The 273203-nt window shown below is 43.1% G+C and overlaps 4 protein-coding genes, 1 long non-coding RNA gene and 1 other non-coding gene across 8 annotated transcripts; 3 read left to right on the forward strand and 3 right to left on the reverse strand.

Annotated features, from left to right (window-relative positions):
• Positions 1–24402: 24402 nt before the first annotated feature.
• On the reverse strand, positions 24403–67730 carry LRRC9 (leucine rich repeat containing 9). Its single transcript, XM_076345833.1, is given in 36 exon segments — positions 24403–24596; positions 25083–25266; positions 32773–32841; positions 33033–33249; positions 33782–33922; positions 36765–36904; positions 37262–37370; positions 38991–39124; positions 39648–39770; positions 40503–40723; positions 41118–41264; positions 41267–41294; positions 46212–46349; positions 47294–47419; positions 49179–49210; positions 49213–49366; positions 49818–49883; positions 49885–49935; positions 50265–50272; positions 51234–51441; positions 52495–52616; positions 53629–53775; positions 55865–56011; positions 56629–56632; positions 57537–57643; positions 59477–59529; positions 59954–60131; positions 60134–60144; positions 61611–61733; positions 63082–63172; positions 63175–63277; positions 64058–64062; positions 64764–64873; positions 65394–65461; positions 66845–66985; positions 67563–67730. Coding segments are annotated over 36 exon segments (4053 nt in total). The 5' UTR covers positions 67716–67730.
• A 27696-nt stretch (positions 67731–95426) lies between these two features.
• On the forward strand, positions 95427–219061 carry RTN1 (reticulon 1). 2 transcript variants are annotated; one of them, XM_076345656.1, is made up of 9 exons: positions 95427–95953; positions 162414–163151; positions 167552–168334; positions 213697–213904; positions 215065–215203; positions 216072–216141; positions 216531–216577; positions 216672–216730; positions 218254–219061. In XM_076345656.1, exons 1-9 carry the CDS (start codon positions 95764–95766, stop codon positions 218294–218296), a joined length of 2277 nt encoding a protein of 758 aa, XP_076201771.1. In that variant the 5' UTR covers positions 95427–95763; the 3' UTR covers positions 218297–219061. The 2 variants fall into 2 exon arrangements, with proteins under 2 accessions (XP_076201771.1, XP_076201772.1); XM_076345657.1 differs by lacking the exons at positions 95427–95953; positions 162414–163151; positions 167552–168334 and adding an exon at positions 201821–202175.
• A 12847-nt stretch (positions 219062–231908) lies between these two features.
• LOC143163885 (5S ribosomal RNA) lies at positions 231909–232027 on the reverse strand. The gene has a single exon (XR_012995976.1). It is a non-coding gene; the product is annotated as a 5S ribosomal RNA (ribosomal RNA).
• Positions 232028–256252: 24225 nt separating this feature from the next.
• LOC143163789 (uncharacterized) lies at positions 256253–260804 on the forward strand. Its single transcript, XR_012995964.1, has 3 exons — positions 256253–256393; positions 256690–256769; positions 260590–260804. It is a non-coding gene; the product is annotated as an uncharacterized LOC143163789 (long non-coding RNA).
• A 2853-nt stretch (positions 260805–263657) lies between these two features.
• On the reverse strand, positions 263658–268418 carry JKAMP (JNK1/MAPK8 associated membrane protein). Of its 2 annotated transcripts, XM_076345658.1 has the most exons (7): positions 268349–268418; positions 268127–268218; positions 267242–267396; positions 266012–266218; positions 265374–265555; positions 264569–264645; positions 263658–264253 (listed from the first exon to the last, which is right to left on the reverse strand). In XM_076345658.1, exons 1-7 carry the CDS (start codon positions 268359–268361, stop codon positions 264035–264037), a joined length of 945 nt encoding a protein of 314 aa, XP_076201773.1. In that variant the 5' UTR covers positions 268362–268418; the 3' UTR covers positions 263658–264034. The 2 variants fall into 2 exon arrangements, with proteins under 2 accessions (XP_076201773.1, XP_076201774.1); XM_076345659.1 differs by lacking the exon at positions 268127–268218 and having other exon boundaries at positions 268349–268408.
• A 145-nt stretch (positions 268419–268563) lies between these two features.
• On the forward strand, positions 268564–272088 carry L3HYPDH (trans-L-3-hydroxyproline dehydratase). Its single transcript, XM_076345661.1, has 5 exons — positions 268564–269101; positions 269408–269577; positions 269908–270030; positions 270913–271050; positions 271595–272088. The coding sequence occupies exons 1-5, from the start codon at positions 268564–268566 to the stop codon at positions 271718–271720; spliced, it is 1095 nt and encodes a 364-aa protein (XP_076201776.1). The 3' UTR covers positions 271721–272088.
• The last annotated feature ends 1115 nt before the right edge of the window (positions 272089–273203 follow it).

The raw sequence follows: 273203 nt of genomic DNA on the forward strand, positions 1-273203 counted from the left end.
TTTCATGTCATCTATATAGAAGGGGACAGGCGAGCATCACAATTAAGTCTATAAAACCTAAAACCGTATTCATGTTAAAATAACTTCCTGTGATTGATGTAACAGACCACACTGTTAGGCCTAAAATTGGCCTTGATGTACAGTACACTTGATGTACTTTAGAATAGTTATTTTCATCTGCAGATGCTCAGTAAATAATTAGGCAGACCTCCTCCCCTAACTTGCATGACGGACTTAAAAACTAGGCTGAACGATTTTGAGATGGGAGGAGTATTGCTTCTCAGCTTTGTGTCTTCAGGAATTATATTTACATTGCTTTTTCTGAAATCATTAGGTCTGGAAAAATGAAAGCTTAAATGCATTCCAGGAACTGGAGCTTAAAAAAGCCGTCTGCCAAATAGGCAAGGTTTGCAATGAAATCTCCCTCGTCTCCACCAAGCGGCTCATCATTTAACCAGGAAATGGAAGGGAAGGCCCGTTCTCGTTCCATTCCTGTTTTCCATCCACAGAGAGGTTTGGATGGTTCCACCCCGAGGCTCAGCTAAATGCAGTGTTCAGGCTGGCACAACGTCCTGTACCAGCCAGCGGGGCTGGACGGGGCAGGTTGAACGGTGGCGGGGAATGGCTACACAGCAATGTGGCTGTCCCCCACGACACAGCCCTCCGTGCCCATTGCACCACACAGCGTTAACAAGAGTCAACTCCTCCCTTCATCCTCTCCCTCTCCCGCGTTGGTAAATACACGCGTGGCTGCCAGCTCACCCCTTCCCAGCAGTGTTCAGTCTTGCTTAGCCCTCATCTCCTTCTGCTCTGGTGCCTGGCCATTGCTCCCACTCCACCTACAGTCGTGGAATAGCACAATATTTCTGTTTAAATGAATGTTCATGAAATGCTTCTCGTCCAGGGGCTGGGTGGAAGACTAGAAATGGACAGGAGGATCTGGAGGTCACTGATGGTTTTCCCCAGAGTATAAGAAGGTCAGCTCTCCCAGGCTTCTCTGTCGGGTGCACTGTAACCATCTTCATAGTTCTTTCCTATATCTGGCACATGTTTGTCACAGGGTGATGTTCTGGCCGGGCTAAGGTATCCGTAGCCCTTTTGGTGCGGCAGAGCCTGCGGCACAGGCTCAATCACCATTTCAGCCAGCCCTTCTCATTGCTATCACATGCAGCTCTTATCAGGGTGCTAATACTGTGGCTAACGATGTCTCTGTTCTTGAGGCACACTAAGAAATCTGGCATATAGCCCACGGCTAGAGCTCAGATTCTGCAACAATAATGTTTATGTTGGCAGGCCTTCGAACAGAAACTCGCATTCACTCCAGCTGGCTGGTGTGATTCTAGCAATTAATTCAGCTTTTCCAGTGGCAAGAGTTTGTTGATACAGCTTGTTGCTCTTCCTGTTGCAAAACACATCAATAACTTGGAAAAAAAACTGGCTAGACAGTCACAGAGTCACAGAAGCGTTGAGGTTGGAAGGGACCTTTGGAAGTCATCTAGTCCAAGCCCTGCTCAGAGCAGGGTCGACTACAGCAGGTTGCTCAGGGCTGCGTCCGGTTGGGTTTTGAATATCTCCAAGGATGGAGACTCCACAACCTCTCTGGGCAACCTGTTCCAGTGTTTGACCTCCCTCCCAGTAAGAACTTTTTATGTTTAAGTAGAGTTTCCTGTATTTCAATGCATGTCCATTGCCTCTTGTCCTCTCACTGGGCACCACCGAGAAGAGTCTGGCTCTAGCTTCTTACTCCTTCACATCAGGTGTTTATATACATTGATAAGATTCTCCTGAGCTTCTCCAGGCTAAACAGCCCTGGCTCCTTCAATCTCTCCTCATATGACAGATTCTCCAGTCCCTTAACCGTCATCGTGGCCCTTTGCTGGTCTCATCCCAGTACGTCCATGTCTCTTTTGTACTGGAGAGCCCAGGACTGGACCCAGCACTGCAGATGTGGCCTCACCAGCGCTGAAAAGAGGAGAAGGATCACCTCCCTTGACTTGCTGGATGGAGCTGCTTTTCCTAATGCAGCCCTGGAGGTTGGCCTTCTTTGCTGCAAAGTCACCTTGCTGGCTCACGGTCAGCTTGTTGTCCACCGGGACCCCCAGGGCCTTTCCTGCAAAGCTGCTTTCCAGCTGCTTGGCCTCAGCCTGTACTGGTGCTTGGGGTTATTCATCTCTGGGTGCAAGACTTTGCAAATCTCTTCGTTGAACTTCATGAGATTGCTGTTTGCCTAAGTCTTTATAAAGAACCATTTGGGAAAGAGCTGGAGGGATGGAGATTTAAGTGTCTCGGGTTCCCACAAAATCCCCATGTCGTTAGTTATCTAATTTTTTAACTTATGCTCCTCTCATCTATAATACCAAGTCATCATCCTGAGCTCTGGAGGCTGTCACAAATCTGAAATGAGGATGAAAGCAACCCATACAATGATTAGCTTTGTAAGTTTATACAGAAAGAGGAACTGCAGGTATTTAATTCTCCATGTTGTAATCGGAGTCCTAAAATTTTGTATTTATAGCATTTCTGTTTTAACGACAGGAATTCTGCCCCAAAATAAATGTGTGTAGATGGAATCCTCTTAGTTATGAATAAACCACTTATTTTCTGTATATTTATATAACTGAAATTCATAGTTTCCTCTGTATACTGTGTTTTTTCTGCAAGGTTGTTCTTTTCAACAACAAGGCCTCACCGCCTCTGCCCTCAGCTCACCTATAGTGAGGAAGTAGAGTGCCCATGTTGTTTCCTGATTACACAAAATACAGCGAAATGCTGGCTGTGTAATGTCACCGACTGGAATCGCCATCAGATTGCCAAATGTCCTGAACATGTCGTATTTTTTCTTTGCCTTTATCATGTTGCCTGTTATTTTGGGGGTGGAAGGGACCTAGAGCTTCATGGAGCAGTCTGATAGAGCTCCTGGTTTCTTCTTTTGCCTTTGCCAATCTCATTGGACACCCATCGATTCACCACATGGATTTACACCCAACTGTGAAGATTTGTTACTTTGGGCCCTACTTTGAATCCAGACTTTCCGGACTATAATGGATGGCTCAGACAGTGCATTAAGGACATCAGGAGCATAATCCTGGTTTCTGGGAAGTCAGTAAAGAATATGCCTTCGTGTTGGAGGCAGCCTGTATTTTCAACCCATTTGGAGGTCAGGAGTACCCAGGCCTGTTCTCTCACCTGCACTGAGAAATTTAAGCACATTCAAAACCCCCTCGCTACCTTTCTTTACCCAAACTCACTGAGTAAATTTTAACAGATAAACAGAGTTTATTTACTTTTTAAATTTACTTCTGTGGTTTGAAATTTCTTTGGTTTCCTTCAGGTTTTACGCTGCAAAAGTATCAACAGCACCAAAAATTGGATTTGTCAAGAAGGTGTGCAACCAGAATAACAACATTATAAAGTGGATGTAGCAAAGAAAGGAAGTAGAAATGTTGCTAAAATTCATTTAGGATATTTACAATTAATCTGCTCACTCCTAACTTCACTGTTGGAGCAGGTCAGGGCATAGGGTCTTCATGGCATGGTAGTACGAATCTCTTTGGCTTCACGGAGATCTGGGCTGCAAATATTAACCCCTCAGCTCCATTCTCTGCATTGCTGGATGTAGCCCAGTGCCTTGCCTGGGGCTGCCTTGCTGTCTGCGTGCCCTGCAAATACAGTGCCCCGCGCCTCCCTGCTGGGACACTTTGATTCGGAGGGTGGAAGAATGGGCTCGTGCTTAAGTTACTGGATTGAGATGCTTCCAGGCTAAAAAAGTGGAAAATTGTTTTCTTTAAACAAATGTGGTTTCATCTGACCTTCAGTAAATCTGCTAACTTCAGCTTTTCCCCCTGTAAATTAGGTACTGTCAGGCTAAGTTGGTTGGGTACCAGGTGGTAGGAGGGAAAACAGAATTATTTAAAAAAACCCCAAATCCTGCTTCATAGACAGAGCTCATCTCTTGTAAGTAGGTCAGAGTTGTTACAGAAAACGTAGTGGTAGTCATACTAACGATAGGCTCCGGTTTGTTTAATAGGTCCTGTTAACATTTAAGACTTTTTTCCCCTTTTAAAATTTCCATTTTGAAGTCAGACGATTCACGATAATACTTTTTTCCTTTTGCGGTTAATACGTTGATCCGGCATCTCAGCAGCAGCACTGGGAAGCCGTGACGGTGAATCCAGGTCCTCAGGTCTCTGAAGGAAGCACCCATGAAGGGGTCCCTGGGATTAAGGAGGAAGCGGAGGTTTTAATGAAGCAGACTTCATTCTTCAGAGGGGTGAAGGGAGGTAAGGGAAGCTCCTGTTGCTTATGTGATTATTGCTAATGACTGTAATTGAACATCCTCATGACAGGAATATTTGGTGCCTGAGGTAAAGCTTGTTTGCTTCCATTCCTTTTTTTCAACTGTCTCGTGGTGCCCTCTCGAGGTAGGAGAGCAGCCCGTTTTATTCGCTATTTTACGGCAGCTGGAACACAAACTGGAAAAACAGACCCTGGTGAAGAAGCTGAGAAATTGTTGCTTGCTTTGAAAACCAAATTAAATTTGCTGTAACTCCATGCAAAGTCAGAGTTTTTTTGGATTCCCATTTAAAAAAGCACGCCAATCTCTTTGCCTCCAGCTTTTCCGTGAGATCAAGCACTAGAAAGGACACAGAAAGCACGGGGGATGCTTCTTCGCAGTGCCCCGAGGCCACAAAGGTGCATTTCCCCGGAGCGCGAGCCAGTGGATCATTGCAAGATTAAAGGCCGTCTGTTTCCACGCAGGAAGGGAAGGCATTTCCCACAACATGCTCTTGTGCCCTTGATGTTTAGCACAAAATGCATCAGGAAATGCTGACATGTTTGGATACTAAAGCGGATTAGGAGACCTCAGGAAAGCCAACCTTTGGGCTCAAGTCAGATAGAGGGTATTGTGCTTGTGGGGAAGGTCTGTGAGTGAGGTGCCTGTCCCTCCTAGCTGGGGGGAAGCCGAACACCTTGGATGTGATCACCAGCTTACTGTGAAGGACTGCAGGCTGTAGGTTTCTCTTTAAAAGTGACTATTGGGTGCTTGGTCTTGAAATATCACTTGCTAGGTGACAGCAGATTGTCCTTCCAAAAATGCCTCATCTTAAATCCAACAAGGAGCAAGGATTGGCAATGCGGTGTGTCCTCAAGAGTCAGTGAATTAATCACTTCTGTTTTGGACTGGGATAGGGATGATGCTGGGTGTTTGGGGCAAAGGCAGCCTGTTGGAGAGATGAGCACGCTATGAGTGCACGCTGATTTATTAGTAGTCTCCCTTACAGCTGAGTAAGATATATTTAACCTCACTGTGCAGCCTCTGCTGTTACCTTTTCACAGGATCCTACTGGGTTACTCCAGGCCGTTTCTGTCTGATCCCATTCAATGCTGGTATGAGGGTTTCGGGAGATTTGACACAGGAGGCAATTGCTGGCTGTATTTTGTTAAAACCTGAGTCCTTTCAGACCTCCTGCCCCTTCCAGGTGCCCTAACAGCAACAGTCACTATGAAGTCTGCTACGTCCCTTTGACCAGAACCTCTGTTTCTTTGTTTCTGGTGTACCCTTCAGACTAGCTGAGCACAGAGTGCTTGATCTGGACTTATGTTCAGACCTGGGAGCAAACAGCGGCTGTGGCACCCTGCGGAGGTATTTCACGCAGGACCTGTGCACCCACGAGGCCCGCCAACATGGTGGGGTGATGAATGTGACTCTGTTTGTCTTAGCAAGTGGTGTGACACCTTTTCTCCTCCTGATAGCGTGACAGCTGTGATTTTCTGAGGCATCTGAACCAGTAGGGGATGCAAGATTTTCTCAATGAAGGTTGTTTTTCTCTGATTTTCCTCTGCTGCTATTATAGACTTCATGAACTACGGCCTCTCCTCCATCCCCTCTTTTATGTGCAGCTCAGTTTTGGAGTTCGGAAGGCTTTTCATGTGTTGATTTTGTGCCCATATTGGATACATTTTAAAAATACTTCTTTTTTTTTTAAACGTCTCTGCTTCTCATAGATAACTTTTGATGGGGGCAGTTGGAAATAAGTGTAAACAAATGCTGAACAACATGCCGAATCTGAAGGCATAAATCCCCTCCACAGAGCTGTAAATTGAAGACTCAAAGCTCCCGTTGTGTTGAAAAGAGGGACTCTTGGGCCCAACAAGGGGTAAGATGTTAATAAAACCTTTGTTCACTGTTACAATAGGGAACAGCTAAGTGTGGTTTGGGGTTCCTGCCAAGTTAACCCTGATTTATTCCCATTGTCACAAGTACTGCTAAGAAACCCCTTAACATGTTATTAAAGATAAAGAACGAAAAACAGTTAATACTTTTCATTTTGAATGCTGTATTTAAAGCAAAAGCTTTCATTTCAAAAACATCCTTTATTCCCTTTCCCTGTTGCTAGACTAGGGGCTTTAAAGAAAATTCACATTTTATGTGGCATTAACTTCCTTTTTCTTGGGGAAAAAACAAAGTTAGCTTAAATGGTCTGAAACTGGCACTGTCTTTAATATTACTGGAGCCTTATTTTCTCTAAGATAAAAGTGCAGGTGTTCTGAGTCCCCCCAAACACATGCTAACCTGGCTTATTTGATTGTTTCCTTCCCTGTGGTCTGCTGGGCTCTGCCCATCCGTGGTCTCTCACCCGGTTGTTGTTAGCTCCTTGGGGCAGGAACCATGTGCAGCACATTCAGATCCACGACCGGACAGAATTGCTATGATAAAGTGAATAATAACAACGAAAAGCCATGGAAAAATAAGTCAACATTCAATCAGCATTTCAACTTTTTGTTTCTTCAGTGAAGAAAGGCAAATGAGAGACAGCTGCTGTCTACAGTCCTGCCTTTCATTTGCATCTGTGCTGTTAGGGAATCAGAGGCTACTCAATACAAGGTCTTGGAAACCCTTTGGATGAGTATGAGGTTGTAGATGTTGTGTCAGGTGCATCTCCACGCGAAGCTCATAGTGGTATGACGATGGGTAGCGTTATCTTGACAACTAGGGAAGAAAGGGAGGAGAGAGGTGGCAGGTGTACCTGGGTACTCTCTGTTCAGGTCAGGATGTCTTGAGCATTGGGGCCACCGAGGTCCAGTGGTGTCATGTTTAAAAGCAGGCCGGCAGAATACACTGGGGTGATAGCCACATTCCCTCCAGCCCTCACGCACTCCTCTCTGCCACCCACTCACCTAAGGAAAGGTAGCATCTTTATTCTGGTAGAATTAATGAATCAAAATACACTGTTGGTGATTTCAATTATAAATGTTTCCTCCCATTCTTAAATGTTTCCAGTTGTTTTCTCGGCAGGACCTCGAGGATCTCTCCTGAGAGTTCCCTTCACAGAGATATGCGCAGAATGAATAGTTTATCTCCAGCTCCTGCTGACTTTCACGAATAATTTGATGTAAAAAGCTAAGTTGGACTTCTGCTGTGTCAGATAACTTGGGAGTATCAGCTTCTAATGTTCCAGCCACAGACCAAAACAGCCTTTCTAGTTTTAAAGGCCAAAGTGGCCTCTCTGGCTTCCACTCACCTGCAACCTTTCCTGGAAATTTCCACTACCTTACCTTTCCCTCCTTTAGCTGCCTGTCTGCTTCGGGCTCCCCAAAAAATGGGAGAGTCTCTGGGGCTTCCAGCTGGCAGAACTTCTCTTCTGAATGAAAAATATTTACTTAAAGAAGATTTGGTGGGACATACAACCGTGATTTTTACTGTTTCTTGTTCACCTCCCCAGGTATACACCAGAAAATACTGTGGTCACTCCTGAAGGTGAGCAGCTTGTTTTACAGGCTGTATTCATCTGCCCAGTCTCATTGAAGGCAAACAGAATTGCTTATCTGAGTAATGTCACACATGTCCCTAAATGATTGCAAGAGACTGAAAGGAGTTGGGAATAGAAATAATAGCACTACTTCATCTCTCACAGAGCAGCGCCAACAAAATAATGAAGCCATGTGAATAAAGAACCAACATAATAATCAAGCTCTAACCATTTTTGGAAAATTAGCACTTCGTCTGTAACAGTAACGGCTGCTGGGAAAATGGTATAAAATATTAACTGTCAGGTTAAGCACACCTTAATCAACATGTGCCGAGCCCCACTGATGTGTCCTCAAACCTGTTACTTAAGTACTCGTTAAGGCCAATTAAATAAACAAAATTTTAAAGCCTAATAGCATAAACCACATAAATAACATAAAAGAGCCATAATGGTTGAATGGGTGGGTGTTTAGCCCTCCTTGATTTAAAACAGCGAAGTGAAAAATGTTGGAGCCCTTGAAGGTGATTTCGAAGACGAGGAAGTGACTGTGCTACACAAACAGCAATCAGAGACAATTAAGAGAACTGGGACAAGTGCCTCATTCTCTCCGCAGACTGCATGGGAAATTGCGCTTTACATTTCAGTCTCGTTGCATTTCAAATAAGGCCCCCAGCTATGTCATTTTTCAAGTCCAACTCAAATCAAAAGATATTGCTTAAAATCTTCCTATTACTCCAGAAGTGAAAGGAATGATTGTCTATGCTGATGAGCCTGGAAGATTGTCTTGGAAAGAATTTGACAGTTTTGTCTCCCAGTCCCATTATAATGTTATTACTGCCCCTGAAGAAGACTGACAGAGCCTGAATACCAGCGTAAGTACGGGGGTAGTTTAGGATGGCTCTCTGCCACTGCAGATTTCATGTTGTTTCTCTGCACAGTAGAGAAACTGTGTGCTACGCTGTGCATGTGTTTTCTTTTAAAGCTTAATCTGATGAAGAATCTTAGCGAGACTGTATAATAACAAAAGAGCAAGAAAATACAAGCAAGCTAAAAAAAAAAACCCGTAAAAAATGGAAAGAATGAAAATAGGGAAATTTGGAAATAATTATCCATGTCTAATTATAACCCTGTCCCTATGCAGAACGCACAGCCCGTGAGTGATACTTTTTCAAGAACTTTCTGGTAAGCATGGAAAGATTTCGGTATGTAATTCAGAAGTTTCCTGACGTGCTGAAGTGGCCTCACTTTTGTAGCCTTCTTTGCAAAGGCAGGAGTACATTCAGCTTTCAGAGCTCTTGTAGCTGTTTTGGTTTGTCATAATATGCTATGGTGCCTAGAAACGAGCACCTCAGTTTTTAAACGTGCTTAAGTACCGATTTAAGTGACTAAGTTTCCCCCGGTGCAAATGCTCGTCTGCATGTCATTCGTGTAATACAAAAACTTTTGCGGGTGTTTATCCTCTTAAGGTATGAATAAGTAGTAACTGGCAAGTAAGATGAACGTACTGAATTAATAGAACGTCAGTGCTTTTTAATGAGACACGTATGCAAGACAGACTGTTTACTTAAAAAAACCCCCCAAAACAAAACATAGGGGCTGGAGGAGGGGTTGAGAGCAGGGACATGTGCTAGAGGCAGCGCCCGGTTGTGCCGTCTCGGGAGCAGCGCTCGGCTAAATGCATGTGTCTCTTTCCACCTTGCTACAGCCTGGGAGAGCCTGAACCCTCAGGATTCCCGGTCCCAAGTGCTTCTTGCTTCCCCCAGCCTCCAGAAAGCCGGTCTGCCTTCACCTCCGGCCGCCTAGCAGGGGAGCGAGCGGTGGCCCAGCCGCTGCGGTTGCCCCGGCACATGCTGGTGTGCAGAGGGACGCGGGGGGACTCTGCGCTTCGGCTGACTGCCCGTGCGGTGCCCAATAAACCTTCCTTTTACCAGCCCTGACTTCTCTGCTCACCGTCATGAAAACTGTAAAATGGAGGGGCTGTGTTGAGTACATAGAAGCGATGCAAGCTTTGCCTTACAGCAGTTTTCCCAAGGAAGTATCAATGTCAGTCTCACTGTTTTCTTTGCATAAGGCACGTTTTTATTTTAAAGATTTTTTTTTAAATGAAAAAGGCTCTAAATGTAAATGTTTAATTAAAATGCTAATTAATACGAAGTTAATATAAGATCTCTCCACTCAGATACAATCAACTGTGCATAAACCAGGTGGTCTTAGAAAACGAGAACCTAAATCAATTATTTCCAGATTAAAGATTTAAACTTTTACTTTTCAGTATATAACAATTGACTGAGAGATAAATTACAGTTACAATGACAACCTGGTACTTGCTCTCCTCAATCCAGTACATAAGCTACCTAGATCTCTGAAAAAACCCCCAAAGCAATGCCTTGTTGATTTGTGACGGCTGCGGAGCAAGTATGCCCACTGAAATTAAGGGGAATTTGTGAAGGAAACAGGCTGCTCCTCAGCCAGGGATTGTAGAAGCCATTTATAAATTGTGATGACCCCAACAAGAAGCCTTTCCCAGTGTGGTGTCAGAAAGCAAGTCCAGCTAGATCATTCACATATGGAAGTACACAAAAGAAAGACAAATACTGAAAAACCATATTCACTGCTCTCAGAACCTTATCCCAGTACCCAGAGTCGTGATGGATAATGTCTCTAGCAGAAATCTCATTCATTTCAGTGGGACTTCCTCAGAGCGCAGTACTACTCAACTAATGGTGGCAAAGTTGGGTCCTAACCTGCTTGTTTTAAAACAGCTTTAGCAAAAATATATTTAGGGGCAAATTCTTGTCACAGTAAGACCAATAGGAGTTTTGTGACTTAGTTTCTATATTATATGACAATTAACTTTTCTTACATTTTCATGTACCTCAAATATGTAACTCCTAACTGGAAGGAACACATTTATGTACATAAAAATGATGTATATAAAAATGCAATATTTATTACTTTATATTCACTCTATGGCTCTGCATGAATATCTCTCTGTTGTTTTCTGAAACAGAGCCGAAAGGCCAATGGGAGCGAAATACCAACCTGAGATAGCAGTCTAGCAAGGAAAGCAATGCTGTCGCTGCAGAGGGACTTCTAGCAGAAGAAGTGACACTTGCAGTTACTGAGACTGTCAGTCCAAATCCATGTCGCTCTGGTACCCCGGATAAAGATCAGGCCAACTTAAGAGCTGGCGACATGCCACGCAGACAGATGGACAGATTGGTGAGCGACACAGAGACCGTGCAGGAGCATCGTGTGGATTCTGAAGGCAGCGTTCCCAGCTGGGAGACTGCAAACAGCTGGCCAGCCTCAATTTTTTAAAAACAATTTTTGTTTTAGGAAATGCCGCAGTTTGTTTGCTTCTAGATGACGTAACGTACCGAACAAACCAGGGGTAGGAAGGGGTATTGTTATTTAATGTTGGTAAAGTTGGCTTGAGCTGCACAAAAAGAAGGAAGTGAAGAAGGGGCATTGCCTCTGAGCCCTGGAGAGAGCCAGGATGAGGAATGGTAATGGAATTTCCCTGTGCTTTTCTGTGGCAGGGCAAAACAGATCCCACACACTGCTGAGCGGAGCAGCAGAGGGAGTGCCAAAGCTGCTCGTTAGAGATGGGGAGGAGAAATCTCACCTTGGATTCAGAAGCTGGAATTCATCATAAACTCACACTTCAGCCTTCCTCTCCAACGAGGATCAGAGTCGGGGTAGGGGCACTGTGGGACAACTCCTCTTCTGGGACAACGGTAGCATTTACTAGACAGGATAAACTTGGACTCTTGACTTACTATAAGCTGGAAAACTGAAACCCAAAGGGGAAGATCTGATGCCAATGCGTTTTGTTTCTGAAGGAAATCGTTTAAAAGAGATTATCTGAATTTAAATATTTAGCTTTAAGCAGTTTCTTTCCTGGCACACCAAACTTTAGATAGTTAAATTAGTCAATCCTAAGTAAAAATGGGGCTGCTATATAGGAATTTGAATGATTGGTCCTCACGTGCATCAGCATCCCTTTGAATTACAATTTTTCATCCCCTCTGTTTGCAAAATGGATAGAGTCTTCCCAGGCAGATACTCTATCCAGACTGTACTATATTCTGTCTCCTAATAATCAGTCCAAGCTACATTTCAAACACCACTTCTGCTCTATTTTCTGTAATTCATTCATTATTTCTTTCAAAACCCTGGGTTGCCCCATGTGTTTTGCCAGTGTTGATGCATATTGGGCATCAGTCAGGTCTAGAGTCACCCCAGGTTACTCTTGTTTGTGTTACTCTTGTTGTGAACTCAACTTATATTTAACTGGGGAATCACGGTCATAAAAGGTCAACACAAGAAGAAAAAAAAAAATGCATCCAGTGCACTCAATATCAAGTCCAGTCACAAATTGGGTAAGAAAGGGACAGGATAAGTGATAAAGGGCACAAGCACCTCATTTTTGGAAGCGGTTTAGATTTGCTAAATCAGAAAACTATTACCAACTATGAGCACTGATGTATTGCTGGGTTCATCTCTTAGGGTGCATTAAAGGGATAACAGAAAGCAGACACCCTTGTTGGTCTGTGCAGAAGAAAGGAGTATATTTACTTATCTGAAACTTTTGTTCTCACACATGCGTATGATCAGATTAACGTGGGATCTGAGTGGGGCCGTGCATGTGGCAATTACAAAATAACACATCAGGACTGTATTTTGATGGCGAAGAAAAAATTTAAAGCAGCACCTTTAATAAATACTAGCATATTACATGATTTTTTTTTAAGTTCATGGAAGAAGAAACACCTTTCCATTAATGCAGTTGCCTAAGACCTTTGTTCTTCTATCAGAGACAACCAGTTCCCGTTAATTTTGCAGTGAGACGGGCATGCAGCTGCATTTTTTGGGCTTCTACAGATTATGCTTACAAGCTTAATAACAATTATATGCCTACAGTACATTAAATAAAAGAAATACAATGAAGGAACATAAAGGGTATGAGGCTGTCAGCAAAACAATCGAGTTTATACTTTAGGGTGAAATCCTAAACTGAGGACTTCAACAGTATCTCTAAACCACCTGACCCACGAACGCTTCTAGTGCCATCTCAGGACAAGACTTTGAGACATTCCTCCATCTTCCATGGCCTCTATAGTTCCCACATAAAGGTAACACACGCAAAGGCTAGACGGTGGTTGTGTTGTATTCAGGAGGGCTCCGATTTGGATCATCAGAGGCCCAAGACCACGGCTGTCACTGTAGACATGATCTAACTCTTGGCCCTATCTTGGCTTGCAGAGATCAAGCGCAGGACATTGTGCACCACCAGCAGAGAGAAAGAAAACATTACCATGACCCCAGCTCTAAGTCAGCGATGTTACAAAAGGGTGAATCTGGATTTAAGTCTGCGTCGGCTTTTTTAAGGTCACTGATTCTCTCTAAAGAAACAAAACAACACATACTTTGCACGCGCACACACACACACACACACAAAATAATTAAAAGAATTAACACAGGACTTAGGTTGTGTTGCAAACCAAGATTCTTGTTAAGTGGAAATTCGCCATATGCTCTCCAACACTAGACACAAAGAAGAGCCATTGTGCTAACTTAAACCTCGGTTTTGCTGTAGGATTGGAGTGTACATTGCTGTCAATTGGCTTGTTTAGTTTAGAGTATTAATGTTTATTTTGGGGACTGTACACCAAGGTTACTTAGACGAAGTTTTTGGAAACTTTTTCTCTCAGGCTGCTGAGCTTTTATTTTGAGGAGAAAGTAACACAAATAATAAAATGCAGAGGTGCCAGGGGGCTTAGTGTAAAGAAGACTTGGAGGTTTATACGTCTTCCTTCCTTTTTTTTTTTTCTTTAAACCGTCCAATTATGTACCACATAGCAGCAACTGGGCTAACAACAGCCATATGATGGAAGAGCTTGTAATCCGGTTGTGGGTCTAGCTCCATGAGACAGACTCCAAGTAGATGAGTGTTAAATCTCCTTAGAATTAAGAAGGGTTTGGCAACCAAATTAATTGTTTTGGAAAAATCCTGCTTTATGGATCATGAAGAGGATAAAAAGGGAAAAAACATGTCATGTGTAGTGGTTAGTCAGATGTTCTTTTGGAGTTACAACGATTTCCTCTCTAATTCCTCTTCTTGTTGACATTCCCGTTAAAAGAATAATGAGTACTATGTTCATGGCCTTAGTGCTACTCATCCCTGTGTACATTACGAAATCTTTGCATTAAGCTACCCAAATGGATTGAATCATATTGTAAGGCAGACATTAAAAATAATTGCAGTCAACTGTAAGCATGAATAAAAGCGAAGTATAAACTGATACGCTACGATACGAGTGATAGTAATTGCTGGTTCCCTGTACGGCAGTTTGTTTCAAGGAGGTGGTGGGGCCCAGGCAACCGAGCGATTGCATCAATCTGGTTTAGCAGGACTGAATTATTTTAGTCTTTGGATTTTTAATATTTATGTAGTTACCCTGTTACCAGTGAGGTTGTGATGCTTTGGAAAAATATGTTATATGTATTATTAATGCCGTGTTTAAATAATGGGAGACAATTAAACAATCACCGGGTAATAGTTTCCCAGGTGTTTTTCTATTTTATATATTTTGTAGATATATAATGTATTCTCACAGAGGCTACATTACTTAATTACTCAATGCTTTTAAAGTATTTTGGTAAAAATAGGTGTGCAAAAAAAGGTATTATTATTTCACTGGTGGCATAAAAGCAGCTTCATTAAGGAGGCTGGTACTAATAGTCCTTTAATACAGAAAGCCAGGAGATGGTTCTTCACATGGTACATTAAACAGTGAAATATGCCAATTTTGACTTGATTTCTATGCTGCTAAACTACCCCACATTCATTTTTTTCAGCTTTAAGCCCTTCCATTCTAGTATTCTCTAGCCCCGGTTACAGAATTGCAGCTTGCTTTTCACCTATCTTCTAACAGTTTAACATAGATGTCTGGGTCCAGTCCATTGTTCCAATTGTATATAGTTTAAAAAGCTCTGCAGTATTTTACTCTTTCCATTATATCTTGGCTTCCCTGAGCGCTCTCCTTGCTGCATTTTGCTTGTACTGGCTCTGTTTTCTAAACCCACTTATGGCTTTTTTTCTGTACACACTTGTTCATTGGGGAGCTTAAATTGACTTCTCTCCATTCTGTTTCCTTAACTAAAAACGCACCATTAAGGTTGATTGAAGTCTTTGAAAACACTTCATAAAAAATGAAAGGCCATAAGAAATTAGGCTACCAGTGTTTGCAAATACCTGTTTTCAGACAAATTGATGGGAAGGAATAAGAACTGAAATTTAAAAATGCTACTGATATATATTTGTTTGCTACTTATTTTCATGAGACTAGAAAAAGCATGTGTAAAAGATTTTGAGGAATAAAATATTGAGACATTAACAAAATATGCCATGCAGTAGCTTTTTGTTGCAGAAAGCCTTTTCTCCAAAAAACATCAGGCACAGTTCTGAAGACAGAAAATGGCAGAATGAACAGAAGTATCTGGATCAGTTCTTTTCATGATTTTCTTTTTTGGAAAAATATTTTTTATTCTCAAATACTTCTCTTCAGAGAATACTGAAAACTATTTCTTTCTAAGAGTAGCATTTGAACCATGGAATAACACGTTTATAGGAATAGGAGGAGTTCTTAAGAAATTGCTTTACAAATGGGAGAAAAAGAAAGGTTAATTAAATCAGCGAAACTTTGAGTCTCATTTCAGCACAAAAACATCTGTGCAGTGGTTGGGGATATTAGGTGTGTTTTACGTTACGTACATGTACACTTAAACAAAGCAGCCTCATTTCACAAATCACCCAACAGGAATAAGGAAAGTCATTCTGAACAGCATGCTGAATTGTCAGGGAAACTTTTATGGGCATATGGAAATGCATCTACTTTAAAAAGAGAAATATCAAGAGGGATTTGCACAAAGTTAAAAGCAAAGCAAATGCTTTAGAATCAAAAGTGATTACACTGAAAATGGCAGCTTGCTTGTCGGAGCAGCTGAGACGGCTCCCTCACCAAGCAAAATACTAATCATTCCAGCTGTTTCCAGGCTCTCCTAATACTGCTGCTTATCATTAAAAAATATATACCTTAGAAATGTGGAAGGCTCTAAAAGAAAAATTATTTGATTTTAGTTTATTTTTAGATAATTTTTCAGACAACTGCCAAACATTTTATTTACAAGATCTATTACTTCTATGGCTTTTTCTCTTTTCCGAAATATAGATATTCATTCTGACAGTCATCCCACTAAGTGGAGACATCTAAAATGCAGACGACTTTCAGTATAAAACTTCCGTTACAGAACAGTGGCAAAAAAATCTGCGTAGTGTGAGTTTTACTGTTTTAATAGACTTTTTCCAACAAAAAAAACCTTAACATGGGGAAAAAAACTAACCACCGAGCCCCAAGATCAAACTCAGGTTTGAATTCAAGATCAAACAAACTTGTAAATGAAAGCTGTTCCCAGACTTTGCCTTTAATATTGCGATCCATTTAAGATTTTTATTCCTCTTTATTTTATAAAAGCAATAGAATAAGCCCGCCAGACCTCAAATGCGGTAGTATTTGATGGTGTACGTGAACACAATTTGTAGCATACTATATCACTTCCTTTAAGAATTCTCCTGTTAATGGAGGAAAAGAGCAGTGAGATCAACAAGAAAAGTAGCTGAGTACAAGGAGGTCATGCAGCAGCGATGAGTTCTGTAGCAGAGGTACAAGGAAACCCTGTCAGTTTCCATCCCATTAAACGAGCTATGAGCTATGTGTTGGACTCGCTGGGATTACCAGCAAACCCCTACCAAGCTGTGTGCTAGCTCTTGCTCACATCCTCTATCAATTATTCAGTTCCTTTTATGCAAATAATGTTTCATAGAAGCAACGGAGATCCATAATGGGCAGAAGAGTAACATCCATTTAGAAGAATTAAATGGTAGATGAAAAGTGTGACACTTTGCAGGCAAAAGCTATTGAAATGGTGCAGTACCAGTACTTTTTAAATGTCTGCATGCATGCACAGATGGGGAGATTCAAAGTTTTGTTTGCTTTTTTGTGATGATCAACTTCATACAAAATTAAATGAGAAGGCAATAGACAAAGACTCCTGCATTCACAGTTCTGCCCAGGGGACGGTTGCAGAAGCGAGGCCTCTGTGGCAGATCTGCCTGTGTTCTTCAGGCTCCAAGCTTTCATTTTGTATTTTGCAGGGAATGTATGCAACAAGCCTGGATGCAAATGGTGTTTATACTAAAGAGAGGCTTCACTGTTCTTTAGAGTCAGGAGTCAGAAAAAAACTAAGGGCCGTTCCTGCATCCTTTTATCAGGCAAAACGTCCCATTGATTTCAATGCATATATGGGATCAAAACTTCTCTGCTGTAGCACCACTACAGTTCACTGGGCCAAATTCAGTAATGGTGTATGCAGACGCAATTCCATTCCCGTCAGTGGAACTAAGCCTTCTGAGTGAGATCCAACAAAGCTGCTCCAAGAAGGCTTGCTTTCTTCTGAGATTCTTCCCACAGAAGAGATTGATAAGTAAATGCAGACAATCCCGGGTGCACCCAGCCAGAGAACTGATCGTGCCTCTGTTGCAAGCCTTTAAATCCTTGTCTGGGATTTTACTTGAAGGTTTATCCCTTTTCTTGTCAGGAAACTAATTATAGTCTTCCTGCTGAACTGTCTGTGGGCTGTTTGACCACTTATGTCTGGGTCTGCACTGGCAAGTTTGGGAGTGGTGATACCCCGCTAATGCCTCTCCACTGCAAAGGCTGTCGTGGAGCTGCTTGTCATGAGCATAAACAGGTCAGTGGGGGTGAGAAGACCTCCATCATCCTGTGCGCTCCAACATCAATTAGAGAATCTCGTAATAACCTTGAATTTTACACCAGAAAACCAGTGTTTAATAAGACAGAAGCAGAGAAACAGGACCACAGCCTCAAGCTGCCTATCTCTGTCCTGCTGCAGCCCCTTTGCCACACTTTGCTAGTGCTACTCTTCGTGTGCAAGGAGTGTGAATCAAAAGCAAACAAAATGTTATTAAGTCTGTCAACTTAATTTGGGGAGACAACGCCTAAATGCTAAGAAACTTTTCATGGCTTGAATCTGTATTTCCTGGAACTCACATACGTGCTCCAGTGTTTTAACTATGTCTTCTAGACATGAAGACATCTCTTCTAAAAGCTTTGTAATGTGAGTGCTCTGTATATTTATGGTGCTTCTGCATTTAACTATCCCTAATTATACTGTTATTCACAAAGGAAATTTTTTGCTAAACCAGAAGAGACTGAAAGTGTGTTTAAATGGAGTGCAGTTAGCCCCCCAAACAGAAATATGCTTCCATTATAAAATTCTACACTTAAAAAAGCCCTGGCAGTAGGCAAAGGTGGAATTTAAAATCTGTGAAAGAGATCGAAATTTGAAAGAATATTACACACAAGCATAGATAAGTTCAGAGAATTCAAAAGAAGCAAAGCTATAGGGGGTACACACATATTTCTAATTTCATGTTCACCACATTGTGCGTGTACAGCCTACAGAAATGAAAGCTATTCACCTGCAACAGGCTGGCAGAGCAATGCTCTCCATCTCAGATGGAGGTAACATGCCACAGAATCTCCAGGTCCTTTAGGAAACTTTGGCTGCTTTAAGGCACAGGATATTTCTACTCGGGATTATACAAGGGGCTTTCTGTAGGGTTCAAAATTACACGGAGAGCACGAGAGCAAAAAGCTGCACTGAGCAGTCTGTGCAGAGAGCTATCTGAGCTTACTCTCATCCCTTTCCTCTCCCCTTATCCCTAGTTAAGGCCAGTTGTTAAGTCTGTGGAGGGCTGGGACTGACCTTGTACAGAGATCAGTAACACAAGGCTGTGAGTACCACATGCTGCGTGAGCAGTCCTACTCTTCTTTTTCCTCCACATAGTACTTTTACAATCAGTTCACTCATAAGGGTCTATCTTCTGTTTTGTGGTGTTCCTCTGCCTCCGTCAGCTACACACGTGTTTCTCTCTCCTTTGGGCTCACCTTAGCAGTACAAACTGTTTTCCCTGGCACTACTGTGTCCTCGTTCAGGTCCCTCTAGCTCTCCTGCAATGAACAAACCTGACTGCTAGCAGGTGACAGCCAGGCAGTGATCTTTAGATGCAATGTAACCCAAGTTGTCTGTACAAAACCCAAACCGGTCACACTCAGACCCATTTCCCAACAAGTCAGGGCTCTAAATTAATCAGAAAGCAAAATGAATCTGACTCAAAGGCTCTGCTGCTCTCACAGACCCACGTTGAGCTCTGCAACACTGCAAGTGGTCTTTCCTTGCCTTGAAATTTCAAGAATGGGATTTAAACCTTTGATTTATTCTGGTGCAAATCTGCCATAACCCGGCTGAAGTGAGGGGGGAGTCTCTGTTACCCGATGTACTCGTGGCATGCCTTAGTAGCCCTGATGTAGAAAATCAGCAGTACAACAAAGACACCTCGTGGCTGTCCCGCAAACCGCACGCGAGACAAAGGCGACTTACCAGCCAGAAAAGGGATCCGACCCCAGCGTGAGTGACCGTGGTCTGGTAACAATCTTCATGCTTACTGCCTGCCTTCTGCTTGTAAGTATAGTTAATACTAACCCCTCTTCCAAATCGCCTGGGAGAAACAAACAAACAAAAAGTATGAGTACAATAATCTTGTAATTATAAGAATTAAATCATATCATTCATAGAAGCTTGATGATGGCTTCCAAATTAAGCATAGAAACTCGAATTATTAAATTACAAGACCACAATAACTCTAGTAGTAATTTAATTTGACCTGATACATGAAGTGAATGCTATGAAGAATTTATCAAGTCTGGAAGTAAGCTCTCATATTAGAGAGAGTACTCTAAAGTCTTCTAAGAACTTTAATGTCAGAGTAACATGGTAAGTTATCAAAATTTACTTTTAAAATACTTACAAGTTTATTAGAAATCGGCAGATATATAACATGTTTATAGTTTTGTATACCAGTATATTTTTTAAAACCCTATATAATCCAATACACTATACCCCAAACCCTATATTTTTAAAAATATAATATGAAAAGTGAAATGTATTTTTTTAAAATAGATGGAATAATAAAGTCCATAATTACATTCAGATGTAGTTTCATTGCTATTCCTTGCATCAGTTCACACACACATATATGTGAGAAAGGCTCTATAGATACAGTAAGCGCATCTATTATAGCGAAGTGGCTATTTTTGTGATTATCTAAACTGTATTTCTGAACAGCAAAACAAAATCTTGCACAGTAAATTTACTTTGACAAATTGATCAACTTTGACCTGAGACGTACTGATGTTTTTCTTCCTTCCTCACCTTTACATGAAAATTCATTATACTATAATCCATGATATTTTCCCAGTTTAGTAAAAATGAAGAGTAATTAATTCCGATCATGAAGCTCTTGGAAAAAAGACCAACCCGCTATGTAGTAAAGGTGGAGAGATCAGACTCTGTCCTCTGTTTTTCCAGTGCAAATCTGAAGAAGTCATACTGAATTCAGACTTCTTGTCAACTAAATTCTGAGATTTTATTGCTGATTTATATCAGGGTGAGTGAAAACAGAACAAGCCAAAGGGATCTCTTTGAGTCCCACAGGATCCAAATATTCTGCATGTGCATAAATGGTTGCTTCACTGAATTAAATAATTTCATTACATAATTGATATTTCATATTCATTATATAGTCACAATCACCGTATTAAAATAAAAGTACAAATGGCCAAATTCTCCCTTCAGTAACACCACTTAAGTCTGTGGAGCAATCCTCAGGAAGATTTTTTTCCCAGAATTTGTCTCATTTTCACAGTTCTTTTGACTCTTATGGTTGTTTTAGTGTGGAGAGGCTCGAAACAATTCCAAGTCAAACCACAGAGACTTTGTTTTAAAAAATATCCATTAATTTAGAGAAGTAATAATCATAATAATACATATTTAATACATTAATAACATGATATTCAGTCCTATCACGCACTCCCATGACAACAGCTTTATTATGTACCCTTCATGGATGAAATCAGGACTTCGCTTAAGTAACTTGGAGATCTACCGCTGATACAGACAAGCCAAGATTTCACAATGTACTTCAGTACATCCCTCTACAAGCATCTTTGGAACTTTTTTTGGTTTATGAAGAAGATTATTTGCAAAGAAGATGAAATACTGAATTCCCTTAGGATCAGATTCGTAAACATACCTAGGTATTGCTCTGTTAGCCCTGCGAGGCCTAAATATCTTACTAGTTTTAATCCTACTGAAAATCAACTGTCATATTCCCCATACGAACAGGTGATTCACAAATGACAAGCAGAGGAATATGCCGTTAGTGGTTCACAAAATTCCTGTTGCATCTGTTAACTCCAATCTAACTTGTTGATTTCTCTGGATAAGGAGAAAGCTTTTAACCCTGCTCCAGTTGTGGTAACATGAAAACAGTACTGACCTCATACTAGGGAGCACGTGTCCCGGAATGTGACCTGAAAGAACCTGTAAGATAATAACGTATTATCTTATTATCACTCTCATCTACAAGCAGCTGATGGATGGAGTGACAGCCTACTGCTTTGTGCCATCAAAGGATAAAAAGGCCAACGCTCTTAAAACACGGGTGTTTCCATTCGAGTCCAAATTATCTTTTTTTAATCATCTCTTTTTGGTAGAATTTGCCTTCTATTGAAATATAATTTATAACTATAATATTTAAAACTGAACAAAATGAAACCTGGAAGATCTTAATATTCAGAAAGGCAAACAAATGTGATGTTCTGTTTTAAGCAGGGGACTGTAGTGGAGGCTCCAGTGGTAAAGCGAAGTTGTTTTGCACATTAAGCAGGGCTTCAGACTCCTTTTATACGTTAAACAGTGCGTGCCTTTGTACATTAAGCAGCACATTACCAGCTCTCTAGTAGAATGGGAAAATTTAAGCAAATCCATTTGTTACTGTTTGAAATAAAATGAGGTAAAAGTGTATCTTTTAAGAGCTTTGCCTTCCCGTGTGGGTTGTTTCTCTTCCTGATCATAACGAAGGGAAAATACACACGCTTTAAACTTTCAAGGGAAATACACGTTATACATAGACTGCACTTGAATAAAGTAGTTGGCAGTAAGTTTAAGTTACTAATAAAAATCATACGTAAGTGTTATGATTAACTAGGTCACACACAAACCTAGGACAAAAATTCAGTTAACTCCAAAGGGTAAATGTCTTAATATGCATCCACCAACCACTCACCCTGTGGCCTCCACTGCTAATTTTCATGCAACAATTCCATGGGTTGTAGTGGCTCACTAGCACAAAATTGGTAAATGAATGCTAGCTGGTCTAAGAGATGTCATAGCTGCATGGTAGCTTGAGTATCAATGGAGCAAAGGTCAGTGGGCTGATTTTGGGCACCGAAAGAGCATTGTTAAGACCTGAAGGAACCTTAAAACTTTAAAACTTTTTGAACTCAGGAGACTAGGATTTTCCTCCCTACATGGATACATAGTCAAAGTTGAATTTACATTCCCATACAAACTAACTCTTTGTCTACAGATTTAAGGAAGAGATGCATGGGTTCATAGCTTTGCACTTTTCTGATGATGCAAAGCAACTATAAACTTAGCTTAAATGATTACTGTAGTCTTCCTGCTTTGATGTATCAGTGACTCTTCCCTGAAGTTCAAAAAATAAGTACTGATTAAAGACAGATCCTGTAAACATAAATACTGAAAAGTATCACGTAACAGCATTCTTGTTTCATTTTTACTTTAGGGTTGTGTGCAGAATTTCTCATTATTAAAAAATTCCAATTCAAATAGAAATTAAAAAGTAAATATCAGTAACTTAGCTGTAAAATGCTACGAAGATCTTCTAAGTTAAGAAATTTAGGGAAGATAATACTTCAAAGAAATCTAACCACAGTAAGGTAAGAATTATGCTGTTAAAGCACCTGAATAGCTTTAACTCTGCCTGAAGTGATGCCATGAGGGGAAAGGTTAAAAGAAGGCCTGATTTGTCCTAAAACATCACTTCGTCTAATCTGGGATGACGTGACTAGTGTTGCTTAATCAGAGGCAAAAATTTTTTTTTACTCTCTGGGTGCCTTTGCTGTGTTCTTCTAATTTTAGTCTGTTGGATTTCATAAAAGGTAAGATTAAATTAGAACCACCCAGACACTGTGCATGGTTTTGTAATGTTACAACAAGCTGAGAGAAATGGAAAAAGATCAAAGAACGTGTGTGGCATGTGAGGAAACGCAAACATAGCTACCGACAGAGGATGCTTGCTACAGCATCTCTTCTACATTATTTAAAAATACACGGTCTCCATTTGTTGTTTTTTTAAATGTGTGAGGATCAATCTGTAACATGGGGAAAAGGTCATACGTGTTGCTTTAAGCCGAAAAAACCCACTTTTTAAATAAAAGAGAAGTGCCTGTAAAAGGATCTTGGAGGGTATGCAGTTAAGGTAGAATCCAATCCTGTGAAGAGGCCAGCTTAGATCGAGGCTATGGAGAATTTAGTCCTGTATAAATCAGTCAAGCTGAGTAACGTCAGTTCCTCTGACCACTGCTTTCTCATCTGTAACATCTGAGTCAGCATGGGACTGTCTGGTTTAAATAAGGTTTATTTAAAGTGCTTCCTCTCTAGAGGTTTGGTGATATTAATCACCAAAAATATATGTTCCTTTGGAAACTACTCCTGTCACCTCTGTGCATATCTAAATACCGATTGAAGATGGTTGTGGAGAAACACCTTTGGGAACAAGTCCCTAATTAGGTCTCTCTTTTTCATTGGCAAATATGGCCTACAGCTTTTAAACATATTTTTCTGGCAAGGAAAAAATGGAGCTTATACCATGATGTATAGGTATAATAATATATGAAATATACCTAAGGAAAATGCTTGTTTGGGGCTAATCTTACGCAAAAAGCAACTATGCATACTGATTCCACAAAGAATCACCTCACTGACTTACATAACTGATTTTGAGGAAATCTCTTTAGGTAGTAAATATTAGTAATCAAGATGGAAATATAAAAATCCTAGTGCCAGACCTGTTTGTTTGCCTCCTTGTTGTGGAGAAACGTTTGATAAAATAAGAAATGTTGGTGTAACATTCAGTCACACACTGGCTTGTTCCAGCTGCTGGCAGTCAGTAAGAGCAAGATACTGCTGTTTGTATCACAATTATTAGATATCTTTAACCACAGTAACAGTTTTACCCTTGCACTTCTGCTTCCATACTTAATATTTTTAATTACTAAACACAACTAGACTTCATGCAACAGAAAACAAACAAACAAATAAACCAGAAAGTCTTGAGTTAGTAATAGAACAGGATTAAGCACAGGTTTGGGAGATACCAGCTTATTTCTGTTAAACAGCTGGCTCCATTTTATAGTATAGTCATTGTTCTAATTGCAAAATTTTAAATTGTTGTCTAGATGTTTTCTTAGATGCATTGCAAGGTTTATCAGCAGAAAGAGAGTAAACACATTTTTGGTGGATCTGGAAACTGAGGTAAAGAAAATACGGCAGCATTTTGAGAAAGAAAAGTAATGTTTGAAAAAAAGTGCTTTGGCTGCAACCCGCCCCTAAAAAAGGCAAGAAGCAGCAGCAGTGTTTAGGGCTGGTAAGAGCCTCGCCTGCCTGCATTTTCTGTGCTGCCCTGATGCAGTTGGCTCGTTCGAGAAGTAGCACTGTGATGCACCAAATGGTTTAGAGGATTAGTTGCCGCTCCTTTGGCTTGCCTAAGAGCTCTTTCTGCATGGATGCTTCAAAGATTGTTTGTAGTAATTCCTGGGGTCTTAGGCTTACCTGTAACACAAAATGCACATGGATATTCTCCCTGCACAGCCTCACCCCAGCTGCCAGTCATCAAGTACTGCACTCATTCTTCTCTTCTTCATTTTCCTCACCAGAACAATGTTACATTACTTCCTTTCAGTTCCTAGCATAGCTAAAACTTTAATTTACAGACTGAAATTGGTTAATAAATTAAAAAAACCCACAACCCAAAGCTTTTGAAAGCACTGAAAGGCTAATTCTTCTATCAATGATACAGACTGAATCTGAAGATCCATCCTAGGGTGAAGAACTGACAAAGATATGTATTCCTCCAGAAAACACATGTGTTTCCCAGCTCTGGGAAGGTTGTGAGAAACTTGCAGACTTGCAAGATACCCAGGAAAGATAAAAATGTCCTTGTTAAAAATGCTTTATATGGCCATACAGTATGTAGCATGAGGGCGTATATCTATGTTAAGTGTTCAGGAATACATAATCCTGTTTGTTTATGCTTACTTTCATTTGACTTATTCAGTAGAGGCTCTTCAAGTTCATGACCAAATATAAGATCAGAGCCAAATAAATGGTTAATGTTTTCATTCAGATTCCCATTTGTTATTCTGAGAGGATTATGTCTTGTAAAGTTTGCTGGCAATGCGGGAAATCCAGAGTCCTCTGGAAAGTTTGCAACTGGAAAACGCTTCCCAAGAAAAGGAAAAACAAAAATAAAAATTACATATCTTGGTCTTTATGATAGAAATGTCTTTTTGGCTTTGCAGTAGTATAAACAGTAATGATCAACTTCTTGTGAGCAAAGAACTGCAGGTTCAGTTCTTCAAATTACTGTTGTTAGCTTAGATTTGACTATTGCACTTTCTAGATAAGCTGTCAAACGCAGAAGCTATGCAAGTTGTGTGCATTAAAAAGCACCAGTACCTACGAAACTCAAATGCTTGAAACAAAATTGTAACCACTTCAAGAACAAAGCTACTATAATGTGCTGAAGCTCTTTTTACTGAGAAAGATGGAAAACAATACATTTTCAAATGTAAACCCATTACAGGGAATGGCTGGCACGGGGCTGATAAAAATTCAGCTTTGGAAGGATCTTTATAATATTTTAAAATACTCAGTAGTTCATAAGTCTCACTTTGTGACCACCACTTCTTGTAGCAACTGATTTAAGGCTGTGTGCCAGTCTGTGCTGATTTGTTAATTTTGTTAAAACTGGGTACAGTAAATGATAACAGTGATTGCCTTCTGTAAATGATCTAATTCAGCAGTGACAACGTTAAAAGAGATTTAATCAGTAGACTGAAAAAAGAAAATATTATTATGTACAGAGTGTTCTGGTGTCTACCTACTAAATAAAGTGCTAGCCTACTTTCTGCTGGGAAAATCTCTTTTGAAGCTTAAGATCAAAAGCACTTTTTAAGCTTAAACACCACCATACGGTTTCAATTCTTGCTTTCTAACAAGCACTTTAAAAAGCACAACTAAAATGCAATTGACAAACTTGAAAAATCTTTTGTGTTGTTCCACTTGAATGATCTAATGAGAAAATGGCTCAGTTCTGTTGTAGCTAATGAGGTATAACATCTTCACTGAACCTGAATATAAAACAGAGATTTCTCTAAAGATACAGTCTTAACATGCTTCTATTGCTTTACTCATTTTGCCATGTTTTTATTTAAGTGATGTCCAATGAATAAAAGCACAGGTCAGTTTTGAAATAAAACATTTACACATGAAATTACTCAATCCAAAAGTGCTTTGAACTCTGTATACAAGCATTGTGGCTTCAAGTGGGAAAATGTGGTTCACTAATTTACTAAGGTCCCGAGTCTGCAAACAGAGATATTAATGTAGCCAGACAGGGATCTGTGAAAACGCATTTTTGACAGATGAAGTTCTGAGATAGAACCCAAGTGTACATGGATTTTAACCTATCTGGTTTCGGCAGTGACCTACTATCAATGTGAAGACTGAGATTTGGCAAAACAGTGAAGATACCACTAATATCAGTATCAAATAATAGCATTTATTCTGGTAGTATCTAGAAGCTAATATCCTGCTAAAGGGCTTTATTTATATAATAAAATATTAACGCCAAGAAATTTATACAAGAATACAATATGGACATAACTCGTAGGTGTGGGAAGCATGAGATAACAGCAAAGTCGTTAGATTCAGTGCAGCAAGTAGTATTTGCAGCTCAGGAAGAGTTTAGATGTGGTTAGGCATGGTGACCACATCATGGCAGTAAAAAATTTAAGGAGACAATTGGAGTAGAATAACCCCGTGGTGCAGGTGTCTACTGGTAGTGCTTCTTATCTATAAAGCAAAGAGGTTGAGGAAAAGCTGGACAGGTTGATGAGGATGGGAGAATAAAACCGATTGTACTGATGCTTCTCATCATCCTTAGTACTTATGTTTTAGATGTGTAAAAGAACTGTTTCTGTGCTCCATCAATATGAAACTGAGATATGAAGAGAGAACTGGCTTGCACAACACAAAGTGGGAACAGTCTCTAGATCTCCTCATTACGCTATTGATCCTTCTGGGGAAATCGATGGTTAAAACACATACTGCAGTCTTTTGAGCTGGAAGGAAAGAATTCTGTTCATCAAACAAATCTCCAGAGAAGTTTCACGCTGTGATACAGAAAACACAGGTCTGCTGTGGGACAACAAACTCTTTCAGTGAGTGGGGTCTTAGTGATAAACAGAACCACAAAGACAATGAACTTTCTGTTCGTAGGAGATACATGCTGGGCTAGCCTCCTCTCTGACTCCTTGCTGTTGTTACTGTTATTCTTGTATTTAGGATACCTAACAGTGAATCCTACTAAAAATCTCTGTTCCAGTGAATTTATACTGTAAAGTGAGATGAGGCACACCCAATGAATGCAGACAGACTGACAGATGGGTGAGCACAAGAAAATAATGAGCACAAGAAAATTGGTCAGTGTGACAGACAATGGTCACAGCAGATGCCCAGCTGTTGTGAAGCTTTCTTTTGGTTTCATAGTCACTGAGAATTTCAGGGCAAGGTCTGGAGGAAAACAACAAGGTAGCTTGTCCAGGGAGCCCCTTCTCAACAAAAGGAGTAGCAAAGGTAGAAATATGGCAGTTAAAAAGGGGTGTTGATGACCAGTAACAGTGGTCAGCTCATGGTATGCAATTGCATCTCAAGGCATTAGGAGATGACCTCACTCTCAACAAGAAGCATGGGGATAGACAAGACTGAACCACAGTGATGGAGACAAGTACTTTGATGAGGAGGGACAGTGAGAGCTAACACAAACCAACAGGTTTATGGGCAAAGCAATACATGAAGAATATTATCTGTGTTAAAGTATTTCCAGTGGATACAGATGGGACAAGATAGTATCTTTCAAGACAAGACAATATGATATTGCATTAACAAATTATAGCTGAAAATAATTATGAAAGTAACTATCAGCAAGAAGAGAAATTGGAATCAGGTGTGTCAAGAATCCCATTTACTGAGAAAAGATGGACAGAGAAGTTACAACGGTGAATATTGCACTTTGAAATTACAGTTTAAACATTCATGCGGCATTGCTGTGATACTGCATTATGTAGTAACATTATGAGGTAAGAGAATTAGGTTCCTCTGAAACTTTCATAAAAAATTATCAGACACAGATACCCTGTGAAAGTAGGGTACTTTTGAATATGCATGTTCTCGTTCCACATGGACATACTTGCATGACACTGGTAGTGCATCTGCTTAACCTACGTATGAGGATTTGATTCATCAAATGTGCACCTGCAAATTTAATTCCTCCCCATGACCTCATTCTACCTGTAGTCTAGACCATCCAAAAGTTGTGTAACTGCACAGGAGTATGAAACGAGGGTGAACCCTGCTGGAAAAAATGAGTGGATTTGCTGCAGCATGGAACTTTAGGGTAAGTATAAGTTGCTACTGGGGGTAAATTTCACATTTCTGAACAATAAAATCTATGGTGTCATCGGTATCTATAGATAGATAAGCCTGAGACTCTAGTGAGTCTTTTATAGTTTTTAAATGTTTGGTTTGTATTGCAATTGCCTATCACAGGCAACTCAGTGAAGGTATCACAACACCCAAATAGTAAGCATCTTCCTGGCAGGATGATAGAAAGAACCTGTTATAGGTTTTCACACTCATTAATAATTCTGTGGTGAAGAAAGGGAGCAGATAGTATGTCTTTTAATTTTCTTGACTTTACAAAACCTGAGATTGCTTCAGAGAGTCTATCTAGAAGGAAAAAAAAAATCTATTTTAATGCTATGATAACCACATTAGGGACCCATTATAGGTGACGTGAATGTTGTCCTTGGAATTTGAATAATATTTGCTTTACTTGTTCCAGGGGCTGGTAGTCAGCTCTCATCCTCTCTTCTGCATTTACTGGCAATCAAAACACAAGCAATGAACAGTAGTTCTTCCTGAGAGAACCCTGTGCAAAGAAAATACAAAATAACTCAAAAATGGGGTCCTTGTCCAAGAAGTCAATCTGATAGTATCTCAGCTACACCAGTAAATGTCTGAACCAAACCTTGCACCAATGCTACTCTCCTAGAAACAGAATCCAAACTGTGCATAAATGACTATATACCTTTGAGCAACGTTTTTCAACTTCAAGTGCCCATGAATAACTGACACTTTGTACTGACAAAGTGGCATGCTGTGGGCAAATTTATACCTTCCTCATCAAGTTAGCCCGGACCACAGCAGCTTCTCATGGCCCTCAGCGCATATGAGGATTCAAGTGCACTGTGCGCCCTGCAGAGACGTGACTAGGAAACAGCCTTACAGAAGGCCAAGTGTTGAGATGCAGGCTGTGCTGCAGACAGAAAGGCTAGCAATATTTTTCTATTTTAATATACAATGTTATTGAAAATAACGGGCGATAAGTTATCGAAGTGTGGACCATAGTGGTGGGTACTAACTGATGCTTACTAATACACTGTGAGATGTACTTCTTAATGCCACATTGTACAGGAGACAGCTGAGCCCACCACCTTGATCCCCTCCAGGAGAAAGTGTAGGCCTGTAATTCTAAAGAAGGAAACCCTAGAATAGCAATTTCCCAAGAGGAATCTGGCTTTTTTCCTTGTGAAGAGCGTGACTGTTCTTGCCATTACTAACATTCAGTTTTCTTGACATTGTCCTGCCATTTCATCATCCATTTCAGAAGCCAGTTCATTTCTGAATCTGTATAACCATTTGCAAGTTGGTTTAAAAAATGTCATTAAGAGCAAAAATATTCTTTTGAGTCAACCACTGAAAAGAGAGTGCATGACTGCACCATATGTATTACTGCTCCAACATGCCCCTGACTTCTCTCTTCCCTGTATTTCTAGCTGTTGCTTTAGACCAGACACTGCAGGTTTATGGTAAAAAGAAGTTAAGGGGCATTTAGATCTTGGGCTTTCCACCTAATCTTCAAGGGCCTATTTATAAAAACATTCTGTATGAACTATATTTTCAACTGAAATTTAGAAAGCCACATTTTTTCTCAAAACTAACAATGAAAAAGACATTTTTGTTTCCATTTATGTTTGATGCTACTTTAAAGCTCAGCACTGCTAAGATACTTAAATACATGAAACAGATCCTACAAACTTTATTCAAACACTTGGCCCCATTGAGTTCCACTTGTCCTTTTATGCTTACCAGGAAAGCCTCTTGTACTGTGTGAAAGTGTTAGCTGTCTTCTGTCCCATAGCTATGTAGTCATAAAGTCAGAAAGGCTAGAGTCTTCTTTACTGTGTTCTAACAGTTTATTCCCAGGGATAAAAAAGGCAAACCATAGAATCATAGAATCATAGAATCATTGAGGTTGGAAAAGACCTCTAAGATCATCGAGTCCAACCGTTGACCCAACACCACCATGTCCACTAAACCATGTCCCTAAGTGCCTCATCTACTCATCTTTTAAATACCTCCAGGGATGGGGACTCCACCACTTCCCTGGGCAGCCTGTTCCAATGTTTCACCACTCTTTCAGTAAAGAAATTTTTCCTTACATCCAATCTAAACCTCCCCTGGCGCAACTTGAGGCCATTTCCTCTCATCCTATCGCTTGTTACTTGGGACAAGAGTCCGGCACCCACCTCTCTACAACCTCCTTTCAGGGAGTTGTAGAGAGCGATGAGGTCTCCCCTCAGCCTCCTCTTCTCCAGGCTGAACAACCCCAGTTCCCTCAGCCGCTCCTCAGCAGACTTGTTCTCCAGACCCCTCACCAGCCTCGTTGCCCTTCTCTGGACACGCTCCAGCACCTCGACGTCCTTCTTGTAGTGAGGGGCCCAAAACCGAACACAGTATTCGAGGTGCGGCCTCACCAGTGCCGGGTACAGGGGCACGATCACTTCCCTACTCCTGCTGGCCACACTGGTTCTGATACAGGCCAGGATGCCATTGGCCTTCTTGGCCGCCTGGGCACACTGCTGGCTCATGTTCAGCCGGCTGTCAACCAGCACCCCCAGGTCCTTTTCCACCAGGCAGCTTTCCAGCCACTCTTCCCCAAGCCTCTAGCGTTGCATGGGGTTGTTGTGACCCAAGTGCAGGACCCGGCACTTGGCCTTGTTGAACCTCATACAATTGGTCTGGGCCCATCGATCCAGCCTCTCCAGATCCCCCTGTAGGGCCTTCCTACCCTCAAGCAGATCAACACTCCCGCCCAACTTGGTGTCGTCTGCACACTTACTGAGGGTGCACTCGATCCCCTCGTCCAGATCATCGATAAAGATATTAAACAAGACCGGCCCCAGTACTGAGCCCTGGGGAACACCGCTTGTGACTGGCCGCCAACTGGATTTAACTCCATTCACCACAACTCTCTGGGCCCGGCCATCCAGCCAGTTTTTGACCCAGCGCAGAGTCCACCTGTCTAAGCCGTGAGCCGCCAGCTTCTCCAGGAGAATGCTGTGGGAGACAGTGTCAAAGGCCTTACTGAAGTCCAGGTAGACCACATCCACAGCCTTTCCCTCATCCACTAGGCGGGTCACCTGGTCATAGAAGGAGATCAGGTTGGTCAAGCAGGACCTGCCTCTCACGAACCCGTGCTGGCTAGGCCTGATCCCCTGGTTGTCCCGCTCATGCCTTGTGAGCGCCCTCAAGATGAACCGCTCCATAATCTTCCCCGGCACCGAGGTCAGGCTGACAGGCCTGTAGTTCCCCGGATCCTCCTTCCGGCCCTTCTTGTAGATGGGCGTCACATTGGCAAGCCTCCAGTTGCCCGGGACCTCCCCCGTTAACCAGGACTGCTGATAAATGATGGAGAGTGGCTTGGCGAGCACCTCCGCCAGCTCCCTCAGCACTCTTGGGTGGATCCCATCCGGCCCCATAGACTTGTGAGCGTCCAGGTGGCGTAGCAGGTCATTGACTGCTTCCTCTTGGATTACGGGGGGTTCGTCCTGCTCGCCGTCCCTGTCTTCCAGCTCAGGGGGCCGAGTACCCTGAGGATAACTGGTCTGCCTGTTAAAGACTGAGGCAAAGAAGGCATTGAGTACCTCAGCCTTTTCCTCATCCTCAGTGACAATGTTCTTCCCCGCATCCAATAAGGGATGGAGATTTTCCTTGGCTCTCTTCTTGTCATTAATATATTTGTAAAAACTTTTTTTGTTGTCTTTAACGACAGTGGCCAGATTGTGTTCTAGCTGGGCTAACCAACAGTACTACATTGAAAAACAGAAACATGTCTGGAAAAAAAGAAACCTGAAATTTCCCTTCGGGACTTTTTCAAGGAGTGATGTGCAAAACAACAACAAAGATTGCTATTGAGCCATTTTAAAAATGAAATCAAGTATTTCAGAAATCCTTTAACATTCTTTGACATTTCTTCACAGATCTGACCTGCTCTGGAATATTGAAAGGACAGCCCATCGCTGCAACACACTCGTGCAAACACATACGTTTTAAATTTATCTTGCAGCACTATGAAGAACAGTATGCTGAAGAATGAGTGGCTTCTGATCACAGTATGGCACTGAGACAGGCACAGTGAGGCGATGTGATCATCATGCACACTAGGAAGCCTTCAACCTTAAAACCATAATAGCAGATACTGAAGAATGACCTGGTTATGGAGAAATTCTTAATAGTTTTAATGATTATGAAGAGTAAATATACAATGTATAAAGTAAAATACACATCTGGTTTATTTAACAGTGCAAATGAATATACTCACTGGATTTCTGTGTTTTGAGAGCACCTTAAGACTGGGAATAACTTGAAGTTTTTCTAGTTCAGATGATTCCTGTCCAAAAGTGAAAAAACACACTGTATGTCAGGAGTTCTCAAAAATCTTGCAACTGGTATATATATTTTGGGGAAAATACTGGTAATTTTACTCAGGCATATCCATACAAGAAAATGGGAATTTTGTCTGAAAACAGTCCACCACATTTAGTCCACCGAATCTACAGCATTAACAAAGACATACTGTACTTGAATTCTGTTGAAGTCCAGAAAGAGTTTCTGTAATTTTACCACAGGTTGTAAACTGTTCAGTTCTTGTATTTGGTTTTGCTCCAGATGAAGAGTCAAAAGACCATTCTGACTAGCAAGGAAACCTTGTGAAATCATTTTAATGTGGTTATGGTCCAATAGCAACTTCTGCAGAAATTTGAGACCTTCAAGTCCTTCAATTTGGCTGATTTGGTTTCTTAATATAGCAAGAGTAAATGCATGGAATCATCTTTAATGGATTTGAATTCCTTTCCAGCAAAAAATTATGTTAAGCAAAAGCAGCTCATGAACTTTCTGAATTACTTGTATGTTGTTTTGGATCACTTCAGTGACACTGGACAACAGTGTGTTTGATTTCATCTATCTATCTATCTATCATCTCTATTTCAAGCAAAATATCTTCCTAAATAAAATCTGGGCATCTTGAGGAACAAGACTTAGGTCAATCATTATCGTTGGTATTACTTATAGTGAGGAGGAAATTTCCTCAATGTGAAACTTGCTGCTGGCCGTGAGCTGACAAATATATCTTCCACATGCTGGTTACCCTGCTCTGCCTTTGTCTTGTAAAAGACAAGTGAGGCACAGTGGTGCAGTATAGAATTTCAGTGTTCAATATCTGAAGGATCTTGGAGCCAGGGCAAGGATTAAAGCTAGGATATCATTCTTACTGGGGTCAATAAGTACTGTAAAATGCTTGAATGAATGTACAGAAAAGCTGCTACCACCTACTCTGCAAAAACAGAAGTTTCAAGTTTTTTAGCCTGCTAAGCTGTAGCTGGGCCATGTTAGTAATTCCATTATAGCCTAGATGAAAATCTTCCAAACTCTGCATTATCAGGGGCAGGTTTTCTTCAAATTCTGCATTCCTAAACCAATAAAGCAAACAAGAGTACGATGCCACAATTTTCTTTGGACAAAAGAACTTCAGTGTTTCCCAACCCCCCCAAAAAATTTATGAAGGGTATATATGGATGACTGCAATTTCACTAATCACTGGAACAAGTTTCATAGGAATTATACATATACATTAAAAAAATCTGATATATATATATATATATATATATATATATATAAACTTCTATTCTGTGGAAGCTAGGTCAAGTTTTCTGGATCCAGACCATGGAAATCAAACAAATAAAAAAACCCCGCTCTGCTCACAGAAGTTTGAGGACATGAAAAGAAAACAGCTGTAAACCGCTGCTAAATTTACTAAAATACTTACGGCAACCTTTGGGTGTATTCTCACAACAGCTGAATGACAATAGGGCAAAATAAAACAACATGCACTGTTCTACTAATTTGTTTGTAAAAGCTTCATTTCTGTTATGTCTGACCTGTAATTAGGTAGCACGAACTAATAGATTAAGAAAGAGAAGGGAAAAAAGGGTTCTAATTTTAGCTTTGCTTCTTCCTTACGACCCAGCTAATGAAACAATATGCTTAGCAACCTCAACTTCCATAAAAACACTAAATATTGGTGATTGCTGAGCAGCTAGTGATTTGATTACATTCACACATCACAAATAAAACAATATCCAAACTGTATGTGAATATGTAATATTAATTTGTGTTGAGATGTGTAAATACCTCATGTATATTTTATGCTTTACACAGGCTTATCTCACAAGGCTACAAAAATTAAGTGCTAATTCAACTTCTGAAGAAAGTGTCAAGAGGATCTGGGGAATGTTTAAGAACATTTTTGTTCCTAGGATATCTCACAATTGAGAAAGAAGGCAACAGTCATTAAAAAAAGAGTATCCACTTAATGGGAAATTAAAAGCAGACATAATAAATGGAAAAATAAAGACATTGACAGTAAGAAGTAAACACATGCAAAAAATTGATGAAAAGAGCAAATGAACATAAGGGGACATCAATGGCTTGTAGCATTAAGAACAGTAAGAAAGAGTTTGAAAATATATCAATAACAAAAGTAATCCTGACAATGGTATTGGATCATTACTAGCTGAAGATGGTAGAAGTATCAATAAACCTGAAATGAAGCATAGTTGTTCACTAAATACTTTTGTGCTGCATTTGTGGGGAAAAAAAGGGCAATGTTATTCATATCACACAGTAATAATGAAATAATTTCCATTCCAGTATTGACTTAAAGGTTGTTAAGTAGCAGCTACTGAGCTAGAATCTGACATGTTTAAATCAGTGACTCTGAGTAAGTCACATACGAAAAAGCTGGCTGAGAAACATCATGGAATATTTATGTTGACTTGCACTAAGTTTGGGACTTGCAGGCCAAGTTTCAGTGGCCTGCAAAAAGCAAAAGGGGAGGAAACTAGAAGGCATTAGTGTAAAAAAATCCCTCCCATCAACAAGAAGGACATTCCTACAGTTACTGAAGAATTATTTCAAGTCCTTTTTGAGGCCCCAGTCTGTATAAAGAATGTTCACCTCTCATGAGGAAGCAGATAAGCAAAATGAGCGCAGAAATTTGTCACACTATGATGGAAGCCCAAACAGCCCATATCCATGTGTGCTTCTGCCAATATCCCTTTTCCCCAGAAAATCTGAAAACAAATTCGTGTTTTTGCCATACTCCAGATGCTGAGCATATGCAAAGAATGAAGAAAAGATGAGCTGGGTGAAGTCTTGAGAAGTATGCGCACAACAACTAGGTTTTGCAGGATTCTCTGATGCTCTGTCACTGTTAATTTTATAAAACTTGACCAATGCATAGAGGGAACTCTGCATGGTGACTTTGCAAGTCTTGTCTGATATGATAGAACCGAATTTGACTATGGATGTTGCCTTATCCATGCAGAAATAAGTAAATGAATCCTGACAGGTCCCGGAAGTTTCAGTCCTGCAAGAATGCACAGATGAGAAATGCAAACTGAAAGGTAATTTGAAAATGCTCTTTAGGACACAGGCTGATCTAATGTTGATGGCAAAAGGAAGAAGAAAGAAGTATGACCGCCTCCTTCAGATGATGAAAAGAATATCACTTATGAAATGAGCAAAGGAAAGGAGGTTTAATGGCAGGATGAATGACTGCTTAGACTACACACAACATTGCAGAAGAACTTTGGATGAATACACAAAAGCCTTCTTTATGCCCATAAAAGGTACTGTAGTCTGAACTGGCTGAACTCATTGATTCTAACAAGGGGTTGTGAGTGCCATCAGAATATTATACAGTGTAAGACAGCTGAATTTTCACAGGTCAGGCTCAAGGGACTGAAATACTATCTCAATACATTCCTCACTATCTGAATATATTCCTAAAATTTTGTAGTGTAATGTTGTACAAATTTAAGTAAAGAATGAAAACAGAATATCAATGATCAGTCCGATCAGAGAGACATGTCCACGCCCTCCCAGATCAAACCAGCAGCCAGAGAGAGGTAGGTGGTTCCCTTACTCAAAATGAAATCCTTTGTAGGATTCAACGTATGCCTAACCACCTATGTGATACGATCCAAAGAACAGACGACAGCAGCCTGGTATAGTTAGTTTGATGAAGAAGTGGCCTTCAAGTTGTTCACAAAGAACTTAGGAAAGAAAAGCCAACTAGATGAAGCCAAACATACCATATGTGTGCAAAACAAACAAACAAAACGTACTGGGTTTCTTCAAGCTAGGAGGGGAAAAAAAAGGGAGATCCAAAGCTACTGACATTGAAGACACCTCCTTCCTCCTCAGTGGAGTAAAGGAGAGATAAAAGTGTATTTTAAAAGCTGATGGTACTTGCTTTCTTTGGCAAGTCCTTCCTGTCCATAGCCATGAGAGGCCAGGTTTCAGTACAGCTGCTGCCTATTTGTTACCTGATTTGGGAGCTTTTGTCCAGGCAGTATTGATTCAATATGACTGTAGTTCAGACACAATACCTGTAAAAAGGAAACATAATTAATCAAACAGAATGTTTCTCTGCTAACACATCAGCAAAACTGCCAATTACATTTTTCTGATTCAGAAATTTGATCTTTAGAAAGATGATTGGTCAGTTTAAAGTGCTTCAAAAAGTTTGGTGAAATTCATTGATTTTTGGATCAGATTACTGCAACAATACTGTGAAATTGAAACAGTGGTTGCAATCAGCTTTGTGCTGATTGATTGCTGTTGTTCCAAAACCCCACGAACAACAGGATATTAAAGGAGATTAAAGACCGTATTTTCAACCAAAGGAAATTAGTTTATCATTAATATTATTACGAAAAATAGAAAAGACTGTGTCATGAACCCACCTTAGCATTAGGAAGGAAGATTAAACCACTGAAAGACATGAGATTATTGTTCTGTAAATTCATGCCACAGACATTTCTAAACTGGTCTGCTAGCACCAGCTCTACAGCGCTGAATTAGGTAAAAAAGGACAAATATGGATTTAGAATACAAGTAACATAGAAAAATAATATAGAAATGAGATATATAGCATGAGAAGATCCATAACATGCTGGCTTTGGGGTAAGAAATGCAACATGCTCCTATGAAAGAAGCACCCTAATGAAAATCTCACAACAAATTCACAGTTCTTTTTCCAGGAGTAAACAGTTGATTTGATTCTGACACCAAAGGCAAGGGCTTTCAACAGTCTGCTCTGTTTGCTTCTATATCACATTACTGAAATTCCAGTTCTGTACCTCTTAGGCTGTTTTCATTGCTTTCCAGTAGCACTGGAGCTGCAAGTGCTCAGATGGAGTACTCCATTCTCCACTTACTCTGAGGCCTGCCAAAGCAGCACACAGATTGTAATTGTGTACCTCAGCTGTGTCAAAGCCTGCTTGCAAGGTACTTGTTACTTCTTAACGGTAGAAGCAGGATACTCTATTGGTCAGAGAGACACTCCTCAAGTAATTTTTAGGAATTCGTAACTGTGCTGCTGATACATCTCTTCAAGAAATTCAAGGCTTGCAATTGTAATACCTTAAAAGACACATAGTCAGTGTTATACTGTTGTTCTACAACCTTTTACAACAAAGCCTCCAGGGAATGAATGTCCTTGCAGAAAATAATCCCGACAAGAATGTTTAAATACTTGTATCTGTCCTCATGTCTTAAAGCAGTCTCTTGAAACTGAGTTAAACTAAAAGGAGTTACAATTTCTTTATGAGCAACACCTACTCAATTCCACCAGAGTATTGACACTGATATTCCTGTCACGGTGATACTGTTGCTGAAGGCCTTCTAGGCTATTTAAGATCAAAAGATGAAGATCGTGGACTGTGCCATTAAAGTTGTCTTCATATGTTACATCAGGTAGGGACTTTCACTGACAGATGCAGGATACTGGGAAAGAATAAAATATAAATATGTCTCTAAGAAGACAAATACATACATACAACCTATAGAAATGCTTTCCTAAAAATTAATATCGGGGGTGATGTCTGCAAACAAGTATGACAAGTGCTGTGTAAAATACTTTTGTGGCAGAACAGTGAGTGTCCCACTGGGTGCACATACTAGTGTTCAGTTAAGGACGCACTTAATGCAACCAATCACAGGTCATTCTTGCTCTAAATTCCTGTAGATCTACAGTGGACAAGGCAGCTTTTTCAGAAATCAAAAGATTGCAGAAGCAGCACTGCACACACATACATGTCTGTTCTCACTTTGGCCGAATTTGTTCTGAAAGGAATCAGATCAGATGGGTTTTGATCAAATAAAATCTCTCTTCTAGATATACTTGGTCTGGAGCCAGACATTTTCTGTCAAACTGTGTGCAGGCAGCACCACTCCCTAAATGAAGAATGGAAGCATCTAGAGAAAGAATATTTCTTCAATGAAGCTGCGGAAAATAACCCTTTGTGATGAAAAATTACACTTATTTTATGGATCAGTCAAGGGAATTTGGCTGACAAATGCTAGGGAATTATCAGGCATATTTGCTAAATACAGATTCTAGCTTTAGATTTTCATGTTCTATCCACAATATTAGATGCTGCTTTTAATCGATAATGCAATTCTGAAAATCACTGCACCTGATTAGAAGCTGTCCAATTTAATTCTTGCATTTCTGTGAAGTCTGAATGTCCCAGTCTATCTGCAATCATGTCAGAGGTGAGTTTGCCTCCAAGCAAATTTTTTGCACCTTCTTCTTCTGTTGGCTCCTGTTAAATGCTTTTGAAGTGATGTCTGCTATATTAATGCAGGTCTAGAACTATCATAGTAATATAGACAGAAAAACATTTTACAATTCAATGATTTAAAAATGTTTAAAATCAAAGTAATTTAAAAAGTGTTATTTTGTCTTTATATGAGCAGACCTGGATGACTGTTTTCTTATGGAACAGATTAATGGAGATAGTCTGTGTTCTCTCAGTTTACAATATAGATTTGTAAGTAATGTACACTAATTTCATAGGTGTTAGAAATGATTAAGCTCCAAAATTATAGTTAAAGCCTCGGGAACCCTAGCAATGTGCCAGGACACTATTGTGCTAGGCACTATTACAAAAAAAGGCAATTTCTACCCCAAAATGACTAAAGAGAGACAAAAACAGACAATGGAGTATTATACAGTATATGAAAAGATTACACACATATTAACAAGTCTGATCAGCTGGGTCTTGATTTGTTAAAGAACTATTTTAAAAAAAGTTATAGTAGTAATCTGCATACAGAATAACATACTGCTGCGATGCCGTCTAAGGCTTTGAGAGAAGGAAGATGGAATAATACAAGTAGTCGGTAGTGATCTTGTTTCCAGACTATTCAATTTCTACTCATGTCCAAAATTATCAGATTAGTTAAACCCTAAGTAGAAAAAAGCACGGGTTTATTAATATAACTTTAAAACATCCATATATAGGTGCATTCAGACTACTTTGTTTTCAGCTCCTTCTTCAGCCGTCATCTGCATGACTCAAAACTGAGAAACCACTTAACAAAATCCAGATATGTTCATTTAGATTAATAGCACTTTTCAACACTCAAGCCACAAAGAAAGCCCTTAAAGTGAGTGAAAACTATACCGACATTGCCTTAAAAACCTTTGTGCTCTCACACAGTTTTACAGTTTTACAGAACATAAATAAGAATCAGGGCCTCAGTCTCCAATTAGTGTCTGAATCCAGCCAACAAAGTTTATAATACATACATTAGCATGCCAGGTTAGCTGAAAAGAACTGGAACTGCTGCAGGTGTAATTGTTTGTTATTTGACATGACTTGCAGAATTATTCCATGGATTGTAAACCTTGATTTAGCCTACCTGGTATAAGTGATGTTTATCTCTGCAGAACATTTTGAGCCCAATCCACCTGAAGGGTTCAGTACCTCCTTCTCAGGAGTGAGTATCAATCAAAAAATGTTAGACTGGGATTCTCGTCAGTTCGGGTTCCACTGTAAAGATGGACGAATGCAGCACTCACAGGCGGAACCTCCAATTATGTTTAAGTATAGCCTTCTCTACACTTGAACAAGTGGGGAAACACTGTATTTCTAATGTAATGAAAAACAAATTAGTTTTGAAATAGTAAATATTTACCTTTAAATGATGTGTCTCTTGGTTGGTATAAACAAAGTTATTACTTATGTATAGCTCTTTTAGGGAGTAAGTTTTCTTTAAACCAACTAAAGATGTGATTCTGTTGTTCTCAATGGAAATGTAATACGGATAAGACAGATTTTCAAACACATGTCTTTTGAGGCTGATAAGATGGTTATTATTTACACTATGTCTTGTAAGTTTGGTGAGCTTTGAAATTCCTTGAAAAATGAACAAGATGCACTTGGTATAAAGTGAGCTGTAATAGAAAAAGGTGGCTGATACAGAGGGTAAAACAAGTTACAAGTGACACAGTTTATGTTACAGGGTCTAACTGTAACTATATCAATGATCATTGGATCAATTAGATCATTAAACATAGATAAATATGCACATTTTAATAAGACATACTTATTTTGCTGGAACATAACTGTTCTGCCTCACTCCCTTTCTTCAGTTCTGCTAAAGATACACTCAGAATTTTTAATGTTTTAAAAACTCACTCTATTGGCAGCGAGTAAAAACTCACCCTCTATAATATTTCACTATAAAGAAACATTTCTACTGTGTCCCAGCTTAACAGCCTGCATTATCACGGCCACAGTAAAATAGTACCATCTAGTGTTGAAATGTAGTTTTCATCTAAAGTGAGTTCTTCGAGGCTAAGACAAGACTCTATTCCTTCTATTAGTGTGAGACTGTTGTTGCTAAATGATGCCCATCTTAAATGCTCCAATTTTTCCAAGTTAGAAATTTTGAAGAGTGTTGGTCATCCAGATTTAAGACAGTGATCTGTAATAAAAGACAGTATTAGAATTGAAAGAAACCGACCTGTCAATTAATCTGTAAATGAATTCCACCTATTTATTCTGTGCTCAGTTTCTATGTGTACATTTCCTACTAATATCAGTGGCAACTTCTTGGATGCAGGATGGGATATTTCCCCATTATGCAACAGAGCTACTCATCTTTAATACATTTCAAAAAAGTTCAGCTTCTCCTCCAAAAACAAGAACTCTACAACTTAAGTATGCCAGCTCCCAAATGTACCTTTGCAGTTGAAGCTATCTGAACATAGACATTTTTTTCTTGTCTGCATTAGATCTTAGTTTTGTTCAATTTAAATCCTTCTGCAATACATGATTATTTTATTGGCTAGTTTGCTTTACACATCCTCATTCTACAACAGGACTTTAATGGAAACAGGATTTCAGCCTAACACCAAGGCTGGATATTTAGTCTAGAAGAGGCTGAGTGCAAAGTCAGAGCAGAATTTGTCCTAACATAAGAGTTCTTCATGCTTTTTATATACAAACTAAGTACTCTTTTCTCTATGTCATAAATTAACAAATTCAGTAATTTTCTTGATTGAAATATTCTTGGACAGAAACAAATAAATGTCGATACCAAACATATATTTTGCTGCCCAGGTTGTGAAACCGCTTTCTTACACAGGATCTGACTTCAGACACCTGGCAGCAAGCTTCCTGTAAAGACAAGGCTGTCAGTGATCCTATCTATAATCTGTTTGCATGACTACGACTCCCCCTTTCCGATAAAACTACAGTATGTTAGCAAATCATTGTACAATGGAGAAAAGAAAAGATCACAGAGTCCCAATCAAAAAATTCAAATTGTGTTGTAGAGGCCCAAAATATCCAGTATTGTATCTAGGTTGTATCTAAGACAAATAATCACTTAAATATTCAGTACCATTAGACTGGCTTTGGTGATGACTAAAGAACATTTTTTGGCTATATTATTTCATTTTCCAAAAAGTATTTATCCTACCTTTTATGAATCCCTTCTCTCTGGTGTCACAAAACATATATGACATATGCTAAAGCATTAATTTTCCTGGCAATTTTTCTAAACATGAATTCCCTAATGCACACAGAATGAAACGCTACGCTTATCAGCAGAAATGTGTTTTCCTCTAGCTATTCTATATTCTAATAACAAATTGAACTGACAGAGGAGCTTTTAACCTTTCATACTGGGTAGATTAACATGATTTCAACTGATGGATCAGAACAGGTTAGGATGACCTTGGATCTTCCTCCACTGACTCTTGCGGCTTTTTGCTGGCTCGGTTTCCTAAGTAAACAAGGCTAATGTGATTGTGCTATCTGTATATCCATCTGCTAGCCTTACCACTAGTTTTTAAAAGCATTGGTGAGTTTTGGCCCAATTTGTCAGACAAGCACTACTCGACTTCCTACAAATTCCATGAAAATGAGCGGCTGGATGAGAGTTATAAACTGACGATCCCAGTGAAGGAAAGGCTGAAATATCGGCTCAGCTACAATGCCAGACACTAGAGGATACAGGAGAGACCTGTTCTGAATGATCTGAGAAACTCTGAGAACTCACACCTGATTAGGCACTGGATAACCCAAAGACAAGGGTCTTTCTTAAGGCAAACCAATTGCCTTCAGTCCTGCTACTCATCAAGTGACTGCTTAATTAGTTTATAATTTTAGGTAGTCTTTCAAGGTGAGAGATAATGTTCAAAGAGTTATTCTCAATGTTTGCTGGTTTGAAATTAGACCTACTAGCTCTCTTCTTGCAATCTGTTTTTCATATTGATATTTAGTAGTACTCTGTGAAAGTTTTAATCCTGCCTGATCCCAAGAAATGGATTAGTAGAGAGAGTTCAATATGCATGTGGCAAAGCTCATTTGGCTTTAGACATGAAATATGCCTAAGCCTCTAAATTTTAGGGCAGGGTATATTTGAAGGGTCAGTATTAGAAAACTGTTGCTATAGGCATTAGAGAATTTATGTTTATAGAATTTACTAGGAGAACTAATGTTTCAACATGTTTCAACGTTATACTTTTGTGACATCAGAAAAAAGTTGGGTTCAAAACTGGCAGAATAAATAAGCTAAACACAGCTACTGAATTTTCTAATGAAAAATTCTCAAGGCCAATCTCTACTGATCAGGGAGAGAATGCAAAGGAGCTGGCTACAATTTCCTGAATCAGTCTGGTTCTCTCATTATCCTTGCCACCAGTGTCCTTGGTCTTTAAAAATTTGCTCAATATTCTTGAAGCTTCACTGACACTCTCCTTTGAAATACTTCCACAGCATTTGGAATTCCTGGAATCCTTAAAGGAAGCAAGTAGATTAAGGACTGTCTTGCCTTAGGAGGCAATTCTTTAAGAAAACAAGCAAGCGTATCTCATATAAGCACGTCCTTTATATAGCCTTGGTGTTTTAAAAAGGGCAATTTTCACATGCTGAAAGCAGTCATGAGTGAAATGAGTGACACAAAAACTTAAGCTAAAAAATGTGAAGGCTAGTTAGGAGAGGTTTAAAGATGCAGAAGGTTAAACACTAAACACTTCATTATTACACACGTCTTCATTTACAGTTTAAAAAATCTTCACCCTTTTAAGTTTACAGACTAAAGCAAATATTCGTGAGCCCTACTGGATCAGGCCATGGCCCTTTTATTCCACTACAGCAGAATTGAATGAAAAATAGGAAAAATGATAGCAGTGAGAATAAAACAGTTGTTAGAAGCATGGATTACTGAAAATGAAAGCTAAAAATATCAATGAAAATTTGATGGCTAATATAATGAGAGATCATAATCAGGACTTAATGAAATTCAAGCAATGCTATAGGCTTGATCCTATCTAAGGATTTTAAAATAGTCAATCAGAATACAGAAGAGAAAGATAGTTTCAATGCGTATTTTTCTCTGCCTTTGGGAAGAACCATGATGAGATGCTCATCATTTACATGGATTAAAAAATACTTTGTATTTCATTAATAACTAAAAAGAATCTAAAACTGGAACTACTCATGTTAACATTTTTAAAGCAGGCATTTTTCAATCAAGAATATTAATGAACCAGTTGAAGAACTTTCTGAGCCACTCATCAATTCATTTTATACAAATGATAGTATGCTTGGGATGTTCTAGAAGGTTATGAACAAACTGAAGTTGTAATAGTATTGAGGATAAATAGGATGAGCAGAATAGGTCAGTTAGCTTGATATCATCCTTAGGTATCACAGAAAGGCTGATATGCAGCACAGTAAATAATTACAAGTTAATGGCCTTATTAATAGATGCCAGTGTGGTGCATAGGAAACAAAAATTAATATTAAATTGCTTTTGATGAAAATTTAAATGTATTGATAAGATTAAAACTTCTGTCTGAGAATGCAATACAAAAATAATGATATCCAAAAGTGAAGGCAACTCTTGTTAAATAGACAAAAACTGGTTAGAGGATGGATCTCAAAATCTAACTATAGAAAGAAAATCGTCACTTTACAAAGGATTTTTATTGATGTTCTGCTCAAAATTCTTTTTCTCCTAGCAAAAAAGAACAGGAGTCCATTCCTGGTAAATTAGGAGATGACATAAAGATGTTAGCAAGGTCAGCTATAAACAACAGTTTTATAATGACTAACATGGTGGCCCTATTTAAAAAGCATGTTTCTGCATAGAACAAATTGTAATTTATGTAGCTAGGAACAGAGACACTCACACTCACATGGTGAAAGACAATGTCTTAGGAACACTGAAAAAGACTACAACTAATGATTGAAAACCAGATGAATGTGAGCTTGCACTGTTGCCACAAGGACACACATGTCAGTTAATATTTAATCATTGGACTAGTGAGTAGGATTAGGCAAAGGTAACTATTTCTGGGTATGACATTTATCAGTCCAGTGCTGGAAGTTTCTGTATAGTTTTGTAGGAGGCCATACATAAAAACCATGTGGACATAATGAAACATGTTCAGAAAGGAACTAGAATAATGTTACAAGAAATAAAAAAACACTTTATAATGAGACACTTAAGAAGTCTCACCTAACTTAGTTTCTTTAAGATAAGATAAAGTGGGATGATTTTGGCTAAATAAGGAAAAGACTTCTGGTCCTTTAGAACATCTGGTTTCACCAGAAAGAGACAAAATGAGACCCAGTGGATTAAATTTGATAGTAGCCAATATGTATTAGAAACAAGATAGACATGACAGAGAGATAGGAGAGGTAGATTCACTGTTACTTGAAATCTTTAAATGAACACTAAGAGTGGGTTTCATACCAGCAAACAACATCAGCAAGAGAGATATCTCCAGCTGTGGTGGCTGGTTGGGCTCTCTGGTAGGATGCAATTCACTTCAACGTACAATAACCCTCTAAACTGTTAGGTGACTTATGTCCCCAAACTATTTTTGTGTCTGCACTGTCTATAAAAGGAATGTAGGGTGACTATTTCAAATGTGGTTATCTACAGTGTAGATAAGCAAAGTTAGGTGAAATTTATCCTAATCTGAATGGTTTACTGTAAAATCTGCTGTAGCTCAAAGAGATGGTATGAAATTGATGTAGAAATTACCACGTAATGCTTTCTTGCCCACTTATGCATAAAGTCAGTCTAGAGAATCTTATTAGTACCCCTTCGTCTTAAAAGTCTAGCAATGCTTAAAAGACAGTTGCGCTGCAAAATAAGTAACTTAAATGCCCTCTTTAGGGTATCCTGGACCTCCTGCGAGGCATCTGGAAATGGCCATTCTCACAGCTCAGGGACAAGGTAACTATTGGTTAGACTTGAATGTGTTCAGAAATATTTTTTAACTGAAAAGCATAAAACCTTTAACCTAAAACAACAAAAGAAAACTTTTACAGAGATTAATCTAAATGTTAACCTAAATACATTAAACAGCATCAGCTCTACCATTGAATACCAGTTATTACAATGCATCTGCGAATCCACCTTGTTCTTCAAAATTTGAGACAAAATTTTAGCGTAAGGAAATACACTGAGAATGAGAGTTTTTTCTTCATCAGTCCTAGAATATTCTAACAGAGACACCTGAGGAAAAAAAAAAGAAAATACTGTATTAAGTATATAATATAACTAGATATACTATACATACTTCACAGCTTAGCATATAGTAAAAGGCATAAAAATCCTACTATTCTTGGAAGGGGAAGGTGATATATTAGTAGACATAATAATTCATAGATCTAATAAGTTTAATAGTTTGCAAGACTTCCACAGATCTTGCACATATCCAGTTTTTAGAGTTTTCAGTACATAAAACAGAGAAGGTAGACCTCATTAAAATGCTCTGTATTAGCTATAGTCTGTTTTCTGTGAAGATATTTATCCATTTTTTGCAGAAAGACATGATCTTACTCAGCATTGAGCAGACATAGTTTCATCGTGACTGTGCTGTGACCATATAGGAGTTGTGTTAGCATGATAGTGAGTTCCAACCTATTCAGCCCATTGAGTGTGTTAGCTTAGAATCAGCGTAGGATTCAGGAGTGCTTTGGGATATAGTCCAGAGCTTAAGTAGAACAAGTTTGTGCTCAGGGGCTGGGAAGGATTGCTTCATATCTGCATATAAAATACTCTGAAAGATTACCTACTGAAAAGACCTTAAGACAAGGGATTTGGCACTAGATACTTAAAAAAGCATGTAGAACTATTGGTTTATCCTGTTACTTTCCTCTCCATTGTTTCTATTTGGCAAACATAGTTACTTTCTTGCATTCTGAATTCAGCAGAACTTGAACGTGACTGTTTCCAAGATCATGCTAGAATATAATTTTTGGTACCAGCAAAGATCTTTGTAAGATTGGTGTTGATTAAATAATTTCTGATCTACTGCCAGAGGCAAGGACAAAACTTCTACCTTCACAAAAAACAGAAAACAAAATGTTCTTTAAAAAAACAGATGCAGAACTGTTCCTAAAGCTTTCCTTTTCCATAGCACTCGCTATAAGTTACAACAAAGCAGAACATCAAACCTGGGCCATCTTTGATCCTGCAATATATTGTAATGATTTTGCAGCTTCTTCATTAGAAAACAGGACTCCATCTAGGTTAGTGAGAGCCTTTAATTGGCCAATGACACTCAGCTGCAATGAGGCAGGCTTGAAGAAAGGAATAAAGTGTTATATTTTTTTTTAAATTGCCAATATAGTTTACATACAAGAAAGAGACTTGAATTTCCTTTCTGTTTAGTGTACTGTCATCTCATGGATGCCAAGAGCTAGAGCTTTGCTATGATCTTCAACAGAGCCACTGTGTCATCCCTGCTTACGTAGTTTGCTAGAAACACATGAGACAAGGTACCTTTGGGCCAGTTTTGATTGTCCTGATTTTATGTGACATTGATGGTAATAAACTGCTCTGGAGTCACATGGGCCAACTCAGAAGTTTACTGACCTTACGAAGCTCACTAATATATAAGATGTAGTGGTATTTGTTTTTATAATCTAGGAGTTTCATTTATGACCTAGAAATATTACAAAAACCAAAGAAAGCTTCATAGGACACGTGTGAAATGTTTAAAGGATTTAGAGTTGTCACCAAAACCTCAAGACATCACCACAAACTTATCCTATACATACAGAATATGTTAGACTGCCCACTAGTTTAAAATATAATACATGAAATACACACTTCTCACATAATGAATAATAATGTCTTTGTGAATGGATTATAGATGTATTTTGACAGCCAAATAAGCCAAATGCAATCACTTATGAGCTAGGTGGTAGAACATCCTGTGAGAGGCAGTAAGGATTTTCTGCTTTGCTCTGAACTGTAGTAACTAGACATTGTGGTTGGATGCCTAAGAAACTCTGGAGAGGCACAGGTTTAGTGATGTGTACTACTCAAGAGTTACCATGTTGACACAGAGCTGATGGCAAAGAGCACAGCAAAATTAAAAATTTAATCTGATAAAAACTTAAGTAATAACAACAAAGAACCAGAGACCGGAACCGGTAGCTCATATTATTTCTTTTTATATCTTAGCATGTATTGAAAAGATTCATTGAAGCTTAATTGACAGGCCAAATAGACAAGGCAGCATCTTTTTGGATGCTTCCTGGGTGCCTCAATGGAGTTCTGTTTCCTGTGTTGGTTTGTTGTTCAAATCATTTAAGAGAGGTATTCTATTCAGATAGCGCTCTGTTTGCCTGACTTTGACTTGTACAAAATATTAAACTCAGTGTTAAATGATAATTAAAAAAGCTTTTTTAAGAGTCTTTTAATGCCTCAAATTCGTAAGGTTTAACTCTGCTGATTCTGACTGAGCCCTTTAAATATTGTTAAAATGTACTGATTCAAAGGGAATAAAGAACAGAGAGAAACATTTGTTGCAGAAGCTGGTTGGGCAATAGGAATGAATGAGAGTCAGTAAAAGGGCCGAGTATTGGCGTTCTCGCCAAAGCTCCAGCCAACACAGCTGTGCTGCTGCAGACAGATACATGCAGTAACAGACAGGCTAACAGTGTATACGCACATCCCCAAGGCTAGGAACTGTCTCTGCTCCCACCCCTTACTCTGTGCAGCTGAAACAGCAAAATTAAAGCCAGGGCTTGGTTTTTGATATCGGGCACAGGCCACCAATAAATTTAATTCTCAAGGGAAGCAAAAAAGAAAGGAATTATGCCTCAGAGATGTCTCTGAGCAAAAATGCCACACAGTTTATTCACTTGGTTAGGCTGTGACTACAAAAAGAAGTGAAGGCCCTGTGAGAACAAAGATGCCATAACATGATCATAAGGCTTCTTACATTGCAAGGGCCTTAGAATTAATAAGGTGCAGGACCAGATTTTAAGCCTTTATAACTGTGGTCATAGTTAGAATGCTTTCCCAGGAATTTCAAGTGCTGATATGTACCTTATGCCATGGGTTGTGTGTGATGTTAAGAATAAGTTGGGATTGTTTTTATGTAAGACATTTATATCTTCCCTGGACTTTTTCAGCTGGTTCCAGCTCAGGTTGAAGAACTGCAGTTTGCGTAAGCCTCTAATGCCCTCAGGTGTTATCACATGGTTATGGCTTGCATCAAAATATTCCCGTTTGGGCTGCAAGAGAATAGTTGTATGGCCAAAAGTGCCACAAAGGAAACTTTGGTTAAAGTAATCAGACACATTTAATCTTTAAATAGACTTAATTGGATCCAGTGCCTGGGATTCCCCTTGCTTAGTATTGGTTCTGTTGAGGGAGACCTAGTGTGCTCCAGACATGTTACTCTATTTGTTAAAATGAAATGACCATTATAAAGGTCAGATGGGTGATAAAGTGGTATCACTGTAATATTGCAATTCAAATTGGAGCCAATATCAACAGGCACCAAAACTGTGGGCTGCTAATAGTATCACAGTATTCATGATTCTAGTTTAGTTCCCCATTCTGTTCCCCTCTGTGCATCCTGGCCCAATCCTGTCTTGTGAGCACACCCCACAATGCAAGAATATTTATGCTAGTAAATGTTCCTTAAAAAAAAAAAAAAAGAATTACAGCTTAATTTCTCACTAGGTCATAAATTTTTAAGGAAGCAAATTCATTAAAACTGATGATAAGCTTTTGAAGTGTTTTTAAGTCTAGAAATGTCCTGCAGCTTGCTCAGGCTGTTCCCATTCGAATTCAAAACCTAGGCCAAAAGTAGGTCAGAAATGACAATTTTACCAGACACGCAGCCAATACTCCATGGCTGCCTTTAAAATGAAAAAGCTTCAACTGATGGAGTGCAAATACAAATACTATCCTACTGGTAAACCATAAAAAGACCGTAAAAAGTGAATCCATACTAACATGAAATAGTGAAAAGACAATAAAGGCTATGATGACTCTTTTTCACTTATTTGAAGACTATTTATTCTCTAACTTCTCCCTGAAATAAACATGACCTGGGTAAGATGGTGAGTCAGACAGTCAATCAGTTCACAGTGAAGGGAACAGATGCTGCCAACACTAAGGAACTGGCAACTCTTCCATTATGAGAGAGCAGTATGGGAAGAGTGGAGCTGAGCAGGGACAGGCAACAGATCCTTAGGAAAAGGCAAAGTGAGATGAGAATTGCTAGTATTTCACTGCAAACACAGATCACTGGAAGGATGGCACTTTGGTAAAATAAGAAAAGAATTGTTATTCTCCTCTTTCTTATCATTGCCTCTAAATAAGCTTTAGAAAAGAGAAAGTTTATTTGAAACTGTAAAAAAATGGGATTGAAAACATAACCATCAAGTATAAGAAATAACACCATCTCACAAACTAGAGTTAAAAATGGGACAGTTCAGAAACTATTTCACCATTTCATGTATCAGATATTTAGCAGGGCTACTTCATCAGAAAAGGTGGCTACTGCAGGTGCTACACAATAGTTATGCATATGAATGCAATGTTAGAATCATGCACATAAACGTCCACCTGAAGAGGTGTTTTTCTGTGCAGCTATTACAACAATATGTATTTCTGAAGCTAAAATCTGTAGCCTGCTACAGTTTTGATGTGTTTTTTTTCCCTAGGCTACATTCTTGTGATGTCAAATCTGACAAAAAAAAAAGTATTTTCAAGAACAACTGGCATAATGGCATGAAGTCATGTATTTCACAAAATTCAAAGGAAAGGCTGATAGTTTAGTTCGTGTCCTATTCTCAGATGCATTCTTCTTGAACTGTTTTCCAGTGAAATTACTTGTCCTTTACACAATAGGAAATGCAATTAGGATTCAGCCCAATAATTGAAATTCACATTGCATAATAATTGATAGGCAGAGGAACACAAGTTCTAGTGATGTTAAGTAAATGTAAGCAACATTAGAATCAAGCCCAAATGGAAATGTTAATTTTTAACTTTTGTGTTTGGTCATGGGCCAACCTGAATAACAAAGTAACAATTACATAATACATTTATTTTACTGAAAATTTGACAGCAATACCTCACCTGTACCTGACTAAATATTGGCCTTAGCCACTGAAAATATTGGGTTTTTTTCATTTAAGCAAGCAATCTGAGGCTTGACATTTACTGTTGGTTCCATGTTCAAAGCTTCATCATCACGTTGCAAATCATGAGACAGAATAAATCTTTCTGTGCTTCTCTTTCCCTCTTCCACAATTATATTGCATGTAGAAAACAGACATGTGTGGTTTTTGAGCTATATAAAATAAAAGGCATTTGAAATTTGTAAACTTTCTAATTTTTAATTAAATAATAAATTTAATACTGAGCATAAAATGAGAGAAGTTCGATTAGGAAATTAGTAGCAATCAAGTCAGGAAATCATCTTTCTGTAACACAGATCTGCTAGATACTGGGTTTCATTGCCTCATAATCAAAGCATTGCATAATGTTTTTGCTTGTATGGGTTGTTGTGTGCCATACACAACTCTGGCTAGAGTCAAAAGAAGAACACCTATGCACTGAAATTCTCAAAGTCCAAGAATCACAGTAGAGCAGCCTTACACTGAACCATGGGACCAGGCAGACCTGACTCATCAGTGAATTCAACTCTCTTCCTCCTTCCCCCAGCGCTGAACATCCCAATTCCCCATACTCTCTTGTTTCTAACAGACAGAGTAACTCAGAGTCTGAAATGAGCCCTTCTACCTTGGCAGTAAGTTATGAAGTTAGATGAGTGAAACAGCAGCATTATATGCTTGTAAAATGAATAGAAGGAATCAAGGAAAAACTTGTTCAGAATACCAGCTGAGAAGAAAATATATATATATATATTTTTTTTTTCCCAAAACACCTCATCTCACGATTTAAATGAAACAACTAAAGGCCATTTGCTCCTGCAAGACCCCATGAAAAAAAGAACCTTTGCACAGTCAGTAAGTTAAGTTTTATTTTGAATGGTACCCCAGAGAAAGTAATTCTTAGTGAGAGAGGACTTAGTTTTTAGCTGCATTTCATTTAATCTGCTGAAACTTAGAGGATCTTTGCTTTCTTTGCTATGCTTTTTACAAGTACAAAATAAGAGCCTCATCTAAATCTCCCTATGATGAGTGGAAAGTTTCTCACTGACTTCCACAGAAGTTTTATCTGGCTCTGACAGAATGGACAGAAGAGAATCAACCTTAAACCTGGGCTTGTCAGGTATGTTAGTAGAACAGAATTTAATTTTACCTACTTGTTTTTTTTCTCTTGATCTGTGAAATCCAAAGCTTGCCTTCTAATATCACAGTAGGAAAAACAAAGTTCATACCAGTGTAACGTGCTCAAACTCAGCAATGTATTCTGGCAGGACCAGTTCATGGTCAAACACAAACCACTCACAATGCCAATAGCTGTAGTCACAATTTCTCTGTTCCAAGGAAGCCCACATTTCTAAAGCGGAGGAAATATGGTAAATATATTATTGATTTTTAGCTAAGTTTGGTATTAATTTCAGAATGTTAATGAGTCAAAGGTATCTACTTCCATGAAGATGCATCAGTTTTAATCCTTTCTGCCATTAGACTTCCTTTGCCATACAGACTCACACAGGCTAATAAAGGAGTTGGATAGCCAGTTGAACCTGGCTATCTAATACCCCATGTAGAATAAGCAACTGTCAGATTCCAGCATGAAGATCACAGCCTGTCAAAGACTAGCTTAGATCCTGAGAGCATGGACAGCTCTCCTGCAGTGCTTTCATTGCTGCACTGTCCAAAACTACTCCATCATATTATGGTGTAATCACCTTCCAAGTTAGCTTTCATTTCCTCCCTTCTAAGAAACCAGAAAAAATCCCAGTTCCTTTATAAAGAGACAGGTGTTGCTCCCTGTTAGCATCTGAAAGTTTGGACCATATGTCAGAGTGAACAGGTAAAATTATTACTCAATTCCCACACTGTTCTCTTGCAAAAAAGTAGGGTAAAGCAGAATCTATCACTCAGAGGATACATATGATACAGAGATTTAATCTGATTACTTCTAACAGCGTATTTCTCAGCAGCACTCATTTTTATTTTGCTTACAGATAAAGGCTGTGGATTTTAAGGGTGAAGATTTCCTCTGTGGCATATACATATTGCCCTTTGCAACACTCACTCAATCCTGCTGTACAAAAAGAATGGGTATGAAACTGCATGAAGTAAGCTACTTTTAGTGTGGACTGATGGCTAAAAGCAGTGTGGCACAGCTCACTTTCACTCTGTGAACTAAACAAGCACAAATAGTTTTTCAAAGAGGAATCTTCTTGCTTGTTATTACCTTTGAAAACATGCACTTCAGCTGAGCAGAGGCTGTGTTCTGAGGAATGAAACCTCTTGACACAACCCAAAGTCAAAGATGAGTTTAGAAAACAAATGTTAATTTAACCTTAACTTTATGCTAACAAGTGCCTACAAATACATACCATTGCCAGAAGTAGATGCATCACTTTCTAGACATTTCCATGGCCTGAATACTGAATTAGCTTCTGGGTAGTTGACTTGATAGATGGAATTCATTGCACAAGCTGGAGCACTGCGGCCAAGGAAAACTTTTGCAATTATTGTTTTCCCTAAGTGAGGGAGAAAAGACACTTAATACTTCTAATTCTAGCTTGGGGGTGCAGACAGGATGATACAACAGTGGTGCTTAATGTAATAACAAGCAGGCTACATCTAGGGCTGGCAAATGAATGCTCTAATATGTATGTGGTGAATGGAGTTAAATCCAGTTCGCGGCCGGTCACGAGCAGTGTTCCCCAGGGCTCAGTACTGGGGCCGGTCTTGTTCAATACCTTTATCAATGATCTGGATGAGGGGATTGAGTGCACCCTCAGGAAGTTTGCAGATGACACCAAGTTGGGCAGGAGTGTTGATCTGCTCGAGGGTAGGAAGGCTCTGCAGAGGGACCTGGACAGGCTGGATTGATGGGCCGAGGCCAACTGTATGAGGTTCAGCAAGGCCAAGTGCCGAGTCCTGCACTTGGGTCACAACAACCCCATGCAATGCTAGAGGCTTGGGGAAGAGTGGCTGGAAAGCTGCCTGGCGGAAAAGGACCTGGGGGTGCTGGTTGACAGCCGGCTGAACATGAGCCAGCAGTGTGCCCAGGCGGCCAAGAAGGCCAATGGCATCCTGGCTTGTATCAGAAATAGTGTGGCCAGCAGGACCAGGGAAGTGATCGTGCCTCTGTACTCAGCACTGGTGAGGCCGCACCTCGAATACTGTGTTCAGTTTTGGGCCCCTCACTACAAGGAGGATGTTGAGGTGCTGGAGCATGTCCAGAGAAGGGCAACGAAGCTGGTGAAGGGTCTGGAGAACAAGTCTTCTGAGGAGCAGCTGAGGGAACTGGGGTTGTTTAGCCTGCAGAAAAGGAGGCTGAGGGGAGACCTCATCGCTCTCTACAACTACCTGAAAGGAGGTTGTAGTGAGGTGGGGGTCAGTCTCTTCTCCCAAGTAACAAGCGATAGGACGAGAGGAAATGGCCTCAAGTTGTGCCAGGGGAGGTTTAGATTGGATGTGAGGAAAAATTTCTTTACTGAAAGAGTGGTGAAACATTGGAACAGGCTGCCCAGGGATATGGTTGAGTCCCCATCCCTGGAGGTATTTAAAAGACGTGTAGATGAGGCGCTTAGGGACATGGTTTAGTGGACATGGTGGTGTTGGGTCGACGGTTGGACTTGATCTTAGAGGTCTTTTGCAACCTTAATGATTCTATGATTCTATGTAATACATATTAATAAAAATATGTATTTTTATATATATTATGATTCTGTTTTTATGTTTTTTAAGAAACAAATATACTTTGGCAAAAAAGATTACACTGTGAAATCTAACATTTGTAGCTGGCTAATATTCAAAGCCAGTGAAATCAGAAATACAAGTAATTTCATAAACAGTGGAACCTGTGAGGCCATGTATCGTTTGGACTTGTGTCTTCCAACCTCCTTCTTCCATACTGCAGTAAACCCAGCTTCCCCAGGCTCCCTATGACACCAAGGCCAGGCAAAAGGTAATATGTGCAGTGACTAGGCTCAAGCTATATATATGCTGACAAACTTGTCAGCAGTCTATGCTGACTGCCCTGTTGACTGATGCTAAATGAACCCTAGAAAAGCTGAGAAATGTCTCTTTTCTTTGTGGGTAGGAGGAGAGGGAAGAGAGGTGTCCTAATTTAGGTTAAGCCACTTTTCTATAAAAATCATAAATGCTTAATTATCTTTAAGACTTCTACACTTTTTAAAAATTCCATTGAAATTTGACCATTCCTAAGCCACTGCAATGACAGAATCGCACAGCGTGACTGGTATTTTTCCCTTCCGTGCTCTGTCCTGGACACGGATTTGTGCCCAATGTATCTGTGCCTTTCCTCACTCATCTAGAAAAGATCAGACATATCTAAATATTTCTCACATGAGGACATCTCTCATAGATGCTTCAAACTCCTGTCTGGGAATTACTCCCAGTAGTCCAAGCCCTTTGTGGAGCTTTCTAATATGCAGAAATGCCACTGGGACAGATTCAGCAAAGTTTCAGAGCTCCTTTCAAGGCTGCATATGCCATCTCATGGCCATATACAGTATTTACAAAATGTTCTTTCTGTAACAGCAATTATACAAGCCATCTAGCAAATACTTTACAAGATCTTTCCAAACTTTGAATTACCATGCTTGAATGACTTCTCAGGATCTCTTCTGTTTTTGCCTTCTGCCTTAGCTTATTGTTTGAGAAACTCTGTTCTGGGACATTCACATAGGCTTAGAGAGAAGAAAAGAAGAAAGTTACAGAGAAGAAAAGCTTTTTTTTTTTTTTCTGTCAGACTGATGCAAAGATTAAAGCAAGCACCAAGTACCTTTTATTTAACTTAAAAAAAAAATCCCTTAAAAATGTAAACAAATTTAAGCAGCATGAAAATATAGCCATGAATTATGATAAGGAACGGTAGGCAGGGAAAGCAAAGAATAATGAATAAGAAAATAGTTTATAGTGTCATTATTCCAACAGAATGAGAGATATGGACAAGAAAATCAGATTGCTAGTTCTGTGGAACAGAGCCCATCTTCCCGTGTGCTTACATAGCATTTAACACCACAAAAAGGAATTTCAGTGGGGCCTCTGCAAACTAGCATGATATAAACAATAATAAAGCAAAACAGGACAATAGATACCATATTTGAAAATACAGTCTTGCCACCCAAAAATCTGATCTCTTCTCAGAGCAAAAAGAGAAAGGCAGGTGTGCAGAAGGTTGGAAAGCAGAAAAGGAGAGCAATGGGGACTAGAGAAGAGTTGCGCTGAATTAATTTTCCTACTTTCTATTCTTTTCCTTCATAATTCAGAATGAAAACTTCTTTACCTGAAATATCTCCATCCTTGGATATATTCAAAAGCTGTCTGGACATGGTCCTGCGGAGCCTGCTGTAAGTGACCCTGCTTGATCAGGTGGGTTGGGCAAGGTGACCTCCAGAGGCACCTTCCACCCTCAACCATTCTGTGAGTCTGTGAAAATACTTCTTTTATTCATAATTTCTTACTCAGCATGAAACAATATATTCCATCTGTCTGGCTATTTTACAGTCTGGAGATGGAAGGGGTCACTGGGGCAGGATTGACAGTTTCTAGGGTTATGACTAGTCTGACAACTAGGATCCATGCCAGAGGGACCCTACATTTAGGGCTAGGTATCTGGAGATACCAGAGACAAATGGACTAGAATTAAATTCAGGATTAAGGACAAAGGAGGCAGTGATTTAGAGTTAGGACAAGGCTTGCAAGCCAGGACCTGGGATGCTATATTACTAGAACTGAGACTGAAAGAACTGAAAACTCATGCTATGCTTTGTGCTAGCACTCGTAGGAAGAACAAAATAATAGCAAAAAAATATTGTGTTCAAACAAATACAAATGAAAATTACAGAATAAATGGCTGAAGAAACCACTGAGCCAATCTGTTCCACAGGCAGTAAATACAGGTGCTGCAGCTGTTACTGTGAAGACTTCCAAACTAGTCCTGCATCAGTCCCCGCAAACTCTAGTGGGGGGCACTGATGAGAATTGATGAGTGAGAAGAGACAATTTGCAAGAAAAAGAGAAAGGGCAAAGAAAGGACAAGAAGATGATGAGCACTAATCATGCCTTTGCCACAGATGGCATAAAGATGTGAAGAATGAAGCAGAGGTAACACGAAGAAATATAATGAGAACAAAGAAAACAGAAGAAAGATGAATAGGAAAATGATGGAAGGAGGGAGGAAAAGAGAGCAGCACTTTTCTGCCTGCTCTTTTCTGTGCTATCCTTTACCAAACAGCAGCATTCTTCTGTCCACAATGTAGCATACCGTATGCACTTCCAGGCCCTGGAAACTATCCTCCAGCATTTGTAGCAGCTGCTTTTCCTCAACTGGCAATTCAGGGTTGCATACGTAAGAGAGAGATTCCATCTTTTCTTATTAAGGAACTACAAAGAGAAGAAATAGGGAAAGACTCCAGGTTTTCATTTTTGCTGTTGCTGTTGCAAAGGCAGGCAAAAGACAGGAATAGACATTCTGACCATATAAAGTTTATATATTGCACAATATTTACTAAGGATAACAGACTATAATTAACGCAAATTCCATAATACTGATGTTCACAGTAATCATGAGATCACGTGCAAGACTTCTTTTTTTTCCCTGCTTCTTTATAGTCAGTAAGAGTGGTCTCCATGTTCTGTATTACATTAAAAAAAAAAAAAAATCCATTTATTTGCCTCTGGAACCACAAGTCTTGTCTTTGCTGAAGATCCCTAGCAGGCGGGTAGCAATAGCATGGGAAGAAAGAGAATAGTACAATAAATGTTGACAGCAGATCCAGAACCCCATACAAACACTACAAAACTGTTGATAACTTATTTTCTTCTTGAAATTGTTTTTCATAAAGATGTCATTTCTGGTGATTTACAACACTGCAGTTTGAGTGTCAGCAGGTTAGTGTGAGGATTTCATTAATTATTGCTGGACTTCTCTGCCAAAATAAGCATCAGACCATGAGGTTTCAATTCAAGAACAGTGTTGGGCTGATAGTTGCTTCTCAGGGAAGATGCATAAATTGCCTATCACCAACTGAAATGGGCTCTAATACATGTGAATGGAGCTGATCTGGCTTATCCATGCTAGGAGCTAATACAATGAGATAGTTTTTCATACAACCCGGAGGATGTCCTACCAGTATAATACATTGGGGAGCTTCCTGATAAGTTTTGTTCTCTACAGGTAATATGAAAAGAGCTCCTAAAATCATTAGCTGTGCCAGTCTGACTTCCCCATGGGCCAAAAAAAGTGCTGGAAGTGGGTAGCTGAATTGTCTGATACAGATTACTACCTCAAATAATTTCAGGTAAAGCTATAAGTGAGCGTCATTTTGTGTTTCCAACTTTATGTGAAGAGTAGCAAGGGGTGAACAAATCCGTATTGGAATGGACTAGAAGCTCAATAGTGGTGTTTCAGCTATGGGGGAAAATAACTGTTAGCTAAAGGCTTATAGGAAAAAAATTGAAAGTGGTACGATCCACAAGATCATCTCTGTCCAGCTCTGACTGTTTCTTGTGGCTATGCTGTTTCTGGGTCAAACCATACCCCACCCCCCCAAACCCTCAAGCAAACAGAAAACCCCTATAAAAAACCCCACAAAACATGCTGAGCCATATTATGCCATTAACTGAAATACTGCATCTCAGAATGGGCACGCTTTGAATCCCAGGGAATGTGTTTTGATCTTAGCAGCTAAAATGTCCTGAGCTCAGAGAGCATCTGCTGTCCCTCAGGGAGACAAGATTTTGCTTTCAAGATTGAAAAGGTCTTCCAGCTCCCTCCAAGCTCTCAGCTCTGCTTTCTACACACAGAAATCACACATAAATTTATATGTATAAAATAAACTTTCACATACATATAAACACAGTAAATGCACATAGAAAGATGAAAAGCACTGTATTAACTGTACTAAAATCATAACAATACAGTCACACATATCAAGCCAGCGAACTGCTCAGTATGCAAAGAAAGAAATGGATTCAATGGGGGTTCTGTCTCAGCTACAAGCACGCAACTGGGTGTCCTAAGACCATTGCTCCACTGGTGACACGGTTCTACAAGCTGCTTTGGGCAGATGTGTCCCAGTGCTTATGACAAAGATCAAGGCTGCATCACAAGTCTCAACCTGATTCTTGGAAGGCAGTGAAGTAAATGACTACAATCACACCAATTTCGAAGTTGAGACTTGCCCAGAAAAACTTGGGACTTACCTGCATGGATACAAATCCACCTTGACACTGTCCTGACATATGCATATGCTCTCCTGTGATACAGATGAAATACAGATGCATATACATCTGGGTGGGATATGTTTTGTTTCTGCATTGTTCATCTACTGCTGCTTTCCACTTTCAGAAATATGGCCACTCATAATAATATTTACTCTGTTTTCACAATCATATTAGGAACAGATGAGGTAAGACCCAGATTCTAACAGCAAAAGTCTGAACCGATTCTCATGCCTAGTATTTTCTACCAAGCTATGGACCTCTGAAGTCCAAAAGCCAGTCATAGAAATACCAAGCATAGGGACTTTGGGGAACTTCGAGCCACCTCTATCTGGGTAAAACTTAATAATCCTAAATTATTTGATGCCTTGCAAAATGTTTCTGGTCTTATAATCACAAAGTTAACTTTGTTCACAGGCCAATGCTACACTATATAGCTCTTAAAACTTAAGAACTTACTCTGCTATACTGAAAACTTCTTTTTACAGAAATATTTGAAATGTCTCCTTAAATTTCAGCCTCAGAATTTGATTGTGCACTCTAAAGATGCGATTTATTTTAATTCCCATGATACTGTATGCTCTGAAGTCCCAGACTGTCCCAGTCCCAGTACAGAATCGTGATTTAATTATTATCAACAAGAACGAAACCTGTGTGCAGAAATGCACAGAGGAGAGCACTAAGTTAATAATATTTTCTTCTTGTTTTGCACTGAATTTTTCAGTGCTATCTACATGATTTTCTTCTGTTTCCTATTCAGAAGAAAGAATCACAAGCAATACCTCTAGCCTGTTTCATTTCATTATAACTTTGTTCTCTCAAGTGGAGACAAATAAATTTACCTTATTTTATTCAAATTCAAACTTTATTCAAAGTTAAGCATCAAACATCAATACCTAATCATATCTGATTCATTGTGTTCCTTTTCTCTATTTGCACTGTCATATTTAAAATCTGTTTAAGTCCTTCTTCACTATGCAAATGAGCAGTTCCACTATACTAAGCACAATCATGCATAAAGCAAGCATGGTTTGCAAGAACCTACAACAGTTTCTACAGTCAAACTTGAGACAGAGGAGACAGTCCACTGGCCAGCCAGGAACCTGGGGGCAGAAGCTCACCTATGCCCTGTGGTACACAAGTCAAATCACTTAAAAAATATGTGGCCATTTTCTCTGTGTCTGACTAGGAAGACAATAAACTCCCATACTTCCATCTGGTACTGTAAGATTCCTTAAAGATTATGGGGTAACCAGACACCTTAGAAAGAGAATCAACCTAGAAATGCAGTAGGTTCTCCAGTTTTTCAATAAATGGAAAGTTTTCTTAAAAAAGAAGATATAACAGTCAAAATCTTTACTGCAACTAATAAAATTATTGCTCTTTCTCAGAAAGATTCTGTGCTAAGATTACTCATCCAAAAAACTTCAGTTTGGCTTTCATCCCTACAAGAGTCATTTATTAATTTCTCCTTGCCAAAACAGAAAAATCCTCAGCTTGAGAAAGTGGCATTAAAAGTAAACAGAATGCTATTTATAAACAACCTCAAATGGAACCCGTAAATACAGAACTACCTGCAGCTCTAACAAACATCCCTGAACACAAAAAGAAGGCATACCTGAGGTGGACAAGCTTGGAGTACTCAAGCAGAAAACAGTCCTTGAAGTACTGCCAGTCTAAATTTGAATCTCCCCTCAACTGAGCGTCAAGGTTATTCATACAAAGATTATGTAAGCAACTTCTAATGCTTCTTTACAAGTAAAGCTGTGTAGGAACTTAGAATAATCATTATCACTGTTGTTAAAAAGCAATTGGGTAGCTTGGTTATTCTTTTATCTTTTTTAAAATCAAGGGCTTCATAAATAGGTAATAAAAAAATAAAGGCAACAAAAAAAAAATCAGTCTTTGTGAGCTCAAAGCTTCAGCCTAGTACACCACCAAGAGAAGGAGAGGGGAGAGAGTATTTCCTTTCTTGTCAGCTATCTGCAAGTGGCATCTGTGGAGCACTGATGCTTCAAAATACTCCAGATCCTTGTACTAAATTTGTTTTGTTAAAAATTATTAACTTGGAATCATAAGAAACAGGTTCTAGTTTGAAGTATCTTTAAAAGTTTACCGTGGATTATTTGACAAAGCTTCTTCAAAGTGAATGTTTCCCACTGTTTCCAACTCCATCAACAAGAATTGTACTACCAAACTAAAACTTTTCTTCATTTCCACTTGGAAATCTTTTTAAATTCTGGCTGGAACAACGTAACAGGACAAATTAAAATAATTCTGATTTTTTTTTCAGCAACAAATTTAGATGAATGATTACAGAGAGATTTTTGTTTTTTTAAAAATCTGAAAGACTACAACTGTGGATATACTGATCCTAATACATGGATATACTGGTCCTATACTGATCCGTAACACCAAGCTTCATCCACTTCACCCTCAGCGTTGTTCTGTAATCATGAACTTAAGAAAATCACCTCCTCAAGTAAGAGAAGGTCTTGGTTTGCTATTTAGTATTCATAATGATGTCAGTTCAAATTGCAGAACTAATGAAACCGTGCTGGACTTGGGTGCAGTGTGAGGCACTGGCATGAAATCAGTGGCAAGTAACAGCAGCAAATTTCACAGTATGTTTAAATTCTCCCACATCTCCATCAGTTGTTCCATCCTTGAGATGATCAACAGTCTTTCCCTCTCTTTATTAACAAGCTTTAGTATAGTAGTATACTAAAGTATAGTATACTTCAGTATACTATTCCCACTCAAATGCAAAATCGAAACAGTTTGATTCTTTTGGGGCCCGATGCACTACAGACTCTTTGTACTACACTTGTAGATAGGAACAGTGTTCATTGGTCTTAGAAAAACAAAGCAAGAACTGGCTGGATGATTGGTATGCCTTAGCTGTCCTGCAGAACATCAGAGAGAGCACAGACAGCTTTCTACTTGTCAGAAGAGAGCCATCCAATTCTCCCTTCATAAAAAATCTGTAGAATGAGCTTCAGACCCATGCTGGTATCCAACACTAGGTCTATGGCATCACTGATGTCCTCCACATGTCTTATTATGAAGGCTTCTCTGTGTGTAGACTTTGTGCTGGCCATTGACTTTAGAGTGAATTTGACTCATGAAGTCCTAAGCTAGACTCAAGAATGACAACAAAAAGAAGCCATTAAAATCACACTGGAATTACAGGGGGCAGAAACCCCAACAAACAGAAACAAAAAAACCATAGCACTTTGCTGGATCTCTACTATTTAAGGGCCCAGAAAACAGTCCAAGCACTGGTCCAATACAACTACTCATCCCAGCTATTTTTTTCAATCCTTTTTCTATTTACTGAGATCACCAGTAATGGGAATGGCAGCATCTGTCTACTAGAGGCTGGCCTGGATCCAATAATTCAGACCACATAAGAGCTGCCACTTAAATGATATTTGCAATACACATAGTTTGGACCTTATAAAAACCAAATGTGAGACAGGCTTCAAGTCCTGTCATTAATCTCCTAACCCCCAGCCACCATCATACCCAATTATTAATGTCTGAAAATACCAGAATACTGTTCTTGTACAATTCACTAAACATACTCATTCAGTTTTCTGTTCCGGAATGTTATTCTTTCCTCCAGTGCATTTATTTTTTGTAAGAATGCCTTTTCAAGACATGTCTTTTCTGTACTTCATTATCATGAACTGCATTTTCAGTTTCCAGATTCTTACTCCTTAGAGATTTATTACTTGATGTTTTACCCAACATTTGCAGCTTGGCCAATTCACGTTCCGGCTGATAAAAAGACCCCATTAGCATTCAGAAGCAAGAGGCTATGTTAAAGTATGGAAGGAAAATTATCTTGTTTATGTTTCCTCAAAAGATAAGCCTTCTAGATGTGTACTAAAAATCATACCTGAAAACATCAAAACAGAAAATTATTTTATAAATTCAAACTCTCGATTGTCAATAGAAAAAGCTGAATTACTTGGCCAAAGGGACAGCTTTGCTCTGAGCAACTGCACATACTCTTCTGTTGTATACTGGCTCATATCCCAGTCTTATTCATATCAATTAGACCACTGTTGCACCCAGGCAGGACCGATCCCTCAATGTGATTTCATTATGATGCAAGTCTCAGCAATAAAAAGAGAGTTAGAGGGTACAGTTAAAATGGAAGTGCAGCTTTTCTTCAGACACCTAAGGGCAGGGATCATTTCTCTCTCCATGTTTGATTACTGTGTGGCATAGTAATTACTCTCTGCTTTGTGGAAGCAAAACTTTTTTTGCGTTCTTTTTTAAGAGGTAAATCTTTAGGATCAATCAAGCCACTATACAGCTGAGATTAGGTAAAGCAAAAGAATAAACTACTCATTCCTTTTGAATAACAACCAAAGATTTGGCTCCCAAGTATAAAACTTCCAAAAATCTCTTCTTAAAGAAAGCAACTTAGCTCACTCTGCCTACACACCCCAATGAGACTATTATTTAAAATATTCATATATGCACTAACTATAGGCACTTCTGACAAAGAGATGAGGTGACTGAAGCGCATGTCTGCGTCCTAGATACTACCTGATCTACATATGGCAAGCAAAGGAGGAAGATATGACCATAAAGGCATGAGCCTGCAGTGGCAGAGTCCTTGCTCTGTGCACCCTTGATCAAAAGAATCTGTTCACTCTTGATCAAAGTACTTTTAAGGGGTCCTATTTACCTAATCAGCAATATTTTTTCAGTTATATTTGTATAGACATTATATATGTATAGACATATGTGCAAAGGGCTCACTCAAAGTGCATTAAAGACCTACTAGGAATGTTTACAAACTGCTGTACAGAAAATCTGTGACACAGGTCTTTTCATTTTAGAACAATTGCAGTTGCACTGATGCAACTACAGTCTGACTCTGATCCATTATGTTGCTTATACTGTTCTTAAAGGAAAGGGAACAGACTAATCAGATGGAAATCAGAAAAAAACCCGAAAACCAAACCAGTAACTTGAGAGCTCGGTGAGAAAGAGCTTCCTAATCTGCAAAACACAGACCTTTCAGAAATGTTTAAAGTATCAGCTAGAATAGACAATAACCATGATAATCTGGGAACTCGGCAGGAAGGTCCTTTGCAAACACCTGTACTGGATGAATAAAAGAAGCAACTTGAAACTCAGTTTACCACATTAGGTGAGTATCTTATCTAGTCCACTGTTCTGGACTGGATCTCTGAGGCTTCCTTCTTGGTGCAGTTCCATTTAAGAGCCCCTTGGTCAAAGCACTTACCTAAGGCTTGAGACACCAGGTTCAAATAATTATCATCCCGGCAGAATTGAAACTGGGTATGGATCCCCTGCAACACATTAAGTGTCCTAGAATCTTGGCTGTTGATCATTCTGAAGAATAATTAACACAAACAATGGCATCATACATGTAATATATTGTTTTCCATTTCCACTCAAAGTGCAGGGATAGCATTCTGAAGATCTTTTTATTACACATAAAGATAAACCAAGAAAAATTAATGGATTCTCTAGTATCTGTTTAGAAATGCAGGCATGATTTACATTTCCATTTATAACCAAACAGGCTTGATTTAGATTTAAACTAAAAGCCCTTTATACCAAAGGCAGCGAAAAAGAGAAATAAATATATGCACAAATCCCACTGATACCTATTTTCTGTCTTCTTTGACACGGCTACAGCAATGGAAAGGAGTTTGGAGTAAACAAAGATGAGCCCTAGGGAGTTTTGACACAGACGTTGGGATGATCAGGGCTGTATATATTGGATATGACTCTGAACCATGCAAGTTGGTAAGAAATTTTTATCAGAATGAGAGAAAGATTAAACCATGTACATAAATCCTCGGTAATAATCAGAACGCTCATGCTAGAAATGCCAGACTGATATCACCTTCCTATTTTTTCTACTAAGTTTCCAGTGAGGTTGACCTCTTGCAAATTCTGCAGAGTATGTAAGCCCTGTGAATGTTTTAAACCGTACAGTTTTAATCTAATATAGCACTGCAAATGCTGAAGAGCCTGTAGGCTAAGAGGCAGATCACTCAAATGTAAAAACAAATTTGACTGGAGTCTAAACAATGTTAGCCTCTGTTGTAAACTATAGTTTTCTTTTGACATGGAAAGAGAGAATGCATTTTGCCGAAAGGGAATTGGCTTGGAAAGCCTTTGTAAATGATACTGCAATGAAAATAAATGTAGTCCCCCAGCCTTAGTTTCACAGCTGTGCATGAGAAACCTAACAGATCATGCCCCATGTCATGAATACTCATTAGCTTTTGGCTGCAGCCCATGTCTTGGCCTCAGGATATCATGAGAACTAAATCACTAATGTCAATCATTTGTCTCCATGATGACACTGCAGTTCTTTGCAGTGAGATGCCACTAGTGTTTGTAGTGTCCTTGCTAATAAATAATCATTTTTGGACACACTCGACTGCCTTTACACTTGTACTTCTTCAGCTGTAATTTCTCGGTCTTCCCTTTCCTTCTCTATCATCATGCCCAGCTTCGATTTCTCTCTCCTCTTTTCTACAGCTTTGAAGGTCACAGTGATCTGGTCTCATTCAACCGTATCAGCATCTCCTTCTGCTCTAACTACTTTTATCTTGGTATCAGTATCTCCCTCTGCCTTTTTTTCCTGTACTCTCCCAAGGGAAAATGGACTGAGCTGCAGCAATTCCATCTCTCTGTTGGGGCATGAAGAGTCAGGTAATTCAGAAAGCTACGTGGTCTTTTGCTAGAAATGGACATTTACACATTTCTTCTCACTTTACAAGCCAAACTGCTAATCACAGAACTCTCGCTGGTTCTGGACTAGCCTCCAACTCAAAGGTTAGCATGAAGAGTACTAATTTTGGGGGGAGAGGGGAGAAACCAATTTTTCATAGGAGCTAATTTGATATATGACAGCATGAGAAAAAGCCAGGATGAAACTTCTCCTGAACAGGAATTAATCTCTCCAAGTTATAAAAAAATAAAAAATCCAAACATTAAAATAAAAATTAAATGGCAAGCCTTTTACATAATACTAAACTGCAGACAAAAAATCTGCAATTATAAAAAACCTAAAAAAATCTTTTCCTCAGCAAGAATCTCAGAGGTCTTTGAAAATAAGTGATTTAGTTAACTCTGCATATGCAGAAAACCTTGACAGCCAATCAGTTCCAAATAATGTTTCAGCCTTCATTCTTATAAATTGAAGTTTAAAATTGTCCTTTCTGTTGTTCAGTAATTCTAAAAGTTAGCCCTACTTATCAGACACATCTATATACCATACTATTAAAATACCATACATTAGACAAATTTGAAGAAAAGAAATCATAACAAGGACACCAGACTCACCTCTATATTCTTGATCAGGTTATTATTCAACCAAAGGACATTCAGCTTTGTTAGGACTAGCAGATTTTCAATCCTGGAAATTTCATTGCATTAAAGATAAAGCTTTTGCAAATTTACCCGGTTTTGTAGACCATCTATTTTCTACAATAGAAGAAGAGGTATTACTTTTCAGCACTGAACAACAAAATGTCACTCTTTTTTGTAAAGATGCCATTAACTTGCACAGAAAATTGTTAGGTAGTTTGAAATAATTTGAGACCACACCCTCTGTGCAGAATTCTGCCGATTTAAAAAGCTTTTCAATTAAGCCAAAAAAGAAACGGTAGTAGCAGCTACAATGGTTCATAATAAATGATTATGTGTTTCTAAATACAGTATTATTTTCATTAAAATGTCTTCATTCTAACCGGTTTCCTGGAAAACGTTTCAATGTAATTATTCTAGTTTTAAAAAGTATTGTTTCTAATGAGAGAGAAAAAAATCCAACAATAGGTTCTAAATTACAAAACCCTGTAATATGTAACAGGTGTAATTTGATCCATATCAAAAATGGGATTTTTGGATACTTAAGTAAAGCACTGTCAGATCCTGATTCCTTTGAATAGTGCCTTCTTCCTTGAACAGACAAAAGGAGTGTTTGTGAAAGACTATGATTATCATTGCAAGGGACTGGAAATTGGCTAAAGTTGGCTAGAAGGAAAACTCATAGTTAACTTACCACTAAACAGCATTCAGCAATCCACAGCTCTTTGAGCAACAGGCAGTACTCTGGGTCTAAAATCTTTTGAATACCTTGTCCAATGAGAATGAGAGTAGTTATACTTGGGAAATATTTCATGCCTACAATTCTGGGATAACCTGAGGAAAACATCTCCAGTGCTGTTGTTTTTATCCCTCTTGATCAACGTTCTCATAAGACAATCCATTACACGTGTACTGGAAATGAAATGCAACTATTATTCTCTTTATGTCCATGCTGTAAAAAATACATTATACAGTAGAATGTCTTACTGCCATTACAGTCAATTAGAGATAGCTACTTAACATCAGTTGTGTCTTTTAAAACTTCCTCTGCAGTAAAATGCATTTACAATTTTGGCCATGTTCAGCATATAGCGGTTAAGTAGCTTTCTTCTGCTCCCAAAGCACTTTTGCAAAGTATTACACGCGTGCTTCATATCACACCTCAGAGCGCACCTTCAATCTAAAACAAAATAATTTTCAATTATGCTAATTTTAATTAAAATTAAAAACTGGAAACCCACAACTTTATCTATAAGCTAGTATACGTATGTGTATACATATACCCACATACATATACATACATATATATGTATGAGGGTAGATGGTGCGCTTTATCAGTCTTATAGTTTTCCACTTCTGGAGTGGTTGTATCAAGTAAATATAATAATAAAAGCTTTTGGCCAGGAAAAAATAAGAAGTTTACATGGAATTTCATTAAGGGTGAGATTCAGTTTGAGATTAAGACAGAAAGCAATAGGTATCCACACGTGTGCCTCTTGCCTAAGCTCTCATGCTAGTCAAGAGATTTAACCAATATAGCCAAAGGATCCTGGAAAGCCATTCAGATGACCAGACAGGAGGTGTTTGTATTACACTAAATTGACTTATTCTATAGGTTCCCTTGGCTATATTGGCTAAGGATGGGATTCAGAATATCCGTTGCAATTTGAGAGACCTTAAAGTATCCTGTAGCAGCTGTCCAGCAGGGTGCAGTTTTCTGTATATCCTCCTAGATATGTGTGGTGTCTTAGATACCTTGAGGCAAGTAAAATGGCACTAGACAACTATATATCTATGCAGCTGAATCCTATCCTTGATTTCACTGACTGTAATGAGAGCCAAGAAATGAAACACATGTAGACAACTATCTGTAGACACTTAAATGAAGGTGTCTTAAACTGGAGCAGGACTCCATTTTAAAATTCGAACCAGTTCATAGTAGACAAAATTTCCTCTACCTTAGTTAAGCACCCGATTCTGCTCACAACTATCCATTTTCTACAAAAATGCAGGACTGAGTCAAAACTCCAAGATTTATTTTGATCAAATTTATATAACAAGCTTATTTCTGTTTCTATATACAAATATTTCTGCAGGGCACTTTACAAGAAACAGAGACAAAGTAGAGAATTGTATCTTAAAAGTAATTTACTCTGAAGATACTCTCTTTAAGAGATTCGCATTTCTGCATCCTAACTACTAATGTGTTTCCCACAGTTCTGAAATGTTCAGATCACCACAAACTGTTATCAGTGCATGTCCTATACCACCTTTGGGGTATTCCGGAATGGAGACGACCCTACAGATGGTATCTCTAGAGAAGCAAAAATAATTGTATATTCTAGCAAGGATGTTGATATTTATAGAAGTACTGAGAGAAAAAAAAAGTTTAAAAACAAAAACGAATTAATGACTTATCAGCTCCGTAATTATTTCCTCAAGGTTCTGGTTTTGGTTATCACTTGCATCATCTCGAGTTCTCTGCAGTGACTATTATTTTTTAGTATCTTAGAAAAAGTACAGTAATATTATCACCTGTGTAGCCACCCGCATAATTTATAAGTCATGGGATTTCCAAGAAGTTTGGAAAGAAGATCTAAATTCCTAACAGACTGAGTTCCAGAATCTGTATTTCTAATGGCATCACAGTGGAGATTACAACAGAAGAAAGTTGAAATTGCCTGGAACACTTTGACTTACTACTTTTTTTAATTAACTTTTTTAGATTCTAAAGGTCCAAAAAATAGCATAGCATAAACTATTCTGACCACCTCCATAAGAAAGGGTGAGGAATTGTACCCAGTTATGCTTGTATGGGACTCAGTAAATTGTATTTGCACAAAGCATAAAGATGCGGTAAAAATGAACCAGTCAGAGCTCATAATTCACCAAAAAAACCTCAATAAAAGCCCCTCTGCATGTATGAAAAAATATATCAGAATATAATTGAGTATAAAACTTCTGCTACAACTTTTTAAAGTAATCACACAGCTGCTACAATTAATCTTTAGCAAACATTTATTAGTATATAAGAGTATGATTGTTGCAGCAGCTTTTTTTTTCCTTTTGAAAGCACTTACACGGTATATTAACTACAGTATGCACAAACTACACCCTTAATATACCACATCCCCGCTGCTTTTGAATTTCTGCCACAGTATTTAACGACGCACAGCCCCTCTAGCGAGAAATTTAGGACAGGAAATGAAGAATATATTTTCCATTTACAACAGCTAAGGAAATTACATTAGACCTGAATTAGATTTAGGTGGATGCCTGCTCCTCTGGGCTCCGTAGGGGAGCTCAGGGAATTGTTCTCGCCCAGGAGGGGCACGGCTTTGCCAGCATCTCTTCTGGAGCGCTGCCTCCACAGTGACCTTCCATATAATACATTACCATAAAGTAATGCCACCTGTCTGTCCGCTGCGGCCTAGTCGAGGCCTCAGCCTGGGGCTGGGCTGAGCCCTCAGGACGGCCACTGACCCGGCACCCAGGACCGTAGCGCCGCCGGCTGTGTAAGGGAGACCGCCTCACCCCGCCCACCGGCGGGCTGAGAGCCAACCGGAGGCGAGCGTGTGATGCGGTGACCCACCCACGGGCCAGGTGGGGCAGAGCAGCAGCCAATCAGAGGCGTGTGTGTGAGGGGGGGACAGATCTCGTGCCGCAGGGACTGCAGCCATGGCGGTTACCTCAGCGAGAGGAGTCAGCAGGGGCAGGGGGTGTTGACACATCCCGGAGGGCTCAGCACCAGTAAGCCCAGTGAAATGGGCCTGTGCAAAGTGGGGTCTTGCGCTCCTCAGCCGTGCTAGGCCAATGGCCTGACAGCAACGCACTGGAGACCTTCTCCATCCCTTTGCTGGGCACCTGGCCCAGTGCTGGTGATGAATTTAATCACTGCAATGACTTTTCCTCTTGCGCTGTTAGTGTGTGGGGTGGTGGAGTGTAGCTGATAAGCTGGTTTGTGAAATGTCAAAAAACAAGGGTTAGAGAGTTTTATTCTGGCTCGTGTATCTGCCTTGGTCAGGGAGGGTGTCATGTCTGTGCCGCAGTTTATCTTCAGGGGGCAATGTAAACTGACTGTGCCAAACTGCAGCACAGGAGCTTACCGTGGCTTAGGTTAAATCAACTAGAAATGTGAGCGTGAGATAAAATAGGCCATTATTAAACCAAAAGGACCGTGTTCACTGAGCCATTTGCACTGGATTAATTTTATCAATTTAAGAACAATTACAATTAAATCACTATGTTTATTTTTTTGCATGCAGTGAGACCAGCTGAACATTTTCCAGTGGTAGGATTGCTCAGCAGTAAATTGAATCCTCGCTGAACTAATTGTCATCAAAGATGTCTGATTTGTGAGTAAGGAGGTTAAATTTATTGAAAATTGCAAAGATTTCTGTTAAAGTCTTTGTATTAATGTTTCTTAACATTTTTAATGGAGAGGGAGAAAATTGCTTAAGAGCTTCTGCAGTTCTACCAAGGCAGATCAATCTGTCTGTAGCTCGTTACTTGCACTGCTTTTTCATGTCACCAGATGTCGCTCCAGGTCTACATAAGGCAGACAGCGTCCATTTATTTCTACATGGTAAAAGATGTTCTGACTTGGTCTTCGACTTCCCTGTCCATAGGTGCTACATTTCACTTACCCAAAGACAAAAAAATATATATACCACTCCTTTTTGCAGATCTGTAACAAGGTAAGTCTATGAGTCCAAATATGCTCTCTTGAATTAACGTATCATAACAAGCACACAGTGCAACAATTTGAAATTAAAAAGGCAATGTTAATGCTCTGAAAACTGTGCATACTTTCTAATTCAAGGAAAAAACCCAAAACAATCATCTACTCTGAGCCTTCTCCAAAGAAATTTTAATGCAATTTTGCTTAAAAGAATTATGTTCTGTTCCCTTTACACCAGATCCTGCAAGAAAGATGGTCCTGTTTGGCAAATTACTCCTTTTCTTTCCTTTCTCATTGACCAAGACTCTTAGGGGCAACCTTCTCAGTAAATTAGCATAGGCAGCTAGGCCAACTGATACCATTTTGTGACCTGTTTAATATTTTTTAAACAGTAATTGAATGATTAAGCATTAAAACTGGACATTGCATCCAAATTCAGATATTCATTGGTACAATCAGTAGCAAAATGCAACTGCTTTTGTTTCTGAGCATCTAATGGAATGACTCATTATTGGCAGTGAGGAAAACCAAATGATCTAATTTGGGTATAGGGATTTCTGTTTGACTGGAAAGCAATCCTCTCTTCCCAGAAGGGAATTATTGTAAAAATCAACATTTTTGTGAAACACTTTTGGTCCTTTCTAGGTGACTGAATCATCTCAGAGTAACCTGCTCTGCAGCCTAAAATCTGTGTGCGTAATATCCCTAATCTCCTCAACTGCAGCAAACATGCAGGGCAGCATTACAATATTAATCATTAACTCAGCTCATTAAGAGCTAGATAATGTTACTGCTAGATAATCTTGTGTTGGTTTATAAAGCCGTTAAAATGTATATTTGCATGTACAGTATTTTAAAAATGTCTGGCAGCAGTTGCTAGGTTTCTCTTTTAATGTAAAGGATTTTCAAACCTATCTCAGACTGAATTAATCATTTCAAGTGTGTTATCTTTCACCTTCTGCTGTGGCACATTCTGCTGTAATTCTGCTAAAGCCTTTTAGTATAATTTGAAAGCATTTCATAGCATAGTCAAAGCAACTGGTTAAGTGCTGATGGTGCTTTGCTGCTGTATATTTACTTTTGGAATTGTCCTTGTAGTTTTGCTGACTACCATAGAAACTTTTGAAATTGATGTTCATCAGATTCTCATGGATCACTGTGCATCCTGGGCATGTGTTTCTGCCTCTGCCTTCTACTGATGTTGATAATTTTATAGGCTAGTAGATGATTTGGTTTCACTGGCATTGCTAAACAGTCATCATTGTATTTGTTTGCAGAAGGGTCTCCGTCCTTAAAAAAATACTGTTTGTAATCTATTTGCAGCTTTTTGTCTGCTTCTGCTTTGTACCACTGGAATATTTCTGACTTCCACTGTGCCATTTACTAATTCAGCTGCTTCTGGTATCATCTCTGCAAACCAGTGCATATTTAGATGAAATGTCAGATTAAGTGGCAAGAAGCAGTCATGATAGACCTTACGTAGATGTTTAAGAGAAATAAGGCTCTCTATGCCTTAGCGTTAATAAAACTGTAAGCACTTTAGCTAGCTTTTAGTATTGAGTAAGATGTATGAGAGAGTTTTTGGGTTGTTTTTCTAATAATTCTAGCAGTACAAATATTTTGATGTGAAACATGGCTATGTCTTTTGAAGTATTTAAAATAATAGATTTCCTATTAAGCACCTGGGAAATGTCATCCCGTCCGCTGTGATTGGAAACAGTTAGGTTAGCAGGATGAGCACAGATAGAAGTCTTCACTTAATAATGCAGAGTCCTTACTCCCACTGAGGTCAAGAAAAATACTGCTGAAACAAGACTGAGGAAGGCTTCTAGGGCTTGGCCCAGCAGTGGTGATGCATTAAATGTGTTCACAAGAGTCCCATGAGCCGTAGGCACAAATGTGGCAAGGGGAGAAGAGCGCTTGCTTGCTTTTGGCACTGTCAAAAATAGATGTTATTCAGGGAGCATTCTGGCAGGTATCCCAGGCTAGTTACAGCTTGACCTGCAGGATTGAATGGGATAAAAGTGTGTTGTCTCAAGTATGTCACTAGCGACAGACAGTTGTCACAGACAATCCAGAATCATGACTTTAAATGCATATGCATTAGTGTTTTATCTAAAATAACTCCTGACTATCTGAGCTCTGGGTGGAAAAGGCAGCTCTGGCTGTGTCCTCATGCCACAGAGTGTATGATGCAGAATGAATGTCAGTGCTGTGGGGCCCTGCTCTCTCTGCAGCTCACCTGATTTTAGAGACAACCATTTTTCTAAAGTAAATGAGCTAAACAGAAGCATATAGATGAATATGTATGTCTGTGCTTTGTATTTTGCTTGTTTTCCAATCATCTGAATTGCTGTATTTTCTCGTTGCTTTGGATGACAGGCCATAAAAAAATGAGGAGTGAACTCAGATGGGCACTGGGCTTCTATATGAAATTCCGTGTGGAACAGGGCAAGCTGCTTCTTATGTATCTCTCAAGAACATGTAGGAAGGAAGACTGAGTTATCTCAGATGACTTTGTCTTGGGGATAGCTGTTGAAAGTCTCCTGTAAGGAGATAAAAAACCAAAACCAAACCAATAAAACTTCATCAGTGCTTCTAAAAACGATAGATAAGACATTACTTATAGAATGTTTTATTATTGCAGTAACTTCTTCAGCCAGCTCTGGACCGGATGTCATGCTAACAGACAGAAATGAGCTCAGCATTGATCTATAAATTAGCAGTTGCCTAGTGACTCATGATCCTGGCACACTTGCTTTATGCAAACAAAAAATAGCACTATGCAGTAATGGATACATGCCAATTTTTTGTTAGGGTCACTGTCCCAGAGCTTACAGCAATTTTTGACATAAATTTTGACAGGGAGAGTAACTTGAAAATGTCAATGAAAGCAGGGAATTGTTCAGAAACCATCAGCTAGATACCCACAAGGGAATGTTACTGTAAACATACTGCAAGGAAAAAAAAACACACCAAAAAAATCTGGCCCAAACTGTATGAAAATAAGTAATGTAGCGTAAAACAGAATTTGCAGGGCACATATTAAATGGATTAGAAATTGGCTTAAAAGCAGGTCTCAAAATAGGAAAAAATAATTTTAATGATTATTAATCAGTTTAACGAAGCTATCTAATAATTTTATTGGCCATCCAAATGGTAACATAGGTCTCTGCCAGTTAAATCTGCAGATGGCACAGGCTTGTTGAGTAGTAGGTAATGAAGTTACACCTACAAAATGATTTGAATCACCTAATTAAATAGTCACAGGCCAGCAATATGCACTTCAATACCGCTGAATGCAAGCTGATACATTGGGGCTATATGGGCTACGGCTACACGATGAGAAACCCCATCTTGAAGTGCTCTGACTCAGGAAAGGGATATAGGGTCACCATAACAAACTACTTCAGCCTGAGCTCCCACTGTAGTGCTCTAGTTAAATTAACCAATATGTAATCTATGGGTTTATCAAGTAGATGAACACAGAGAATCAGACAGAGAAGGGATTTTTCTTTTGTATGCAGCACTGATAAAACAGCCTCTGTAATGGTGTGTTCATTTAATGTGCCTTCACTCCAGAGAAGGAGGCCACAAACTTAGCCATGGACTGGAAACCAAACTTGATGATACACTGCTAGCAGACCCTCGCTGATGAAAGGAAGGTTGAGACTGAACTGAAGAGTAGTATATAGATAGCTATGGAAAATTACAGCTGATAGCGGAGGGCTTTTGAGTCTGACAGGGAAAGGTGCAACAATATCCAGCCACTGAATTTTTAAGTTGAACAATGTATTGTAACATGCATGTAATATCTTGTCAGCATTAGTGGGGGTTGCATTTTGTCAATGCTGAATTCTTCTGTACCGTTAATCTCAGTGGGATCTGAGTTACATTAGGAATCAGCACGTGTGAAACTTCATCCTGATATTTTCATGGACAATCTTGAAAAGGAAGGTGCAAGATTTGCTTTTATTAATTTCAACTTTATCCTTCCTTGTAATCTATCAATAATATCCAAACCCATTAAGCTTTTTAAATTTTACAATCTGTATTTTTCAGTGCTTACGAATGGTAAAGTAAATAATTTCTCCAAGAGGGGGAATAAATTCTTCATGCTTTCTAAAGAGGATCTGCAGATACAGGAATGTGAGTGTGCTTCTTGTCTTAGTGGTGAATGTTTCCGATTTTTATAAGAGAACAAACTCTGCTTGCACCAGTACTTTGAAAAACATCACTTTTTTCTGTCTCCATCCTTTTTGTCTTTCTTTTCTCGCCATGCATCAAGGGCCTGAACAAGCTCCACTGAAACAAAAGTAAATCTTCCATGGGACATGGTGTCATTACAGGCTCGTGAAGTCACAAGGGAAGTAATTTTGGCTCTAATCTGCAATCCGTGTGTACTCCTATAGCTCCACTGAATCCCATAGAATGATGGCAGCTTTGTGCCTGCTGAAGGCCAGAACTGTTTTATGGTCATATTCTTGCCTGCTATTGGGTTTATTCTACACACAGGGCATTAAACCCAACCACCAGAGTAGATGTGGAAGAAGCATTTCAGTCTTATGAAGCATCCTTATGAATCATCTTTTCCCAGAGCCTGGTTACATTGAGATCAGGACCACTTGTTACAAAGTGGTAGGGAGAAGCAAACAAAAATATTCAAGACAGTTCTTGAGCATATACTGCAGTCACACTGTAATGTCAGTCACCAGAGGTCTCTAGGAAACGTGAACCTCAAAAAGCACCACAGAAGTAGCATTGGAAAATTTTGTCTAATGTCTGGGGCAAAAGAATTGCACTTGAAAGCAACAATGAAATGCAGTGAGGAATTTTCACCTGCTTTTCTTTTCTTGCATTTTTCCATGGTGACTAGCATATCTCTTTGTCTCTGAGGCACAATGGAAATAGAAAACCTGCTGGACTAGAACAAGTGCAGTCAGCTTTCCAGGATGAAATAATACCTTAATTGGTCTGTCTGCATGGATGAAAAAGGGCCAAGCCCTATCATCCCAGCCTGAGAGATATGATGAGAAAAGCATCCTAGATGTGGTATCAGCAAATCTTCCTGGAGCTATTTGTATCTTTTGATGAAAAGACCTGGTAACATAATTCACAGAACAAGGATACTCTAAGACTTATGTATCAATACATTGTTTTAAGCATGTAATGGACTTCCTACATAACCAGCTTAAGGAAATCTTAAAAAAATACTTTTCTTTCTCTTGTATTTCTTTTTTTCATCAAACTTTTTTTTCCTGAATCACGGAAACAAGACTAGCAAGCACCTTGAGAAGTCACCTAATTCACCCCTTTGCTCCAAGGCAGAATGGACTTTTTCCAAACCTTCCCTGTGTACTGTTTCTGTAACCTGTTTTTAAAAGCCTCTGGTACTGGAAATTCCAAAACCAAAGACTAATGGCAAATGTTAATCCCAATGAGCAGAGAAGGTTAGTGAGTATAAGAGAAAATAGCGGTATGCTCAACGGCACTTTGATATTACATTAACTTTTAGATTTTGCTGTAGGAGAGCAAGAACCTGGAAGTTTCTAAGGCTCAGCTGACTATGTCAGGAGCTTCCATCATTTCTCTGAACTATTTGTACAAGTTTGTATCACTTTATGTTGCATAAGGAATACATTTCTTGTTCAAATTCCTGAACTGAAGATTGATAGCAGGAAATGGAATGAGTATGTTTTTGACTTATTATTGTGATAGAGGAGAAAACCCCCGATTTATCATTTTGAACAGTTTAATGTATCACAAACCTCCAAAATATAAGTACGAAAAACCTCCAAAACATAAAGCCATTTTTGAAATCATCTAACAGGGAATCATATTTAGCTGTCACTAGGTTCCCACTGTAAAAAAAAGTTGTAACACAGTCTAAAAGACTAAAAATTTCTAAAAATATAAAATTAATATTCTAAGTTAATATTCTGAGTGAATAAGTTAATGAAACATCCTAAAGGCTGCTGAACATTGTTATACTTTGGGCAAAGGAATACTGAGAAATGATCAACTTGTACTACTATAAAACAGTTCCACTTTTCAAAGAAGGACTTAAGGTTCTCTGTGTTATAGTTAATAAAAAAAAAAGTGAAGAATTCCTGCCCAGTTCTGAGAACCACAATCGATGTATTTCTTTTGAAAAGATGCAGCAAAATGTGTCTTTAATTCTTCTTCTTATATCTCCATAGGTAAAAATGTTCTAGGGCAAAAAGATTATGTATGAGTTTCTGTTATGGAAGTGACTGTGCTCTGGCAGGTTGAGATACTGATATTGCCAAAGCAAAGGAGAATTTTGAGAAGCCCAAGTGACTGAGTCCATCTGAAATGTAGAATGACTCTGTCAATAGATGTGCCAGGCCTGTGGAGCCCGAGTATCAAGAGGCCTGACAACTTTGCTCTGGGAGAGGGATTATGATTTCAAAAGTGCAGCTGGAAGGCTGCACTCACATTTCTGGGAAATCATTTTAGCAATATAATATACCGGTCTTTCTGAGCATAATATAGAAACTAGATACTAGGGCTCAGGACACTATCGTTTCATTTTTGGAGTAAAGAACGTGTCTTTCTCTGATGAGAAAAGGTTGGTTCTATTGGTTCTGTGACATCTGATGTTGAAAATTTCATGTACACACCATTTCCAGACCTTCATCTTACCACCTCTGTAATCATTTGTGAGCGTCACACCTGGACCTAGATCTCCTTGCTCTTTTAAATGCAACTGGAAGAAGAACAAGAAGTAAACACCACCACACCCACCCACCCCAGCAAAAAGCAAAATAAAGCAAAAAAAAACCCACAGAAGAGGCAAAAACCACACATAAGGGCCACATGGCCTAGTGCCGGTCAACATTCATTCCCAGAGTGGGGTAAATCATAGGTGTGGGTCTCAGTAGAGAATTTCCAGCCAGTACAACAAAGAAGAGAATTTCTCCGTTAGGAGAAGAAACACAAACATTGATAGAATCAGGTGCTTTGCTTCTTGCAGAAAAGATGAAATGTGGCTCCCCAGAATGTTGATTGTAGTACTGCACCATATTGACCACATCTTGGGACAGGTGGGATTCAAATTATTTCTTTCGCTAAACTCCTTATAAGAAGCCCATTAAAGCAACAGTAGCAAAGGCTGATTTGCTATCTACAGCAACATACACGTGCGAGCAGAAAAAGTGCCTTCTGGGATTAAGAGGGAGAGCAGACTTAATGAAGACAGCTGATGAGACTTGTTTCTTGGTTGTGCTTCCCACAGACCAAATTAGTTGCAACAGATGAGTAAAAGATGGAAAGACATGCTAATTAGCAGCTTTTTTTTATGAACCAGTTCTGTACTTCAGGATTTAATTAGCTTTCTAGATAAGGCTTATGTTGTCTGTGTTTTCAGAGGCAAAGGTGGCCAAGTTTCTGTTTCTCCAATACAAGGATTATGTTCATGTATTTCCAATGCTTGGAGAGAACTGCTTCAGATTGATGAATATTTGCTTATATAGTCCATATATACCCTCTATATGATGAGGGCCCTCTTTCACTACAGCTCTGGGGAATTACACAGCACAATAGATTCTACAGAGACGGAGAAGGTAAAGGGAGCGCAAAGGGTTGAAAGTCATGGGTAAGACCATTATACCAGAGTGGTGGAGAACAGTCATGGTTGTGAGACAATAAACAGAGGGAGAACAGAACAGGAGGAGTCTGGGGCGAACCACAGTGAGAGGAGAAAAGCCAAGAGAAATAGCTAAGATCTAATTGCTTTGCCTACAGTTTATACGTTGAAGGAAGAAAACAGAAAATATTTAATGCAAAACAAGGATGGAAGGAAAAGAGAAATCTGAAGAAAAAATATAACAAAGAACTTAGCTAGTTAGATTAAATTGGCTATGAGGATAAGATAATTTCCTGGGAAATATATGCAAGTAGTTGTTTGTATCACATCTCTGTAAATTTTGGGGAAAAAAATAAGTATGATAAATAGTTGCGCTGGAAGAAATTGAGACGTCACACTGCTGTTCACAGCCCAACACACTGGATTTACTACCATGATGCACGTACTTTTAAAAGTTCAAAGCCATGCTGGCAAGTAATTTCTTCCCAATTTTTATGCTGCAATTTGTGATCAATTAAGATGTTTGAAAACAATTAGGAAAACCATGAAGGAGGCTGAAATGCTAGTTCAGGGACAAACTTGTACTAAATTTTGCATCAAGTCTGACTTCAGAAATACTCAGATATTTAAAGATAATGGGATGCTAAAATGTTTGCTGACTCATGACATCAATGAATAAAGCCACAGAGGAATACTGTACTATAACAGTGGTAGCATGTAGTGAATAAAGCCTTAAGGACTGTCTTAGCATGTTTGGAAGACAAGCTTCAAGACCAAGCCTCAAGACCACGAAAGTAGAGGCCAGAAGTTAATTAATTTGTTACTGTTGCTTGGCTTTGGTACTGGTCAACCGCAAAGGATGCATTAAATAGGCCACCCAACACCCCAGCAACTTCTCGCAGTGTGACAGATCTAGGACTGTGCTGCAACAGAGGTAATAAAGACAGGCTCAGGCAGCAGCTTTTCTCTTCCAAAACTAGCTCACATTTCTAGGGAAATACTGAAAAAAGTAGAGGGGAAAGAATGAGAAAGATGTTAAATTTGGCAATGATAATGAAACTGTACATATTGAACTACCATCAGGTTAGACTGATTCTTTCTTGCCAGGCAGATTGATTGCTTTTTTAACAGAATTATAAAATGTATTGGAAAGAGGGAATCCAAAATCTGCCTTGTATTTGATAGAATGTGTATTTGAAACAGATACCTCTCAAAACTTAATTCAAGGAAATTTAGGTGGGGGGACTGTCACTGACAGAGTGGTAACACTTGTATGAGATCTTGTAATGAAACTGGCCATTGATCAAGTGAAGGGAAGTCTTCAGCTTTCAGATAAAACAAAGAAATCTCAGCTTACTGTTTTGACAGATATTACTGAAAGTGTAATATAGTGCTACCTCAATCAAATCAGTTACAGAGAGCCCAGGACAATGCAGACAAATGCTGCTTCTGCTGGAGGGGAAGGAATGGCCATGCTGATGTTCCTACCCAGGTACATCCTGTGAGAGGAGACATCAAACACAGTCCACACTGTCTTGATCTGTTCCACTTAAAGTTATGGCAAAATTAATCTGCCTGCATGATGTGTGTCTCTGAGGATTATTTATGAGATTATGGTGTGACAGACAAATCAGATGATTTGTCATCAATTGGTGATGTGTGGATGGGGAAGCAGCAAACAGTGTGCAACATGCTCCAAAATTCTGGTTCAATGGTTAAAACATTCACTGCTCACTGACTGCAGTGAGGTTTGGCACTGGCAGTACTCTTGGCAAAAACGATTTCTTCTTTCTGTCCCTCTCTAATACCTCTAGACTTTTAGTCACTAAAGGAGATATCAGAGGTCCGAGTTGGGTGGAAGCCAGGCAGAAAGCAACAGCTTCTTTTAGCATTAGTTTACACACCATTCTTAGTCTCTAGTGTTCTGGGGTTGCAGCTGGATTCAAAACATGGTTATGTGGGTTAGATCCTGTTGCCCCTCTGCCTACTGTTTCACCAGAAGAGGAGGAGATGGGCCAAAATTCTGTTAAGATAGTTGTAAAAAATCCAGGCAGCCTCTCCAGCTGTTGGGACCTGCCTGCAAAGCTGCAAACCCTATTCTCCAGCCTCTCCCATGGGACCCAAGTATCACTAGACAGAATCAGCGAGAGGTGCTCTTCACCCTTTTGTGCAAAAGAGGTTCTGTCACTCACCATGCCACCAGAGAAAGATGAATGCAGCGAGGGTCAACTTAGCAGACATGGAGCTGCTTCATGCATGCCTGGGTTTAGGGTTCATGTGATATGTATCCTGCCTTGCTGTGCATGTGCGATGTGGTCTCTCTACACAGTATGCAGTCCAGCCATGACGTGCCGTTCCTTACTGTGCAGGAGCAATGGCTGTGGCATATCCAGAGGGATATTTCTGTTGCTGGAAAGTCAGGGTCTGAAGCAGGCTGATGCCACCATGCTTCTTAAAGGGCAGAGTCTCCAAAACCAGAGGACACAAATGGCTAAAATTATCTCTGTCACAGCAAAGTGCTGGAGCAGAGATTTAGTGCTGTGAGAAGAATTAGCAAGCTGGGCACGAGGGAGGGAAATATGGGAGGGGGGCTTAGTGAGGGGCTGATGGGCAGGAGAGCGGGAAATGATGGCTGAAAAGAGGGGGCACAGAGGGCATAGTGTTCAGTGGAGGGCATAGTGTTCATACAATGTCCCAGTAGTGTTCAGGGGGGACATGTGCTGGATATGTGCTGCTCGACATACTCATATAAATGATGTGGAAAACGGAGAACAGTGATGTGACAACGATTACGAATGATGTGGAATTAGTCAGGTTAGTAAAAACAAAAGCTATCTGCAAAGAGTTGCAAAGGGGACCTCATAAAATTTGAGCAACTGGATGATGAAACAGTAGATGAAACTCCATGGTGATAACTGCAAACTGCTGCACATGAGGAGAAACAGCCATGACTACAGATATGCACTGATGAGCTCTAAATTAGCTATCACATCTCAGGAAAAAAGATCTCGGAGTCGCTGTGGATAATTCAATGAAAATATTAGTTCCACGTTTGGGAGCAATGAAAAAAGCAGACAAAAATTTAGAAACCACTGAAGGGGGAGACAACAAAACATCACACTGCAGCAGCAAATCCCCAGTGTACCCACACCTTACATCATACAGGCAGTTTGGCCTCTTCCCAGTTCCTCTTTCACAAAATTTTTTTAAAATATAGGTAGAAGATGCTCAGGGAAGAGTACTTAACATGACCAGCAGTATGGAATAATTTCCATATGAGGAGAGCCTAAATAGAAGTGCTCACCTTGGAAAGCAGGTGTCTAACTCACAGAGGTGTATAAAATATATATATAAAATCTATATTTATATATAAAAATATATAAAATATGCCACACAAGTGGCATGAAGATGTAAATAGGGAACAACAGCCGTTATTCCTTACTATGCAAGCACATCATGAAATTGTCAGGCAGGTTCAGAACAAACAAAAGGAATTATTTCTTCAAGCAGCCTCTAATTAAATTGTGGAACTTGTTGCTACAGGATGTCATGGAAGCTGAAAGCATAAACAAACGTGATTAGACAAATTTATGGATATACCTCCATCAAAGGTTGTTAAACAGAAGCATGTGGTTTCAGTATCTGACTCGGGAAATCTTTCAGCAAAGATTGCAGGAACTCTGCAAGGATATATTGAGGAAGGAGGGCAGAGGATTTTCACCCCCTGTGAAAGGGAGTGATTTTCACTTCTGGTTTCCCACTCTGTGTGCACTTTCTCTAATCAGCCGCAACTGGACCCTCTCAGAGACAGGATCCTGAGCAATCCTTTGGCTTGACTCATTATGGCTCTTTATAATTCTTACTTTATTTCCTTTCTCCTTTCCCTTTATCTGTCTTTAGTTTTTATAACCAAGCCATTGCATTAGCGGAGACTCCCAGTAGCATAGCTCCTGGCTGACCAGACTTTACAACCCATTTTGACTCCTGGGAGTGTTGGACAGTTTACCCCTGTCTTGTCTTAATGCTCAGCACCTGGCAAAATGGGAGGTTTTTTAATTAGCTCCTGGGTACATGAGCCATAGAGTTTGTTTTCCTCGATGCATCCCTGAAAAGTTTTTGAAGACATTGCTAGGCAAGCTTGGGCAGTTTTCCGAGGCACACAACAGACTGGAGTTACAGTTCCAGTTACTGGTGATGTGCTCCTGGAATGACCGTGATAATGCACAGTGACAATAGTTAGTGAGTTGAGCTAGGTTGAAAAAATCTCTATTAGAGCTACTCTTCATGAATGAATTTCCATTATCTAAAAGAGCACTTAAAGGCACAATTATAAAATGTGTAAATGATCCAGCTCTGGAACAGGATGCAAACACCTATTGGGGGGAAAAAAGGAGCAACCAGGAAATGGAATCTGGAAATTAGTTTTAAAAAATGAGCTCTCTCTTGTAAACTGATACATCTGGGAATCGCTCTGCCCCTCCTCACCCCCAAATTCCTGTTCTCAATTGGAGGTAGAAATATTAGTGGGTACATAGAAAAGCAGAGGTTAAGTGAACAGCAACAGGAAAATGAAATGACAGTGATATATTGAAACGGAAATGGGTATGGTCAATTTGATCTGCATATACAGAGGCATTATGTCATGAAGTCTCTTCTGATATAATCATAGTAAAAGCATGTCTTTGACACTGCAGCTAGTTTCAGAAGACTGTTAATAATAAAAACAGAACAAATTACACAAAGTGTAAAACCTGAAGCAAAATGAAAATAGGGAGTGACTTTTGGGAAGCTATGAATACATCAGCAAAGAAACCACCAGGGACGGGGAAAAGTTGTTTAAGCTAAAGTACACTGTTGGCACAAGAACAAATGGCTGTAAACTGGACATGAATAAATTTAGGCTGGAAGTTAGAAGAATTTGTCTAGCCCTAAGAGGAGTGAATTTTTGGAACAGCTTTCCAGTAGAAAAAAGAGGGACAGAACAGTCTACCTTATTTTAAAATGACAGTGAATAGTTCATGTGATATTGTTGCCTGAAATAGAAAAGGACTGTGCCTGGCAAGCCAGGAAGTCCCTTATATTTTTGTATTTTAAGCAATTCTGTATTATAAGATGAAGGTAGATTTGAGAACATAAACATTTGAAGGGCAGAGGGAGAAGTACTTTCTTGAGAAACTTCCTATGAGTGAAGTGGTTATGCAATATTTACTCAAAGGGACTCATGGATGACTCATCATTTGGGTTGTCTAAAATAAGACTGAATAAAGCAGTAATCCAGGTACTTGCAAGATGTGCCCTGCAGTGGCCAGTGTAATGAACAAGGCAATCTTAATTGGCCCATCTTCATCATGAGTCATGTTACAGGGCCTTGAAGGTTCAAACCCTGGAGCCCGCTGACAAAGATACGATACACAGGGAGATGGATTCTCTTCGGTAGTTGCTGAAAAGGAGGAAATCGTGACCAAAAGTCATGGCTGTTGGGCCTCAGCTTGCAGGCAAGTGGTGTCAGGGTTCCACGTTGTCGGTATGAGCAGGGTCTGCATCCTAGAGAGAAGCCCGCAGGGAGGTATACATTTCAAGAGGAGCTTCAGGACCAACATTTCCAGCTACATGGTTCAAAATGTCATAAAAGAACCTCAGATTCTGAGACCAGGTGGCTTCAGAGAAGTTCACATAACTAAGGCACTAACCATGGAATCAGTACTTAAAAAATCAGACCTCAGCTATAAGGATTGGCCAGTGCAGACTACAAAATTAGCTTCTCATTTTAGTTTTCTGTTTAAACAGCTTACTACTTCTCTCTGAAGATGACTTTTTTTGAATATTAAGCTGCCATCTAATCTTGTGTTTCACTTTGGGAAAATATGATGTTGGAAATGCTCAACTATCCCCTCTCCTCTTTCTTAGGCACACAGGAGGGTCTTCTGTCATCTGAATGACAAACATAGCAGTGGGTTTTCTGTTTAGAGCTGCTGGAACGTTGTTTTCCAGATCAATGGTGAAAGTGATGATACGGAGACTGGAACATGTGGAAGTTACAGTAGGATGGAAGAACAGGTCAAAATGTTTTTCTCCTACAAGAACAGTCACTGGTGCTTAGCTTTAGTGCATCTGTGAAATAACAGACTGGATCCTTTGTAGCATGTCACTGTGGCACTAGGCACAATGCATGTTTTAGACAGTGTCATTATTACACCAACAGGTAATGGCTTCACAGTGATGTTTTTAGTGAACTAGAACAGATCTTTAACAGAAGATGAAGATACAAATGCTAACTTCATTGATTGTCTGTTTTAATGGAAAATAAGCCATAGTAAAAGCAGACATATTTGGGAACTTAAGCTCTCTGAATGAGTTTTCTGATTTTAATTCAAACTAAACTTTGATTCTTTACGTTTTGAGACTTGTTCCCATGCATATCAGTAGAAGGTAATTTCATTGTCCTCACAGAGATCTTTTAATCTACCCCCTTGATATTTGCATTCCTTGGCTAAATAAACATGCACTGGGAGCATTTAGTATCTGACCATGCCCACTTACACAACAGATGTCAAGCAGTTGCTCTTTATTCTTAATATACAGTCTAATTGCTAAAAGCATTGAAATTTTGGGCTCTGTCCAAGACCAACAGATGAATAATTAAAGTAAAAAAGACTTCAAGTTCTCACATTTCTTTTTCATGAAGTCACTGGATGTAACTTTCAATACTGAGAATACCAGAGCTGGACAAAACCCTGTCGGCAAGACTTTCACCACTAAAAATACGGGTTCACAATCAGGAATGATCTCCTACTGATTCTGCTGAACTGCTTCAGCTGGGAGATGGAAATGCAAAGCTGGAATCCAAACCACTATTTTGAGATAGTGTCATTTAAAACGTTTAACTTTCACAGAAGTTATCATATTAACCAAAACTATTTCAAAACTTATTTTATATAAAAAAGTGAACATTTAAAGATGAAAAACCTCATTTATCCACCACTAATGAGCACAAAGGCAATTAAGCTACTAGCTTAATACAGCTGCAAGTAGGAGATACTAAGAAAGTTCTGAGAAGTCAGAAAAAACCAGAATCACAAATGATTCCTCCCTGTTTCCACAAGGCAAACCTCAAACGGCCTCTTCACAGCTTTTAAGTTTTCAACTCCATATTGAAACATGTGGTCACTTATTATGTGTTCATCTCATTTTGATTTCTCACCCCTGGCCGGAGAGTCAGAGTTGCCAAGATTCCTCCCTTTTTCGGAAGCCTCTTTAGCAATGTCACAGAAATTGTGTATATGACACAGAAGAATCAATCCTGTCTTCCAGGTTAATTTTGTCCAGAATGGTCTTGTGAAACCTGTTCTACTAATAGCTGAACAGAGACACTGCTGACTTGAAATGCTTTCTATTAGCATCACAATCATCCTTCCGTTTGGAGTTAGCCTTTCTCATGCTGTCCCGGGAGCCCAGTTATCTAACTTTTTTTTTTTTCCTAGTGCCTATCTCCTGTGTGCTTTGTTGATTGAGGTCCTAAAGCTCACAAAGCTCCTGCTGCCCGGGGTAGATGACAGGATTATGGGAACTTGCGGTCTTTCCACCACTTGAAGGCAGGGCGATCCTTAGGAAGGGTTGATAAGACTTCCAAGTGTGAAGCACAGAAAATATTCAACTCGTTTCACTTCCTTGAATTTTTCTCCCCAACTCCCCAAGCCGTGTGAAGGGCAAAAGCTCATTTCCTCTTACAGCATCTTTCACTGGCTTTTATTTGTTTCTGTTTTCTTATTTATTTCTCTACCATGTTCAGCTATAATGAGTTAATAAGAATTCAGATAAGGAAATTACAATGAATGGGATGTTGTTTTTTTCTTCTTGGGCACAATAAGGACAGATTCTTTATGCCTTACTCTGGGAAACCTTCCCTGTAATGTTGTTTGTGAGTGGCAAAACCCACTCTGTTGTCACAGAGAGGAGTCGTAACCTGTACCTCTCTTTTCATAAACATAATGTTGATTGCCAAAGTTGTATGCTGATGCATACTGTGAACTTTCCAAGGCAGTGATTCATCGCAGCATTTTGAGGAAGGTAACATTTTCTTCACAATCCAGCAGAGGGCCCTGGATCTGATTTCACATTTTTTTTGGCAGAAGATGACTTTAATTATACAATGGGGTTGTTCACGGGAAACCAGCAGAGCCCTGTTTTCAGTTCAGGTTTTGATTTTTGCAAAAGTTAAGTTACATTAAGAAAAGAACATGCCACAAGTTATAAAAACAAGTAATCAGATTTATTTACTTATCTACCCACTCGACTGCAAAATGCAGAGAATAAAAATCATGATTTTAGGGGTTATTTATATCAGGGATTAATCCTGCCTGGTTTTACTTTTTCAGCACTGACATCAGCTAAAGTTTGGGGAATGTAGGCTTGTGTTCATTGCAAACATTTAATTCACAAAATAAAGCCACAGATGAGTAGAGCTGGTAAGAATTTGCAGGTTGTTCTCTCCAATTTGAATAATGTGATATACAGAATGCACTACAAAGTGATTTTGAAATGTAAAGCAATAATGTTCCTTTTGAAGTGCTGACATCAAGTGCTAAATGATATATCAATTAAATGCAAAAACAAATCCCAACCCTGAAAATATTATACAAAAACAGCTTCTTTGAAGTCAATGAGACTAATTACAAATATAAAATAGAGCCTGGTTCTACAGCACTTCTGTTAACTGGAGTTTAATTTCATGAATTTAATAAAAAATAGATTAAAGGTCTCAGAACAACTCTAGCTTGGCTTCACACTGGCAGAATGCAATCCCTGCCTGACTCAGCCATCTGTGGGTCTTTAGCACCCAGCACCTCAGAATTGTGTGTAACTTTGCACTGCAGAGCATGACAGTTCTCATATCATAGATGAGGTGTGTGGGCACTGACTGGTAAAGGGTTAAATTCAGTATTATAGTATTGTAACACCTAACCTTTAGGCAGGTAGAGCCAGCTCAAAAGGACAACTAGATGCATCCATTATTTGCTGTTTATTTTGAGACAGAGTAGCTGTGCTCAGGGTGGACTGGGTATGAGCCAGCTAATGAACAGGCAATGGCCTCTTGCTCACATAACTTCTTCTCATAAGAAGTATTTAAATGAATAATTAGAAACAGGGAGTTCTGAGCCTGATTTTGATTTATGAATTGGCCCCAGTGGCTGCTGTAAAGATGTTCTTGGTTCTCATTTGTATACAAAGCAAGAAAATTAGGTCTGTGCTATAAAAAATGGACGAAAAGACAAGTATGTTGCTCATTAGGGAAATATAAGTCCCCGCTATCAAGGTTACACTGAGGGAGCTATTGCAATGTTCAGTTTTGCCATATGCAGACTTACCTGTCCTCAGACCTCTTATGTTAAACTTGATCTCTCAGGTTACCTATTAGCACTGTATCTCTAGATGAACCAACGGCAGACACGTAGATAACCTCATAGCAACTATTAGAAGCATTGCTGATTACCTCCAAGTGACAATTGCTTAGAGGTATCTCTGGGCACAAAGCATTGTGACTATCAAGTATGTGTTCCGTTTCACTGCAGTTTTGTCAATATTTGCATGTTGCAGCAGCTCTGGGTCTTAGGGATGGTGGATGTGCCTCTCAGTTATACTAAAAGGTGTAATCTCCTGTGTGTTTTAGAAGTGATTGCAGGTCTTATCTCCATAGGCTGATTCTCTGATACCCTCTGTGCCATGCCAAATCCTAAATGAAAGCCTACCAGGCCATTTCTGTTTCCTCCAGCATGCAAGTTGTAATCTTTAGCATCTATGAGTTTCCAGAGACATGCAAATGGTACCTAATCAACACTCAGTCTGATAAATACATGTGCTGTATCAGCATAAATCAAATACTAACCTCTAATGGACTTGCTGCGGAGCTATCTAAGCGCACAGAGTACTCTGTGCACAAATACCTTCTGATGTAATGCAAGGGAATGAGAATTCATAAAGAAAACGGTTTCGGCTTCTCTGGCAGCTGGCTGTACCTTTTGGGTACCAACCAAACTATCCTATGATGGAAGCAATTATGGTGAGACCTTTGTCTCTCTTTCTTCAGCTTCTCCCAAAAGCAAATCTGTGGATATTTTTATTGTAGTTAATTTTGTTTTACTTTTGCTGTTTTACCAGTATCAACACCATTGCCCATATAAACTTCTGGCCACTGTATGATCTGTTCAGAGCTCACATAGACTGTCTTGTCTGATACTTTCTTTTCAGCTGGATAATTAACAGTGAAATTAAATAGCACCAGACCCATTGGTGTCAGTCTGAACATTTTTCTCAGTGATGACTGGCCTCTGAAACTGCTCTGCCAGGGCTTGAAGAAGGAAGTCCTGTTCCATGCAGCTGGGAATCTCTGACAGAACAAATTCTAATGCTTCTTCTTTTAGTAACCCTGGGCTGGGCTCCCAGGATGAGCACTGTAAAAAAAGAAAAAGATTACTGTTCTGAAGATGCTCGTGAACAACACTTGCAATAGCACGCAGAGATCCTGCTGCCGCATGGAGGATGTACTTGCAAACAATATCACCAGCTAAGATCATGGATTCAGATGCAGACTCCTGGTCCAGTGTCCTCCAGGGCAGGGGGTCATTTGAATAGACATATATTCTAGAGGTGAATGCAGAGCCTTTCAGACATAGCACTTAGATGGCAATTCAGCTACCAAGCACTGCTGAAACTAGGCCACTACTGAATGTATCTTGCATACCCAGAGCTCCCACCTACTCACCTGTCTACTATGCTTAGCTCTCCTTCTCTACAAAGAGATTGAAGCTGGGAAGAAGGGGGAAACAAGCTGTGTTCATCAGAGGCCCGGTGGGTTTTCTCCTCCCTGACACCTGATACACGCACATCCCATGGCTGTGCCTGCTCATGTGGTCAGCAGTTTTGCTGTTTAAACTCCTGTCACTGGATTTCCTTGTAAAACTCCCTTTTCAGAGAAACAGAGGTAATCCTCATTGCTCCTAAAGCGGCTGTTGATGTGGAGGGGATGAAGGACAGAGCAGTCAGTCAGGCTTACCCAGGGAGGCACCACCTTTAATCACATTTCATTACAACTGGAGGGCTAAAGATGCTGAAAGCTCTTGCGTGATGTGGGAATTAAAGGGCCAGGCAGGGACTTCATATACTGCTGTGGTATGGCTGTAGCCAGGCAGACCTCAGAGCAATGAACTGTCTGCTAAAGACTGGCTGTGAGCTTTGAAAGTGAAGGAAGGTTAAATTACACAATATGCAGTAAAAACGCTACTATTTAGACTCTAGTATTTTTGAAATTGCTCTTACTGGAGGCCCCAGTTGAACCAATCTCCTCATTTTACAGCATGTGGTAAGAGGTGGCCCCTTCCAGGAGATCATTTTCAGAGCTGCAGTTTTGGACTAGAATACCTGTCTCATCTCTGCAGTCGTTCATTACAAAGGAGAGCACACCCTACACAGCTGTTTGTCTGGGAAGGCTGTTATTACACCCATACTAAAACTTCTGTCTTTCCTGGGCTTAACCGGTTTTGCTGTTGCTTTCCTGGCACTGGGTTGTTTGTGCTTTCAGTAGCAAAATTGGATCTAAGACCCACAGGCTGATGCAGAAACTTACTCCAGGTTACAAAGCAGTGCTGGGATAGAAACCTGTGTGGTGGGTCCCAGGATGATACCTTGAAGGTCTGCAGGAGGTTGGGGTAACTATTTCCAGACAAGCCTGAAGCATTGGCCTTGGCAGTTATAGCAGTGGGAGTAGATGAAAAGGACCTTGGAAAGGCTACCTGGCCCTGCTTAATTGACAGACCTTGTGGAGGTGGGGAGGGAGAAGGTATGAAGACCAAAGGTCCAAGGGGCTCCCTTGGAAGGACCACTGTGCAAGAACTGCTTGGTGGACTGAAAGATAATGGATGGCCTTTGCTGTGGGTAGAGCCACCATCACGGGTCAGCTTTTCTATCAAGCCATTTGCCTCTCTGTAGTGACGGTTTTGAGTAGTTTGACTTGCCCAAGAGGAGTCGTTATTCTCATCAGGAATCCAGCCTTGCCTTGGGAATCCCGGTAGCTCTCTGTGCCTTGTAGGGCAGGCATGTGCCTGATTTACCCCACAGCATGGTTCCTGGGGTTCTACCTGTCCATGTCCGAATGAGATCTGATTGCATGCTGTAGAAGGAAATTCATGCGCACTGGCCAGGCCAGTGCTGTCATACACTCCCAGAGGTTTGCCTGTTTGGGGGAGAGGGTGTGAGACGTGTGGAAACCAAGTGGCCTGCAGTGCAGATGTGGTGAATTGAAAACCAGACCATAGCTGCTACAGTGCTGGAGTCTTTTCTTTGGGGTAGGGGGAGGTTGTTTTACTTATCTTTGTTCTCCCAGTTATGTCAGAAGCCTCTTTTCTTTTTTTGCTTTGCTTTTTCCTATTGTAATTCATTTATTCTAAAACCCCAAGAATAAATCCTCAAGGAAGAGGAGATGATTTTTTTCTGTTGCTGAATCAGTTGATATACCCTGCCAGGTCCTATGCTCTTTGCTGGTAACATTACATCTGAGACCAAAAAACCCCTCGAGGTTCAAAGTCACTTTGGCCCAGCAGCATACATCAGCCCGAGAACACAAAGGGCTATAATGGAAAGGAAAGCAATTTGTGTGTATGTGTTTTCAGACTTCATACATTCAGAGACTTATAATGTCCAAAGGGAAGAGCGAGAGAATTAAATACCAATGAGCAGAGATAGATGAGCCCTTCACAAGTCAGTTTTCAACACAGTACAATACAAACTACTGCGAGCTTTTGAAAATCCATTGAAAACAGAAAGAAATCATCTTCGTTCCTTTGTGCCGAGTATTACTTAAACTCTCACCTCTCTTAAGCACACATTTGATTAAATCTTCATCCAGCCTGATCTTCCTGCGGGGATCTTAAAAAAGCCTGTAAAATCTCTAGTGACATAACCTTATACATGACAGTCCAGGTTGTGCCAAGTTCAAAGTTTTCTGTACAAGCTTACAAAATGGATCGATCAAGCTTTCTGAGTATCTGTCCTGTTGTTCCTGTTGATTTTTTTTTTCATTCATCCTGGCAAACCAAAGCTTTGCTATCAGAAATGTATGTACCACACCTGTGACAGTCAGTGGGAGCCCAGGATTTGTATCCGAGGTTTGAAATTGGACCTCTAGTTTCCCGCCTGATATTGCATGGTGATGAGCAGGGCTGATTGTATTGCATAAGACTGTTCCAGGCCACCTGGGGACTGTACAGGAACTGGTGAAATAAAGCCCTGGGTTGTACTACAATTGGGAGCCCTGAAGCAAAAACCACTTTTTTGCTTTATTTATGTGCTTGTCCCTGCTTGTCCCCATTTCTCTTCAATAAGCAGAGCACACAGTCTGCACTCTTTTCTCTTAAGTCTTTTACTATAGTAACACTGTCTGTGTTCACGCCAGCAACCCTCAGATCACAATAACCTTTTTGGACTGTAGAAATGAATCATTCCTAGCGTATGTGCATACTTTCTGATGATGCTGCATTATCAGAAGACCTTTGTGATTGCATATTGCTCACACAGCAAAGCTGTCAGGGGCTTGGTGCTCTTACAGGCCTTCTCCAGAGCCCTCCAGTCCATTACCGACCCATGCAAATAGTATCATAGGGCCGTCCCAGAGACTGATGGACACAAAAGAAAACTGGAGAGTCTGAACAAGGACTTGTAGTAAGCTCTACAGGAAGACATATTTTTGAAAACATACTGTATATCATTAACATTATTAATAGTAACTTTGAAGTCACCAGAATCTTACCAGAATCATAACCAGACAATATGCTGTGCACGATGTGGTATATGTCAGAGAGGGAAGTCCAAATTAGGTAAATTTATCTCCATTGTTTATAAGGTGAGCTTTAGGTGTGGGATTTGGCAATACAAACATGATGACTAAAATCATATGCTACTGAACTGCAGCAAACACTGTCCTATCTTGACATAAACAAATAAAGAAAATCCAATGAGCCTGTGCATATAAGGCAGCTTTAGCACACTGGAGGGCATATTTTCACCATTGTTCCACAAAGATGTTAAATAATGCTTACTTAATAAATGCTTTATGTGTGAGTTACAGGAGAACCAGCGTTCACAACAAGGGATTCAGCAGAGCTGCATGGTTCAGGCAGCTTTTTCCTCAATCAAAAAACTTGAAGCTGGTATCAAAGATACGTTTTCTGTCTATCTCAGGTGTCTTTGGAGTACGGATTACCTGGAAGTAACTCACAAGTAAAGCTGAATTTGATAGACTATGTTGTGTGGCACTTACCTCTGTAATTGTTTTAACAAAGCAGTGGCTCAACAGTAGATTCCCTGGTAGCCTTTACCCTCTGGATAGCCATCTTTCAGCCAAGTGGTTTGGAGTAGTTTTCTTGTTCTAGCCCAGATGGTCTTGCATGCTGTGTTAAAGCATATGTTGCCCTGAAAGTAAAATGACCTATATAATAATTGCTGATCTTGAAATATGGTGCAAAGCATAGAAAAGGGAGAAGTGGATTTGGTGTAATTGTTTTTCGGTAATTAATCACACTAGGGAGCTCAAAACAAGAAAGAAGTTATTGGTGGTTTGCTCCACACTGTCCGTTGAGATCTGCCTCAAGTACTAACTCACCAACCTATACCATGAGTTTTCAAGTGTGGCTATCAGGGCAGGCAGAGCCTCAAAAGTCCATGGGACCTTGCGCGTACAAGTGCAGTTGATGATGGTGTGTCATGAATCATGTTTGCAGAAGCTGTCCCACAAGGCACCAGAGCTTACAGGGCAGACAGAAGACAGTACACTTGGTTTGTAGCTACTTCTGAAGGGTTTTTTCATGACAATATAGAAACAGTCATGTGATTTCCCTTTTTAAAGCCAAATCTTGCTGGTTGTAGCCTACAGTATCTTCACAATAGAATTGTACCATGCAACCCCAAACAGAATAACATCTTATTCTTTAAAATCACCCTTGGTACTTAGAGCTTGAGGCAGCGGAGTTTATCTGAATTCACAGCAGTCACTTCACTTTCAGTGTGATTTGGCTAATCTTGAGCATGTTGCTCACACTAACACCTTTGGCTACAGACCTCTAAAAGGACACCCCTGTCCCTGGTCCACCCCACTGTGTTGAGGAGCCCATCTCTGAAGGGCCATGGGGAGCTGGGACTGAACGGCATGGACTCAGGCAGCAGCAGGACAGCTCCCAGAAATAGATCCTGGACTGGAGTGGCGATTCCCCAGGAAGATAACACAAATGGAAATGCTGGAGGCTACTTCTGAGGCTCTTCATCTTGCATTGTGGGCTTATCCTGAATTTCCTCCCCTCTTGCCTGGAGAGAGTAGAAACGTGTTAAGTTTTCAAACCCAAGCATAAGCATGCTGGAGCTGGAGAGGGTCTGAAGCATGCCTGGGGATGCTGTGACATAAAGATCACAGCTGGAGATCTGTTGCTGCAGCAGGCGAAGAGCCAGATGGGGGTGAAATCTTCTGGCTGGGGCAATTACTCTCCACTTTGTAGCTTGACTTGTCACATCACAAGAGAGAGGTCCTTCTGCAAGACAGTAAATTCCTTACTTTGACCTGTCAGTGCCAGAGCTCCATGCAATGCAGGAATGATCACATACCATTTACCTGACTCTGTTTCCTCATCTGTGAAAGATGGCAAGGAAACTGGTTCCCAGTGCACCTGGGAAGTGTCACACATCCCGCCCTATACTTTCACCTTTGCTATATATCTCATGCCACTGCTGCTCTCACTAACAGCAAGGATTCCTGAGAGTTCACACCGCCTCTGTAAGCAAGCAAATACAATGGCACACCAAAAAAAGGAAAGGAAAAAAAAAAGGCACACAGACACCTGCTGTGAGTTTATTTTGACAAGTGTCATTTAGATGCAATAAGCTGTGATCATCTCTCCGGCGTGGCTGCAAACAGAAAGGAGCCAATTGGGTAAACAAACCCAGGTGCTCGGGAGCAAAGTGTGGCTTCTTCTGCTGGGTTGGGGGGCTGGCGGAGAGAGGGGGGAATGGGGATCTTTTAGGATGTGCTTCACCGTGGGCTGTCTTTCCCCTCTCCGCCAAGCCTGGGGGTGCAGGAGGAACCGGTGGCGTTCCTACGGCGGGCGCCTTGCTGTGCCTGGCTGCGGCACTCTGTGGGATGCTTTAGAGAGGAGGGGTTGCAGAGAAGGGGGATGCACGCTGTGTGGGGGACCGCAGCAGAGGAGAGGGAGGCGTGTGCCTGCCTGGAAGGGGGCATATCTTCCCTTATAGACACAAGCCGATACCTACCCTGCTGAAGCAGTTAAACAGGGGAGAGCAGCAGCCAGGCTGGCAGATTCCTGCCCTGTGATATGCCAGCCACAGGGTGACGCAAGGGCTGGAAGGCTCCAACTAACAAGCCATTTTCACCTGCGTAATAAGCGCTAGTGGAGATACAGCAACAGCAGCAGCAGCGGCTCTGAGTCCCCGCAGCCAGCCAGACTCCAGCGCGGCCGCAGCACCATCCAGCCTTCGGCGGCCACCGCAGCTTTTTCGGTGGCTCCCGCTGCAGCCTGAGAGCCGGAGACCAGCGGCCGCCTTGCAGGCAGCATGTCAGCCCCGCCGGACCCCCAGGACCTGCTGCTGGCGGGCACTGGGGTGCACTGGGCTGCGGACGGGGCGGATCAGTATGCAGCTGGGGCTGCGCTGCGGGATGGAGATGGGGCTCAGCAGCGGGAACAGCTGGCTTTCGGCTCCGCCAGGGAACACCCGCCCGTTGCCATGGCGACTGCATCCCCAGGTAAAAGGCGAGGGGTACCCAGGGATGCTCAACAAAGGGGCCCTGGCAGCAGCATCTCCTGGTTGTCTTGTTCCTGTCCCTTCCCCAGTTCTTCTCCCAGCCTGGCTGCTTGGAAACATTACTAATGAGTTAGTGAGCGCATGTAGGAAACCAGAAAATAACAAGCAATTGCGGCCTTTGCAAACAATCATTTTTGCTGATGTGGGGGAGGGGGGACGCAGGACCCAGCCAAGTTCCCTAAAGCTCTTTGCAGTTTGCTAGGCACAGGACATCCAGATTGCAGTCAAATCTTGGAGGGCATTTGATTTCACCTGACTTGATGGGGCTCTGTCCTCATTTGTCATACACCTGTACACATCTGGAGTGACAGATCTCAAAGGAGTTACTTCAGCTATTCCCCACGCACCTGGAATTCCTGCATGGCCCCTTATGTTAGTTCAACATGTAGCTCTTAATGGAGTGCCTATTCTGAAGTGTTTGTGTATTTTCTGCATGCTTTTGAGACACACCTATTTAATCGTGGACTTTTTGGTTGCTGTGTTTTCCTCCTTTTGCTTTTTTAGGTGTATTTGACTTAAGGTGCATTTAGTTTAGCTAGGGTCTGCAGGTTCATTGATTTTCAGTTTACTTTTGGGATGTGTTTGATTTCCCTTGGTTTAGGGTTCCTTTCTTTAATGGGTGTATTAATAGCAGGTGTATATCTATTAAGGAACCCCAGAAGGTTTCAGCTTCCAGTAGCTCCTGGTAGAAATGTTTGGGGAAAAATGACTCTATTTCCTTTTTGGTGACACTTCCCTACTTTCTTTCCCATTGCCGCCCATCAGAGAACCCAAATAACTAAATAACCCAGCCCTGGGGAAGCTGGTGGATCTCATCGAGATTCCTCTTCACTGGGAAGCAGATGTTTCCATTATACAGCCTGACAGCATTAAACTTGTCTTGAGTAAGTTGAGAGTCAGGGCTTGGGATGGGAATCGGTCTCCATTATGCAATAGCTGCGGGAGCATTAGGAACTGCGTTTTTGGGCTGAGTCCTTTCTAATCCCCTCCAGTCAATCAGCACAAAGAGTAGCTGGCCAGAAACAACACAGTCTGCGTGACTCTCTGTATTATTCCACTGATACCCATCTGTATGGTTTTTTCAGGGTTTGAGTGTGCATTGTGCATGTGTGTGCTCTCAACATGGATGTTTCCCTGGTGCTTGTCTGTCTGCTTGATGCTACTGAGTTCAGTAGTAAAATGGGATCTAACGCCCATTGGCTGATGTGGGAAATGTTTTGCTGTTTTGTAGCTTTGGGCAGGCAGCAAATCTGCTGATGTGCTGATCGTTCGCTGATCTGAGTGGTAGGTTGTGAAGCGTGACTTTTTACTGGAGGGAGAGGCAGATGGCTTGCAATGTAAGGCTGTTCTAAGGGCGGGGGGCGTGTGTATGTGAAGAGGGGCAGGATTGGGGTCTCCAGGTAGGGTTGCCTCAACAGTATAATGACATGAAGAAGGGGGAAAGGATCTTGTGAGCTTTTGTTGTTCACTGATGGATAAAAATATGGCCATGGTGAATCTTAGCGTACAGAACAAAGAGGGGTGGTCTCTTAAATAGTGTAAATTCCCATTAAGTTGAATGACTGTGATACTGCTTACATTTAATGAAGGATTCTTCAGGCTTAACCTGATCTGTAGATTCAGGCTTATAGAATGCAGAATAGGCAGAATAGACTGAAAGAATGAAAGAATGAAAGAAAGAAAAGAAAAAGAAAGAAGAAAGAAAAGGAAAAAGAGAAGGAAGGAAAATATTTTTCGGCTTTTGGAATCCTCTGCAAAGGGGCTTTAGACGTGTTTGTTTGCATGTGTCAAACTGTGGCAAGGTGGGGATAAAGTGAGCAATACAGACCTTTTTTGGTGTGTTCTAGCTGTGGATTGACAGACTGTCAAATTAGCAATATCATAAGAGTAGTAATGTGTTTTAAACATTTCCCATTTTGTTTTTCCTGTTTAATAAAGTAACAGTTGTGTGCTTTTGTATGTGTCTAGCCGACCATGGCAGACAGAGCAGCATCCCAACCAGTGCAGTCCTGCGCATGCAGTCTCCTTTTCTGTTTGTGGCTGCAGCACCTGTATTTCTGTTCCACGTTACCTAGACAGCTACAGCTTCCGCTCCCTTCACTGGGGGAAGTAAATAATTTCCCTGTTCTCTCTGTGTGACTAAACATTCTTAAGTCGCTGAATAAGAGGTCTGTCATATTGCTGAATATCTAAAACTGTCAAGTATTTCAGAAAACTCTTTAATTCTCCTGCTCAGAGAGGGATTCCTGCATGTTCCTAAGCTGTAGGAATGGACCCAGCGGGAGATATCTAGCTCAAACAGCTTACAACACTGCCATAAGCTGCCATAAACTTATAACACTCCCTATACAATGGGGCACCTGGGGACACTTTAGACAAGGAACAGTGCATCCAAACAAGAGCGAACTGGACGGTATGTTCTCCAGGTAGTTTTCCGACACATCCTGTATCTTCCTCCACACCTCTCAGACCAGTCCTTTTTGTGAAAAACATGGTTATGCTCTTTGAGGCAAGAGCAGGGTTTGGAGATTGAGAGATTCTCCCAGAATGAAAATAACTGAAAATAAATGGTGGGAATTTATCACAAGCTGTACAGAAGTTTTCTTATACAACCTAAAAATTTGCAAACTTTCCCTGATCTTGGCTTTTGTTTTAAGTTTGAAAACCAGCCAGGGATTGTTGAAAGGTTCAGGAATATTTTCAAGCTGGCCATGGGCCTGGCTTTGAGCCAAACTGGCTGTGTGTCAAAACCTTGTGAGTGGTTTCTGAATGATGAAAAGCAATGGATTTCACTCCCCGTTCTTCAGATCAACCAAAATCGGCAATGACTTGGACTGCAGAAAAAAATTCCCACGAGGAGTAGAAAGCTCAGAGATTTCTCAAGCAAAGTCAGGGCAATAAGGAGCTGCAGATCCCATGTCTGCTTCTCCTCCTGCAGAGCTACAATGAAGATTGACTCCAGTAGCTTCTGGGCAGGGACAAAGCAGTTTCTTTTGCTTTTATACTTGGCCCCTGGGTTTTGCTGAAAATGTTTCTCTCCCTTAAATGGAGAGTTTCTCTTCTTCCCAAAGATGAATTTGGTTCAGGTTGAGAGGAGCTTGCAAGCAGCTCTTGCAAGGACTGGAGGCTGAAGCAGTCCTGAAAGGCTGGTAAGCAGTTGCATGTTGGTGAAGAGAGCCCCATGTCACCCAACACACCATCTGGTCACAGATGCTGTTATTTATTTTTATACGTCAACAGTGATTAAAATTCCTTGAAAAGAATTAAAGAATTATTTCCAAAAATATTACACAGGCTACCAGGCATTCCCCAGGATAAATACATATGGTTTCCTTTAGAGAAATGGCAAAATGTAAGAATGGACTGTACCTCCACGGTGCAGGTGTGTTTAGGGGGAAAAGAGGGGAAAAAGGGCAAGAGCTCATTCAAATGGTGATTCCTGTGTCAGGATCTGGGAAGTTGTATGCAGCCTTGTGCGTTGGTGGATATCCGCAGGGTGATTTACAGGCAGCAGTGGTATGGCCCTACGTCCGTGTAGCTGAGGCTGAGAGAGCTGCCAGTGAGCCCTGCCGGCTGATACTCACGTCAGGATACTCTTTGCCTTCAGACTGGCCACAGCAGTCAGGACATCCCTGGCAATCCTGCCCCACTTCCAGCTGCCTCCAAAGACAGGTCACAGGTGGGGTCCAGCTGCCCAAAGGAGAGGTGGCCAGTTCCACAGGAGATGGCATTAACAACTGGGACATGTCTATGGGGACACCATGAGATGGCAAATATGGCCTATGGGAACCCTTCTGGAACAGTAGCCAGGAGCTGGTTGGGATTCCCTGGGGTACCTCAGTGGCATGAATGTCCTATGATTATGGGACTGAACGACACACATGTGGTATGTGCCAGCGAGGTGAGGTGGAAAGGAGGGACTAGAAGCTGCTTGGATGAGGCAGATAAGTTGAGGAGCAGCCTCTGCCTGCCGAGGAGCAGTGAGATACCAAATCCCGGGAGCACTTCATGCTCCGATGGGTGTAGATATAGCACACAAGACCATGAGTGGTCCTGGCTCCTGCTGCTCTGTGATGAGAACAGGCTGTCTAGGCTCAGTGCTTTTAGTAAAGACATTTTTAAAAAACTGTTCTAATTCTTATGATTTGTAGAGGTCGAGTTTGAGAATGTGTGCCATGTACCCACATGCTCTCACCACAAACTGACCCACCAAACCCCCTGCCAACTAGGGGCTGCAGTGAGATGCTCCTAGCATAAGCCTGTGTTTATACTGGTAACGCTTCACCTGTAAATCTCAATTTATATGTGTCTCTCCAGTTACTGGAGAGGGTGAGTTACTGGCGGCTTTACACCTCAACGTGAAAGAGATTTTTGGTGGTTTTCAGGCAGCTTGAGAGCCCTGTGGTTCACCTGGGTGGAGAGAAGTGGGTATGGATGTGAGCATCTGCACTGCTTGAGTTTGGCCCTGGTGCTTTTTGGGGATGTCAGAGCACAACCAAATGCAGCAGGTTCCCCAAGGCAACTGTCTCAGCTGTTCTTTGTGGCCTTCCCACCCCTTTCCAAGTATTGCTTTAGCAAGAGCTCCCCCTCCCTAAGCATCCATGGCAATGTACTGCTCAAGGCCATGTGCACTGTAAAGGCCAAGATCCAAAACCTGATTTTTCAAGTTGCTGTAGAAAGAGTCTTGATAAGGTGGATTCACTGACCTAAGCATATGCCACAGGGGAGCCTAAGCAGCTGTTTGGAAATATGCCCTCAACTGCCAGGCAATCTTGCTCAGATTTAGCCAACTGAGGCCAGATTTAATCTTACTTTGGAAGAGTATATATTCATGCCAATTCTATTATTGAGATTTTAGTCCTTCCTGATTTAGAGAATTGAATTTATTTTTTCTCTGCTCCCTGGGTTAGTCCCTCAAAACCTCTGACATACTGGTGGGAGTGAGGGTGATAGAGATCATTTGGTGGAGGTCCTCCCCATCCCCTGGGGTTTTGTGAGTGCAAGTGGATTTTGCAGAGAGGGACAGAAACACAGTGGATTTCTTCTTGGATCCTTCTATTCCTGTAATTCTCATGAAGCTTGACAAAGCAGCCATTTCATCACAGCCCACAATCAGTCATCTAAAAAAGATTCCTGTTGAAATACGATGGTATTCCCACTTGGGTAAAGTAGAAGCAATGGCTCCTGTTGTGCTCCTCCAGCAAGTGCTCTGCATCTGGGGGTGAAAAGTGCGATTGGAGGTGCATAAAATCTCCTGGTTTAAAATCTGTGCAGCAATGTAGTTCTCAACTCCATGCAGATCAAAATGCAGCTGTCTTTGCCCTGTTCCCCACAGGGGTGCAGGTAGCTCCATCCCCACTTTGACTTCCACGGTGATGGATTTTCTTCAGCCTTCAGGGCTGCAAATGGGTTGAGGAAGAGGATGAGGCAGATGAAAGAGCAGAGTAGTACCAGGGAGGGTGACTCACCTGCCTTATTTTAATCTTCATCACTTGGTAATGAAATGTTTTATTTATAGGCAAGGAACTGAGGAGGAGAGATTGGGGAGGAGGAGAACAGCATGGAGGGGAGAGGCTTTGGATGTCCCAGTTGCGGCAAGCGTTGGATTTTGCGTGTTGCAGTATTTCCTGGGCTGTGAGTCTCCCCTGGGCTAGGTGGTTCACTATGTCTCACTGGTGTGAAGGTCCTGGGAGGCACATCTGCCTCCCTTTTTCTGCAGCTCTGGAAATGCCATTCAATGACATGTCATACACCTTATTTTTCACCCCCCAAACTGTAGTGTGCAGTACATGCACACTAAGCATGTGCTCTCAGTCTGCCTGGGGACGGCAACCCCAGCAAATGCCTGGATGCTGCCTCTGGCTCAGTCCTCCTGGAAAAGTTTGGGCATATCCCACAGGTCTGCTTATCATGTCTTCACAGACTGTCCCACGAAAGGATGCCGGCCCAACTGCGTGGCCTGGATTGACCTGCGATGCTCAAGACTAGCATTTGGCTCTGCTTTAGGCCCTGAGACCTGATTTGTCCCTAAGACCTAATTATTTTGTGCATGTGAGTTTTAGCTCAAAGTTCCTGAAATACCCAAGGAGTTGTGCTGCAGGTCCACATCATCAACAGGGAATGGAGGTTTTTAAATGTGTGGCTTCTTAGGAATTTGCCTCACTTTCCCTCCCGAGTAGTCGGTACCTCTAAAATGGGCCAAGTACGCACTAAGCCTTTTTCATTTTTAATGTAGCATTTATGTCCTTATGTCTGTTTTTCATGTTGTATTCTCTTACTGCCAGATCAGGGCTGCTTACAAAATTGTGGGGGTTCTTGTTTTTCTTGGGTTGTTTGTTATTTTTTTTGAAAAGAAAAAAAGGCCATCACATAGCAAACCATGTTTCAAGTAATGAAGCATTATTTGTAATTAGTTTTCTAATTTAGGGAAAGTAAATGTATGTGCTGCTGTAGATTTGGCATGATTCAGCACTCAGGAACACATCCCACATTTAGTATTCTTATTTTTTAAGACAATTCAGATTTATGGTCAGCCTAATCCTCTAAGAAACCCCATCCCTTCAACAGTGAGAATAAATTCTTGGCACTCATCTACAAGACAAGACTCAAAATAGAGGGGACCTTAATCACCTATTTCAGTCCTCATTGTTTCAATAAAGTATTTACGATCCTAATTATATGGAACATAAGCGCATTATTAACTGCTTAAAAAAATTAGGATAGTCTTAAGCATATGCTTAAAGGTGAGCATGTGTTTTGCTGAATTTAGGGATAAATGAAGTAGGAGATATATCATGGGTAAATTGGCTTTATTACCCATTAGACCAGACTGCTTCAGGTCACTTGTGTGTAAAATGGAGGCACCAGCACTTACTTATCTCATTACAGCACTGTGAAGATTAACATTTAAAGACATTGAAAACTTGGAATGAAAATCATTATAATGTTGTTGTTGTTGTTTAATTTGATCTATTGTGTATGTCCAGGTGAGACTAAAAATTGTTGGAAATGACTACAGCCTTCATAATCCTGTCTCTTTCAAATATTAAGGTATTATCTCATAAGCATTGGCTTTATATTTTAATATTGCTTAAAAGTGGGCTTTTCCATCTTTATTTAAATATCAGCTGCTGAAAGAATTCTTTGAATATTTCTTTCACTGCTGTAATGAGACACCTGCCCTTGATACAGCCTCCAATTTTCATGAGATGTCGTATCAGAAAAGGTAGCCAGTTCTTCTGAGATTATTTTGACACAATTGCCATTAACAGCTGCAGCATTCCCAACATCTCCTTCATGTAGCAGTGACTTCCGTCCCGGATGCGGGGCTGCAGCGGGGTGTTTGCTTGGGTACAGGTGAGGACGGAGCGCAGGAGGATGCTTGCTGAAGGATGCTTTCTGCACCGGGGTGACTCTGCAGACCCGTGGAGTTATGTCAGCTCGAGGCTTAACTGTGCCATTCAGGACATGAATTATGTCTTATTTTTCAGCAGTGCTGAATTTATTAACTGCAGCTGATTTATTGTTGGTAGGTTTAAAGACATTGAAGGGCTTCTTAACTGCGGCCAGTAAAAAGCAAATATATGGGGCAGCCTTGTCAGGCTGGAAACCTTCCTGCTCCCAGGCCCTGGGGATCTTGTGCTTCTCTTGTCTCTGAGTTTTTTTTCTGTGCAAGTATCAGCCCATGTCTTGGTTGCACATGTGGGTGCCCCTGGGTGAGTCCTGTGACCGAGGAGGAGGAACTGCAGCACCAGGGCACAGCCTCTGGCCACAGGGCCGTGCAGGAGCCTCTTGCTGCCAGTGCTGGCAGTGCTTTGTCTCCCAAACACAGCCCAGGGAGGCTGTCCCTCACCCCATTGAATCATAGAATCATAGAATCATAGAATCATAGAATAGTTTGGGTTGGAAGGGACCTCTAAAGGTCATCTAGTCCAACCCCCCTGCTGTGGGCAGGGACATCTTCAACTAGATCAGGTTGCTCAGAGCCCTGTCCAACCTGACCTGGAATGTTTCCAGGGATGGGGCATCCACAACCTCTCTGGGCAACCTGTTCCAGTGCTTCACCACCCTCAGCGTAAAAAATTTCTTCCCTATATCTAGTCTATACCTACCCCCCTTTAGTTTAAAGCCATTCCCCCTTGTCCTGTCGCACCCTTTATATGCACATTGCAAAGCCACAAATGCAGAAGTTATAGATCTGAACGACATCCCCAACCTTTCCCTGCTTGCGCTGTGTTAGTCACTGGCTGTACGACCAAAGAGCCTAAAAATCCTCAGTCTGGGCAGCCTCTGCAGCACAGCTGTGCAGAGAGGGTCTGCAGACAGCCTGAGCCATTGGAGTTTGTACTGATTTTCTTCTGCTGAGCCTGGCCCCTTACACACTGCTCCCAAAAGCACTCGGGGGTACCTGTAAAGGAATTGGTGGAGAGACAGAATGCATTTATGGCTTGCAATCAGCAAGGGAGTTTTGCCCTTTACAGGCCTAATCCTGCCCCCCAACTCGGAAGTAGCAAGGCTGATGCAGGGAGGATGCCTACACCCACCAAAGACAGCATTCTGCATGCCAGGGAGGTGGGAAGTCCCTCATCCCATATAGGTCCCGACATGCACATAGCTAGCAGAGCAGCTCTGCTTGGAAATGCTTTTAATCCCAAGCTTATTGGCAGGCCAAAGGGCTAGATCCTGAGCAAAGCCTGAAAGTTTCTCTAAGTCTGCCACCACCAAGCAAGTGTTCACCCGTATTCGGGTCAGCTGCGTCCCCCTCCCTGCACGAGGAACATGCACTGAGGCCACGGCCGAGGTGGGAGGTAAAAACCTGCAGCAGGCAGACCTGGGGAGCACAGTGCCTCATCTCTGCTCTGATCTACTGAGCAGCATCCCCATGTGCTTTGTGGGAGGGTGTAATGAGGTTTCACGGGTACCGTCTCTCCACTGACTACTGATGTACGGGGGGGTCTGAATGCCAATAAGTCTTAATTAGGTCTTTCCCTTGATGTCCTTAATTTAGAAGCAAAAGAGATACACTCGCTGCTCATCTGCGTAGGAAATGTTTTGCATTTCAGGATATTTTCATTCCTATTGACTTCAGCAATGAAGCGCAATGCAACACGCTGGAAATTAAATGTGCACTTCAGCTGAACTGGAGGCTTAACTGCTCTGTGTGCAGGTGTAGCTGCATGATATGCACAGTAATCGTACATTATTTGCAGACTGATTGTAGTAAAAAGGGAAATGCTTTTTCCCACCCCTTATAAAAGTTATAAAAATGTCGATCCCAATTTTGCTCACCATTTTTTCATCTGTAGTTACTGCTCTTCTCTGTCTTAGGATGTACCACGTTTGCCAATTTGTTGGGTGTTTTTGCTTTTATTACAAAGGTTTATATTTTTGGTAAACATCGCTGACCAAATAGATGCTCTAAACTGCAATAACTCTGTGTGCTAAACTTTAATTGAGACAGTTGCCTTTGATGTGGGGGCTGACCTAAAGCTGAGGCTGGTTTCTCTCTTTTGCAGCTTTTGCAGTTCTTTAAAAAAACCATAATGCAGCATTCATGTTGTTGCTGTTTTCTCTACTGCTCTAGCAAAAATATCACTGTGGTTGAATATAGAATTGGTTTCTCAGGACCCCCTGGTTATCCTGAAAGTCTGTGTGTGTAATCTGTAATTAGTTTGTAGGAAAGGTGTTGGGCCCAAAGGCGAAGATCTAAGATGATGTGTGAGAGTCAGGAAAAGTCCCGGAGGAGTCAACCTCCTCTGAACACATTGTTTATGAAAGAAAATAGGGTTTATCGCTTTCACTGATCAGAAATCCTTATATCAAAATGGGTGGTAAGTGGCATCTTGGTTACAGGCATGATGGGATTTTAACATCGCTGAACAATTTGGAGTAGATCTTTAGTAGGTGGTATCTAATTCTCTACTTAGAAAGTTTCATGTGTGTTTAATGTGGGTACATTGCATGCAGGATTGAAAAGTCAAGCAAGCAAATAATTGCTCGCATGCACAGATGTGGAGTCACTGAGTAAAAACTGGGTTACTTTTACATGTGTGAAATAGGAACTCTGCCTTTGAAAATGCATACCTGTCTGCTGGCGCCAAGAAAAAAGGACCAAATTTCCTGAAATTTAAATTTTTTGAGAAACTTGCCCATCAGACAAAAAAATCTTTCCACAAGAGATACATGGATTTAAATAATATTTAAAAAAATAGTGAAATCTTAGAAAGCAGTGTATATATTTTCAAATTATTCCCAAATCAATTCATATGTTTCACCTGATTTGGCTGGCAGCAGTGTTTAGAAGTCTACCTTGTCTACATTTTGTTTTATAGTAGGACGTTTATTCCAAATACACATAAATTCCATTTTAAAAGCACTAATTCTGGCCTGCAAAGTTCTCTATTGTATTTTAGAAGTGCCATGTCACGCACATTTTTTTCTGCTTTTTTCCCCTACCCTAAAAAATACCACTGCAGATTACGGTGGATCATCTGAGCAGCTCTCATAGTAAAAGCCAATTGCCAGTTTGGGAATTTTTTTTTCTTCAAAGTCTTTCTGACATTAGCCTTTATAATTCAGTTGCTGTGTAGTAGAAGTTCAGGTCAGAGCTAAGGAGACAGGCTTGGGGATTTATGCTGTGTAAAATATATGCAATCTGCTCTCACTTTGAACGTGCTAAACAGACCATGTATAATCCCTGGAATATTTGGTAGATCTGCTAGGCCATGAAGATGGCATTTGTAATATTTGTCTAGCTACATGTATTTTTACATGGTTGTCCATCCCTATGCCATCCAAACTCTATTCAAAAGCAACCTGAGGAGAGCGGGCTGAACAAAGAATGAGAAGAAAATGTATCATTCCCAGTAGGAGATTTCAGAGTTTGGGCTTCTTTTTTTTCCCCCTCTCTCTCTGCTGTTGCTTTTTAATGAATCGTTTTTCTAACCTACTTTAAATCAAGCATCTAGCATGCTAGATGTTTTGCAGATGAATCATACTGTGCGATGCACTTATGCATATCTGCTGTGCAAGTACATTGTCAGCTTGTATTTGATAACCTACCAGCAAACAAGATTTGTTTTTTCTGGAAGCTTGGGATACTAGCATCATTCTCCAAGTGAGAATAATGCAACCACTGTTAATAAATCAACCTGGGTCCGAGGGTGTTTCACCACATTCGCTGCCTCCTTGATTAGCATTATCCTCAGAGGTATAAATTAAAGAGGAAAATATATAATCTGGGAAGCTTTCCAGCAGCATCTTTGAAAATGTGAGCTCAATGCTTTGCTGAGATTTCTTTGGTGGAGGAATGCTAATAGCAATGCTGAAGATGTGCTCTGATTGCACCCTAAAGAGTAGGAAGATGCACAGAATAGTTCCGTTTTTTTTTCCTTTGTCATCAAGATAATTTCTAATGCCATCTGCACAGGATGAATCTCGAACTGTTTCTACACAGTTCTGTGAACTTGTACCAGAAGTCCAACTTCGGTCGCTCCCTTTTCTACTACTTGTTCTCTTAGTCTGACATCTGCGTAAAATATGTTACATGTTTTCCCATCTCAGCCTGCAGATAATTGCCTGCAGCTGTTAGCAGCGAGTGGACACGGTCCCTCTGCTGTATCGGTCAAAGCCTGAGCTTCAGCAATAAGGGTTTCAGGAATTTCTTCTGACTGTTCCTACAAGGTGTCATCACAGCCGGGTGGTAACTCCTGACGCCTCCCTCCCCGCCAAGGGAAGAAAAATGTGCTGCAGAATGTGCTGATTTACAAAAAATATTTCACAGGGAGGGTTTGATTTTAGCAAAGTTCCAGCTGTGCTAAATGAGCAGAAAAGGGATTTTTCAGCATATCAGCAACATCTTGGAAATGGAAATGCCACATCCTCCAGCACTTTCTTAGGAGTCAGTTTTCCCCTTCCCCTGCCCATAACCTGCTTCGGTCTTTGGTATTTACTGGAACCAGCAGTTTAGCAAGACTGTAGTACTTGGAGCCTTGCTTTATAACGTCTCTGTGTTTCTATTTGCTTTCTCTTGGCCAGCTCTCTGCCAACATCATCCTATTGCTTTCCAAGAGACGGTGAAAAGCGCAGAATGCAAGACTAAGCTGGTGTTCCTCAGGTTGCATTTTGGGGAGGCGTAAGGAAGGAGATACCTTTATTACTATTTTGCTGATGGGACTGTGGAATGAAGGGTCTTACAAATAGTCCCCAGCAGCTGCATTTGAACTAGGTCTGGCTCTGCTGAGGCCAAGGCAGTGCCAGGCTGCTCCAAAGGAGTCTCGGCTTCATCACCGTTGAGTCAGTTTGTGGGGCCTCTCAGGCTGAGACTCCAAAAAATCATTCCTCTCTCCTGAAAAATGTAGGGCAGCTATTTTTACTTAGGTGCATGAAGATAGGTTTTTTTTTTCCTTCCTGTTTTTCACTTTTAAATTCATATTAAGGATCCTTAGTTATGTTTTGCGAAGGCATTCACCCTTCCAGCTGAACAACATAGAGGGAATACCACGTGTTATTTGCCATCTCTACTGACATTGCTAAATTTGCTGAAGCAACGTGTTTCAACATTTCCAAACATTTTTCCTGTGGAGCTTTCTCTTCCATAGAAAGGTTTTCTGTTTCCCCTTGATTTGAGGTGAAAATAAAATTGAAAATAATATGAAATTTTCCCACAGGACAGAATTTCTTTTGCAATAGATCCACTTCCAGCTAATGTCAGGAAAAACACAAACAACCGCAGTCAGTATGCTTAATTTCAACCCTGCATTTACAACTTATTCTTTGCCGTTGCTGTCTGAAGAGCAATGACATCAACACACTTTATTCTCAGCTTGAAAATACCCATTAAATCCAAGAGCTAGTGCACTAGCAAGTAGGATTTGTAGCACCTATTTAATGCACTCATCAGGAGTGTGACCTTGGTTCTCTGTCACTGGTGAAAATGAAGTTGCCTCCTGGTCCAGTCCATCTAATTGCTGCTGAACTATAATACCAAGCAGGTTCTTCTGTCTTTATGGCAGATGACTTTGCCACCACCATGGTGAAAAAGGCATGAAGCCATCAGCATTCCCCAACCTAGCAGCTGCCCAGCGTTCTTGGATTCAAATAATTATATAGTGCTCCTTCCTGTAGGCACTTAAAAATGTGACTTGCCTATTGGTGCTGAGCAAGGGAAGGAAAGCCAGTGAAGACAGCAAATCTGACTCTTTCTTCCTAGGCTCTATACAAGACAACTTCTTTTTTAAAAGCCCTCCCCTTCTCACTTTGTGTGAGCAGGAAAGCAGTGCAGGCTCCTCTGTGAGTGGGAAGTGAAGTCTTTAGAAGCCATCAAGTTCCCTTTCCTGACCCTGCACTTGGAGGTGCAATGACAACCGCTTCCTCAGCCTTGCTGTGCTGTGTGTTTTAACCAGCATTTTAGAAAAAAACGGGCTGTTCTAGAAGTTTTCAACGAATTTCAGTCCCATTTAGCTGAATGGCAGTAACCGCCAGAGCAGATAAGATCCAAGGCTTCCCAAGAGTCCTCTGCTCCTGCCTGCACCCAGCACCAGGTGCCCCAGGCTTTTGTGGCCTTTAGAAACAAAAAAGCTAGATGTGAGCAAAACACCATGCTGCCTGCAGTGTTGCTTGCTCAGGTTTCTGGTCACAGCTGCTCTGCTGTGCCAGGTACGAGCCAGTTTCTGAGAAGATGGGTTAGAGGAGCTGGTTTCTAACCTCGTCCGACAGAAAGTTGAGAGGGAAAGGGGTGTTTGCTCCTGGTGCTTGGGGCAAACAGCCAGGAGAAATGAGCTACATTAAAAGTCAGTGTAGGCACAAGGAAAAAATTGTATAAATTGGACAGGAGCGTTCAGGCTGGGGACGAGAGGAAGTCAGGATGGAGAGAAAAACGAATAGCAAGAAGAAATCCAAACTACTCTCAAGAGGAGCCCGATCAGTTTATGGAGGGAATTAGGTAATGTGATGCTTGTGGTGGTAGGGGGTTAGGCTTAGAAACTCAGCAGGTGCCTTCCTCCTGCATTCATGAGCTCTGGAGACAGACTTTCCTAGCAAAACCACCCCCCCCCCCCCTTGGTTTAGTTGGAGCTATTAACATAATTTCTCTTAAAAAAAGCTTTTGAATGCATTTTACTTTTTCAATTCTTTCTTTTACTCAACTGGAAGGGCATAAAATCCCCATTCTTCAAGGTAGAGACAAATTTCTTCAACCTTTCACCATGCAAGTACTACCTGGAGGAATGCTGTGCCACAGCAGGACCTGGTGCGCGGGCTTCACTCTCCAGACCCTTGGAGACGGGCCGACCTCTCCCAGCTCCTACATCTTGCACTGGGAAAATACAAGGAAGACCATGTAAACTCAGAATGATCTTGGCCATCTGTATAAATGGTTTGAGTAAATACGAAGGGGTTCAGCAGGGACAGGGCATCTCAGCAGGAAGAGCCAACTTCATAAACACAGGATGGGAAACCACAGATGAGTCCATCAGAGAAGGATCGGGGTGCTGAGGGTCACAAGTCAAATACAAGCCACCATAGGCTGCAGAGCTTGTGCTGTTTTGCTGTTGCTAAACAGCAGATGTCACACTGAGATATGGCGATGTGGGTTTTGTGTGCATGATGCAGCAAATGGCCTGGGGAGGAGTGTGGTGTCCAATCTGGAGTATAACACTTCAGGAGCAATGCAGAAAGTCCAGAGGAGAGCAACCAGGGTGGGTGATCAGATGCCTGGGAAACATGATCTAGGAGGGAAGATTGAAAGAACTAGGTTTGTTTAAGCTAAAGGAGAGAATCACCAGGGGACAGAACAAGAGCAGTCTTTAAGCACATGAAAGCCCAAGCAAAGAGCCTGAGTTAACCTGATCTCCAGGTGCATGGTGGGCAGGAATGGATGTGGCTTCAGTTGCAACGTAAGAGATTCAGATTAGTCATTCAGAAAAAACTTTCAGAGAATGTAGACATGTAGGACAGAGAAACACAGGTTGCTGGGGGGTGTGTGGCTGCTCTCCAGCTCCATTGCTGGAGGGCTGTACAGGCAGCGCAGAGGGACATTGCCCAGATGATGTAGGAAGTGGTGCTGCTGCCTGGGGCCAGCGATGGAGCTAGGTGATGTCTTTCAGGCCTTTCTGGCCCTATTTTTGGAGGAGTCTAGAAGCTGGGGTGACCAATGGCAGCAGGAAATACAGAAATTTCTCCTTTTCCTGTCTTAGTTTGGTCCCTGTCCCGTTCAAACCAGCAGCTTCTTCTGTTACCCTTTGAAACTGCACACCAACCATGAGTCACAGAAAAGTAGGAATGGCTGATATTTTTGTGTTTCAGTGGCTTTGGATGGTAATTATTTATTTTTTTAAAAGAAAAATAGCTTTTTGTTTGTTTTGCAGGAAAAGCCTTGCTTTCCTTAGGGGGTGAATTGACTCCTGCAGACAAACCTAAACATAGCATTCAATGGCTTAAGTTGGATGAACAGAACAATCTTCAGCATAAAATAGTAATAACAAGGATTTTTAAGAAATGCAGGCTTGGCAGGAAGACATTATAGAAGATGAAGTGTGCAGCGATAGTTGGAAGATTAACAGCATAGTGCCTGCACCCAAAGAAGTAGGAAAGGGAAAAAGATACAGCAAGTACAGGCTTATTAATTTGATCTAATTAGTGTTGTTAAGAACGTTAAGGTAAATGGAAAATGGGAAAAATGTGTCATTGATTTATAAATGTGGACTGTGAAGGCAAACCTGATAGTTTACTTTAGTAAGATACTGATTGTTTTCTGACTGGATTTCAGTGTAGTGTAAAACCTAGTACTACATGGAAAATTGCTGGCTGAGCTGGAGAAGGTGGAGGGCATTACAGCCATGGCATGCCGCATGTTACCTAAAGAGCAGAGAGCTTATGCTGAAAGGAAAATGCTCAGGCAGCGTGGGAGCTGCTGGTGGGGCTCCTCAGTCAGTCTTGGGGCCTGTCTTATTAAATACCTTTGTAAAATGTTTGGTACCAAAAGCCAGAGCAGACTATAGGAGTGTGCTGGGAGCCGGGGCAAGAGGTGGCTGGAGCATCTTACAGGGGAAGCTGGCTGAGCCGGGCAGTAGTAAGCTGTAGAAATACACCCTGACACCCTGCAAGGGTGAAAAGAGCTGTGTTTGTTGAGGTGTAACCTCTCTAGAGTGAGGTTGTAAAGCCTCTGTACAAGTGCTGGTTCAGCTTCTGCTTTGACCTTGGGATCACCGCTGTCATTCAGCGCCGAGGGTATCCCGGCACTGGTTATGTACAGAGTCACTATTGCCCTCTGATGAAATGCTGAAAGCAATAAAAATGACATCAGAGAAAAAAAATGGAAATGTTAAATACTTGACACTTGGTTTTGACGTTTTCCAAAACAAAAATACATTTGCTTGGAAACAGTTTTAATTTGACAAAAAAAAAAAAAAAAAGAAAAAGAAAAAAGTCCAGTTTTACTGAGATCGCTTTTTCCAGCCAATTCTTTTAACTAAAATTTTCTGACCTCCTCAAAGGATGAGGAAATAATCAATGAAAGTAGTTTCGAGAAATGTAGCACCTCTTCCCAGCTGTGTCAGTGAGCAAACAGCGTTTCCTCAGACCAACTCATGAGCCAGATTTGGAAATGATTCCCTTTACATTTGGGCTCTATGGACTGATCATGAATATTTGAAATGTGAGCTGTACTGCTTAATTGTAGCCTCTTATATGAGTCACATGATCATTTAACGAGGATCCTTGATTGGAGGAATGAGCAAACACATCTTTTATACATACTTGATTGTGCCAATTTCAGTGCTTATTTTCTCTTGATGCTGATACATACACGTCTGTCATTGGCCTTGGCAAGTAATTCTTTGCCAAAAAAATAATTTCTCAAGCATTGATGGGAAATGATATATGGATTTAGCCAATACAAAATCATTTAAATGTGTAATAGCCACTGAAAAATGTTTGTATCATCCCCTCGGTATCAAAATTAAGAAAGTAACACTAAGATTCACTTGTGAGATACATTTGGGTGGCAGCATTGTATGTGTCCAGCTGTGGAAATTTTATTAGAATCATAGAATTGTTTAGGTTGGAACAGACCTTTAAGATCATCAAGTCCAACCGTTAATTAGATTATTGGGTGAAGTCAGAACCAGCTTCAGGAAAGGCCAATTTGATTGCTTTCTTAGCTGTGCTGTGAGTTGGAGGCTTGGGGTTTTTTTGCATTTCTTGTATGTTTATGTTTCTCCTGGGTGTTAAGGTTGGCTGTAATTCTCACCTCAGAACAAGAAGGGGTGTTGCAGCTCCCATATAGCTGCTCAAATGCCATGTCTTCTGCCAGTCTCTGGGTCTCATCCTGCATGCAGCATTAATGGGGAATCACAAGGTCCACAAAAGATCACCGTGCGAGCAGACTGGTAGTTTTACCATTTGTGGTACACTGCTTGTTGCAACAATTTTTCATAAAAGTTTGTTTATTAAGTTGGGGAAAAAAAGACTTTATCTTTCATGAAGATCTCATTAAAGCATTCAGCTATGACAAAGTTCAGAAGAGACTTCTCTGAAGTACCTTTTCATTGGATTTAAAGCTCTGTTTCATTAATATAGAACATGACTTATGTGATCTTCCTTCTGCTCAGCAGCAGAGGCTGCTGCTGATGTAAGACAGAGTCAGTGAGCTGCCTGGAGTGAAAAATAATCTCAATTTTTCACACTGTAAAGGTCAGTACAGCTGCAACAGTCCAGGATACCTGACCTACTTGATCCCTGAGGTTATAGATTTTTTTAATATGGTACAAAGGCGAGAATTTATCTGTTTGGAAAGTGACTCCACAGGTACAACACACTCATTTTCTATCCCGGCAGAGATTCCACCAAACATTGACGATTATTTCCCAATTCAAGAGAATGTTGTAAATTCATCTTGGTGGCATGGATATTTCCAAAATTCCTTGGTCTATGTGTTGGTTTAAATCATTAACAAGCTGTCCTTTCAAACACCGCTGCCAAGCCAGCCACAACCTCTTGAACCACAAACATAATAAAAGGCAAATTCTTTCCAAAAACACAATACTGTTTGTTGAATAGATTCCACCCACTGACCGAAGGAATGACAGATTAAGTAAGAAAAAAGGGAAAGAAATAACAGGCTTGGAAATCTGAAGCTGGGCATGGATAAACAAGTGGCAGTCCTTTGAGTACGCAGAAAACACACATTTGGGAAGAAAAAGTGGAGAATGTTTAGGAAAACATCTGGAAGGAGCTGTGCCAGATGGTTGTTTCCTTTTTGATCGGACTAGTATTTTTCTCATAAAATATGAAGACCCAATTTTCATGTTTGTCAATATTTACAGATCCCAGTCTGTATGTAAGGAGGAAACTAAGGTCTCAAATAGAACTCTGTGCATGCTTAAAATAAGCTTGATATTCTGTGCTTTGCTGACTGAACCTAAATGGCCTGAGATTGTGAAGTGCTGGGAACGCCTAACTCCTTTTCCAGTTACTGGCATCTGAGAATGCTACACCCCTGTTACAGAAAGGATTTTATTTAGAGAAGCAAACTTCAGGCACCCATGATTAGAAAATTTTAGCTTATGTTCCTACCACAACAAAATCTTGCTGAGCTGGTAGCAGGGTGGCATTGACTGGGATCAGCTTTCTTAGTTTCTGCTTGTTGCTGGTGGTGCAGTGAAAGGTTTGCTGCTTGAGAGATTTGGGACCCTGTCTAATATTGCAGAACGAGGAGAAGCTCAAAGAAATAAAAGGCGGCAAAGAAGAGAAAGAGTGTATGAAAATTGGCCTGCGCTGAAAATCTCATTATTAAATGTTTTCAACTGCAAACATACACTTTCCCTCATCAACCACTATGATAAGCCAAGGACAAAACCCATGTTTTAAATAGCTCCCTAGATTTTTGTTATATGGCTTTGGGGTAACATTGCTTTCCACACTTATAAGGGAATATATCCATTTTATATAACCTTGAATAGCTACAATAAGTAATGAATATGTTTTCTTTCACAAATCAATGGTCTTAAACATGTTTATAAGACATGCCATTGAGGTGGTGTTGAACTGTGGGTATTTTTTCATTTCATTGTATGCAAAATTGAGAAGAACTTCCATCCAGTTTGAAATTCAAATGCTGGGGTTTGAGCGGGACTAATAGTTAATGTCATTATCCCATGGGGCAAAAACATGATTTCCGAAGAATTTGGAGAAGTTCTTCTGCCATTTTCCACCTGGGGCCTTTCCCTGGGGATCTCTGGAGGATATCCTGAGGATGCTCCAATTGAGCATCACCAGGTGATGCTCCCATCCAGCTGGACATCACCTTTGCAACACAAGATGCTACCACATTTCAGGGACTCCCAGGTGCAACGCCACCCACTGAGAGCCTCATCTTTCAGAGAGCTGGGGAGAGGATGTGGCACGGTCATGGGTGCGTGGGTTCGTGACACCCGGGAGGGCTCCAGGCTCTGCTGTCCTGTTCCTGAGTCACCCTCCCCATCACACGCCTGGTCCTGCCCCACGGCATGTCCTTGGTGCCATGCGGATCACTGAAAGAAGGCCAAAAATCTATGTTATGGGACACTGAAAGCAAATCACTTCCTACACAGGGAGTGAATAGTATTAGAATTTTTTAGAGTCTTTCTTAGGATTTTATTGGACTTTATTAATTTAAAATTCATTAGAATTTTGCTAGCATAAACTGAACAATGCATTTATGCACGCAAACATACATGTGTACATTGCAAACACATGGTGCAATTGCTTTGTCAGAATGATGTGCAAAGGTTCTGCTGTTCTGGTGGTCAGTACATTGAGCTGGAGTGAGCAGTGTGGGCTGTATTAGCAAGAGCAAAGCCAGCGAGTCGAGAGATTATTCCCTCTATTCAGCCAAGGGTGGATAGAAGGAAAAAATTGAGCAACCTGTGCTAGCTTTGAAAACCCCGTGCTTTGAGCAGGGGTTGGACTGGAGACCTCCGCACGTCCCGTCCAGCCTGATTTTTTTCTGTGGTTCTATGACTTTTAAGACTCAGCTATATCACCTTTTTCTCTGCTGTGCTTCTACCTACTATTCCTGACCACTTCCACCTGTTCTCCCATTATAAATATAAACGTAATTAGGGCTATTTTAAAAGTTGGCTGCTGGCCATCAAGGCACTTCTGCACCAACAAAGGGCTTGGATTGCTTCTCAAGCCCAGCTGGGTGTCTTGTTGCTCTGCTGAGTAAGTCCCTTCTCTCTTTCTGGTTCACAGACTGAATTAATGAATTAAAAATATATGTATTTCTGCAGGTCAGCCTGAGACAAGGAATTTTCAGTTTCCTCAGGAAAAAAAAAACAAACAAAAAGTTTTTTTTATTAAATCCCAGGTGTTCAATTCTCTCCCTGCCAATTCCTTTCACTTCACTTTGGAAACTATTTACTATTTTTATGAAAAGTCAGCTTTAGCAAAAGACACTGTTTGAACACAAACAAATTGCAGTGCAGTTTGCCACAACCACTGTGCAGTAAATGCAAGCCTTTTCAACAAAATGTTTTTTCTTAGCTAAAATTATTGGCTGAATTTGGCAGAAACTTCCAAACATTGGGGTTGATCAAGTCTGAGCTTTTCACCAAATGAGCTATCAAGCCCCAAAATCTCACCCATCTTCAATTCTGACAGTGCAGCAGGGAGATCCCGTATCCCATATTTGTGCTACAAACTCAATTTTTTAGCAGGGTAAAGCAGAGATTTGCACTGGTGAAGCTGCTGCTGGTTTCAAGGAGGAATAAGCTGGCATGGAGCTTTTTTTCTTGTTTTATAGGAGTGAAAAGCTGGACTGAAGCTAAGGAGAAAGGTGAAGGTGCAGTGATGAGTTTTCTGTGAGGCAATTTGACCAGGCAACTGAAATGGGGACAGCCACCCATTGTCCCAAGCACTAACGTGTTCAAGACCTGTGTGCATGTCTTTTTTCCTGTCTTTCTCCCTCTTTTCCCCATCCTCAGAGATGAGTAACGGTTGCCTCTCGGAGCTGGCACTCTTTGCCGGCAGCGTTTTGTGCAGATGGGTGGTGATAATAGAATAAAGGCAAAGTAGTGACAAAAGTGCTGATGTTTGCTCATGTGCTGTTATCAGCTCATGGGTGGAAAACTCGATTAACACTTGAGAAATCTTGATTTCTCCAGAGGAAAAGGTGTTTGGCCATGAATCTGCCCTCTCTGAGTGTTACTCCAGTTGCACAGTGGTGGGACCCAGCTCACACCGGCTGGTTCAGACCAAGGCAAAGGGAGGAGAGCAAGTCTTTGGGGCTGCCACATCTCTCCTGCTGTGGGTTGGCTTGTTTATTTTCTAGTTTAATTTCCATGAGCAATGTGCACTTCTCCTGCTGTTCTGCTCACCATGGGGTCGTTACAACATTTTAGAAAGCCAGGAAAGAAAAAAGAAGCTCCATTATCTATCTCAGCTAGTAGCTGCTTGCATGAGGGGACCTAAGTGGGCATGCTGGACCCTGAAGGTACTGTGTGTGAGATGGTGTGATGCAGACTGTCCTCTCACCATCAGGTACTGACTTTGCATTCCTCAGGCCTTGACTAGCTCAGGAGAAAATCCCTCTGGCAAATGCTGTGATACGAGGACAAAGTGCAGAGTGTGATGTGGGGTAGGTATTCCCAGGGAGCCTGGCCCCAGCAGAAACGCCGCAGTGGGGATGCGAGTGCTGCAGATGACGTGGAGACACAAGCAGGATCTCCAGATAGACAGAGAATGGGAAAGTGGTAAGAGAGGTGTTACTGAGATGTAGGGGCAGTTGAGACCAGGCAGTAGCAAGCAGTGCACTATGGATGAACTATCTGTCCATCCATCCTGGGCAGTGCCATGCTCTGTGGAGGTGCCATCTTGGCCTTGTGAACTGAGCTTCTGCCTGTCTGGACAAAATAAGCCTCTCAGCAGGACTGAGTAGCTGAGGCTTAATGCTGCACTGCTGCGGTGATGCAATATGTGTTCTTGGGCAATGCAGATGTGCCCAAGGACAAGCTGGACATTTTCCACCATCCAGTTTGCAAAGGGTGAATGTGTTTGAGGAGACAGTCAGCCTCCAGCTTGTGATGGTAACTGGTCTACAGAAGGTTTGGGAAATAAGAGGACACTCATCAGGAGGTCCTGGTATGGAAGACTGCATGGAGGTTGTAGGTCAAGTGGAGGATGGGAATGGCACACAAAGGTTTGTAGGACAGAGGGATGAAGGTATGCCAGAAACCTCTACTGTGCTTTGCTGTTGGTTTATAGAAGCTATGAGGTGTGCAGACCTGCTGTATAACATTTCATTCTTGAGTGCAGTTTTCCAGAAGTCAAGCTGTGCTCCTGAGCCTTAATTTCCTAAGTAGCCTAATGCAGTCTGCCCCAAACATAATCTGCTGTGCCATTTATCTGCACAAAATAGAGTATTTTCTAATGGCAGAAACTCCAGCAACCCTTAATTGGGTGGAGCGGAAGAAAACATGTATTTGAATCCTGAACAAAATATGAAGCCTATTGTTAAGACCTAAATGTGTTTTGAAAGGATGTTTAAATAAAGCAGAAATATTTACCACAGATATTTACTGCCTCTTTTTGCACAAGACTGCATCTCTGTGGTTTCCTTTAAAAATCTCTGCTGGAGTTACTCCAGTAAGACCAATGACATCCATAACATCTCTGCCACCGCCCGCATGGGCCGTGCCTTGCTGTAAGTACCAAGGGTGACATGTGGGGTGGCAGACCCAGACCCTTGGTCACTGTAAGCCAGCAGAGCTTACAGTCTCTGTAAGAAGAGGGGTCTCTTCTCTGGTTCTTCGAGTTCAGGCGGGCCATGGATTTGCAAAGGCCTATTCCGGAAACCTTCTCTGCCCCTAGTCTATCCTTGGGAAGTGTAGATCTGATCCCTCACGGTTTGCACACTGTTGATTTTTCCCTACTACATTCCTATCTCGATTTTTCCAAGAAGATATTTGGCAATTACTTGGAAGGCTTTTGGTCCCCCCTTTCTGTTTTCTTTGGATTGCAGGCATGGAAAACTGTGTACACAATATGCTAAATACTTTTCTTAATTTCACACTGTTTACGAGTTACTCTGTCTCCTGACCTGTCACAGCAGCCGATTAAGCTGGGGTTGACCTTTCTCTAATCTGCAAATTGAGAAATTTGTCAGCTATATCCCTTAGTTATGAAACTGGGATTATTCCAGCAAGGATAAAATCTGAAGGCCATCAACTGCTCTGGCTGAACTCCTCTCCAGCTGGGAGCAGGAATACATTTCCCCCTACTGTAAAATTAGCTGGGTGCATTGTGGGGGAGTGTTCACCATCTCTTTTAAATGCTGTGCTTAAAGCCAGGAGGTTCTTTGTTTATGTTCTGAGTAGGAAAATAAAGCCCCTGGCACCATGCTCTGTTACTGTAGGAGTTAATATGTGGTTTTGTATCCAGGCCATTTCCAAGGAGATGTGATGTTTGCAGGTCATCCCTAGCATCTGAGCTTGTCCTACTTGCAAACAACCTTGCAATTCTGCTTCTGCTGGGGACTGTCACTTCATCAGGCTCGTTTTTCCTCCCTTTTTCTCCTGAGCATCAGCTGGAGATCCCTTCATATGCCCCTGTAACTCCTCGCATAGGAAACGAGTCAAAGTCCCTGTCGGTGCCTTCCTGCTGGCTGGCGAAACCCCAGTGTCAGACAGCCCTCTTTTCCACCAGCCCGTCATAGCGGGCCCCTTCTGACACCGCGACAGCATGTCTGAGATGCCTCCCTCTTCTCTCTTTTCCATCTGTCTCTTGGGGAAAAGCACAAAGAGCATCGTTATCTGCTGTAACAGGCAGGGTTATGCAGAGAAGAGCTCCTCCTGGAAAGCAGATGGGACAAATTGAGAGTGGACAGGAAGATGCACTAAACAAATCTGGACCAGCCAGTGCATTGGGCAGGTGATAGGGACGACACGTGTGCCAGGAATGGAAAGGTAACCACCATCCACAGGCATGATTTTTGGCCGTCATAAACTGGTAAAGCTCCTGTGCAGGAGATCTGGGAACTCAGGGACATCATTGTATACTTCATATTTACTACTATCTCTACCGAATGAAAAAAAACCCAACAGATCACCCTGCACAATGCTATTTCCCTCATGGGAGTGGCTTCAGCTGAATACACGCGCTGTTGAGTAGGACGGCAGGATTTCTGCTGCAACTGTGAACATGGTTTGTATGGCCTCTCTGGCCCGTCCGGGCAGGGACCTGGGGCTCAAGAAATAGTTAAATGGATCTGCAAGATAAACTAGGGAAAATAAATGGCCCTTGAGGCCTGCGAGCAAGTTTCAGAAATATTTCTGCTGCTTTCTTTGATCTGTTCAAAAGAGGAACTGGCTGCTGTTTCTGTGTTTGGAAATAAACTGTGGAAATGTGCTTCCTCCAGAAGATATTGAACTGTGCAAGGGGGGCTCATGCTGGGATGCTGAAATTGAGGGCAAACCCCCACTCCAGCAGGCAGAGCTGCACTCCTGGAGAAGGGTGATTTTCCTGACCCTGTCCCCTGTCCTGCTCTTATGTGAAGCCAGGGAGAGTCCCACGTTGGTACATGGCAGTGCCTTGTAGCATGCACAGGGTCACTGCCCTGGCAATCTCCGTGGGCCTCAAAAAACATCCCTGTAAATACAGCAAGGGTATGTAATAGTGGGGGATAATGGGGAAAGCTCCTGGAGGTGTTTGAAAAACACATTATATTTGTCATAACTTTGTGTTGACATTTTCCACAACATTTTTCATGTTGTTTGCTCCCAGAAGCCCAAATCTCCAGGTATTTGTTGCTCAGAAAATGGAAATTCTTTGATCTAGGGCTGTTGAAAGCACACAGAGACACAGTGCAGGACAGGGAGAGGAAAGGGGGTTAGAAACCCCTGTTGGGGAGGGGGGCAGAACAATTTCTATGTCATCAGGTTGCAACTTTTTTGTGTTTGGAAGGAAAAACAAAAGGCTTTGACGCAATAAAAACTCAGAGTCCAGCCTGGAATGGCTTCTTTTATTTTCTATGTTATTAGGTGCTTATCTCCATCCCTGTTAGACTGTGAGCACCTGATAACAACCATTATGTGTCTGACTGCCTGTTACATGTCTGACTGCCTCTCCATCACTGCGATGCACAAGTAGGATACTGCAACAAGCAGACCTCCAAGGTCTGCTGGGGTTCAGCCCTTATTGCCATGACCTGCTCTGGAGCCAAAGGGTTATAGCAGCCTATAGAAACCCCTCAGCCTTCTGTTTTGTGTCTCTCCTTATAAATAGCCAGGCTTCTTAAGGCAGGCAGGGAAACCCTGCTGGGATGCTGCTATTTTGGCAGTCCTCTGGATCTGAAGCATTTTCTTTGCAGTTCACCTTTTAAAGGACAAAAATGCTGATAAGCCTGAGATAAGGCTGGCCCTTGGTCATCCTCAGGAGCCCTGTCTGTTGTCAGTCATGAAGATCTTGTGAGAAGGACTAATGTGGTCCAGGACTGCTGCTCTCTGTGTGAATGGATCCGGTCCCCTTGCAGAGCCCAGACGGGGGCATAGGTGCCTGCCTGTGTGGATGAGCCTGCAGCGTTGGTCACTAACATTTATTCCCTGTGCACTGCTCCTGTTAAGGTTAATGGGAAGCTGTTCTTAAGGAAATTTTTTAAATACCTTTTTAAAGGGAGACAATTTTATATCAACTGTTTTCCATTGTCTTTTGGGCTGGTTTCCTGCCATTCAGTGTAAAGGGGTGCAGATAGGAAGGGGCTTGTCCCCATGGGGTTATAATCCTGCTGACTTTAAAACATACCCATTGTAGAGTTTGTCGTGGGGGGGAGTAATATGAGACAAGGACTCCATCAAACACAAAATCAGAACAGCTGATCATGAAACAAAGGGAGGAGTTTTTTTCCACTCTTTTCAATTGAAAAAGTATATTTTCCAGCAGCAGTTCTGCCAGATCCTCTGCAACTTACAAGGAGCTGAACAGCTGTAATAAAAAAGAGAACAGTGGAAATAAATCTTATACTTTTGTTGTGGTTTTGCTCTCATTGTGCCTTTTGACCGCCATTCTTGTTGTGGTGGGAGTTTCATTGCAGCTCAGGGGACTGTGCAGCAGGGCTGGGCTTTATGGTCCCGGCACTGCTTTCCTCCTCCACCCACTTCATTGCACATTGTGTCTTTGCAGGTGGCAGACCCCGACTGCTGGCTTTGTGTGGGCTGGGGGTTCCCAGAGATGCCTGAGATGTTTAAATAGCAGCTTTTCTAGGCAGCTGAGCATGCCAGGCACTTTGTTCACCTCCCTAGTGGCAAACACCCTCAACTGCTCTCCTAGGGGATGGGAAGGGAATGCTCAATGGGTCAAATCTGACCCCCCACCACCCTAGCCCAGGTCTGAGAGGACAGAAAATTTCCTGAACTGTTCAGAGCCGGTGAGTGGGCAGTGGCAGGCACGAGCACGAAGGTTTTTGGACTGTCTGTGCCACACAGGGCACTTACTGCTGTCAGGAGAGCATCCGCCACGGGCAACGGTGCAGGGAAATGAAGCCTCCATTTACCCATCAGGAGAGATCAGCCCAGCAGGCTCGCCTGCCTCAGAAAGACACGGGGATGACCTCTGCATCTGCAGCTCATGCAATATTTATGCAGCTGATCTGGTAAACGGCATGGTTTTTACTCTTTGTTAGGTGGATGAGTGTCCCTTAGCCCCTCAGCTGTCCCAGCCCGGTCCCTCCAGAGAGCTCTGTGGCTACCTAAAGAGAGATTATGAAGCATCATTTCCACAGCCCTGTGCATATCAAGTAGGTTGCAGAGAGCTCATGCACAAATAAGTGCTGGTTTGGGAACACACAGGTTAGCAATGTTGCGGCTTGATAAAACCTCTGGGGGCAAAGAGATACAAGCATTAGCTGTAACTGTGCAGCAAGCCTGTTTAACCGCCAAGGAAGGAGGGATCCATGGTGAAGAGCGGCAGCCCTTCCCTAAAGCAGAAGAAGTACCTGAGAAAAGAGGAAAATATGGCAATGAGGACAAAACCTGAGGCCTTTGCCTCCAAGCCATGATCTGCAGCAGCCCAGGATGGGCTCAGGACTGGAGTGTCCCCTGGGGGTCTAGGCCACTACAGCCCCTGCCCTGCTGTCTGCCCTGCAGAGAGGCGGAGGAGGAGGAAGAGGAGAAGGAGAAGAAGGAGGAGGAGGAGCAGGAAGAGGAGGAGGAGGAAGAAATCTCCAAGGACTTCACTGCAATATAGTGGGAGGTGTGGGGAGGCCCTTCTCCCAGGGGATGTCCCCAAAAGGTCTCCTTTCACCAATGCAACGTGCCTCTTGCGCTTCCCCTTTACTGTGCGGCACTGAAACCTCAGTTACATGCTAATGCTCAATCCCAGGCTGCTTTCTGCGTTGGCGTCAGCAGGAAATTAATCTCTGCCCCGTGCCAAATGTGGACGTGTGGGAGAGCCCCTGCCTTCACTCACTGGGCAGGGACTGAACTGCTAATTAAGAGCCCAGGCTGAGGCTGTCAGGACCACCCTGAAGGGGGATTTGGAGACATGCATTGCATTAATTCTGGTGCTGTTAAAACCAGTGGAAGTACGTACCTGAGCCTAACACAAGACACCTGTCTGCATCTTAATCTTGGAGCTGGGTGTCTTGGTGTTGCCCCTCCATGTCTTCCGAGATTTCCCTCTGTGCTGCTTTAGCATCTTGCAGGCTGCACCAAGCATGTTTAAAGCCAGCTGTCACCCATGGAGAAACTCTAGAGGATATTTGGTGGTGAGTAAAGTGACACATAGAGACCATACCCCGTCAAATGATGCCTTTAATGGTGCACTCTTAAGGGGAGTGCAAGGAAGCGTGCTGGATTTTTACTTCTGTTTATTGCTATTCACCCATGGAAAAGAGCAACTATGGGACACAAACCAGTTACGTGCATATGTATTTTCCCATTTTTTGCAATCCGGTTTCACATGACAGCTATAGCGCAGATAATGTTGCTACAATAACAAATTGTTGGAATGCATTGGATTCCAAACCTGCTGGGTAGTGACTTTCTCTGGCAGAGGGAAGAGCCCCTTGTCAGCAGCACATGGAGAAATTATGTTGGAGAGCTTCTCTCCAGTGAGCAGAGCCCTCCGAACCAGAACCCTTATGTAATTATGTGGGGCTTTTTTGACTCCAGATTCTAAGAAACTCTCTTTTGAATAGTATGTTTCTTGCTAGTTCGTTCATCTGTGAATTTCCCTGGCAGGTAGCGTATAAATAGCTCTGAGGCACAAGCGATCCACGAGTTCTTTTCAGAATACAGTATTGAGTCATTTTAAAGCCTCCTACTGTAGCTCTTTTAAAGATGAACTCAGTATTTTAAGTGTAAGATTTCTGCCTGAGAAAGAATGAGAAAATCCTGGCTTAAGTTGTCCTTCCAACAAAGTTGCCTTGTTTAAAAACCAATAAAGAATAAAATCGCATGTGAGCTGGCTAGTGAAGTGAGCAGGCAACATCTGCCCATCCCTGCTGTGGGTTGTTCTGTTCGTCACCAAGAGGTTATACTGCTTTCGAGAGCCAGGAATAGAAACCAGTATTCCTTATTCCCAGGAGCCCTTTGCCATGTAGGGCAGAGCAATCCATCTGGATCCCTCCGGCCATCCTTTCTGCCTGACCCCAGACACCATTCGGCTTTCAGTAATTAGGGCAGAATTAGGGCATGATCCCTAGGGACGGAGGCTGCTGGAGCAGGGCTTGCACAAAGGGCAGAGCTCATCTATATATTGAGCTGAGCCTCCTTTCCCACTTGGAAATTTTGTCCAAAGGGAATTAGGGGATTTGATACACTTGTACGGGCCTGGCATCCCAGCAGGTTATAGCAACAGCTCTGTCATTGCCCCTGGATATCTAGAAATATCAGATGTGTCTACAGTGCATATTCAGATAAATACCCGCTGTTGGTGCACTGGGTATCCAAAGCTTCCACTGACAGAGGCTTAAAAACCAAGCAAGTAGGAAAAACAAAGAGAGACCATTTCTCTAGCCCATGGAGTGCAGTGTTACTTGCCCAAGGAACAATACAACGTGGCTATGGTGCTGACTGCACACATTAGATGAATAACATATTTTGTTCAAACAGTAGGCGACCTCTTAAACAGATCAAAATGTAGTGACCTGCTACAGAAACCACCTGAGGCACTTCTTCCCTTGTGCAAAATACCACTACACTGCTCATGCATAAGTAGTTAAGGGCTGTTTCACGCACTAGTTTTTGGTATGGATGTACCCCAGCATAGTTTTCAAGGCGTGAGTCAGGATTTACTTCCCCATTAAGTCAGACCAAAATCCTTTTTTTTTTGGAGGGGGACACAACTCTGAATGTAAGTCTGAATTGGGATGTGTGACCAGATTAAACCTGTGAAGGGAGTTTTATTAGGATGCCTGGATGGAATTTTCCTTTCTTTTGTCATCAAAACATGCCTGACTGCCCTGCCCAGAGCAGCTATCTCCTTTGCTAGATACATTGTGCACACATATATTGGAATTAGTACTGTGTCTTCAGTCCATCTTCCTGCAACATGGCATCCAAATTCTGCCCTCGGCATGAAGTGCAGTAGTGGCCTGTCCCTCTTGCGGGGTCAAAGGAACACGGACAAATCCTGTAAGTCATAAATATCTGTAACTTCTCTTAAAGCTCAAGGTGAAAATTAGAAATAGCCATTTGATGCCTGTGACTTCTGATGCATCTTTAGCATGTGGTTCCGCTGGCATGAGCCGTGAGAGTCACACATGCCATCAGCACTCTGCAGCTTCCTAGTGCACTTTTAGAGGTTCTTCTTGGGGCACTCCTGTCAATGCTCTTTCACTGCTACATCTGCTGTGAGCCAGGGACTGAGCCAGGGTCCACAGAGCAGCAAGATGCAGAGGTGATGTCCACAGGGACGCAGTTTACCTGGGGCTCTTGGGCTGGGGCTGACACCATAAGTGAAATAATCTGCTGAAGATCAGACACCCTTTGCTGTGTTACAGCAAATGACATACTAAAGTCTGTAGTCTTAACGGCTGCTGACGTTATGATAAAGTAAAATACCAAAGTAAAAAAATGTTCCTTCTTAAGAACCAAATGAATAGATTTGCATCCATCTATTATTGAAAAGGTAATATCCAATATGCTGTAGCGGGTCTCCTACAGAGACACCCTAATGCATTAGTGCATTGCTCCTTGGCTCGGGAGGTTACACAACTACAACTCAGAGTTACCTTCCTGGTGAGTTAAGGTATCTGGGATGGCTGAAAATACATTGGGAATCGCCATGCATGACCATGGGCACTTGGGATACAGCAGAGATGAGACGGAGGTGCAGGCAGATGAGCACGTGGCCTTCTCCACTCACCACAGCAGCTTAATGTGAAGAGAGAAAAAAAAAGAAAGCAAAGCTAAAGGTCAGTTGCATTTTATGGATGGAGGATTACTGGTGGAAGGAAATGCTCCTTCATGGATTTAAATCAGAAGAGAACATCAGAACATTTAATCTGACATCCTGCAGAACTCATGCTTAAAGATTTCATCTTATAGTGCTATGGCAAGGTCAAACTCACTCTGCGAGTAATTACCTTGGAAGTAAGTGTGTGTTTCTGTGCATGTCCATATTTGAAAGGGACGGGAAATAGAAGAAGCCTTTTCATTTCTTCCTAGCCTTTGGTATATTTGAAATAAGCAACTCCTCCTGTTTTGTATGGTTCTTCAACATTTTCATATGGATCGTAATTCACACGTGCTGCCTCTTCCCATAGTGGGCGTGGAAGTATTAAGGCCAACTGAATAAACTGATGGAGAAATTAAGTGGGGTGCCAAAGCCACACACCTCTCCCAAAACCAGGCACAGCATGAGAGTTTGCAGCCCTGCATCATGCGCAGGCTGCCTGACCCCATCCCTCTCTTCTGTACCACGCATGAGAGTGAAAACACATGGAGATTTTTATCAAGTCCTCTTCTGCTCTGTGGCTCAAAGCTGGAAATGATTTCACAGTGCTTCTTTTAATCTTCTTTGACAACTTCTTTGTTTAAAAATAAAGAGGTTAGGACAGCGGGATAAAGCAGCACTCGCAAGTGTTTGCTTAAGTTCTGATCAAGTGCTAGGTGGATCATCCAGATCCCAGTGCACCAATATGAAAGTGATGCTTGTCTTCATTTGTACAGGGCTATTCCTTGGTAATAGGGATATTTGTTATTCATAATCTGCTGCTGGTTATTCTCATCATCAGCTGAAGGAGACAACATCATGCGACTTAATTGTTTCGCTCCACAGTGGCTAATGAGTAGTGTATATACTCCAAACTAACAATTTGCCATAGCTCCACAGGAGAAAGAGTATTAAGTGTTCAGTGACAACATGCAAATAATGAACGTATTTACAGAAAGCAGAACTGAGGGGCAATAAAAAGGCCAGGTTTCTGGATAATTTATTCAGAACTAACAATATGATAGTAAAGGAGATCCAGATTAAAAATGTACATATGTCATTTGGGAACTCAAATGAAGTTCCCAGCTTTTCAAAAGTTCAAGCCTTTCTCAGGTCCTATTGAAAATAGTGGGAGGATATCTGTGAAAGATGTGGCTGTTCAGTGTCTAGTTAAAAGCGATCCAGCCTTTTTGTCTGGCACTGGTGATAGAGTTTCCTCCTAAGCAAATTCCTTGCTAACAGGTTTTCAGCAAGGCAGTGCTTGATCCTTATGTCCAGCCCTCAGAAAACCACAGATCTCAGGAGAGCACACTCAGAAGATGTCTGTCTTCTTATTATCATATCTAGCTTATAACATCAATCGAGGTCAAGGCACTATTGAGACTGGTACTCTACGGGCATGTAGTAAGAGAGATCCTTCCTCTGAGGTACACATAACTAAAATAGTAAATGGTCCCAGTTACACTGACACGTCTTCTTTGTATTCCCCATTTCTCCTTCAGTTTCTGCCTATGTCTTTTCAGACTGTAGCTGTTTGGGGCAAGACTGTCTTCTTTGTTCAGCATTCAGCATATAGGAGTATAAGTCACTACTGGGACTCCTAGGGTTTATTGAAATTCAAATAATTAGTAATAATAGTACATGCACTACAGTTAATGGATTGTGTGCTTGTGTGCAAGTGCATGTGTCTTTATAGACCTAAGGTATCATTGCACCAGATGTGCACCAGAGCGGCAGATTACATTTTTAAGAGCGTTTCTCTTTGGAAGCCTTGGCTTGAAAGTCAGGCTTGTCCATTTGACAAAAACTATTTTGAACCTATTTTGAGCACCCTACACTTATGTATCCTAAGAACAGTGTCATGTGGAGACACATGAAGCTCTTCTGTCCTATTGGCAATGCATGAGACAATAAACCCACCTGCAATCCACGGTGGCCAAGCATGAGTGGGGAGCATTTGTATCTCCTCACCTGGATCAGCAACAACAGTTGCTACTGCTCCACCTCTGCTTTTAGTGAGCACAACAGAGCCTTTGAAGAGCTCTTGAAATTCCCACCTTGCTTTTTAGGAGACGGGCAAGGCTTTCCAGGCTGACTTTTCTAAAGGGTAACTCACTGTAATTGTCTGTTAAATCTAGATTATTAGAGGTGAGTTTCATTGACCCCTTAACACAGTGATCAAAGGACATTAGCCACACTTGATGGGAATGACAGCCATTGACTTCAAGTAGAAGGATAAATTAATTAGTTGGGTGATTGGTTTCTTTCTTTTAAACACCCAAGCCAGAATCAATCCTTATAGTGACAAGGTTTAGTGTGCTAAATTCCCTTGGCATTACTAACTCGCTTTTTCTTTCCCTATCCTTAAAAAAAACCCCAAACAGATATAGCTAATGCTGTGTCGCCTCCCACGTACTCATGTTGCTCCTGCAGTCTGTTGCTTTTTCAGATTCACACACACATTTGCATTTGCAAGCGCCACTATTGCTTTGCAGTAAACACTGCTCATGCCTCTCTCCTAAGAGGATCCAGATGTCTTTCTCTCACGACAGTGTATTTATTTTTAGATTTTTCTGCCCATTGCTGCATACATTGGATGTCCTTTGCTTTTGCGTATAACCCTTGGTCCTCATCACAGACATTGTATTTTGGGGTGAGGACAGTGATGGGGAGTGAAAGATATGTCTTCCAAAAAACAAGTTTTATTTTCATTCTCCTGATTCCATTAGGTCCCCACAGACAGATCTATGCTGTGAGCACTTTTCCCATACAGGAACTCTGCCTCTATCACCCATGTGCTCTTTCATTGCACATGGTATGTGCAGGTATTTGCTGGCCTTTGGAGCTGAATAAGAAAAGGATTTTATTTGTTCAGTAGCTGAAATGAAAAAAAAAAGAGAGGAGACTTTCAGCTTATTTTTTTTTAGCAAAGGAAGGAACAATCTGGATGAAGGAAAGGGTCAAACTCCTCTTGTTGGGAAAGAAGTGATGAATGAATCCCAATCGCACTGAAGACTGGTGGAGTTCCCAGCGAGTGCAACGATCAGAATATCATCCTGTGAAGTTTTACTGCAAGTTCAGTGAGATATGGAAAAGGGTGCATGGATTAGTAAATGCATGTACTCTTCCTTCCCCTTCAACCCAATCTTTATGTCATTATTACACCTCAAACTTGGCCATCAGAGCTGTTTGCCAGAGTCTAACAGTGTTGCAGCTGTGTTGTCCTGAGGATACACGAGGCAGAACTGCTAAGGAGAGAGAACAACTTCTAATGGACCAGCTAATATTGGTAGGGAAAACAGACACGCTCTCAGACACAAGTGCTTCCTCATGTCTCCTTCTGTTTGCCAGGGGCCCACCTCCAGCATCGTGGGCGTTCAGAATGAGGATTTGCATCTTCAGGGCACAAAGTTCCTGCTGACCAGGATAAAGGACCAGCTCCTCAAGCTCAGCTAAAGCACAGAGTGATCATTATAAGTGACCAATTCTGTTTCATTCCTGGGGAGAAAACTTTTTTTTTCCCCCACATGGTTTCTCAAAGCAGGACCCTAATCAGGTTCAGATGGCTATTGGGAGCAGACTCACAAGCAGCCTCTCTTTCCCCCGTTTCGCTGTAGTAAAGGAAAGGAGAGGGGTTTTTAGTAATCAGTAGGCTTTTCCTAATCCTTGTAGCAGAGATGTGTGGGAACTGTATCTTCCTTAGCCCCACTGGTGTTTGTCTTCATGGAGGTCTGGAGTTATCACAAAACAGTGGAAGGTCTAGCAAAATAATAAAAACAACAGCATTATAAAAAAAGCCAGCTGAGTGGTGGCATTGTGCGTAGTCTGATGTATACTTGAATGGAGTTATAAATACATGTTTATGAATGTACCAGCATAATGACTGCTAAATGAGAGACATGAGTAAGGAGAAGATCAGGCCAAAAGATGGTTGCACAGTGGAGGCACTCAAGGGCATTGGTTTCACACATGAGACAACCGCAGAAAGGGAGAGAGGGAAAAATATGTCCCTATTACTACATTGTTCGCTTCATGCAACCACATGCAAATCTCCAGTGAAAGCTCTGTGGAGCCATTAGGGTTATACATGATCCAGTCATTGCATGTGAAAAGGCTTTTTAACAACATACCATGTGAATGGAAATGCCCTGTAATACACCCTACTATGCCCTGCGTGCTCTTTGATGCCAGCAGTATCAGAGGGGCATGTCTCACCCCTCCTGTGCTGCTTCTCTTGGCCCTGGCCCCCACACACGTCTCAGCGCTGGCCATGGGGTTGGCCATGCCACTAGCACATCTCCTGCCTGACTTGGACCTTCCGTTTCCTCTCTCCCTCTCTCCATAACTTCTCGCAGGAGGGAAATAATCTATCGGAGCTTGGTAGTTTGTTGTCTTTTTTTAGGGGTGGGTGGAGAGGGGAAACAAGAAGGTGATTTGATTTTTGATGATCTTTCACCCTTTTGTCTACTTTATAACCCTGACCTGCAGAAGAGGAGTTCTTGTAGGAGGAGACCGGGAGGACTATGATGTCCAGTACTGGGCCTTTATCAAGGAGAGTTAGATTGACCTGTAATGCAGTGAGTTTTTATTTGGAAAATATTTATTGTCACTACCGAAGGCCAGTGTTTTCCATCCTGCAGATGCAGTGACTCAGCTGGTCTCATGCATGTTGAAGATCAGGGGCGAAATGGGGATTGGATTTAGCATGTCCTGCTGTATCAGCTGTCAGCTGGTACGCATGGTTTCCATAAGCTCACAACTTACCAAAACGTGTGCCTGGAGCTAGGCAGAGGATTCATGTCTGATCCATCACTGGATTGTTAGTTTCCAGATAGGGATATTGTTGAGGTAGTGTGGCTTTGGGTGAAGATTTATAACAGGACAAGTGCCAAAACTACCAAAATTGGGAGCTGATGTTTTCAATGCGTCACTTGTGGATGGAGCTGCTGACAGCCAAATACTTTAGCAGATATACTGATCCCCTTCACTAAGTCCTGTCATCACTTGCTGAGCCAAAGCAGAGTGAGCTAACCTGCTGTGAATGGCCCTCTCCTATGTACCCCTGCTTATTGCACATTGTACCTTAGCGACATACTCATTCTTAGTATAGACTAACATCTTCATGTCTTAAAATATGAAAGCTTTTGCCAGTGCATTTGAAATGCCAAAGTTAGTGCTCCATCCACCACCCTAAGTTTTCTTTGAACTGAACCATGTAGAAGAAATTTGCCTCGTTTTCCCACGCTAGAGCATCAGCACTCCCACTTGTGCTGAATTTGGAGGGCAGACTCCAGGCCCCAAAGGAAGGACCTGGGGGTGACAAGTAGCGAGGACAGGGCTCTGGCCTGGTCCAAGACATGCAAAGGCGTGCTGCCTTCTGCGCTTACCAGGAGGAGTAACTTCTTTAATGCCTGAAATGACTGACTACAAAAATCACTATTACCCCCTGACAGTTACAGACCACAGAAGTTTCAAAGCTAAAATTTGGAAACTAAAAAAGCATCTTAGATCCTTTTTTTTTTTCCTTTCTAATATTTCCTTTATTTCCTTTTATTCCCAATATTTCCTTTATTTCCAATATTTCCTTTTCCTCAATACCGAAGTGGTATTGAGGATTACCACATTTGGTTACATAATAATTTCCCTCAGCCTGATCTTTTTAGCAGTTAATTAGTCAGGGATTTGAGGGAAAAGATGTCTAAACTGTTGAATATTTGCTTACTGGTCCACAAATGTGCTCTATTTTGTTGCAGCAGCTGTTCTAAAAGCCTCAAAAAATTTTCTTTTAAAAATTGGAAAAATCCATGACATAATTTTTGGCTTTCATTTTCTATATTCAGTGACCACAGGTAGGGAGGGTATGAGAAGCTAACACATGGCTAGCAAGGAGAACACCGGTGCTAGTGCCAACAGGTTATACAGAGCCTCTTCCACCCAGCCAGAGGGATTCAGGTACTTCTTTTTCTCGAACCGCTTTTCCCTCACTGCGTGTCACAGGCAAAGCACTTTTGTAACCCTCAGTGTGGCTCCAAAGTTGCTCAGAGCTGAGGAGTATGAGAGTTCTGCTTCATTCAGTGACTGTGATCAAAACCATCCAGGTTGTTAACACCAGCCTCTGAGCCATGTAACAGCCTGCTCCAGCTGGGGATCCCGAGCCTTTTAAAGCTGCTGTTTCCTAACAAGGTTTGTAAAACCTTTACCTGCTTCAAGATCTGCAGATGAACTGTGCAATATAGAGGCTTGTTTATTTACTAATGTCTCCCACCAAAACCCTCATCACAAGGAGAGGGAAAATCACTGGGACTCCTTGGCTCAGAGGGGAAACCCAACTGAGAGCTGAAAATAGAGGATGTGCCCTGACATTAGAGGTATCTATAGATACATCTTTAAAAGCATAGCTGCATTTTTTCAGCCCAATATATACCCTGTTGAGATGTTCCCTATCCTTTGGAAGGTATCTTAACTTCTTTCTCCATCCCTCTCCTTTCTCTATGCTAAAAAGGGTCATAGAGCATCTTTATCCCTAATACAGATATCACTGAAGGAGCACTTCCAGCTTTACAGGCTTCCTTTCTTATTTTTGCCTTCAGACACCAGCTCACAGCAGTGTGATGAGTGGGTGCTAATTATGGAGAACTACATTTCGACAACAGAGCCTTACTGCTGGTGAATACAGAAAAATTGCTCATTAGAGCGGCACGGTATTTAGTCAGATTGGCTTCCCTAGATATTAACATTCTGGCATTAATGCAGACTGGCAGTGTAATACTTTAATAAAACTATCTCAAGGTAATATACACAGAAGGACTTGTACAACTGTTGTCCAACCTGTGGGGTTTGCTAGGCATTTCTGCCAGGGACTCCCACATGCTGCTTCTGCAAAAAGCCCCATCCTTGGATTTCACTAACTTACATACACAATTTCTTGGTGTTTTTTTTTAAATAAGACGCACCTCACAGGGCATGGTGCATCATGCATGTGATTTATTTCACTGGAATGAAACATGCTGTGCTTGATTATTTTCCCAGACATCCAAATTTTAACCATGTTGTTTGGTATGACTATGTTGTGTCCATGATGCAGGTGGCATGGCTATCTGCTTGATGGGTCTCTGTGCACAGTGACGTGTGTGCGATGTTGAAGCCACCCTGGAAAATGCATTACTTGTACCCGTTGCACAGAATAAAATGATAAAGGAAGTTCAGCAAAAGCTCTTGTTTGAGCACAAAAACACCCTGGAAGCTTTAGGTGCCTTGGTTTAATGCAGGGAGACAGTGGGGTGGCAGAAGACTTTAGCACCAAGGCTTTCCTGTGCAGTTTTATAAGCAGCAAACACAGAAGCTGCGGTTTGGGTTCACAATGCTGCAAGCAGAGGCGCCTTTGCTTGGACATGGCTCCCTGGTCCTCCCTCTACAGCAGCAGGGGCATCTCCAGCTTGGCTTCCCGCTTGGCTTTGCAGAGCTGCCCACATCTCTAAAGTTGTGTGGGAAGGGCCAGCGGCTCCGCTGAGTGCCTGGGCTGGTGCCTGTGTCTCTCCAGCTGTGTGAGCTGCCACTGCAGAAGCCATAGCCACAGGGAATTCCTCAGTCCCACGTCCTACCCACTTCCACCTCTGAGCTTACATCAGAAATAGCCGCTCCAGTGGGCTAATGTAAGTGATATAAACATACACAGAAAGGACATAGCTGTTCAGCAGACAGCAGTGCTCATCTATCCACATATATGCCAGAGTTTCCTCTTCTGCAGCCCTCTGGCCTCCCCTTTGACTTGAACACCAGCTTTTGCTAATTAGCTCAGCTTTATCTAATTAGCACCCAAATGGGAGTGCCTCCCTCAGCTGCCTCTGAGCTTACAAAGAGCCCAGAGCTAAGGGTTTATGTGGAGGAGTTTCTTTCTGGGGTTTGTATGGTGTGTTATCACTTCTGTACACTGGGAAGATGTGTGAGTGTATCTCTGTGCTGGTGTTACTCTCTTGGTTGATACAGAAGCTGGACAGTACCTGCACCAAATTGTCACTGTCTCATCTAACCTGTTTCTTTCCTGTGAATGTACTGTGTGTATTTTTTTTTTTATATAATGGTCATGGTATTTTGCCCATAGTTTGCCTTGGGAAATAGAGTGTGTCCTACATCTGTATCTATTTTAAGGCTCTGTTCTGTTGCTTGCTAGCAGCTGGGGACATGGCTAGAAGGAGCAATGGTTTCATGTTATAAGAGGAAACAATGGATATTTCTAGGGAGCCTGTAACTGTGAGATCCTACATATGTTTATAACCAGGATATTATGCTCTTAGGGACAGTACTCATCTCACCTGACTTTAGTATTTTAAAAGTTGGCATTCTGGTTTAACTTAATTGAATAAGATCTATTTGCAGACAATAGAGAATGAGGCACACCCAGAAAGCAGATTATTGTGTTTCCAATATTTGTATTAAGTTACAAATAATATCCTTTTCCTTTGTGTTAGTTCTGCTCAGACTTAATTGGGTTTTGGGGGGCCAGTAGAGATTATGTTATCTTAATGATAAGAAAAATTCTGTTTCCTTAGTGCAGAGCAGTGAAAAGGAATTGGGATTTACCCCTCTAGATGGTTTAGGCACTCTTCATGACTCTGTCTCTCTGCAGAAGCCAGCAGAGCCCAATAGAGCAGGAATGTCTGTATGTTGCCGGATGCTTATGTTTGTAGGTAGCAAATATTATTTCAAGCCAAACTGCATCTGTGTGGTTTCCTCTTTCCCAATGTTGTGCGAAGGGGAGACTAAAGTGAGCTCCCAGTTCGTTGCAGTAGGTGATGAATACCTGCAGTACAGTCACATTAACCTTTATCATAAGGGTCTGTGTGGGGTTCCTACTTAGCACTGGAACTGCTTGAGTCCTCCTAATTGGTGTAACCAAAGGAAGTTGTTTAATGGTGGTATTGCACACCCATGTTCAGGTATGTGCTCAGTAAAGGTTGCTGTGAGTAAGAACTCATGCAAAGCAAATCAGTCCTGCTCTTACTAACAAAGTGCTCTCAGGACCCAGTCATTTGCTGATGGAAACCTATTAGTGGTCTGTCCAGATTAAAGTAGCTGAGGGTTATGTGCGTTTTCTCCAGAATTAAAACTGGACAGAACCACTGCTTGTCAGAAAAGCATGAGGATGAATTTTAGCTGGGAGCTAAAGAAGATTTGGGAGCAGGAACACTTACAGATGTCTGTCTTACCATTGTGCATCTTGTGTTCATGACTGTGAGGGTCTCAGCCCACAGCTGTCCAGCTCAAACACTGGATCATTATCATCCTGGTTGCTTAGTTGTGTTCCCATATGTGTGGCTTTTTGGGTGGGCTGATTAACATGGTTTTAGCTAAACCCAGTTTAAGAAGGAATGTGAGTAAGAACTAGTTCCAGATGGGAGTTCAGGGGTCTGGCTCAACCCTACGTGTGCATTGGCCCCATCCTGGAAGGTTTTATGCCCTCAGATGCAGACATCCCTGGGGGCTCTCCTGCCACCACTCTGGGTGCACAGTCTTAGGTGATGTGCTTCACAAATTGGACTAGATGACCTTTAGAGATCCCTTCCAACCCAAACTATTCTATGACTCTATAAATGCTGCTCTGCTGCATGGAATGGTGCTTGTGTTCACAGATGTAACCAGAAAAGGTTAAAAAAACCAAACACACAACCAAAAAAAACCCCCAGTAAACCAACAATAACTTTATGGCCAAAGATTGGTCAAGAGGAATCCCAGGGCAAGTGCTGTGTGGTGTCTATGGGCTTGTTTCTTTTTTTTTTAGTGCTGTGGCCTGGGTGAAAAGAGGGACAAGAGTACATAAATGTGACCCTCTAGCTCAAAGATGAGCAGCTACTTGGTAAACCTGGCATAAGTATGAGTTGTTCCATGGTTTAGGGTGGGTTTTCTCTGAAGTGCTTCTCTTTTGGTTAAACAGCTCTTTGCTTCACAAGAGCTGGATGGTCGGTGGGCCAGACCTGATTGTGAGAAACTGCGGTGTGAGATTGCTGCTCCAGTGCCAGGTCTAAAGGCTAAAAATGCCCCTCCCTTCCCTTGCTCCCAGTTCACCTGAATATCTGGTGGTCCCTGCCAGGTCCCTTCTGCCTGCATTGATGGACAAACCCGTCTTCCTGGATTTAAGCCAATGCACTGGAAATAGTGGGGAAGGATCATACTGGTTTTAGTCAGCTTGTCCTGGTGAGTAAAGGGGATAGAGGCTAGAAAGGAGTGATTTGGACCAGACGAGGTAATTTGGAGGGGAGGCAGCCAATATTTGTATTGGTGTTGTCCTGTGCTGCATCAAGCTGGTTGTGGGTTAAAGAAAGTAACACCTCTGTGTCTGTCCGGCATGCACCCTTCATGTATTACCAGGTAACACTCGGTGCTCTGAATGGTCTTTCGCTATGTTCAGTGATTCTTCAGTTTTTCTTCTCTGGGGAGGTCCACTTGCAAACATGAAGCTCACCTCTGAGATTGAAGAGGAGGAGAACTTTCTCAGTCAAACAGAGTTTTCCATCCACTTTAGTCTAATATTTAAGATGCAGCATAAAAGTTACAGTTTATGCGGTAGTACTGGGGAGTGTATTTTGTATTGATTTAAAAATTAATCATTTTTAGCTTACTATTTTATGCATCAGAAAATGGCCTTAGCTTCAGTAGGAATGCTGTATATTATTAATATACATCATTAATTTATTCTTGGCATTGGGCTAGTAAAAGCACTTAATTCATTGCCCTGTCCTTAAATTTGGACAAGTGAGATCTTAATAAAATTGTGATGGTGAGCAAAGCCACTTCGGAACAGAGCTGTGGTCCCACCCTTGTGTTCCTCAAACACCTCTTCCTTTGGGGGTCACTTGCATCTCCAACTGGGTCAGTACAACAGCAATGAGTCTGGAGGTGCTGAACTTGCCGGATGGAAGCTGCAGGTCTGATTTTGGCACCCAGGCCACCTGTATAGAGGCTGGGAAACCCAAATAGTTGCTAAAGCAGCTGATTTGGGTTGCGGAAAAGGGATGGGGTGGGAATCTCCCCTTGCCTGGGACATCAGTGCCTTACCCTCGTGTTCAGGAGGGCTGGGTACAACCCGTACCCCGGTGGGGTGAGTGCATGAGCCTGTGTGCAGCCAATCGGAGATGAAAAGTGCTAGTGCTTCAGGCAGGCCTCCAAGGCAAAGGACCTCAATTTCAGTCCCTGTTCATATGCTGGTTTATTTATAAGCTATTAAAGATGTATAAAGTGATTTTTGGAGCAGGCAGTGGAGCCTGTGTGTGTCTGCTTCCAAGTGCATGGTCTGACTGACTGGTTACAGACTCCTGCTTGCTTTCCTGCATGCTTTTTTGTGTCGGATCCTCCCATGTTGGATGCTATAGTTGTTCCATTGACATAAAAAATGAACCTTTATAGGATATAGTTTAGCTAAAGCAATGAGCAATGCAATGTATAGTTTCTTTTGACCTACTTTTTTTTTTTTTTAAACCTGCAAGGAAATGCATCCTGGTAAATCGCCACCCTTTCTGTGCAGGGTGTTTCACATGACACTTTCCACCAGAATTGCTGGTAGTTGTATTCATGCTGACGGGAGGGATGGCTTGATCTCCTCTGCCAGCCTTGTGGGCACGTGGCACTCACTAAGTTAAGAGCATTATTGGTTCAACTTTTCCTTGCAGAAGAGCAGCAATTTCAGCAGTGGATGCATATTCCTCCCCTCTAAAATTATTTTGCTGCTCACAGCCTGCTTGCTTATGGCATCCTGAAAATTAGTTTCTCTTTCATTGGTTTGAAAATGCAATTAAAAGGAAAATGTAAAAAGAGGACATGCCGCATATGAAGAGTTCTTCTCTGGCAGGAATGTATTTTACATGAATGTGTGATATTGTAGCAAGGCTACCTTTTAAAAAAAAAACCAACAAAAAACACTTCATGGGCATCGTGATTCTTCTGAGTTATTTGCTGAGGTCTGTTGTTGCACAGACATTAAGGTGTGACATCTGAGTTGAACTGATGGTGCTTTCAACTATCCTGTCCTTGATGTTAGTTCAAGAAATACGGCATCATGACAGATGGCATTGTTTTAAAGGCTTGAAGAATGCACTGCACAAAATACTGATGAACCCTGAACCTTAGAAAAGGTATTTTGTAAATTGGTCTTTTTAAGTCTTTTCAGTCTGCTGCAGGATCCTTAGCATGACTTACAGCTGGACATATGACATCTAAAGAAGTGCTGCAGATGTGCCATTGGGAACAGCCAACAACAGATCATTTTAAGCTCTTCGATATCTGAGGGTGCACGAGGCAAATATAGAATATTACCATCATGTGGTTTTATTGTTGTAAAAGCAATTGTAGTAAAAGTTATGGTAATCCCTGGCATTCTGCTCCAAAGCCCCTTGAAGTCTGCATAATGGCTCCATTGAATTTTAGCAGCCTTTGAATAGGGTTTCCCATTGTAGGATGCTACTGATCAAAACCTGGTGCTCCAAAGCTATCTTCAGAAATCTCTCTCACTGCTCTCTTCCTATTCTTCTGGCAGTTACAAACACTGACACAACCAGCACTTGGAAAGTTTTCTTAGATCTACTGATGAAAAGGACTGTCTAAGAGCTAGGTATTATTATTCTGCCATCATATGTCAGGTTAGTGGGTTACAAAGTCTGTGCTACGGTGAGGAGCTTGCTGCCTTGGATGTCTGCATGAACCCATTCACCTCCGCTTTTAAGCTATGATGATGGAGCTTTCCTTTTGAGGGGGAAATACTATTATAATCACTGTTCGACCAAGCTCAATAAACCCCTCTGCATTGCTGCTGCTTTGTCTAAACGCAAGAGCAATGCCCTAAAAAAGGTTTTTAAATTTTAAAACTTGCCTTTTTGAAGACAAGTCTTGGGTCTGTTCTCAACATGGTGCTGCAATAGATATGTGCAAACCCCCAGCAGTGTTTTGCTCTGTGGCTGTAAAGAGTCTTCCTGCTCTGTGCAGCTACTTGTACACGTGAGTGAAGGGACACATGGAAGGCACCCATTTTGTGGGGTGAGCAGTGACTTGAGATGGCCATTCACTTCCTTGATCTCCCAGTGTGGCTTTGGGCATGTCACTTAAATTTTCAGTCTCATGGTTTCCCACCTGTAAAATAGGAAGAGTAACTACTTTCCTGAACTGGCCCTGTGCAGGGTCACTCTCTCCAGCAAAGATGCTCTGCCCAGTGAGTGCAGTACCAGATTGCTGGTGAGGAAGCAGGTTGGAAACTGTCTCTGCTCTGACACGCCTGGAGTGCTCCATGGTGTAGAAAAAGGGGATTCAAACCTGCAGCACTGCCTCATAGAGTTGCTACTTTCCACAAAGCTGGCTGTGGTTCTCTGTATTGTGCAGTGCTTGAGCTGTTTGTGTGCAGCCTGATGGAGTGCATCGCTGTCTGTATTTCCTTCACTGAACAGCAGGCTGTTAGCTTTTTTTTAACTGACTTTCTTGCTAGTGTTGCCAGTGACTTCGTGACACCTAGAAATGCATTTTTCAATTTAATTGTTCTGGCAAACTCCATTATTGGCTGATTGGGGAGCTCCCATCCCACCAATTCAGTGCGGGTCTTCCTGAGGCTGAATTAAAAGAGCAGTGTGCCTCTGCTTTCAAGCAGCAATTCCTCTCCTTGTTTAATAATGTCTATGGAAAAATTCCCAGTGCTGAGCACAGGCTTCCTGTCTGCCTTTGCACTGTTCAGATCCTCCCAGGGGGTCTTGTAGCTAGAATGTGTCTTTGTACCATTTCTGGAATAATTCCTGTAGAAACTTATTAATTCCTCCCCTGTTTTGTTCCTATAGGGGATGGAGGTGACCTGACTGAAAGCTTTAGCTAAGTAGAAACAATTCAGACTGGCTTCACTGACTTTTCAGTTAGGTCTCAAATATATGAATACCTGAAAAACTGGGATCTCCTTCCTAAAAATCACTACAGGTAAAAATACAGTTGATAGCAGACCTTGGCTCTCAGTTTGCTGCAATCATGCAGCTGGGTGCGGAAAGCAGTTTAGGTATACGGGGAATGGCCTGTGATCAGCTAAACACTGTGCTGAGCTTTGCCCCTACAGAGACATCCAAGCCTATAGCATCTGCCTTTTTATGTTAGACTTGCTGGTTAGGTAGCTCTGCACAAAATATATCCCCAGCCTGTCTGCACTGCAAGCAGAGATCATGGGGGCTGCTGCTTTGGAGGACAGTATAGATGAGACGATACTGCGACTAGTTCTTTATTTACAGCTTCTCAGAGCACAGCAGACAGCATGTAATTAGAGCAATTAGCTCTGATGTTAGAGAAAGAGAGGACAACCTTGTTGATCAGTGTGTCAGAAAGGCAAGAAAGTACATGTCTGATGGGCTCTAGAGAGAGGAGATGATGCTTTTGGAGAGGGAAGCAGGATGTATTTGTGTCTTGCTTTCATTATGGATGGAAGAGAAAATACTGCATTAATGGGAAGGTATTGAACAGCCACTAACTGAAGCTTTTTAAGCTGAAAGGGTTAGGAAGAGAGCTGGCCAAAGATTTTTGGGAATGGGGAATGCTGAATTTGAAACCACTCAAACATAGAAGACAAAAAGGACTGGGCAGTAAAGCAAACATGGTGATGGTACTTGTAAATAAGGTAAATGAAGCAGGATTAGCCTACAGTTGCTCTGGCAACTCACAGGGGAGGTCACAAACTTGCTCTGAATTTTTCCAGGTGATCCCTATCTCAGTCTTGCTCTTCTTTCTCTACAGGATTAAGAACTGCCTCTGGTCTGGAGGCAGTTCTCATGGGTCCACATCCTGATGGCTGTGTTCCTGTGCTTAGCTGGTTTGCAGCTATTGCATTTAACAGGTCTGTATTGGGCTGGCTGCTTCTGCAGGCTTTTTGTTTAGGATTTGTCAGCGCCAGAGGTGGTGTTGAACACAAAGACCCGTGGATGCCTTGGCATGTGAGGTTAGTGGAAAACATTATGTCGATGTGCCTGGTGATCTCTGGAACAAGAGGGCAGTGAAAATGGAAAGAAATATGTTTTTATTGAGGCCTGCTAGGTGAAGAAATAGCCAGTGGGCTGAGAACCTGAGAGCAAGAAAGTTCTTTGGGAGGGCTGGGAACTGGAGAAGGAAGAGCCTGAGTAGGATTGATTTATAGGCAGTAAAGACCTCAGTTTAGCTTGTGAGCCACAGCTTTTTCTGTTTGCTATGGCTTAGCAAAGCATGGGCTTGTATTCTGGCTACTCCTGTGTTTTATGTTAAACATGCAATTAAGATGTCTGAGTAAGGACCTGTGGGCTCTGCAGAAGTAAGCAAGCTGGTGCAGATCAAGTCTGCAGAAGTGGAAACTCCAGCACAAAGGCTGGAAGCAAGAGCAGGGCAACACAGACTGGGGACTGCAGCCCACGTCCACCTGATCTTCCAGCCAGGGGTGCCACAAAACACTGAAGGCTTCCTGGGTTCTGAGCTTAGCATTTAATCTGTCCCGAGTTAAATAATCCTGATGGGGAAAATGAGCTTCAATTCCATGGTTTGAAGTGCTGAAATCCAGGGGTGGTAATAAAATAGGCAGCACCCAGAAGATGAGGGTAGTGGGGCAGGGAGCTTGCCAGTAAGCCCAGAGCTTAGGTGCCCAGCAGAGCTGAGGGCCTGATTTTCAATCGCTCGTGCCCTGAATCTCATCAGGGTTCTGAAGTGACTCTCCCGGAGGTGGGCCAGGCTGCTTTAGCACCTCCTGAAGTCTGGGACATGAAAGCTGGCAAGAAACACAGCCCACAGCTTGCCGGCTATGGTACTGCACTGTGTGGTAGGAGACCCCAGCCAGCTGCTGTTGGCTTGGAGCTGGATATGGGCTGGGGACCTTGTCATGGGTGTTGGTGAATTACTGCCTAATATGATAGTTTATCCTGAGATGTATTTAACAAAATCTGGCTGTAAATGTTGCACTGATCCCCTTTGCCCTCTGATGCAAGTGGGATGGAAGGGAGCAGGGGTGGGGGAGTGTCTACAACCCAGTGCAGCAGTGGATGGGCTCCCTGGATCTCCCAGACATGCAGTGAAGGTGACAGCACGCGATGTCCCCTTGGGGTGAATGTCTCCCTCTGAACCCCACAGAGGTGTGTGGGTGCACACAGCTTGGTTCGAGGGACAGGGGCCAGGCAGGCAGCCCCTGCTGCTGTGTCCATGCTGTGTCCTCCTTGCCTGAGAGCTAGCAAAGGCGACTTCTCCTCTGCATGCCTGGGGAGGTGATGCTGGGGTCGCTGGGCCCTTCCCTGCAAATTAGGCTTGTCGCTTTGCCAGAAATGACATCATTTGTTAGGCAGATTTCTTCATTAGGAAGCTTTCTAATCTCAGACATGAGCGACACAGAAACCTTTCCCACCCCCCGAGCACTGAGAAAGCTGAGCTGCATTGCCAGCGTCTGCAGTACGCTTTGCTTATTTATCATTCATGGCATCATGTTTGTTTTATGACAAATGAACTTAATCATGATTTTCACAGTGGAATACACAGGAAAATACCCAGGATAACCATAGCTGCAGGTATAGAAAACCAAACTTAATTTAGAAAGGATATACAGGAGCAGTCTAAGCAGCTGAAGAATTGAATTAATCTAATAAAAAGACTCAGCTATATATAATTCTTCATGCTGGAACAATAGCCCCGTGAGATAGGATAGTGCTCAGATTCTGCATTATACTCCTTTCTTGTATGCTTAATGCTGAGCCAAATCATTATACTTATTTGTTGCTGAAAAGTACATTCAAGTGTTGGGAATATTCCCCCCCCCAACGTTGCAAAGTGGAGGAGGGTAGGAATTGCAGATCACATTAATGCTCTGCTTCATTGTGATCTTAATCTCAAACAGATGGGCCAGGATGCTCTGGCTAAAATTCAGTGTGAGCATGTTGACTTGCACAGAGCTTTCCATTTCAAGTACGGTGATGCAGGGACTGGGCCAGGGCACTGAGTGTGATGGTGGAATCACATTTTTGGATGACGAATTTTAGAGGCTGAGAATTAATCACTTCAGCTTGGGAGAAAAAGGCAGTGTAGAAAGGCATGCAGGTGCGTGTGCACACATGCATGCATATATATGGATGTGCTTTGGAGTAGTTTGATTTTGATTCTTTGATATGGTATTTACTGTGTGGCTGTGCTTGCCAGGGCAACTCTGATAACTGCTTGCTTGACCCTGACAGCGCAGTTTGCTTCCAATTTCTACATCATTTCTGACCCTTATCAGTATTTTTCTTCCTCTTATGATACCAGAGCAGAAATTATGATGGTTGTACCAGGAAGAATAATGCTTCAGAAACTAACCTACTGCTATCAGTGTATTTTTATGCAATTCCAGCCAAATGAGATAATGGTGTGAGCTGTCTGAACTGTGCTGAAATGCATTTCTGTGTGTAGAAACATCATTAAAGAGTGGCTTAAAGTACATAGCACTAAAGAAGAATTTAGGACAGAAAATAGAAAAAGCTTCCCAGAGCATGGCACCAGGCATCCTAGACTCTCCATGAGATTTAGTGTCGGGGGTGGAGAGCTTTCCTTAGGAGACTAGAGACAGTAATTTGTTCAGTCTAGCAAAATGAGAGCTGCGAGGGTATGATTGCTTCCTATAAATATTTTCAAGGGGCAAAAGCTGATGCTGACAGAAGAACTAATGGATGTAGGTTGGTGATGAATAAATTTAGGCTGGAAATTTAGAAGTCTCCTAAATGCCAGAGCAGTCATGTCATGGAACAGTTTTCTAACGGGTGTAAGGAGTCAAAAGTCAGATTGCTTTTTAAGACAGAGGTTGATGTCCTGAAAAGGGCCCTGTGACAGTGTTCACCACTGGGGAAGGGGATGGCTCTGCTTAGTGATCCAAGTATTCCCCACTTACAGCTTTAGATTTTATTGAAAACTGGCTCCTTTGCCCATGATGTGTCCTTAAAATGTGTGGGAAAGCAGCAGGCTGCTGTGTGACTGAGCAGCATGGCTCCAGAAGTCTGACTCCTTGGTTTTAAAGGTGTTGTAGCTGGAGATAAATAGGATGGCCTTGTCTCATTTAATGACCCCAAAGAGTGCAGTCGAGAAGCAGGGTCATGAAGATGCAAGTCACAGTGGGGCTGGAGAGGGCAGGAGCTTACAGTGTATCACCTTGTGGTGTGCAAACCCTACACCCTTGCACATCTGGGAGGCATTTACCCTGCTTCCATTATCCCCTTCGAAAAGGCTGCCATTCCCTTCCAGCAACATGGGTAACTCTGAACTCCTGCCAAGTGGTGATAGGAAATAGCTTTATTTTTGAGGGCTGAAGAGCTAGTGAGCAGAAGGGACCTTCAGCCATTTCCAAGGCTGGCAGCAAGCCTCAGATCTGAGATATCCAGACTCTTTCTTTAGGTGCGGCATCAAGGCAGACTGTGTTTGAAAGTCTGCAACAGAGATTTCTCCCACATCTCAAATCCTAAGGATTTTGTTTCTGTGCTGCCCATGCTCTGCATGGCTTTGCATGGGATGGATGACAGAGGAGTACCACGGGAGAGACTGATTCCCATCTGGACACTTGTGTATTCTCCATTTTCTGCATATGCATGATCCATTGAATTCACCAAAAGCATGTTCCTCCAACACTCAAGCATCACTTCTGCATCTTCACAGCCTCTGCTGCTGAGCCGCAGCCCTGCCTGGAGTTTAGCGCTGCTGCTGCCGCCGCATTTCCACCCAGCTTCACCCTCCTGACATCTCCGTGCATCTCTGGCACGCTCCTCTGGCCATGGGACACAGCCCAACCTGCTAACTTCATTAAAACCATCTCTGCTGCAGTCAGGACCTCTGGGTCTCCAATCCCAGAGACTTCAGGAATGGACCAGAATTTGGAAACCTACCAATTTTTAAGCAAGAATCTGTATCTTCTGAAAGAGCAGTGAAGGGATTTGGGAGCCTCACATCAATTTAGTGAATATAAACTGTGCAGGCACTCAGACTCTGATGCACATTACTGATATTTTTAGTGTCTGGACTCCCAGGAGGATGTGTCTCTGTCAGCCCAACTGCTATAAGAGGCAGTTGAGTAAAGTCAGATTGCAGACGGACAAAAGTCTTATTTTTTTTACCTCTCATGAAAGTAAAGCCGCCAGTGCCATCTTATAAAATGTATCAATGTCCAACTTCATACACTTCCAGGTGAATAAGGCTGCATAATTTAGGTAATCAGTAAAATATAGCAGCCAAAGGGAAGGAACATGTGGGTAAATGGATAATCAGAAGATGGTTGCGTGAGTACTGCCAAACCTTGTTTTAGCTCCTGTGTCTCAGCTCATGGCTGTCCCCAGCCACCTCTCAGGGAGGGGGACAGATGCTTTTCAAAGCAGGCTGAATGCACAGTATAATATGGTCAAATTGCTCATGGCCTGGTGGGGGTGCTGGGGGCAAGGGGGGCAGGTAGTAATGGCTTTGTGTATCTTCATGTGCTACTACTCCATGCAGAGTCACTCTCCCAACATGGAGTTAGAGCAGCCTTGAGGCAGGGCTAAGTTATGTCAGCCTCAAGCAGCCCTAAGGGGAAGAAATTGGAGCTGATCTTTGGTCAGGCTCAATCCCTGCCTTCCATGTTGTCCTACCCAAGAAGGGATCAGTGGCTTATACAACCTTCTGGGTTCTTCCTCCTATAAATGGATAAATTGACCTCAGCTGATGCTTATAGTGAGGGGCAGAGCAGCTGTAATGTGCAGGGAACAGGACACAACAGCTTATTTGACTGATTCAAGTACAGAGTTGACACTGGGGGGAAGGCTTAGACTTAAATCAGCACATTTCTGTCTTAAGCTAATCCCCTCCCTGCCCAGTGTTTCATGCTGCAGCTGTGTTAGCCAGCAATATCCCAGCCCTGCTGATGAGGATGGCAGCACAACAGCACAGAGCAAAGCCTCCTGCCTCCCGCCTTCCTTCAGCAGTGGGTCTGCTCCACCCAAGGCCTTCACACCCGATGTGGAACAAAAATAGCATCAGACTGGTGCTGCTGAAGCTGTTGCAGGCCGTTGTCCAGCAGACTGGAGCAGAGGGCATGGGATGGCCATAGTGCAAGAAGGAGCTGTCTTAGTCTAGGCAGCAGGACCTGTACAACAGCTCAGATGTTGACCATGTTCCTCTGCCTTTGTGTACATATTGTTCCTCATGCCCTTTGCTGCTCCGGACTAGAAAAGCTCCTTCCCTGCAGGAAGGCAGGTAAAATGCCTGAGCCATGCAGGGCTCGTGGCTGCCACCTCCTCGTTCACTCCCAAACATCCCCTTCTTGGGGCTGTGTGCACATCTGAGAATAGCTCCTTGCCACAGCCTCCCCTGCAGGAACAGAGTTATTTATTCATAGTCATTGGCTTTGCTCTGATAGTCTTTCTGAATTTATTCTAAAAAGAGATTCGCCTTGTGCCTGGGAAGTGCCTGGCCCTTCCTCCAAAATGGAAGCAAGAAAAGCTCCTAGTGTGTTTTTGTACATGGTTAAAAATAGTGTCCCAGAAATGTATGATGGATAAACATGAATGAGGGAAGTGTAGGTCAAATGTAGTAATCTTCAGACTGCACATACAGATAGGTATGCGTGTCTATCCTAGCACTTCTAAAATTTCTTCTCTCTCTTCTCACCCATTTCATACTTTAGTCTTTCTTCTCTACCTATCTTGTCCTTTGTTCCCATCACTTTGTTTTAATTCTTCTGCATGACTCTTCATTTAATTCTCACTCTGCTCTGTCTGTCTCTCTCTTTCTCCCTCCATGTCAGTGTCCTTTTGCACCTCTGAATTCCACCCTGCTGCCCCACACCCCATCTTTTTCCTCTCTCCTGATACCTCTCCCTGTTCTTAGCACTGAGTTCTTTTCCCTGTTCTCCCTCTTGTCTCTGCATCCTTTTTGCTTCCTTCCACAGCTTATTTCTTCTCTTCATCACAACCCAAAATATGCTGGGGATGCTCTGCCCATGTAGCCCCTGGGGCAGGCAGGTTCCAAAGATCTCTGGTGCAGTTTAGCCACCTGGTACAGACGTGGCCAAAACCTATGTGTGGGGTTAAAAGCTGACTTGAGAGCTAGCTGAAAGATGCAGAGACTGGGTAAACTGGGCTGGGGGATGAAGCATGTTGCATCAAGGCGACCATCCGTGGTTAGGATGGAAAAGCCATTTCTGCTCTCCCCCTTGAAGACTAATCTGACCTTGGTCTGCAGCTTGGGTAAGACCCACCTGGAGATACCTTGAGGCAGGTCCAGGCAGGAGATAGGGGCTCTCAGTCCCCAAAGGTGGGAGCCTGAGCTGGGTTGCCAGCACAGCCTTTGGCTTGGGAACAGGGATGGCAGCCAAGGGAGGTGTTTCATTGCATCCTGGATGCGCAGACAGAAATATCTCACCGGAATGGCTGTTTACACTTGTCATCTTGGTCAAAAGCAGGCATAAAATCCTTAAGCCTTTATCTGATGTATTTAAACATGGATGAAAACACTAAAAATGAAGAGTCTGCCCATATGTTGTGAGTGCCTTACAGTGACAGACCTGAATATTTATCCACATGAAGGCCCTTTCACACTGCGAAACAGTGTTAAATGGCTTCAGGGTAAGTGGAAGTTGAGCCAGTAAGGGTATAAATAGCCTGTTGGAAATACTCTTCATGCAGCCTCCCGTCCTCAACTTCCCTTATCTCTCCTGTTTCCAGTTTTTATAGGAGGAAAACATTGGTTATTGTCTTCAGGCTATTTCAGATCAGGCTGGGAGCTGCGTGGACCTCAGAAGCCCTTTTTGTGTTACAACCCCATAGCTGATGTGGACACCTTCTGGCCTCATGGGCAGTAAGAGATGCAGCACCCGAGCCATGTGGCACTTGGATAAGAAGACATCAAATGCTATTTTAAACTTCCCGAAATTCCTAATTTACTGTGGAAAGCCATTGCCTAATAAATTAGTTGTATTTAACTGCTGAAACCCAGTTTTCCTCTTGGAAGAGAAATTTAGTGGAAGAACATAGTGACTTGTGTTTTAGAGCAAGGTGCAGCCTGGTTCTTCCTCTGTCCAGTCCTCTCTGTCCATCTTCAGCCCTATACTAGCTTAATTTCATGTTTCCAAAGGAATGTGTGCTGTTCTAACATTTAACATACGGAGAAAAATGTTGATGGTTCTTTTTAGTAAAAGGGAAATGTTCAGGAAGGTCTGCTCCAAAATTCAATCTCTGCAGGGTCATACTCTAAATTCTTGTGAACAATAGAAGGGAAAGGGACTCGGATTTTCCTTGTGTGCTTGGGCTAACAAAAATACCTGCTGCCTGCATTTAAATTAGAGCATATTTTGTTCATTCACTTCTAGAATATGTGTAAGCAAGTTGCTGTGAAGAAGCAGCTTTAAACACCAGCTGCTTTGAACAAGCTGGGCCAGTTGGAAGTGGGGTGCACATTGTTTTTTGCACTCCACAGCTCAGTGCTGCAACTGATAGTGCTGGGGAAAGATAAGGGCATGGTTAATCTACTGCCCAGATCATCTGCTGTTGGGAGCTATAGGGAACGGAAAGCTGTGCAGGCAAAGATGGCTCTTACCCCTGCTGCACAACTCCTTCCAGTATATGGGATTTTGGGACAGTGGTTTCTAATAATACTCAATAGGATGTTACTATAGCAACTATACGATGTGACGAATAATTTAATGGGCTCAAATCCAAAATGCTGGGAGCTAAGACAAGCCTCAGCGTGATTTAGGACTGCCTGCGAACTTTGGTCATGTGGGTGCTATGCTGAGGTGGTTGGACTTGGGAAGAAGATAAAAAACGTTCCTCTGACTTTGAAGGGAGCTGCAGCCTGTTAGGTGCAGCTGGTGTGCAGTAGGGAAAATGAAGGCCACCCTGCAGATTCCCCCTGCGTGCACCATGTTGCGCGTGCTTCCATGAGGGACCCTGATGCACAGCGTTTCACTTTGATATTCAAAGTTTGCTGTAAACCAGATCTGACACTTAGCTTCAGGTCAAATTAAATTGATTTGACCTAGAATGATTTTCATTGGTTTGTTTTTGTTTCACTAAAAAAAAAAAATCATTAAAAAAAAATCTGTTACAGCTCAGTTCCAAGCAGAATTACTTCCCTGTAATTTTCTCTCTTGCCAAACTGAAGAGTCTCTTATTTGCCCAGATTTCATCTGAAGTGCTAATGTACAAGAGGCAAAATTGAGCTATCAACAGTGGTGCCAGAAAAAGACATCTGGAACCCCCTCCCAGGGCAGAGCTGGAGTTCATTCCCTGCTAAGGCCCATCCAGATGTGCTGTAATGGGGAGATGGTATATGGGCACATCCTGTGTTCCCTATTCCATTCCTCTGCCCTCTTCCATCAAGAAATAACATCTTAACATGTAGCCTAGTTTTATATCTTAACTTCAAGCCATTGCTCTTTTTTCTCCCATCCTCTAAGACTGCGACTAATTCCTGCCCTTCACTTACACTGGTACCTTGAGAGTATTTATAGACTCAGATCCTGCTCTCCCCCTCCCTTCCCCCCTCCATACAATGTAAATTTATCTCTGTTATTTCTTCTTCCAGACTGGTCCCAGGTGTCCTGCCCTCCAGTACTTATGCTACCAGCATCTTCTATAGCTTCTCCACATCTTTCTATGCTTTTCCTAAATGAAGAAAATAAGCCACAAAAATACATGGCTCCTGGTTTATCTGTACCAGAGGACAAGGTACAGATAAATAGTGGGAGTCTCTTTTCCCTGCCCTGCCCATCCCTGTGTGGGGCCTTCTTTGTTTTACATTGCCGGGGGGGGGGGGGGGGGGGGGGGGGGGGGGGGGGTGTTAGTCCATGAGCTCTTACTTCTTTTTGTTGTCTGTTCCTGGGCTGCCTCTTGCCTCCTTTCATGTCCTGGCTGGGTACTTAGTCATGCTCATTCTGCAGCACTGAATACACCCTTGCACTCAGGGCTTCTGCCCAAGGGGAATATGCTACAACCCTGAGTGTAGTATCATCCGCTGATGCGTTTACACTACCCTGGCTGAGGTTTTTAATGCAATGAATGATTAGTCAGTATTTTATACTGCATGTGAAGAACTCGCTCTAGGACATCTTGGTGTCTTAATTCCCTTGTTATCACGTTATCCATTTGACTGATTTCCTGTACATATATTATGAGCTGATTACCAGAGAGGACTGAATGCCGAAAATACAAGAGAAAGTGAAGTTTTCCACATTCACTACTCTTCCTTTGCTTCCTAACACCAAGCTTATAGCCAAGAAGGCTATTATTATTTTTTTTTTTTTTTTTTTTTACGAACAACCTAATGCTTAATCTTAGCTAGTAGTCATGCTCTTCCAAATGCTCTCTGGCTTGCTCACTGTGGTAGACTCTCAAAATGGGCTTTTCTCAGAGGACATATTGCTTCACTTGCCCTGAAGTTTTCTGGATGTCCCCTTCTGTCTTTGAAAATACAGCAGAAAAACTGCTTACCATATTTGTTTTTTCTCTTTAGCCATGTTTATCATTTTGGCACAAATCTGTAGTTGAATCAGCAATATCTGCAGAGATGTCCTGTCCAGAACTTTATCTAGAAGCTGCTTTCTTCTCAGATGAAGCGCTGTACCTGATGTATCTGCTGGGATGGAAAGGTCCTTGTTCATGATCATAGCTGCAAGTCTGACTGTCGTGTAGCTGTCTTCCAAAAGTAGCTCATGCTAGAGCCTGAAGCAGGAGAGCTGCTGTGGAGGTCAGGTATTTATCCTGTCTCCCCAAGCAGGATCACCTCTACTGTGATAGTATTTCACAGTTACTTGTGTAACTACTTTTAAAAACCTTCAGTAGTTTAGGATCTGAAACCTCCCTGGTCTGAATAGGAAACTATTTCAGTGCTTTCTGCCTCTTCTGAGGTCAGGATGGCAGCGAAGTCAGAGATTTTCAGGTTTGGAGTCTTGGATGTTTCACTGGGGGAAGGGACATTCTTTGGAGGAAAACAGATCTCCCTGTGATTGAAAAGCTAAGTCTCATTACAGCTTTTAATAGAAATCTTCCAGCAGATGTGGGTGAGGCAGTGGTGTGCAATAACCACTCCACAAGAACTGCTTCAGCAGCACCGTCGGCACACAGGTGGGAGGTCAGGCAGAGGAGGAGAGCAAGGGGAGAGCTCTCTGCTCCTGCCTTTCACTGCAGCTTCCGCAGTTACCTGGCAGCTGACCCTTCCTGTGTGGCAGAGACTCTGGGAAGCTGCACGAGGCATCATGATCTGGGTGATTATCCCCAGCTTTTCACTTGTGAAGCCGAATGCCAGGCTGTGCTGCTGAATGCAGAGAGAAGCACATGTTAGAGAGGTTGGTCCTGGTGCTGCTGTCAAGCTGCTGCCCCCCTCCTGCTTTAATAACACACAATAATTCCAGCAAATGGTTGGTTTGAATCAAGGTTGCTCCGCCACAACCTCAAAAGCTTTCTGTAGTGCAGCCTTTGCTGTCTTTAAATCTGCAGAAGACTGTGATTTAGCCACCAACTCTGACTGCGGGGAGCTGGGTCCCCTTGCGAACAGCAGAGGCATGACTTTGCCTTGGCGTTCCTCCGCTCTTCCAGAAAAGTGGTGATCGGCAGCTGCCTGCCCTAGAGCAAAGCAATTGCCCCCATCCCTGTCCCATCCCTGCTGCAGCAGGACAGATGAGGGCCAGAGCCAAATATACCCATGTCCTAGGTTTCCTTATCCCATGAAACAGTGGGTGAGTCTGCAGTGCTGCCCATGGGGCTGCCTGCGTGGTGTGCATGTACAGAGGGGAGAGGAGCTGCTCCTTTCCCCCCAGCTTGGGGGTATCCAGGAGTGAGGAGCTCGTGGGTGACATCCAAGGTGCCAGTGAAAGGTGCCCAAAGATGAGCCAGCCTGTTGACCAGGCCCCAGCTCATCACAGAGGTCCCACATCACCCTTGCAAGCCTTCAGGCTTTGCAAATGAAAAGAGATGGAGAGCTGCCGAGTAAGGAAGGAGCAGGAGCTTCTTCTGGCCTTTCAGGGAAGGGGACAGTCCAACTAACCTGTGTTCCTTGAAATCTTAATTATGCCTCTGCTCAAAGTACAGACTTCAGACTTGCTGGCTGGTCTCCTGGGCGGGTGAATATTTTTGGTGTCACGTATTCACAGTCAGGAGATGGAGTGGCTTGTAGTTGTATCAGTTCTTCACTAAAGCAGAGTGAAGGATGGGATAAGTCCCTAAAAACGTCCTTCAGGGAAGTGAGATGTCTGGGGAGGATTTTTCCTGTCTCTGTTTGGAGTAAACTCATCTTTTACAGGGGAAGAGACATAGTGGCAGGTAAATAAAGGAGACACCTTGAAGGAAAGGACATTTATAGCATTAGTTATAGCACATATGGCCTGATCCTCCTTAAGCAGAAGCTGGAGCCAGCAGGTTGATGCTGATTTATGACTGCAGTGGCTCTGCCCCACATTCTGCACTACTTTGGGAGGTTTAACTTTTAATATACTTCTGAAAACTTTTTGATTGACTTTCAGATGCATCCTTGGTGCCCCCACCTTCTAGAAATAGAGGGAAATCACTTAACATGCAAGTAAACCAAATTAGTGCTTGGATCAGAGCCTGCTGCCTCACCTGCCTCAGCAGAACTTCTGTATTTTTTTTGTTTAAATCTTTTCTGATGCTGCTCATATTTCCTCACTCCTCCTTGGTGTTATATTCTGGATCCTACTTGATACTATACAAGGTCTTTTCTCCTAATGTTTCTATTATTGCCAATAAAGGTGGTCACCAGGAGCCAGCACATGCTGGTCTTCCGGTCTTCCTGGCACGGGTCATGTTGCAATGGGAAAACCTTGGGTGAAAAGGGAGTTAGATGGTGATTTTTGAGCTCGCTCTCTTTCCTGCGTCAGCCTTGCGTCGCTGTGTCGTCTCTGACCTAGATTTTGCTGCTGTCCCTTGGGCATTAGATTTGATCCTGATTTGTGGCCAGTAATGCCTTGTCTTCAGACCCTATTTGTTGGCTCCCAGGGCCTCGTACTTCCTTCCCTGGTGACAGTTTTATGCCGGTGTAACTCTAGTGCCTTTGGTGGAGTCACTCCTGGTTTACCCCAGCCCTCAGTGCCTGACAGCTGGTTTTCTCCCTGCATTACTGTGCTTGACACATTGCTGTAGGTGTTATGCATTGTCACAAAATTAATTTTCCTCTCGAGAGCCCTCAGTGATTTCAGCTGAACTTCGTTGCAATTGTTGCTCTGTCTCCCTGGAAGATTCATGCTGCTGGGGTGGCTTCGACCTTGGGGGATGGGGAGCCAAGCCCAAGTGCAAGGCAACCCTTTCTTCCCTTTTTTTCTCATTTTTTAGTAGCTGGATTTCCTTGAGATGTTGCAGCCAGGTATGAGTGGCATAGAGAAAACTCAGCAGTCCCTCCAGATGCGTATCAAACTCTTACTCAAAGACTCATATTTCAGCAGAAGCCCTTCTCCAATGCTGGCTTTTACCTCCCTGCTGCTGAGCCCTCTCTCCCCAGATGTGGAAAAGCCTGAAGCTGTAGGGCAATGATTTCTGTCCTGAGTTTATCACAGCATCAAAAGCAGCTGGCGTCGGCATTTCTCTCTTTTCCAGACTGAGTTTGAAACTGCAGCCGCGTGGCTGTGAATTGCCTTACAGCAAAAACAGTCCCTTAACTGGGACCCAGAAAAGGTGGGGCTGGATGTGCAGGAGGCGCCTGTGGCAGAGCCCTGGGATGGAGGCTGCGCAGGGGAAGAGGGTGTTTCTGCAGGGGGTATTGAAAGACAGCCCAGTCTGAGTTTGGAGAGTGACTGCTTTGTAGCAGTCTGGGGGTAAAAACAGTGAATAGCTGAAGTTCCTAAATCATGTTTGAAATCGGATTTAGGTATTTTAGAACTTAAAGACAAATGAGACTTAGCCAAACACATCCAGATTTTGCGAGATACTTTGGTGTCTAATGCTCTAAAGGGAGTTGGGCCCCATTTCAAGTCATTGAAAAGCATGATTTAGGTGCTAATTCACTTAGTGCTTGGAGTATTTTTGTCATGGGACTTGGTGGAGTTTGATCATTCCAGGGGAGATGTGACTACAGTGAAATAAGAATGAATTATTCTCATAAGCGGGGTTTAATTATCCTTAGCAAAGTGCATTTGATAGCATTTTAGGCAGTACCTGAGTGTTGCTGAACCCTACCGAGCAGTCATGTTACTCCTATCACAGGAGTGAAAACCTGCTTTTTTCCTGAACTCAATTTTTGTTAAAACTTACTAAATGATATTTGTACCCTTTTCTGATAATTATGAAGATCTGCTGCAGCTGCACTTCTAGCAGGAGCATTTGCAACTTTATGCATGTTTTAAAGCATTCTTGCACTCCTCTCAAGGCTTTTCTTTCAGTGTTCCTGATTTTTCATGCTGTCTAGAGTACTGGGGAGGGCTGTCACGGACCTTATACCAGGGCTTTCCTGCCAGGTGAAAGTGGAGCTCTCTCAGACCATTTATTGAAGCAGAAAGCCTGGGGGGCATGTGGGGGTGGGAAGTGCTGAATCATTGGCTAGGGATTCACTCTGCACACTGGCTGGTTGGCTTTGGGGAATCTGCTGAGCATCCCCTGTCAGATGCCATGAGCTCTGTGGATGTCCATGGGAGCTGAGGATATTCAGCATCACCAAACCAAGCCCCGCTCCTCTGTTTGACTTGCCTTGGTCTGGGGTGCACAATGGCACCCACAGTGCCTACTCAGCAGCAGCAAAAAGGTGGACCCTGGTATCTTTTCGGAGCGGCCCTGGCAGGGAGAGGGTAGCTGTTGTGGTGCAGAGTCCGCGACAAAAAAAAAAGATGCTGTTAATAGCCTGCCAGGATGACGGTACCGGCAGCGCAGTGCGTCCTGCGTTCCCCAGAGTGGATCTGTCTCAATCTTATTAAAAGCTCATCAGTGTTTCCTACACATCCATCCCACAGACGGGGCTGTAGCACTCAGCAGCTGAGCCGGGACCTGATCCGTACCTGCCCAGTTTTTGGAAGAAACCAGGCTGGGGCAACAGGAGAAACCCCCAGGCAGGGTCTTGGGAAGCCACACGGAAGAACCATGCTTTGGTGTAACATAATGGTGACCTGACACCAGCTGCTGGGGGGAGAGTCTCAATCAGGCAGCCCCCAAACTGAAGCTCCCAAAAGTGTTAGGGCCTCCAGGGGCTGGATCCTGAAAGCAGCTTGTCCCCTCCACCCCAGCCTCTGTGCTTACAAGGAGGTGGTGAGTTGGTAAAGGATGTTCATCCTCAGCAGCCAAGGTTTTTTTGGGGCTGGCCCCCACCCCCACATATATTTAGCACATGGAGGACTGAAATGAGTGAGCCCTGGAACTGGAAGCTGCAATGCCTACTTACAATAGACAGCTGAAGAGCTGGGCCTGGAGGCTGTAGTATCTTATATACTCTGCAAATTGACCTAGAGGAGGGGTTTTACATGTATCAAAGCATATCACTAACTTGTTTGAGTTTAGGACTTGCTTTCCATCTCAGGTGGGATGAATCAGAAGTCACCCCAATGAAGTCTAATGGAGTAACCAGAGTGTAAAGAGAATTAAGCCTGTTTTTTCCACCCTGTCCTTTTGCCCTCCTGCTTGTGCAGGAGACAGCACCTGCCTCTCTGCATGGTAGTGTTTCCTCTGGCTGCTGCGGGATCTCGAGGGGAAGGATGAATAACTTGCACAGCTGATGCACTGACTCACTCCTGTCCGCAGGAGCTAAGGCACAGAGCTGTCAGCTGTTCTGAGACAGCGGGAAGCAGCCTTCTTGCTGCTCTGAGTTTCCCCAACATGTTCAGGGCCCATGCAGAGAACCAGGGGGAAATAATAATAGAATACGAGCGTGTATCCTTCCGATACATCTGGTTTTCTCATAGCACCTATTGTGCAAGTGAATCTCAAAATGACTTTCGGAGTATGGCCGTTCATGTTTGCAAATGCTGTGACTTGCAGAGTTATATCTTTCCCGCAGTCAGGATAATGAGAGTTCTGGAGGAAAACAAGTTGCTAACCTGTAAAGTGGGTTTGCATATCCTGAGCTAAAACGAAGAGCACCATCTCCTGGCAGCTGGGAATAGCTGGCACTGCTGCCAGGGATGCATGCCTAGTGCAGTTCTCTTGCAAGCAGCTTGCTGCTCTCTGCATCCAACCTATAGCATCTGGAGGTAGGATAGCTCAGGGCTGACAGCTGGCTCTGGCTATTGAGAAAGGCTAATCCAGGGGAGACTGAGAGCTGAATCTGGAGATAGACTTGGGACTGCTGGTCCATCTGGGTACTGTAAAGAGACGTGGAAAAGTGATAAAACACTGAACATCTGTATAAAGATGTATATGACTACAGATGAGAACATAGTAATATAAGAACAAGTAATATAATATGAGTTTTAAAAAGGAAGGTAACTGAGTTGGGAAACTAAAAAGAAACAATGAGACATCATGCATCAGGGTCAAAAGAATAGGAAAATAGGAAATTCCCTTTTTTTGTCGTTTTTTAAGGATAAGTTAAGAATAAAAAGAAGCCAAGGTCAAGCACAGGCTTTTTGCTAGTGGCTTATGACAAAATTGTAAATATGGTACAGAAAAGGCAGGACTGTTTAATAGCTACTTTTGTTGCATATTTGGAAGAAAGCAGGAAGATTCATCTATCTGATGGTCATGGATGAACAATAAAAATGAAGGAGGGGCTGGAACATAAGCTGCTGATGCGGGGCTGGGAAACATGGTCTGTGCTAGTCATCAGAGAGGACCCCGAGCTGTGGTTTGATCTCCAGATACAGACGTTTAGGTGGTGGCAAGGTCTGGGCAATGGGACTCTCCTGCATCACCATCAGGTGCAATGGGTCACCATGATGGCTCCTTGGATTTAGGCAGTCAGCCTTGCTATGAAATCAGCCTTTCTAGGCGAGAGGGTAATTATAAAATAAAAAGCATGGCAAAGCGCTCAACCACCTCCTTGAGCCTTTAAGACAATATAGGATACCTTTCTAAGAGCCAGGCTTTAGTCTGAGCGCTGAAAGTCACTGCACATCCCTGAGCTCTGCGGTGCCTTCAGGAGTCTTGGGTAAGAGTAAAGTTGCTGTGCTGGAAAATGCTCGTCACTCAGTTTTGGCCTCTATGTTATCTAAAATCTCTGGATGACACCTAAAGGGCTGAGGTATTGGGACTGTCATGTGGCCTGAGAGACCCTCTAGCATCATTTGGGGCCAGTCAAATGAGTACTCCCCTTGTTTATGGGACTTCGCTCGTTATTATCTCTAGTCCATAAATTACCGTAGGTCAGGGACTGGCCAAACGGGACAAGGTGGACCTTGTCGCCAGGAGGCTGTGATCTGCGTGGACACGAGAGAGCTGGGGAGACCCTGCTCCTGGGAGCTAGCAGCCCTGCAGCATTGGGGTAGCCAGTAATGACTCCTGAGGCTCAATATGCAAACCAAAAATCAGAGCCAACTATTTAAAAGACTTACAGGAATTTGCTGGAAACAGCTTGCTCGCAGTATTCTGCTTTTGTCTGAAAAGGTCACTGAAACCTTGCTTCCTCCAGTTGCAACCAAAGATCCTGCCTCTTCTCAGTGCAGCTCCAGGCTGTAAAAATAGCATCATCTAATTAAAGATTAGTTCCCCCTCTCCTCTTCTGAAAAATTAATAATTCTGACCGAATCACTGACACACAATACTGAACCTCGCATTGCGGGGTTACCAGCTGTTCTGCAGAACTGAAATTTCATGTCCTTCTGTGTCAGTCTGTCTGTGCCATTGAAGGTCACCAGAGTTGCATGTGAAGATTAAGAAAGGCAGGTTAACATGGAAACTGGTTATTGGTTATTTTATTGAAAATTGAACCCAATATTCTGAAGTGATCCATTTTAAGAAGACTGAGCATACTCTAGTTGGGAAAAAAAAAATCAGTTTTATTTAAATTAGCTCTTTTTCTTGTCTATTATCCTCAGCTAACTTTTTGTTTCCTCTTCCAGTGTGCTGCAGCAGTTCAGTTTGCATTGTTCCAAATTGGGCTTCAGCTGCCTTTCTTAATTTAAGAGTTACTCTGCGTGGAACCAATGATTTCTAAATTATTTCCTGTGTCAACTGCTAAATAGCTCTAAATCCAACGCTGTAGGAGAGGATTTCTGGAGCATTCACTTACTTATTCTGAGGAAACAAACCAGTCATTTTCAATTTTTTTTTTCTTTACAGTTGGTGAAAACACATGTAACTTGCTGAGCATCTCAGCTGTGCTTGAAATGATTGAATCAGACCCATTACTTCTTAGCTGGTCGCAGGAAGAGAAATTATTTCCTGAGGGCTCGTATTGCAAGAAAGCATGACTGCTGCTCTCAGGCGCTGAATAGCTTTGCTTTACCTGAATTGGCAGGCAAGTTTTTGGGCACATTTGAGGGACATCCAGATTAAATAAAACAACCCTTTGTAACAAGGGTAAATTCAGATCTGATACTGCCATCCGTTACCAGTGCTATTCAAGGCTTCTCCTTCCCACGGATATTGAACTAAATAAACTTAAAGTCAGAGAGGGCATTGCTTAATCACCAGGCTCTGAATACACCATTCTTTAGCAAAAACCTGCTCAGCTATTATAGGTTTACATGTCTTTAATAGCCAGCCTAATAGCTGATAGATTCACACTTCCCAAATAAGAGGCAGTTTTACCAATGGCTTTAAATCATTCCCTGTGGAAATGGAGAGTTGCATTAAATCCTGGTAATTAGGCAATTTCAGCTGTCTTCAGTGCTTTTGACTCTGTGGTCGCCTTGAGAGTTGGGATCCCTCTATGTCCTGCTAATGTGAACCCTCCCTCTGCTCACACATGCGCAGGGACATGCTCACACACCCATTAACTCTTTGTCTTCTCCAGTAAGAAATGCATTTTCTGGTTTCATCGTTATTTGCAAAACCACTGCAGAAAAAAAAAAGAAGGTTTATGATCAACAGTGATTTTTAAATCAGCTCTTGTGTTAACATCTGCTACAGCGTTGGTTTTGTACTATTTGAAAACGTGAAGTGATGTTTCTGTCGATGACTATTTCAGGGTTATTTTTTCTTTCTGCTGATGAATAACGTAAAGAATAGGATGATATTTTCCCAGGCCCTCTTTATCACAGTGGCTCTCCTGCAAGCTCTCCTGGCTTGCTGTAACTCCTGCTATGAAGCACCTGACACAAATACATTAGAAACCTTTTCACTGCTCTATTGATCAGGATTACTAAGTGCTGCAAATGCATATGCATCTGGCTCACATATACTGCGGACAAAGCAGAAATGAAAGCTGCAAACAGCATCCATGAATATTGGTTTGATGGTGACTTCAGTCTCCTCTGACTATGTTTGTGCTCCCTCTCTACTAGCAATTGTGGGATGTTTGTAGAAATGGATTTTTGCTCACTGCTGATGTTGTGATGGTGTATTTTTTCACGAGCACCCAGAGCAGAAAGTATTGCACAGCCATCTTGAGCTGGTGCAAAGCCACTTAGAATCAATGGGACTTTTCTAGTGAATTCGGTGGGCTTTGGATCAGGCCCAGTAGGCACCGAGGAATCATCTAATGAAAGAGCAGCCCTGAAACCCCACGATTTAGACAGCCACTCACCCAGCACAAATAGTAAATTACAAACAGCAGATACTGGCAGCAACAGGCACGAATAGTCTGTAGTCAGCAATTCACAGCCTGAAATATGTTGGCATAAACAATGCATCAGATAATTCCAGCTAACCAACACATTTGTGAAAATCCAAGCCTGTTTATGGATAATTTTCAAAAAGGCAAGTTAGCAAGAAAAATATTTGCAAGAAAAAGAACCTATCCCTTTTTGCTTACTGATCATTTAGAAATGTTTTTTGGGTATGAGCTGTCCTTGCGAGGCACTGGATGACCTCAGGTAGGACCTGATGTGGGTGCTGGGCAGCCACATTAGTGTTCCGCTTAGGCTCTGTTCTCACGTACCTTTGCTGATGAAACTGAGTCATTTGGAGCAGCGAGGATGAAAGCTGTCTGCAGCAAGTTGCAAAAGGATCTTGCAGCCCTGAGTGAGCTGGCAGGAAAATAGAAGGTGAAATTTAGAGTAGGTAAATGTAAAGTTACATAGATAGAGAGGAAGAAAAAGTCCCAAGTTCACATGCATAGGAAAAATCTTCACAGTGACCCTCGCCACTCTGAAACAAGATCTTGGCCTGACCATAAATATTTCTATGAAAAGTTCTATGCAGCGCTCCGTAGCGGTGAGAAGAGCAAACTGAAGGCTGGGAATGTCTGGAAATGATGACGATAATTTTTCACCTGCTAGCTACAGCACCCCTTGCTCTGTGCTCTTGTATGGCAAAGGCGGCTGCTGTGAATCCCTGGCCATGGGCTCTTGGGGTGTGGGGATGGCGCTGCTGTCAGCATTCTGTGTGCAGTAGCAGATTAGCGGTGAGGGCTGGTGGGGGACCAGCAGCACCCAAAGTCGGTGAGGATAGACACACAGGAGCAGGTAGTGTAGGTAGGCTGAAAACCAAGGTATGGAACTTTTGGGTTGGTTTTTCCCTATGCTATCAGATTTCCCCTTGTAAAGGAGAAGCATGCTGTTCCCATCCTAAAGGTGGCCCAGGAAACAGAAGTTGCTTGCAAGTCACCATAGTACTGAGCGATGCAAAAATATAGATGAGAGAAATGGTCATTCTGCCTTTGTGCAGAGCTTGGGTTGTGCATGTCAAATCCAGCAAGGTTGTGCAGTAAAATAAAGCCTGCAGCTATGCACTGAATGGTGTTAAGGGGAAAAAAAAATTGCTTCAGGGCTCACTAAATGAGCTGCACGTGCCTAATGCATGGAGGGCTGTGGGAAAAAATAGTTGTGACGGTATTTAGAGATGGTATCATTATGTATGTGCAAGGAGAAAGAAACCAAATGCAAGTAGCCCAGGAACTTTCACACTGACATTTCCCAGCTTCTCACTTTGCAGCTGCAGCAATATCCCTTTAATATTACTGTTAAGTTTGCGTTGGCACACGTGGAGCAGGTCAGGAGCCCCACATCCCCTGCAGGGTGATGAGCAGAGGTCAGAGAAAGCCAGCCAGCCTCTGCGATGCAGCATGCGTCAGCGCACAAGCGGTTAACAGGCTACCGCCCTCCTATAGACACCAGCTCCTACAGACATCAGCTTTGTTTCTCTACATCCCCGATCCCCCAGCCCCTATAAAAATTTGCCTCCCCAACTCCCGCCTCCCTCATGGGGGATCTCGCTGTTCCTGTTGTCAAGCTGTGCTTTATGTTAATGCTGCAAATAGAGAGTGGTCATTGTTTGTAATTTAATTAGCATCGTCCCCAGGAACTTAAAGCATGACAGAGGGAATTAGAGGCGGTGTATGAAAATGATGCATGGGCGCGGGTAGAGGTTTAACCACTTTCACGCCGGCATGCTTTGTAGATGATGCACACAGGATACAGCTTTCTGGGCATGTGGAAATCACTAAATGGGAATGTTTAGTCTCTGCCCTGGTGTTTCACAAATTTAGGGTGGCTACTGTTAAAAGAGAAAATGAAATCTAAAGCTGCCTACCAACTTTCCATCTCAATTTCTGTCCAGCAGAACTGTTTTCTTAAAGAAAAGTTTCCTTTGGGTGAAACTCCTCCATTTCTCTGTATTAAAAAAAATGCTCAGGATTGTGTTTGTAATGGACATTAGATTTTTTTTAAGGATATTGGATGGTGAGCCCCTGAGTCAGATTGTGAGGGAGGTTGTGGGATTGCCATCACTGGAGATTTTTATGCACAGGCTGGGCAAACGTTGGCCAGGAACTTTTAGCAGCTATCAGGATCATTATAGCTATTTTAAGATACAGCAGCAGCTGGAAGCCCCGTCTGACAGACGTGCCGCTATGTTGCCCAAAGGTATAGTAAGAGACAGTCCCAAAGAGCTTGCAAGCAAAGCCAAGCCTGGTGCACAAACAGAATCTAAAATCAGCAGGGAGTGAGTACAGCTTTGCAGAAAGATTGATGTATGCAGGCACTTGTCTCTTCACTATGCATCGTTTTTGTGTCTTTGCTTTAGGTGTCACAGCCTCATCGCAACTTTTTGACTATGGCTCCACTGCCAACGGTGGTGACAGCTCCTTCTACACCTCTCTGATCTCAGACGTCCACTACACCACCCCGCGGGACTCCACCTATTTCACGGGCATTTATCAGCAGGAAAACAGCCCCATTCCCTGTTCGGGCAGCACAGAGGGGTTTAACACACTCGGGCATCCTGTTCAAGATGTGACTGGGTTTGAGTCCCGTGGCTTGTTTAGCTCAGATTCGGGAATAGAGATGACTCCTGCAGAGTCTACTGAAGTTGATAAAACCTTAGCGGATCCCATGAAAGTAGAAGCTTATAAATACATGGACATAAGTAGATCAGAAGAAATAAAATACCAAGAAAAACATGACCCTGACTCAGAAGACGAGAGCCCAATCCTTACTGATAAGTATCAGGGAATACCCACCAGGTCCAGCCACGCTGCTGAACCTCAGCGGACGGCTTCAGAGGACATGAAGGCAGCCAAAGAGCAAGACCTACTTGAAGACACAAGATCTGGTGATCAGCATGGTGCCTCCATGGTTACAGCCCCCGTCAAGATCACACTCACCGAGATAAAAAGCACCGGGGAAGCTGCCAGCAAAGAGTCGAGCCCAACTCAGCTGGAGACCGGCCTAAAGCCGAGCCATGAGGTGGTACCAATGGTGACGGTGTCAGAGCCAGAAGATGACAGCCCGGGGTCTGTCACACCACCGTCCTCTGGCACAGGTAATGCTGGCACGTGGCATCATTTTTTTTTGCTATTCAGCGAGTGGTTGCAATTGTAGCCCTGCACATTGGAGAATTAGTATGGGTTTGTGGGTTGGGTCTAAGGGGGTGCGAGCGGGCATTAATAGGTCTCCATGGCTGGAGGTGTTTCTGCTCTGCTCGGGCACCACTTTGCATTGCTGAACTGAAGGGGGACGCGAGCCGTGCTGCCCATCACTAACACACCGCTCGGGGCGGGCTGCCCTTTCTGTATGAAGAGAGAGGAAGACAGTGCTGGGGATCTACAGATGTAAGTTGCCGAGAGCCGCTCAGGAGCAGGGCTGGGGTCAGATCAAGGCTGGCTGAGCCCGGTCCTCATGGGGACCTCTCCTCGAGGGGAAGTTGTGAGCTAGCAGGTGTCATTGGGGGTATTGTCAGCCAGGCGACGGTTTGGGCTGGATCCCGGTGATTTTGGGGTCTCTTGGTCACCCTGGCTGGCCACGCTCCCTGGAGGAAATGAGGTGTGTGGGACCAGGGTGCTACAAATATCTGGGTTCATTTTTTTTTTTAATTTTACTGACTGTTTTAACACCTCTTTGCTCTTGCAGAGAATAAGGTTAAATTGGTAAAAATAAGTGCTGTTTTCAAGTGAAAGTGCTGCTTTTAGAAAGTGCTGAGGAAGGAAATGCTGTCACCTCATTTACAAAGGGGACTGGAGGGACAAAGGGCCAGTCACTTTTAAAGGCTCCTGATTTCTATTGGGGGGGGCACCAAAATCCCATGTTCATACATTTTCTTATTGTCTGATTACTGCAGTAGTACATAATATCTATTCCTCATTTTCCTTATTATACACTGCTAAAATATGAAAGTAGTGTAGTGTTTTAAAAAGGAATAAAGTTCTGTGACAGGAAACAGAATTTCCAGACTTGAAATTAAATTTCAACGTCCTACATCAAAACCCTTTGACAATGAACATTTGACATTTGACAATGAACATTCCCGAGCTAAAATTTCCATTGCTTTGATGGCATCTAGAAGCATTTAAAAATCAACTGGAATTTCCTTAAAATGGCAGTTTGCAATTTCCACCCACACTGATGCCTACCCTTAGAGAAATACCTAGTTCCTATCCAAAACTGAGTGTGCATTTGTACACTTTCATACAAAAAAAAGAGGTAGAAGGAGTCCACCGCAGCTGTGAGTGTATCCTGCCTGCATCAGCCAGAAACTTTAGATAATAAATAGACTTTAGAGTCCCATTTTTCTTCTTTTATTTGACTGGGTGACATCACATGCTACTTCTGGGACATGCCGTTTTTTATTGATTTACACTTTTTATGCTACAAGGTAATTAAGAACTTCAGGCACTAATTGTTATTTATTCAGTCTTTGGCAACTGTTCAAGGCTGCCTTCGTGACACTTGATAACCATATCCCATCAAAACAGCTGAATAGTGCATGGCTGAGCCTCACGGCTGCTGCCTTACTGGGAGGCACTGGTGTGGCCGGCGTAATTGCTGCCACGGAAATGTTCCTCTCCGTGGGCAAAGCTGATCCCCAGCACTGCCTGAACAGCCCTGGGAGGTCCCACCGCCTTGCATCGGGGTGCTGGAAAGCCAGAAGCAACTGCTTATCTATTGCATTAAAGGAAGAAGCAGGCATCTTCCTTTAGGGGCTGGCTCCGCAGGGTGTTTTCTCTGGATTTCCCCCCTTCCCTGCAGCTGGGGACATGCTGTGCCCAGGCTCCGCGTTCATAAGTGATGAAGAAATGTAAAACCTGCCCTTGCTATTTCTACCCAGTGACCCAGCAAAGTTGTCGCTCCTAGATACCCCTCAAGCATCCTGGCGAAGCCCCCAGTTCCCCCCTACTTGGATCAGGACTTTTGAAAATGGTTTGCTTTTAATTACTGGCCATCATCTTTCTGGGGGAGGAAGACACGGTCTGTTCATATGCTGCGCTGGTGCTGAAAGGCGGTGGGTATTTATACGCTTCCCTGTGCCAGCAGTAAATATGACACCCTGCTGCTGGCCACAAAGGACGTTTTTGTTCGCAAGGTAAATGCCGTGGCTGAGAGTTAGTTACAAACTGCCAGTGCGGGCAGGAGCGGGGTGAAGCCGAGGGACTGCGTGTTGCTGCGCTACGAGGGCTGGCGGTCACATGCCTGTTTGGATGTGTGCCGGATTAAGTCATTGCTCAGGGAGAAAATGCTTACATGCGGTAATGCAGGAGAGCGGCGCAGCTCACACGGGCTTCCTGCAGCCAGAGGAAAAGGATGCAGAGGCTCCTGCTCAGTGTGTCTGATTCAACAGAAACTTCCTGGCATCCGGACAGGAGTGTGTTGTAACAGTCCCAAACACCTTAATCCTGTCTACGGCCATACTCTGGGTTGCAGAAGGACTTTCTCATGCGAGAGGGATGTGTTACCAGAGAGCTGTTTTGTTGGAGGAGCTGCAGACGTGCCAGCAATAGGTGCTCAAAACTGCCAGTGATGTGTATTGGCAGATGCACAAACCAAAACTGCCTGGGGGGGTGTGGGGAGGTTGTTTTTCTTGCCCATCTCCTGGCAGGACATCATGGCTCGGGTGCTATCATGAAAACCTCCCCCTTTACCTGATTCATCTTGGGGAAGGCATATGGTCAGGAAGAAATCAGCTACGCTATTGCCATGACAAATTAAGTCAGCAAATAGCCCAAAATAGTGTTTTTTTCCCAGATCATATCTGATACAATCTCTTTCCCACCCTCTGTTGTAGAGGAGCTTCCAGAGGTGGCCCATGCAGCCGGGTGGCCCTGGGGAGCCAATGCCAGTGGCTGCACCCAAAGCAGGGCTGGGCTGAAGGCTAATACCCACTGGGAGCAGGTGCAGGTCAGCTTGGGGCTCCCCACACCTGAAACTGAGGGGCTGGAAACCTTCCCCTGCTCCGCTGCGGTCCCCAAATGTCCGGACACAGGTGGTGTCCTACCATGGTCCTCTTTACCAGCAGCAGCAGCAGGAAGAAACTTGGAGGTCTCTTTTCCTGACGGCTTTCTTGAACCCTCACTGCCTGCAATGCCACTTAGTGACCCCTGTCATGTTAGTAATGATATAGAATCAGTGAATGAGCACTTGAGAGTCCAGAGGACAAATTTCCGTGTGTGCTTGATGGCTGTTCCAACGTGACTGGGGAATTCAACCTTTTTTCCCCCCAGAAGGGAGGGTCTTGGGTGTGGATGGCAGTGATCCCTGGGTCAGTGAAGTGCAAGGTGGAAACCAGTGATCAGGAGGTGTTGGTGGCCGGGTGCCGGCAGGGGATCGGGTGCAAACTGCCGCCATGGTCCCCCTTGACACAGACAGACTCAGGTGGCCCGGCTGGCCTTGCTACTGATGCAGCAGGTGCAGTCTGGGTTTGAGGCTGGCTGATGCTCTGTGAATGATAAAGTGAAGCCTGTTCCCCACGCAGTAACTCAAGACAGCTGCTGATGCACCTCATGCTGCCTCCATCACCTCTTATTGTGAACCCTTTACATGCAATTTTACTTTCTTTGTTATTTCATTACAAAATCTCATGTGGTAAAGGGATGTACAGGGAGGCAGAACAGGTGGGAAGTTTGCTGCTGGGTTCCCTTCTAGTATGGGATGTGGGCTCCTTGCTAATCCTGGGTGACCAGCCAGCCTTTTCTACTGCTTATTTTCACTCTCTGAGCATATCTTCTTCCAGTGTGAGCCAGAAAATGCATAGAATTTTTTTTGTTTCAAATTTTGGGTGTCAGTTGGTCAGTCATTATTTTAGTTAATGTAGTTTTAATGATATTAAGAATTACAGTAAAAAAATTAGTTTCATGCTTGGACCCAACTGAGATAAAAGCAAACAGAGAATTCACCACCCACCCACCTGCAAAAAAAAAAAAAAAAGTCTGAGAAAAGTTTCTGACCTGGAACTTTTCACCCCTGAAAGTTAAAGTTTGACAAAATTACTAGTAACTACACATAGGTTGTTACAATCACCAGTGCCAGGAACCCACCAGCCCCCTGTGTGTGTTTGTCCCCAGAACAGACCTGTATCCATCGGTGACAGTCAGATGCTGTCACGGGTGGCCTGAGCCCACGTTCCTCACAACTGGTGATTTTTCCTGGTGAAAACCATATTGCTGAGCCACTGGCCTAGCACTGACCAGCGTTGCCTTGTGCCTCAGCTTTTTCCTCAGTAAATGATGCTAATAATACCTTTTTTATAAGGAGTATGTGCATGGGAAACACTCTGTAAGACAAGCTGTTATTACTGTTAGTCATCCCAGACAGGGAGACTTTCTGCCTGTGTTACCAGCCCTGCTAGAGGGATCCGTGCTGCTGTGAAATCTATTGTGTTTGTTGCCTAAGCAGCCAGAAAAATCTCATTTTTAACAATTTCCCCCCCCTCCCTTTCTTTCTGGGTGGCAGAACCGTCCGGCTCAGAGTCACAGGGCAAAGGCAGCCTGTCGGAGGATGAACTCATCAGTGCCATCAAAGAAGCAAAAAGCTTTTCCTTTGAGACCCCAGAGGTGCAGCGGTCGCCAGCCCTTTCCGCTGAGAAGAGAGACCAGCGGGTCAAACCTGGGCGCCCCGCTGTCTCCTCACCCTTGGATAACGAAGCCAGCAGCGCCGAGTCAGGGGACTCGGAGATCGAACTGGTCTCGGAGGACCCGCTGGCTGCCGAGGAGGTGCTGCACTCCAACTACATGACCTTCAGCCACATCGGAGGGCCCCCTCCATCGCCCGCCTCTCCCTCCATCCAGTACAGCATCCTGCGGGAGGAGCGGGAGGCCGAGCTCGACAGCGAGCTCATCATCGAGTCTTGTGATGCCTCGTCGGCCTCCGAAGAGAGCCCAAAGAGGGATCAGGACTCCCCTCTGATGAAGCCCATGGTCATGGACATTATCAAGGAGGAGAACGGCTCGCGCACTGACGCCTCAGACTACGAAGCAAATAAAACAACGGAGAGCAGGATGAACAGGGAAAACCTGGCAGACTCCGCATCCTACCTGAAATGCTCCTTTGTTGCACCGAAAGTAGGAGCTGAGCCACCGACCTCTGCCGTCAGCACCGAGGAGCTGAAGGAAAGAATAATCTTGAAGAAACCCATCGAAGAAACTGTTGTTAACCAAAATAAAGTGTCTTCCAAGGACTCCGGCAAAAGAAGTCCCTTGGCTTCACCCCTACTGCCATTTTTAAATAAGCAGAAAGGTAAATGCAGATGTTTATGTTGTTTTTTGCAGTGCTGCTGAGAGGGGGGAGAAGGGAGAAGTGCCCGCTCCTTGCAGGGGAGATGTTAGTAGTGCCGAGCAGGGGGAGGTGCTGGCACTGGATAACCTCAGCTCGAAGCTGGGCATGCCTGTGACAATGCACACATCATCTCTGACCTTCCCATCCTCTTCTTTTTCTCCTTTTCCTTTCCCTTAGGAAAAAAAAGTAAAATAGCAGCAATAATAATTTTTAGGCTTGAGCATATAGATACTGGATCAAGCAGGAGCCTCAGTAACATAAGGCTGATTCGTACAGCAGGCATCTGGATGGCAGAGAGAAACAAATGATCATTTTTCCTTTGAAATAGTACCTGCCTTGCCCCAGGGAAGGGGTGCAGTGAGGGAGGTGTCCTGCCTCTCCCAGAAATGTGAGGATAATGTTTTTGAGGATACATTTAGGAAAAAAGAATGATTCAGAGGAGGAGAGGGGTTGGGTTTGGTGGGTCTGGGTGTTTCTGAAGCTGGTGCAGCTTAAACAAATCTCTCTCACGGTGGCTGACACCCTCCATTCTGAATAATGAGGGTTTTGTGTACACTTCCAGGCTGATGCAGGGAGGCGGGTGGCTTAGGGGTGCTCACCCCAGCTCTGCGTGCCTTGAGGGGCATCCTGTGTGCCCCTCTGAAAGCCCCTTCCCTAATCCAGCTCTGGGAGGGGGAAGGGCAGGACACTTCCCTGGTGCTCAGGTGAGCTCAAGGGCACTTGTCTCCCTGTAGGATCCCTTCAAAGCCCATGTAGAGACAGCCAGATCTGGGCTTGCTATGCCAGGCTCTGAAGCCCAACTGGACCCACCAAAACTCTAGAGCCACCACCAGCTTTTGGTCTGAGCTAAACCCTGAGGACCAAGAGGTAGCACACGGTCACTGCACACTGACACTGCCAGGGGTCCCTGTGGCCTGTAACTGGCTTAGTTTGCAAGGCGCACAAAAGAAAAAGGCATTTTATTCTTTGCAAGATGCCAGCTCTGAATAGCCAGGGTCTTCGTGTACCTCTGGCTTGGTAAGCTGGTGTGGGAGGGAGGGACGCTGGGGCTGCCCTATGCCTGCCCCGCTCCCCCTCTGCTGTCTCCCCCAGCTGGGCTGGGGGGCAGCGGCTGTCCATGGCTCTTCTGTCGGATGGGGGTTTGCAATTCAGAGAGCTTCTGCTTCCTTGCAAACAGCTGGATAGAGATGGAGGGGGGGCGAATCCCACCCCTGCTGCTTAGAGAGCATCTTTTTCCTCTGTCCGTGTTTGTGCAGCTGTTTGACCACATGATGGCCTGGAGATGTGGCAGACACGTTTAAGTGGCACACTTTTACAACTGACTTATCTAGCGCTATGAACCCAAGTGTGCAAGTCTGCTGAGGAAACAGCCCAAACTTGCACGATGTGCTGAGGACTGCAAGATCTGCAGTGCAATAATATATGTTAATACTGATATTCTTAGCGGTAATGAACTAATGACTTTAATAGGCTGAACAAGAAACATATGATTATTGCTTGTAAGTATGTTTTCCTGCCAGATTCTCAGAGCTCGCAATGTCACGCTGTGCATCTCTTAGCTCCCTCATGGGTAGGATGAGCTCTAACCATTTCTCTCCCCCTTCCCATATTCCCCTGCCCAGGCCCTGCCCAAACCCTAGAAGCTGTAGGGTTGATTGAATTTACCTTACGCACCCTTCCTCCAGTGTCCAGCATTGGGTCTCTGCAACCATGTAGTGTTCTGTGTGTTGTTCTGGGCAGATGACTAACAATTTAGTCTTAGATTTGGGGAAAGTAGTTGGGGAATATCACACAGGCAGCTAGTTGCCTGTCCCTCAATTTTGAGATTTCAGGCCCCATTACAATTTTCAGTCTCTCTTGATCGTATTCAGATTTTTTTGTCCTAACTTTTGTGTCTCATTTAATTTCTGTCATTGCCTAAACAGATGCTAGCAGAGGCTTGTTCTCATACAGCGGTCAGAGAAAATCCCTGTGTGCATGAGCAGGCTTTCTCCCTGCATCGCAGTGTGTCCGTGTTTCCTATCTGTATTACCGTAGGACAGTAGTGGCAGGAACGTTTCTTCCAGGACAGACACAAGACAGCTAATTCCTATCTGGCGGTGCATAGAGGACTATTTCAGTATGTGCTTTTCTCCCTCGAGACACCCCGGTGCCTAAGGCAAGGAAAACAAAAACTTAAAGCCTCTCAAGAAGATTATTGCTAAAATTTGTGTAGCTTTTTAAAGCTGATTTCAGGGTATGGGGAGATGGGCTCAAGATAAGAAAATATGGATGATAGTGGGGTCCACTTTACACTACCTTCCAGTCATGGGTATTTGCTGCATGGGTCACTGTGTCTGGGCGCTAGTTAAATTTTTAAGTTGAAGGTAGAGTATTGGGCTCTCCTTCTGACCTGGGAAAGGAGAGCTTGTCCCTCACTCAGAGAATTCATGTAAACCCTTCAGCGTTTTTTCACTTATCAGAGGTGAACTGGGGGATGTGTTAACTGGCTTGGTGGAACCAGAACATCCCCCATGGGTCCTCCCAGGCTCCATCAGCCTGGAGCCGCAGTGGCTGGCAGGGAAATGATGTGGCAGAGCACATCCAAGGGGACAGGGACTGCCTTCATAGCATCAACTTGAGGTCTTGGCACAGCTTTACATCATGGCATCACATATGTGTCATACGCCAACTCAGATGCACCTGGCTGGCATTTGGCACGGGCCACACTCAGCCAAAGACACGAGAATAGAGGGAGATGTGGCAGTGCCGCACAACGGAGGTGCAGCAGAACGATGTCACTCAAAGCAAGAACAGTATCATCATTCATTAATGAAGAGAATTATCTTAATTATAGTTAACTATCATTAAGAGAATACTAAAAAGACGTGACTATGTACTTGTTAAAAGATGGAAAACAGAAAAACTTTCACTGTTACCTCCTTGTTACATGTCACCTCGGAAGTGTTACGCTACCACCACACATCGTTATTAAGACGGAATGGTTTTAGTGATGTTCACAGAGTCCAGGTGGGGACTGATCCCCCAATGGCCATGGCAAGTCCCACCTGAGTTCAGGTCAGTTCTAGCCCAGCGTTTCTGGAGATTCATAGGAAACTGATGGATCAAATGAAGCTGTTCGACACGCCTGGCTGTTTTTGACACCCAGCTGTAGATCTTTCTGTGGTCCTTGGCCAGCTCATAGCCAGGTATATGTAATTTAAAAATAGTCATCCATCAGTTTCATATAGAATTGTTAACTATTTCACAGTGTCATACTGTAATACCACCAAGGAGTCTTTTACTCATATCCATGGCATTAAATATATGTTGCACAGCTCATTGGAAGGGTTGGCCCTGGGCTGGCAAGACAAAAACTAATTTTGAGTGCAGACTCCAAGAAATACATGGAGAAGCTGTACAAAGTGAAAGCCCAGCATTCAACCCGACCCCAGGAACAGTCTTGCTGATTGTGTTGCTGCCAGCCCGCAGCTTAATCCCTCAGAGACCCTTCTGGAGTGTCTGCTAGGCGTGCTGAAATCACGGCCGTTCCCCTAAATAACAAGGCGGAGCACAGCAAGTGCATGTGTAGTTTGCGCAGTAATAACTCAAAGTCTCTGCTTAACGTCTGTTGCCATCCAGTGGCAATAACAAAAATGGGCAGTGACTTCCTACCTCCATTTTACTGGAGCTGACTATCACGATTTGAAAGAGCGGAGCTATTCCCATGCCGCTAACCACTAAGCAGCCTCGCTCACTTTTCCACACGGTCAGAAAGATCACATTGCTTGCTGCAACGCAGGCTTTGTTTTGGCCAGGGCTGAGCAGTTGCTACCTATGTCAGTGTTACTAATTCCCTTGCCTCCTCTGGAGCAAAGAGGGGAAGCCAGAGCTGTAGCAAGACATTTGCTGTTTGGCTGTTACTGCCCCCATGTCTCTACTGGCATCTCCTTCCAGAGGTGGACACAGCCCTTACACAACAGGGCTTAGAGGCCCTTTGGCCGTGGCTCTGCAGAAAGGAGGTTGCCAGCTCAGTTTCTTTTTTTTTTTTTTTTAAATATTCAGCCACAGAGAAGGAAGACCAGATGTATTTGTGTTTTCCAGTAGCCAGGGCAAGGAATGCAGATTTTTAGGTTTGTTCTAGGAAAACTCTGTCTTGCAACAGATTTTCACAAACTTTGGAAAATAATACAAGTGATTGGTGTGGCCTGCACAGTGCTGTGACATTGCATAGCCCAGGTGACGTCCAGGCTGGGCTTGCACATGGCTTGGGCATGCAGAAAATTTCAGAAAAGACCTGCTGTCTTGGAAACGTGCACCTTTTGGCCTGGGGCAGTTTGCAAGAAGCCCAAAAGAAGCCTGGACCAAGGCAGGCTGGAAAGGAGCATTTTGGCTGAGTCCTTTCCTGTCTTCTCTTGCTGTGCCTGTCGGTAGCTCTCTGCCAGGGTGGCCTGACTTACCGCATGCTGCTGTCCCACAGCCTGGGGACCTGGTCCTGGGCGGAGATTTCCCTTATGCTGGGGCATCATGTCTCTCTCCAGCCTCTCCTTCAGTGACAATATTAGGAGATTTCTTCTGCTTGATCCATTTAATGAAATGTGCAGCAGTTTGTTACCTTTTAGATCAGATGTCTGAGCTCAGGTTAAAAAAAAAAAGAAAAAGGTGTGGACATTCATAGTAATGTTTACTTTCCTTTCCTTTTTATTTTATGGCAAAATTCAGCATAGGAAAAGGAAAACCCAGGCCTGGGGCTGTGGAGTCATGCTGTCACTCACATGCTAGATGGCACAACTGGCAGGACCTGCTGGAAACGCAGTCAAATAAAATTCACCATTTAAAATGCTTTATTCTGCAGCTCAGTCCTATGCCACCCTGCTATGAGGCATTCTAATTTTTATGCCTTATGAAAGGCTTTTGTAACATTGATCTGGTTAGTCCCATACAAGAGCGTGTCCTTACCACACACCCTTCGTGGCTGCTGTGGCTCTAAGCACCCGTGAGGGACACCAAGGTTCATGGCCACCCATCTCTATGTGGTGGCCCGATGCCTCTCAGGTAGTGTCACAAGCTGCAGTCAGGGTCACTTCTGGTTTTGGGGTGACACTGGCAAATGCCCTGGGTTGAAGAACATGTTTCCCCTCCTCCCTGGTGCTTCTCATGCTGTCCCATGGTGTCCAGGACTGTCACTCAGTGGACAAGCACAAAGCACTGTGGGCTTTTTTCCCTTTAATCTCTCACTGTGTCCACCCCTGTTTGGTGCCACAGACAAACTGATTTTACACAGTTTCTCAAGGAGATGGTTTTCCAGCAGAGATCTGGGAGAAACCTTAAGTTACTGGGAGTTTGTTCAGCAAAATGTCATCTGCATTGCGTTAGCACGTCCCTGCTGTTGGAGGAGTTGCTAGTGAGGCATTTTTCCACGGGAAGAGGATGTTTGGTAGGGTGATTTAGCAATCCGAGGCTCATTTCTCATCTGTGTGCTTTCACCAGGCTGGGTCTGCAATCAGCAGCAAGCCAGGCCGTGGCTTAAGCATACGGTAATGTTAGTTTAATATTTTAGTGCCATCTGCTGTAAGTGCCTCCACACTCCGGCCCATCTGTTTTGCTTGCTTCAGTTTGCTTTTTATGGGGCTCCAGTAGCTTTGCATCCTTTGGAAAGTCCCTGCTTGGAAAAGGTGTGTGGGAGAGGGATGTCCTGCCTGTGGTTGAAGTGTCTTCACGTTGCGATGCTGTAGGAGGAGTGGGGTAAAACCTGCCCAGAGAGAAGTAAACATGTGAATCTAGGCCTGGCCTTGCCATGAAATCTTGGAGCAGACTGGTGAACCTCTGTGCGCTTGCCTCCCACATGGAATAATTTAGGTGGGAAGGGACCTGTGGAGGTCTCCGGACCAACCCCTTGCTCAAAGCAGTTTGGTCAGGTTGTTCAGGGCCTTGTCTACCTGTCCATTTTCTCAGCAAAGGCAGAGGTTTGGGGGTAGCTGGAGCCTGCAAATCTGGGTCAGTCCCGTGATGCCGCCTCAGAGCCAGGAGCTGCAGGCACACTGCAGGGCAAGGTAGAGGAGTGATACCACTCAATGTAGCTTCATACAGAGTGGGCTGGCAGGAACTTCTCAAGGTCCAGAGAGCCCATCTCCTAGCCCACAGCCAGGATCCCTGGTAGAGCACCCTTGACAGATGCTTGTGACTTGTTTGGAAAGGCCTCTGTTGGCAGATCCTCCACCAGCTCCCAGGCGTCTATCAAAACCAGTGGCCGTTCTTCCATCCTTCTTTACTTTAGGCTAAGCAATTCTAGCTTCTTCGGTTTTTCCTCTCTGGTCATGTTTTCAAGCTGTCTGAACTGTCTTCTTGTTCCCGTTGTTCTTTTCTGCCACTGGTTGAATCCTTCTTGAAGAGAACTGGAGAGGGTGCTCGCATGGAGGCTGTCCCCATGCTGATGATGGGTTACTTGCCTGCCCTACAGGCTAGGACTGTGCTTGTAGAGCGCGCTGCAGCAGCACAGCATTGAATTCTATTGCTGCAAGAGGGATCTCTTCCATATTGCTTGGAAATGTCTATTCAGACTTCTGTAGCAGGCTGCACTGACCCATCTTTTCCTACTTGGACTCATTTGACTTTCTGTTAATTATCTGCATGATAACAGCAATAGAGTAATTTTTGAAGGGTTGGGGAAGCCCAGTGGAAAAAATGAAGTTAACCATGATAATCTTCCCCATTTCTGAGACATGGAGAATTTGAATGACTTCCTGCTCAGACGGTTGAATGCCAGCTGAAGTGGGCTTGCTCAGTTAATGCAGAGCAGATGAATCTAGGGGGATGGGTGTTTTCCAAGAAATATGAGCAGCTATTGAGTGCAAGAGATCCTGCAGGCATGACTTACAGCTTCTCCAGAAATCTTCTGGACTCCTCCCCTGAGCAAAATGGTTTCTTTTTCTCCTGGGCTGTCTGAACCCCACAGCTCACTTTGGTTCACAAATCTTCTCATACTCTGTTGTATGCAGGGCCCTTCCTCAGTCCACCCTCTTTAGGAACGGATAATGTGCACTCTCAATTGCAAACCAGAGAAATAGCTTAAGTATAGAAGGTCTCAGAAGAAGAAATGACACCTGCATTGCTAAACCCCATGCTAGGGCCACACCTGGAGCGCTGGCAATCGGTCTGTTGTCCAGGCCAGTCTTCTCCTTCCATACCTCTACTTGACTGCCCTTATCTGAGGTCAGGGATGAATTTAAGACTAAGGTGGTGGGCAGGAGAGAATGCAGCTAAGGCACGCTCCAGCCTGCACTTGTCTCTCTGCTCTAATGCATGTTCTTCCTTGGCTTTGTGGCTTAGCAACCCAAAGTTATGGCAAAAATGGCCAATAAAGAGTAAGAAAACAGTTTTAAATTAAAGTGTCTGAAGCATGCAGAGCTGCAGCCAGGAGTGAGGGGTGATTTTCTTGCTGCGAAGTTTCATACCAAGGATCCACCTTTCCACGGTATATTCTTGATATTTGGGGAGGTTTTGCAGTAGATCGGTAGACCAAGAGGTCTTGACTTCCAGCTACTTTGCAATTCTGCTTTCGGTCTGTTCAAGGAACCTAAAAAATTACTCTGAACACATGATAGGACATAAACAGCGAGCTGTGATGACATGGACTCTGCAGACACATTCAGATGGTCTCATTTCGTGGGGTCTCACTCCAGAGACTTTTGAACAACCGAGGCAGTGGGGTCCCAGACACCTTCTCCAGCTACTGTGACTGGAGGAGTTTCCCCGTGCCAGCTGAGCTGCCCCAGCAGCGACTCACGGTCATGTTCCTCTGCCCATGGAGGAAGAGAGGGAACTTCACAGCTACACTTTTTCACTGTGGGCCAAGCAGTTGGAAATGTTTCTGCCTTTGCAGCAGGCTGTGGCCTGCCTCCCCATTTCTGGCCAGTTAATGCAATTCAGCTGCCACATGACAGCTTGTTATAACCATCAAGCTGTGATAACTCAAACGGAGCTGAGCTGGAGAAACCTGGAGACGTGCAGGTCATGGTGGTGGAAATGAGCAGTGTGCATACTGGCAGGTTTGTGCTGTACATGATTTCTCTTCCACTCCTCCCATACCCTTTTATTTCAGGGACGGAGGAATGAGTTTGGCACTTTCTGGCCTCAGGAGTTGTCCTCTCTGCAGAGGGGAGGAGAGCTGATAGAAGGTCAGATGCTGGGTCTGGGGTTCTCCCTGGAGTCCTGGTCTGGTGGGGGCATAGCAGGGTCTCCTAAGTGAGGAGCGGTCACTTAGAGGAGATGCCTGAGCCCTGGAAAGGATTGGAGCAAAGCAAAGTACAGGGGTTTTTCTCTCCTCTCCCCAAATGATGGTTTGCTTGGGCAGTGGCTGGGATCAGTAACCACCAAGTGCAACGATGTCCTCTCATGATTAGCACCATGCACATATACCAGAGCATGACCTTGATATGACCTTCAGAAATGTCTCCATAAATCTCATGCCCTTCAGATCACAACTTGTGTTGTCTATAGCCTGAGCATTTGGCCCGTTTCACCTCTGGCATCTGTTTCCTCCCCTGATTTTTGGCTGTGCTCATGAAAATTACTCCCCATGTGTTGGGTAAGGTCAAACTTTTAACATGTAAGCGTCAAAGCATCTTAAACATAGTGGCCGGATGCTTAGAGGTGCTTTTAAAATTGGGCATAACTTAATGTAGGAGGATCATACATCTTCTCTTGGGACTGCTACCCACTCCACTGCCTGTGTGTGAGTTAAGTACAGAGCTATAAAAATTTATAGGCCTTATCCTTCTGTTTTCATATATCTTCCCCTTAAGAGCAAACGACTATCTCTGAAGAGCTGTCATAAGTCATAGCACTCAAACAGAAGTATACAGACCTTTCTGATAGATATGACACAAGATGGTCTTTATAAAATGTTTCTGCCAGGTCAAGATTACATCCTGGCCAGTAAAAAAAAAAAAAGCTACTTATTTGACTGTATACAGGTGCCTGATGGTTGTGTCAAATGTTTAAATATCAAAGCCATGAATGGCAAAGTCTAAGCCAAGCGCAGCGAGTTGGTTGGTATCTGTATACAAACAGCAACCTGCTGAGAAGAGGTTTGAAGAAGAAAGATGTGTAATGTGTGAAGACCTTTCTCTGTGAGCTGGGCAGCACAAGCCCACTGCTTGGTCTGCCTCTGTCCATGTCTACGTCCATGTCCACGTCCATGTCCACGTCCATGTCCATGCCCTGCCAAGCTGAGCACCACAGGACAGCCCAGTCCTGCTCCTGGGGAAGGCTGCAAGAAGACAACCATTCTGCTCACGAGTGATTTTTCTGTTCATGTAGACAAACCTCAATTGCAGAATCACTCACAGTTTAAACACATTTTAAAAGCCAAAGTCTTGACACGGTGTCCCTTTCAGTGTCTCTTGGCGTCGGCGATCAATGACTCAGCTTTCAGGCAAGGCTGTGACACTGACAATCTGATGGTAGCCAGTTTTTCACAGATGCCTAGATATAGCGATGCTTTGCCTGGATACTCCCAGCAGATCTCGGAGATTTGTTATTGACAGAGAAATCATAGAATCGTAGAATCATTAAGGTTGGAAAAGACCTCTAAGATCATCGAGTCCAAATCTAACACCTATTGATAGCTTTTCTGTGGCTGACACAATATATAGTAAGGAGAGATGTTTGTTCTAGGCGTACAGAAACAAGAAAGAAAAAAAAAAACCCATATATAATGAAGGGGAAAAGTTATACCGCCTGCAAGGCTTTTCTGTAAATGATGCTAAGTTTTTAGCTCAGAAGGTGCTTAGGGAAGTTTATATAGTATAATACAAATTAGGTAAAGGAAAAATCAAAACATTTTGCTTTTATTAACACAGAATATTTTGCCTCTTAATGCAATCTTCTCATAAATATAGTGTTTTGCAGGGAACTTCTGGAATATTTTGTTTTCTGATCTGCTAGAAATGCTGCTTCTGAACCTCTGCAATGCTCTGTGAGCTGGGAATATCATTGGTTTTCACCAGTTTCACTCACTAATTCAAATGAAGAGTTTGTACTCATTTCAGGTCAGATTTAAATTTATGATTAAGGTCTGGTGATATAAAATACATCTCTCGTTCTCAAGGAGAGGTGAAATACAAACTTTTGAACATCTCTGCCTGTTTCAGGGTGGCTCTAATTCTTCGGATGTTAAGCTGAATAAGGACTTCCCTGAGTGTTGTTATTTGTGTCTGGTAGATAGCTTGAGGTTAAAATTAATGTATTTGACTGTAGTGAAGGGGGGGGGCGTGTGATAGATCTCCATTGGGAATAAAACCTGGAGGTGGGTATTGATTTTACTGGTGTTTTTCCTTAGCTTCTGAGAGTGCACTGCTGATTGGGACATAATAGCAATATTGACTGAAAAGGGGAATTTTTTTTTTTTCCTTTTCCTTGGGAGGCTGCTGTGTTCATGTCAGTTCGGAACAATATAGAAAATAAGGGACATGCAATGATCCAACAGTTCAAAGGGCTTGATTCCCCCCCTGAAGAAAGAGTGGTGTTTTTGTCATTTTGACTCTTAATCTTATCTTGATTACCACTTTCTTTTGTTTTATTCCTCTGCAGTATTTTTTTCCTAACTGTCTTGACCTTTACCCAACTTGGGCAATTTTACCCGCTGTTTTTTCCAGAGAGGTATCACAGATATCCTGTCTTCCCCCTCTGGCTCTGGCAGCAGCTCGGTGGTTACATGGGAACTGTAGCAGTGAGAGGTCATTCTGGTGTTTTGCTTTTGCAGCGCCTCATTTGTGTGTGAGGAATACAAACAAGTATGGAAAAAAATAACGCAGAAGAGGATAGGTCAGTTTGGATGGCAGTAATCTTCTACCTCTACCACAGGTCTGCCAGACACTAGCCTGCCTGTGGTGGGGACATTTGGTGATGTCAAGGTTGCTTAAATCAGCTCTAGCAATGAAAGTGAAGGTTTGTCATTTTGGTAGTGATGATAGATTTCACAAGTGCTATGAGTCTGGGAGGCTCCAGCTGAGCATTGTTTATGAAAATTGGGCATACAAAGATCCCCGTGCTTCTGAAACAGGCGTTTCTCCATTCAAGACAACCAAGTGTTTGTTTCCTGCATACTTAGGGCTCAGAAGACACAAAACATGAGTATTTTGAAAGCCACATTATGCAGCAGTGAATATTTCATTGGGAAAAGCCCTGCCAGTTGGGTTGCTTTTAGGTGAAAGGCTCTCTGCTTTCCCAGAAGCCTCATTTTAGAGTTTATCTTCTTGCAACTTCAACTTGACTCATGGGTCTATGCACTGAAAGCCCTTTGGTATCACTCGCTCAGAGAAACCCTTTCCCAGCTGGTGCCATGTGATTTTATGTGGAATGGGTGATCTCTTCCAAAGGTTTCAGCTGGTATTGGAGTTTGCTTCACATCGCAGCTCCCCATAGGAGTCTTCTGTAACATGGGCACTGATTAGGTCCACCTGGGTGCTGCCAGTTCTCCAGTACTTTCCTGCAGTTCTCTAACATCACTGGAAAAGATGTATAAGCTTTCTCACAGATCATATGAAAATAATCCACAACTTAGTTCATTAGAGTGCAAACTACTGTGAGAGGCACAAAAAGGACAAAGATAATCATAGAATCATAGAATAGAATCATAGAATAGTTTGGGTTGGAAGGGACTTCTAAGGTCATCTAGTCCAACCCCCCTGCCGTGGGCAGGGACAGCTTCAACTAGATCAGGTTGCTCAGAGCCCCGTCCAACCTGACCTGGAATGTTTCCAGGGATGGGGCATCCACCACCTCTCTGGGCAACCTGGGCCAGTGTTTCACCATCCTCAGCGTAAAAAATTTCTTCCTTATATCTAGTCTAAATCTACCCCCCTTTAGTTTAAAGCCATTCCCCCTTGTCCTGTTGCAACAGGTCCTGCTAAAAAGTTTGCCACCATCTTTTTTATAAGCCCGCTTTAAGTACTGATAGGCTGCAATAAGGTCTCCCCGAAGCCTTCTCTTCTCCAGGCTGAACAACCCCAACTCTCTCAGCCTTTCTTCAGAGGAGAGGTGTTCCATCCCCCTGATCATTTTTGTGGCCCTCTTCTGGACCCGCTCCAACAGGTCCGTGTCTGTCTTATGCTGAGGGCTCCAGAGCTGGACGCAGTACTCCAGGTGGGGTCTCACCAGAGCAGAGTAGAGGGGCAGAATCACCTCCCTCGACCTGCTGGCCACCCTTCTTTGGATGCAGCCCAGGATATGATTGGCCTTCTGGGCTGCGAGCGCACATTGCTGGCTCATGTCCAGCTTTTCACCCACCAGTACCCCCAAGTCCTTCTCGGCAGGGCTGCTCTCAATCCCTTCATCCCCCAGCCTGGATTGATACTGGGGGTTGCCCCGACCCAGGTGCAGGACCTTGCACTTGGCCTTGTTGAACCTCATGAGGTTCACACGGGCCCACTTCTCCAACTTGTCCAGGTCCGTCTGGATGGCATCCCGTCCCTCTGGCGTGTCGACCGCACCACTCAGCTTGGTGTCATCTGCAAACTTGTTGAGGGTGCACTCGATCCCACTGTCTGTGTCATTGATGAAGATATCAAACAGTACCGGTCCCAATACAGACCCCTGCGGGACGCCACTCATCACCAATCTCCATCTGGACATTGAGCCATTGACCACTACCCTCTGGATGCGAACATCCAACCAATTCCTCACCCACCGGACAGTCCACCCATCAAATCCATAGCTCTCCAGTTTAGAGAGAAGGATGTTGTGGGGGACCGTGGCAAAGACCTTACAGAGGTCCAGATAGACGACATCTGTAGCCCTTCCCATGTCCACTGATGTATTCACTCTATCCTAGAAGGCCACTAGGTTAGTCAGGCAGGACTTGCCCTTGGTAAAGCCATGTTGGCTGTTTCGAATCACCTCCCTGTCCTCCATGTGCCTTGGCATAGCTTCCAGAGGGATCTGTTCCATGATCTTCCCAGGCACAGAGCTGAGACTGACTGCCCTGTAGTTCCCCGGGTCTCCCTTTTTCCCCTTTTTAAAAATGGGGGTTATGTTTCCCCTTTTCCAGTCAGTGGGAACTTCCCCGGACTGCCACAACTTCTGAAATACGATGGATAGTGGCTTAGCAACTTCATCTGCCAGTTCCTTCAGGACCCACGGATGGATCTCATTGGGTCCCATGGACTTGTGCACCTTCAGGTGCCTTAGATGGTCTCAAACCTGATGTTCTCCCACAGTGGGCAGCTCTTCATTCTCCCAGTCCCTGCCTTTGCCTTCTGTGGCTTGGGCGGTGAGGCTTGAGGACTTGCCGGTGAAGATCAAGGCAAAAAAGTCATTGAGTACCTCCGCCTTCTCCGTGTCCCGGGTAACCAGGTCTCCCATTTCATTCTGGAGAGGGCCCACATTTTCCCTCATCTTCCTTTTATCCCTGACGTACCTATAAAATCTTTTCTTGTTGCCCTTGACATCCCTGGCCAGATTTAATTCTATCAGGGCTTTAGCTTTCCCAACCTGACCCCTGGCTGCTTGGACAATTTCTCTGTATTCCTCCCAGGCTACCTGTCCTTGCTTCCACCCTCTGTAGGCTTCCTTTTTGTGTTTGAGTTTGTCCAGGAGCTCCTTGTTCATCCATGCAGGCCTCCTGGCGTTTTTGCCTGACTTCCTCTTTGTTGGGATGCATCGCTCCTGAGATTGAAGGAGGTGATCCTTGAATATTACCCAGCTTTCTTGGGCCCCTCTTCCCTCCAGGGCTTTGTCCCATGGCACTCTACCAAGCAGATCCCTGAAGAGGCCAAAGTCTGCTCTCCTGAAGTCCAGGGTAGTGAGCTTGCTGTGCGCCCTCCTCAGTGCCCTAAGGATCTTGAACTCCACCATTTCATGGTTACTGCAGCCCAGGCTGCCCTTGAGCTTCACGTTCCCCACCAGCCCTTCCTTGTTGGTGAGAACAAGGTCCAGCATAGCACCTCTCCTCGTTGGCTCCTCTACCACTTGGAGAAGGAAGTTATCATCGATGCACTCCAGGAACCTCCTGGATTGCTTATGCCCTGCCGTGTTGTCCCTCCAACAGAGGGGTGATTGAAGTCCCCCATGAGGACCAGGGCAATAATCAGGGTAATAATCAGTATTACCTTTGCAAAAAGCCATGTCTTGGAGAGAGAGGGCTTCCAAGGCAACAAATTTAGCTTGCATTAAGGATTTGGCATTAGACTATCCAGATTGCCAGGTAAAGTAGGAATCTCAGTAATGACTGTCCCCTTTCAAACTGGATCCTAAAGAATAATTTGCCAGGGAAACAGCTCTTGGTGTTGCTACCTCATCTGGCTAGATGTAAACCCTGTTGGAGCAGCACATTTCATACAAATGAGCAAAATGTAAATTTTTTTAATTACTTCTTATCTTTTGAACAGGAGGTGCAATGAGATTGCAGAATTTAAGGGAAAAAACAAGTGCAGATTTCCAAGGTCTGATACCACCCACGGCCTGGCTGGTATCAACCCTCTGCCTTGCTTGATGTTACTTGGGATCCACAGTGGTGTAAGATCAAAACCCAGCCTCTGACAATCCTGGAGACACTGTTTTCACAGCGACTCATTTAAAAGCAGCCTCGGATCTGTGCTCACTCAGTGAGCGCTGTTGGCAGAGGCAGGCATTGCACAGACAGGATTTTCTAGTCTCTTTTAGAAATATAGACAGTTCCTTAGAGAGGCAGGGGGGAGTTATTACATACATCCTAATGAAATGCTGATAACATCCACAAAACAAGGTCTGTATCTGGGCAACCGTCAAGGAGAAGAGTATGAGAGCTTACAGAAAAACCAGCGGAGATTAATAGCCAGGATTTCTGAAGGTTACTTTGTCAGCTAATGTACCATTGAAACAAGAGCAGCTATGCTTACTTGCTTAGGTTAAGTGCAAGAGATTTTCGAAAGAATGGAAGTTAGTTTCCAAAGCGAGAGAATGGGCTGCCATCCCTGTTCGTCTCAGACGCCTGCACTGGAGCTGCTGGAGCTTTCCTGCTGCTGCTGAAACAGCAGGCCCATGTGTACCCTTAGCTGAAAGCAAAAGGTTTATTGCTCCAACCAGGGAGTCATAAAATGAGTGGGATTTAATAAAAGCCATAGTAGCAATTGTGCCTTCTGAAACGAGCACTCACCTATACACTTTATTTGCACAGGAAGTTATTGCAGCTGGATATTATGTGCTGACTCTGCTGCTGGTGCTCTCAGACATGGTAATGACCCATGCAAACTGGGTCAGAAGTTGCATGTGCAGTTACGTCTGATGTTCCAGAGAAACAGCCCTTGGTCCTTGCAGGGAAAGCATCTGAGTAGTGTGATTTTGGGGGACTGAAATAAAAATTATTCAATCACAGTGACAGGACTACTAGAAGCAGTGAACCTACAGGTTTTGTACATGCTGAGAGCCCCACTTTTCTCAGCACTGCAGCCTGGCAGCGAGGGACAGTGAAACAGTCCAAATCTCCAGGCAAAGTGAGAAAGGAGATGATATTATTGTCATCTTACAGATAGGATGCTGAAACACATGCACACCCATCTTAAAGCCCCTTTGTCTAGAAAAACTAGTGAAAAAGGGACTGAGATTGACTAATTTATCATATGATTGATTGATTTCTTGGGTGTGATGAATTGATTTCACTGCAATAACACCAGGAATACACAACGGAACTGGGAAATGACCCCAGCTTTTTCTGAATCCTGGTTTGTGAGATTTTCCTTATCGCCTGGTTATTGACCCTTATATCCGATAGATGTCTGTAAAAAAAATAGCGGGTTTCTCCATCATTCAAAGTGGCAGCAAGGCACCGTGCATTGAGCAGAATGGTTAGCAGCACCCCATTTCTATCAAAGGCATTATTTCCATATATATAGCTATATTTCCATATAGCTATGGCAATGTGCTTTCTTGTAGATCATGCTCCTCCAGCAGCAATGAAGGGGAGATTATCTTGGAATGAAGTTTAAGTGGAAAAAAGGGCCAAAGAACTGATCCTACTAAGTGCTGAAGCAGCTTTGACACGTGCTTAATGGTGCTGAATTATTCATTGAGCTGGCCAGGCAAACCGACATTGCAAAGCGAAATAAATGAGGGTGCTGGAGAGAAAATGCCAAACAAGGCCCCAGTGTCACAGATTTCACGGAGGATCTGGCCTGGGATCCCACCCCTTAAATGCCAGTTGCTGCTGTTTGCAAGCCTTTTGTAAAGAGGAGGGTGAATGTTTTGGCCATGCACACAAGTGTAACTTTGGTGGTGCTTGTGGGCCCAGGTTAGCTCAGTTCATGATGGCAGACCTTCCCTTTGAGGGGAGGTATTGCAAAGAACTGATAATGGCCAGCAGGCAGCTGTCTAGGGCCAGAGGCATTGATGGGGCAACTGTAATATAGCAAGTAGAGCCATGAAGTCTGAAAGATTAACCCTTGTCAGCCACATCTGTCTGGAGAACATGCTGTCTCCTCTTATTCCCTTTAAAAATGTCTTGCTTTCTTCTGTTCCTGCTCCCCTGGTTAAAAGTCAATCACAAGTCTTGCAATGTCTTCCCCCAGTGCTCCTTATCCAGGCGAGAGCCCCTTTCCTGGACCAATCTGGGCATCTGTCTGCAGGTATCCCCCCCTCTTCCCTCCACTTCAAATCCCATAGAAACAGGGGAACAACACCTCATCAAACTGTTCTGCATTACACCACTGTGTTTTGAGGGAAGGGAGGGAACTGAAGCCTCGTCTTCAGCATGGTTAGGATCTGACCCTCTTCCCAGGGACAGTTTGAGCAGAGGCGTTGCCTTTGCAGTATTCACTGCGCTACAACCCACAGCAGTAGCTAAGAGGAGTATCTCGGATGAGCAGTAGCCATCTAACACATGCTTGATGCTACATGGGGGGGGGCTGAAAAGATCAATATGATAATCATGGACTCGCAGGCCTGGCTATGCTGTGGTTTGAGTCCTGCCTGGGGAGAAGAATCGTTTCTTGGCACCTCTCTGCTAAGACTAGAAATGTTGCCTCAAACACCATGTAAATCGCTCTGCTACATATAGCCGAGCTCTCCCAAGTATTCTGGAAGAAAATATTCAGAGCACTTGGCTTCAGCTCCTGTTGTTGTTGTTGCTCTGATTTGGAGATGCTAGCAGCTGAGGTTTTCAGGATTTATTCGGATACAGGCTTTCCTTTTGCCCTGTGGGCAAGGGTGGAGTTCAGATCTGAAGTTTCTATTCATGGATTTGAGTCAGGCATAGGTATGTATCATACATATATGTATAATTCTATACCTAAGCCTTCCCCCTCCTGCCTGCTTTGTGCTTGCCCAGTAGAGAGAGTTCCCAGTGCTGCTAAATGGAGGTTTTGCAGAGAAAGCAAGGGGACAATCATGCAGCAGAAATACAGACAGCAGGAACTGTCTGGGCCTTTACAAAGCCAGTATCAGCATGTCCAGCTGTGCTTAGCTGCATCCGAATACCAAGTCCTCAGTTTCTTTGGGCTCCTGCAGAGTCCAATGATCCCTCCTGTTCCTGGAGCCAAAAGAAAAGCAAGCCCCCACGCCATCCCCACTAGAGGAGAGCCCCACTCACATGCGGGGGTAAGACCATCCCATCCACTTCCAGCAAATGCCACAGAACAATCGTCACAGTAGGGGTTCATGGCTGACCTGTCTCTAGGGATGTCCCTGCTGGGGCATGCTGTGGTAAGCCTTGAGGTCCTGGTCCCCATCACTCAGGACAGGGACTCGTTGGAAGGACTCACAGCCCCCTCCCAGCCTCGGCTTGGGTTTCCTTGGGATTTTCCATCCAGGTCAAGCCAGGTGTGACCAGGCATGCGGACCAAGTTATCATCTCATCCCTATCAGCACTGGCTCAGGAAAACAAGGACAAACAAGGAAGCATGCACAAAACATGTGCATCCTAAACCACCAAGGTTTGTGTTTTCCCAGGATCGGTTCTCCCTTTCTCAGCGACAGACCCTAAGAAATGGGGAGAGTCCATCTCTGTTAGCTTATCTTGGGTAATCCCCAGTGAAGGGAAGAGATTTGAAAAATCAAATCACTGAAGAAGGCTCTGCCAAACATTTTGGTTTTGTGCAGTTTTTTTAAACAAGATTTAACTGTGGGGGTTTGACTCTTTCCAGAAAGGTGAGAATGCAACATGCTTTCAGCTGTCACTCCCGCAGGATTTCACTTTTGCTGACCAAAGTGAAGAATCTGTAAAATGCTGAGGCACCCCCTGTGCATCCTTTTAGCATATTTCAAACCAAAATAGGAAGAGAGGGGATGTAAATATTTACTGGAATTGTGTATCAGAGAGCACCCAGGGATCCACATTTGGATAATCTGCATTGCAAGAGAAGTCGGGGAATAGCAGATGACTTTGAAAGGCTGTAGTGCTAGATGTGTTTCTTAACATGCACAAATTGCTCCCTGATTTCATAAGGAAAAAGAAAGCTCTGCGCTGATTACTGTTTTTAGATTTTATTTTAGTCGTAGTGCCTGGAGACCCAGTCAAGATCAGGATCTTGTGTTAGCTGAATATGAGCATGCAGTAAGGTCCTCTCCTTGGAGAGTTTGCGGGATGAATTTCAGTCTAAGGAGGATTGTTTAATGCATGAAACCAGGAAATTTCACCATTTTGTGTTGGCTGAGGGTCAGCCCTGCTTTGCCTGGTGCCTGCTCCTTTTTTCAGTCCCCTCATCCCCTCGTCATGGTGTTACCCCTCATGTGGAGGGGTGGGTGGAAGGGCGAGGGAGAGGGGAGACAAGCGAGGTGGCTGGGGTCTGCTCTGCTTTGTTCCCAAACCTTTTCCCTAATTGGATCCATTTGAGGAGTGAGAATTGGTAAACCCTTATGCTGGTGAGTCACTACATGCCTGGCAATGTCAGCCAGCCCCACGTACCCCAACTGCACCTGTCCCATCGTGAAGAGGAAAGATGAGGAAACATGTCTAATATTGGCTTCGTAAAACAGACATACAGAAGTCTGACCACCTCCCTTAAAAGACGAGATGAGTCTCTCCTCCTCTTCAGGAACTGTTTTGTCCCATTACTTGTAGGTAACGTAAACAGGGGACGTTATCTTCAATCCCTACCTTTGCCCAGAGCTGCCAGGCTGTTTGCTGCACGGTAAGATAGGGCTGCCTTACACCCCGGGTTCCTCATCAGTCTGATTTGAAGCTGCTACTGTTCCTGTTATATTTGCACTCAGCTTTAAATACAGCTCGTGGAGAAGGATGCAGTGGGTTTGGTAGGAGAAGCAGCACAGCCAGTCTATGCGAATGCATGATTCCTCCTGTCGTGTACTATAAATGATGCTTCTGTTGTACATTAGAGGAACGGAACTACCTAAGGGCCAGAGGACCAAATGGTCTGCTTGAATTATTCATCATTAGCAGTAGCTATTACTATTTAAGAGCTGCCCTTCTTGGCCTGAAATATTAACTGCTAGCCTGTTTCTTTCCTTGATTGCTACCACCCAATGCCCTGCTGCATTTGCTCTTGAAGTGGGCCATGGCAAAAGTCTTCTCCATCAAGTCCAGCTCCAACCCATTGCTGTCCCCTAGTAACACCAGGCCTCCTGCACTTCCCCTCAGGCCTCTTCCTTGCAGTAATTCATACCAAGCCAGCCAGTGCTTTGCTCCTTGTGTTGGTCCCAAATGTGCGCTGGGTTTCCCTTGCTGCGCTCCATCAATATCCCCCTGAGCCTGACTCAGACACTACGTACGATACATTCGAGGGAAGAGTTCCCACCAGCAGTGCCAGCACGCCTTACTATCATCTCCATTTCTCCCTGAGAGGCACAGGCCTTGTTTACTCTTCTTTTAATAACACAGATGGTTTTAATAGTTCTCTGCCTTCGCCCCCAGTTCTTTCTCCTTGTCTGTAGTCTGTTTAATGCTTCCTTCTAAGTGATGGCTTTGTCACTTAATCTCATTAAAACTTCTCTTCATTGAACTCCGTGAGCTGCTTATCAGACCGTAAGCCTAATCTCCCATTTGTAATTAATTTGTTCTGTGCCTCCTACAATTTGGCATCATTAGATAATGGCATCACTCTCAAGGTCACTGATACACCGCTCGAGGTAAACACCCATGGCTCCAGCGCTAGCTGCCCTGCTAGCCTCCTCCTTCCTCCTCTTTTTGCCACACTGCTTGATTTTATTACAGCTTTCTCCCTTTCTCTCACCCAATTTCTGATGCATTTCGGATGCTTCCTGTCCAGCGTGTGCTACTATGTGACTCTGCAGATCAATATCCTGCTCTGTCTAGAGGCAAATGCTTTTCTGACATCCTCCAGACTCATCTGCACTAGTTTTCTGCCCTCCTTCCAGTTCATTCCTATTTGGTCCAAGAATTTAGGTGCACTGTTCTTCCTTCGCTGAGTTACACGTTTGTAAAACTTGCAGAACCTTTTCCTCGTGGGCTCAGGGTTGGGAATGGGACACAGGAGCCTTTCATCTTCAGGCCATTGGGCCCAGTGGACGTCAATGGCTTGCTCATCAATGGCATAGGTAGAAACAAGCCACAAATCACTACTATGATTTGATGTCCATATTTTTAAAAAAGGAAGAAATCCTGGATTATCACAGTTCATGGTACCAACCAGTTCCACCAGGCAATTCCTGTCGGTGGTATGAAGAAAGAAACCAAGCACTAACCAGAGATGAAAACCAAACCAGTGCTTCCCTGCTCCCTGCAGGTCCTGCCGGGATGCTGGTACTCGGCACCACCGCAGACTTTGCCTCCAGCCTAAAGGTGTTTGCAGGGCCCTGCCCTGTCTGGGTCTGCTGGCTTGAACCCCCCTTTTAGCAATGAATTTCACAGGCTAGAAAAAGCAAAAATGATACCTTTGGTGATACTGCCATTTGCTCATTGGGATTTGCTGGTATAGAGTTGTCTGGGACCTTTGCAGGCTCTGGAAATAGGGTCAGTCCTGGTCCAAGCAAAATCCTTCCATTTTCCCCAATAGATTTATTTTCATCTCACATATTTCCCTGTTTGGATGTAGTATCTAACAAACTTGAGTTGATTTGACCCATTCTTTCAATTTTTGTTTTTCTCCCCCTGAAAGCTATTTACTAAACTTAAGTAATAGATGCACACAGAGTTGTCATTAGATCATAGGTATCGGTATTCAATACAGTATTGATCACAGTATTCAGAAATTCAGTGTTCAGGCAGCTATAGAGAACAGCTCCAAATCCATTACACAGAGCTGTGGGGAGGAAATCTCACAAGCACTAAAAACTCAGGATTTTTAACTCACTAGAGTCTGCAACTATATTTTCTAATTGGCAGTTTTTGTAAGTGTGCCTAATTTTTCTTGCCCGGTAGTCAAGAAAGAAAACTACTGGTGAGAAATTCTGCTGCCTCTTGGGAGAAGGCAGGCTGCTGTAAAGCAGCTATGTATTTGTCTGAGGAGGGTAAATGCAGGAAGGACATTTTGCATTTGCTCACGTAATGGCTGCACATACATCAGCCCTGCTACCTTGCTGGGAGCTGGAGCAAAGCAACCAGGTAGATCCAGCTCAGTCGCTCCAAAGCAGCCGTGTGGAGCGGCTGCATTCAAGTTGCTGAGTGCAACATTTTGGGTAGGAGGGAGCTCTTACCTGAGGATGTATGGTAATTACTCCCAGTGAAACGTGCCTGGCTCAGCAGCAAGAAGATGTATTTGCAACAGGCTTGCAAGCTGTTAGGAACTGCACGTTTTGTTTGAATGCGGTGATGCCTCAAGATGCTAGTTTAAGGCCAGGAAAACTTTGTGGTTACAGTAAAAAATAAGTTTCTGCTCAAAGGACATGTTGATAAGAGTGACTGACTGACAGACAGACTGAATTCAGGAGACTCACTCCTGAGATCAGAACCGGGTTTGCATCAACAGATAAACCTTCCATTTTCCTAAACAATCCCTATTTCCTAAACCATCCTTGTTTTGGCCTCTCCCTGCAATACAGTCCTCCAAACCATGCTGAAAACATCTTTTTAATCCGTTTATATAACTCCCTTTGTGTGCTGTGCTGACATTGTCTGTGCTCACACAATCACTACACCAATGTGATCAACAAAAGAACAAAAATAATTTTATTCAGTGCATACTCCATTTCCTCTGAGAATGAGCCCAAGTTTGGTTTCATTCAGCTGTGATGCGCTTGGACCCTGGTCCCTAAAAACAACATTGCAGCACTAAATATCAGCTATCTACTATCAAAAGGGATTTTTTAAATTTCAGTTTTGTTTTGTTTTTAATGATCCATTTGTCTGTTCAGACTCGGGAGCAGGCAGTGAGATAGCTATGATTTGCAGCCGCAGGCTGCCTGCTCCCTCCTCTGCTTCCATGGAAACATGTGTTGGATGAAGCAAAACAGGCATAGAGTTAAAGTACATGATTTCCAAAATATTTGCTTTTCCTTGCAAGGAGTCCTTTACCTCCTGTTTGTACAAAACTCTGGGTGAGGAGGAAATCCCTTTAGGGAGAGGCAACTTTCCGAGGTGCCTGACTAGTGTTGCTGCGGGGGTTGAAAGCATCCTCCCTGAGCGCGTAAACGTGCCCCTTTGCTGCTCAGGGGTGAAATGCATAAGGCAGGGCAGGGACAGTGAGTTCTGGAGCTGGTGTCATTATGGCAGTGGCATTTGGGGTCAGGAGAGTTCAGCTTTAATGTAATCCCTTTGCTTTACCTTTGTCTTCTCCCTGGGAAGGTGAAGATCATACCCTCCTCTGCATTACGGGACCCCAAAGATACCCAATTTGCTCATGTAATAGCTCCATGTGTCCGCTGGGCAGCCTCTCTCCTCCCTGGGTCATGGTAAAAACCAGATTATTTGCAGTTTGAGGGCAAAACGAGGGAGGGCTGGGGAAAGGCCAGCGGCTCACACAAACCTGCATGGCATCGGCAGGGCTCAGTACAGCTTTTTGGGTGGCTGGCATGTTTTGTATTGGGAATTGATTCAGAAAGAACTTTTAGGAGAAAATGGACCTTAAGCAACAGTCACCAGCTCTTCCTGTGTCTCTCATGCAGCAGTCTTTCGCTAGAAGATTCTCACCCCTCAGGGACACCAGATCTCTCTGCCACTGGAGGCCGAGCTGGAAACCCACTGCTGCAGGCATGACTCCATGGGGCCTGATCCTGCTGCGGGAGCTGGGTCCTGCTGTGGTGGTCTCATTTGCAGAAGCTGAACCTGACCCCTGGCAGCCGCACACCCGGTATCTTCTACTTGACCCCTGTTTGTTGGTGAGAGGGAAAAAAGCCTCTTAGATGTGGTGCCTCTAATGAGGCACTGAGGTGAACGAGTTGCTGGGTGCTACTTATGCAGGATGTCTTTCCTGCATGGAAAAGAAGTGTATTTTATCCTCCATCACTTGCAAAGCATTCAAATTTTGAAGGCTGCTTCTGTCTGTGGCAGCCTAAGCACGGCAGAAACCTTCTTTTCCAAAATAAACCCCAAGCCAAGCCCTTTCGGCTGCAGGACAGCCTCCTATTTCGGCAGCCGGGAAGCCCATCCATCCTTGGCCTTTTAACAAAGCCCCGTCTCAGGCGTTGAGAGGTAAAAATAAATGTCGCTCCACACTGTCTGATGATTCCACAAGATTCACGCTAATCAGAGCTCTTCATTAATTATTTAGCTTCAGGGAAATGTGCTGAAGGGTTCTGACACTTCAGATATGCAAAGTAATTGCCACGTTTACTTCCCAGCTAATGGGGAGGCCAAAATAAATTGTACTGGGTTGAGTGGGTATGTGTGGGTGCGCAAGGGAGGGGGGGCCAGGACCTTCCTGCCCTTGCATGTGGTTTCATCCATACTGTGGAGCCCACAGAGCTTTACTGTGTCCCGAAGGGCTCAGGGTTGTCCCCCTGCATGTTGGCGTGGGCTGGGCATGTCACATACCCTCAGCCATGGCCACTTCCATCATCCGCTACGTGCACCCATGTAAGCAGTCTGTCTCCATGCATCACGCCTCCTTTTGCTTTCTGCCTGCTCCAGGGTTGCTCTGGCTCCTCGAGCCAGCACAGGGGCTGCTGGTTAGTTTGCTCCGAATTGCCAGAGCAGGATTGGACCCCATGTTGCGAGCGGTGCAGAGCTGCACCCTGCGTGCAGGGCTGTGCTCCTCCCCAGTTGCTGAAGCACATGGTGACAAGCAGCAGCTCTCCCTGCTCCAGAATAAGTAGGTCTCGACTGCAGGTTTGCAACCTGAGGAAAACAAACAAATGCAGAGCAGCATGGCTATATTTATCTGAAACTTAGAAGCTGTGGTTCACAGGAAACTTTGATCACTTTAAATGTCAACCTGGGAAAAAGAAGGAGGAAAAAAAAGCACAGTTAAAAAGCAAGTGTTAAAAAGCAAGTGTTTTGGAAAAGGTAAGAGCTGCTGCTTCCAAAATGAAGTACAGTCCCTTCTCTTCTGGCCCCCAGTACTAGACATCCTAATCTAGAGGGCTGATGACTCTCAGCTTCAAGCTGGGGGTACTCAGAGGCTGAGGTTTCCAAAGCCCAGACCCGCAGGTGCTGAGGACCAGCAGGACTCAGAGACCTGCCTGGCATTCAGCAACAGTTGATCGTGTCTACCGTACCTGTGAAAGATGAGGTTCATCCAAAACAAAATATGGCATTTGGGTTTGGGGTTTGGGTTTGTTTTGTTCGCACATTCAAAGATTGTGGTTTTCTTGAATTTATCATAATTTAAAATTAATGTCATGCCATTTTGTTTTATCTCTGATTCATTTGCAAGAAATTAATCTTAAGTATCTGGCATATGAAGTGCAAGAGCCTTAGATGGGACACAGGGATATCGTGCTTTTAGTCCCTGGATGTTTTTATTAAGAATGAGGTATCTGATATAGTACAAAGGGGTATTTGGTGGTACCTGTCTCAGTCAGGGAGTTTCAGCAAAGCCCCATGTACTTAAATGTTTGCAAGGAGTGAAACACTTAAGGAAAGCAGTTCAGAAATCCCAGCAGACCTTTTGCAATGCTTGCCCAGACCTATTTTACTACTCTTTTTGGAATTCCCCAGTTTCTGCAAAAGCCAAACCTGTTGCAAGGGAATTCACTATTCATGCAGAAAATGTAGTATGCTATCCTTCCACCTTGCATTGTTCATGTGCAGTGCTCTGGGATAACAGCTATTTCTGTATCTCTGCAAATCTACACTGTTACTCCGAAATTACTGCTACTTCTACCATAACCACGTGCTATCCATTATTGAAGCAGAGTGGTTAAATATGCTGTGAAATAAGGAAAACATTTTCCCTTGTTCAGTTTTGACCAGTGAACTTTCATGCTGCTTATTAATTGATAAAGATAGCAAAATAATTTCATTTTACATATATACATTCAAATTCACTCTATACCTCCTATTATATATTCATGCTCATCCCAGAGTAGAGAGCTATCATTCCTTTGCAGAAGCAATCAGGAAAATGTGGCTTATGGTGTTTAACGATATCATCAGGGAAATCTGAATTCCTTAGGCCTTTTAGTTTGGTTTTCTAAATGTGAAATAGTTTTGCTGATCTATCTTTAATCCTTTGGCCTTCAGAATGGGAAATGAAATTGTCTTTTCTCAGATACTCGACGTCAGCATCCAAATCAGGACTTTCTCATTGTGTGCAGAGAGGGGGAGCAAGGATACATGTTGTTCAGGTACTCAGAGATGGAATTTGTTTTTCAGACAGAAACCCATTTCCACAAATTCAGTGGGTTTATCTGGGTTCTGCATTTTTTTCTTCTCTTTCTCCTCATTTTGCATCTGTATGCATAAGATATCTAGTTTTAGGGATGACTGATGTTAAGTTCCTAATAAGCTGGCTCCAGGGTGTGGATTTTCATTGCATATTTTGCTGATTTGATGCTGGAAGCTTGCTTGACCTTGCTTATGGTATCTTCCATAAGATATATACATACGATCCATCCTTTCCTCTTCCTTCTGCCCCATGTGAGGGGATGTGCCGGGGCAGCGCCAGCCCCCCCAACACTCAAACCATCACTGCTTTTCTGTGTAGCTTTTCTTCCAGCTAATGTCCTAAAATGCCCCACAAAACCATTTTCCCTGCTCATTTCCCCAGCAAACACAACTCTGACCACTTTCCAGGCAACACTTCTGGCACATCATTTCCTGATCTAATTCTTCTAATTACCCTAGAGGCCCATAATAACATTTAAAAATCAGAGTGCTGCTTCACTGTCCAAAGTGTTTCTCTAGCCAGTGCTCATATTGTCTCTTGCCAGAGCCCTGCTCATATTCTCTCGTTGCTTTCCCCCTCCCACCGCTTTGCACTGACATTCCTGTCTTACACACCAGTATTTTATGTCCTTCATTTCTCCTTTTGGGTTTTTTTTTCCTTTGGACAGTACTAATGCACTCCTCGTTCATCAGCCCTTTGTGCCATGCAGTGCTGTTAGCATTCCTGCAATAAGCAGCCACACTCTCTGCCTCCTCCATCGCCTTTGCAAGCGCTGTAGGGTTGCATTTGCTCAGGATAGGAGCAGCTGCTTTCTAACCTGCCCCTGCCCAACCTGTCCCCCCTTCCTCTGCCACCTCAGCCAAGATTTTTCCATATCAGCAGCCGACCTCCCAGCCTGAGTATGATCTAGAGCTGTGGCTCGGTGAGCGCCATCCCTCGCTTTGCAGAAAGCATTTTGGTACCCAGGTGTCTCGCATCCATGGAGCAGGTGGTTGTGGCTATTGCATCCAGCGGTGTATTAGTGATCTGTTGCTGTTTTCCGGGGAAAGCTGGGGTTGCCATGACAATTGTGTGTCTGTTGAGCCGGTGCGTGCATGGCCACAGCATCTGCATACCTCCACCACTAATGCATTTATCCTCCCAGCCTCCCCGTGCAGTGGGGTAGGGGCGGGGGGGGGAGGCAAAGATGACCGTGCTGAGATGCTCGAAGCAGCTCTCCAGCATGGTGCAGAGGGGTGAGCAGCTCAGGGCCTGCTGGGTGACTCCCTTCCCCAAAGAAAATGACTTTTTTTGGGGAACAGGGGCTGGGGAAAGGGGCTTGGTCTGCGGTAAGTCATTTTGTACCTTCTCCCACCCGCCTGGTTTGGGCTGGCAGGAGGAGCACTGGGTACAGGAGCAGAGAGGCCAGCAGAAACACTGCAAACCACAGCACATTTGCAAGCACCCCTGGCTGCTTATAAGAATCCCAACCTGAATTAAGGGCTTGTGGCACTGCTGCAAATGAAACCTCAGCCTCCTGAGCCTCTGCCTGCAGGCTGTTGGTTTAATTTGCAGTCGCGTTTGCACAATTTGTAGTTGCATTTTGTACTTAGACAGAGCATCCCAGCCCCTGAATCAGCACCTGGAGCTTCAAAACTTGGGCCTGATCCCAGTAGGGCAGGAGCGAGGGGCTGCCCCTGTAAGCAAGGCTTTGGGCATTTCTGTGGGCACATCTTTCCTGGGGGCTGCACCGGAGCTGCCTCAGCCCAGGACCTGGATGTGCGGACGAGCAAAGGGCAGGACTTGACCTGGCAGGACCTGTCTAGTGCTGCTGCGTGGCAGAGCTGCGTTGGTGTGGCACTTTGCCTGGGCTCGCAGCAGGGCTGCCTGCCTGGGGCACGGCTCTCTCTGTGCACCACCACGCCATGTGCCTGCGTGCTTGTACTGGCGTGGTCCCTGCTCACTCTCTTATTTCTGCCTCTTACTGCCTTCTCCCCCCAGCAAAGCAGCTCAGAGAGGCTGTGCCTGCCCTGCAGGGTGCCAGCAGTGCAGGGGGAGAGCCAGAGAGATGAGCTGCTCCTGGGCCACCTCCTCTGCCCCCAGCACAGGACCTTGCCCAGGCAGGGACAGCGTCCCTGGTGGCTTGTGGCACACTCATGTGGTGGCAAAGTCCAGGCCTCATTTCCCCAGCTCAGGCACTGGCCGCCAGACTTTGCTTGGAGAATTTGCTAAAAGTGTGTCGTCTTCATCTCTTCTGGGCATGCTTGGCCAACGAGGAGGCTCCTCTGTCCCCCAGCATCCTTGCCCAGCACCAGGCAGGATTTCACCATTTCCAAGAGCAATGCAATCCCAATTCATCTTTACAATCTTGCTTGATCTCCACTGGTCCAAGAATGACAGCCAGTAACACTTGCCTGCAACTTGTATTGCAAAAATGCATGAGGCTCCTTTGCTAGAGCAGCAGATGTTGTGCTGGGTGCTGCAGAAATAAAGCTTAAAAAGCAGATGATGGCCCAAATTTAAATAGACCAAGCAGACCCAGAGACCTAAGAAAGATGATTCCCAAGGTCACGGAGGAAGCCTGTGGCAGACGCGAGGACTGAACATAGATCTCCTGAGGCCCAGCCATGCTGTGGTCTCAGGACTGTCTTCTCTTTTGTCTTCCAGTCCATTAGGAAGATCAGTTAATGAAATGGAATTAATAATGCCAGCTGCAGCACCAGCAATGCTGTAAGGGAGACAAATTTAGCAGCACAGGCTTAAAAGCGGCAGGCTTGAAAATGGGAGTAGGCTGCAAGTGCCATAAGAGCCTGCTCTAATGGGGGAATGCAATAGGTCAGCCAGAGTTTTAGGGTCTCATCAGCTTTACTGATCAAATCTTAAAGGAGGAATGAAGATGTACCAACTACCTCCCCCAAAGGAGAGAAACACCCGATTTTAAGGTTCCCAGCAATTGAAAAAAGTAATCCCACTGGAAAGAATCAAAAGACTTTTCTAGGTCAAAGGCAGGAATAGAGCCTTCATTTCTATGATCCTCACAGTTCAAAAATAACATTAAAGAACAAGAGAAATTATCCACTGCTGAAGAGCCAGGAGTAAATCAAAATTGATTCTGATGTGTTACATGTGCTGTTGCCTGCAGTAGTCAGTGAGCTCAAATGGCACTGCAGAAGTGCCAGCCATCTCTGGGATGGCCGGTGAAGAGGATCTCTGCCAAGTTTGCTGGGGGACTGCACATCAGAGGTTCAAAAACCAAAACGGAAAATTGTTTCTTAACAATAGCGCCAAATCTAAGGACTTCCCCCCAGATGGCTCATTTACTAGGATTCAAAGAAAGGCCACCTCATTCCTGGGGAGGGAAGCAAGTGCAAAGTATGTCTCACCTGATTCTTTCACCCACTCATTTGACTTGTGTCCCATGGTTGTTGCCAAAGGCCTTATGATAATCTCAGACTTCGAGCAAAAATGGGCATGAAAAACAGATCTGCTGAGCAGAAAGTGAAACAGAGGCAGCAGAGCAGAAGCTTAGCAACACATCTCAAAACACACTTCTTGTCCCTGAGAACAACCCAAATGTTTTGACTGATGATTTTAAAAAACCCTCATAAACCCAGGCATTTCAAGACTTCTGAAAGAAATCTCAGGGAAGCTGGAACATTATGTGACATGCCAGGACACGGGGTTTCTTTTGTTGCAAGTATTCGGCTTCAGACGTAAACTGCACCAGTTTAAGACCATATTGTCTTTTTTTACCAGCTGATTGATTCCTTTTGTGGTCTAAAGACCTGAGGAAAAAAAGTAATTAATCTCCTAAGAGAAAACACCAAAGACCTAGGGCAAAAGACAGCAAGGACAGTGCTCTCTATATACCACCTAGACTGTGAATAGTGATGGACCTGAAATAGCCGTCAGCATCTCCCAGCTCATGGCCTTTCCACCTGAGCTGCCTCTGAGCAATTCTGCAGCCCAGAAAACGTGTTGTGCAAGAATGAGTGGAAGACAGCGGGAAGGATGAGAGCAGAGTCAGGATCTGGCTCATCCCTCTGCTATTGACAGCCTCCTCATGAAAATGTAATTGCTGGCTGCCCTTGGCTTGGAGTACGCAGGCAAAAATTCCCCATTGCCCTTTAGAGCTTCGGGACATATTAATGCAACTTTCAAAATAGCATCCCCTCTATTTTTGTTGCTAATGCTAAGAACAAATTAGCTTAGAAGAAAAACCCAACGATCTCCCTTAATGCTATTGTTCTCCTAAAGTGCTAAATGTCAGGATCTTACAGCACCACGTTGCAGATCTGGCACTGCCCTCAATGTGTCCCATGATGCGTTGATGCGGAGTGATGCAGAGCGCTGTTCTGAAAACCATAATCAGTCCAAAGTGTCTTCAACGTCACTGCACTTAAAGCAGAACTGGCGACAGTTTCAGCTCTATCTTTGAATTTGTTATCATTAAATATTCTTTGAAACCAGTGCTGATTTCCACCCTGCCCTCCAGCAGGATTGTTAAGGGACAGCCCTGAAGTTTAGGGCCATGTGTGATCCTTCCCATGGTAGAACAGTGGGTACTTCTGAGCTCTTATGGACTGTTATGTCAACTCAAGTGTATTTACCTAAAAAGCCTTAACTGTTGTTAACTCTGACCTCATCAGAGCTCATCAGCGGTGCACAGGCAGGCTGGGTCACTGTGGAAGTAGGAGGACCTTTGGAGGGAAGCAAGGTAGGGCTGAAGAGCTAGTCCTGATGCAGGGCTTGTTGTGTCCCTGTAAGCAACACATCCCTGGTGGCCAACACACCGCGGCAGGGTGCCCGTGCCCTTTGCTGAGCTGCAGTCTGCACCTCATCCAGCAATCCCTGCTGGGGTTGGAGGGATGGAAATAAATGAGGCAGACAGAAATACGCTACTCGTGTTAACTTGGCCAGAGGTTTCCCTCAATGGGAGGTTAGCAGGGGCTGAAAGCAACCAGGTAACTTTATTTTACTAAGTCCTTACCCCACACATCCTATATACATGGGTCATTATCTCCAGCAGAGCTACTTAACAGGCAAATATTGATGAGCCCACTTGGCTTGTGGCTGTGCCATCAACATTGAGCTTTAGGTGACCTCACTAAAACATCTTAAGATCTGTAATCATTTCAGTAACATCCTGTGGCAGAAGGAGGTTTTCCATGCACTGTGCTCTGAAGGGAAGCAAATTCCACTTACTGCTTTTAATCCTGCTTCTATTCATGATCACAGGAAAACTCTCCTCCAACACTGCGGTATTCTGCAGTTGATGCCAAGATCTCTGACCTGTGCATGTCTCACCCTTTTAAGATCCAGGCAGTGCTATGCTTATTTGTGCCTTCCAGTCTGCTCAGTAAATGTTTAGTTGGTGGTCCTGGTTTAGTTGTGTTGCAAAGAAGTAGTTCTCACTCTCAGACTATTGACGGCCAACTGCTTAGTCCTAATTCTGGCTCACTACTTACTGAATGCATAATTTAAATTCTCATTGTAGAAATGCATTTTTTATCAATTGCCATTTTAGTCCTGGATCCACCCAGTGCTGATTGGGATTTTGTTAAACTTTTTGTGCCAGTCTATGTAGACACACTGTCCCTCGCAGTTCCAGTTCAGTTGTTTCTGACACAAAAGCATTGTTCTTGTTACTGGTGGTAAAGTGACGGGTTCTGGTGCCCATGAATTAAAATAGCTCTGGAAGTAGCACGGGACAGTCCAATCACATGGGCCAAGTCTGAAGAGACACTTTTCCAAAGGGAAGTAAGAATTTAAGCAGGAAAACTGATAGTATGGTTCATTTTGGTAGTCTGGGGAAGGAGATGGAGACCTGAAGTCTGGGGCAAGAAAAATCCCTACCAACAATGAAGGAAAGGAGAAATCATCACTGCTTCATACAACACTGGGCTGTTAAATGTACATGGACCACTCTTCTCTCCAAAGGGAATTTGTCTTTGATACCTGACTGAGAAATGTGTGTTACAGTGAGACTAAGCAGAGATTTTGTGTCTTGTCACTGCTGTGTTGCTGATGGTACATGCCCAATAGCCATGAGTTTCACTGATGCACTAAGTTTGAGGTCTCTTTGGCTTTTTTTCAGGGACTCCAGGATTTAGGAGTTTCATGTGAATGATGGCTCTGTTTTACATATACTGCTTGTAAATACCTCGTATTATGGATTGGTGCTGGGAACCCCATCGCAGAGCTGCAAACATTGTGCAGGGCAAAACGTATCAATAGGGATATTTGCTGCGCTAAGCCAATCAATGCATGCTGAGAAATCATCCCTTGCCAACCTGTTTCTTCCTTTTTTTAATAAAGCCAGGAAGAACATAAAATCAACACTGGTAACATTGTTTGTCGATGATTTAATCTTACTATATGCAATGACAACTGAAGCCAGTTCTGCACCAATTAGTTAATTATTTCCCTGTTAGGGGACTGAAGATGCTGGATTCAAGCCTAGAGCAAGTCTTTTGGGGGATTTCAAAGACCGTTTTGAAACATGAACAATAGCTGTTGGCCTCCATAATCCCAGCAGAGCTTCCTAGGTAAAGGTTAAGATCAAACTGTGGTGAATCTCTCCTTAAATTTTGGCTTTCTTCTACGAGATGAGTTACCTGAGGGAAGGATAAGTGACCTACTACTGCCAGTTGGAGATCTCTGTTAACACAGGCATTAAAGACTGTTTGTTTTTGGAGCCAAAAGAGCAGAAAGATTCAAAGTCTGTTCCCCATGCCGATGTGTCCATGACCCACTGTGTCTGTGCTGCTGTCTGTTTCCATATAAAAAAGCTGAATTTAGTATAACGTGGCTAAAGTAAAATTATTTCATAAACTAGCAGATCTAAAAGATTAAATAGAACCTCAGAGCTGAGAGGTCCCTAGCTGGGATTGTTCTGCCAACGATGACTGGAACAAGTCTGATCTGCTGTATCTCAGGTCACTCTTCAGTGAAATGGGGTGACTTTTTGTGGAGTTTCTTTGTGATTAATAACCACCCCACTCCCCAAAATCTGAAAAGGCAAATAGGTTGGGTGGATGTAAAGCATTTTCTTTCCAAGTATTTACCAAGTACTGTGTGGCCATTGCTTAGTTATGACATCTCTGCGAGGCTATTTATAGTAGTTTATTGATAGGGAAACTGAGGCAAGGGCAGTGTTTTACCTGGAGGAGGAGTGTCGGGGCTGGTGTTAAAATTCAGCCATTAGTGGGCTCACAGTTACTAGTGAGAGCACATGCTTTTTCACAAGTTGTCCCATATACCTGCACTCTTTGCACCTCAAATCCTGGTTTATGCAGCAATTTGAGCAGTGGGAGGAGGCAGTGCTCATACCCCCCACACCCTAACCTGCGTGCAGCTTGCAGTGCTTGGCATCCCGGTGTAGCAGGGCTTGGCACGAGGGGCTGGGGGCCCATGTGGGTCACCCGGTGCCTGCGGGTGCTCATGCCTGCAGGGGGAGAAGGGTGATCCCCGGTGGTGTGGGTACTCTGCTATTTTCTTCTGTTTCTGGAATAGTTTTGAAAGAATAGCAAAACGAGGGTTGCTCTGTTGGGGTTGGATCCTGCCCTTGGTTTTCTCCTGCTTGCTCCCTGACCTCACCCAGCTGGGCAGAGGAGAGGGGGGCATCAAAACCTGGAGGGGTAGGGGGAAATTTGCCCCTCTCAAAAAAATGAAGAAAACACCAGATTTCATCACTCTCAAGAAATTTCTGGAACATGAATAGTCACAACCATACAGTCACATAGGAAACACTGCTCACCCCCCCTCGCCCCCCCTCCACCCACACCCAATTTGTTTTTATTTCTTTGCCGTCAGGTTGCCTTAACCATTTCGATGGCTTAGGAGGCTAAGCCGCCAAGCGCAAGCTTTTGATTTGAAAGGGGACTGCATCCCCTTTTCAAAGGAGCCTGCTCCCTAGGGCAACCACATCACACTGCTGATTTGCTGCAGTGGAGACCGCAGCGCGTACAATATGCCCTCCCCCCTCCGCCTGTGCTGCTTACAGCATCAGTCCGGAGCCGAGCAGGGAGACGGGAGCGATACCCGCTAACCCACCCATGCTCGGGAATGCCTGACTGGTAACGCAGTGCCTCCGACGAAAGGACCGGCAATTCCTCAGCTCTCCGAGATGCAAGCCAGTGCCGATTCCACCAAGATGGACTGTCTTTGGAGCAACTGGAAATGTCAGGGTATTCTATCTATTCTAGTGTTGCATGCTAGAAGGACTGCATGTCAGAGGAGGCGAAGGCAGGATCCGTCCATTTTTGCATTGTTCACCTGTGGGCCTTTGCATGCTGTTTTCTCTCCCTCCCCGTGAAGCTTTTCTTTGGGGGGTAATTTAAGAAAGAAAGATAAAAAGCCATAAAGTCTGTTCTTTGAATGTATTTCTCCCATCTCCAGCTGTCTTACCCTGAAAGCATCCAGGATACAGGACCTTCCTTCCCACCTTACAACTCATTCCCAAAGCATCTGCCCTTGCTGTTAGCTCATCCCTGACTTTCTCTGTCGGGCTGCCGCTGGCATGATTTCATCCCTTTCGGGCTTTAGGAAAGCTGGGTGACGGTGTATTTGTGCCTGCTCGGGCTCGCGAGGGTTCGAGGCGGTTGCGTTGGGTGCCTCGGTGCATCCTGCCCACGGACACACCCATAGCGAGGGCTTAGCCTAGCGTCGACACAAAGAAAACGCAGCTTCGGCAAGAAGTGCAATAGCACCGAGGCGGCCGCGGCATTGCCACCCACTTCGTACTTTGCTGTAGGATTGCTTTAAAAAAAAAAAACATTATCCCTTCGTTGTGCTTTCAAGCACTCTGCTGAGCCGTTCGGGGGCAAAATATAGGGATGATGTTGTCTTGCTGCCGAGCAGGCAAGGGGAACAATAGCATCTCCCTTTTGGGCTTATTTTCAGCTTATTTTGAGTGGGTCAGTGTCTGCGCTGGGTGGGGCTGGCTACCTTCCCGGGCGCCTCGGACAGCTTTTCAGCCATTTTTAGTCGACTTCACACTTCCCAGCCAGCATCCAGCCTTTGTTTTGATAAAGGACAGTCTATGTGAGGCTGCTCGGTAGGCAGATTAGAGGGAGAAAAGCTAGCGGCTGATCCTGCTGGGCAGGCTGCTGTCTGCTTCGGGCAGGCTTTGTTTGAACGTATTTTTTAATTTTAAGGTGCATGTTTATGCTGAATAGACAGTACATGATGTTTATGCTCTCAACAGGGTCTAGCATCATCTCATTAAAGGGTCCAGGATGCTTGCAGAAATAGTTTCATAAACGCAGCTCAGTGTAACAGAAGCCAGGAAACCTTCCTAAAGTGTTTTTTTTTGGGGGGGGGAGGGCAGGGGGAGATCTTTCAGACAGACACTTGTCTCTAGGGAGCTTGATATTTTTGCAGTCTTAATTCAGCACCTAATTGTATTTATGATCTGAGGGTTTTGTAAGGGAAGACGAGTAGCTGGAAAGTAAACATGCACCTGTTAAATGCCAGCCTCCAGCAGCTCGGGCTTTCCACACCTTAATCAAGGGCTAGGGTTTTCTATAGGATTGCACGATTCGTTAAGCTTATATGGGAGAGCCAAAACCAAACTTCAGGGTCTTTTCATCTGAGCTTTGCAGATAAACTTCCTTGTTAGCTGGGGTTTGGGGTTTTTGTTTGTTTTGTTTCCAAAAAGGCTCAATATTTTGCTGATCCTTATAGAAACATTAATTTGCTGAGTCAGATTGCTGAACCACCTGTATTTAGAAGCAAACTAAATATTTTCCCTCTTCATCAGAAAAAAAAAATATTCCTTCATAAATTAAAAAAGGGGGAAATAACAAAAAGCACGTTGCTATTGTTTAATTAATAATTAATAATAATAGTAGGCTTTCTCTCCTTCTGTTCTCTCCTTTTTGAAGCCAAGAGGTAGATTTGCTGAAAATGAAATGACACAACATGTCCCATGCTGATTTGAAAAAAACCCCAGATCTGAAAAAATCAACGCAGCTAAAATAAATCGCTTGCCTCACTTCCACATCATTTGCATATCTTCTTCTTTTTCTTGGGTGGTGCTTTATGATTCAAAAATGATCCTGCAGAAAACATGAAATAATCATAGAATATTATTTCTGTCAGGAAAATTCTTTGATCAGTCCCAGATAATACAGAAGGAATTTAAAATTCAGAAGAATGAAGACTAAAGACTTGATTCATTGATTCTTTTAATATCTATTATTCATGTAGTCTCTGTCTCAACCCAGAATATCAGTTTTATGAAAACCTGGAGTTGTATAATTTTGCCAACTACATTATCAATGGAATTATGGTTCCTCCCTGAAAACTCTGGAATATGTCTGTGAACGTAACAGATGCAGACACAAACGTCAGTAAATACAGAGCATATTTTTACTGAAATTATGGAAAAACAATGTTGAGGTTAACATAAGTTTTAATTAATAAACAGTCAAGCCTGCAACTAGCTGTATCATTGGTTTGCTCTTATAGCACTTATAATCGGTGTAAAATTGGGTGGGGATCTTGAGAAGCTGCAGGGACAGTTCGTGAAGCTTTGGCTTTGCCCCGCTAAATCTACATACTGTTACTTTCCTTGCAATGAAGCAATTGATGCCGCTATATATGTTTAGAAATATTGCAATGTGTTTTACCTATCCATCCTGCAGGTACAGCATGATTATGTCAATGGTAGACCACGATACAGCCCCTCGGGAGAGTGGGAGAGTAATTCGCCCCTGCTGGGCACATACTTCATTCAAAATATTATCATAGGCGGCTTTGGGGAATTGCAGCTGACTTCCACACCCAAGTCATCTTTCGCACTGGAAGGTGATGCATTTGAAGTAGGCTGGGATGGAGCCATGCATAATGCATGAGCGTGCGGAGAAACACCTCCGGCTGGGCATGCTGGTTGATGTGGGCCTTCGTGTAACAACGCGTAGCCAGTGCCAGCCGTGTGACGCAGCGCAGTGCGCAGTTCCCAGAGGGGAGCTGCGGGATGAGGTGTGCCTCCAGGTTTGGGTGGTGGAGCAGGTCTCTGTGCCTTCCCCAGGGACTCGGCCCAGCTCGGCAGGACTCATCCCCATGCCTTGCTGGAGAGGTCTCTCTGGATTAGGAAAGTCTTTGCACCCCAGCTTGGTGGAGCTATTTGATGTCAGTACACTGGTCCTCATGAGTATTCCCTCTTCCACTATTTCTTCTACGTGCCAGCTCTTGGGTGGTCATAAGTGACATGCTTGTTCCTGCAGCTTCAACCTTCTGCAAGACTTATTAAAAAAGAAAATCTGAAAGATCCAGAGAAAAAGGCCTGTGAACCATTCATAGAAATGATCCTAAGTATTATCCACATTATAATTATAACTTAATGTGGAAAAGGACTGCAGACTTCATCAAATCCATCTAGCTGACGTAACTCTGCTGGGACTGGAGTTATTGAGTAGCATTTTCTTGGCAGCTGTTTCCAGAGAACCAGCTTCCTTGCTTGATTGATATATCAGTTGGTCTCCAAAGGGTGCTGAGAAGCTGCACCAACTATTCATGGCACCATTCCCCACTTTAAGACTGATAAAGAAGTTCAATGGCAATAATATGGATGCATGCTATTAATCTATAATCTTATTGACAGTTCTGAAGTCTGTCTAATTACAGCTATTATGAGAATATAACTTCAGCCCGTTGGTACCTTCAGTGCTTTCCTGAAAATATTGTGGGCTGAACTCTCAGCTGGGATCCACTTGTCTTGCTCAAATGAGCTCTCCCTCTTTTCAGCAGCTAAAGATCTGTCCCAGTAGTTGGTTCTTATGTTGGACCTTGGTAGAGCTAAAATCTTGGAACCAAGTCATCATCTGATGTAACCAATTTAGCTAACAGTTTTACAAAACTACACTAACTTATGAGGAATTGACTTCCTAGTTTCATAGTTGATTTCCTGTAAAATTTGAAGGAAATTTGTCAAGATTTTTTTTCCACCTCCAGATTTGCTTTCATTTTTTGTAACTGCTGCAGAAATTGTATCCGCCCTTCCTCAAGTACATTCCTGTTGATGGCGATACGATGACAAGATCAAGAGCTTAAAGTTAGAGGACAAACTCTCTTAGACGAGCTTCACATTGTTCAACTGCCAACCATCCCAACAAACACCTTGACCTAGGTGGTATCAAAAAATCATGAGATTTCAATAGCTCTGCTGAAATGTGCTCCGCACACCTGCTGTGCCATGTCTGAATGTATTTTTTTTTTCTTTCCTTTTAAGAATAGACAGACAATATTCTTTCATTGCCAGAACAAGGAGAAAATTTCCCAAAAGTAAGATTATTTTAAGGTATTCCCTGAGGAGTAATTTGAACTCTAGCAAGGGGGTGATGATGGGGCAGTGGTTGAAGGCAACATTGGAGGGCTGCTTTTGCTTTCATTAGGTCTCTGGGAAGTGAGTTTTGGACAGGCTTTTTTGATATCAGAAGGGATACTCTCTCCACATGATATTTAATTTTCACAAATAGCATAGGTCTGAGCCATTCATTTTGAAAATGTGCAGATTTTCAAATGTTTGGATAGAGTTTGGAAGGGTCCAGGTCTGTTATTTTGGTCCAGGAGCATCTCAGGAAAATCTTAACATTTCCATAGCATTATGTGCATTCAGGGACTGCATTCGGGGACTCTGCTTGGTCTCCTTGGTTTCTGCTCTCTTAAGGTGAGAGCAAAAACATCCTCCATAGAAACTGGCCAAGGCAGATAATGATATGGTTTGATGAGCAGGAGGTGTGTGGAGGAGGCTTTCTCCTGACGCTATGTTGAATCCTGGTCTTAAAGCATCTCTCATGTGAAAATGATAATAACAATAACAACAACAACAACAACAACAATAACAATAACAATAACAATAATAATAATAATAATAATAATAATAATAATGCTAAATAATACTACAATAGACTTGTGTGCGGCATGGTTGTAGGGCTGATTTTTTATTGCCAATCCTCTTCTGTCTACCCAAGCCCACTCTGGTGCCTCACACAAGGCAATCAATACTTTTTTGCTCACCCCTTGACCTTGCAGATGGAGTAGGATATAACGTGGAGGGCATCCTATATCAAGACTTTCCTTTTCCCTGGTCCTATTCCTGCTCCAGGTCTCCGCTCATCACAGTTCGGGGACCAAGAAGGTCTGAACTTTCAAGTTGAGTCTTGGGACAGGTGAATGATAAAGATACAAAGCTGAACTGAGGACAGGAAGTTAATGGACAAAGTGTGTACAAGAGGTAGAAGAAGTATGGAGAGATCCCTCAAGGCTGGAGATAAAGGATAAAGAGAGATGCCTCATGAAACAGCACAGATATTCTGTCTTGGCTCTGCTGTTAATCACAGCAGTCTCCTGAAGGCACCAGACTGCTCATTAAATGGTGTATCCATCTGTATTACATTTGAATCAGATCTGTTGTGGGGAGGGCAGCAATGGCCACATTGGATCCTTCACTGGAGGGAAGAGGGAAAGCCTGATCCTGCAGCCTGTGGTTAAAGCTACAAACTGGAATTTCTTTGAGCGTGAGCAATATTTACTTCTATTCAAAGACTTAGAGCTTTGTTGCATTTGTTGTCAAATATTGTTGTGACAATGTTATAAACAAGATTGCCCTTCTTAAATTATGTTTCCTGATCTTTTCACTGCCAGTAGGTCTGAGAAATGACTTATGAAGTCATTTATATTTATGAAGTCATAATATTACACTGTATACAGAATTAAAGGCTGTGTGTAGACAGGTTTTTCTCACTTCTCATTAATACTAATATTACACAGGGAATAAAGCTGTACAACCTATTGATTTTACCTCCTAAGGAGGCCCAATGGGACCTCCATTGTGGGGAGGGCAGCTTGATTGCATCCAAGGGTGTTATTAGTATGCTGAGGAGCATATAACCTTTTATTCGATCATCAAGGCCCATGGGTCTCATTTGAAGGCTGGATGCAAGGGTTTTGCACACACTTTTTGTACTGACTTCCATGTAAATGCTGCTTGATGCATGTTCATTTTTCATACAGTTATTGCAGTAGAGGAAAAACTTGCAAAGTCAGAAGGAGAGAACAGAGGTTTTCAGAGGAAGGGAGGGAGAAGCTGTGGAAGATGTGAATTGTCCAGTCTTTGCTCAGTTGATCTTCATTAGTTTTCATCTTAAAATGCTTTCTTTGAGACATGGAATGGAAATATCCCCGTTTCTCTTACAAAAGTATTTTTCAAAAACATAACCACGCAGGAGTCTGAAGGTGGGGGGACATTTTAGCTACAAGTTGGTTTGGATCCTCTATTCTTCCTCTGGGATCTCTGCTCAGGAGCCTTGGGCTGCAGCTGCCCCACACCATCATGCTTCTGGGGACCACGTAAACCACCAGAGCCCAGTCCTCATGTTTCTACTAGGTCCTGAGGAGAATGGATTCCGGAGCACCACTACTTAGTCCAACTCAGCTGTCTCAAGTCATTCACCCCTTGCCTCCAGCACTGCCCTCTCCAGCCCCCAGGACTGTCTTCTGTCTTTTTTGATGCCAAATATTGAGGAGCAGAAACATTTTCTGCTGAAAGCCATGATGAGAGCTGGGAGAGCTTTCAGGCACTGTACTCAGGAGCAATTCCTTGCTGGCACAAGCATTGCACGCTGCTGCTGTTACTTACATTTGTGAGGTTACTTTTAGCTTGCCTCGCAAACATGGGTATTTACCAGCTGCTCATATTAACAAGTGGTTGCTTGTGTCATAGAGTTTACCTTTGTGCATCGTTAGTCTGGGGATTGGCCCCAAATGGAGGACTCGCGTTAGTTCAATGAGATGAAATTATACCATAAAGTATAGCTGAAACACTGATTTGGCACCCTTGAAAACTTCTTCTTTCAAATAGAAGGCTACTTGAGTTACATTTTACAAGTTTTGCTTCCAGTTAAAAAAAACAGGCAGATGATACTTTCAGATAAATAGCGCATCAGATGTGCTTCTCCAGAAAAATTCTTCAAAGGCAGTTGCAGTGACCTGCATCACTTCTGTCTTAGAGATGGCTGGCAAGTCCTACTTAATAAATACAAATACTTTTGAGTCTGAGGCAGTTCTGGCAAAACCCAGAGTCCTTTTATACCTCCACAAATGAGCCAGAGCTCTGGTATGTTGTACTGGAAAGAGTGCAAAGTGACCGACGCTGCTTCCCTCCTTCCAGGAAGCTAAAGGGAGATCATGGAAAGCTACAGCTGAACAGCTTCTGCATGTTAATGGGCATGGTCAGGGTTTTACAGTTGGGATTTTCAAAATAGAAGGAACCCAAACCTCAGCGAAGCCGAGGCTGATTTCAGTGCCTGTTTTCCAAAACCCTGTTTGCAAATCCTAGCTGCAAACCTTAGGTGGTCTGAAGTTGGCATTTTGGCTCTCAGAAGTGTATCTTGCTTAGCCAGGCAAATTGACCCACTGTCCAATTGCACGCGCATCACATATCAACAGGCTCACGTGGCAGCAGCCTCCTGCTTCATGCATATTCAGCGTGTGTTGCTCAGAATCATGCCATTGTAGTTGGGTCTGGGCTGTGCCGTGCACACACACACACACAGATGCACACATGCTGTCTGCAACACACCTAGCACTTGCAGGATCCTTGACCACACTAGGACCTTTTATTCCTTCCCTATGGGGCAATTTTTCACTAAGTATTGACCAAAGCATTTAATTATTATGTCATTAACTCATGCTGTGAGGGATCCCCTCTCCTCTAATTTACCTGGGGAACACTGTACCCTTGTAAGAGCCGGACTCAAAGTCTGTCTCAGCCTGGCCGAGCATGGGGCCAGCACGTGCTGGCAAGTGGTTCTGCAGAGAGATGTGTGCACGAAGGTGTGCAGCTCCAGCTCAGCTCCTGGCCCTGCCATCCTCATACTCACTGCATCCCCATGTGCTGAGGAGGCTGGTCTGAGCCTGGGTGGTCGTCTCTTCAGCATGCGAAGGAAGGGGTGCAGGCATGAACAGGCAGCTATCCTTCATCAAAGACTCAGGCCACCATTTGTATTTTGTGACCTGTTGAAGGGGCAGTAAACCTATGGGGTCAGCAAGTGTTTGAGGGAGTTGTTTATGGTCTTCATCAGTTTTTTTTATGAATATAGGATGAGATGAAACTCAAAGCAGACGTATAAATGTGGTGGGCAACCTCATCTTTCATTTTCATTCCTGTTCAGAATAAAAAAAGGGTGTGGAGGGGATTGATGCACCCAGTCCTGGGTTCACCTGATGGCAAAGGAGCAGATTTCTCATGGCTTTGCCCCTTGGTATCTATTTGCAATGCCAGACACCGATGTGACAGGTACTTTTGCTCTGGCGTAAACAGTTACAGGAGAAAAAGGCACCCTGAGGAAGCCAGGCAAAGGATCCCAGCTAGGGGATTCTGCATCCAGTATGCTTCTGACTGCTTTTAAGAGAGATTTGTTTATGTAAGGAAATGTAGGACAAAAATAATATAAAAAGCCTTTAAAATGACTGAAGCTGCAACTGAAAGAGCAAACATGGCTCTGACACATAGCTCAGGTGATTTCAGCAGCATTTAAATTGCAGGGGAACAGATACAGCTCAAATCACTGAGGCCCGTTGGCAAAAAAAGTGCTTTCTCCAGGGGAGCACACGGGCCATGGCTGGACCCCACAAGTCTCCACTGATTTCTAGCTCTGAACTCTCCTGCTCCCCCTTCCCAAGGAGCTGTGAGGTTCACCTCCCTCCTGCACTCCCTTTTGCAAGGTGGTTCGGCTCACCCCCTTCTCCCTAAGGGAGAGAAGGAGGAATGCCTGTGGGAGCAGCCAATCCCGCCCGAACAGCTGGACACGGCAGCAGTGCCGCAGCTCCCCGTCCCTGTGAGGGAGACGAGGAGAAGGCAGATTTGGTTCCTGCCCTTGAAAATCCTAACTGACCTACTGCAGGCTGTGGGTAGGGGGTTGTGTGTGTCCCCAGGCTGGACCTGTGCACTGGGACAGCCATGTAAAAATCATTCAACTCATATCTCCCTCCTCTGTGCTGAGATTTTCCACCTAGCAGTTGGCACATATTTCTTCCATGCACATGGGAATATTTGCCTCAGGTCTAAAAGACACAGGATGCCTCTCTCCCAATCTCATTTGGCTGGTGAAAGAGGCCAGCTGCCTTTTCATCTCCTCTCTCGCGCCTGCACATATCCCCAGAACTGTGTCATTTGGCCTCTGTCCATCTTGCTCTGAGTTGTGGCAAGACTTCCCTTACCTGATACAGCTTAGTAAATATCCCAATCATTTCATGGCAGAAAGGGGCAGGTTTCAGGATATACACACACCTGGTCAAGTCTGTCTTGAGTCATTCAGTATCTTCCTTGTTGAGGGAAATGAGAAAATGCAGTTTGGCATCTCTCGGCGTGAGAATACAGCCCACTTCCAGTCTGCAGGAATATGAGGCAGAAGATCCTAGAAAGAAAGAGAGAGGGCTTAGTTGCTCATTTTGGGCATTATCATCAATTGGCATTAACTCAGGGAACTCTACTGAAGTGGGCTTTTGTATTTTTTGGCTCAGCTGTCATTTGTTTGCCTGTCTACTGCCTGCGTCCCAGGTAGTGTTTTCCCCTGGTGTGTGGCCTTTTTCTTTCATCAGCAGATGATGTTCCACATACAGCATCCTCAGCTAGCTCACCTGTGCTCATTTAATTTAACGTGAAGATATTGTGTGATAGAAAATTTAAGTATCTCAAAAAGTGTGATTTGCAGAAATTTCCGATACTGTCCTTTGACAGAGGAATTTTTAAGCATAAAAATGAGCAGGCTGTGAATAATACCTCCTGTCCAAATGCTTGCTGGTGAAAGCGCACCAGTTGCTGTGCTGTGCTGCAGGATTTTGCAGCACTTGACTGGAAAAGAGTATGAAAAATGGTAAAAACTGCACACTTGTGTTCAGGATGCCATTTTGTAAGGATGGTTTGCGAGTCGCATACTCCAGCACCTCAAAACTGTGAGCAATCGGTGGAGCTCCAGCTGCCTGCATCAATACAGCTGGGTCTGCTGCTAAACTCCCTGACATAGGCGCATGCTCTGACTATGTTGTAACTGCATTTTGGAGCATCCCCTAGTCCATGCCCCTGGGTTTCTGCAGGAAGGAGAACTGGGCGTATATCTGGAAAGACTCTGGCCTGGTCCCTGCTTTGTAGAGTCAGCATCCAGGACCCCAGCATGTACCAACAAGATCCCCATCCCTTGGCTTCCAAGCAGTCCATAGATCTATTCATGCATGCTCATGGTCACAGGTCCAGTGCTGAATGCTGACACTTAAAGATATGAAAGAGTTATTATATTGTGTATATTGATGGAGAATATAGTAGGATGTGAATGTTGCATGAAGAGAAAAGACCTCAGTAATACAATAGCAATTTTTGCATTCAAGCCCATCACTTTGAAAAACAATGCTAATATGTGTAATAGTAATGAGTAATATAGCTCATTGACTCAAGGCAAACATGCCATGGCGACTCACAATTTTTGGAGATTAGATGATAAGAACTACTAGGGTGGATTAATTTTGTTTCTTTTTGTATTTGTGAATTTTTTTTTGACAGATTGCAGCTTTCCTGAATTTACTCTTTGTTCAGAATGATTTGACAAGTGGCATCTATGAAATCTGTTTAGCTGGTGGTGTGTTCAAGCTGTTCATGAGGACTTGTGCAGTGTGTGCAATTAAAGCTGTTCTGTTTAGATTGTCATGAGCATGTTCTTTGGTTGGATGAAGAATCCTCTCAGAAACAGGCTATCGGTGTAAAGAAATTAGACTCACCTTTGTGGACTGGATATTCAGCAATCGTTTCATAAAATTTTGCTTTTATAGTGACTATTCCTGATGGTAAGATTGTTTGCTGGAGGTGTTGGAATAAACTATACAAACTGGGTGAAAAACACTGTCAAAATTAACTCCTTTACAAATGTGAAAATACATTGGTTGAAAATGTTTTTCTGCACTTGCTGTGTTCTAACTAACAACTCCCATGGATCTAGACAAGGAAAATTATCTAACAAGCAGAAAGTTTCTTTTTAATATTTCTGAGATGGTTGGATTTGCAGTAGCAAAAGGGATTTATTCTGTATTTTAAGGTCCCATCTGAAAAATGGTTTCCTACCCATGTAACTATTAAGCGGTGGTAAAACCAGGAGTCTTTTCCTTTCTCAAAACAGGAAATAACAAAATCATATTGTCAAACCTTTGAATGGGAAGGTGGTTTATTGTGGCTAACCCCAAACTTTCTCAATCATTTATCAACAACCCAAACTTGAAAATGCTTTGATCAAGCATTTGGCATTTGGACTTGTGACAAAAAAACAATCCAGAGTTTCCAGGGTAAGTAAATGCAAACTAGGGTGAAAACTTGCCATACAACCGTAGCAACAACACAAACCCCAGCTTGCATTTGCCTTGCTGCTGCAAGAGACCCACCGTGCTGCAGCTGGAGGTATTTATCCCTCTTATCTAACCCAGCCACAGACACGTGAAATACAAGGATTTCAAGTAGGTCATCGGTTGTCATTTCCTCAGTGTGTTGCTGAAGTCACTCCTCTGCTTCTGTTGAGAAGTCCCTGTTGATGCTGATGTGAACAGGAGCATCACTTCTCCCTGTACCCTCCTGCAAGGACTCCAAGCATCGCAGTGGCCATGGTGGCCATCCTCGACGCCCTTCCAGCTCCTGCCTTTAACATGTTGGTCTTCTCTCCCCAGCTATCGACCTGTTGTACTGGCGTGACATCAAGCAGACAGGGATCGTGTTTGGCAGCCTCCTGTTGCTGCTCTTCTCCCTGACCCAGTTCAGCGTTGTCAGCGTCGTGGCCTACCTGGCCCTCGCCGGCCTCTCGGCCACCATTAGCTTCAGAATCTACAAATCGGTCCTACAGGCCGTGCAGAAGACAGACGAGGGCCACCCCTTCAAGTGAGTGCTTTGCAGTCATGGCCAGGGGCCGTTTATCTTGCAAAGGATCCATTCCCAGTGGCAATTCACGTTTCTTTAGCTGCCGCTTTTGTACTGGATAAAATTCTTTTCTTGCTCATAACAGGGGAAATAATTTTTTTCTGTTGTCCAGCGTCTCCAGAGCTGTAAGGCTGTATTGGCTCAGATCCTGGGGGGAAAAAAAACCACAAAAGCCATCGTTCTCTGAGACATGGGAATTTTTTTCCTGAAATTCGAAAGATCCAGAAAATTTTAAGCGAACAGAGAAAAAGAGTTTCATTAGAGCTAATGATAATACAGTATCTCTGCAAGCAGGAAGAGTATTGTTTCTGGGCACACTCTATTGGGCATAGAAGGAAACTATTTATATCTTTTCTCCAGCACTGCTTGGCTGTGATGTGGCAGTCCATCACCCTAGGTGATGGTACCAGTGCCAATGCTGGTGCCCTCCCCACCCTCCACAGGGTCTGGGTGGTTTGCTCCACCAGCGGTTTGCTCCAGAAGGCAGCGATCCTTTCTTCTCTGCTGTGACAACAAGTTGGTAAACCAGGTCATGGAACCGATCTGGTTTGCAAACACATACGCTGAAAAAAAGTCTTGTTGGGGTGCTGCTCCTTCTGTTTCACTTGGATCAGTTCTGAGTTGCGACTCACAGCATGGGCATAGCTCAGAGAGAGGTGCAGAACAGGCAGAGGGATGGAGGAGAGAGAAGGGGGGCATCGCTGCCGAAGGTGATGTGGCCAGACAGCAGCTTTAGTTCCTCCAGAGGCTGCCAGCTGGAGGAGCTGTCCCCTTCTGCGGCAGCAGTGTTGCACAGAAGTTTGTGGGGAGACCCCTTCAGCTAGGATTTGCATGCCCCTTTGGGTGGAGAAAAGAGGGAGATCCCATCAAGACCAGGCTCTGCATGGGGAGAGGGCAAGGGAGGCAAATAGCCCTGGCGCAGCCCACAACTGCCCAGGGAGATGGGTCATGCAAGGCAAAGACAGTGTGTGCTGGTGGCTCTCTGCCTGCAGGAAGGGGAACAGGTTGCTCCAGCGCAAAGAATGAGGTCTGGGGAGGAGGGAGTGACGGGGTAGACAGGCACGAGCATGAACAGCAGGTGAACCTGCCTGGGTTTGTAACTATACCTGTGTTTCTGGCAGAGCCTACTTGGAGATGGAAATGAATCTTTCACAGGACCAGATTCAGAAATACACAGACTGTCTCCAGCTATACGTCAACAGCACAGTCAAAGAGCTGAGGAGACTCTTTCTCGTTCAGGACCTTGTGGATTCTTTAAAAGTAGGATTGCTTTAAATATTTTTAACCCCTCTCTAAAGGATCAATCTACATTTCAAAGTGCTGCTTCCCATGTTGACAGTGTCGTCACAAAACCTAGTTTTGTGTAGCTCCAAATATAAAAGTTGCTCTCCTTTTTGATTTCCAAACTGCTTGCTTCCAGCAGTGTTGAGGCTTGGCAATCTGCATTTGAATTTATTGATCTGTATACAGGACTTATAAAAGTTGCAGGACCAGCTTAGCTCCACTGCAGTTCTAGAAGCAGCTCTGCGTTATGCTTTCTATGACTTTGCCACGAAATGGTGTGTTCCCCTCTAATACCTCTGTTAATCTGGATTTCCTCTAATGGTGGCATTTCCTGCTATGGAGGAAGGTCTTCTCTCCCTCCCTGCTGAGATAATTATTTACTCTCAGCCTTACACCCAAGTAGGTGCTCTTCAGAGCAAAGGGAAGATCATTAAGAGAACAGACATGGGTTAGGGTCCTAATTACTAAAGATTTTTAGAAAAAAGTACCCATCTCCCAGCCTCAAGAGTTTTCAGTCACTGGGATTATCACTGTGGGGCTGTGATTAACCTGTGTGGGATGACCCCTGCCATCATCAAAATTGGATGCAGAAATCTGCCTATGCCATGCTCAATGCAGAGTCCTAAATGTATGCAATTAAGCCCTAAACATACATGAAAGCTCAGCTAAGAGGGTGAGAAGCAGTGAACACCCAGGAAAAGTACCTAGTTCCTAATGTGCCTTACTTAACAATTCCCCTTACACATCGAAAAAGGCTAATGTGCCATTATGTTAGCTAGTTAAGTGAACTGATTTCTTCTTATGCTGACACTGGAGGTGACGTAATGATCCGTCTTTAATTTAGTTTGCAGTACTAATGTGGCTGTTGACTTACGTGGGAGCCCTCTTCAATGGCTTGACTCTTCTGATAATGGGTAAAAATCAACATTTCTTTTAAAACCTATTTTTAACTTTCACGCCCTTGTGATTTCTACTTAGACAAAACAGCCTATCCTCGTTGTGCCTTCCCCACAGTTAAACCATCAACTTTTATTTCCCTTTCCAGTAAATATTAATTATTCCCATTACATTGTCCCTCCTGCTATAACTAATTTGTGTTTTACGGTTTTGCAGCTACTAGTCCCAGAGCAATGGGAAATTCCATATTTGGGAGGTTTGAGCAAAATTCATTTTTAATACAAAGATCCCTGGTGGATCAGCTGACCAAGTGGCATGATATGTGTTTGTCGCTGTTTGAAGTAGGTCTCTTCTCTGGAGGAATCTGATCGGCAGGAATATAACAGTATGCTCTTTTTCTCCTCAGCTGTGGTGTCTATGTTTACTCTCCCCGTTGTATATGACAAGTACCAGGTAAGTCTGTCCGCCCCTGAACTACAGTTCAGGTGTCTGGGTGGTTCTGCCTTGTTGATGCCTGACTGACTTGGTCTCCTTCTGCTCTTTGCAGGCACAGATTGATCAATACTTGGGACTGGTGCGGACCCACATAAACACTGTTGTGGCAAAGTGAGTTCAGCAGCAGACCTGACCTGTCTTGCTGTGAGGTTGCGGTGCACTGGGGGTGGCTAAGAGCTGGGTGGTCCTGGGGACAACGTGCCCTGTGAATGATGTCCTCCCCGGCTCCTGGCAGGCAGGAGCCTGTGGGAGGGCAGATCCCTGGAGGAACACAGGCCTTCTCAGCTGCGTGTAGACTGAGGCAGAGCTGTGACCCTACATCCTTCTCTCCCCTCTCCTGCCGTTTGGGGGAGCTGTGGACAGAGCAGCCCAACCAGGGACTGATGTCCATACTTTTGCCTGGCCAAGACAAACCAGAAGGAGTGTGTTAACTCCCGTCCCCACTGACCACCCCAAGCCTGGGTTTTTGCATTCAGGGACTCTGTCCTTTAGAATTAATAATACCATTAATGAACAAAGTGGGAATTAGAACACCACGCTGTTACAGAAAGAAAATACCTGCAAGCACCATGATCTTGAGTGTTTCAAACCACCATGGAACGGACGGAAGACCTGGATGAAATTTTTTATGCAGTTTGCTCTAGTTCCTACTGAGCTGCCTGTATCAAAAGCTTTTGTGGGATCCCTAGGGGCACAGTGAGGGTCTAAGCATAGTTCTCGACACTTGAGAATTAATGAAGCAGAATGTCTGGACTGGAAGGTAGATCCATACATCTCAGCAGTTTGTATCCGTGGCTTTGCAAAAGTTGGCTGAATAACAGGTATCCAATGGGAGGTTACAAAATGGTGAGGTACAGAGAGCAAGTGGCCTGCAATGAGTTGCTGAGGGAACTGGGCTTGTTTAGTCTGGCAAGGAGGGAGCAAAGGAGTGATTTCATAGCAGCCTGTAAGTACCTGATGGGAAGTTACAAGATGATGGAGCCAAACTCTTCTCAGTAGCAGCAGATGTTCTAACAAGGAGCAACAACATAAATCCAGTGTACGAGGTTGATGTTGGACTGTAGGAGAAACTTTTTCATGAGGAGATTAGGACAGCACTGGAACAGGCTACACGAGGAGGTTCCAGAACCTCCTTCCTTGGAGGTTTTCAAGATGCAGCAAGACAAAGCTGAGGCCAACCTGATTTAACATTGGGGCTAGTCCTGCCTCATGTAGGAAGCTGATTCAAAGACTTCCAGGGGTCCTTTCTAGTCAATATTTCTGTGATTCTGCAAAAGCCTTAGCCTTGGGCAGGACTAAAAGTCTGTACTGAAAATTCTTTGTTTAAACTTCATTCCTGGCTTCCAATAGACAATAGACCATGGCAGAATAATGAAGAGGGGAGAATATCACTGAGCATATCCCATGGTTACATGAACCACCAAAACCCGGGCCGTTTACAACTAGGGGCCTGTAAGAACACTTAGATGGGCATCACCCCTTTTTCGTATTAGACTCTGGTCCACCTGTTGCAACAACACACTGAATGCAAGCTAAAGAGATTACCCCTGGATAAGACTCCAAGTGGGGATCCGCCGGAAAGGAGTAGCTGCCTGACCATATAATCCTCCTTTTTTTTTCTTCTTTATTTCTAGGATTCAAGCTAAAATCCCAGGTGCTAAGAGAAAGGCAGAGTAAAGCAGACACCAAGAATTCATCGACAACAGTAGTGAATAACAGGGGAATCTGGAGTGAAACAGCTCTGTTCTTACACTTTATTGCAAATTTATCGTTCTTTTTTTTCTCGACACCATAATCTTAGAAACATAAAACTCGGAAGCAGTGCTTTTCCCCTGCTGCTTCTGCACTTAGAATATTTGCAATCACTTGTGTCAAGCACTAAAGTATAGTAAAGAGAAAAGTGTACTAGATGTGTTCTTTTGTGTTGCTTATAAAGTGCATGATGGTGAGAGCCTAAATAATATTGACCTTTTTTATTTTATTTTTTTAGTGTTTTTCCTTCTCCTATTGGCATTGCTTCTATAACTTCTAATGTTACATGTGGCTAGGGGCTTTCCTGCTTAGCGCACTGATGCAATAGTTAAAATTGCTTCTACGTCACTGGGTTGCTGGTTGGATTCATCTTTATTAACTATATAGAATTGTAGACTGATGTTTTAGTGTTTTCCAGCACAAATAAAATAAACAGTAATCGGTACTTATGGTAATCAGTTTTGTATAACTCAAAAAAATGAAAACAAACCCCAGTACTTTTGTTGTAAGGGATTGACGACAGGCTGATTTACATGTATGGTAACTGGAAAGTTCCAGCATGTTAAATTTATTACAATTTGTATTACATTCTCTGTAGTTCCTAATGGACTTAATTATGGACTCTGAATATTTGCACTTATGTACTTGATACCGAATGCAGAAATAAATGTTACTAAATGTAAAAACTTCTCCCGCTTGTTGCCACTGGGATTATCTTGACATATGCAAACTGGACACATACCGTGCAAAAAGAAGCATTTTTTTTCTCTCTCTCTCTCCCCTTCAGATCCGCACAGACTTTGCTCTTACAAAATGGTGCAGTCCAACAAGATCATCTGTAGTACATAGCTCATCTATCCCTTTCACATCTTGATGAGTATGGAAATAAAAGAAAGATCTTAGCACACAGTTTGTTTTTTTTGTTGGTGGTGGTAGCAAATAACAGGAACATGCAGTAATTGTCTCTTCCTCCGTTGGCACATTGTGCGAATCATTAGCAACGCACTATGGGAGGGGTCAGCACAACACAAAGGACTTTCCAGTTTCCTTATTGTCATGTTCCTCTCTCACCCAAAGCTGTTCTTTGAAATCTGCTTTAAACCGTGGGATCAATACTGAACCCAGAGGCTGGGAACTGAAATAAACATTTGCTCTTGTTCAGAGGTGAAGGTAAAAATTGGTATTTGGTGTTTGAGAGCCATCAGACAAGAGAAACAGCTGTTGAACGTTATCTGAAGTGCTTCAAAACAAACAATTGGTTAAGTGCTGAACGATTTGCTTATTTGCGGAACATACCTGTGGAAAATCTTTTTTTTTTTTTTGTATAAAAATGTGAACATCAAAATATTTTCAGTCAAATTGCAGTTTTTCTCCTTTTCTATCACAAAAGTTTTTATGCAGAAGTTATTTTTTCCATGAAGAACTAGATCCTCAAACACCTACCCAAACTTTTTGAATTGAAGTCTTTTTTTAGATTCATTCATTTAATTCACCTTCACCTCAGTTACACGTGGACATGGTGACATCTGTCCTAGGTCTGTTCTGTTTGACTGTGTATAAATGTACAACCCAAATGCACATGAGGAGTTGGTAGAAACATTGGTATGGATGTGGGCTAATTAATTCTTGCGAGGAGTCTCAAGTATCCTTATTTTCATTTAAGGTTTACATTTAAATATTCTTCTTTACTCTTATTTAAAAATACTAGAGTGTCTTTTAAATGTCACCTGCAGCTAGATATGAACATTTTTTTCTCAATGAAAAACCGAATGCCTCAAAGTGACATATGTTGCTTTTGATCAAATGGAATATGTTTGGTTTAGCATGTGTAGTTTGCAGCCAGGAGTTAAAATTCAAGACCTACCCCCAGCTTTATCTGTCTCTTAGACTGTCCTGCCAGTGCATTGAAATGGCCAGGATATACCCTGTAACTCTGAGGAAGACAGTACAGCCGGTGCGAGTGTCCTTGAGGATAAAGATTGATCTTCAGAATTCTTATTACTTATGAGTACGTGGGCCCAACATGTTAATTTTGAAAATGAGCGCATTTAATGTCCCATCCCATGGGTCCTATAAATGTGTTCTTCCCGAGCACCACCAATGCAGTTATATCCAAGACTAGCCTTTTGCAATGCCGAACCCTAAGCAGGATTTAAAGGCTGTATCTCCTGTATACTTGGAAATCAGAAGAAATAAAACCTTCTGGCAGTCCAATATTCTTAAGAGTCTAAATCAATAGAGACCAAGACCCCCATTCTTGTCTCCTCCAGCATCACCCTCTCAAAACCCACAGCCCTCCACTCCAGGCCATCATCGACCTGACTGTACCCCTGCACACGCACCTCTCGAACCCATACCCTTTACTTCCATCTTTTCTCACATCCCACCTTTCCAACCCAGCTCCCAAACTTCCTTGCAGCCACCCCGACTTTACATGTATTTGGCAGTAACAGCCTGCAAGTGCTGCTGAGCAGCTGGGATGGGTTAATGTTGTGGGTGGAACCAATCTGGAAGACCATACTGGGACGCACCAGGAGCAGGGGACTTTAGCCAGGGCTTGGGTTGCTTGTGGCTGTGGCCACTCTCACCTTACTGGGATCACAGCAGCACTTTCCATGACACCTTTGAACATGGAAGCTTGGAGGAAGCCACCATGCCTGTAGCTCACGTAAGCCTTGTTTGCAAACCTCTACTAACTCATGGTCCTGCTATACAGCTTGCAATGAGAGCCCCTGTGCATACAGGGAGTGAGAGTTTGTGACGACCTTTAGTGTTCCCTGATAAGTCTCATTCATAGAGCAACACTGTGGGGAGGGGTTATACCTCCACCTTTTTTGGTTTTCAAACAAGTGAGGGAAAAAACAACACTGAGCTCTATGTTTTAAAATATTTTAGTGTGATTACAGTAGATGGCTGAAGATACTTACCACAATGACTCACATTCATGGGCTGAGCTCTGCTCTGAGGTACACAAGCTATAAAGCCCTTTTGTTTCTGATCTTCATTTGCATTCAAAGTGAAGAGCAGCCATAGACAAGCTTGACTGGTAAAAGCTGCAAACTTGTGAGGTTTTCTAGACAAGTGAAACCTGGGTAAAACTGCAGGGGAAGGGAAGGCATTACATCATTTTTTTGTCTTCGGAACATTCCTTGCCAGAGGAACATGGACATGACACCACATCACTAGTGCTTCAGGAGTCAGGTTGTCCCCGTAGTTCAAAGGCTGCTTTAACAAGATATGCAAGTGTATGGATGTTTTTTGAAGACCCATCTAACCAAGTGAGGTTGTTCAGGTGGTTGGAGTTAGGTGTGTGCTAAACACCTTGCTCAAGCAGCGTCTCTTATCATCTGTCTCTGGGTAGTTTGAGATGCTGATACCCCCTTTCTGGAGAGGAAGCTGAGAGGTTTCTAAGGTGGATGTCTCAGCTGGGGGGCTTGTTTAGATGCAAGGATGGGTCTGGACCAGGCCTTTCCATGGCTGAGAACTGGCTGTCTAATATAAGGAAGACAGCTGTGTTTTGATCTGCTCAACATGGTGCTGCCTTTCAAGGAAGATAACAGGTCTACCTGCTGAGTTTACCTTTGAAAGCCAGCCCAAAGGACTGTGCTAATTTGAACTGAAACCAGTTTAACTCTGGCTTGGGGATATGAAATCAGGAGTGGCGTGCTGGTGGGAGAAAAAATTTTGTTAGAACATCTACACCTACAAATGTGTCTTTTTTAGGCTCTATGACTTCAAAATATCTTCTCCAGAGTTTCACCTGTACCTTCCAGAAACTTTATAAGCCTGCTCCTAAACTGCTGCCTGCTAAGGAGAGGTTCGATAGTTACTGAAGAGCTCTGTCAGTGCTTTATGTCACTTGAATATCTGTCTGTGTACCTTGAAATGAATACTCCATTGGTAGTTTGATGTGAAATGTGAATACTCTCTAACGTCATTAGTTTTGATTCCCTGCTTCTTGGTGCCTCAGCAGTATTCCACTCTTCTTCTAGCCTATGTATTTGCCTCTGAGCTGCTACTGAACTCTTTTATGTTTCCTCTGCTTTTTAATATTAATCTAGTGAGAGTAGGATCATAAAACACATCAGTGTCAGGAAAGCCCTGGAACTGGGAGGAGATAAGAATGATATAATATTCTGTGAGCAGATAATCCATTTAAAGAGAGTCTGTCTTCTTCCTCACAGCTTTTGCTATCTCCCTGCACGCTTTCAGATGGCAGCTGGCTCCCATCTCTGCCCTGGTGGGTTACAAGTCAGTCAACTGTAAGCTTATCAGCCTTTCCTTCTCCATATGGGCCCAGGGAAATATGTAGCAAGCCCATGTGTTTGCCCAGTGCAGCTTTGCAAACACCAAGTGTGATGTATTTCTTCCTGGCTCTTCTTAATATTTTCTTTTCTCAAGCACAGAATTAAAAGATGCTCCATCGGTGAACTTGCATGCGAGCTTCCTGGGATGCCAGGAATCAGTGGAGTGAGGCCGCTGGCATGAAGGAGCCTGGTAAGACTGGCTGGCACATGCAGCCACGGCGGGACATATGGTATTTGGATAAGGGTGAGACATGTCCACTGATAAAAGAGTCAATAGCTGCAGTGCCTGAAAACGGAAGGAGGAATGGTCTCTGTTTGTTTCTGCCAGGCTTCCTTGCTGCTCAGCACCTTTCAGGAGAGAGTGGCAAAACCTTGCTCTCTGCCGCGGTAGGGGAAAGACACTGAGAGTGGATGCTCCTTCTCCACAGGTGCGTGTGGAAATGGGAGTTGACTGTAAGTAGGTACATGGGCTTGACCTGCTTCTCCCTCTTACCTGACCTGGTCATTTACCTGTCTCTGGTGTTCTTTCATAAGTGAACAGTCAGCTCACCGTCTGTTGGTGCTCTCCTCTGGTCAGTATCTAATCCAAGTAACTGCAGGCTAGCAAGTCAGATGCCTGTGACTTGCCACTTCTACAACTCTACTTTCTTCTTTGTATGGTGGCTGTTCTGGGGGGAGGATGAGCCCTGTAGAGCCAGATAGGGCACCTGAGCCCCCTGAACCCGCTGCAAGCCCAGCTATCTTCACCACCTCTGCAGCTCCCCTAGAAAGAGTGCTAAATCTACAAGTATGCCAGATTTATAACCTGGGGGACATCCCTGTCTGCATGCAAGGCAATGTAAAGTTACATGGGCAGGCAGGTATGTGGGTAGACTGTTCTGTCTAGCACCCCGGCAAGCCCCCGTTGATGGGGATGTGCCCATCTCTGCATTGCCTGTGGTCTCATCTTCCCTTTCACTCCTGCTCTGTCTCAGCCGAAATGCTGGGAGATGCTGAAGGGACCAGGATGAAAATAAGAGGATGGGATAGAGCTGCAGAAGGAGTCTATCTAAGAAAACCAAAAGACAAAGTAGCCCCGTGCTGACATGCTTTCATTGCTTTTCCCTCCTGTCTGCCCCTTAACTAGCAAGTCAGATTCATTTCTCATGTTCAATGAATATCAAAGTGATTCAGCCTCAAGGTTGCAATTTATGCCTCCTCATGGCTCTTTTTGTTTAAGTTGAAAAAATAATTCAGTCCAGTGAAGCTAATAGTCAGTATGGCCCCTCTGCATGTATTTCCCTTTATGAGGGAGCTGTAAAGAGGATATTAGTTACGTTTTTACTTCTTTTGTACAGCCCTCTAATTTAGCTAAAGTGATGTAAAGTAGCCCAGACCAGACCAAAAATGTCTCTAATGTTTTATAGATGTGACAAAAAAAAAAAAGGATATGTAACATCCAGGGAGTGGAGTGACTTGACTAGCAGATGTCTTTACACAAAATATTCTGCATTTGCCAAGTCAGACATGAGGCCTAATTTCATTTCTCCTAATTCCACAGATGCTTGCTTGGAGAAGCCACCATCCACACAATTATTAGCCTGTTACACTGAGTGAAAAACTATCACCTTTGGCACAGGCTAAACGTGATCACTGCACAGTTACCCACAGAACATCAGCTTAACTTGTCAATTATCAGCAAATTTGCAGCACTTAATTAGGAAGCGGTGGGGCTGTAACCTTCTCAGAAGAACTCATTTGAGGAAGCACCTCTTCTATGCCTTCTCGTTGGAAATTTTGAAGTCCTGGAAACCTTCCTCACCTCTCTCTCCCTTCGAAATCTAGACAATTTACAACTTTTTTCAGCTGAAATATAAAGCTGTGATGAACTACAGAAAGCAAAGCTATCAAAAAGTATACCCCAAGTTTTCACATGTCAGCTTAAAAAAAACTTTAGGAGTATAAAATTCTGATATTACTAGCATCACTTTTGAACACCAGACTTTCAGAAATAAGCTTAAATTTTAATTCTGACATCAGGGATCTCTCTTCGTCTCAAGTGTTTTATCTCGCCCACTTTCCCAACAGCAATCACAAGTCTATGACTCACATACTATACCAATAGTGCAAATTAAAAGAAAACATTGTTTCCACTGCCATTTAGCCAAAGGTACTCCTACAGCTCTCCAGTCACAAGAGACTTGAGTAAGTCTGTCTTCTAGAGTGAAATGCTGTGGTCTCCGTTATGCAGGATGAACTACGGTATCATAACTTAAGTTTTGCAAAAGAAATCAGACAGAGAAGCTGCTGTGGAGTCGTGTACCTGGAGTCTCTGATACGGTGCCATGAAAGAAATTATGAGTGAAGCAGATAAAAATTGATTAATAGAAGATTTTAAGGAGATCTTCAGGAGCAGATGGTAATTGGTAGCATTAAAAGGGGAGGTCAGTACTGAAGTTTCCCAAATATCAGCTGTATTTCAACATTTCATATATAAAATGAGAATAAATAAAATACCCCAGATGCAGAGGATGCTAATGAGCTTTGCTAAAGATACGAAGTGGTGAAGTATCGGAGGAGACCATTGGGATGCCATATGGAAGGAACTGGATAGTCTTGAAGCCCATGAGCAGTAAAAATTAGGCAGTATTTTGCATCACAAATGCAACATTATGTCCTGGATTGATAACAGAAAATTCTCTTGTTGGCTGGAAGGTTGCTGATTAGAAACAAATACTGATGAGAAAACCCTGGTCAAACACAGTGTGAAAGTGCTCAGTGGGGCAGAGAAGTGCTATTAGGGGTGTCCAAGGGAAGGTAGGGGCCGTTACAGGAATGGAGTCCAGAAGAGTTTGGTTTCATTACACTAGCAAAATGAAGGCTGGGAAGGGGGGATATAGTTGCTCTTTGCACATACACTGGGGGAAGGCTGAAAGCTGTTTAAGCTGGTGCTTAATTAAGCTGTTTAATACTGACACGGAAAAAATTACATTCCATGGTTTTGGTTTGGAAATTAAAATTTATTATTGGTCAGGGAAATTAACGCTAGCTCCCAAACAGAGTTAGAAACAAGCACCGTGAATCTAAGAGTCATTCAAGGTAGGAAATAGATTACATACAGTAAGCAGATAAAATAAGTTGATAAAATAAGCAGATGGCAATTCCCCATGTGGCTCTTTCTGTGTTGAAAGTGAGTTTACAAGAGAGGATTGCAGGGAATCACACACATTTTTTCCCCAGCAATTATTGCACTAGTGCATTAACTATTAGAGAATATCTGTGTTTATTTAACAGGAAGAGAATATTACCGATGCTCATCTGATATGGACAAGTAGATCTACTGAAGTCAGAGCAGTTCTCTCCAGATCATATGAACTCAAAATTTGGCCCATTCTCTTTGGGAAGAAAAGATTTCCCTTGTCATTTATTGTTAACTGTGATCCCAAGAAAGTATTCCAGGCTCAGCAGAGACAACCAGGCACCAGTGAGGCCATCGTTAGACTCGTGACAAAATTTTAAAGGCTCGTCAACTCTTGCAAATGCACATGGGGCTTCATGCCTCCTCTTGTTTCCTGGGAGTTAGGAAGATGGTATAAAGAAAGACTGGTCCATGTCTCCCTCTATGAATCCTGTTTGCTGTGACATAATTTTGTATGCAGGGAAAAGGATAACCAGATTAGATTCAGGTTGTGATGGATAGGTTAATAGAAATGAGTGCAAACAAACCAAAAGATTTTTCTGGCATAAGTAAATAGAGGGGGAAAAAATCTACTGGAATTCACTTCTTAGTTTTTACTCTAATAAACTTGTCAGGAAGCAGATGATTGCTCCTGAAATTTACGTCTCATAAATCATGAGACATGTAAATTTTCATTCATGCTGAACATGTATTTGCTTTATCCATGTTCAGACTGTGAGTTGTAGTAAAAGGAAGGAGGGAGCGGATCCTCCTAGGCAGCATTACCCCTGCTTACTCAGACCTAATATCCTGGTAGCTCTTGTAAGCGGGTGCTGCGTTGCCCAGCTACTCTTACCATAAGGCTGGGCAGGGATTTGACTTTCCCCATTTGGTGATCAATGCAGTAGCTAAATTTATTTCTGATACAGGGCAGCAATAAATTCCTAGAAGTCTGGAGCTAGAAATCAAAGTATTTCTTGGCTTAAAAGTCCTGCTGCAGTTGTAAAACCATCCCGGTTTATGACCTATCCTTTGCTCATGTGTGTGCTTTATATGTCTGTACCATATTCACCACCCTCATCTTTGACAGGAGTTTGAAAGCAACATCTGCAGATAAGGTCGTGTTGGACTTGCACAGGTAGCATGATGGCAATTGAAAAGGCATGTCTCCAGGAGAGGAGATAGCCTTGAGGAGGACCTTTCGTGTAAGAGCCACTAGAAATTTTCTGTTAAGTGTTAGAGAGCTTGAAGTCCTTCACAACTGCGGAAGTGTTTTAAGTTCTAGTGAAGTCCTGTCTTGAAATATCTGCTGGAAAAAAAGTTACTATTTCACATCAGGAGTCCTGATTTTGAGGCTGGTTTTGCAGAAAAAATGGTTATATTTCGTTAGGAAACAGGAAAGTTACTATTGTTTTTCCACTAAAATCTACAATTCCACTGATAAATTTTACGAAGCTATCTGTATCACCACAACAGTGGGGCCATAATTTTTAAAAAAAACCCAGGAAGAATGCTTAAAACACTACCTAGAAATGCTTCATTGCTTGAAAAGGAAACAACCTATAGTTTTTCCTCAAGTATAATTTCCAGCTGAGGGGCTAAATTCACCAAGCAAATGGAGAATTTCTCCCCAGTACTTTGGTATTATAGAAATCAATTTGTCCACTTGGCCCAGAGGTGCCTGAATTTCAGTCAGGGACAAAACTGCCTGCGCTCTGCAACCACTGAGTTCATCGAGGCCTGGCTCCTGCCTAAGGCTGAAAAAGTTTTTCAGAAAAAGAGGATTCTTCCCTTCTTCCTAGCAAAGTTTTATCTTGTAGTTACCAAATCGGCTGTCATGCAATGAACAGATGACTTTTTTTTTTTTTTTAGCCAGATAGGATAGGTCTTCTACTAGTCCAGGTCTATGAGCAGGTCCAGGGATTCCTATGTTCACCCAGATAATGGTATTCTGCCTGCAGTGAAATGAAGACATGGATGCATCTATGCTGGGGGTTAACTGGAGATACTTTGCATATTCAAACTGCAGAAGAGCGTTTCCACAGTCTACAAGGCAGTGGCCACTGATTGCCCCCATCTCCTGCAAACATCAGGAGGAGAGGAGGATGCTCATCTCGCTTGGCATCAGGTCCTGTGTATGTACCCAACATACAGGATTAACAGCAGATCATTTAACACATGGCTGTTCTTGGCACAGTTCAATTTCCAAAGCAATTTTCTCAGAGTGCTGGAGGTAAAGGATGGCACCACCTTTGCTGATTGTCCCTTGCTGAGCCATAAATCGATACTGATTGTGAATGAAGGAGGTCTCCAGTAATAGCTTGGCAAGGTGGCAGCAGCCATAAATATGTAGGAAAGAAAGGGGCCGTCTCCTAACAAGCTGATTGTCTCCAGAGGAAAGTTGCAGCACTTTCTATTAGACTTTTTTAGGTAATTAAAAAGAGATGATATTATCCTGCTGATTATTTGTCTCTATGAGCTTAGTTCACACAGAAATAATCAGCAGTGCCACCTGACATTCCCTCATACAATCCCTATTTTATCTTCAATTTTGAATAGAGGATATTTGTTCTTAGAGTCCCTGTTTTTAGTGATAACTGTAAAACACAGATGACTGCAAACACAGATGACTGCATTTAAAAAGATCCATGGGGAAGCTTCAAAATGCAACTCAACTGCAGCCTGCAGGCTTGGAAAAGCAAATAAAGAATCTAAGCTTTATTATTAATATTTTAAAATCTTGCATGTTTTGAAAGGCTGGGATGCCAGCTTAGTCTCCAAGGCCAGGAATTATCAAGTTTAACTGCTAGGACCTAAAAGTACTGTATGCACTGTGTTTTGTGAGGAGGCCATTTCATATGTTGGCTAAGACTCTTCTGGGTTTATTGTAATGTTTTCATCTAATCTTGACGTGATTCATTGTCTGTGACAGAGGAAAGCCTTGAACCAGAAGCACAGAGGTTGCAACAATGATGAAAATTCCTGATCAATCATCCACTCCCCAAAAATGACTTTTACGAGGAACAACAACCTGGCTGTTGTCCCCATGGACGCGATGTGGGGAAGGTGGTGAGGTCTTCTCCTGCCCAAGGGCTCCCTTGGACGCCTGTGCACATCACGACCTCCCTGTCGGCACATCTGGGAGACTGGCATGGGGTGGGGGCTGCACCCCCGCCTGTAACCCTGGGAGGTCTGTTGGAAGTCTGTCCCTCTGCCCCAGGGTGAGGGCATGGGGCGCAGCCCTGGGCCCTGAGAGCCTGGTTGCCTGTCAACGGCGAGGCCTGGCCCGGACGCCATATTGAGGTCTGGCCCAGCTGCCAAGTTGAGGCCTGGTCCGTCCGCCACGGTGCTCTTGTCCTCAGCGGTGGCGCCGGCCGCCCTCAGCCGCCTGCAGAGCCCGGGTGGGTGTGCGCAGGGCTTGGGGGGCTGCTGAGGTGCCTCCTGTCCCGGCACTGGGAGGGAGAGCTGGTCTCCCAAGGGACAACGTGCCCCCAGCCCCAGGCAGGCAGAAACAGGGAAAGCCCCAAACCCTGTGCTCTACGTATATTTTGTAGCGTGGGGATGTGTGGAGCCAGGGCTTAATAGGGAAAATGGGTATTATTTTGCCTTAGCATTGGTTGCTGTTTTAAATATCTGCCTGAGAAAATATGGCTAACGTTATCCCCATGGCCGCAGTGGCCATGGACTGTATTTTCCTGTTTACCTGCAGCATGGTTTACTGGGGTTAATGCAGAAGACATAAAATCTGAAGGGAAGAGTCACTGCGAGCGTTTGGTGGGAAAGGGCCGTGTGTAGGTCGCGTGTTTCTAAACGAGATGGCTGCCATGGTTATTAATGCATTTTCTCCTTGTCTTTTTGATTTTATTATCACATATGGGGCCATCTGGTCCCTCTGTGGGACTCCCAAGGCTTTTTGGCAAGCACATATGTGAAGATGTCTAGGGTTTTTCCTCTTCAAGCCTTTCTACTACATCTTATTTCTGGAAACCTTGCTTAAAAAAGTGTTTTCATTGACAGCTGCAGTCTTTACCTGTAGCACAAACATCCTCCCTATCAACAGTGCTGACATTGTAGGGCAGCGTTGAGAAAAATCCTCCTTCTACTACGAGTCTGGTGGCACATTAAGAAAGCAAACACACTTTGCACGGTGGTTCAGGTGCTGTGGCAGGTGGTGCGAGACAGATGCTTGTGGTCCCCTCAGCCTCTGAAGTGAGCCTGTGGCACAGTATCTGAAGGAAGAAAGAAATTTTAAATATGCTCAAAGCACAAATTCATTCCTTTCAGGTCTTGAGAGGTTAGAAGCCCTTGAATTGTCTTGAATGTTAATTTTTTTCCTGGGCTATATCAGACAAGAACCTGCTTATGGAGCTCTTGGGCCTCCTTGGAAGATAAATGTGACCTACAGAATCACATTTATCACGGTGTCTCTTGTAAGAAATACAGCCTGCTTTCAGGGTAGCTGGATGGATTAGAGATGCAAAACTGGAACAATTCAGCAATCAGCAAGTTGGTGCAAAGGCCTTCATGAAGAAGATGAAGCAATGACTAAAAACAGAATAAATTTGCTTTAGAAGGAAAGATTAATCATCGTGCAAGACAAGGATTGCTTCAAGTGTAAGCAAGGAAATTGCACTACGAGTAATAAAGTTAGCCAGAGAAAAAGCACCAACTAAACTAAGTACCAGGAGATACATTTCAAACAAGTTTTATCTGGCTCTAAAATACTCCTCTTTGAGGGGTAGGGGCAGATGTGTATTAAGGCTGAGCAGTCTCGAGGGATGGATTCCACGCTGGGGGACACTGCCTCTGGTTATCATTTCAAATTTTCCAATTTCAGAACATTCAAAATTTTCCATCGCTGTCAAATCTGTTCAACTGTAATGGAAAGTTATTCTTGTCTAACAAAACTGGTTTCTTATAAATAGGCAGGATTAGGCACAGCTTGTGGTTATAGATGTATATCACAAAATACTCACTTCTGGAGGCCTCAGCTGTCAGGCTAAGGACTGTATGGGACTAGGGCTGAGCTTCCCTGTTACCTTTGAGATTGGTTGCAGGGCATTATCTCAACAGTTTAGTTTCAAAGGCTGTACAATTATAATGTCCCTCAAAGAGCTCATGACCTAGGGGTCAGAAAAAGGCATACACGGATGAGACAAATGGCTTGGGGTGACATAAGCTATAGTATGAGATCTAAGATGATGTGGAAACACTTCACCAGCAAATGTCCGTGGTCTCAGTACTCTTCCCTCCTGGCCACTGTCAGGTTGCAGTTCATCCCGTGCCCAAAGGAGCCAGGGGGCTTGAGGAGGGATTTCAGGTGGGACAAAGCAGTGTCTATAGTTTTTGAGAATGTGGTATGCAAGTATCATAGAATCATAGAATCATTAAGGTTGGAAAAGATCTCTAAGATCATCGAGTCCAACCGTCGACCCAAGACCACCATGTCCACTAAACCATGTCCCCAAGTGTCTCATCTACACGTCTTTTAAATACCTCCAGGGATGGGGACTCAACCACTTCCCTGGGCAGCCTGTTCCAATGTTTATCCAGTAACAACCCCAGTTCCCTCCGCTGCTCCTCATAAGACTTGTTCTCCAGACCCCTCACCAGCCTCGTTGCCCTTCTCTGGACACGCTCCAGCACCTCAATGTCCTTCTTGTAGTGAGGGGCCCAAAACTGAACACAGTATTCGAGGGGCGGCCTCACCAGCACCGAGTACAGAGGCACGATCACTTCCCTGCTCCTGCTGGCCACACTATTTCTGATACAGGCCAGGATGCCATTGGCCTTCTTGGCCACCTGGGCACACTGCCGGCTCATGTTCAGCCGGCTGTCGACCAGCACCCCCAGGTCCTTTCCACCAGGCAGCTTTCCAGCCACTCTTCCCCAAGCCTGTAGCATTGCATGGGGTTGTTGTGGCCGAAGCACAGGACCCGGCACTTGGCTTTGTTGAATCTCATACAGTTGGCCTCGGCCCATCGATCCAGCCTCTCCAGGTCCCTCTGCAGAGCCTTCCTACCCTCAAGCAGATCAACACTCCCACCCAACTTGGTGTCGTCTGCTTTTTTTAAGCCTACAGCACCTGGTATTCCCAGACAGTCTCCCATCCAAGTACTAACCGGGCCCGACCCTGCTTAGCTTCTGAGGTCAGACGAGATCGGGCGTTCTCAGGGTGGTATGGCTGTAGGCCATACAGTAATGCTCTGCTGTGCAGGGAGGATGAAGAGATGCTGTTCTGAAGCCAGAATTTTGTGCCTGTGACACTGAATGAGAGAGGCCAGGAGGGATGGAAAATGGATAGCTGACATTTTTTGCATATCACCTTGATTTTTATGCCACTATTAAAAGGCTTAAAGGTTTGATTAGGAGGCGAGTTTTGGCAGCGAAGAGAGTGGGATAAAAGGCTGGCTGAATTTCGGAGCAGCATGTAGGAAAAAGTAGCAAGACTTTTCTGAGGGATTTTTTTTTTAAATTAACCCCCCCCGTATTTGGTAAATCTATACTTCACTGATGTTAGTTTACATTTGGCATTTAGTTTTGGTTTAATAACAAGCATAGAAGGAAAGTGAAAATATCTGAAAACTTTATTGCAACTTTTTTCTGAATGAGATGTTTCATCTAGGAAATATAGATTTTGAGAGAGCAAATGTAAGCACAAAAGAGGAGAGAAAATCAAATAGATAAAAAGAAATCAAGAGGGGGTTTGGAAGGGAGAAGACCTATAGGACTGGAAAAAAATACTTCACAAGCAGAACTTAAATTAGATTTTAACATGGATTTTCATCTATGCACAACATGCCCTAAATTTTGTTATATTTCTGAGGAAAACAGCTCATATTTTCAGATGGCAAAAAGACTGTGATTTCAGACTGCTGTTGTTAAAAAGAATTGTCTGGAATTACTACTAATTGGTGAAGCTGGGGCAAATTCTGCAAATTACGTCACCTGCTCTGCTGTTTGCTGCAAACCACCATATATGGGTTTGTTTTCCGACATCTCTCCTGCTGAGAGTTCACCGAAAATGCCATACTGGTGGGTGATCAGCATCAGGCCTGAAGACGGGCAGGTAGGGCAGAGGTGGCGGCTGCTCCTGGCCTTTGCTCCCACCAACTCTGGATAAAGATCCGAGTGAAATGAGACAGCTGCTAGTTTTCAAACAAGTTAGTAGGGCAAACTAAAAACAGAGCTCTCATCTCAGCTGGCTCATTGCCTTGTCTTCACTACAAATTCACTTATGCTTGGATTAAGAATTTTTTTTTTTGCCCCCTATGAGGATTTAGTCTCTGTTACAAAATCAGAGTATAAAAAAATTTCATGCCACCATAACAGGTACAATAATCTTTTCGATGAATTCAAATCCTTGCAATCATTATTCTAGCTCAAGCTAAATTAAATTTAATAATACAAAAAGAGTAGCTTCTGGAGTAATATAAATCTCACTTCAGGCTTTGATGAATCCGGATTAGTATTTTTGGTTGGAAAGAGACATAATGAAGCCATGAGTGCTTGGAAAAATTCCAAAGATTAGCTACACCCTGCTTAAAGGGAAATTATTTTGAACCACAGCTTTTACTTCAGTTTAATAACTTCTGTAAACTTCTCTGAATGACTCTTTTAAAAGACTAATTCTGCAGAATTTAAGTTGGAAGCATTTTGTGACTGAAAATTTTACCAGGTCCTGTGGACTTCATATGCCACTTGTGCATCTGCCTTTTCTGTGCACCAGGAGGAGTGTGAAAGATGCTGACCTACTTTAGAACAAGGCAAAACAGATTTAGGAAATAATTTAAAAATAAATCTTTCTCTTTCAAGAATCATTATTGCAGAACAACAGAGCAATATTTGAAGCTTAAAAACTATAAATCTTAATTTCACTGTATTTTTCATTTAGAAAAACACTTGAAAAATGAAGACTCTGCATTCAGTGGGGAAATTGTGCAGCGTCTTGAAGATACTATTGCTGCTATTAAGAAATTGGTAAGAAAAATCTAATATTTAGTTTGAAGTATATGGGAAAGAGTTAGTTGGTAACCATGAAATCAATCTTTTATGTTTGTAATATTAGAAGTGTTCTCTGGTGTGAGTTATATTCTACCTCAGGAGGGAGATAGGCAGTTTGGAGTGAAGTTGGTGGGTGCTTGCATGCACTTTGCTGCCTGCAGAAGTTTGGCTATAATAGAACAAACCAACCTGACTAGCACAGATCACACAGCTGATCCAAGCCTTAGCTTACCCGCTGGTGTTTTAATGGGGGAACAGTAGATGCCATTTATACTAGGGGCTGGTGAAATTTGAGGAGCGTCCAGACTTCTGTCGAAGTAAAAAGAGGAAGGGTCTTACGCTCAGCAGAGTGAATTGGGACTCAGGGTTGAAGTTCTGTTCCCAACTCTATTGTGTCTTCATAGTTTGCTTTTGTGCGAGAGGTCTAAGCTCTGAACCTACAGTGACTTAGTAGAAGCATCACAAAAATCACCTGAAGGCAAAAGTCTTCTTGTGTAGAGCTTTTTACATCTTAAGGGCCTTAACGCCATCGGTGCAAGGGAGAAAGATCCCTCTCAGGGCTGCTGTGAGGATACACCCGCTAATGTTAGTGCATTCAGCAGATGGTACAGAGTCCAGCAGGTAGGTGGTTTACCCTATGACTAGGTGCAAAGGGATTTTTTTTTAGCGATTTGTCTTTCCGTGAGACAATTGCATTGTGTGTGATCATAAGAGACCTTACAGCAATGATGAGCTGAGGATGGCTGTTCATAGGTAGCTAACTTTTGCTGTAAGACCTCTGAAGCTATTAAAGCCAGAATGGCCTCAAACAGAAAGTATTTTAAAAGTACCTCCATAATGTATTTGTCTAGGTAGGTGTAAATCTTGTAACACTTTCCTTTCTCCTTCAGCAGGCCTCTAAATCATCTATTTCAGACCAGCTCTGCATTAGTCTATAAGATCAGAGTTTTATGTAACATGCTGAAATCATAAAGCTTTCTTTTTCACTGCTTCGGCTAATTGAGGATGTAACTCATATGAGATTAAAACCTTTTACACATTTATTTTACACCTCTAAATATTTCATCTTCCCAAGGAAATGAGAGTAATTTATATGCGTGCATATAGAATTTGCTCTGTAGACAGTAAAATTCAACAGTATCTTTTCTTCCCACAGTGTCCCAGCTGGTGATTGTAACTGCTAGCAAAACTGAAGGACAAAGATAGGATTGGTTTTATGTATCAGTTGTGATGCTGAAGTCAACATCCATTTAAGAACCGATTTCTTTTCCCAGACATTCGGGGCTTCAACCCACCTACAATTCTTGGTCATACAAATTTGGGGATTCAGTTGTTTGAGGGCTTCTCCCACAATCAGTTCAGTCTGTTTTCTCTTGCTCCACCGTCGCTCTAGAAGTGACCCTTCTCATACCATTAACCACGAACCAGAAGATGACTTTCTAGTGTCTCAAGGCCAGCTAGAGTCCCCCTTCTTCAGTATAGCTTCAGGGAAATGAGGCTCTTCTGTTGCTTAAATAACACCTTTCATGCACAATGGCAGAAGCTGACAGCTGAGACCTTCCCTGCCAGCGCAGCTTCTGTAGCAGAGATGTAGGTAACAGCTTCCTGAAGATTGTTAACAGTCAGAAGCCAGCAGTTCCTGGAGATACATAGGTTTGTTCAGCTACCTGTAAAACAAGTTACTTGTTATTTTGGAGAGTGAAAGAAAGGAGGAAAGAGAGCAAGTATGAGCAAGGGGAATGATATATCGAGGCATGGAAAGTATCCAGTATCAACTAACTAAAAAAAATATGAAATAACGTTTTTGTAAGGAAGAAGTGCTTTTTCATCTGTTGTTGTATTACTTGGTTCTCACTTGTGGAATTTTTAATTGTCAGGAAGAAATTCGAAGGCATACCCTTGAATGCCTAGAAAAGGAGACTATAAAAAAGAGCAATCTTCACTTCAGAATGCAGAATTTTCCAGGAGAGATTATTGCAGAGATGACAGTACTGACTTAACCAGCTCTGAAAAAACAAGAGAATTGAATTTTCTATGTGTTTAAACAATTTGAAGTATTCTATAAAATAAATCTTACTGCTAAAGGGAAATCACTTTCAATAATAACTTACTAATGAAAGAAGACAGGTGTTTGCTGATGTATGATACTGTGAGGGATTATTTTCTCACATAAGAGCGTAAATGGGAGAGATCTTCACTGAAGACCATGCACAAGCACTAGAGGAATGACCGGAGAACTGCAGCATTCAGCTCTGATCCCAGCCATGCCACAGCCTTTCTCCGACACTTGAGACGGAGCACTTGAGTGCTCTGTGCTGCAAGTTCCCTTTTTGTGAAGTAGGGTTAATAATGCTTAGCTGCTGTGACATTACTTTTAGGTGGGGTTCATCTGACTAAAAGCTTATCAACTGTCTCTTGTAGACTGTAAAGAGAAAGAGGAACTTCTAGGCGTGATTCATCTCACCCTAGAATAGATGTTTAAAGCAAGTCAGAAGAATCATGAACTTGAAGTGCCTCTTTCTCTCCACTGGCTATGAAGGGAGGCTAAAGCATTAGCTCAAATGAAGGTATCTAGATGAAAATAAAGTTTGAGCTCTATTTCTCTTTTTTCTCAAGTATGGCTTCACTTTTAAGATGACCAACCCGTATTCTGCTGCTACCCTTTTATTTGCACTGTAGTCACAAAGCAAAGTGGTCAGGGAGTTGATCTAGATGAATGTTAGGATTTCTTCTTTTTGGGAGAAGCAAGGGAGCTGGAGTTCTTTATCTGGCTAGCCATGTGAGTGCATGATTGTTAGTGGTGGCACAGGAGGAGGGATGGCAGTGTGGCAGGGCAGCCAGGGAGAGCAGGACTACTGCTTTTGGAGTACTACAGAGTTAGATCAGCTTTAGGTTCATCATGAAACAGCAAGCAGAATTCTTTTTTCTTTTTTTCCTTTTTTCTTTTTTTCCTTTTTTCTTTTTTTCCTTTTTTCTTTTTTTCCTTTTTTCTTTTTTTCCTTTTTCCTTTTTTCCTTTTTCCTTTTTTCCTTTTTCCTTTTTTCCTTTTCCTTTTTTCCTTTTCCTTTTTTCCTTTTCCTTTTTTCCTTTTCCTTTTTTCCTTTTCCTTTTTTCCTTTTCCTTTTTTCCTTTTCCTTTTTTCCTTTTCCTTTTTTCCTTTTCCTTTTTTCCTTTTCCTTTTTTCCTTTTCCTTTTTTCCTTTTCCTTTTTTCCTTTTCCTTTTTTCCTTTTTTCCTTTTCCCCCAGCTACAGTCTATGTTTGTTGATTAGTTTGTTATAGCCAGTTTCCTCCCTCACCTTCTCTGCCCATAGCACATGGTTGCCATGCAGTGAGTCAGTTGTTTATACTAGCTGCTCCCATCCTGCACTGCCTAAGTGTTTTTGCATGGGTGGATGTACAATAATGTGACTGTTACCTCGGAAGCTGAAAAGATGCTGTAGTACAACGCCCCTGCACAGAGGAGCTTTAACCACAGTGCCTCTTCATGCAGGCTTTTCACTTTCACACAGCGGTGGCTCTTCTGGGAGAAACGCTACTGAATTTCAAGCAAGGTGATCCTGCTCCTTGTCCCTGGCTGCCAAAGCTGGTTGTGCGGAAGATTTTTTTTTGGGGGTAAAGCAATAATTTTTAACAGCTCACTATATGTCTAGGGAGTTTCTTAGACATATAGTATGAAAAAGAGCAATTGTTCTGTGAGAACACAGCAGACTTCTTCTCGTTGATAAATGCAGATGACTCAGGGAAAATGTGATAAGACTAAACTGCTGAAATAAAGTATGTGATTTCAGGGATGTTAGCGTCTTAGAATCACAGCTATCCCTTACCAGGTGACAGCACCTGTAATAGTGAATTAAAGATTATGGATCAATCCCTTAATGCATTATCTCATCTATACCTTTGTATAGCTAAGAGGCTTCTGCATGTTTTGTATTTATTTTTTAGCTCTTGTTACTGCTGCACGTGAATCTAGTGCTGCCGAGATAAATCAGCTGCAGCCTGCACTGAAAAGCATTGCTGATAAAATTGAATTACTGGACGAGAAGCAAACCGTTTGTGAAAGACAGAGTGCTGCACTGTGGTGTGTATTCAGTTGAACAAGGAAAACCATACCGGCGAGATGATTAAGGAGAACTGAAATGTTACCAAAACATGGTGAGTAGTGCTTGTCCCTCACCCCTGCTAGCTGCAAATGTTCCTAGGCAACTCTCTGCTGCAGCAGCAAGCCTGATCTTTAAGATCTTATTTCTTGCACAGCAGAGCCTGCCTGCTGCTGCCTGCCCTCTGATGAGCTAGCTTAGGGAAAACTGTCTGCAGCTTTGCTTCTCACACTGGCAGGGAGAGTTTTCTCTTTCAACAATTAATGTTAAGGAACTACTACAAACAAAAATCATAGGTTTTGGTTAAAAAAAAACTCTGGAAGGAACTCTGAATCAGTAACTGTGCTAGAGATCCATCTTCCTCTTCAAGAGTTACCCCAAGAGGATACAGAGACTTGGGAGATACTTGTTTTCTCCCTGCCAGATTTCATGTTACTGTCACCTTCTGCCATGCTGCTAGAGCTGTTCAAAAATAAATCACACTGCATTTTCTTAGGGGAAGCCTGCTTTCTTCATTCTTTCAGTGCTTGCAAGCAGCCCTTCAATTTTTAATGAAACTTGTGGAAAATAATCACATCAGAAAAAGTAAAACTTTGAAAAAGTTATAATACAAATAACTGAAAGCCATTTCGTTGGGATGCAAGGTCCTAGATGGTCTTCATCAGAGGTACCGACGCATGTCATGCTTTATGGTATGTATAATGCTATAGTAGACTGAGTTGCCAATGTATTGATAGGCAAGTATTCATTTCAACGAACGTCTGAACCAAGTCTTTGATCTGCGTGAATGGTAGGAAATAGCATTGTCATCTATTATATTTTTTTTCCAGTGAGGAACAAGAATACTTGCGGACACAGTATAAAGAAAGAGTAGACTTGCTGAAGGAAAGGATGGCAATGAGAGTTAACACAAATGTTCTCTTAAGACTTGTGATAAAACAAGAGATACAGAAAGAGAAATAATCAGGGGGAAGGTAGCATTAGCAGAATTGGAAGAAAAAATAGCTGAAAAAATGAGTAAACTTGAGAAAGAGAAAGAAGAATGTGATAAAAAGATAAAGGTTTTGAAATGTACTTCAGTTTTACAGATAATTATATAAAGCCAAAACCGAAATGACCTTAGAAATTATTCCAGATGTTGTATTTTGCTTTCTCATATGGAGCTAACGTATGTCTCCACAGCAGCAGAAACAGAAAAGTGACTCTCTTGACATCAGGTGCACACATGCTGTTTTGACTTTTGTATACATCTGCTTATGTGTGTGTGTGGGGGGGGTGTGTGTGTGTATATATACACACACACACACACAAACATGCACACGTCAAAATTGCATGGTATATGAAATTTGTTTTCTAGCAGCACATCTCAGAATGTCATGTCTGTATTGGTGCTTCTTATTGACTGTGGGACAAATAATCATATACTGGGAATTCAACCCCTCCAGGCAAACTGCTTAAAATAAAGGTACCTATATTTTCCAGCAAGCTCTGAGATAAGGTTTTACTGTTTTTTATATTCTGCCCTACTTTCAGTTGTATCTATTTGATATCCTTTCTGAACGATAACATAAAAAGAGATGATCAGATTGAAAGAAAACTTTCTAGTAGAAAATATGGTATAATCAGGTTCCTACACTGGAATAAGAGCACATGAAATTTTGACAGATCAGGTCCTAATTTGCATGTTATTAATTATTGTTTCTTTTTCTTATAGAATTTGGTCATTTGGTACTGTGCTGGTTTTAGCTGGGATAGAGTTAATTTTCTTCACAGTAGCTGGTATGGGGCTGTGTTTTGGATTTGTGCTGGAAACAGTGATGATAACACAGGGATGTTTTCGTTACTGCTGAGCAGTGCTGACACAGAGTCAAGGCCTTTTCTGCCTCTCACCCCACCCCACCAGTGAGCAGGCTGGGGGGGCACAAGAAGTTGGGAGGGGACACAGCCAGGACAGCTGACCCAAACTGACCAAAGGGATATTCCACACCATATGACGTCATGCTCAGCATATAAAGCTGGGGGAAGAAGGAAGGGGGGGATGTTCGGAGTGATGGTGTTTGTCTTCCCAAGTCACTAAGTCAACTAAACACCACACAGCCGCTCGCTCACTCCCTCCTGCAGTGGGATGGGGGAGAGAATCAGAAGAGTAAAAGTGAGAAAGCTCGTGGGTTGAGATAAAGACAGTTTAATAGGTAAAGCAAAAGCCGCGCACACAAGCAAAGCAAAACAAGGAATTCATTCACTCCTTCCCATCGGCAGGCAGGTGTTCAGCCATCTCCAGGAAAGCAGGGCTCCATCACGCCTAACGGTTTGTCCTGGTCTTGGCTGGGACAGAGTTAATTTTCATCCTAGTAGCTGGTACAGTGCTGTGTTTTGGGTTTAGCATGAGAATAATGTGATAACACACTGATGGTTTAGTTGTTGCTAAGCTGTGTTTGTACTAAGTCAAGGACTTTTCAGCTTCCCATACTCTGCAAGCGAGGAGGTGCACAAGAGCTGGGAGGGAGCACAGCCAGGACAGCTGATCCGAACTGGCCAAAGGGATATTCCATACCATATGACGTCATGCTCAGTATATAAGCTGGGAGGAGTTGGCTGGGGGGCAGGGACCGCTGCTGAGGGACTGGCTGGGCATTGGTTGGCGGCTGGTGACCAGTTGCATCACTTGTTTTTCCTGGGTTTTGTTTCTCTCTCTCTGTTGTTGTTTTCCTTGTTGTTACTATTATTATTATTATATTTCAATTATTAAACTGTCTTTATCTCAATCCATGAGTTTTCTTACTTTTGCTCTTCCGATTCTCTCCCCCATCCCACGGGGGAGGGTAAGTGAGTGGCTGTGTGGTGCTTGGTTGCCGATTGGAGTTAAACCATGACACGGTTACTTGGGAAGACAAACGCCATCACTCCGAACATCTCCCCCTTCCTTCTTCTTTCCCCAGCTTTATATGCTGAGCATGACGCCATATGGTGTGGAATATCCCTTTGGTCAGTTTGGGTCAGCTGTCCCGGCTGTGTCCCCTCCCAACTTCTTGTGCCCCCCCAGCCTGCTCACTGGTGGGGTGGGGTGAGAGGCAGAAAAGGCCTTGACTCTGTGTCAGCACTGCTCAGCAATAACAAAAACATCCCTGTGTTATCAACACTGTTTCCAGCACAAATCCAAAACACAGCCCCATACCAGCTACTGTGAAGAAAATTAACTCTATCCCAGCCAAAACCAGCACAGTTATATACAAATTATTTTGTCTCATTACTGCAAAGATCAAAACTCAATTTCATAATTGGACAAAGTGAGGGGGATTTATAGAGAAATGCAGTCCCTACCTTTTAAGAAGAAAAAGAAGCTTGCATGACGTCTAATTGATTGACATTATTAACTGTTAGTTACTTGCTTATAAAGTCACTTTCAAAAATAGAAGGTCCATATAGACTGTTTTTACCAGCTTAATGAAACAATTGGCTACTCTGTGCTGGTCAGTCAGGACATTCTTATAGGGAATATTAAAAAAAGTCAGTGAGAGGATGACTTGGAGCCCAGTCCAGCACATGCCTCTGGTGGAGATAGTTGGAGGACTAGCTGAAAAAGAGAAATGATAATCAACAGATATTTAGTGGATGCAAACTATGACACAGGGGGAAGAACTAGGAAGAAAATTAGAAAGGAAGACTCTGTTCAGATATTATGAAAGAGTTTGTACTGGAAAAGCGTTGTAGAAATTAAAATAAGCAAGGATACTATATTATGCTCAACTGGCTGGGAATGCATTCAGGAGTGTAAGTAACTCCACACTGGTGGACATGACAATTTTAAGGAGGCTCAGGATCTGGAAAGTCAAAGCTAATAGGGCTAAAAGACAACCAGGCTTTCTGTCTGCCACCTATTCAATATTGGCTTCCAGTTCAACCCTGCCTACTCTAGAACTACTTTTCCCTTTTTGCAGGGATAGCTTATCAGAGAAAAGTAAGGACAGATCAGTGTCTTCATATTTTCTTTTATGAATTCTTGCAGAGTTAACTCAAACTACGTGCATTCAGTTTAACATCTGCTAAGTTGCCTCAGCACTACTGAAAGCAACCGTACTGTAAAACTAATACTTGTGTAATGAGTTGAGCTAAATTGAGATGCAAAACATCATTTTCTGCCATCATAGTCTTGCCAACTTCTGTTAGAAGCACTGCTGCCTTCCCAGTAAAAGTCCTTTCTGTCTGAATGAGTATCACGTTAGTAAAAATTCCAGAATTGTACCTAAGTTAACTCTGCAGTGAGGTTCCCTTAAATGACAGATTTCATTGGTTAATTTTTTAAAGTTTCTTTTCATTACCAACCTGCATTTATTTTTTTTTTTAACTCTTTCAGTGATTAACTACAATAAATACAGCCTTAACCACTGCTTCCTCAGTATTCTTTCTTTGCAGGCTGTAGTAATTTTGACTGTGAAATCTCAGAGTGGCTAGAAAACAGTAGTCTCTCATGCAGATGTTACTAAATCTTAAAAAAAAAAAACCCACCAGTGGCAGTAAAGGGATTTATTATCTGCTGTTTTGGAAATTTCATATGTTTTGACATAGTCTGTTTTATTTTTTATAGGCTATATTTAATGAGGAAATTCTCATAGCAAAACTGAAAGAAAAAAGCAGGCAACTGGAAAGAAAACCTGGAATTTAAAAAGACAGACATGCTGGCACTCTCAGAAAAGGAGTAAGAATTATTAGACCATTTGATTTGATCTTTTTGCTAAACCTACATCAGTGTTTTCTGAGGGAATTTTTCCCCAATATTTAAGAAGAACCAGCCAAATTCTATAAAGTATGTGAATTATGTAATGGGAATCCTTCTATTTGCTATAGCGGGCATACAGTAAAGACTTGGAGGACAGCTGGAGTTAATCTAAATTAGCTGTCAGGGAACAAATATTCACAAACAGTGCCCTTTGGACTAGAGTTATACTGTTATTCTAACAATATGCATGGTAGGAAAGCCAGTCATTACTCCCTGCATGTGCTATCATCATCTTACCCGCTGGAATACTTACATTTGCTGTGGCACAGAGATTTCTTTTCCTGTATGTTACCTGAGATGCAAAGCATCATAAATGATGTGAATAAGCAAAATAATCCAAATATCATTCTATGGGCTTGTCTCTGTTACACCCATGGAGCTCAATGTGGAGATCCTCAATTTAGCATTATCCAGGCTAGCTCCATAGCTGCTTCTCTTCTGACTCTGCCGTAGGCCTTCTGAAGGGTTGTATGACCAAAGTGACGGGGAAAAAAACTGAGACTCCCCCTGGTGATTCAAACTTCTTGTTTGAACCCATTTCCCTCTACAAGCTGAGCTAAGGATCCCTGCAAAGAAGAAAATGGGAGTTCTTGGAAACTTGGGTAAAATTATTGCTCTGAACTCTTCTATTTTTCTTGATGGCAGAACTAATTTGTTAATGTCTTCATGAAATGAATGTTGCCATTAATTAACAATGTAATTACCGTAAAAAATGAGCTGCAGCCAGCATCCAGCTGTGGCCCTTGATCCTGTAGGCAGTTATAAATTGCTTATCTTTACTTTCCTGAGTATTAACTTCAGTAGGAATATTCATGCTAGGGAAGATGACCATACTTACGTTTCGAGGGTCCAAATAGTTATGACCTGGTGATGGCCATAGACCTGTGGGTTATGGGGAATTTCATAGCCCGAGTGTAACAGAAGCATTTTCCTTCTGTTCTTTTTGTGCTGTATTTTTAGAGGTGCTCAGTGTTGTGAATATTATTTATTTTAGAGTGTTTGTCCTTCATAACTCATTCTACTATTTGATGTAACAGATGAGTTAGGCAGCTGAGTTAAAGAAAGGATCTGATCAGTGGATTTTTTCCTTCACAATGTTTGACACATGCCCTCAAAGCCTGGTCAATATGGATTTCTGGTTCTATATTTGTTTGCTATGAAACTACTAGGATGCTGGGGCTTTCTCTTCCTCTTTTTTTCTTTTTTATATCCTCTCCTCCTCTGTATCAGATTTCTTTCTTCAAACACTTCTTTAGGTAGGCTCATGCTTCTTGCATGACTCCTGGTTTGTATAGAAGATAGAAAAAGGAAGTGAGCATCCCTTGTTCTGACTATATCCTGTAAAACATACAAACACACGATGTCCATCAGAAGCAAGAAGGATAAATCTATGCTCAAATTTTCTCATTTTAACCTGTAGACCTGTTGCTGGTAGGACTTATCTACCTCAAAGCCTGCCTGCTTTCTCCTTGTGTACTATTTCTATCAGTTTGTCTATAGAAAATATTGCCTCTCCCCACAAGCGTTCCTTGGCTTGTATTTTAAGATCTTGCAATAGAAAGCCTACTAGTTCTGTATGTCCTTACCTTCTTTTCAGGTTTTATTCTTGTCAGATATATTAGAGGGAAGTAATGAATAAGGATATCTGAATGGAATATAGAGCTCAAATATACGCAGACATTCACATAGCTTACATTCACATGAGGGGCCTGAGAATAAGAATGTATAATTTTTGATAGTTGTAAAAATAATTTTTTTGTTAATACGCTCCTAAATATGTCTACATTGGCTTTGTTTGATATATTCAGTTTGACTCTGAATTATTGCTTTTACAATCAAAAATTGCCTGAGAAAAGAAGGATTTCGATAAGGAACTTGAAAAGGTAACAGGTATTTTCATTCTGGCTCAGAGTTTTTACTGGACCTTGTCTTGTTGCAACACTCAATGAGAACAGGCCTGCACAAAGTGTAACATGTGAGGTGCTTTAGGTGCTTTGATTTGCCTGTGCCTCTGTGCTTGAGGAGTGCGAGCAGGGAAAATGGGCACAAACATTTGCAGGACGTGGCCTCTGCCTTCTACTCCACTCGGGCTCTGGAAGTAGTGCTGGAGGTCGGGGCAAGATCTGCACTTCAACTGAGACCATGGGCTGGTGTTGAAAGACTTAAGGTGGGGTGAGCTTGAGGGTGTGGTCTTGTGAGCCGGGATGCAAGGGAATAGAGGGTTATGAGATTAGGATGTTGATTTGGTGGGGGGAATATATGTGCAATAAGAGAATGGGGCAGACAGATGTATGTAGGAGGATTGTGGGGAGATTTGTTAACAAGGATGAGGTTGGGCTCCTGGTCTGGAGAGCTGAGTGTGCAGTTTTCATAGTCATTCTTGCTGACTTGCTCCATGCTTTTTTACATTATTATTAACTTTTATTGCATGTGGAGAAAAACTAACTAGTGGTGGCACTCCATCTGCTGAACCTGTGAAGGAACGCCAACTGCCTGGGATTACTGTTGTTATGTAGACTACACACATCTATCAAGGGGTGGTTTCCTAGTTATGTGCGCCTCCTCTAGAGGTGTACATATCAAACAAGGTGGTGGTCCATTAAAAACTCTGCCACACTGACATTAGGCAGCACTAGGTGGGAGCCACATTCTCCCCATCCCATGGCCACCCCACCTGCTCTTCTACTGCATTCCTACCATCAAAAGCCAGGACCCCAATCACCATCTTCCTATTTTGTTTTCCTCTTCCATCTTCCTGCCCTTGCCTCTTTCAGCCAGCACCCATGACTCCTACTTCCCTCCGCCTTGATAGTGCATGCCCACCATCCCAGTGTTCCTTTATTGTCAAGCCTTCCCCATTCCCACTTTATCGCTCTTTGTAGTCCACACAGTGGAAGCCACTATCTCCAGCTGGAGCAAGGTACCTTGTGTCTGGGAGCAGCACACAGCTTGCAGGCTGTTTCAGAGTGGTTGGCTTGAATGAGGCCATGGAAATGAAGATCCAGAACCATGATCCTGATGCGGTATCCACATATGTTAATTACATACATGCTGTGAATCTTGATCCATTATAAAGTTCTCTAAGATTTTTTGATGAAAGGCACTATAGCAGTATAGAATGTTATTAGAAGGTAAAACAGAGACAGAAATATTAACCTAACATCTGTGATCCTTATTTCTAGACTAAGGAAGATTTACGCAATGCTAAATGCCTGAATAAAAAACTTAAATTAGAAAACAAAGCTGTCCACCAAAAGTATGAACAAGTACTGGAAGAACAACACTGGGCTATAAAAAGGGATGAGATGGTGGCAAAGTAGGTTTTACCTGTCAGCTTTTGAATACAGATTTTTTTTTTAAGTTTGTGATTATAAAATCTAAGGCTTTTCTTGCTATGTAGTAAGATCATGTTTCTGACAAAGTATCTAACATTTCTTTTTTCTTCTGGTAGGTTGGGGAAATTACCTGTTTCACTGGATGAAAAGATTGGCTTTCTGGCAAATCATATGATGGAAAAGAAAAACCTAGAGAAGGAAATTGAAAATCTTGAAGACAGCATATTGTATGTAATCTTTCAATATTGACAATAGTAAATGGTCTCGGTACCATTTACTCGGGACTTCAGCTGGTTTAAGAGATTCTGAAACGTACCATTCAATAGGGAAGTTAGTTGGGTTTATAAACTATACTAGTAGGCTGGTATGAAACTTGATACAACAAAGAGGTTAGCTGCCAGTTACCCTAATTTAATCTGCAGTTTCTTATCACCAAGCAATGAACGTACAAATAATGAAGGATATTGAAGCAGTGCAGAACGTAAAACTTCACAAACAGCTGTGACTGTGAACCCCATACTGCGGTACCAGGTCTTGGACCAAGCCACTACCCGTTTATGGTGGTATCTAAGAAAATCTGCTTTTACTCAGATAAATCTAAGTAAGCACAGATTTGCCCTGTGCACAGAAGTGCTCTGAAAAAGAAATCTTTGGCTTGTGTAGTCTAAGCAGAACAGCCATCCTGTGCCCTATGCAGTGGGGTATGGCTGGGAGGAGCATGGCCAAAGCACTGCAGCTCTCTGTTAGCCTGTAGTTGGTGGAAGAGATTTGGGATTTTGCTGCCACAGGTGAGGGCAAGCACGTGTGTATTGACCCCAGATATCCTGCATTGGACCTAGTTACCTATTTGCTAGAGAATCAGGAGATCAAGGCCTTATGTTGTACACTAATAAAAAAATTCTGTCATGTAAGAAGGGTAATCCTGACAAAAGGGAGAGCTTTTCTTTTTGTCTCTGCTGGAGTGTCATCCTTTGCAAAAGAAAGTAAAAAGGTTCAACCAATTAATCATACGCCCCCCAAACCTAGCAGAGCCAAATATTTGCACACACTCTGTGTTTTGAGTGACACCAGTTGTGCTGGTTCTGTGCAACATTTTCACAGTGTGGCACTGAAGGGGCTTCATGGGTCTTCCTGTTATCTAAATCATCCTGAGGAATGTTTTGTTAGTATGGAGTTGCCCTACTTATGGATATAACTAAAAAGTAAGAAAATAATTCCTCACCTCCCTTTTCATACTGAATAAGAAAACGTGCAATACATTTATTCTGCTTTGTAGGAAAAGAAGTGCATTTCTATCTTGTTAGGATCAGTGTCTGCGATTTTCCTGACAAAGGAGATATTGTTGCCATGTAAATGAGGGATGCAAAAAATAAGACCATGAGGTAGCCACACACTGCTAAGAAGGAGATAGCCATGCACTGCTAAAGAGAACTTGGACTCTACAATATAAAACTAAGTTAACAAGATAATGAGGTGAAATAACCATTGCATAGTATCTTGACGCTAATTGGGTATCTACACTAATGACAGTAAAGGAAAGGGTTGTAAGAGCTTTCTCCCAGAGTCAATCAGCTCTTAATTTCAGACTTTTAAACTAGACTACGTGGAACTGCGCAAAATGCATCGCAGCTCTGACCTCTTAGAAAAACTGATTGAAAAATCCCCTTTCCCCAGTCCCTGTCCCCGTACTTTCCTAGGTTTTTATTTTATGTTTGTACATAATTATCTTGTTCTGTGAATTTTCACTGGCTTCACAACATCCCTCTACGTCAAACCCCAAATAATTTAATTTCAGTATACATCACACAGACCTCCCAGTCACTTTAAAAGGGCCATCAAACTGGAAATCAAAATTAAGATCTCTTGTTAATTTTTATTTTCTCTAAAAGTAATATGCAATGTATTCAGAATCTCACCATTCACCTTATGAGATTGACTGATTTTTTTTTTTTTTAATGAGCAATTTCAAATTAAATCTGTCAGGTTTCATTCAAAGAGGGCAATCTTCAATTGATATTAAACCCACTGAACTGGGAAACCCAGTGATTTGACAACAGTGAACATAGTTTTGGAAAGTATGGAAGAGAAGTAGCATGATTTTTCAGGTGTACCTAAGAATGATTTGGGACACATTCTGCTACTATTAAAATGTCTTACAGTACTAGCTTGATACATTTAGCTTTGCATTTGAAACAATGAAACATTTGGAAGAAAGTCCCATACTACCTCTTTGTAAATCCTCATGGGGTTTGGAGTGGGTGCTTCCCACCACCTTTGTGTCTTGAAGGAGTGAGAATCACTAGTTTCAGACTACCAACCTTTTTTATTGTATTGAACTCTCCTAGCATGTGTTGAATACATCTAAAGTTCATGCATTTTAATATTTACCACACATGACACACTAGAAAATACATACTAAGAAATTCAAATAAATTGATTTGTCCATCTGGCCAGAAGTTCCACTTCTGAAAATACTCTTTCATGGTACTTGCTACTAATACATTAGAGTAATTCTCCATTTCTGAAACATCTGTTCTTGTGTCTTGCATTTGTTTATTGTTTCTGGCTTGAAAAAGAACACTCCTGGATTTGCCTTGGTTCCTAACAAGAGCCTTTTAACTTTAAACTGTTTCCAACCTGAGAAACAACGTGTTAACACACAGCTATGGTTGAACACTATAAGATGTGTAGGTTTTTGAGGTGTGACCCACAGGTACCATATTGTCTCTCTCCAACTAGTGTAAGTGCTTAGCATGTTGGTTGGTGGGAAGGAAATTTTGAAAAACTGTCCTAAAATTTGGACATAGAGTAAGCACTTTCCAAGTCTTCAGCATTATTTCAGAAAGTTTATCTTTCCCCCCCCCAGAAATATCAAGGAGAGCTATGCAGAAGAGCTGGCATCTCTAAAGCAAGACTTGAAGACAGAAAATAAGACGAGGTAGGATAAACTAGAAAGTGTGCATTGTATCTTTAAAACAAAGAAGCAAATGAATGAATTACTGCATCTTGTTGCTGTTATTATATCAGAGATATAAACCCAAAGCCTTACTATGTAAATATTCAGTGATATAATGGCAAATAAAAGGGCATCTCCTCAAGTATATCCATGGTTTCATTTGAATATTATTGCTATACTGCCAAGTGTTGAGAACCACTGAACTTACCGTATAAGCGGCTTTTAATCATTATGAGACTAAATGTTCTACTTTCTTTTATAAGCTATTTGGGATTTTCCCAGGATATGGGCACTTACGAAAACTGTAAAACTGGTGGGGTTTATTTATTTATTTATTTTAATTAATTTCAATTCATGTTCATTGGTAGCTGATCCTGCACCTTTGAGGTCAATCAGAGCTTTGCCATTGAATTCAATGAGAAAAAAGTGTCTCAGTTCCCTCTAGTATCAAGCACCCACAGCTCCAGCTTGGAAGTATGGGAGCTTTGTGTGCTGAGCACCTTTCAAAATCAGGTCCTCAGACTGGTGGGATCTGGGGTTCCAGCTGTCATATAGATAAATCCTTTGACAGAGTCAGTAAGAATGAGATATCCTTGCATTTTCAGGCATTTCATCTTTCTTCCTTGGACTTATGTATTTTTCATTAGCTAAGCAGTGTCTTTTACTGAATCTGTCTTTTTAGGAAACTTTTAGAGAGAATTGTGAGGAGCATGTTACACAAAGGTCACAAAAAAGACTAAGGGTTATTTTATTTATATTCAGAACATCTGCCATGAAGTATCATAGAATCATAGAATGGTTTGGGTTGGAAGGGACCTTAAAGATCACCTAGTTCCACCCCCCCTGCCGTGGGCAGGGACACCTTCCACTGGACCAGGTTGCTCAGAGCCCCATCCAACCTGGCCTTGAACACTTCCAGGGATGGGGCATCCACAACATCTCTGGGCAACCTCTTCCAGTGCCTCACCACCCTCATAGTGAAGAAATAGTTTGCATCACTCTTCATATACGCACACGTCTACCCACAGTCATGTGAGGTAACTATAGAAAAAGCTTGAGTTGGATAAATCTAAGTGAATGATTGTAGCTGGAGTTAAAGTGAGAGTGATATAAAGCTTTCCTGCTAGTTTTGCGTTTCTCGGTAACTGCCAGATTTTAACTGAAGCTCTTGGGGGTCTGTTCATACTGTTTGTCTAAACTCAGTTTTGTGTGTCTGGTTCTTGAGGTGCTATCATTCCACACCAATATGGAGATACCTTCTTGTCAGAGCATTAAGACCTATGTACATGATAGGTTGAGGTTTTTTCTTCCATGAATGCCTCTTTGTATGCGAGATCCCTGATGGGATTTTTACCTCCTCTTTATTATTGGCAAGAAAAAAAAAGTGGATTCAGGAAAGTGCTCAGCCCCCTACAGTTGATAGGATGCTCTCCATCTGCTCAGCTACTTCAGACTAGCTCTGCAGCTCTGACTTCTCATTTGATTATTCTGCCACATAAAGTGCAAAGAGATCTGGAGATTTCTTGGTCATCTAGTCCAGTCTGGTTCTCCCCTGAATATTACATCATAATTTTGTCTTCCGAAAACAATCATGCTCAATCCAAAAAGCCATTGTTGCTTTTCCCCCTTCCTCTCATTAAGATGTCATTCTAAAATCTTATTCTTTTGATGACTAAGAACAGTTTTTTCTGACTTCCAGTCTGCATTTTCACATAGACAGCTAGTACCTTTTTGGTTATGTATCAGTGTTGTCTTTTATCCTTTTCATAGTTTACAAACCCTAGGGTTTTATGAACGTGAAATTTTGTCCTTTCCAACCTTCCAATTTGCTGAGCTAAATTAACCAAATTATTTGATCCAGACTTACACTAACTAATTTTAGGCACATAACAGAGGCACTTAAGTGAGACTAGTCACCTTAAGACTCCTCCTCCAGGTTCAGTACAAAGAGAGAGGCACTTTAAAAGGTTTTTATGTCTTTTCATGCATCTCTGCCAGATTTTGTCAAGATCCCAGACTTCTATCTGGACCACTTTGTAGTCCTGAAGGTACAGGATATACGTTTGAGTCTTCCAATCACTTAAATTAGGCTTGCAGATAATGTTGTCTCCCTCCTCTGTTTTTCTCCCAATTTCAATTTATTTCTGCTTATGTGTCTGTCACTAGGGTAATGCTTCAGTGGAAGCTCCTGTACTTAGCAAAGCAGAGAAAACACTTTTTCTCAGAGGAGGACAATATAATCAGAAAAGTTAATGAAAGAATAGAGGCTTGCAAAAAAAGGCATGCTGAACTACTTCTGGAGCTATGTTAAACAGCAGGCATTATAACCCATTACATCCCATGTTACGATACGTTCACGCTGTACATAATCAGAGTAAACTGATACCTAAATAAGTAACCTCCAAAGGCCAATTCTTTGTAAGCTATTAAACGTGATATCAGGTCTAAAGATCTTCAGTATCTAAAGATCTAAATATCTCAGTTCTTGGAGATATTCAAAAGCCATTTGGACACAGTCCTGGGCAACTTGCTGTAAGTGGTCCTGCTTGAGCAGGAGGGTTGGACAAGATGACCTCCAGAGGTCCCTTCCAACCTCAACCATTCTGTGATTCTGTGATCTGACCTTAACTCCTATTAATAACAATTTTAAAGCAATTATTTATCTTAGCAGATGTTGTGTTTTAAAGGCAGGTTGCTCTCATTTTGCTCTAATTGCTTATTTCTGAGTGGTCCAGGTAGATATTATGTATTTCAGAAATCACTGACCTTCATTTTGCTTTCCATTATGAGATTGAAAACCTTGAGAAAGAGCTTTTTCAGTCTGAAGACCAAGTCAAAACCCTGAGTGAAGAGGCAAGTAAGAGGGAAAATGGTTACAGGAATTCTAATGAGGATTTTACTAACAAAATAAAATGTCTGGATATAAGTTTTATTGTTCTTTTTATTAACCTTAGGAAGATTTCTGGTGGATGACTTGGCAATGTTTGTTGCATTTCATTGCAGCTACACTCATTGGAGCTATGCTCAAATGTGACCCACCTGTCAGTAATTGTTTCAAGAAAATTCTCTACTTTTCAGGTTGCTGTTTTGAGGGTTTTTTATGGTCAAAAGCACTTAAGACCCTCAGATTGAGACACTGGAATAAGTACACATCCATATACGTATATGTACATATATATGTTCATGTACATATGGGCATCTATGTCAAAAGAATGCAGTGAAGGTGTTTCTCAGAAGGGATGCCTCCCATTTTAAAACAAAAATATGTGCAGGACCAGATTCAGTTGTGAGACGCGTCCAGTTTAGCTTTGCAGTGAGCATCCCAATGTGTAACCTGTTAATGTAGAATTTGTTTCATAATTTTTGGGTAAACAGGCCGACATTCAAGGAAATAGGACAGCTTGATTTTAGACACAGGTCAAATTCTCCTCTGAATTATTGTTGTTGTAAATCTATTGGAGTGACTGATGGTGTGCAAGACATAACCCAAAGCTACTTAGTGTCAGTGTTCTTTAAAACACTGATGAGCTTTCTTTCCCAAAGAAAGTAGGACACTAAAATGCTGAATATGAACTATGCAGAGCGTTCAAAGATTTCAAGGGCTTCTCCGATCTTTGGTATATAGCATATGCTCTATCCCCAGGGAAACTGTCTGACTCTTGGTCAACAGTGATTTAAGATAGGATAAATCAGATGCCAGGAGTGTAGGAAATATCCTCTTGGTATGTCTGACCTTAGAGAGGTAGATGTACAGAAGGCCGTGAGGATCTTTCTCATTTTGCTGGTGGAGAGGTTATGCTCCCATATCACACAAGAGAGTTACGGTCATGTAATTGCTCAAGCTTCCCTAAAAATCAGGGCTGAGACTGTCACTGCTAAATAAACAATTGTGCTGGATTCATTCTCATGCTCTTTCTGGCAGTTGAGCTACGCAGAATATACAAAAGAGATGCTAAATATACCTCAAATCTCTCTCTGTCTTTTCTTTAATACGATCCATTCTAAAACAGTTTTTCCCTCATCTAATATAGTGCTGATGAAACTGTTGTCAGAGAGTTGCCCTTTCCTTTGTGGCCTGGACAGAGCCAGGTTGAAAAAGTAGTTGTAACTGTTTATTTTCATTCAGTGACACACTCTAACATTTTCTCCTTTTTTAACTGTTTTCCTGCTTTGCTTTCTTTTCCTACCATTTTGATGAAACAATTGAAGTTGCTTTTTTTTCTTCCCCATTTTTCTTGGAGCTTTCAGCATTTTCTTGCACTTGTTCTCCACTATTTTCATCTGTAAAATGATCCTGTCTGAATGCTGTCTCATGAAGATGGTCCGTGTAAGGGGAATAAATTCCTTTGTAAGAGTCATGTCAGATCAGGTTCATTCTGCTCTGTCTGGAGCATCATAGTGATGCATGATATCAAAGTAGTCCATAGAAATGAGACTCAGATCACCTTTCTTTCTCTGCCGCCTTCACATACCTGTACCTGCCAAGGGAGCCATTTTGTCTGTTCTCCTCCATATTTTCCATTTTTTTCATTCTTTTTACCCATCCTTCTGCTACAGTTCTTAAAAAAAAATACAGCTCAGGAGCATATCCAAACATCTATACTTTGAGGTTTTCTGATATTTCTAGTATTTGATCACAGAAGTGGATACCACTTACCTGACTTCAGAGTCTCAGAGGGAACAAAAACATGTAGTGCAGCATTTGACATTAATGTCCTCTAAAGAAGAGAGTTCAGAGTCCTGGTGTTACTTCACATCCTGGGCCTAGTTTCATTTCTTTGTATGGCTTTATTTCCGGGGTATCATCTTGTCTTTCTCTTAATATTGTTCTTCAAGTCTCCCAGTCTATATAGGTTGTTCCTGTTCTCCCTTTCTGTGTTTTTACCTATTGCAGCAAAAGGAGAGAGATGTAATTTTCCACTGAAAAGTCATTTAACTTGTGACTTGTGTTTCTTTGGCCTTAACCAAGATGAGATTCCACTATGCTGAGAGATGCACATACATCGAATTAGACATTTTTTCTTTCGTTAAAACCAAAGGTCAGATTTTTTTAAAGCTAAAGAATGAGACAAATTAAAATGTACAGATTTGTAATGGTATTGGGTGATGATCTGCTTAGTCTTTAAGAGCTAATAGTTCTTCTTCCCCATGTTGATCTAACAAATATTCCCAGGCTGGTAAATCTGTGCAGCCCTGTTACAGGGGGATGTACAGCTCAGATCCAGGAGCATTGTAGTTACATTTGTATTAAACAAATATTAGTATGATTGAAAAAATATGCCTATGGCTGGGCGTGGAGCAACAACATGACACAGGTCAAGCCACAGAATGACATGCTGATAGGAAAGGACACGTGGAATAACATGAAAGCACTCCATATTTGTGGTAAGACAAAGAACTATTTAAGTTTGTTTTGCTTCACTGATGGGTCAGCAGAATCAAATGCCTAGTATACTAATGCCAGCATCCGAAAAGTAACATTTCAGGCAAGGATAAGGAAGGAACCAGTTAGCAAGCGTACCTAGAGAACTCAGATGCCTTCAGATTGTCTGAGTCTAATGAAATTCACCTTCAGGTAGTTAAGTGGCTGAAGCCATTTCAGAGCTATTCATGATTATATTTAAGTGCACATCAAGAATAGGTGAGTGAAGCTCAAATCACCTTCAGTTCCCAAAATAGCTATACTGGCTAAGACACAATGTTGGTCCTACCAGGATCCTGTCTTCTGCAGTGATCAATAGTCCTGCTTGGAGAAGTAATGTAAGAACAGTCAAATATAGAATGACCCTTCTTCTGTATAATCTCCGTGACAAATGAAGTGTCAGGAACTTCTTTGGATGGAGATGGTATCTGCATTTAATAGCTTTTGATGGAATTTTATGCTATGCTGGATCTTCAGTGCAATATTCTCCTATCACTGATTGATTCTTTTAGCTCACATACACATTTATTCTCCATAACAACCTATAACATATAATTTATTTAAGAAGGACAAGAATTTTCTTTTGTTTTAAACCTGCTGTCTCAAAAGTTTATTGGCATCTTGAATTTCTTGTGTTATGAGAAACAGTGAATAACTGGTGTCTTCCCATCTAGTCCAGCAAAGGTGTGTGATTTCTACACACCTTTATTGTATGTCCCTTCCGTTGTCTCTTTTCCAGGTTGAGGCATCCCAGGTAGAAAAACAGTTGGAAAAATCACCCTAGATAATAATTACCCATGCTTTACTGTCAAAATAGAATAATGGTCCCTGTTAGTTTGCAGGAAGTCTGCTCTCATACTGGAATTAATCTGTTTTTTCCTTAATGACTCAGGTGACAGGATAGAGCGAATGCTTATCCTATCTGCAGATGACAAGCACGGTAAGAGTGGGAGCACCCTCTGCAGGGCAGAACTAGAATTCAGAATTACTTTAGCAAGTTGGATAAGTAATTTTGGGGGGAAAAGGTCATCATTAAAAAAAAAAAAAAATCTGTATTTTTGCGTTTAGGTAGAAATAGTTATCTGTACAAATCCATCATGAGGGAGATATTTAGGCAGCGATAAATAGAACTAAAGCTGAAAAGTTGAACATTAAGTCAACAAAGATTTGTAGTAATGAAAAAGACAACTGCCAAACCAGTCTGTATAAAAAGGCAGATAGCCTGGCAAGGCTTATGATGTATGTTCTCTGCTCTAGCTGGTTTTGGTAGGACACAGCTGGAGTACAGTGTCTGGTATTGATCACCTCATTTAAAGGAGGATGTAGATTATTTTGAGATCCAAAAGGAGTTCAGTAAAGATGATCAAAAAAAGGTGGAAGAAGTGTGCAGCTTTTCCATTTAAAATAGGTAAATCTAAGAGAAGACATGGTAGTAACTACCAAATAAATAAAAATTCACAGCAAGATGATAAGCTTTTCTCCTTGTCCACTTGTTGAGACAAATAACAGGGAACAGAATAGATTTAACTTAAGGAAAAGTTAGGCCCTAAGAAAGCTCTGACAGCACAAATAGTAAAACCCTGGAATCAGTTGTCTGAGACATGGTATCTCTACCACCAGGGTTTTTAAGGACAAATCAAACATCTGTCATGGGTACTTAGGTCTAATTGATTCTGTAGAGCAGAGAGATGGACTAAGATTACCTTTTGGGATCACTTCCAGTATTCTTTTCTCTGTGTTTTTTTTTTTTCTTCTGGATACGTTGAATTATTAATGCATTGAATGCTGCTTAGATAGATTATTGATTAATATTTAGTTTCATTAAAGAATGAAATCAAAACTGCAAGTGAAAATCTACTTAAAAAAGAAGAAGAATTAAACATAAGCAGGCTAACCTTGGAAGAAACCCAGAGAGAAACAGAAGAGAAGTATACGAAATACGAAGAACTGGGGAAATAATTTTTAGGTAAGTATTAAGTAGCTCCTCACATAGTGGGGCTTTCTCTTGCTGTTTCCAAAAATGGCGTGCCATAGCTCTTTGTCTGCCTATGGCTCAGGTGAACTATGAAACACGTATAAATTGAGCTCTTTGCAACAGCTGGAATCTATAGAAATGGCAATAACACAAAAATAAAGCATTTAAAAACAAATGCCAGACCAGTTAAACAAGTCACTTAGTGATAGAACCTAGTTTTATTTATAACAGCTTAACTCTATTGTTCAGTCATTACACTGTCTAAAACCCCTTTCTCTGCTTTGTAGAAAAGAAAGATGAAGAGGTACGAGTCAAAAGAGCCATTCAGCAGTCAATCAAAACTACTGGGAAGCTCAAGGAGGACACGGTAATAACTTAAAACTTAGCTGCGCTACTTCTGCAAAGTTTCCGCCACCAGCTTTATTTCCCCCCAGTAAAGATCAGGCACCCATGGAGACTGGGACTGGAGGAGACAGGCTGGGCCTGGGGACATACCTTCCTCTCTGTTGCTGTGCTCCCATCTGGGGGATGCCTCAGACCTCAGCTCAGCCTGTAACCCAGCATTTATATCAAGCTGCCCTTGTGCTTGATTTTGCATTCCTTAGGCACGTGAGCAAGTCAAAAAGAAGCTGGTGAACTAAGGGCATTTGTGAACGCGCTTCTATTCAGATGCTTGCTACTGCTAGGGCAGGAATTTCTGCCACTTCAGTAACTCATATTTGAAAAATCTTTCTGTATCCTTGCCTCTTTATCTGTATTTCTCATTTCTGACTTCAGGCATTCAATCAGCACCAGTGTGGGAAGAGAGAAACTTGTATAGCTGTGGGGGTACTTGCAGCGGCTCAAAATGTCTGAGGCATGGGGCGTCTTACTGCTCCCAGCCAGAGTGTCCCTGCAGAGCTTGCACAGTGGCTCTGCCTGACAGCCACCCTCAGACCTGCTACAGCTGATGAGCCTGAGTGCGGTAGCCACAGCGCATGTCAGACCTGCTGTGCCCGCACTGGCCATTTCTATGGTGCATACACAACCAGTCCCAGTATGTACTGGGGCCATTTGCTTAGGGCTGCTGGGCTTCAGGCAGCCTGGCCAGAGCTTGCTTCAGCTGGGCTCTACATCCCAGGCAAACAATCAGTTTGCTTTTGCTTTCTGTTTCTCTGCCAGAACAAAACTTTTAGGTGGAAGAGGAACCCAGTCACACCTTCTGCTGTTAATAGGAAGAATTAAAGTGTCTTTAGTTGCTGAGAAGCATAAGACAAGCTCAATAAACTACACAAAGGGCTCTTATGAGGCTGGTCAGATTGCAGGATTTGTGCCCCAGTGGTCTGGTAATGGGCAAATATCTCTGATGAGCTCCACAGAAGCCACATCAACACAGACACTGTCTCTGTTCAGAAAAGGGAGACCTGTTTCTCCAACCATATTAGAACAGGAATAGCACAACAAAACAGTTGTGTACACCTGAGCCTCCAGTGACAGAAAAGTGATGCTCCTGTCATTGGGTGACCCTGCAGTAGGAAGGTCACTTCATGTCAGAGCTGGTTCCTTTCTTGTGGACCACAAGCAATCGCTTCCCCACTCTGTATCTTTTCCTCCTTGTTGGTAAGAGGGCATAGATACCTGTCTCAGATGGTACTTTGAAATTTTTAAATGAAAGCTGCCACATAACAAAAACTTTTTTCACTTTAATTACAAAAGTCCTATATAAAGATCAGTTAGCAGTGAAGAGTTTATTATTAACAGCTGGAGCTGAGGAACAAATTGCGGATCAAGCGTGATGCTGCAACTGGCCAGTTGAAAAATCATACAGAGTATGAAGCTGCTAGAGACATCTATGAGATCAACAGGAAACTTGACATTGTGACCACCGAGAGCTGCAGATTCAAATTAGTGGTTCAAATTGAAGCTTGAAAGTGTTCCTTCTCAGTATGAAGTTCCCTGTTCATTTTTCATTTCATAGAATCATAGAATCATAGAATCATTGAGGTTGGAAAAGACCTCTAAGATCATCGAGTCCAACCGTCGACCCAACACCACCATGTCCACTAAACCATGTCCCTAAGTGCCTCATCTACTCATCTTTTAAATAATTCCAGGGATGGGGACTCCACCACTTCCCTGGGCAGCCTGTTCCAATGTTGCACCACTCTTTCAGTAAAGAAATTTTTCCTTACATCCAATCTAAACCTCCCCTGGCACAACTTGAGGCCATTTCCTCTCGTCCTATCGCTTGTTACAGAGAACTAGCCGTGGAAGATGATGAAACATAAACAGCACAGGGCAAACCTGGCCTTTTAAATGAATGTGTGGGGCTGTGTTTAATTTGGAAGGAAACAAAGAGGAATATCCAAGGGCAAGGCATCTCCCTGAGGCATAATCAATATCGCATATCTGCTGCATTCAGTCAGGGATTGTAGGAGAAGACCTTCCTGCCGCATGAAGGGGGCTGAGATGAACGTGAGATGTAGAATAGGCCTGTGCAATTTGGAATACATGCTTTTGAAAATATTCCGTATACCCTTCAGGGCCTAGGCTATCAGAGTAGTAGAATCTCCTTCCCCGTAAAACACATGAAGTAAAAGTGGTCCTATCGCCAACTGTTACCAGGCTGCCATCCGGACCTGAACCTGCATTTGTGCAGCCACGCGGACTACAGTTCCGAGACGATCTGAACCCTGTGCACTGCCTGCTGCCTGCAAGCACAGAGCTCTACTGCTGCGAGGGCAGCTGCCCGAGTCTGTGTGTGCTAGCACTGCAGATGTAGGTACCAGCTACGCTGCAGCTCTGTCTGATGATATCCTTACGGAAACAAAGGCTTCCCTCAGGAAGAAAACTCTTGGTTACACTACAAACATCCCTCTCCTTATGTTCAGTTCACTAACAGAAGCTGAGAAGCTCTGATTTTTCTGATTTTTGTTTTTTTTATATTGCACCAGGGAATGCTGTTTAATGTGCCTGACCCGGGCCACCTAACACATTTCAGCCAAACCTAGGGCAGTACAAGCTGGGTACTGGTGGAGCTGATCCAACGTGAATGAATCCATCTTATTTTGGGGGGGCGAGTGAGGAAGTTTCCCTGTTTGCGCACGACCTGTGCTGCTCCAGCTGTTCTCAGCGTCTTCATCCATTTTATTTGGTAGCATAGACGTAGCTGGCTTGTGTTGATTTCGGCAACTGCTAAAATTTGTTCAACGAGATGAAATGGATGCTGTTGTTGAAGGAAAGAGTGTCCAGAGGAATACATTAAGCTTTGTATTTCCATAAGCTAAAACCTAGCATATTGCTCCTGATCTCTCTAGAGATCATTTGGAAACCATTTGGAAATTATTTAGAAAACTGTGGCAAGTATTCTGTTGTCATTATTTTTTTTGCGGCGCAATGCGCAGATAAAAGAAGATCTTTTTGCAATGAATTCTGAAGCAGAAAACCCCAAGTCAGCAACAGTCAAATTCCTGAATGACCTAGCAGTGCTTCATGGTAACATGTTAATAATTATTTCAAAACAAAAAAAGTGACATTTTTTTAAGAATGTCTTTCTGTCTTTTTTTGGCACAGCATTCTACCACATTTTAACTCTGTTCTAGATCTTTTTCTGAAGGGATGGTCAGAGGAGAGCTTGATTCAAAAGGTGAATTTCAATTTTCTATCATACCTTTTTGCATAAATATATTTCAGTTATCATGTAAAAAATAAAATTTCATATTGTAAATAAAGCACTACAATTTTTGAAGTCAAGCAGGGGCAAAGTATCAAACCTGTGTTTTCCAGCATCGTATAAGTCCTGGCTATAAAAATAATTTTTCCTAATATTGTTCCTGTTGCTGGTCTTATATCCAATCCTTAAACCTGTGCAGTCTCCCTGTATCTAATGACATTGTTGCTGTTCTACATTCAGCTCATCAGCCTCGTAATATTTTTCCAGTTGGGGACAGCCTTTATTTTGAACAGGAATTAAACCAAACTATCATGAAAGAAAGTTTTTCGCCAGTTATTCTGTTAGAAAGGCAAACTTTGCTTTTTTTTTAATGCAAGGATTGGGTAGTTAATGAAAACTTTCAGCAGAGCTACAGGTCTGGTGACCACTCAAGGTGCGGGAAAACAGGATAAACAAAACAAGTTTCCTGACATTTTGTGAGTTGTTTCTTTTTTTCCTTTTAAGAAAAAATAAATTCTACTCTGTGTCATTACAGGAATTTCTGGAAAATGAGCAGAAAATACTGAACGCAGTGACAGCTCGAACAACAGAACTTCAACAACGAGAGGAAAAGACTGGTGATATTAATAGCAGGCTACAAAATAAGCTGGAAGGACTGACTTTTCTGTTTGACAAAAAAATCTAGAATGGATGATCACTGTAAGATACACTAAACTTTTTCTTTTCCACCTTTTTTTTTCTTTTTTTTTTTTTTTAAATCCCAGAATATGTTAATTCTTAGCCGTTTGTGATAAAACACAAGTAGCACAGCCATGTTCTATCTGATCACTCTGCTGCAGATTGAGACCTGGTGGTATGTTTATTAGAAGAACTAGGCATGCTTTATAACACAGCCTGGATATTATTAGCTTTAATTTCCACTTTCTAAAGGCTTGTGATAATAACAGTGAGGAGACTGTAAAATAGCCTGCGCCTCACTGATCTTTCCAGAACTATATGTTTGCTTTTCCACAAAGGATAAATAAAACCAGCAGAGCCCAACTCCTGCAGCTTGTGGTTGCATGGATATCACTGTAGGGCTATATGGTTAATTAATGTTTATGTTCTCTAGAATTTTACACGTGGGCAATTTGTACTGCTGTTTCCATTTAAATGAACAATATTCTATACTCTTGTCTTGGGGAGGGGTGATATTGCGCAGGGGCCCTAGGCGCATACAAATCACTCGCTTCAGGGCCTCCTTTCAACTCGAACCTATCGATATCTGCGTTACTTGTTGGTTCACAGAGGTCTCATTTGTAATGAGTCACGGGTTTGGTCACTGTATGACCATTGGCTTGTTACAGAATGTGTTTTTTACACCTATCAAAGCTGAGCGGCTGTAGCATACAGGCTGCTTTGAAATCATTGGGTCTGGGTAATGTGACGGGAAAGCAGGGAGAGGAATGATGAATTTTTAGAGGAAGGGAATGTCCCTGGAAGGAAGTCAGGCAGAGAGGGGAAGGGTGGTGAACACACAGCAGAAGAGAATCCTGCTTCAGCTGAAGGCCAGCGCCAGTATTATTTTCTGTGTCAATCGTGCAGGGCAGGTTTCTTCACAAGGAGCCGGCACAAAAACATTGCTTAGTCGTTCAAAATGGCGTGTGCTAATTTAGCTGCATCTACCTAACTCCATTACATTTTTTTATGCTAGTGAGAGAAGGTGATAAAAAGAGTTTATTAATCTGTATTTTGCATTCCAGTTTTTGCTGAAGGCTGAAGCACTAGAGCCCGGCACGAAGGTCAGTGTTTGGCTGTGCCATGCGTGGTCCGTGGGGCGCACTGCCTTCCTGTAAGCTCTGCTTGTAATAGAGTCCCTCATTCTGCAGTCTTTAAAATTAACATGATTCTCTAGGCCTATCAAAAGATGTACTCTTTATTACAGCTAATGCTACCTGGGAGTTGTTACTTTTCTTTTTAAAAACAATATATAGGCCAACTGTTAAACCTAATACATATCCATACATTGAAATGCACATAAAGGTGTTCAGTCCTCAGTACTGCACCTTTGCAAATGGCTTTTCCTGCACGGCGCTGCACTGGCTGCTCCCGTGCCTACTGTGCGTGGACTGATGTGACAGCTGTGCAAATGTAGACACAAAACCTTGTTTAGGACATTTTAAAGAAAAATACGCCTATGACCGTCAGTTATGGAAATGCTATTTTAACATGTGAGTTTTAAAACCATGCTTTTAGAACTGTCCTCTAAATTCATGTGGCTATAAATTACATTTTGTACGTAGCAATATAGACAGAATTTCTTTGATTTGCACACTGTTTGTAGAAGCAGTGAAACCTGTCAGCTGGCATTTCACAGAAAAAAGCTATCATCAGGAAAGGTGTATCAGATGTAATGAAATCAAACCTTCTATGGAGAAAGAGGAGAGCGACATCTTGAGGCAGCCTGGCTGAGATGACACCCCTCAAAGCCCCTGAGCTGCTGGCAGGCTCTGTCCTTAGCAATGTTCATAGGTAATAGAATAAAAATTATTCATTACTGTCACACTTTATTATAGAGATGTACACTGTTATTTGCAGTGCTACAGCCAATGATCCATACAGCGGGAAGAGTTTAAGTTGAGAAGATCTTCCTATTGCTCTTCCCTCCGCGTTTAGACCTTCAGCACCGCCCTGCACCTTCTTCTACTACAGCACTAAGTTACTGGCGACCAACACACGGGATACACACTTTGGGTATCTTCCTGTACAACACAGAGAGAAGGCTAGAGTCTGTCAGTGGGTTTTTGGCTTCAGCAAGGCCAAAAGCTCACTTCTGAACAGCCTCAGAAGATTTAGCAATTCTTATCAAGGTGTTCACGTAAAGTATAAAGATTTTGATGAACGTTGAGCAGAGATAACGGTATCTCTTTAAGGAGATAAGGAATCTCCAGTTCTTTTTATTAAATCTGTGCTGGTTTTGTACTTCAGTCATTCCAGCAGTTTCTATCACTGCAGTGGTGATATGGCATAAAGAGCTGTTCCTTTCTCAGCTGCTGAACTCGAGTCCTGTCTGATCACTGCTGTTGCTGTAGCATGGGTACAGCTACAGCCGCACAGCAAGATGCGAGCTGTGGGCACCGCTGATAAATGGATGAAGCAGGCACGGAGCACTCTCACAGGAGGAAGCGAAGGTGACTGTGCTGAAAGGTGCGGAGAAGCCTTCACCCATACGTAGTTAACAGATGCTTTGCAGGCTTACCCACAGCAAATGGTTTGCTGACAAAAGGTGTAGCCTGTCAGGAAAAGAAAATCTTGAATCCTATCTTAGATGGAAAATTATAGTCAAGGGATAAGAGAATGAATTTAGTGGGAAGGCTACTACTGTTTAATCATCTCCAGGAAGAGGTCTCCATACATGAAGTACACAGAGCATAAACTATACTTCATAGAGAACGTTACAACGCCTTTCCTCTCGTTCTTCCTAGCAGTCAGACTAAAGCATCGTGAGGAATAAATGAGGAACTGCTCAACATACTGTATTTTTTGGTAGAAGGAAGATGAAAGTCTATTTCCACTGGTGGGGGAGAGAAGCTAGAGCGTGCGATGAGAAAACCAAGCTCCATGTTATATTCAAGCTCTATTTGTTTTATGGAAAGTCTACTGAAAACCAGGCTCTATTGTTTTATCCAAACACCACCTAAAGCATTGTATTAGGAAATAAACATATACAAGCAAACCGCTGTACTAGAGTGTGTCACAGGCTTTTCATACAGATTCACAGTGATAAATAGGTACAAAGACATTCCCTTCGATCTATTCCAGATACTTGTGAAGAATACAAAGTGCAGCTTTTTAATATTACACAGTCTCACTCAGAGGTGTTTCACCCAGAAGGCTTGTACATAAATAACTTCTTTTAAAACAGAAGTTTCCAAAGCGTAACAAGCACTAAAATTGCTTAATCCAGCTCATTAGGACAGCGTCGTTGGCACAGGCTCCTTTTAATGTCCATTTCCACCTTCCGAGAGTATGCGTGATGGCTCGGTGTACTTCGCTGTCAGTACGTAGAAGAGGGCAGGTGCAGGTACCAAGGCAAGCAACGGGAGGTCCTGCTCAAGCTTATCCAGTTTGGAAATGGAGATGATTCCATAGGCATGAAGTAACCAGTGGCTGAAGAGGACAACAAGCCTTTTCTTCCTGACAAGAAGATCCTTGAAAGACTTGCAAAACAAACACAGTATCCTGTTAGCATTCAGCCCGTTACCTAGTACCTGATGTTTAAGAGATGATACAGGTCGTGCACAGAGACCGTATGAGGCCTCCTGGGATTGAGCCCTTCCAGCACATAACACAGTTTCTCAGTGCACCACAAGAGGGGAGTCTCGCGGGAGCTTCCTCCAGCTAAGAGGAGAAGTCATAAAGGAAGAGGCTTAAACGCAGAATATACTGCTGAGAAAAGGCAAGAGACAAAGCGGTCTCTGCTCATTCAAGTATTTTATATTGTGAGTTTTAACGTAGGAAACGTGTTTACCTACCTCCACTTCAGAAGCAGACATGTACACAGCCAGTGTAACCAAAGACAACACCAGTATGATGTAAGGAAAGGCATAATCTAAAGGCAAACATTGAACACATTAGCAGGAAAAGAGACTGCATTATATACATTTCAGCGGAGATAGTTTTTCCATGTATAACCATGGGCGTGAAGTAAACTAAGCTACTGGAGCCCGCCTCTTATCATCGCATCAAGCACACACAGCAGCAAGGGTCAGCCAAACACAACTACCCAATACTTCTGTCTTAGGTTTTCAAATTTAGCTTTTGTCAAATGCAATCGATGCCAGCATTTCTAGGTGGAGTTACGCTTAAATCACTAATTGAAAAAGGCAGGTAACGAGAAAAGTAGACCGAGCGGGGATTTTGTGGCACCTGTCCCCTTCATGCAACAAATATGCTGGAAGCTAAACCAAAAATAGCTGCCGTCTCCCCAGACTTATACTTTAACCCATCTCTGAAATCAGACAAACTCCGCCTTAGCAAAAAGTGGAATTAACTCCCTCTGAAGTAATTTCCTCTCATACCCCCTCTATTCCCTTTTTGGGAAAGGGACAGTCTCTAGCAGCGCCGGCAGGGACAAAGCAGTGTTGGGCAGGAGCCTGGTTAGGACAGGGCTACTAATGAGCAACCTTTCCAGGTAAGACTCCTCACGATAACCTTAAACAATGTCCTTATTCTCAAAGCAAAAAGAGTGCCACGTCCCTTCCCTCTCTCCCTCCCGTAAGTCATTTGTTAGTGTGTGTTTATGGGTATGCTTATTAGCGTTATTAGGAGAGAACTCACAGAGCAGGCCTCCTCCGACGGCCTGAAGGACGGTGAGGATAGGGAAGAAGTACAGTGCTGCATAAATGCTTTTAAATCGATCAGACTTTCCTAAACCACAGGCAATTTTCTTAACCAGAAGAGGCCGAAGTAGCATCATTAACACGAGACAGAAGGCGTAATATATAAACACTATGGTGTACCTGAAGGAAAAAAAAAAAAAAAAAAGAGAGAAATTCCTGAAAATGTGCAGTTCCTTTTCTCCTGCAGACTCAACTCAGGACCAGGGCATTCGGGGTTAGAGTCAGTCAAGTCTAAAGAATTTACAACCAAAGGACGTAAACACAGAACGATGGGCTCACTTTTCCTAGGTGAAACGGTCAAGGTGCAGCAAAGGGGAACAAAAGTGACGTCTTACACTTCATAGCTAAATAGCCTAGACTACGCCACCTTCTTTGGTGACTCAGAAAGTCATTAGGTGTTGCTAAGTGTTTCATGCATAAAAACAGCTCAACGCATGAAAAGACTTCAGGGGACTGATACCCATTGGTCCGTGTTACATCTGAACACTTCCTGCAGCTTTGAGAAGAGGGACAGACAGAAACACGCTTGTGTAAAAGGAAGGGACAGACAGGAGTACGAAAGCCTTTAACACTCACAGGGGATAGACTGCTTCGTGAGTGCAGTGCACTGTGGTGATGTAGTCGGGACTTGGATTGTAAAGCATCGTATACCAGTCCGAAAGCTTCTTCACCTTGCAGGAGCGGATATGCAGAGAGCCGACAGGGTCGCTGACGAGCAGCGTAACAATTGCTGCAACGCTGCACTCAAACAAGGCAGTGACATGCTGCAACAACGCGCTGGAACTGTGGAAGGAGAGAGATTCACTACTATTTCGCCAACACTAAAGCAAATCTAAACGCCGACCGAAAAGTGGAGGCCCATGCGGTACAGAACCCTCTACAGAGTTAATATTCACCGTGACCAAGGATAGGACAACGCTGCTCCAATAAAAAGTTAAATATTTGAAGCTGAATGTGAAAACTCATTTACAATCTCAGACGATTTAGTGTGTAAAATGTGACTGAACAACATTCCAGCTTCTTAAATGAAAGCTTGCTGTAGCATAAGCATCCTGTCAGGCGAGGGACAGCAACGCTGTTGCAGTTTCAAAGAAAGCAGCCGCGAGGATAAGACGTCACACGTCTCAGAAGGGATAACATTGTTACATACGATACAAGCAAAATTTTCAAAGCTGCAAGTCCTTGTTAAAGATGGTATATATTCACACATTAAACTCTCTCAGTCCCCTATGTTTTCAGTATTTAGCACACTCCAGAGTCATTACTTCTTAAAAGTTCCAGTCTAGCACCTAATGGCCACACACAGCTGCGGTTTTAAACCCCTGTTTTACAGAACATTCTTGATGCACCATGCTGAGGTAAAGGTTACATCAGCTGTGCTATCAGGACCAAAACCCAGTATACATATTCCTAAAGAAAAAACTCAAAGCCATTCTCTCGTCGCACACGTGCAGCACCGCCGATTGGGGCTTCTGGCCCAGGAGAGAAGGCATGATGTGACGCACTGCTCCTGCCCACTACTGGGGAACCCAATCCAGCCCAAAATGCCAGATGGACTGGGCACCACACACTGAAGAGATACAGACCACGTCCTGAGGGCAGTGACTGGCAAGAAGGACCTGCAGGACTCTCATATTTGTAAATAAACCCCCCCCTCCAGCTGCCCAAAGCTTATGTGCTACCGTGTCAGCTCAACCAACAGCATGAACTGCTGGACAGTTCGATTCAGCACCTCAGACGGATCACTCATGGATACGAGATTTCCATTTTTAAATAACTTATCATCTGAAGAAGTGGTATACGAACCTCTTTTTTCCTGAATACCACTCAATAAAGAACCAGTGTAAAACCAAGGGAAGCATGGCCATGAAGCCAAGGTACAGCCAGTCATAGCGGTCCAGAGATCCCATACATTCCCGGCAGATTTTGTTGTTATCGGTTCTTTGGCCTCTAGGGCATACCTACAGAAAGCAGAGACTGCATTTACAAAGCATCTGAGTACCAATAACGAACCATTGCAGCTCCTGGAAAAAGGGCTTGAGGTAGTACCGGGGCAAGAAACGTATCAAATTTTTAAAGAGATGAAACATTAACCTCAGCGATTTCTCAGCTTACACTGGCCTCGCTCTCTCTGGCTTTTGCTTCTTAATACAAACAAAGGTGAAGAATGTTTAAAAGGCTTCATCCAAGGCTCCTGTTTCCTCTCCCGCTGTCACCCCACTTCCTTTTCATCGCTCAGCTCACTCACCAGGCCGCTCCCAACCACTGCCCCCCAGAGTTTCTTGCTCACCGTTCATTCCACCCTCCCTGAATCCTGCTCTGCCTCAGTACTCCAATAAAAGCAGCGGGCAGAGTGATTTCGGCACAGCTCTCCACACCATCCCGTTCCGTTCCAGCTCTCGCAGCCCCTCCGCTCAGCTCCGGTTTAGCACCGAGCCTTCGGCACCTCCTTCGGGGAACGCTTCATCGAGCGGCTCCTGCTTTCGGTAAGGGGGCTCTGCCCACCCTTTGCAGCCCTCATCTCCGCCTGCTCCCCAAGGCACCTCGGGGCTGGGATGCGGTGCCGCTTACAGCGGGATCCGCATCAGCCTCCGGAGCGGTCCGGCCCGCGCCGCCAATGCCGCCCCAGCCCGGGAGGGGAGCGGGGCCATCCCCCCTCCCCGGGCCGGGCCTCGCCCGCGCCGCACTTACCCCGCAATCCCCGTAGGTCTCCACGGAGCCGTTGACCGACAGGACGGTCCTGCCGCAGTACAGCCCGAGGCAGGCGGGCTGGATGTCCACAGCTGCGGGGAGAGCGCAGCCCGCGTTACCGCGGCGCTCCGGGCCGCCCCGCCCGCTGACAAACCCCCCACTACCAGCCCCAGCCCGGTGCCGCCGGGCTCGGCGTCCCCTGCCCGGCCCGGCCCGTCCTACCGGAGTGGAACATCCCGGTAACCCAGCAACTGGCCCTCCGGTTCCGCCGAGCAACTACCGCACGCGTCACTTCCGCTTCCGACGCGGGACAAGCTCCACCCCCCCGGGTGGGGGCGTGGTCATGCGCAAGGGGGGGAATGCTCCGCCTCGGGAGGCGTGGCCGCGGGGGGGGGGGGCGTGCCCCGCGTAGTCCCCGCCCCGCCGAGGCGCGGGCGATGGCGGCGGAGGGTGGCGGCGGCGGCGCGGGGCGGCGGCTCCCGCCGCACTCGCCCTCGGGCCTGGTGCTGCAGACGGTGGAGATGCACACGGGCGGCGAGCCGCTGCGCATCATCCCGCGGCTGGAGGCGGCGGAGGAGGCGGCGGCGGCGGGGGGGGGGCTGTCGCTGCTGTCGCTGCGGCGGGAGGTGGCGGCCACGCTGGACCACGTGCGGCGGGCGCTGGTGCACGAGCCGCGGGGCCACGCCGGCATGTACGGGGCGGTGGTGGTGCGCGGCGGGGCAGCCGCTGCCGGCGCCCACCTGGGGGCCCTCTTCCTGCACGGCGCCGGCTACAGCGCCATGTGCGGCCACGCCGTCCTGGCCCTCGGCCGCTTTGCCCTCGACTACGGGCTGGTGGCGGCGCCCAGCTGCCCCGAGACCGCCGTCCGCCTGCGCTGCCCCTGCGGGCCCGTCACCGCCTTCGTGCCCTGGGATGGCCGCTGCAGCGGCAACCCTGTCCGCTTCCACAGCGTGCCCGCCTTTGCCGCCGCCACCGGTGGGGACCGAGCCTGCCACACCGGTTTTAGAGGGGGGGGGTGGGTGGGTGGTGGCTGTGCCAGCGTGGGGGCTGGCGGCCTGACTGAGGGGGGTCTTGCAAATCCCTCCCCAATTCCAATGTCCCCCAGAGGCTGGATGAGGCCGTCAGGGATGGTAGAAGGCGTCACATGCCACTCGGGCATGGGAGCACTCGAGCTGTTGTCCCCATCTCCTCCTTGCATGCAGCCGGATTCCCTTGCTCCGCGTGTGAGTCCACCGCTCAGCATGGTTTCCCCTCCTCACTACCCTCCCTTTCTCTGCCCAGACTTGGCCGTCGACATTCCTGGTCACGGGAAGGTGGTGGTCGACATCGGCTATGGTGGCACTTTCTATGCCTTTCTCAGCGCCGAGCAGCTGGGCCTCGATGTGTGCTCTTCAAAGACCAGAGACCTCGTCAGTGCGGCGAGCGCAGTGACAGAAGCGGTGAAGAAACAGGTATGGCAGCGTGCTGTGGTACCCCAGTGTGTTCGGGGTGACTGCACCAGACTGAGGCCCTTTATTCCCCCAAGATGCTCAGGATGGGAGCCAGTCCCATCCTTCCAGCCCCATGTTGAATTTCAGAGTCCTCCTCCAGCCTCATAAGGACATGAGAAGGAGTTTGCTTTCCTGCTTCTGCGTCCGTCTCTGTTACTGGAGAAACAGAGGTGGAAACGCAGCAGTGGAGCCTTGTCCCCTTCCTCTGGTCTCTTGAGGAAGCTGTGCTGCACGTACTGCTGACTGCCCAACTGCTGCACGCGTTGGTGAACCTGTCTGTGCTGTTCCCAGTTCGAGCTTCATCACCCAGAAAGTGAAGACCTGGCTTTCCTCTACGGCACCATACTGACAGATGGGAAAGATGCCTTTAGTGAGGAGCCCACCACCAACATCTGTGTGTTTGCCGATGAGCAGGTACAGAAACGGGCTCTTCTCAGACACACAAGGCACCACCTTCTTCCCTTCTTACAGCCTCCTCAGAGATGAGGGGCGGTCCTGCTTCTTCTCATTTTGGGCAGTGATCATTGCTTCTGCTACAGTGATGGCTCTGCAGAGCTGAGTGTCACTTAACATAGGCAGTTTTAGCTCCTGATGACAGAAGTACTTCTGCACATCTTAGATGGTGGCATTTTAAAAAGGTTCATACCTGTGCCCTCTAGCTAGGAATTTCCCAGGAGTTCAGGGGCTGAGGTGGGATCCCAACAGACATAGTGCATGTTCTTAAAGTCCTAATCTAGGGAACAGCTGCTAGGGATCAAGAGAGCTGGAGAGAAAAGAGGGGGTGTAAACTTTTATCCTTGTCTGCCGTGGATAAGGTATCACATAAATATCGGGGGAAGTTTTGGTTGGACTTTCCAGCAGTGAGGAGTGTGGAGCATTGGAACAGATCTCCTCGGAAGCTGGCCAATGCTGTATTTTTGGAGGTTCTAAAAACCAGGCTGGCCAGCAGCCCTGGTCCTACCTCAACGCGTGAGAATGGGGAAGGTGCCCTCTGCCCCTCTCAGTCCTTTTTCTATGGTGCTGGGAAGCTTTCAAGCACTCCCTAAATAGCCTCAATATTTATTAGATCCCTCATCCCTACTAGTTTGCCAAAGCTGATCGCAATCCAAAAGTACCCCAAACCTGCTTATTTTGTCTTCTCATTTGTGATATATCCGCATTCTGTACAAACCCCTGGGCTAGGCGGATTTCCCTCAAGCACAGTATAAAGGTGGCAAAGAGAACTGAGGGGAGCAATATTGTTTTCTATTAAAACCCAAAATACTAGAGCTGGTTCATCTTCTCTTCTGAATGTAGGTTGACCGAAGTCCAACAGGTTCGGGTGTGACAGCCCGCATCGCCTTGCAGTACCATAAGGGACTCATCCAGCTGAACCAGACCAGAACCTTTCGGAGCAGTACCACGGGGTCCTTGTTCACCGGGAAGGCAGTGCAGGCAAGTGGCTTGTGCTGGACTTTCCCTCTGTCTTGAGGATTGCTGGAAAAGTGCTGTTGCCTTGACTCAGTGGAGAAGCAGAAAAGCCTTTCCATGCCTGGGGAAGGGCATATGGAAGGAGAGAGGTGCCTGGGGGTCTTGCCTTCCCGCAAGCCTCACGCTTCAAGATTTTTTATTAGGGAAGCAAGTGACAGTAAGACCTTGTTCTGCTGCATGGCTTCCCTTCAAATCCTCCCTCAGCCATCGAGAAAGGACTGGGCACCTTGGCAGCTTGTCAGCCTCCTTTGAGGCAAATCCAGGCTGTGGCAGTGCAGGGGTTCGCGAGCTCAGAGCAGGGGCAGCAGCAGTCGTGCAGGTGTGGAGCTCGTGCAGGCAAGGTGAGGCGGTAAAAGGGCTCCTGCACACTTTGGGATGTACCTGGGCAGGGCAGAGTGCTCGGTGAGGGGTGTCTCTGCCTAAGTGCCGGGTAACGCCGGCATTCCGTGGGGTTGGGAGAGCAGAAAACCTCCTGTCCGCCTCTGTCCTGATCCTAATCCCTCTGCAGGAAGCCAAGTTTGGGAAGTACAACGCTGTCGTTGTGGAAGTCTCAGGAGAAGCCTTTTACACTGGTACAGCCACCTTCACTGTCGAAGAGGAGGACCCGCTGAAATACGGCTTCTTCTTCAAGTGACCCGAGCCACTGGGCAGCGGCAAAGTCTCGCTGATGGTGCTGCTTTTCTCCTGCCCACGCATTCGCTTTCTGCTTCTCCACACGGCTCGTTGCAATATGCCAGAGCAACAGGAACAGCCTTTGGTGGTGTGACAGCATCTGCCGTGTTTCAAGATAACAGGCCGTGTTTCCCTGTTGTAATTAGCAATGTGATTAGCATATATGGGCTGCTCTGAGAAGCCATAATCTTTTTCTTCTTTTTTTTCAATAATTATTCACAGAAAATGGAGCTGATCTTGGAGAGCTGTCTTCAAATTTACGTGCCTTCTCTACATCTGAAAATTACTAATTTCAAAGCCAGCTTCCTATTAAACACCAGCTGAAGACACTGCCTTTCTCATTTTCACTCCTGGAGCTCATTTCCAGGACTCTGCCGAGTGTACCATGGCTGTTGGTTTGGATTGCCTGCTCTTCCTCGGTGCCTCCTGCTCAGGCGGCCGTGCTGCCGTGTCTCGTGCCCCGGCTTCCCCGGCCTGCCCTGCTCAGGCCTGTCCAGACACCCCCTTCCTCATTGCACTCTCTTGACCCCTGCCAGAGCCCTCCTGTGTCCTGGGGCTGGATGCAGGTGCTCGGAACTTCCTACTGTCCCTGCTGCGTGTCCAGGTTATGCTGCTTCCCTAAACCTTCCTCTCTTGCTTATGTTGGACCATTGGCTGCAAATACCCCATGGTTAACTTTCAACAGGAGTAGCTCTATTCGAAAGTCTGATCCACTGTGACCTTTGATTGCAAAATTATTTACTGATGATTTTGTCTCAGCCCAGGGGCAGCTTGCGCAGCAGAGCGCGGTCAATGTGTGCTTTGCCAGAGTCCAACGAGGGAGGGTTGCCGGTGGAAAAACCAAACCAAGCCCTGGGCTGTAGGCAGGCTTTTGCAGTGGCAGAAGCAGAGCTTCAGACCACTCGGGGCCTGTAACTTTCACTGTGGCTCTGGACAAAATGGTGTTAGTTTATTGAAGACACTCATGGGAGTGTGCCTTGTTAAAATGAGACATGAAAATGAGAATGATCATTTCCCAGTAGCTCATGCAGCAGAAGGGAGCAAGTCGCGCTGGAGAGCTTGGAAAAGGCTGGCATGGAAAAGCCTGAGAGAAATTTCTCCTGTCAAATGGAAAATTATAACTTTGGAACAGGAAGAAACAAAAATCCCCACGTTCAGAAAGTGGCTGCGCTGCCAACGGAGGTTTTCTAGGCTGGCATCGGGGCTCTTGCTCCCAGCTTTCCTGCAACCCCCAGGTAAATCCTGTACAGCCTCTGGTCCGGGGGAGCAAGGGGCGACAGACACATCCTCCGTGCTTGCAGGAGCAAACTCATCCGTGTGTTTCTAGCTTCTGGGCATCTCCCTTGTGATCAGCCCCCCAGCCTGGCTCCCGGGGAAGAGCTGGGGCAGCAAGTCACGAAGCCCAGCACAGAAAGGTTGGAAGCTCTTCAGCCATTAACTGGGTC

Source organism: Aptenodytes patagonicus, chromosome 7 (genome assembly GCF_965638725.1).
Source record: "Aptenodytes patagonicus chromosome 7, bAptPat1.pri.cur, whole genome shotgun sequence".
Classification (NCBI taxonomy): Eukaryota; Metazoa; Chordata; class Aves; order Sphenisciformes; family Spheniscidae; genus Aptenodytes; species Aptenodytes patagonicus.

Excerpts from the sequence above, each read along its gene's own strand:
- RTN1 (XM_076345656.1), top strand. The coding sequence starts at position 95,764 with ATGTCAGCCCCGCCGGACCCCCAGGACCTGCTGCTGGCGGGCACTGGG. Across the intron at positions 168,335-213,696 it reads ATTTTTAAATAAGCAGAAAG|CTATCGACCTGTTGTACTGG; the intron begins GTAAATGCAGAT and ends TTCTCTCCCCAG. Across the intron at positions 216,731-218,253 it reads ATAAACACTGTTGTGGCAAA|GATTCAAGCTAAAATCCCAG; the intron begins GTGAGTTCAGCA and ends CTTTATTTCTAG.
- JKAMP (XM_076345658.1), bottom strand. Across the intron at positions 267,397-268,126 it reads AGACCTACGGGGATTGCGGG|GTATGCCCTAGAGGCCAAAG; the intron begins GTAAGTGCGGCG and ends TGCTTTCTGTAG. Across the intron at positions 265,556-266,011 it reads CACGAAGCAGTCTATCCCCT|GTACACCATAGTGTTTATAT; the intron begins GTGAGTGTTAAA and ends TTTTTCCTTCAG.
- L3HYPDH (XM_076345661.1), top strand. The coding sequence starts at position 268,564 with ATGGCGGCGGAGGGTGGCGGCGGCGGCGCGGGGCGGCGGCTCCCGCCG. Across the intron at positions 269,102-269,407 it reads CGCCTTTGCCGCCGCCACCG|ACTTGGCCGTCGACATTCCT; the intron begins GTGGGGACCGAG and ends TTCTCTGCCCAG. Across the intron at positions 270,031-270,912 it reads GTGTGTTTGCCGATGAGCAG|GTTGACCGAAGTCCAACAGG; the intron begins GTACAGAAACGG and ends TTCTGAATGTAG.